This window comes from Madurella fahalii, assembly GCF_045866475.1.
Source record: "Madurella fahalii IFM 68171 DNA, scaffold_1, whole genome shotgun sequence".
NCBI lineage: Eukaryota > Fungi > Ascomycota > Sordariomycetes > Sordariales > Madurella > Madurella fahalii.
Window position 1 is genome coordinate 6,664,007 of NW_027263971.1, and position 211,800 is coordinate 6,875,806.

Sequence of the window (211,800 nt, forward strand, 5' to 3'; positions counted from 1 at the left end):
AGATTGGCCCATACACGATGGAGGGTAGAGGAATTTGTGGCCAATCTGCTGGCAGTTGTAGCATTGTTCCGGCCGCATTTGACGCTCGAACACCCGTATATCCTGATTCTCCTCCGGCGCGGCAGAAGCGCTCGATAGGAGCCTCCTGGCATTACCGGCTTTGGTGACATATACCACCATAGATCCATACGCTTTTGCGCTGTCATTTCGACTTAGCCAGGCCATCTGTCATCTGTTCTTCCCTGGCTCGATAGCGCCGAAATTACCCTGCAATCTCTGGGTCCTCCAACAAACCCGGTTCTGAACCCCCGTTTATTATCACGGCACAAAACGAGCGGATCGAACCGCGTCCACAGGCACTACCCCCGCCGCGGCCACCTTATATGCAGCAACAGCAAGAGCAAGCAGCTGGAAAAAAGAGACCCAAGAGGGGAAACGCCAAGTACTCTATTTTGAAGCTTCGAACCACTACCAATATTCACGTGACGAAACGAAGGCGGATCCCTAACACCCCGTCCCGGAGGTACTTGGTGAAGGTTGTATTTCCATACTCTCCGTATGCGAGCTAATGGATAGATAGGGATAATTGCTTGCAACATGGTAATCTCAGGACATACCTCGCTAGAGGGGGATTCGAGATTGGGCTGGAAGGGGAGAGCGGACGGGTGTTGTTCGGTGAGATGGGATACAAAACGACTGCAGAACACCACGTCGGCGAGGCTTCTGCGGATCTGGGTCTACTTCGGCAACGAGGATCTGTGGTTCGAGCTGCTGCACAGGGGCCGGCCGAGCGGCCCACAATGGTTTCGGGAACTGACAGGGGACACACTCGGCTTTACTGAGGCAATTCGAGTGCTGTGCGACTACGGATTAGCCAAGGCGGGCATATCGTCGACGTTATCGAAGAGGGTGTATAGAGAGATAGAAGGACTATAAAAGGAGAGGGGGTTAGAAGGAGAAGAGGAGGTTTAGAATTCAATATCACTACCACTATACCCTACCTTGGGATCTGCTGTACCGTAGCTTGTACACTGCTTGTACCTGGACACTCTGGTCTTTCTTCCCTTGAGAAACCTCTTGGTCCTCATAGTTATATAGAATGTTGTGTAGTTATATAGAGCGTTGTACAACATTATGTTGTGTCTGATATGATGTCACGTTGTATAGGCCAGCTAGTGGGTTGGTCAGAGAGAGTTATAGCTAGTACGTTGTAGAGCTTAGCTGTAGCTCGGAGGCTTAATTTTTCATTGTTTCGAAGAGCTTCAAGGGCTAAGAGTATTCTAGCTCCCTTTGAAGTATGCGGTATATTGGGTTGTGGAAAAAATTAATGTTAGATATAAGGAGGACGCATTGTGGTGGAGATTGTACGACTCGCTTATAATATACGTTATATTCAGTTAAAGTAGTATAATTCAGGTATTTTCTTCGTATGATTTCCTTATACAATAGCTCCAGGGTAGCCCCCGCGGGTCACCCTTCTATACGTCGTCCTCAAAGCTTTGATTCTACGGCGGAACCCAGTACTTGGGCTCTTGGCGGGGCGTTGACCAGCAATTCCGGGCACGTAATCCTCGGGTCGAGTTTCCCGCGTAACCTACCTAAGCGAGCGATTGGATCCGGGCCTGAACTTAGACGGTCTGCATGTTACGTTCCAGTAGATGGCTTAACGGATCTAATTACAGAAAGTCTGGTTGCAATGACACCCGTTTCATCCCCCACCCCCCGGCGTATTGGCAATCTTTGGTTAATCCTTATATATTTGCGGTATCGAGTCCCAGGGCTCGAAGCGTCCCTTCCTTCTAGCTCTCGTAACCTCTCTCCCACACACAGCAACGCTGTACCAGCCGTCGACAATGATCCCCTCCACCTCCTGGCTCTCGGATCCATCCTGATTTCCAGGCCGTCGCCAACCTAGTCGCCCTCGCCCCCCCGTCAGACGCAGAACAAGGATCCGCCCGCAACTGCGCCACCGTCCGCTGCGAGGCCGGCACCAGGTGCGCCGTTACCTCGGGCAGGGCTACCTGCGTCCCGATCCCCCAACTGGATGTAGAGATGTGCGGCCCGAAGGTGTGCGCCAGCGGCCAGGTGTGCTGCAACCCCAGCTGCGGCATCTGCGTCGGGCTGGGGGAGTGGTGCATCGAGCAGACTTGCCTAGGGCCGTAGTGCGGGCCCGATGCGGATTCCTTCTACCCTCTTGGCTAGGTCTACTGCAACGAGAGCTGCGGGAAGTGTGTAGCCCCTGGAACGCCGTGTACCATGGAGGGATGCTTACCGCCGCCGCCGCCGCCCGAGCTAGGCCCGTGGTGTGAGAACACGACGTATGCAGTGGACGAGTCTTGTTTTCTAATCTCAGCTGTGGCACCTGTACGAAGCCGGGTCAAGGATGCGCCGGGGTGATCTGCGAGGAGAAGCCAGTAGGGCCGGGGCTGAGGAGGTTGTGTGGGCAGGCGGAGTGTTTGGTGATGCAGGGGTGTTGTGAGAGTGAGATTATCGGGCGGTATTGTGCAGGGCCGTTGGAGGTTTGTTTTGGTTGATCCTGGGTGCCTGTTGGTCGAGCCTTGCTTGGTACGTACTGTATCTTGTGCTTCGTCTCGGGGGCAATCTTACGTTGTGCGACCTAACACGAGAAAGTAATGAGGGAGGGTTGCTGTAGGTTGGGGTGACTAGCAAACCTTATTTATGGATACACTTCTGGGCCTTCAACTGAAGTTATCACCGCTGCTACCTCTCCTTTCCGTCCTTGACCTTGTCAACCATCCAGTCCAACCACCTCGTTGCCTTCCACCGCATGAACCCCCATGTTTTCGGTGCAATTGCTTTCAGGCCAGCCCCCGCCACAGCCAGACACTGATCCGCTGCTCGTGGTATCACCTCCCGGCCTTGCAGAGCATCTCAAAGTAAACAAAGCCGGTTTGGCGCACCAGCCAAATCTGGTACCCACAGCTGATTTCAGGTGCTCTCCGACAGAGACTACTAGTCTTCTGAGCTCTAGGTGGATGATCTTTGGATAAAGCTTTGGTACAATGCAGACGACTGATCTTCATGGCCGATCAGGTTTAGGACATGCCGCTCCTGCTGGAATGGAGTGAGTTTTGGGTGCCACCATTTCGGTTCGACCTTTGAATTGTGCGCGGGTCTACGAGAATGCCCATGGTGCACAATCCATGGCATCAGCCTAGAAATCTAGACAATACGCACCAGCTGAAGTTCCGTCCCTTGACTATACCAGTGCTCCTCGAGCTCTTTGGGGTCGTGTTGGACGTAGCCTACGCGCTGGTAAGACGGCAAAACCTTTATCGGCCTGCCTGTCCACTTCTTCTCGCGGCTTCAACACCAGACAAAAGTCTCCGCCGAAACGGCTACACGCTATCCTAAGGCAGGCCAGTCTATCCCCAGACGCAAGTAATCCACAGCCAAAGTCGTCGTAGCAATCTACGTCGAATTCTACGCTGAGGCCATTCCCACGCAACTTGAACCTTTCGAATTCGGTCCGACATGTCGATTCCTCGTATAGCTCGGCAACGAAGACAGGGCCCGACAGGACGATTTCGCCACCCGTCACCTCACCTGTTGGATCCGGTCCGGCAAGGGTGACCGAGGCGTGGTGTGCTGTGGAGTAGGTCCAGCGAGGGCCCGATAAGCCAAAGTGGCCTCGAACGACGCCGTCAACCGAAGCCCACGACCACGACGGACAACGCCAAACCGGCGGTCTACGGAGATCATTCCCCATTTTCGTCCAGCAAATATCGATCAGCAGTGTCTTTCGCCAAAGCCCGGCAAGGTACTCGTCGCCAGGGGGTCGAAGGCGCAGCACCAGTTTGCTACTCCAGAGAGCGCCGGGAGCTTGTCTTTGGCCAGTGTGAGCTCAAGCTGCGAGAAGGTAAACACGATATAGCGCCAGTGCCTCGTAAGCGCATCCAGGTCGCCTGCTGCGGCCAGAGGCTCCCGAAACAACATTTTCTCCGGGAGAAATTTCGGAAAGATCGATGGCAGGCCTCGTCGGCACTTGCAGTCGGATACTTCAAAACACTACCACATGATCTCCCCGGCGGCAAATGCACAAGACGCGGGGAGAGGAGCCGCTCCTGGAAGGCCCAGGTGCGCGTCATCAGGGGAAAGTTTCGCGGATATGCTCTAGTCATTGCCTGACCCCAATTGGGAATGTGGCGCTCGTTAAGGTGATGGCGGACGTAAACAGGATACTCTTGCCCGTCGAATGCGCGAGGTTTGATCTTGAGTGGACGCCAGGCCTCGGGAGTGGGGAGGTAACATCCGCCGTCGTCGCCAGCCGACGCAGTCGCACATATGGTGAGGTAGGCGTTTCCATAGATGTCAGCCATCAAGGATGACTGCTCGTTCCAGTCCTCGGGGCTGTCCTGGACAATGCAGATGGAGTCGATCCAAATGTAACGTAGACCTAGGCGTTGTATAAAATCGATTGCATCTTGAAAGCTTGCCGGCAGCAGATCCCAGCTAATGCCTTGTTTGTTTGCTTCGAGTGTCTCGAGTCTGGTCGTACAGGCTGGCCTGCCAGTGCCCCAACAGTGACTGGGACATACGTATCGGCCCGTATCATTCTGTGTCTCGTACAACTTGACTGTATACGATGAGGGGGATCCAACATCAACGAGTCGCCTTGGCAACATAGATTGCTCTTCTGGAAGACATTTGTGGGAAGCCTGACACGTATCTAACGGTGAACCCTGGCGAGGCTCTTCCCCGAGTCTGTTAGGTCGATAACCCTACCGGTGGGTATGTCTTGGAAAGGGCTGCGTTGATCTATGGGACCGCACCGTAGAGCTTGTCAGTATTCTTCCCGACGAAGCCTGAAGGGCAGTAATTACGAGAGCGACTTGCTGCTTACATGGGAGAGTAAAGATGCCGACTCTATATTCTGAGTATACCCGGGACCCGTCAAAGATACACCAGGTGATGTCAAACCGTTTGCCCCATATGATCTCTTGTTTGGTGCCGGCCAGGGTAAAGATGCCCTCTTGAACGCAACATTCCACTATTTCCTTGAGAAAACTGCACTTGACGCACATTTGCGCCGGCCAAGTACCATACTCAATCTTTACCGGGCGGTTGTGATCAGAGCAGAGAGCGCAGTGAGCTGTCCTTCCGCTCTTCTCCGAGACTGAATCGACCGAGGATTGTGGTCGCCTCGCGACACTAGTCAGACCAAGTGCCCAGCTTCCATTCTTCACCTCTAATGCCCAAGAGAATGTACTTGACTGTGCCCACCTGTCTGGATTAGCGTTAGATTTTGCAAATATCCGTGTTTGAGTTCCCAGGTCCATCTAGTGGTCGAATAAGTGGATGGCCCGATGTCACAGTTTGGTACTCGTCAACAGCGGTCGTTCCGAGATACTTCGAAAGAACCGCCAACATGTCTAAAGCGAGGTCATCAAGACTTCTACTTCCATTGTAGCGGGCGCGAACTTGCGCATCCATGTTGGTCAAGTAAACCAAGCGAAGCGATTCTCTGAGCTATTGGTTCCTGCCAAGCCAGATTTTGTGTGGCTGAGTCTGACAACCGGCCGCAGGCATGCGACCTGCCCGCTAGAATTGCGTACCCTCACGCGGCAGTCAACAGGCAAGAAGCGTCAATAGACAGCGAGTGATGCTTCTACTAGCCAACACGAAACGCCTGACGAACGCAGGCATGCGGGGGTGATAAGCCCGGATATCTCAATCCAGGGAAAATGCGAGTTTGCCTGGTGACAAGACTAAGTGAGCGGTATTCAGCATTCCTGTGGCCGTGAGAATGGGCCAATTACATGCGTTGACTCGTTGGAGTTTCCGAACGCATCCTTCCACCTGCAGCCATGTCCGATTGAACTGCATGCATAATATTTGTAAACAAACTGACCGATTGGCCACTTCTCATAGAGACGCGTGCTACCTCGCCGCAGTGCCCCGCAACTGTCGTTTCAATAAACGTCGCCATGCGGCATGGCGTTAAAGGGGTCCCAGGCGGCGCAGAGGCCTCAGCCTTGTGCTTGTCTGAGACGGAACTTTTTATTTATATTAATTATATCAGCGTTCGTTCTCTACATATCGAATGCTACTTTCTTGGTGTTGTTTGAATAAATCAGTCTGCCACTAAACCAGTTTATACGATAACCAAACCCCATCCAATCATGCCGTTGACTGTATCGACCTTCGAGAATGGCAGCTACCGTGATGAGAAGTGGTTCTGTGCTTGCGACCGCCCGGCTATCTGGTATGCCGTCAAAAAGGAGGGCCCAACCAAAGGCCAGCTATGTAGAGACCCCCTTCCCTTTTCCGCGCGAAAGGTACAGAGTTTCTTATATGGCCGTGGCAGTCTTGAGATGCTGCCCAACCGATTCTCAGCCTCCATGTAGCTTCTTCCTCTGGGAAGTGCATGAGGCAAGCGCCCGCGAGAGGCTCCATGAGCGCTCTTCCAAACAGCCTACCACGCCCACCAACACTAGCACCCAAGCCAACGAGCTGTACCTACCAACACCGAATACAGTTAGCTTGGATAGCACGCTACCAACGCGCGTCCGTGGACTCTCGATACCGGATGATACGCCAACTCTGCTCTCGCAAATTATTACCGTCTTCAAGGCCGATGGCGTCCAGCTCAAGCCATCTACGAAGGAGTACTTGGGTCACCTTCTTGGCCAGCAAAGCGCCATTTATCAGGCCCAGCTACAGACTAGAGACTGCACGATTGCCCGCCTTCGCAAGCAGCTGGACCGGTTGACAGTAAATCATGAGGTATGCCTTCCTACCATTCTCCCTTGGTTCTTGAAAATGTTTGACTGATGGTTTGGATAATTAGGCTCGGATGGTGTTATGTGAAAGCCCCTACGCACCACTCAGTAGCCAAGAAAGCGAAAGCGGAACCGACGTGCCGGCCCCGTGGACCGCCGTGGCTCCAACGCTCGGTGTGGATGAAGAGTCGGTGCGGGGAGAAGCGCCGAGGAGAAACCGTAAAGGGCAGAACTGGCCCAAGCTATTATCTTCACCTCCCATTTCAACAAAGTCAGTGCAGGGCAACCAAACGGGCAACAATGACGTGCACCCCGGCACCGATCCTGTCTCGTCAGTCGTCAGCCCCCTGGGCCCATACATCACACCGAGTTACATATCTGCGCAACTGGCAGAGCTTCTACTCGGCACCAAAGAGTTAGAATCATTGTATCGAGCAGCGGTGGAGAAGTTCAGCGTTAGGTCGTTTCTTAGGAAACACGCCAATATCCTGGGACGATACGTGGGGGATCTCCGGCGTAGCACAAATGATGACCGTCACCTTGACATGGTTCGGACGCTAGGTTCTTCACAGGAAAGAAGGCACGTAAGCGAGCACATCTTTCGTCTTGCCGAAGCGGCCTTGCGAGTTGATCCGGCTTCCGCCGATGGGCGAAAGGACGGTGGTGGCGACAGCAAGGAGTCCACAGCGTGGCAAGATACATACACCACGTTCTTCGTTACAGGGAAGCCGTTCTTAACTCTCAAGGCTCGGGTGGAATGCCTCGTACAAGCTCCGAATACCATATCCGAGACGCTGACATATCCGGACGCCACGCTGTTGAGGGTCTTTCTGGAAACCCGTTTCAACGAAGCGGCAAGTGGCAAATATGCGTGGATCGCCGATCTCAAAGAGGTTGGCTACAACCACGAGGAGATCGCTGAACTACTCTACGAACGCGCCCACGATTCACCGTGGATCTTCTTCGAACCGACACATATCCCACCCCGCGACGTATTGCCGTCGCACCACTTGGAGGGCTGTGTTCACAACCTACTTATCCCAAACCACAGGGAAAATGTTGGCTCACGGCAGGTAGTGCAGCCAGACGAAGACCGTGAAGTTCGCAGGATTATCGAGGAGCTCTGCGGTATCGGCGGGATAGCACCGTCCACACGGGACCGGACACTCTGGAACGGAACCGTCCGGTTCACCAAAGATAATTCAGTGGCTTCTATCAGTTACAGGCATCCATCTGATGTTGGGCTGCTCACCAATGAGCGTATCTTCTGCCGGCTGCTCTGTGTAGCCGACAGACTCTGTGCAGCCCTGCGGGTCGTGCAAGATGTCGGCTACTGCTGCAATTCCTTTACGATCCTGAACCAGCACGGGAACCAGCACGGGAACCAGCGTGGAATCCCTACCCTACGAGCAGTTAGTTTCTCGTTAGCAGCCGAGTTGCGTGGCAATTTATCGAGTGCCAGGAATTGCTCTTCATCCGACAAGCCTGCCGCTTTACGTCGCTGCTACGATACTATCAAACCCCAGGCCCTTGAGCTGGGCCTTCTTGAGCTTCTTCTTGCGGCCGAAGACAACGACCTGGATCGCATTATTGACATCTTGGCACTGGTACTCCAGATCTTGTGCGTTGGCTTCCTCTCCTACGCCCAAGCGCATCTCGGAAGCCTGCAGCCGTTCTACCTGGACACGCCGCTCCAGAGGATCGAGCTGTTGGGCATGCAGGATCCCGAAGCGCCACGCAACCACCTCCAGCTCAGGGCGAGCCTGGCAAACCTCACCTGCCTTGAAGGCATGACGAAGGGGCCGGTCATACTTTTCGGGGTGGCAGAGCCGTCAGGAGTGCCGCATGATGTTGCAGCGACCCCCGAGGATCTCCTTGACACTTGGGGCCCCGGCGACCTGGTTTTCCCGTCCGGCCGCGGTGAGTCTCCGGTGGCAATCAAAATCGGTGGAGGGTACATCAGCCCTCCAGCCGGGTCCAATTCTCAAGACCGTTATCACTGGGACCGCGCTCTAAGACTGCCCGCTAAAGTTCCCACACTGAACCTGAAGGATATCATTGTCATAGGGGGACTAGTCAAGACAAATCCCAATTGCACGAACAATGAAGGCCACTGCTGGGAGGGCTCTTCTTGTGTTTTTGAGGAACTTGGGACGTACACATCCTACTCCGAGGTTGCCGAATACCAACTTGGCTTTCAAGGGGGCCCAGACAACTTCGCCATCACAACCAACAAGATATGGGTAAAGCGACGGGGCAAGACGATCAAAGATAGAATCCTAGAGAGAGACAACCACATGCTAGTACCGTTTTTGGATTCTTATTGGGGCGTCAAGGTTAGCTACTGCACCGGAGTCGCGCAGCGTGTGCAGTTGAGGGACTTGGTCGCCGACCTGCTCCCGGCCTTTGCGAGAACGCTGACGAACCACACTGAGGTAGAGCTGTGGGAGCAGCTTTCCTGCGTACACGGAGCAATAGAGGCATTCAGGACGACGACCACGAACCAAACAACCTTACATGAGTGGCTGAGGAGCCTGCCCGATGAACTCCACCATCTCATCCTCTTTCTCGTCCGACAGATTTTCCATACACTCAAACACACGGGCCTAAGCCCCGACGGCGCATACTTCTCGGTCGCATGGCCCCACAACGGCATCGTCAACAGGTGCTTCCGCATCCCGCTAGACCACCACAGCAAGTGGATGCCGATACTGGCAGACTCAGACGACTGCGCGACCTTCGCCTACATAGTGGCGGCTCAGTGCCTCGAGGTCGGGCGCTTTACCTGCCGCGGGCCCAACCCCATCTGGCAGAACAAAATCCACCTGCTTGAGACGGCTGTGCTCTGCCCAGCGCAGAGCAGCGACAACACGGGCTCTTGGACGCTGAGCGACGGTCAGAGTTACTTCTTCCGCAAGCTGGACGACAACCTCTTTTGGGTCAGGGCTCAGCGGGACGCGGGCAACGCCGCGGCGCCGGCTAAGCTTGTTCGGCTGATCTTCATCGAATCTCTTCCCCTCGATGTCAGGCATAGGCTGCTATCCAAGGAGGAGACGAAGTGGGAGAGAAGGCTTCGCGAGAAGGATCTCTCGATCACCAAGGCCGAAGTGGTTTCGGTATCATCACCAAGGATCTGATGTACTGGAGCTGGGAAGAGGCTTCCTTCTGCGGAGAGACCTCGCCTGAAACCACAGTCGCGAATAACAGACACCTAGCTAACAATATATGGACGAGAGCTTCGCAGCTCCCAATCACTAGCGACGCATATAAGACACATGTAGCATACCGCTGCCGCTGAAGCAGAATACAGGCATAACACCCTGTGGCTCCTTTACTGTGAGCCGTTTCCGTGAGCGTTGCATCTCCGATCGCTGTATCTCTTCTTCTTACTCGTATAACGTACATCAGAAGCGAGTCGTGGTCTTAGGTATTTTTTTGCAGGAGAACCGAGTCTGGCAGCAGCTGGCGACCGATTTTAGCGCGCTCCGCCGGTACCTCAACAGGGGGGAAAACTTTTGCTCGATACTATAGGTTTGACAATATACAGCAAAGGCGATTTGCCGTGATGACAGGTGCGATCCTTGTCTATAATGCTACCGTGTCTTGACCTACTAAATACCACCAAATCGATATGCCTGGCTTCAGTATTGTCTGGAGACCCACACCATCTCTACAACGCTCGAGCCACAACGACCTCAAACCACCCCGCAGCCGGAGGAACAGGGCTGTACAACAGTGACTACTATTACACCATATCTTTTAAGAGTATACTAATGTAGTCGGTTAGCTCTATAGCTTTCTTTTACTATTACAGTAAGTGTTGCAATTGTGCTGCTACCACAGGATGCATAACTTACCCCTGTCATATCAGCGGCACGAGCCGCGTCCCGCCCCAGGTTCTCGGGCCAAAAAAAAAGTTTGTCAAGCACTGACATCGGCCGTGACATGTATGTACCACGCCAGTGTCCAATCCTGCGCTGTACATCGTACATAATTGAACTCTGCCGCCAATTCCACCCCGCCCAATTCACTCTGAAATGGCGCCCGCCACACGGATATGCCTCCTCTCCCTACGGTCAAGCTCCACGACAATAGCGCCAAGTCTCCGGTCAACAACAAGGCGCGCGATACATAGCAACCCCGCCCAGCCCGCCAAAGTAGTGCCCGTGTACGGGACCGGGCCCCCGCCGGAGCCGCCGCAGCCGAGCGCAGAGTATGCCGCTGACGAGAGGATCGCGCGGCGGAAGAGGCAGGCCGAGATGTTAAGGCTGGCGGGGGATATCCGGAAACAGACCGGGGGCAGTGGGAAGAGCACAGGGCTAAAGAAGAGATTCTGGAAGGACGTAACTGTGCGGGAGGTGAACGGTATGTCTTCCTCTTTGCCACACCCAGCCTGATTGCACTCGTTCTCTATCTCTTTCTGTCTCTCTCTCTCCCTCGCCATAGCTGACGATTCCCTCCTCGCCACGCCCAAAGGCGCCCTAGAGATCCACCTCGACGCCCGTCCCCTCCGCCACCCCACCAACAAAACCATCATCCGCCTCCCGACCTCCAAACCGCTCCTGGCCCACGCCCTCGCCGTGGAATGGGACCAGCTGACGTCGGCGTCGCAAGCGACGAAGCAGCACCTGATCCCGCTGACATCGCTGGTCTGCCGGGCGCTGGACATCGCGGAGGACCCCGGGGCGACGAAGCCGGCCATCGCGGAGACGCTACTGCGGTATCTGGACACGGACTCGCTGCTCTGCTGGTCGCCGCCGGCGCCCGCGTCCGCGCCCGAGCACGATGCCGGAGACGAGGGGCCGAGCCTGCGCGAGCTCCAGGAACGGGCGGCGTCGGAAACCATCGCGCCGCTGACGCGTCACCTCTGGCCGGGCGTGACGATCCGCCCGGCGCTCGACGGCACCTCGATCCTCCCGCGCCGCCAGGACCCCAACACGCGCGAGATCATCCACGGCTGGATCCTCTCGCTGACCCCCTTCGAGCTCGCCGCCCTCGAGCGCGCCACCCTCGCCGGCAAGAGCCTGCTGGCCGCCGCGCGCCTGGTCGCCACCTGGAGCGAGGACCACGACGGGCTCGGTGCCAGCGAAGACGGGGAAGCCGGGCGGTTCGGGGTCGAGGAGGCGGCCAGGGCGGTCAGTCTGGAGGTGACGTGGCAGACGGGCAAATGGGGCGAGGTGGAGGACACGCACGACGTGGAGAAGGAGGATCTGAGGCGCCAGCTAGGGAGTGCGGTGCTGTTGGTGAGCGGGAATAGGAAGGGGAAGGGCTGGGGAGGTAGCGGACCTAAGCTATGATGGGTCTGGAAATGGAGTGGATTGTAAAAAAAAAAAAAAGAGATAGATATATATCAGCTTATATTGTATCATACCACAGCACTCATTGCCTTAGCTCATCGCTAGGGAACTGTTTATTCAACGTCTTAGACAAAGTCTGCATTTGTAGGTCAAACCTGGTGAACCGCATTTTACACTGTTACATGGCCATCTCCTGCACATCACATTAGTTGCAGCCGTGGGTATAACCTGAAATGCCGATTCCGAGCAAAGACCGAGGAGCTGGTAGGTTAAGTCATTGCTTCACCATCTTCCTAACATCACGATGGGACATTCACACTGTTTTGCAAGGTACTGTTGCCGCAGTTGGCACTCACCCAAATCATCAAAATCACGCCCGAAATGCCAGAACCCTGTGTTAAACCTGCCATTCGTGAATACTCCTAAGGGGAGAAACTGCTGGTGCAGCTAAAGATGTTAGAATGGTCTAAATTGGAGTGCTTCCGCCGAGTCAGGCACCCTGTGAGCGATCCCAGTCCGGCCTAAGACGGCGAGTTGTGAGTCGGAAATATCGAGCTCTTCCCATAATAAGCCCATCTCAGACACCGAGCCTTCCCACCCAGAGAAACAAAATGAACCCTCCTTTCCGAAGAAACGCCCTCAACACCCCGTTGGGTATTATGGGGTCTTGATGGTAACTAAGACGAGTCCTGTCGTACCAAGCGGTTCCTGGAAGATAGTCATGGTTCTCCATCTTCCGAGCATATCCCGCAATGAAAGAGTGCAGCAAAGCACTCTGGGAATGGTTGATATGCAGCCAGTCCGTCCTCCAGAAATGAACTGCATATGAAAGAGCAAAAAGAGAAAATCGAAGCAATGAGAGCGTTATCGCCCAAGATAGAGGGCTAATGCACACATGCAAATGTGCCGAATGTGTAGATGGCGCAATAAGTGAATGGCGGATAATATAGTGTTATATGCCGCCCGTGAACCTCAACGAGCATCAAGTATCGTGCATCGAACCATCGGGTATCGAGTGCTTCTCATCAGTATCCGTGATACTCGAAAGCTTTCGCATGCTCGGGGATGGCGCCCTTGACGGCAGCATCATCTTTGTCCGACTGCAGGCTCATCTTGGTTGGATCAATGTACCGAGCAGTAAGCGAGAAACGCCGCTTCCCGTAAGGCTCCACGGTGTGCTGGTCTCGTTAGGCATATTCACGTCAGGGCCGGCATCGCAACGCACCTCGTAGACCTTTTGGATCTCTGTTCCAATCATGACCATGATGTCGCCGTGTTTCATGGTCACTTCGAGAATCTCCTTGTAGCAAAGCTTTCCATTCTCTGAGTGAGTGGGGAGGAAGAATTGCGTCTTCCGCTTGGGTCGAAATCGCATGGTGGAGGGAGAACCGAGCGAAAGGGCGGCAACAACGGGTCCAAGCTCGCTCTCACCATCATCATGGTACTGCGGTTGCCATGTCAGCAAGAATCAAAAAGATGTAAGAGATGACGCACATTTATCTTGTCATCCTCCATGTATCCCAGAGCCAGCAGCTCGTTGAAATCGTCGCTCTCTCCCACAAGAGCATAGTCGCCGATGAACCTCCCAGGCAGCTTCTTGATGAATCCGTTGGACTGCGGAACAGCTACCTTCTTTGCCCAGATCAAGCGGTGGAGAGCACGAAGAATCACGTCGGGTGCCTCTGCAAAGCCCTTTGACTGGACCGAGACGCCGAATTTGTATCTGGCGCCCTACTGTGCGTTAGCCCATGTACCATCAATAGCTTGATGCTGCTTACAAAGTTCTGCTGAAAGTGTCTGGTATATCCCTCGAGTTTATCTAAATATTCCATCAGCGTCCACTTCATTGTGTGCTGTACCAGTACTACTTACGGCCAACAACAGCAGCGGGGTTTCGGCGCAGACCAATGTCGGTGACCTCCAATGTCCTAAAAAGCTCGTCGGGACCACCAGGCTTGGCGTTGACCTCCGGGCTGGCGGAAAAGATGCTGAAGGAGCCCAAGATTCGGCCCTGGGAATCCGGGAGGAAATACTGTCGAACCTGGTAACCACCGAGAGTCAAAGTCTGCGAGAGCCGGATATAGCCTCTCTGGAATACTGTGGCGAACGGGTCGTGATGGAAGAGGTGCTCATTGAGGGCGTTCTCGTTCACTCCCCAATGCTTCCGGCGTTTCTCCATGGCTGCATCGAACTTTGCATTCTCCTGGTTAAGCGTGTCCTGGGGGTACGGCATCATCGGGGCGTCACGGCGATACTGGCAATCCTTGTTCTCGCACTCCCAGCGATTCCAGTAGACCCGACGATTGCAGCAGCCGCAGTCGGGACACACAAAGCCACGGCGGAGGGAGAGCTCTGTGCCATGGAGCCCGGCGTGGTCAGGCACGGCAGGCCTGATAAAGGGTATCTCACCCATAAAAGGAGTGCGCTCATTGAGAAATGGGTCGGTATAAGCGAGGCCTTTGGGGTCAACTGCAGCGCCATCCGGAAAGACGTAATACTGCTCGCAGAGATGGTTGAGGCAAAACCAACCAGCAGTGAACATCTCCTTGCTTCGAGTGCCGCACTTCTCGCACTTGGCCTTTGGTGTAACTGGAACATCAGTGTTTTGATGAGGTGTATAACTCTCAGGCATCCACCAAGAGGGCTCGGTCAAGTCTGCCTTTTCGAAGCGCATACGCCAGACGAGAATGGTGTCCTTTGAACCCTTGGGAATGAATTTCTCTTTCCACATGTCGGTTATGTGGAAGTAACCCAGCACCGCGTAAGGATGGGGAGGGCTGCATGGGTAAAGGGGATGGTTTTCACCTTTGAAGATGGTTAGCAGACAACGGTAGGAGGAATAGTATGAGTCTTACCAGCAATAACCGCCACGAGGGACCCGTTCTGACACGCGTTTCGAACCGATCTAACATTGACCGCATTGTCGGCGGCATCCTTGGCTCGAACCATGGCGCCGGTCTTGTTCTTTGGGTCCTTGATGCGGCCGCCACCACTACAACAGTCAGCAACAGGCACATCAATATGAACAGACTACATGACTTGCGCCGGCAATACTATAGGACTGGCAGATGACCGGCTCTGTGTCAGGAAGCGTGATTGCACTTACACCGAGGAGATGATGACTTGGGCATCGAACACATCTCCGTGCTCGGCCTCCTGATCAATCAGGAACCCTTTTGCGATTACATCGGCCGAGTGGAGGCTTCCTTTAAAGGCGCGAAAGTATGGTAGGGCCTCGCACAGACTGCCACGACCGTTTGCCCACACTTGAGGCGTGCCGGCTGGCTGGGCGCGCTGCACAGGCCCTTGGATAGCTTGGTTTGTTTTGAGCCTTATCGCGACTCTGGTTTTCTTTGTGGTCCGACCCGGCTTGGCAATGACAGTGCCGTCCTCGCATGGACTCTCCGATATGGTTCTGAGGTAGTCCGTGTCATCTCTGGAAGCATCCATTTCCGAAGATGTACGGGAAGGGCGGGTCCGCTTGGCGGGTTTGTCCACCATCTCCGGCTCCATATCTGCCATGACTCGCTTCATTGCGGTCTGGGCACGCTGAGCAGCCAACCGAGTAGAGCTCCGAGTTGTGGACTGAGCACTCAGCACCATGGTATAGGTGTCTGAGCGCACAGAAATGTTCAAGCTAGTCGAGGTCGTTACTTCGAACTTAGATGGGCTCACTGAAGATTTTCGAGATGTGTCAGGGGGGGTAGTTAGGGGCGACGTTGGAGTTGACTCGCGGGATACGGCAAGGTATTCCATATTCGAAGTGATGTTGTCGTCCTGGGTCTTGGCATCCATCTTGTTGATGCGACTTGTTAGCTTGAGAAGCAAGGAACCCTCGTTTGGGAGTGTTTAGGAATAGATGCGAAATGAATCCTTTAATAGTGCATTAAGCCTCTGTTCTTTTGTATGACAGACGCGGAATGACAGGATGGCTAACGGTAACTTACTTGCTCGTCGATGATTCCTTGGGTATCTTTATATGATTGTATCGGAATTCTTTGTGAATGTTTTCGAGACTTTGCAAGTAGAAATGGATATTGAGGTCCTGTCAAACGGCTTTTCCGAGCGACACGTCAGGCAACTGCTCGATGTGAGAATTTGTGATTTTGATCGAGATAACCTAATTGGGTTTCTGTCTTTAGTATTTGCGCAAGAGTGTGTCTCCAAGAGAGGAAGTTGGGTGGTCTGGTGACAAACCAGAAAGGAACGAAGGGGGGATTTGATATGATAGAAGGAGAACGGAGGATAGAAAGCAGTGGAAGGGAAGAGTGATGAAAAGAGATCTCAATCTCGAGCTTTGGAAGCAAGAGCGACTCGACCGGTCGGCCACGAGAGAAGAAGAGATTGAGTTGGAGAGCGGAGGTTGGAGAGATTGGTAGGTCAAGAATTGCGAGGAGAGATTGGTAGGTAAAGAATTGGGAGGAGACTCAGAGTCACCTGGTCCTGTTGCAAGCAGGAACGACTGGGGCCAGCTGTTTGTGAGAGTGCCAGAGAGGCAGAGCCCAGTCGAAGGAAAATGTAGGACATACTTTGAACGCTCTTGCTCCCCGCCAGGAGTCAGTTCACTGAAGGTATCGCGGGTGGTTGTAAATCGAACTGTAATGTCTCGATGGTGTCTTGAAGAGTCTAGGGCTGCTTCCCTCTCTGTTAACTCCAGAACGATGCCTGTGACAACTGGACTGGCACAACGTGCGACCGGGGCCCTCAGACACACAGCTGCTGGTGTGAAAAGCACAGCTGGCTGCCAATCGTGCGTCTAGACTGCTTGGCGCCGCCCTACGATTGATGGATATATGCTGATGATGAGGAAGGGAGAGGAGAAGCTTACAATATTCCTGGTACTTTGACTGCGGCGTTGTGCTGGTCTGTGATACCTAGTAATGACCAATACTGAGGTCGAAATGTGGTGGTGGTGTTTGGATAAGGTTGTGGAAGGTTGGAGGAGGAAAAAGGTTGATTTGAGGGAGCCAGGAAAGAAGTATTTATGTGGAATGGGGAAGAGGCAGCGGGGAAGAATCTCTCTATATCCATCCATTCGCGCCTTCCGCCTCCGAATATCTATAGATGAGGATTGTTGGGAAGGCACACGGCTCAAGAGTCATGTGGAGGGGCACGGACCATGACAGCAGCGCTAAGTTGAGCAGGAGGATCTGTGAAACGTCCAAGGGGGCTACGTGAAGATCACGTGTAGGCTAGCAGCAAGATTTCCGGTCGGCCTGACCAGGAGCTTGAAAGACAATAACATGAGATATATGGCCCGTTGACCAGCTAGAAGGGCCCGTGATCTTCGTCCAGTTTTGCAACAAAGCAAACATTGAGGTGCACATGAGTACTTATGACTGAGGCCCTCAGTAACTTAGTCAACACGTGAGAACCCAGGGAATGGTCAGGAGGGAGGTTTGCGTTTTACCAAAGCATTATGATGTCTTTGCGTTGAGAATCTTTGTTCATTGTCTGAAAGATTGTTCTGAGTGGTATCTTGTATCCAAGGTAGAAAAGGGGCAATCAGGAGCATGTTCACGTTAGATTTGATTGGTTCTCGCATTGTTTGTGCAATCGAAGGCTTCCTGGTGGACCGGGCAACAACAAATGTTTCACTTCAGCCAAAGGCAGTGTCGACTAAAACGCCACTACTGATACCAACTCCACTGATTTGAGTCGCGAGTCGTGCAGTTCCTGAAGCCCGGCCGGACTCATCAGAAAAATCTAGCCGAGGTGTTTGAGAAGCACTTCCATCTCCTAGCGGACGAGGACCTGTCGACCTGTGTGCTGTTCTTGATTCCCCTCATTTGCGGGTTTCCCAGCAAGGGAAGTTTGCCGAGGAATGGGGTATTTTGCGGGGGTTTCTTGGCGGCGACTGGGGGGAATTGTGGGGTAATGGGCCTAATGCACGGCAATATGGAGCGGCTAGCACTCGGTAATTCTTGAGGATACAGGGGTTACTTGGCCGGGTCGAGCCCGTGGCTGGGTGCCTGGGGGTTGCTTCCCCCGACCTGGAACTTTTTTTGTTCGATCCCATCATTTCGAAAAGGCGCAACCTCATTGTGGCCAGTTACTGTACACTCAGTTACCATCATCCCCCTACAGCTCGACTCTCCGGAATCGACACGGTGTAGTTGAATCACTTGAAACTTCGTCCACAAACAACCCTCACCGCAACTTGAGAGAGTACCGGCTGTGCACGACCCACAACCGCCAACCGCAAGATGGTCTTTTATCCTCCTCCATGGGTCCCTAAACTCCCGTTTGGTAAGTAGTGTCTCTCCCGCGTTAGCCAGTTCATTGTTTGACGGCAACACAGACCCGCCCGACTCGGTCACCATTGGGGAGTTCATGAGGAATGAAATCTACGGCCGTTATCCGATCGCCAAGAGCCGGAATCCCTTCACCTGCGGACTCACGGGCAAGACGTACACCGTGAGCGAGTCACACCAGCGCACCGATCTTATCGCAAAGGCTTTGTCCAAGGTGATGGGCTGGGAGCCAAACGCCGACCTGCCCTGGGACAAGGTCATCTGTGTGTTCTCCCTCAACACCGTGAGTGCTTCTGCTTTGACCTGAACCCAGGGCGGACAATGGTATTCACTCCCTGGCAGATCGACTACCTCTCTGTCCTGCATGCCATCCACCGTCTGTCCGGCATCGCGACGCCCGCAAATGTCGCCTACTCAGCCGACGAGCTGGAGCACCAGCTCAGATCCTCTGGCGCCAAGGCCCTCTTCACATGTGTCCCCGTTCTGGAGACGGCGCTCAAGGCAGCCAAGGCCGTGGGGATACCCGACGACAAGATCTTCATCATGGACCTTCCCCATCACGCCAAGAAGCTCCCTTACAAGACTGTCGATGACCTGGTCCAGTTGGGCCGTTCGGTGCCGGATCTCGAGCCCCTGAACTGGGCCAAGGGACAGGGTGCTCGCCAAGTGGCTTTCCTCTGCTACTCCAGCGGCACATCCGGTCTCCCTGTGAGTTCGCCCGCCGCGCAAAGACCTGGACTTGTGCTCACCAAGCGATTAGAAAGCCGTCATGATCTCGCATCGGAATGTCATCGCAAACACGATGCAGTACTGTCTCCACGAAAGCGTCTCCAGGAAGCAGTTTGGAGTCGACACCGAGGTCGAGCTCGGACTGCTCCCCTTTAGCCATATCTACGGCCTGGTGGTGGTTGCGCATTCAGCGACATGGCGCGGCGATGAGGTCATTGTCTTGCCGCGGTTCGAGCTCACCGAGTACCTCCGGGCCATTGAGCGCTTCAAGATCAATCACTTGCTTGTGGTCCCTCCCATCATTGTCCGCATGCTGAGCAGCAGGGATATTCTGAAAAAATACGACCTGAGTAGCGTCAGACTAGTGTTTACAGGCGCTGCGCCCCTCGGAAAGGAGACGGCCGAGGAGCTCCTCAAGCTCTATCCTGCCTGGCATCTAGGCCAGGGTTATGGTACATGCTCCCTCGCCAACCAAACCCATGACGGGCTAAAATTGCTGACATGCTGGCAGGAATGACCGAGTCCGCAACCGTGGTCTGCTCGACAAGCGAGCACGACATTTGCCAAGGGACGTCTGGCTCGCTGGTGCCCGGCACAAGAGCCAAGGTTATCGACCCCGACGGGAAGGAGATCACCGAGTACGGCAAGCCCGGCGAGCTGCTCGTGCAATCTCCGGCGGTGACGCTGGGGTACCTGAACAACGAGAAGGCCACGGCCGAGGCGTACATCTGGGACGAGGACGGGAGGTGGCTGCGGACCGGCGACGAGGTCATCGTCACCAAGGCGCCCAGCGGATACGAACATCTCTCCATTGTCGACCGTCTGAAGGAGCTCATCAAGGTGAAGGTACCATATCCCTCCGCTCTGCCACCTTATATGTCCGCCCCAAGAAGCTAATCTCTTCCATGTCTGCAGGGCCACCAAGTCGCCCCCGCCGAGCTGGAAGCGCACCTGCTGACCCACCCCGCCGTCGATGACTGTGCCGTCATCGCTGTGCCCGACGAGCGCGACGGCGAGGTGCCCAAGGCCTTCGTCGTGACGCCGCCTTCGATGGCGTCGCGCAAGGACGACGAGATTGCCGCCGAGATTGTCAAGCATGTCCAGGACCACAAGGCGCACTACAAGTGGCTCAAGGGAGGCATCGAGTTCATCGACGCCATCCCCAAGAGCCCTAGCGGCAAGATCCTGCGGCGACTGTTGCGGGATAGGGAGAGGGAGGCGAGGAGGGCCAAGGGCCCTAAGCTGTGAGCTGTCGATGAGGTTGATTGTACGAGCAGTTGTGAGGTTTGTCTGCGTGGATTTACGGCATGTAGCTGCGCGTGGTGTTTTAGCTGTCGTTATCTAGCGAGCCATGTTAAGTACTTCAAGGGCTAATTGCAGGACAGAAAACTGCAGCGTTACATTCGAGCTTGGTTTGGGTGGATATGTGAAGGGATCTGGGTTGCAAACGCAGACCACCGTTTGACACACCAATCTAACCGTTGCATTTGACCAAACAAAACCGGAGCCATTTCGTTTTACAGGGCCACGAGTCTTCTCTTCTCTCCTTTCCATTCGATCTTTGTCCTCAGCTATCCTGCCACATGTACCCTTAGCCGTCGGACATCTCTCCCTGCACCTCACCACCTCCCACTCCATCCTTTTCCCTTCTCTCCTTTAGCAAACAGACCGGTGAATCCCTTCCCCCATCCTCTTCTTCTTCTCCTTCTTCTCCTCCTTCCTCTCCTCCTTCCTCCCTTCCTCCCTCCCCTGCTCCCTCTCCTTCTCCCTCTCCTTCACAACCCCCTTCCGCTGCCTCGTCAGGATCCCCAAGTCCACCTGCTCCTCGTTCTCCATCAGCGTCTCGGTCACCTGCACAATGTCGGTGACCAGCCGGTCCAGCAGGTCGAAGCTCATGCTCTCGCGGATCACCACGCGCAGGATCTCGGTCGCGTCCTCGTTGGGCGGCAGCGCGTAGTTGGGGATGATCCACTGCCGGGCGCGCAGCAGCAGGGAGATGGTCTCCTGCTTGACGTGCGGGAACTCCCGCTGGAAGGCGTCGGTGAGGCGGAAGGAGACGACGGGCAGGCCGGCGACGTAGTCCGCCGAGGTTTCGTGCTGGGTTTGGGGCTGGGCCTCGTTGTCGGGGTGCTGGTGGTTGCTGTTTGCCGGGGTGGGCTTGTCGGTCCGGCGGTGGATGTCGCTCAGGCACGTGTACCACCCCGTCGCCTCGAGGGATTTGGAGAGGATGCGCGCGTTGGCGAGGCAGTTCTCCATCACCTCGCGATAGCCCGAGAAGCCGAGGTGGATGAGGTTGTAGTACTGCACCACGACCTGGGCGCCGGGCCGCGAGAAATTCAGCGTGAAGGACTCCTCGGTGCCGCCGAGGTAGTGAAGCTCGAAAATGAGGTCCTTCGGGAGGTAGGATTGGTCGCGCCAGATGATCCAGCCTACCCCCGGGGTTACGAGGCCGTATTTGTGGCCCGAGGCGTTAATGGAATGGACACGCGGGAGTTCAAAGTTCCTGGTGATCGACTGGTCAGTGTTGGCTTTTCCTTGTGATAAGAGGATAGAAAGCCAAACGCAAGGGAAACCCACCACTTAGACCCTCCCGCCCCAGCATACGTAAATGGCGCCACAAAGCCACCGCTTGCCGCGTCCACATGAATCGGCACGCTCACTCCCGTCTTTTCCTCCACCTCATCCAGGATCTTGGAAATCTCCTCCACCGGCTCATAATGTCCCGTGTACGTGCTCCCAAGAATCACAAACACTCCAATAGTATTCTCATCCACGTTCTCCTTCACTAACGCGGGGTCCAAGCGGTACTTGCTCTCCTTACTGACCGGCAAGATCCTCGCCTCCACTTCAAAGTACCGCGCAAACTTCTCGAGCGCCACCTGTGCGTTAGCGCCCATGATAATGTTGGGGCGGAGGGTATCTTTTCCCTCAGCGCGGCGGCGCTCTTGCCAGCGGCGCTTCATGGCGAGGCCGCCGAGGTGGATGGCCTCGGACGACCCGACCGTAGGCGCGCCCACGGCCTTTTCTCCCTTTTGGACGCCCCACAGGTGGGCGAGAATGCTGACGCACCTGGTGCTGATGGAGAGCAGGGCCGGGTATTCGTCGTTGTCGGCCAGGTTCTTGCCCATGTTCTCGACCATGAGCTTCTGGGCATTGTCTTCGAGATAGGTGTCTACGAAGCTGGGGAAAGTTTTAGCGCAAACGTACGGAGGCATCACGGGATGGAGATAGGTGACGGAGAGGTTACCTGGCCAAGTTGAGGTTGGGCCGCCCGTCCAGGTCCAGCTCATCCTTGAGCATCTCGTAGACGGTGTCGCCCGGCGCGCCATCCTGCGGAATCTGGTACTTGGGGATGTCCCGCTGGCTGGCATAGGGCGTGGAGAATGGGGTCAGATGGGATGTCTGGCCTCCACTGCTACCGCTGGACGCCTGCTGCTCGGGTATGCGCAGGTCCTGAAGGTGGCGGATGATGTCCTCTGGGTTGACCTGTAAGCGAATTAGCACTTTCCGGGTTAAATGCCACCACTTCGGCGCCCACTCACGTGTCGTGCGAGAGACATGGCGGGCAATTGTTTTTTTTTTTTTTGGAGGGGGGGTTCTCCGTTTAGGTGTTAAGGGTGGGGCCGTTGAGGGTTGAGGGTTGAGGTTTATTGTGTAAGATGAGCTCAGTGAGCTTCAATGTAGATCCAGAAAATGAATCCGACTTGGCAGGAACTAGCCTGCAGTATCCGGGGATTCCGTATGCATTTCGCTCTACTGAGCACGAAAATTTGGTGTCCCTTTATTGTTGTCATCTGTGGCCAAATGCGTGTTTCCTGAGAACAGCTATGACGACATCGAAAGTTGGAATCAAGCGGGACTCCCGCAACCGTGTTGCACCAACCCGGAGATCAACAGTTAGCATGCAAAACAAGACACACCACGTAGCTTACTGTTTGTCATCGGGGAGCCGTATATTTGCGCAAGAATGTATATCAAACGAGTACACACGCTTCGAACCTCCCCGGTCCCTGCCTCTTCAGCCTGTCACCAACCATCTCCAACCCTGCTTGCCTTTACGCTAAAGAAACCGAGCACTAGCTTTGCCAAGACGATGATCATGACATTAACATGATGAAAATAATAAGGAAAAGAGGAAGATAATGGGAGGGAAAGCCGAAACCAGCGATGACCACGACGAATAACCGGCTACACTCCTGGGATGTGTTGGACATGCCCGTCTGCCAGCTGGTGAGGGTTCGGGTTGTGGGGAGCGGATAGTGGCCCCACTGACGCACGGACAATTTGCAGGCGCCCGAAAATTGCAGACGTGCACGGTCCATTAGTTACCGAGTGCATATAAAGTCCCTGCAACCCACCGCCATCTTCCTCCTCTTCTTCTCTTTTTCTCTCCATCCCGGTGCAGGGGTTTTACGTGTATCAGTGAGGATTCGTCCGAGATCACGTTTTTGCTAGTTGAAAACTACAACCTGACCGCTCCTGTTGGGTCTCGACCTGGCAGGGAATTTTTGGAGCCATCCTCTCAGCAGGAATTTGTCTTTCCTTTCATTTCCATCGGCCCATGCGGGTCGAGGCGATGAAGGGCGCTTTTGATGGTCGCGAATAACGACTTGGGGAATCGCAGAACCCGCAAAGCCGCACAAGCAGTCAATGAGAAACGCATTTGTGTTCACAATACTGGGTATTTGCTAGCTACAACAGGCATCAATCCACTCCCTTTCATGCGCTGTCCAGAAGGATGACTTCTGCTTCGGCCTCTCCGACGCTCTCTACCGACAGCTTATCTCCTGCGTTGATGCCTTCCACGAATGATCCATCGCCCTCGGCCAGAATCGCCTCCTCTCTGCCGTCCAGCCTGATCTTCGCCTTGCCGCCCTTCGTCATGGGCAGATGAATGTAGACCTTCCGTTTGCCCGACTGTGCCGCCTTGCCGCCCGCAATCCATTCGAACGTGTTGCCTGGTTCGATAATGCCAGCGGCCATGACGAAATCAGCATGGATGGCTATGGTCCCGGGAATCGTCGGCTCAGCCGCGCTCTCCTCGGCTTCGGTCGCGTCGACGCCGCCCTTCAACGGACTCAGCAGACTAACGAAGCCCTTCCGCTTGTCCTCGTCATTGTACCGTCCCCAGTGATAGCGCGGGGTCAAGCCGCGCTTCCAGGGAAGGGCCCATATCTGGAGGAAGTGGACCATCTCCTTCCCATAATTAAACTCGGAGTGTGTGACCCCTCTCCCAGCCGTCGTGAATTGTATGTCGCCGCGTTGCACTGTACAGGAGAGTTCGGACTGCGCGCCGTCGGCCGACTTCTTGCTCATGGAATCGCTGTGTGTGAGGGCGCCCGACAGGATGTAGCTGAAGATCTCAAAGTCCCGGTGCGGGTGGGTTGGGAAGCCGGTGTTGGGCTTCACCCGATCCTCGTTGAGGACTCGCAGGGACCCGAAGTGAGTGAAGTTGGGGTTGAACCAGTCTGCAAAGCTAAACGAATGATAGGTGTCCAGCCAGCCATGGTTGCTGTGGCCTCGTGCCGACGACCGGTGGGGGGTGATCTTGACGTGTTTCAGTGTCTTGGACATCACAGTTGAAGCAGTTCTCAACATATGGAACCAGATAAGATAGGCTGAAGAATTACTTGCAGCGTTGATTGCAATTTGGGTTGGAAACTACAGGAATTAACAAGACAGCCAGAGGTGCTCCGACTTCATTCTTATAGTCAGAACAGAGGACTCCGTCAAGGATATCGAGAAACCGGTGGCAGGTGCTGGGCAGTGGCAACAGAATGCTTGGTGAGCATTTCCAACGGATTATTTGGACTAGGGATGTCTTGTGGTCTTTGTGGGAATTCTCTTCTCCATGGCTTCTGATTGCAAAGTGGAGTGTTTGGCTGCCACAAATGCTGACCCATGATTACCTCATGCTTAACTGCCGGCAAGCTGGATTGATGAGTCAGCATGTTTTTCCACAACTCCTCAATTCTTTCTCACTCGTCAAAGTTCATATCCAGCTATTTGCGAAATCGGCGTCCTGTTCATCCGAACTCTCTAAGGGATTTAGGAGCACTTTGACACCATTTCTGATCATGAGCAGCACCAGTTCACTGGCTTGGCGCCAAAGCCACAATGCTGAACTGCAGTTCCCCATTCGCAACATCAATAAACCTCCTCACACCCTTCTGCAATGCCTTCTCGCTCAACATGTCCTCGCCGTCCTCCAGCGGCCCGAGATCCAATGGCCCATCCGTATCACCTTCCAACTCATACAGATGTCCGTCCTTGCCTTTGGTGAACGCGATGAAATGCAGGCCCACGGGTTCGTCTGCGCCTGGCGTCCTTGAGTCGCCCGTTCTAGCGGCCCGCATGTGCTTCTCCTCGAGCTCAGCGCTGTCGTAGAGGACTCTTGCGCGCGGAACGGGGGCCAACGGCGTTGCCTCTTCGATCAACCTATCCAGGAGCGAGCCCTTCTTGAGGAAGGGGCGTGCTCCTCCATTTGCGATGGAGTGAATAAGAGCGTATAGCCCGCAGGCGTGGCCGATCGTCTGGTTGAACCACACTACGGGCTCGTCGGGGCCAGACTTGTCGTATGTTAGCTTCTGACTGGCAAGCGGTGTGCGCTCCTTCTCGCGGACGGTGTTGTAAATATCTGGAGGCGTGATGAAGATCAGCGCGTATACGGGACGCGGGATAAATGCCAATAGATCTGGATCGTCTATGCTGAACACATCGTAGAAGCCGAGTTCATCGGAAGCTCCAAGGTCGTGAACGAGTGAGGTGAAGACTTCCGGATTGTTCTCGAGCGGGATGAACACTTTCCTCCCTGAGCTGTCGATGTGAACTCCTTCAATGGGCATCTTGCTATCTTGATGAATTACGGAGTCTCCCGGGATGGGATTGGTCGATCTGGACTGATTGATGTTCAAGGTGAAGTGTGATGCAGATGGAGGGGTCGAAGCTGGTTTCAGGATAACGTTGACGGAGGGGCAGGCATCAGCGCTACGCGTAACATCGAAACAACCAGTAAGACCTCATCACGTGATGTGGTTGAGCTGTATGTACCAGACAGCGACCAGCTCTCGGCGAGACCGGTGAAGCGATATGTCCCAATATTGGTGAGGAGTTTAGAATCGAGCGGAGTTCTCTTTTTCGAAAGAGAATCAAGCAATGCACCGTCCAATTCCTCCGATTTCTCTGCTGTCCCGCCTGCCAATATGCCTTAGTTAGCCCGCCAGGCGGTTTTGCCTTGGCTTTGTCGACCAGCAAGTCTGCGGAGGCATTCCCTGAAGTTTCCAAGTCTGTACCCTCGGTAAATCGCCGCACTGTCTGAGGAAGATAACGTAAAGTTCGGGTTGCCGTGTATTATACTCGCTAGCCGAATGATCCTTACGCTTGCACGGAGCGTAAAGCAACCGTGCAGCGTGCAACAGGGCGGCGAGGGCGCCCGTGATGGCTTCGGTTCATCAAACTAGTTGGTTGGCTTCAAGCAGCTTCCAGCAGGCCCTCGTGCCGGTAATAAACCTGAGCATCGCGATACCGGTCGGCCAAGTCCCAAATATTCGTTTTCATAAAAGAAATTCTGTCTCCCGCAGACAGGTAGAACGCCACTCTCTCAATCTCCAGCACCATGATCTTCCTATCCACAAGCTGAAAGTTCCCCAGCTGGGGATCCTCGTGATGCACCCCAAAGGCATGAATCGCCCGGTAGCATGGTTGCAGCAGATCTGAGAGCTCCTGCTATGTGAGGGTCGCCCTCTCGGGCGACACTAGGGAGACGCCTCCTAGATGTTCGAGCAGCAGAGCCCTGACGCCGTTGAAGCGCAACTGACTGTAGCATCTCGGGATAACTACTCCTTTGAAGGAGCTTTAGTTGACTATACGCTTTCACCTCCGACTCGAACAGCTCGGCCATGACCTCCTCCTCGCCGCCCTGTTTCTGTATCTTAAGGACGGCACGGTCGGGCAGAAACCACTCGACAAACACGCTTCTCACTGAGGCCTGGGAAAAGGCTGGGAGGAAGCTGACCCAACGGGAAATCAGCCCCGCTAGAGCAGGCGGGCGAATACGCAAGAGGCGGAGATGAGCGCAGACGCGGGCGAGATCCGACGAAAGCGCTGAGATGTAGCGAGTTCTGAACCAAAATCCCTAGAACGTAGGCGTTAATACTGTAATGGGTCTGTGTCAGGGAACCGTGGATTCTACCAGCGTATCACGTACAATCGGTGTCGAAGCTGGTGTGGGTTTCCCAGCGCTGTAGAGCTGAGCGGTCAGATCCGTGACACTACCCTCCCTCAAAACAAGCCCCCCCTGGCGTGCGCGCAGGAGGGCTAACAGTGGCCCAACTGGCTCAAATCCATCAAATCCCTCAAAACCGCTCAAAAACGCTGTTTCCACATAGTTCTTCAAATCGCAACAAGATTGAATGCCGGTCCCGACAAGGCGGCAATGACCTCGCTGAGGGGGATGCGTGGACAGGGACGTGTAGTAGCCAGCGCAACACTCCTCAGCAGTTGCTTTTGCTCGTCGGCGCAACAGGCATCCGCCATGGCCAGTATAATTTGTCCAAGGGCCCATATATCATTCTGTTGCTGCGCTGCGATGCCCCACGACAGTGGATCTTTCTTGCTCTCGAGCATCTCCGGATAGAGCCACTGACGTGTGACGCCTCCGATGCCGCTGATATCGATCAGCACTGCGTCGGACTCGCCACTGAGGACAACATTGGAGGGTTTCAAATCCATGTGAGCTAGTCCGCGGCGGTGCATTTCGGCAAAGGCCGAGGCGATCTGGAGTGCCCACTCGCACCAGCGCTCTCTGGTCTCGGGGGTTGGCGATTTCAATGCGCTTTCCAGTGTGCCGTTTGGATGGTGCTCAAGGAGAAATCCGCGTAAGACGACGGGATCGCACTCTTTGCCGGGTTGGGTGGTCTGGTATGGGTTCTGCGAGACAACGGCCGCGACAAGCTGGACAATGCCGACTGTAGTGCCACGAAACATGTCCAAGTTCCGCAGCTCCTGTTCTAGCACTTCGGTGTCCCGAGGGACATAATGGGCTCGCTCGACCTCCTTGTAGACGTACGGTGTCTCGTCGCCCTGAAGGAGCACCTTGTACACGGAGTCGCCGTTTAGCTCTTCTTTCACCCGGATTTCAGAGAGCCGTCTAGCGGAGATGCCGTTGCTGCTGTCGTAAACAGGGAAGCGGATTCGGAGCGGGTCTTCCAGGGTACAGACCCAGAGGTGGCTGATGATGGAGGCGTACTCACTGTCTGCGCTTGGCTGTGTCGTGTAGGGCAGCTTGACGCTCTCTGGACTGGGGTCAAGCGACAGGATAACCTCGGTAACCGTGTCATCCAGGAGTGGGATCTGGCGGAAATCAACACAGCGGCAGAGGTCACGGAGATCGTTCCGTCGCTTCATTCCCTTGGCAACGATTGGGCGTGTGCCATCCTGAACAGAGGTGCCGGAGAAAGTAAACTTGAGGTGCCACTGGGAGCGAGAGGAACGCAGAATGAGTTTTATCCAGCGCTTCTTGCCACGTGCGCTGTCCGCGCTGTACGTCCTCGGCAAGAACTCGATGACCAACGGTTCTGTGGCCGCTGGTTCTGTGGCCGCCGGCTCTGTGATCGCTGGTTCCGGCAAGCCCCAGGCCCAGCGCGCGGCAGAAACCAAGAAGTGGCGAATGCTACCGACAAATCCCAGGATCAAGGTCATGGCCATCGTGGAGGGATCGGATCTGGACAATTGGACTGTGCTGAGACGGGTCGAATTGGCGAAATCATCGGTGCTGTCGGGTGTGTTTCTCGGATTCGAGGTGGTCACTGCATTGACTCATGTGATGGCGTGCCTGCAGACCTGGGCATTTAAAACCGGACGGCTGTCTTTTACTAGAGCGGACACAAGAGAGAGAGGAGCATATATGAAAGTGTCCATGCCACATACCGGACAGCGACAAGAGCAGAGAGGGCGGGCTCAAATTCCCCCACGACTCGTGCTCTGGTCAAAGGCGGAGCATCGTTCCGCCCCAAATTAAGGTTGCATACCAAACAATCGCCTGGCAACGCCTCGAACCTGGGTGGCTGCCGGGATAAATCAGGTGGGGCGCCGCGTCCCGTGACCTAGGGGCTCGGCTGAGGGATGGTCTTGGGCGCAGGTAGCAGCATTGGCGGCCAATTGGCCTCCCGAGACGCGACAACAAGAGCAAACCTGCCGGCGGAACACATTCTCTTTTCGGCATTCTACGCAAGCACGCCAGGACGCATCTCTACGTCCTCCCGACCCGCTGGACCGATCACCCATTACAGGTCAAAGTGTCGGATAGTTAGGCTGTTGGGAGGGTGCCCAATCAGGAAAGCCCCTCTTTCCGGCTCGATGGCTCTCAAGGGAAAGTTACCCCCTGTTTTTGAGCCGACATCAACTGCAACGCCAAGAAATTGTAGTGCCATAGATCTGGGAATGGCTTCAAAAAGGTTTGATCTCGACCTCAAATTAGTCAAGGCTTGCGGCCGTCGATTTGTGTTGATCGTGCAAAACTTAGCCAGTTTGACTAGCTTTGAACTTCTGCTCTGTAAAGTGTTAGCTTGACAATTTGTCTCGTAGGCAGTATTGCTCTCAATAAAGCAAGCGGACTGCAAGTAAGAGTAACGAAAAATGCCGCCCCCTTCCAAAGACAGTTTCTACAAGCCGGTTTTAGCATGTGCTGAGCGCTGAACTCCTCTGTCGGGCCTACCCGCCTATACAGGAGGCCAACAAGTGTTTATTCCCCTCCCACCATCTACGGTGACGCTGGCGTCCTACCCTACCTTCCTTCGGCGGGGATTTCTCGGACGTCTCTTGGTAACTCCCTCAGGCTTCGCCGCAGCCGATCTTGCTGCACCAGCGATTGTCTGCCCAGTGCTACGACGAACCGCATTCCGTTGATCCGGAAGTCCGTCGGTTTTCGCAGGCTTTTTATTCTCGGAGGACGCCTGTAGTCGCCGGCTTCTTCGGGGAGGAGTATTGGCTAATACCTGGCGGGTTTATCATAGGAATACGGTTGAGTAGCCTGGATAGGTCCCCAAAGACTATACGCGACCAATGATAATCTCGGGTCCGAGAGACATTATCAACATTAAGTTCCTTATAGATTACTTTCGGCGCCGCTTGACTTCCAGCTGGAAGACATCGACGTCTTTGTCGCTGGCCATTCCATCAATGTCTTTGAATAGCGCTTTAGTAGTTACCGTGCCCAAGCAAACAGCGCGTGGAAGGCCCTTAGGGGAGACCTCGTCTTCCGAAGGGACTATCCGAAGGTCGACGTCCGCTTTGTGCGTGATCCTTGCGATGTCACGAACTAGTTATGAGGGCCGTGGACAAGGTGTCAGGTGTTGGAACCGCTGCGCGGATGGATTTAACGTCAAATATCACGTTATCCATGGAATTCGAAGATTGGCTTGAAGATCTGAAGATTGTTGTGTCTGTGGAAAAGTCTGACCAAGTGGGCGTTCCTGAGCACCGGTTGGGCGTCAAGGGAAATTATCCGAGTGGGCCTGTTTGTCCCACACGGCAGGTTCCGACATCAGGTCGGGGTTGGGAATGGAACAGACTGGCCGCTGCTGGGTGATGTACCTGACATTGATCAAAGACATCGAGATTCCTGCCCGAGTTCGTAGCTACCTCTTCCGTTTAGGCACCTAGCAATGCAATGCGCTGAATACTAGATGCATCTCTATCCAAGCGTACGCCAGGTTGTATCGTTTTAGGTATAGAACATCGAGGAAAACTACGTTGACTCTACCTAGGTTAGCGATGCAAATAAGTAGGAGTTGGAAGCCGCTAGCTATAAATTGTACGCAGCAAGATCAATTCGTAATGTCGATGTAAGCTACTAACCCTCAATTGGACGGGCTGTGGCCGGAAGACTCGGCGTTGGGCAGCTGGCAAGGCCACACTAATTATTATTCGACGATGGCGTTGATAAACCCCTCATTTCAATGCCCAAGCCTAGCAAGCCAACGCCAGACTTCTTCATCTTCCACCATTTTCTCCGTCTTCGACACATTCGAACACACGTGGCCTTTGACGGTTGACACCGTGCCCCACGAGCCAGAATGTCCCGACAGCTGATTATGAACGATATCTTGGGCGGCATCCGCAAGGAACTAGAAGTTGTGAAAATCACCGAGGTCGAAATCCTGGAAGGGGGGGATGAACTGGCCCGTGGCTCTCAGGAATCTAAATCTCGTCACGCCTGGGCTGACCAGATATCCAGGATTGCGAGGAAAACAAGGTCACTACTGACCCGTTTTTGTATTCGTACCTACCAAAGCCACTCGCTCAAGCCGGCTCCGGAGGAAAACCGTTCCGTCTGCTTCGTCTCCTTCCCGGCACTAGAAGAGATGACATCGAGTGCGAGCTCGTTGACGCCTACCTAGGCCAGAAAGTCAACAACTACGACGCTCTGTCATATGTTTGGGGAGAAAACCCCACCATGACACCTATTCGGGTGAACGGCAGGACGTTAGAAGTCACCAGCAACCTTCGGTGTGCTCTTCTCAATCTCAGGCTCGTCGACTCGCCCCGGGTTCTCTGGGTTGATTCTATATGTATTGATCAGGACGACGGGGCCGAAAAAGTCGACCAGCTAGCTATCATGGGGGACATCTACCGTACTGCCTCCCAGACCATCGTCTGGTTGGGCGATGGCCGAGAGAGATCTACGGCCGTCGCTTTCGCTCACATCAAGACATTAGCAGACGAAGCACACGACTTGAGGATGAACCCCCACAAGAGCATCAAGCCAAGGAAAGGCCGCACGTACAAGATCGTCTCCGATGACAACTCCCTCCAAGACACCATCGTCAATCACCCGTGGTGGTCCAGAGTTTGGACGGCCCAGGAAATCCTCCTGTCCAAACGCGCGACCGTCGTCAAAGGCCGCTATCAAGTCGACTGGAACCGTTTCTGCTCCGCCATGCACCATGGCATAGCGCTGGGAATCTGGGAGAGGGTTCTCCTGGGGCGGATGGATGAGTCCCCCATCCAGAATTTCTTCGATATGTAAGCTCTCCGCAACCCGCCCCGTCTCGAAAACACCGCCGATCGATTGCTATTCTATCTCTTCCGCACGAGGGCGCGGAGTGCCACGCTCCCACAGGACAAAATCTTTGCCGTTCTTGGGATGGTCTCGGCGAACTTGCAGCAAATTGGGATCCAACCAAACTACTCCAGCTCCGTTGCCGAGGTGTACCTAGAGGCAACGCAAAGGCTGATCGCGGTATCGCAGAACCTTGATGTCCTCGGGGCGTGTGATCCCACGCATCCGATGCCGGGAGCACCCTCGTGGGTCGCACACTGGGGCTTGGACGACGCGAAGACGGCAAGTCCCATGATGGAGAACTCCGTGGGTGGCCGTCGAACTACGCATGCCTCTCGCGGTTCCCCCGCTGAGGCCGCATGGGACGACGGCGGCAAGACTCTTGTTCTTCGCGGACAGCCGGTGGATACCGTCACCCGGGTCACCTTGGTCCAGGCCGAGTACGACTCCGATGACAGCAGCGACTCCGACAGCGACTTCGACACCGATAATGATGGCAGTAGCTTTGGTTTAGAAGACGCTGCGCGTTACATGTGGTCCGGTACACGCAAGTTTTACAACCAGGCCATGACCGAAATCTCCTTTAACCTCGGGGTGTATCTTGAGTGGGAATGCTTTGTTAAGGAGATGAACCCGACAAACCCGGCTCTGTGGGACGGAGACGAATCGGGCCCTATGTCGGTGTATTGCGCAACCCTATGTACGGGAACTCTTGCCCCTGGAGGTGTTTCGGAAACCGCAAAGTTGTTCGGGACCTGGCTGAACAAACTCGAGCCGCTCCGGGAGAAGCGGCGCTTTCGGGGCCTGGCACGGTATGTCTCGCGTACTTGGCATGGGTACGGCGAGTTCTTCCAATACATGACACATGTGGCAGAGCGCAGGCTTGGTGGTACCGGGAATGGTTGGCTCTGCCTGCTTCCAAAGGCTGCTGAGGCCGGGGACCGGATTTACCTCGTTAAAGGCGGAAGAGTCCCGGTCGTCCTCCGCCCACGCCATGATGGTGACCAGGAGTACATGGAGTTCATCGGAGAGGCTTATGTTCACGGTATTATGGATGGAGAGCTCTTTGACGAGAGCGAGTGTGTTGAGACTAGGATACGCTAGGACCCCCCTCCTACTCCTTGAAACTTGGGAGGAGGGCAAGCACGAGGTCGTCCATGCTAACGTGGCGGTTCAAATCGGCGGGCAGTAGGGGGAGGTTCCCTGAGCCCCGAAACTCGTTCAGTGGCTTAGGATGATAACGAAGAATGCAGAGTCGGCACTGGAGTGTGGCGATTGGGTTCTATAAGCGGTAGCGTTAGGAGAATCTTGTAAGCCATTTCATCAAGGGCACAGGCTATAACGAGCAGTCAGTGCGAGCATCTGCGCGCTCCGCTGCTGAGTACCGATACGAGGTGAACACAACTCGTGGGAAAGCTTGATTTGATCCAAGTTCCCTGGGTGGCCTGAGCGCGTCACAGTCCTCCTCTCCAGTGGGCGCATAGTTTCCCGCTAAACCACCATATTTAACTTGAGTTCAGTGCTCCTTTAAAGGATTGATAGGAAAAAATACTATACCCTAATCCATCTTATACGCGCATGCATATCTCTATCGAACAAGTGCAATAGCCATGGCGACTGCTTGCATCACGGCGGAATGGGTAACCACTCATGGTGGGCACATACACATAGAGGACGTCGAGATGTCATGATGCCTATTAATAATAACGTATTTTATAAGCGAGTCGGACATATAAGCGGGTCGGACACTTTTTACCACGACGCGTCATCCCCACACTTACCATCAACTTTGCCTACAACCGAACATATCTTCTACTTCAAAGGAAGCCCAGGGTAATCTTAGCCCTTGAAGCTCTTCAAAATGATGGAAAATTAAGCATCCAAGCTGTAGCTAAGCTCTATGACGTACCATCTTCAACCCTCTATGACCGGCACGCTGGCCGGCCTGCAAGACGCGCCACTATGCCTAATTCGAGAAAGCTCACTCAATCCAAAGAGGAGGCTATTGTTTAATATATCATTGAGCTATATCCGCGGGCTTTTTTAACAAGACTACGTGGTGTGGAAGATATGGCCAACCAACTGCTTTGCGTACACGACACGCCTCCTGTTAGCAAGCTCTAGGCCCACAACTTTGTCAAGCGCGCAAGCGCCGCATCACCCGCCGACGCACAAATGCGACACAAGCGTGCAACAGTCCTATTATACGTCGGCTACCCCCGATGGCGTCATTGAAGTAACTCCTTCGCTACATCAAATAGGAGACATGTTGGTCATCATCGAGTTGCTCCTTCACCGCTCCAAAGCACACCACTCCAAAGCACGTACGTCCCGTATCGGTCAGATTCGGCTCGATTCCCTAGGCGCTCTATGGAAATAGGGGCGTTCCAGACACCCTAGCTTCAGCTTTCGTCGACGGAAATGGGAGGATATTGCGTGACTGTAGCTGCGACTTCTCTCCCATCCGACATACATGCACCCAACTGGCTTGCTCTACCTTGTAGCGGACTGCTGGAGTGGTGGCTCTCGTTTAGACAATGCAGAGTATACCACAGACATCAAGCCAGTCCAGAAACCACTATGATTCCAGCAGGGCAATATCGGCGATTGCTCGAGCAGCAAGTACACCGGCCGTGAGGCTCAGGGAGTATGCTTCGCCATTGCCCCTTCAGAATTGGTCCATTCAACAAGCCAGAGCCACTGTGCGTCATAGACAGGGGCGGGCTCGACTAGGGGAACAGCGAGGTGTGGGGAGTGATGTATGCGAGTCCTAGGGAAGGATGGACTGTAGGATGAGGACTGCTAGACGTAGCCTGGCAAAGCGGGTGGACACCGGGGTAATTAGTATATCATCTCTTTTGACCTGCCAAAGTGGCTCCCATGAAGATGGCGGGTCGGGAACTTGATGCTGTCCGCGTTTTGGCCGTTGGGACGGTTCTTGAGCTTATTGTGATCGGGGAGCTGGTGCAACGCAGATGTCCCTGCCGTTTAGGTGTCCGTTCCGCCGGTTGTATTAGGGGCCGAAGTGCTACTCCTACGGCGCTTCCGCTATGGCGGCCGCCCACCATCATATTCTTGCTGTGCTGCGTGTCACTTCCAACAAGGCAGCAGTCCTCAGTTGTCGTGCTTGCATTGTCCGAATTCCAGGTCAATCGTCCAGAGCATCATGTACTCATTCTTTCGTACGTCGTTAACAACGGTGCTACCGACAGCCCTCTATGTCGATATCAAGACAGCGAAGATATGCCGCGCGATCTCTTCAGTGGTGTATTACACTCTCTTCCCAAGCCTACCCATTTTCTGCACCCTATCACTATCCCAAAACACGTAGGCGCAGTCGCGAAGCCAATCGGCGCTGAGCAAGAACGATTCTGCCACCCTCGACCCTGCGTTCTCAGTGCGCCACGCCTGATATGGGCCCGAGTCGATATCCTCGTCGTTAGGCTGGCCATACTGATGTAGGGTTACCGACTCGCACCTCTGGTAAAAATCCTCACCGTCGCCATAGACGCCGATCAGAGCGTCAGATAGCTCTAAGGTATAAGATTTATTGCAGAAAGAAGCGTGGATGCCAGCCGCCAAGATGCTCCGCTTAGCCTTGGGAGAGGGGGTGTTGGCCAAGTTGTATATGAACTCGACACCTTGAGATAGCTACAATTTAAGCGTTATTAGTCTTATACCAAAGTAGGGACTTTACAAGACTCGAGCAACAAACCCAAGAGCTTCTCAGTTCGTAATCTTCAATCTTGTCCTGCTCGTGGACCTCAACCTCGTCCCTATGACTTTCGGCTAATGCTGCAAGGCAGTGTCAGGTCGCTGCAGCAGAAGAGGTACTAGCCCTTTTAGCATAGACTAACGAACCTTGATCAAGCCTTGTCCCTATGTACCTGTCGACGCAACCAAGCTGCTCGTTCTCCCAAGGGGGATGCCTCCAGAAGAACCAGCGGTTCGTATAGTCAGCGAACTTGCGGCACTGAGAGAGAGTATAAAACAACTCGACTCGGTAGAAGGCGCGACAGAAGCGAAAGTGCTCGGCAGGCGAGAGTGGTACACTCGTCAGGGTAGCCCTGCCCCTTGGCGAGATGCGATTCAAGGCACAAGCTGCAAAGTCGGTAGCCATGGCGTCCATTGCGTCGTAGGTATTGTTTATCTGTTGTACAATGCCAGTTGGCAGCTGTAGGACACAGGCAGCGCGGCGATCTGGTCGCGAATAGAGCTTATTAAGCAAGGCCATGACCGAGCTCCCGACAAGGGGACGGGGTAGACGCGATGCTTCTATCAGGGCGATCGCGTATGGAAGGAGGGCAGGCGTGACCTGGGGGCGGATGATCGAGGCATCGACACCTTGGTTTTCCTTGAAGGACATGGAAGAATGACGACGTTCAAGGATAGTAGGGGCGCGAAACCAGTGATGGCCGAGTTTCCCTGGGATTGTCCGGCGGGGCAGTCTGGTGCCCAAAGGCATCGTGGCAATTCAGGGGGTGCGAGTGGTGGGCGTGTCTAATGCAACGGTGAGAATGTAGAAAGAAAGTGGACAGGTAAAAAAGAAAAAGAAAAGAAAAAGAAAAGAAAAAGAAAAGAAAAAGAAAAGAAAAAGAAAAGAAAAAGAAAAGAAAAAGAAAAGAAAAAGAAAAGAAAAAGAAAAGAAAAAGAAAAGAAAAAGAAAAGAAAAAGAAAAAAAAACAGGAGTTCGCGGAAATACTTAGGCCACGGATTCTCGGGCTCTGGCCGCAGAGGCCGCTCCCTATCATACTGGACACGCTCTCGTTCCTTGGTGTACGGTCATGTCAGATGATGCCAGATAACAATCGGCCGTCTGCAACTAAGGTTCCACTCATTTTCCAAGCTAGCTGGATAATAGAATCTGCCAAACCTTAACGATGGCTTCCATCCTGCTGTTCTTGGACGCTATTCGCGGGCGGTGGTACCTCCGGTTACGATTTCTTTGTCCTTTTTCCAGAAATATGCTACCTGTTTTACTTTTGTCTTTCAGTCACTCACAGTCCGCTTAACACGGCAATGCCTTTGTTGTTTCATCCTATTTATCCCTAGTTCGGCCGTCGGGCCCTCTTCTGGATGCACATGACTGGTCCTTCCTTGGTCCGCCGTCTTCGCTCGCTATCCGCCCTGGCGAGTTTCACGTGCTAAATTCTCGCATCCAACATGTGCCACGTCAGCCGGAAGGTCTACACGGTGTGTGCACACGGCAAGGCAGGAGAAACCCGCGAGTGCGAAGCGCAAAATGACAGGAAGGAGCGGTGGGGATTTCTCGAGACAACGGGTTTCTGCGTCGGATTTGATCTCTTGCGCTGTCGCCGCTATGGTGAGACGACCGAAGTCGTCTACGGTTTCTGCCGCGAATGCCGTGACTTCTATAGGGGCTTTAATACGAGAGACGTGAACGCTATCTTGAACTACTGGGCCTACAAGAATAGACACGGCTACTCAACCAGTGTCTCCGCAAAACTAATCTCTGCTGACGAAGTCTTTGGCAGGCCACCACCTGCCCTGGAAGCAGTCAACCGTGCCCGCTGCGAGCTGGTCGCGCTGGGCAGAGAGCTGCCGTGTAGTGACCTGGAAACACCAATAGACTGGCTGCAGAGGCTTGAGAAAATCAGACGGTCCACTCTGGATTGGGCACGGCAGAGCTCATCTGTACAGATGCCTCGCTGCATAGCGTTTGATGAAAGTGTCCTGAGTGTCCAGCCGCGGAGGGCTTCTCCCATGTCCGCATACCCACATCTTCGGGGTCTCAGCTCTCCGCAGGTGAACTTCGAAACACTCTATAAGCTGTGCGGTGATATCCCTCGGGAATTCGTCGATGGTCAGGATAATCCCGTATCCCACACGCCCCCCGTCACGATGCGTGTTCCCCCAACGCGGCTATTACTTCCCGCGCAGATGAATGGCAGCGAAGAGTCCAACAAGGTTGGTAATAACGAGACGCCAAGATCACAAGACGTGGGCCACAGTGATATTAGCACGCCATCGTACATATCAGGTCCCATAGGTCATCCTCTAACCGAATTGTCCGGCTACAGAGATATCGGAGATTCTAGCAACTCCCGGCCGCGCCAACCAGGGCCGCTGGCCTCCCCGTATACTGATGACGGAGAGGACGAAACGGAGAGCCTATTTGACCCACTTGACGGCATTATCGACATCTATCTCTCCGAGCGGCAAGAGATCCCAAGTAAAGGAACAGAACCATCACAGCCCCAGCTCCCCAGCCGTTTCTCTTTTGACTCCTCAGTGGCTGATTCCGACGAGGACGGCGGCGACCTCTCCACCGTTGACCTCATCGACCGACTGCCCCAAGAGCAAGAAGAGCAGTGGCAACGGGCTACACTAACCGGCAAGGTACGCAAAGCACCCTCCTCTCCACCCGTTTTCGCCAGCCACTTCTCACTCGGTTCCTCTCTAGCCGATTCCACCGGAGACCAAGACCCTGAGGAACCACAGAAATACTACCACCACCACCACGACCATCACCACCATCACCATCACCATCATGGCGAGGAATCCAACACGACGAAGACAACCACCTGCTGCCCCATCTCGGACGACGACTCGGATGCCGACGAACCTCATGACCATCCCGACCCAGCAGTGCCACCAACGAGCCATTTCTCCTTCTCCTTCTCCGACATCTCCGACATCGGCCCCGGTGATGACGCGAAAGAGGACCAGGGGGGGAGGGATGCAACCGTCGGGCGTCCCTCGGAGCTCCGTACGCCACCAGACGACGGTGGTTCCAGTAGGAGAGGCAGCCGAGGAGGAAGGGATGTTGGCGTGGTTGTCCGTCCCCCATTCCCTCTCCGGCCGCCGCCAAGGCCGGCAAGGCCGACCAGGCCACGGCATCCCAGTGGTTCTGAGGCTGTTAGCTCGCGCATCGCCGGGGGATGTGGATTTGCTGAGACGCCGGGGGATGGCGGCTGGATTTGAGAGGTGGCAGCCGGTGGGGGTATGAGTAGAAGTCAAGTGGTGGTAGTCGGCTACCGTCCGCCCCCGCACAAAAGGTGATCACTTATTCGGATGGGTGATCGGATAACACGCTTGACGCATGGAGGGTAGATGTTTCTTTTTTTCTCGTCTTCTTTTTCCTTGCTTTGTTACGAAGCATAAGGTAAGTTAGCAATCGATTTTTAAAATTAGGAGGAGGATTTGTTGTGACCGTGATGCTCATCGAGGACTGTTTTGCGTTTTGACCTCCTTGAGTACGCCTACTGGGAAACCACCCCAGATAACTTCTTTTCTTTAAGGGGCAGAATTACCATGATCAGTTAATACGAACATTTACGAAATTGACGGACCTCCAAGCTGAGGAGTGAGCCAAGTACCTATTACAGGAAGGTGGTTCGACTCGAACACCGACATGCCCAATAATCTCTAAAAAGTTTCGACCATAAGGGCACCTAGGTCACAAACAACGGACAAAAATATTGAAATCGGTCTAGCCATTGGGATCCGGTTAGGTGGGGTATTAACTATTATGTACAGTCCGCCAGCCTGCAAACTGTATCCAGATACACAGGAATACATCTCAGGAGCGGAGGCCTCGTATATGTTGCCTTTCCTTGCCTTCTTCCTTCCAAGCATGTCTATACCAGCCCTGCTTGTCCTTCCCTGCAAAACGAAACGAAAACAAAGATAAATGAATCAACCCATGATGCTACGCCATGGGGAGCGATGATGAGACAAGCTAACCGCCCCAATGACTGACCGATCGATCAAACCAAACTGAACCAAACCACCACCCGGGGTTCGTAGAGGTAATATTGTGCCGTGATACCGCTTTGCTATGCTGCCGTAAGGATCGTGAAGAATCAGACGCTGATCTTTGTGGACGATAGATGGAAACGGCCTGCCATGGGTCCGGGGAGACAAGGAAACTTCTTTTTTGGAGACAAAAGACTTTGGAAAATAAAAATACACTGCTCTCAAGCATGCTTTAAAGAGCGACCGCCGCAAACGCGACGGCAGCCGCCAGGCCAAAGCTAGTGCCGACACGGCCGACACCAGCAGTAACGATCGGGCGGCCAGTGGTGGTGGTGGGGAACAGGCCGCCGGTGCCAGTGGGCACAGTGAGGGTCGTGCCGCTGGTGGTAACGACCTCGCCGCCACCGTTGCCACCACCGTTGCCACCACCGGGGGTGCCGGTGACGATGGGAGCGGCAGTGATGGGGATAATATCGACGCCGCCCGTGGTGCCCGTGGTGAAGCCGACCTGGGGGACCGTCATGCTGGTGCTGACGGTGACAGTGGTGCTCGAGTTGGGGATGGTCTCGCCGGCTTCGTCAGTGCAAGGAACGACGGTGGTGGCATCCACGATGACGGTCGTGTAGACGGGGGCGACGGTGGGCGTGGCTGTGACGGTAATGTAGGTGGTGACGGTGGCGTCGGTGGCGATGCCGGGGTTCTGGCCGACAAATCCAGCGCAGATGCCCTGGAAGTAGGCAACGGCCTCTGCGATGATCGCATCCGACTCGCCGTGTGCGTAGAAGCATTCGTAGACGTTCTTGACAAAAGCGGCGTCGGGGCAATAGCACGAGGCGTCGGTGTTGTCCAAGCAGCCGACGATGAACATGAAGGTGTTCAGGCAGGACGGGACAACGCTGGGGCAGGGCAGGGTCTCGACAGGCTTGGCCGAGGTGACAACGCCGCTGCTACCACTGGACACGGACGTAGAAGGCGTGACACTCGGGGTGGTGGCGGGGCCGGTAGGCACAGGGACCGTGCTGCTCTCGACGGTGGTCCGAGTCTCGGTGACGGGGCAGATGGTAGTCGAAACGGGGATGGTAACCACCGTGGTGACAACCGAGTTGCCCGGGCAGTCAGGCTTGGTAGGCTCGCACTGGGTGATGGTCTGAGTGCTCGTCGTGAAGATGGTCGAGGTGCTCTGGTAGCTGGTGGTAATAGTCTTGGTGACTGGAGGCACAATGATGATGCTGCTGCTGCTGCTGCTGGTAGTCTCCTCGGCCGGCTTGGTGCTGGTCTCCTCGGCTGGCTTGGTGCTGGTCTCCTCGGCTGGCTTGGTGCTGGTCTCCTCAGCTGGCTTGGTGCTGCTCTCCTTGGGCGGGATGCTGCTGCTGCTGCTGCTTCCCGGCGCAACAGACGACGTGGTGGATTCCTGAGCAGTGGAGGTGCTGGTCTCCTTAGCGGTGCTAGTGTCGCTCGTGGCCTTTGGAGTGCTGGTAGTGGTGGGCTTGGTCTCAGCAGGGACGGTGCTCGTTTCCGAGGTCTTCACCTTATCGGTGGTAGTAGTAACCTTGTCAGAGGTAGTCGACTGGGCAGGCTTGGTGGTGGTCTTGGGAGGCTTGGTGCTGGAAGCGGTGCTGCAGTCGAACGAGACGGTGGGGACCTGGATGCTGCAGCTGGGCTTGGGCTTGCCGGACTGGGGAGGGTAGATGATGGTGACGTTCCTCGCACCACCGCACTGTCGGTTGCGGACGGTAGTACCAGACCTCTTGCAGAAGCTCCGGTGCTTGCAAGTCGAGCCATCGGGCATGTCGTAGTGGAACTCAAGATCGCAGTCAAACTCGGGCTTGACGTGGATCGATCCAAGGGAGAACTTGTCTATCGAAGGGCCGCAGCCAAACGAGGGCGAGTTCCTCTTGTCGGAGTGGCATACGCCACCAATGACCTTCCTGCCGGTGCGAGGGGCAAAGCGGCCGCCTCGACCTCTGCCTCCACCCTCATCCTCGCACTTCCAGCCGCTGAACTTGAAATCATTGTAGTCGAAGAAGTCGCCAAAATCAAGATCGTCAAAGCTGAAGCCAGGCTTCTGCTTGTCGGTACACTCGTTGTCGATGTTGGCAGGGCAGGTGAACGGCGGGGCGTTGCGGAACTAACGACTAGGTGTAAGTCGTCTGATAAGCGCTGGGATGAAAAGGAGGACTACTCACGGTTGCCGTCACCCCAGCCGCGAGGGCAAGAAATGGAACAAATGACTTCATGATGAAGTGTTGCTGCTTGTATCGAAGAACCGGACAAGGAAACGATAAGACTGGATGAATATGGTCTGTATAATGGGCGTACTTCGTGACCTTCCAATGCAGGGAGGTCGAGCACGAAGCGGCCTTGCCAACGAGTGTTACAACGAAGGGTGGAAAGGAAAAAGGCCGAGGCAAAGAAGCGAATGACTTTGCCCCTGTTGGTTCTACGGAAAAAGGAAGAAAGTGTTGAACACGGGCGGGTTGACAAGAGAGGAGAAGGAGGACGACGGAGAGGAGGGTTGGCAGATGTTGTTATACACAACAGCAAGGGGAGCTGAAGTGTACCCTTCAACCCATCCCATTCACCCACACTACCTGGCAAGGGTCGACATGTCGGACAAAGGAACTAGGCCCACGACTGGGACCTGGGTGTGTCCAGGATGTCCAGGAACCCACAGCATCTCTTTGCCCGATGCCATGTCGGAGTAACGTTGGGCCAATGAGAAAGCTCGGCAGTTGAGAGCACTGCCCGAAATGGCAACACTCGAAATTGCAGGTTGCCATGTCTCGTAGGGGAGTGGTCCTCGAGGGCCCGTTTTCTGTTGTAGACTGCGACTGCACGCAACGCCCTCCGCCCTCGCGGTTACCACCCATCAACGAGGGGAGTCCAGTTAGAAAGTTTGGTGGCGCGCGGCTCTCACAAGCGGCAGCGCTGGGCGTGCATGGTTGGTTGACAGGTTGACAGGGTGCGCAAGAAAGTCTGGCCAGGGGGTTGACTGGAGCCACCCAGCCCAATCGGTTACGCCTCTGGCAACAGAAGCGCAGAGAAGCTGTCTTACCCTCCTAACCCCCCTTCCCGCGAAAAAGCAATCGGATAATTCATAAGCTCGCATTGGCGCCCAACTGATTCAACGTCCAGAAGCCACTTGCTGCAAATTTCCTGTACCTGTCAAGTAAGACATCAATACATCAAACGCATGAAGCCGTCGTCTGCCAGATTGTGAGAGTGGGAGCATGACACCCACGAATGGCACCGCTTGAAACCGGCGGCGCCGTGCTCAGCCACATCGATCACGCTACTGCAGGTACGAAGCAGTTGTGCCTTGCATACCGAGCGTAGTAGTGTATTATTGTGCACGGCACCTGGTGATGTGGTGGTTCGGATTTCGGGCCCCGCTGCGTGTGTTGGCCACCGGGCCTGGGCTATGAGAATACGGCTATGCCTAGAAGAGCAATCGCGCATCCCAGCTAGAGATCCCCGCAAAGAAGCGATTCCCGAGAGCGTTCAGCATCCAGGGCCTAGACTGTCCGGCCGAGAACCAAACCCTGCTATCCTACCAACCGAGCGGCGCCCAAGCCCCCGCCACAAGCAGTGGAGGAACGTGTGTTTGCCTATCCATAGGTGCCGACTGCCTACTGCGGTGCCTCGGTCCGGGCGGAGGTAATGTGGTCCGTTGTTCGCCAATGGATGTCAGGTTGAGAGGTGGCCGTTGGGACTTCGGAGTCCGCTACACAGTAGATGCCAGCCATAACGACCGCCAAAGGAGTCTAGATTTTCGGTGTCTGAGCAGCCGCCTGTCGACAGCCAGCGGATGCTCACCGATTCGAGTGCCGCGTTTCAGCAGTTTCCGCTGTTCTTTTGTGGACTGGCGCCAGAGAGTTTCACGTTTCAGATCGGTGGGGCGCTTCCTGGAGGCAAGAGAGTCTTGGCTTTGCTGCAGAAACGAATCAGAGCGAATCACCCTTCTCGGGCCGAACACCACTATCCACCTTGCATTGTCAACCCTGGGCATGCGACTCTGGGACCTTGACCGACCAAAAGTCATGTCAAAGCCAATCTCGCACCACCGCCCACTGCAACGGTGACGACCGGCCGCCACGCGACCTGTGCGCTATCTGTGCCCAAAGGGGATCACGCTGCAGCTGCACTGACTCGCGGAGGCAGCGGGCAGTCGGTTCGCAGGGAGCCGGACAACCCGAGCACTTGCGGGTGCCATCTCCACAAGAGAACAAGAGAGCAAAAGAGCAAGAGAGCAAGAGAGCCTCCGTGTGGGCGAACTTGAGGCCGTCTCATGTGAGCTCCGGCCAGTATACAGGGCCCGCTTGGTCCAATTTTAGCCCGGGCGCCCAAGCCCAGCGCAGACGGCCGGAGAAATTCGGTCGCGCCTTTCAGGCGGGACTGGCCCGATGCCGGCGAATCGCTGCCGCTGTCAGATCGGAAAGATCAGCGGTACGACTTTTGGGCCATGTTGACAACCGCCGCAGCCACGGCTTGATTCGCTACCAACAACAGGCCGTGCCACGACGGGCGTGTCTGAACGTTTCGACAACAAAAAGGTTTCAGATTCTACCGCTCTTTTCTGTGCGCCCGACGGAGCATCACAAACATGTCGATAGAGATTGCATGAAATGCTTCGCAGTAAGGTAGTTAGCGCGGTGATGGCTGGAAAGCCGGGCGAGAACCGCGCTACCCCACAGGCTTCGGCGCCAAGAAGTACCGTCAGGGGGGGGCACGTTTCCCGGTCGAGACAAGTGGTGCAACTATGGGCGGACACGCCCTGTTTCGAGTTGATCGTATTACGAGCCTGCAACGCACGGGCTGCACCGCTCTCCATTAGCAGAACAACTGCCCCTTTCCCAATGCATCGTCAACACCGTTTGATCGTGGACAGACTTGTGGACAGGCTTGTGGATAGCATCGTTTCCATGCACGCGAGAGCTACCTTCGGCATGCGAACGGCTCCTCTTGCAGGATGCTGAGAGAAGATGCCCACAAACATGGTCGTTGCCTGTCGCGCATCACTCGCTTCCCTCGCCCTCTCCCCCCAGACTCCTCCACCCACCCTCTCTCGGCGTTTGAGGGAGCAAGAGAAAAAAATCCTTTACCCCCGTCTGTTCGACGTAAATGCTAACGTCGGAGCTCTCGGCCTGTAACGCACATTCAGTCAAGTAAACCTCAACCACTCGCTGTGGGAGTCTTCCCTCCAACTGTCGGGCCCGAGAGCCCCGGCGCCACAACATCTAAAATACCACAGCACCGAAGCCAGAGGCCATATGCACGACCCCATCCTGTCCCAAAAGTGCAGGGTTAGTATAGCCAAACCCAATCATGGGTCCCTCTAATGGTCGACTCCCGTCAAAGCCGGCGGTGGGACAGGTGGAAAATGTAGTATAAGATAGGGCACGGAGCCGTGTAAAATCCGCGAAGGATGAGGGCTACGTCCTAAGGGCACAACCCGTGGCACAAAAGAACTTTAGGTCCGCACGCAAACAAGTAGGCCGTCAGGAGCGAGGCCCGGAGTCCACCAACAACGAAAGTACACAATCGTCCACTTTTGCGGCGATCCGAAGTGGCGGCGAGCGGCACGTCCCCATCAAGGACATCGGATCAACACAAGATCTTCAACAAACCTTAATTATCCGCATACAAACAAACTAGATGTTGCACGTAAACCTCCGCGTGCTTGTATATTTAACCCCCGTTAACAATACCCTGGTTTGTACACCACCGCCGCCGTCAAAGTAATAATCCACCCCCCTTCCTATTAATACACTTCCCCTGCAATTATTCGTGCGGGAGAGAAGAGGCACAGATGGCGGAACAACTTCGTATTCTTACCACAACCCCCCCTTCCCTCTTTGCTCCCCCCCCCCCCCCCCCAAAAAAACAACTTCTATTCCCACACCGGATATCTCGCAATACCCTGCATTACGATGCAGGGCTGCGGGGTGTATCACCAACCGGATCGACATCCCAGTTGGGTGCCGGGCTCCTGGGCCCCCCGGCAGCGGGCCCGGTTCTCACGGATCCACTGCACCCCCGGCTGTCCCCTCGGACGATCTCGCAACAACCGTTGCCTCCGGTCGTCCCGACGCGCAGGGGAGGGGAGAATAGTAACGGCGCACAAATAACCCCGGCGTAGAGAAACTTCCCATTCTCTGCCTGACCGACCACACGCAGAAGCTCCTTATAGAGAGCGTGGGAATGTTTCTGGACTGAAACTGAATTGGACTAAAAAGAAGCGTGGCGGCAAACACAACCCCCCGAGACGAAATCGGCCCTCATCCCCCAGCACATGGAAATCACGGTTATGCATCCTTCCTCTTTCGGACATTTCTTTGGTAATGGATTCGAGGTTCCCGGTTGAGCCTCGGGCCGGCTCTCTCAAATCGCCTCATCCAAAGCAGCTTAGTCTGGGCTCACAACTCTCGAAATGCACGCCTTGCCTCCAAAACAATCCACCGAGTATATGTGTACCGTTGATGCACCATCCGCAGTCGTCTGCTCGCGTGAATGATATTAGCAAAGTATCCTTGAGATATAGCAGCATGGGCTGATGCTCACATCTGATGCATGTACCTGCGCCATGGATGGTGGGTAGTAAAATTACGTGAAGCCCGAGACCATGTTCTAAACGTACATCGCAAGACGGGGCAACTATCTCGACGGTGCTCCTTCCTCGAAGGACGCAGACCATTGGGACTCCAGGAGGGAGAGCTACAAGGTTTTGATGGACAGCAGAGAACCTACCGTCAACTTTATTCCCGTTATCTACCCCAGTCAAGCGCCATAAATCTCAAATTGCCAACACCAGACAACAAATCATAGATCCCATACTCTACACGCCCCCTACATTTTAACCCAGGTAGCGCTTCGGAATCCCTAACTCAAAGACGGCTCACCCACCGCCTTGGGCCTGCTGGAGTCTCCGAATCCGGTCCTCAGCCGCCCTGGCGCGCCTCTCCCTCTCCAACCTCATCCTCTGCTCGGCTGTCAAGCCCCTCATCTCCTCCTGCCTCTTCTCCTCGGCCGTCTTGGGCGGGCCCGCGCTCAATATCCCCCCCTTTCCCTTGCCCCCTTTCCCATTACCCGCCCCCACCTTCGGCCCCTCGACTTTCAGCCTCTCCTCCTCCGCCTTGCGCCTCTGTTCCTCCCTGCCCTCCTCCTCCTTCCTCTCCCTCTCCGCCCGCTTCTCCGCCTCCTCCCGCCTCAGCGCCGCCGGCACCCGCGCCGCGTCCCAGTCCCATGCCGCCTCGCCCAGCTCGGAGCGGGCGACGCGGAACGCGTCGCGCGTCGCGCGGTCGCCGGCCAGGTCGAAGGCGGTTTTGCCTTCACTGTTGAGCACGGTCGGGTCGGCGCCGGCACGCGTGAGCAGGCCCGTGACCAGCGGCGCCGAGTTTTGGGAGGCGGCGAGGTGGAGGGGGGTTGGCGCGTGGTGGTTCTGCTGGGTGCCGGCCGGTTGGAAGCCGAAGTTGGCGTCGAGGCCGTTGGTGGTGAGGTACGAGAGGAGAGCGGGGAGTTTGGAGCGGCGGATCATGGCTTGGATTTGGTTGGTGTGGAAGATGGCGGTTTCTTCCTCTTCTGTTAGTTTCGGCGGTGCGGGTTTGGATGACTCCGTCTTGGGTTTGAAGGATTTAGTTGCGTCATCGGTAACAGCCGGGGCAGCTTCGGGCTGAATCTCCTTCACTTTGAGACGCGTCAGCTCGATAAAGGCGCGCATGAGTTCATTTTGCGTCGCTCGTCGGGTGCTGAACGGGAAGCCCCTGACGCGGGGATCATTGGCGCGTAGGACCTGGTCGTCGTACGGCCCAAACAACGTCCGTCTATTCGTTGTCCCTGTCGCCCGGATAAAGAGGAGGTCGGACGTATCAATTAGGGCCTTCCAGTCCTTGAGCAGTCCCCGGACATCTTCGACAAGGGCTTGCTCGTTGTATCGACGGAGCGAGGAACCAGCGGAGTGAGCAGCGCCCTTGGCATTGTCATTGGCAGATTGTGAACCGCCCTGCTTCCGGCGAGTCGTGTACCGGTGAAAGGTCTTATGCGCCAGAACAACGGCCTCTCTATTGAGCGGCCCGGTCGACCCATGCTTGCTCTGCTTCGGCGCCAGAGAGACCACCATGGCGGCGAAGTGACCGCCTCCAATCATGCAGAGAAACACGTGCTTGCCATTGTATGGAGGCGGCACGGCATTTCCATCCTTTGCGGGTTTAGGCATCGATATCGGCGGCAACTGCCTCTGCTTGATGGCGTCGATAATAGTGTCTTCCTTGTCTAGCTCCTCTAGAGTAAACAAGGCCCTGTATATCCCGAAATACGTCTTATCCGGCAGTTTCGGAGAGCTGAACCACATCAACGGCGGCCTTCCAGTCCCCCTCCTTTTCTTAGGTTCCTCCTCATCTCCGGCATCGTTCGAGTTGCGTTTGTCGACCAGTGAAGCTTGCTTTTTCAGCAGAGCGGACAGTGTGGTTTCTTTGCGCGATGCGTCTTCCTCCTCGTCGTCGGTATCTGGTGTGTCGGAGCCCGAGATGCTTTCCTCTAGCTCGTCCACTAGCTTCTCGAAATCGGCTTCGGATACGGGTGTGAGGCCATGCAGCTTCTGCTTGAGGTTGTAGTGGTGGAAGTCGGTCTTGAGGTGGTCCCGGTGCTCCTGGACTGTAACAAAGGATAAGCCGCAGAGAGAGCAGGCTTGCGATCCGAGGATGTTATCGGGTGCAGTTGGGGCAGGGCTCTGTCCCCGAGTAGGTGTGGAATCGGCCGACGCATCTTCGAACTGCGCAGGCAGCCCCGCATCCGCCTTAAGCCGAAGCGAGTCGAGAATTTCTGGCGGGAGGCCGTAGAGATAGAGCGGCCGCCGTAGCAGCTCGTCCTGCGTCTTGTCCATGAAGGGTTTGCTGTCCGCTGCACGTGTTGAATGGCCTCGACACACGAGAGGCGAGGAAGCAAAAGCGAAGAATAGGGCTTCGCGGGGTGTTTGTTACTGGAAGCTAGTGGCGGGGCAGCTTTATCGCGTCCGCGTCAGACCGATAAGAGTCACACCGAGCACATCGCACAGGCTCAACACAGCCAGAAATGATAGCAAGTGATGGACTTGGCTTAGCTTCTTGTAGCAGCTTAGCCAGGGAATAGGGCTCAGGGACTTGTTGAAGCGACGCGCTATCAATTCACCTACTTCGCCAACGCTCACCTGGCGCACTGTACAAGCGGAAGTTCATGTAGCTGCGGGTGCTGACCTGCTGGGCGTGAGGTACCGCTTGTCCCTGTTTCTCCACTTTGTTGACCCACAGGCCCAATCAAATCGCATAGGCAAACATGACGGCAGGTGGTCTGAGACCGTTGCGAACAAAATCGGCTCTCAAGTCAGAGCAAAATAGAAGATATGAAGTAGGATATATAATAATAACATTACGGCTGGCCAGATATGCCTCCAGAATAAGTCTTCAGAAGCACCTCACCTGATCCAAGCCAACCCGCCTACACCTTCAGACGACCGTACTCTGTGGTCTATGTAAGGGGTGAGAGATGTAATATGCGTTTTCGTCGGTCAGGATATTTGCAGTCCCGATGTCTTGGAAGACGTATGTAGCCCATCCGTACCAAATGTTCCAATCCGCATCAGTACAAGGAGATAGATCGTGGGCAATCGACCAGCCGCTGCCGCCGCTGCCCAAGGTTGCCAGGTCGCGAACTTCTACTCGTCGTACTGGTATGTGTTGCGCGTGTGCTACCGAATGATTCAGCACCCAGATTCCGTTCTGTAAGATTCACCGCTCCTAATCGTTTGTCATTGAATCCCCAGCTGCCCAGTGCCATCCACCAAGCGGTGTGAGTCCAGGAGTGAGCAAGTCCAACACCCATCCTTTTTGCCATGCCCACAGCAATGGGTGAATGTCCAGAGGAGAAAGGTCCGTATGGGAAAAAAGATGAAAGACGCAATAAACTTCTGAGATGGGTGTTCTGGTGGTCTCGCCACTAGGCAATGTAGCACAGGATAAACACAATGCCGCAGGCCATTGCACTGGGCGTCATGCGGCTGAGGTTCTATATCACCGTGCAGAATGCATTCGGTAGGGACAGGCACCACGCTCGCTGAAGTGTTGTATGTATGATAGTGGCGTTTCATCGGAAGATTGCAGGTGATATATAACAACGCAGGGCCATGGCCTCCTGCATGACCTGAATCAAGGAGGTGAATCTCAAGGACAACAAACCTCCAAAAGCCTCACACCCAACCCTGCAGCCGAGCCCTAGGTTAAGCTGAATTGGTGCAAATCTTGTACAGCGCACAAACCCTGAACGAATCGGGCGGCGTTGCTCTCCACAGTTTGGCACAAGAAACTTTCGATGTATACCCGTGCATGCCGATGTTGCAGGCGAGCAAGGAAGCCTCCCGCAACGCGCCTTGTCTCATTCGTCCCTCACAATGCATGGATCAAAGGTTTGTACTGACAAAACTCTCAGCCGGGATGAATGTTAGTGGCTTCATTTTAAACCATGATCAACTCGTGCTGAACCGGTACGCCGACAAAGACCTACCACCCAACCGGCCAGATTTGTTGTCAAACTGCGGGGTTCGTTGGGATATCGGCCAGCAGGCGATTCCTATCTGCTGCCATCACCATCATTCAGTTCTGGTTCTGGTCCCGTTACTCACTACTAATAATTGGATCAGTTGGGCGAGCGGGTCTCCCCCCTCCCCCCTCCCCCCCTTTTACCAGGGTGCGGCCTAGAGTCCATCTGCATGCCAGGTTGTGTATATAAGGCACCCTATATCCATTTCCTGCTAACATTCTTCAGCATCAAAGCCCTTCAACAGAATCGAAGCCAGTACCGAATCTCTTGGCCTTGCCGTCGTACCCAAGTTGCAGATCGTTCACTCATTCCCCCTTCAACGGTCAGGAACAGCTACTGACAACACTATGGCAGTAATCACAACTTTGACTCTGTTGAACACTCTGATACATCATGGCAAAATGTTCGTCGTGCACCGGTAGCGGAAAGACTACATGCGGAAGCTGTGACAGATCAGGTTCCTCGTCCACCAACGAGACAGGCGCTTGCTATAGCTGCGGCTCAAGTGGCGAAGTGACTTGATCGTCGTGTGGTGGTAGCGGATCAGTGTCAGACAAATAGAGAGCAAGGGGGCCTCTGCAGGATGCCCGGGGACTTCAGAACCGGAATGGATGAGGATGGGCCGATGGAGGCGCGCTGTGGGCAGTTATCACTCGTTTTTCCACTTCATGCTGAGTTTTTCGTGAGGGGAAATTCTATTGCGCGCCTAGTGAGGGAGCACTCATTCACCAACACACCCTCGTTTGGGATGGCATGGCATGGCATCTGCGAAGTCTAAGTGTGACGGCGGTGCCGTTAACAAGATATAATCCACCTCTGGAACTCCAAGTGTTGACTTAAGACGGTAATTCCGGCATTCGTTTCCGGCACTGGTGAAGTTGAGGTGTGGGCCCAACTACCCCCTGAACCTGACGTCCCGGGTCCTGGTTTTTTCGCCATCTACCACCCCACTAGCCTCAAGACGAATTCGTACACTCCCAGGGTGATTGCTGTGGATGGGATAGACCGCACAATGTGCGGCGTGAGGCCACCATAGAGTCCACGCCAACCCTCCTAGGCCCATACGGAGGTAAAGCATTGTATAAGACCCCGTGTATCTTGGTTTTCCACCCATCGCCGGGACTTGCCGGAGCCGAGTTCTTACAACCTATATCCTATGTCAGTTCCTTTTGTGTTTGGCAGGCAATGAGCAGAGGTCTTACCTCATGTGGGTAGGTCATCAGCACTGCAGCAAGCTTAGCCGTCCCTGCTGCGCCGGCGGTGCTCACCCATGTCGCCAACTCGTTCAGCACGGGATCATCCCAGTTCTCGGGCCGCAACGACTCGTGAAAAAGAAGTTTGAACCGCTCGTAGAGCATCAGGTGAAATGCTGTCTCTACCGTGCCCAAATAGCTGGCAGTTAGACCACGATACAGTCCGGGGAGACCATCCTGGCGCAGGACTTGTCGGACGCATTCAAGACTGCCTCGATATTGCCGCGCGGCACCGCCAGCAGCCTGAGATTTGTCAAGCTGAAGTCGTGTTTTCACCAACCAAATCGGATTTGTGGCGGTTGAAGTTGCGATGCCAGCAAGAATGGCAGCTTGAGCATGGACGAATGAGTCGCCCTCTCCTTGGCCGAGTATGGATGCCCCCAAACGCTTGCAATTTCCGTAGACGTAAAACTTGACAGCGGTTGCAGGAACGACAGCAGCAAGACTGGGGCCGAGGCCCCGGAACAGCCCACGCCAGCCCTCCTTGGCTCTTATCGAACCCAAGATACCGAACGTTTCTGCTGTATGATGAAATGGAGTGATTATTAGATGTCGCAGTGTCGCGCCGGTATACTCCGCTGCCAATGTCGACCGCGATGGAAGGCGGTAGAAGTCGGACTGGAGTCGCGTCCGAAGGACATCCAGCGGCGCGGTCACGATCGATGTTGCGATTCCTGCTGACCTGCACCAGATCAGTAAGGTACTTTAGCTGGCAGAACACATTTGTGTGCTGGGCTCCCAACTCACGCCCCAGCCATCATATGGACCGATGGCGGTATGTAGGACGCTTTCATTCCTGCAGACTTAGGAGGCAAAGCTTCGACACCGTCCGCAGCTACTGCTGGTCGTGGCATGGCGATTAACTATGGAGGCGTACGCCGAAGTTACGCAGCTGCGCCACCGTCGACATCGGCGCGTGTGCCAGACACAGCTAGGTGCTCGCGTTGGCCGCGATCAAGTCGAAGTCCGCTTGCAGCGTCAGCGGGCTGCCGGCGCGGCGCTCGTACGCGATGAGCTGCTTGTTCAAGTTGGCGTCGAACGCTTAGATTGGGTTGTGCACTTGGGAGACATCGACACATCGTTGCCCCGTCACTTGATATATTCCACGCGGCAACACCGTGTCTTCAAGCGACCCTCGGTCTTTTCGTTCGGCCAGCAATCTCAGTACGCATCTGTATTTCATGTTGGTGAATTTTGATTGTTCCTGGGTTGTAGGATGCCGATTTTTGATTGCTCAACCTATTCCCCTAGCCCACCACTTCATCCAATTAGAGCTTGCTTCCTGAGCCACATCGTTCGTGGTGTTCATGGTTGTTCGTTGTTATTCTTGGGGGGTCGAAGGCAGGGCGGTGAGGAATGGCACTCGAGAATCGCCGCTACCAAACGTCATGTGATCCCATCTCACGACAGCCATATGACGCGTCCGACGAGATTTGGAGTCTGAATTCCTCGTCAAATACCTTAGTCAGAGGAGGGAAGATGTGTGGAGTCACATCCATCTCGCGGTGGGGATTTGCCTACATACGATCTAAGTTCCTCCGGTGAAACTACATGACATCTAAGGACATTTCCTGAGATACGCAGCAGGTCCCCAACTATCGTTCTCGGTACCCGTATCCTTCCCAATCGACCAGGTATTCCACCCGCCTTCCTTCTCGTCTTCTGTCCACAATGTCCTCAATCTGAAGATACTCATCTCCTTGGCTCCTCGGCGGTAGACATAGTTCTTGAAGAGAGGGTGCACTCCATCGAGGATGTTCCTCCCTGCTGGTAACTTGCGCTGCTGTGTTTCAGGTGTAGGGCCATTTTGTCTATAACTTGTATAAGGGTTCTACGTGAACTGCAGCTGGAAAAGCCGCTACTGTGTCCCACTACTAAGCGCTTAAAGACGGACTGTTTTAAGTAGTCACTCCTCAAATTTGAATGTTCATAATGTAGCCTCAATCATCTTGTGTTCCGAGGTGGATTCCCCCATGAAGACTACCTGAGCTTGGAAATGTAGCTCTGATTTTAGCGGCGCTTCTAGCTTAGGTTGGTGGTCTTTACTAAGTCTGCAGTGATTGGGCGCTAGTACACTACAGACAGATCTACCGCTTAGGTACTATTCTACAGGTTGTTAGGGCCGAAGTGCTTAACCTACTAATATTGGGTTTCCCTCCTAGCAGCCGGACAGCGCGCTCTTCCTTGCCCTACTTAGCGTTTCTTCTTACAATAGGAGAGCAGTTCTCCTTCTCATCAGTACCACAACACCGACGACGGTTGATATCGTGCCAACGGTCGACCTGGCCTTGGCCTGTAGACAGCTACATAAACGGGCCGGCATTAGCCAGCTCACATTCATCGTCGCCCTCATTATCCGACATCTCTTTGGTATGCTTGCCTGTCTCTGGTGTGCTTGCAGCTGCACGACAGGACCATCCAACATGACTTGGTTCCGATCTTTCTGAATCGAGAAGCGTTGAGACGAGTGATGGAGGGTATCCATATCTCGCTGCCTTGGTTGGTCATGATGGCTCAATAAAACACGATAAGCTCAAGTTCCGATTCACAGCACCAAAAGTAAGGACGGCGATTTAGCGACATCTTGCTATCAATATACTCAATCTCCTGACCGAAACAGCAGACACTGGCACTAGATTCTTGAGGCTGCTGAAGACAGTGCTGTTGGAGACGTTCGGCAGCGCCGAATTCCAAGTTATCGGGAATGTCAAAATCCGGATGTATTGTTCAGATACTTTTCTTGGGATGCGCGATTGGGTTGGGGTAACTTCTGAACAGACCCTTACCGTGGTCCAGAAGACACTGGCCGGGAAGGAGGGAGCGGCCAGGCGGCTAAAGAACTCACCTAGCCATGGCATAGCTGGGTAACGTTTTGCGATTGAGGGAGCCAGGTCGGCGGCTATGATGGAGATTCAGGTATATTGTTGTCGGAGACCTAGTGTCGTGCCATGTGTTCACGTTGAGGTGGCAAGCGGGCGTCTTGGTCCGCAAAAGTGTGGCTGGTATGAAGAAACGACGGGCATTTCAGAGCCATCTTGACGAGATTTGCCAAATTGAAGTGTGGTCTCCATCTGACGACGCGACTCTGAGGCACCAAGGATATGTCTTGTGATTCATGATTCATAGCGTTCTTTCATACCTCATCCTCTGGGAATTTATGGAGGACAGGGGCCCACGGTGGTGGGGACTCCGAACGGGATGACGTCAATGCCCCTGTCGCAAAGATCCCAATTACGTGGAAGGCGCACGCCCCGGCCGTTTCGGCCTTCTGTATTTGTTACAGTGTCAAACCGTTGTTTTTGGCCATCTTCTTCTGGATTTTGCTCGCTGCTCGCTGCCCAAGGCTACTCGCGGGACGAAGACCCAATCTCCACCCCTCGTTCCAAGGGTCTTGCCCTCCAGCGTTGAAGGATCCACAGATGTCCCAAAATTTCGGTGAGTCTCGCTATTCGGCATGATCATGCCACCAGCCAAAAAATACCTCGAGAAAACTTTTGTTTTCTCGCTCGATTCTCCCCATCGGAAACGGCACGAGCTGTAAATAGTGCCCTCAGCGTCCTTGTTGCGCGGCGTCCTTGGTAAGAGAACGCGATTTTCAAGTTAAGGATGCAAATTGAGGTAGATACATATCTAGCGTACTTGCGATTTGCGGCTGTATCCCCACTCGAGGTGCGACGGACATGCCCTAGTGCTTGGGGAACTCCCGAAAAGGCACGCCGCATCCCGATCATGATCTTTTTCTTTTTCTTTTTTTAATTAGCGTATTATTATTATCGCTCGCAATCTCGCTGATGTGAGGGCCTCGTCAAAATCGATCACGCGGAGCAATGACGGGAAATACCGGCGGAACTCCAACCTCACAAACCGTGGAATCCCCTTCCTCCTCACACTGCCAACGAATGATGTAACGTAGATGACAGTCCCACCTCAACTTGTTCCTGAACAAATTGATAAGCAGGGAAAATCTTCTAGAAGCAGCAGACGGCACGCCAAGCTCCGCCAGCTTGATTTTGATGGATGAACTAACGTTTTGCGACCGAAGAGCGAGAACGAGCGAGCAAGTCACGATGAATCAGCGTTGCGCGGGCACGTGCGGCATATCGGCCACGATTGGATCCAAACCGAGCAGCGTTGGAGCATCATGTTTCCCGGAATGAAAGATGCTACAGAAAATGGATCAGAAATACTGGGAGTTGCCTACCCCTCTCATGCGCTGTGGACGAAAACGCCTGATTCTAGGCCAGATTAGGCTATGGGGTTGGCGACCGTCGTTCTCCGTTAGCCGTCGGCCATCCGTCTCGTAATTGATGGAGAACTTTGGCGCTGGAGAGATGCTGCTCACATGGAAGGCCTGCAACTCTAAGCGCGTATGGATGTACTGTACAACAGTATACAACCAGCTAACTATCGGTGAGGCTAACGTATTGGCCTGGGCTGTTCGCGGTGCAGGGGGCTAAGGATTTGATGATTCACCGCTCGGCCGGGATACCTCGTCGCATATTCGGATTCCCGCAAAGTCCCTGCATTGCATGTTTGGAGCGTGCCTTCGAAGCGTGCGAATCGAGAATTGGGTGGCGCATCCGACGAGCTCTCGATCTCTGTCGTCACTTGTCGTGGGTTCTTCTGTCTTCCCGTCTTCCGTTGCTTGCGTCTCCCCCCCCACCCCCCCCCCCCACCAGGATTCGGCAACGGCTAGCCATAGGGCCCGACCCGTGCACGCAGCTGCCAAATGTCTCCGACAACCAGGACGTCAAGGCACTCCGTCAAACGGCAAAGCCAAATGGAAGCTTGTCCTTTTTGTTGGTGTCCTCGCCCAAGCTTCAAGTGCGGGTAGCATGCTGTGCGTGCCGTTCACGCCATTGTTCAGTCCGTTGCAAACCCGCGGTGGAGCGGGGCCGGCATCAACGCCGACCCGCTTCGAGGTATCGTGTACTCTCAAGTACCCACCAGTACCACAAACCGCATTCGGCCCCTTTCGCCTTCACTCCTCGATTTGCGTCCGTTTAGGATCACTTTGCTGCAACCTCTATCTGGCACAAGCCTCAGTGCTCTTGGACAAGCGTACTGTACTCTACCATTCTCGGTAGATACGCTTCCTGCCACTTCAGTGCGGATACTCGTCGTCCCAATAAGCATCACCTGCTTGATCAAGCGCACCGGGCCGACGGCTCTCCTGCACTTGTCAAGGCCGAGTCGTGGCCATCGGCTGAGGGTAGCAGCCTGTCCTGCCCATGACATGCCACCAGCGACGCCCTAGGACAGGTGGCCCTGTTCTACTGCGTATTGCCCCTCTCTTTTCTGCTCGCTCCCGGTTTCGGGGCGTGCAAGTAGATGGGGAATGTGGGAGTGGGTTAGAGCTCTAGAGCCTGCACAGATTGACGAAGCGTGCGTTGGGATGATAAGGTGCCAGGAAGTGGCAGCGCAAGTCATTTCCTAATCATCAGAACGTCAGCCTGTCCGGAATCAGAGGTACAAACCCCACCGGTCCCGAGTCCACCCATCTTTTCGATCCAGCAGTGCGCGCCTCGGACATAACGAGACGCCGACCACAGCCACGGGCCACGCAGAGATGGACTCGGGAGTACTCGAGGTCCCCAGAGAAATTAATTCCGCCGCCGAGCAAGGGTCGTTTTACCTCGCTAAACCCGTTCCTACAAGCGCTCGAGCTACAGTACCCATGTCCTCCTGACGTACTTGGTGCAGTCCACACTGGGCGGCCCATCCTCGCAGCCCTGCGCCCACATTATTAATCACGGCTCCCAATCCCTTTTATGCGCCCCCGTACAGTGGACGGGTACACTGAGTAATCTTAGACGTGTTGCTTTCAGGGCGCTTTATACATCTGCTGGGCCGCCCCTCCTCGGTCACCGAAGTTGCACTTACACCCTGAGCTAGACATTTGCCCCCGACTTAAATGAACCTCCTCATATACTGGCCTTGTATCCCAAGCCTGTGACATCTGTTGATCCACGATGGGCAGTCTCCCTACCCCTCCAAATGAGGAGCTCCTCAGGAGCCAGGCTCTTAAACGTCAGCACACCGTCCCCAAGCCCATCAAGACCGGATACCGGGTGGCCAAGCGGACGGCTACACATGGCCAACCCCAGACCCCGACCATCGACAGTCACTCGCAACACACAGATGGGAGGCACAAAAGAGTATGGAAGGCTTGTGAGAGGTGTAGAATGAAGAAGACAAAGGTATTTCGATTCCGCCAAGACACAGCTATCTCGCCCGTCGGAAATCCTCCCCTATCCCCGCTAACCCCCCCTCTCTTTCACCATCGGGCTTCTCCCGCTAACATGGTGCAGTGCGATGGGGAATTCCCCTGCAAGAGGTGTAAAGATGACGGGCTGGTGTGCACCGCTGGGGCTCGAAAGAAGACTGAGTATAAGCAATTACCACGAGGGTATGCCGAGGTGTTGGAAAACACCCAGTTTGCCTTGGTCGCCACAGTGCAGAAGCTCTTCTCGATGGTGCGGAGTCAGCAGCCGTGGGAGTACGGAGAGCCCGAATTAAACGACCGGGGCCAGCCCGTTATCCACGACATTGCGTTTAAGCTCGGCTGCCTACGACCCAACAGCGACATGGATCTCCCGGTACATTCAATATTCCCCGAGGACGAGGCAGGACTAGCCGAGTTGGCCAGGCAGTTGGAGGAGCAGCAAAAGGAGGAGGGCTCGCAGAACAACAACAGCGGCAATGGCAATGGCAACGGCAACGGCGGCAGCACCAGGCAAGAGACAGAACCGAACTACAACCGGACGGACCGCGCCGGCTCCTCGACCGCTTCGGATCCCGATTACTCAGAACTCGAGCAGGATTACCGGAAGGTGGCCTTTGGCACAGCGACGGCCGTCACCATGTCGCCGGCGAGCGTCTGCTACGGCGATTTCGACATTGCCCCTCCGACACACTCACCCAGCATACCGAGTGCTTTCATGTGGAGCTCACAGGACTACAGCACACAGCCTTACATCTCCGAAGGCGCGCCATACTTGGACATAAACATGGCCCTGCTGAACCGGAGGCGGCTCGAACCGAGTCTCGACACGATTAAGCCCCACGCACTGTCGTGTCCACACCCCGAGGCCATGCTGGGGACGCACGATCCCATGACCCCCATGATGTATCCGGGGTATTATGATTAGGGTTTGGTGGCGGTTGGACGGATTGCTGGGTGGCTTAGAAGAAGTTGCGACATTGAACAAGTTGGGAACAAGGGTTGGGGTAGGGTACAGACCGGGGGGAGGGGGGGGGGGGGGGATGGCGACACAGGTGGCAAGGCATGGTAAGGAGTTATGGCGCAGCAGCGGGAAGGCGCCCGCTTGTATTAGACAATGGTATGGGGGAAGGCTCCGGGATTCGGATGACGAGCTGTATGACTACGGATGAAAAGACCCTTAGGTGGGCTGGAAGGCTCCGGGATACCGTCCCTTCATAATTTTGGATAACCGTTACTGTTAGGCAAAGACCCTGAACCATCCGCTGCTTCCAACGCAAGGCACATGTGTAGCGCAGACACAAACCCACACAGAGACGCACAAACAAACATACCTTACTCAACAACCACGTTCTCTTGTTTACACGCCAAGCGGTGACCGGTGTTGATACCGGATTGGAGAGTGAAACGTGGAAGCCCAAAGAGCGTATACGTAATCGCAGGGTCGGGCAGAGATACGCATGGCATCCTTTTCAGCAATTGGAATTCGAAACATGCGTGCACTGCCTCAGTGCCAGCGGCGGGCGGGGGGGGGTAGGGGGGGAGGGGTCAGAACAAGCGGCAAGATGGGAGCCAGGGGGGGTTGCTCAGTTCCAGTAAAGTCACCGGGAAAGTACCCGACCCCGTGGAATTGGAGATTGATTAGACGGTGATCGCTCCTAGGTGCCTGTCAGCTTGGGCTTACTGGCTTCGCCCAAAGGACTGCTTGGACTCTGTCATGCTCAGCACAAAAGTACTCGCCAAGCTGCCCTTAGCGACAGCCAAGGCGACCAACGGATGATGAGCCCAGGTTCGATGGAATACGTAGAATACGAGAACCCTTGCCAGTTAGTCCTGCCATCGTCCTTCCCTTTCCGGCAAGAATACGCGCTTAATTGCACCCCAAGAGTTGTCGTCGTCATGCTCAGATTAGCAAAGCCACAGTTGGTAATGTCCTGCTCGCGGCTGCGTACGCAGTACACGCACAATTCCATAACACGATGGACGGCGGCACAGGTCAGGGCGGAATTGGGAACACGGCTTCGTTCCCGGCTCACACTGGTTTGGCTCGATCTTTCGAGATGAGCTTCGTCATGCGGCGGTGTTGGGGCCAACGACACGGGAGGAATCCATCCCATCAGGGGGGAGACGGCAAACAGAGTTTGGCCAAGAAAAGGGCGTTGGAAGTGGGCCCCGAAGACAAACTTTGTCGGCAAGCTTCCAATGCGTCGTGCCATGGGTCAGGATCCTGCACCTCGTGGCCGCCTCTTGGCGACGGGGTCGGGATCTCGAGCACTACCTGAAGTTACCGATATTCCGAATGCCTGAAGCTCGCGGAGCGGGGATCACTCCGAGCCCCGGTGGACCCCGCGCGGCCTGAAAACCTGCCCTGAAAGTTTGGCCGGGGCCCGCGGCCGCGAAGGAGTTGCAACAACGTTACTGTAGGCTCGTCATTCATGCTGCCCGCCCTTCCTCGCTCGCGAGCTCCAACACAAGCGCAGCTGCCAACTGATGGGCGGTGAGAAATACAAGCCTCACAGCCATCGCCCCCCTTGCGGCGGCCGCTGTGAGAATGGGAATCGGACAAAAGGCCGAACCGCTTCGGCGATAAAACCCCGTCCCCCAAACTACAGGGCCTCGTTCAACCGTTGTCTTGCCCAGTGCGACGTCGCACAGCGCTGAAGCGGCCCGCGTAGAGCTCACAAGACCTGAGATATTGTTACCCTACATAGTATTTCGCACCAGCAACGACTGGACCACACAGATGCTTGACAGATACAATATAACCCTTCTCGGCTCGCCGATACAAGGGACAAGCATGGGCGGTATGCAGTGAGGCGGCGAGGCCCCGAGGAGGAAAGCGAAACAAAACGCGAGCCGAGGCTGGGGTGGGGGAGGGCAGTTGGCCCCACCGCAGCGAATCCCGGATTTAAGTCCGGCCAAACAAGGTAAATTCCGTGCTGCGATGAATCATCCTGAGAGAGGGAATTTGCAGGGCAAGGGACATGGCATCGGGGATCCAGCCAGTCAAGTCGACGCATTTTGCTCGGGGGGGGCATCAGCCGGTTAACACCGAGGTCCCACGTGAGGCAATGCGAACACGGCGATCGCCAGCAGGGCGAGAGCATAGTCAGGAAACGAGAGAAATTTCAGAGAACTGACAAGACTCGATCCTTGTCTTAGCCGGCCAACAAGGTCCCCAAAGGGAGACGTACCCCTGTTACGGTTAGACATTTTTCAGTTGACTCCCACATATGAGAAATGTGGAATCGAAGAGGAGACGACTCGAGAGAGACAAACACAGAGAGAGAGAGAGAGAGAGAGAAAGCGGAGGACGGGTCCGGTGCTGAGGGGCTCGGACCGGGACAGCGGCGCCAAGGCTGGTCGTTGCACGGCGTCCAGGCCGTTTCCGCCAACAGAGGCCGGAAAATTCAGACCGTGAACTCGCGTGAACTTGACAACTGACAACCGAAACGGAAACGCCCACAGTCGGCCCACCCGTACCGAAAGCGGGAAAAAGCGCTACTGCAGTGCGTAGTCAGGCGTAAGCAGGTCTCCCCATGCCCAAGTCGGCTAGGCACCGTAAGCAACGACGGACGGGCCGACAAAGGTTACTCACTGCCTGGAGGGGACGGAAGATGGGATGGTACTACTGTGCATAGGTTGTCTCGATCGACAACTTCGAGTTGCCAAATCGAGAAAGCGAACCACCCAAGGCGCAGATAGACAGAGAGGAATGACATGTCGTGACCTCGAGCAACTTTTAACCTTGTGTAGCGTTGGCTGCTGCAGTATCCCTACCTCCTTTTTTCTATTCTAGGAGAGAAACTGACAACAACCCTTGGCAGTTCAACAGGGATTCTGAGCCTGCAAATCAAGTGAACACTTCAAAACCGCTCATCAGCAATCAGAGTTCAGAACAATACCTACTGTACAGTAGCGCCCCCGCTGCTAGGCACACCGCTTCACGACGACATAAACTCATCCAGCAAGGATTTCACCTGCAAATAACCCAACCACCCAGTCACACAAGCTCTACATACAGTACGACCCCTCCCGTTATCTCCCAATCACGACCAGAACCGACGGTCAGAGTAACAGCCAAATGCTGGCTTGAGAGGTCCGGGCACGGGGTATGCGTGAATTTGTCAGCCCTTGCGCCCTATTCAGAACTACCGACCGTCCGATCATGCACCCTCTCTCGTCCGAGCTGCGTTGGGATCAAATCATCGCGGGAGGAAGCAGCTAGGTGGTGAATAAGCCCCGTCACATCTGGTCATGTCGATCCCGCCCGTGTGTCCGTCAACTTACTCGGCAGAAGAGTTCAGAGGTTCATTTCGATTTCTTTTTCTTTTTTTTTTTTTTTTTTTAAAAAAAGCGTTTGTCCATCAGCCTAATAAAAAACTCCTCAGCTTTGCAAGTAAGCGGGTACCGTACCTGCGGGCGTTTGTTGAGATGGGATGGTGGCGCTCGAGGCGGACATGAGGCGTGCGGGGTCCGTGTCAGATCGCGGATGGGGGAAGGCGGGGGGCGCCAACAGCGCGGCCAAGGAATTCCTTCCCACCCACACACAGCACTTCGGGTGCCAGTCCCTTGGTGATACCTCCTATTACAATGTATCCTGTCGTCTGCTGTGTAGCATTCGGCAGATCGACTGGCGCTCAGGGGAAAGCCGCGGTTTGTTGAGCGGGTGAGATGCGCACCCGGCCTTTGCTTAGTACTGTACCTGCCTAGGTTTTCGACCTTTAGTTTACGTAGGTAAGTACTGTAGTACCGAGTACGTCCGGTAGACATGGCGAGTGACCCCGACAGTTCTTCAGGGTAAACCCATTAGGCTTCCTAAGATGTGTGGCGCACACACAAACAGCGAGCGTAACGCAGGGGAAATCTGTACGCCCCCCAAATTTCCATGGACGACGCACAAGTGGTATATTTCCTGGCCAACGAAGAGAAAAAAAGAGAATCCTCCTGCCAGCCAACCGACCAACCAACCAACCAACCAACCAATTTCTCCAATATCCCAACGCTTCGTTGCCTCGAAATTACCAACAGACAGAAAGCTAACGCCCCCCCTTAATATGTGCCAGAGTGCGCTCACCGATGGATATCCACCCGCGCCACCCTCCGCACATCGTCGGGCATGCGGACGATGCACAGGGCGGCGCAGAACTCGCCCCACTCGCCCTTGGTGGCCTCGCGGACGGCGTCCTGGAGGTCGCGGCCGTACTGCTCGCGGAACGCGCGCTTGACCAGCGCCATGTGCGCGGCGTCCCAGTGATAGCGCACGAGACGTGAGATGAGCAGCTCGCGGCGCAGCTCGTCGCGCCGCGACGCCGTCAGCGCGTGGTGCAGCAGCATGGCGTCGCGGACCGGCTTGTTGATGACGCCGTTGAGGATGTGCGCGAGGACTTCGCCCTGATTGGAGCGGAAGAAAAAGAAAACATCAGTAAGTTTGTCTTTATGCGGTGACAAAAAGGGGAAAAAAAAGGGGGGGGGATTTGGGGGGGGGGGGGACTCACCACCAGATTCCCGCTCTTCCGCAACGCGTCCTTGGCAAAGTTGGCCCCCTTATACCGCTCCCTATACTCCCGCAGCACCTCGCGCAGGTGAGCGTCGCTGCGCTGCGTGACAATCTCGATCATGAGGCTCTCGCCGCCGCGCTCGCTCCCCACCGCGCGCCAGAGCTGCTTGGCGTCCTCGACGACGAGGTCGTGGTCGATGCGGGCGGGCCGGCCGTACCCGTCCACCTCCTCCATGCGCGTCTCCTCGAGCACCATCAGCACCGCCTTCTTGAACTTGTCCTCCTTGAGCTCCGTCTTCATGCACTTGACCAGGCTGTTGCCGTACTTCTTGTCGCTGAACCCCTCCTTGATGGCCCGGATCTCGTCGTTGGTCCGCCCCATCAGCGCCTCGATCAGCAGCTCGCGCCGCGTCTTGTCGCCGTGGTACCAGAAGTTGGCCCAGTACGCCTCGCTCTCCCACCGCCCCAGCGCTGTCGCGTAGCACACCTTCATGAGCGTCGGGTCCTCGTCCTTGAGCCGCGCCCGGATGTGCTTGGCCACGTTGACGCCCTTGCGCTCCCCGCCCCCGCTCCCGGACGAACTTCCCGTCTTGACTAACCGCTTGTACTCGGTCCGCAGTTCCATGACCTGCTCGTGGGTGAGCCCGGGCAGGATCTCAATGAGGGGTTCCGTCTCAGGCGCCCGCCGCTCGCCCTTCAGCGCCTTGGCCAGGCGGGCCGCGTCGTCCACGGGGTCGTGGAACCGCGCGCGGCGCGCCGAGCGTTTGGTCTTGTCCCGCTCGTCGTCCGAGGCGATGGGCGAGAGCGCTTCCAGGACTTGGACGTTGGTCGTGGGTAAGAGGAGTGGGGATGGCATGGGCGACATGGATTGGTAGGTGCCGTGGTAGGCTTCGAGCAAGGGGGAAGGCGGCGCCGACGAGAGGGACAAGGAGGCCGAGTGGTGCGGGGTCTGCACGCTGAGCGTGGACATGCGGCCGGTCGGGGGCTGCGGGGAGCGGTCGCGCTTGATGGCCGGCTTCATCGTCCCGCCGCCGCCGCCGCCGCCCGGACCGGGGCTCGGGGCTCGGCCGCCCGGCCGGACGGTCGGGTCCAGGTAGGTGGCGCTGTACCGGGCTTCCTCGGGCATTTCGTATTCCCATGGCTTGGGTTTGGCGTAAACGTAAGTGGGAGTTGGGGGCGACTCCGCTGCGACGTACTTGGAGGGGCCCGGGAGCTTGCCGTAGGCGAGGTCTTCCTCGAGCTTCTCCTTTTTGCGGCGGCGCTCGCGTTCCTTGCGCTCCCTGGACGATTCGCGCTCCTTGTCGCTGCGGAGGGAGTCGCGTGACTCGCGCGGCGAACCGGGCGGCTCGGCCGTCTTGATCTGGGTGGCGTACTTTTGGGGGAGATAGAGGCTCTCGCGGCCCCGTGGCTTCTCACGATCTGAAGAGGGGGAATCCCGGTCCCGATCCCGATCCCGATCCCGGTCGCGCTCCCTGTCGTAGACGTACTGGACCTCGCGACGAGCGTCTGCGTACGGATCGTCGGCCGGCTTCCCGCGCGGCGGTCCGCGGTAGTGGTCATCGCCGTCCGCGGCGACGCCGGACGGCCACTTGGACAGGCGCTCGTACTCGTAGGCGGTGGACGAGGGGTCACGGTAGGCGTCTGTGGAGCTCGGGTACGGGACGGCATCGACGATATTAACCGAGGCCGGGCGGGCGCGGCTGCGGTCGCGGCCCTCGTCGTCACGACGGCCCGAGGGTGAGCGGGACCGGCCGCGCCGGCTGCTGTCGTCAACCTGCAACGACATTTCGGGGCCAATTCGATCCTTTGATTTGTGCCTTGCAGATGAGCCGCGCCGGGCCTTACTTATAGCAGTGAAGTGTTTTGCTTCAAGGTAGCACACGCCACGGGATTCCGGAGGAGACCCTGGAATGCGGGGTGACGCTTGACTCGTCGAGCTCGATGCCCAAAGACCCGCTCGGGGTTAAAAGAAGAGGGGTTTCGTTCTTGGCACACACTAGACGAGTTGAGGACAACGCCGTCGGCAAGATGGCTTCCTGCGGGATGTGGGAATCCTCCAGACAGTGGATATCTGGTCTTCTTTAAGCTCGCAGCACGATCAAGACGCCAGCGGCCGCAGAGAAGAGGGAATCGTGGAGCCTGGAAGGGGAGAGAGAAGGCTGAGGCACAGCAAGGCAGGGAGTGAGGGGGTTGGTGATTGGGCTGAGGCAGCTGGGTCTGCATGACAGCCATGAAACAGCATGGTGAGTGTGGATCCCGACCAGACGTTCTGCTGATGCCTGCGATAGGCCAAGATGAGATTACAGGTGAGGGCGCCGGCGGCGGCCACCTGCAGAGTGGTTAGTGGGCTATGATTGATAATCTCTATGCACTAGCCTTGCTACCCAAGGGCAGCAAAGCGTAGATTACTGTGCCACAGTTCTACAAGGGATTCTAACACCGCAGGGCTGGCGACGATCCACTCACCTCAGGTCGCACCAAGCCCATCGCCCAGGACAGGCCCTCCCTAGTCTCGTGCTCTCCTTCCCCACGCTCGCTCCCGTCGCTCAAAGCCGAAAGCGCCGGGCTGAGCCCCGTATCTTGGCCCCCTAATGTGGAGAGATGCGTCCTTGGCATTGCTTGACCGGCCCCACAATTCCCGGATCGCTTGTCGTGGTAGGGCAGAACCCGAGTCAACCTTGGAAAGGTCCGTACGGCGTCGGCCGAACTCCGTGAGCCGGTACGCCGCCTCGCCGTCATCCGTTACGCAAAGGGATGGACCACCTCACAGACGTGGCACGGGATTCGCAAACCAATGTCTATTGTTTGACAGCAAGGCGTCGGGGAGTACACAACGCTCGTCACGGACCATGTAACCTCGGGTTCACTTTGTGGCTGGTTGGCTACTGCAGTTAGGTATCGTTCCCAGGCCGGGACGGGTGTGGTTGAGAATGACAAGGAATGACAGGCGAGGTCCGTGTTCGTCCGATCTGTCGGGCCTGGTAATATTATCAACCCCGCTCTTATCCGGCAAGTTAGTCAACACCAGTTGCATGCAAACCGGGAATATAACGTTCCGAGTCTGCCGGGGCCTTGGGTAGTGACCTGATGGATCTGTTTGTAATGGGATCTCTGTCGGCAACGAGCTCCGCTTATCTTTCAGTTGCATGTGGACAAGTGTTGGGTGACCCAGCCAACTGGCCCGAGCGCGTATGGCCGATTACCCCTCCACCTTCCCCGTGCTGTCTCACGTGCCACGGCCCGGGTGCCAAAGAAGTCTTCTTCTCTTCCGTGCAATATCAGGAACAAGAAACACCCTCGCGGACAGCCAAACTTCGCCAGGCGGGTTCTCCATCCGTGCTACTGCGATAAATCGTCATGGCGTAGGAGGACTATAAATGCAGCACCTGCGGAAGGGTCTTCCCTGCCGGCTGGCGAGCTTGGGAAAACCACTGTCGCGCAGCCGGTTATCAGCCGCCCGATTTCGAATACGATAGATGCCCTCGATAGTTTCGGCGCCGGGGGCTTACATACAACACACAATCAACAAGCACTACTTCGCTTAGAAATGCTATATCTGTAACGATACCTAGGCGATAGACATGACCGCCCGTAGCTAAAAGTGTACAGACATAACCACACTTTTCATGCTTCATGGTAGAGTTCACCCTACATTAACCGGGATAAGGTCTACAGAAGTACTGGGTTATATAGTGTAAGGATCCTTATAGCACTGTCTCAAAGAGGTTGCTTATAATTTTTTTTTTTTTTTTTTTGGTTTGTTTTCCTTTTGCTTGGTGCGGTTAGACACCGTCACAATATCTGAACCTGGTGGGCAGCCGCTACGGCCCCGCCGCGCTCCGGCATTGCGGCCAGCAACTGCAACGGACCAAACACGCCACAACGACTGCGACCTCCTACTGACATCAAGATAGCAAATCTCTAGCCGCTCGCGGGAGTGTGTCCTGCTCAACCCAAACCATGCAGTTGAAACAGGCGTTTACTCCTCCGGAAACGTCCGACGACGATGACGACGACGCGAGCAGCTCGAAGATGACCCACTTCCGCCATCCCGCATATCCAGACACGGAACCGGATCTGCTCCGTCTTAGCGCCCTCGACGACGGCGATGGCATCCAGTACGACATCGCGCTCACATCCTGTTGCATTGTAACCGGAAATACATTCGCGACCGGGTGGCTAGCGACGAGAGTTTCGTCCAGCGATGGCAATGGACCGCATTTCCACCGCGTCGGTCGCCCAGATGACGGCATCCTCCGTGATCGCAAATATTATTTTTGCGTTGGAGAGCATGACCCCATGACCTGTCAGTGTTCCCTCTGTCCTTAGCAATCCGCCCTAGCCTGACGCTTCCCACGAACAAGATTGTCATTCTATTGTCCGATAATTCCCAAGAACGACGGTACGCTACCTCCGGAACTCAAGCACTTGTCGGCCACAAAGAAAACGCAACCGGGGCAAATACTTAGAGATATGAACTGGACGGCCTAGCCCTTTTCCCCGGAACTCTTAGACAAGTACCCGGTCGTCCCGTCCTTCGACCACTGGCGATTCCCGCATGGCAACCTCCCATCACCGTGGATCTCCGACTCGATTCCTATGCAACGCGCTCAGATACCTAATTCAAGAGCAAAACGGCTGCAATGGCTCGCGACGGCACGTGCCGCATCTCGGGATATTTCGATGCCGTAGAGGCCGCACACCTTGTGCCCCTGGCTTACGGGAATTGGTTCCGATCGAACGATATGGACAGATACTGCCGTTTCCCGACCGACCCACATCCCGTCAACGACGAGAGAAATCTGGTCATGCTCCGCCGCGACCTCCACCACCTCTTAGATACGCGGCGCTTCACGTTTGCGGCCAAGTCCGCCTCTACCCAGCCGTCGACGGCGGCATCATCGCCATCCACCGCCCACGCGCTTACTGCTCAACCTGCTCTGCACGTCATGTCCTCCAACCAACTCTCCGATCTCTACCACAACCGCGTCCTCCAGCAGCCAATCCGGGGCCTCGCGGTGGAATTCTTGTTCGCGCGCTTTGCATGGACGCTTGTCACGGACGAGTACATGCCGTTCCTCAATGGATTAGTCAAGCACAACGTGCTGCTGTTCGACCCAAGCGAGGGCCGGTTAGAGGAGGAGGCGGTGCGCAGTTCCGAGGTCCGCAAGCACGCAAAACTCTTCGTATCCTACTCGTGCAGTCGGAGCGTCAGCCCCAAGAAGCGGCAGTGGTCCTCCCAGCCATGGCCGCAAACGGATGCCGAGGCTTTCGAAACAGGGAGTTGTGGCGTGCCACCTTTTGACCTAGAGGCGTCGGACTACGGCGAGGATTGAGGCTGGAGAAAAAGGTGAAAACGCACGATTGTTACGAGGGGAAATATAAGGCGGCTAAGGCTAAGGCTGAGCAGTAGGAGTGCAGGGTTGATTGGGTGCTGTCTGAGATAACGAAGATCGAGGCGGAACAGAAGGCTGCTGCAGGCGAGAGCAGCAGCAAGAGTGGCAGCAAGAGTGGCAACAGCAGGAAAAGAAGGCTTGCAGGCAATAACAACGACCACCCAGAGAGCCTCGTGGAGCCGCGGTCGAAGAAGCGCAGGCGAACGGAGGAGGCGGACGAGACGGAGAGAATGGCGGCTGGCAGGACAACACGAAGCAAGAAACGCAAGCCCGGGGCAGACGAGGACGAGGAGGAGGATGTCCTGAAACCACGGTTTAAGAGAAGGTAGCCGATTCGAGCGACGACCCAGGTAGTGTCGTCCTGCAACCACAACCTCCGGATCCTGGGGCGTCGGCGGACCCGGCAGCCACGACTACTACCTGTACCCCGCCGCCCTGTCGTCGTCGGCGGTCAAAACGCATAACGACACCTCGCGAAACGACAGCAGCAGCAGCAACACCGGATCCACTTAGACAGCTGCGATCACTGCGACCGCGGGTCAATGGGAAGGCGGCGACCGTTTCAAGAGATTCAAGACAACACGGGGCGGCCAGAAGGCGTAGAGGTCGGCCACGCGCTACTGCACGGAGCATATCCTAGTTTTGGGGAACCGGCTCTGTGAAGTAACGGTCCGTCTACCTCTCCGTACGACGCTGCGCCTCGTCATCGCTTATTCCGATTCAAGAATTTTGCCATCATCTCCCTGCCCCGACGCGATGTACTACATACTAAGCCTCGCCGACCGCCGGGATTCCAAAATCTTCTTGCCGCCACTCCCGTTTTATTTATCTTTCAAGCCCTTGTGAATGGGGCAAGATAGGACAGGACAGAGGTGGCAGGTATGGCACAATTAGCTGTTTGTTTGGCTATTACGGATTATAATATGCTTAATGGCTCGGAGTGTCTCTCGTGCTCGCTTCGTCGAATGATGCTATGTGTTCAGCTTCCACATTATTGTTCGACGAAGCATCCACGAGAGACACTGCGAACCATGAGGCACGTGGGCCATCAATTTAAAGCCCCGGCGGCAATGCCCCGTGGCTTCTTCTCCAGCAATTGGGGTCGGTTGAGCGCCAGGTGGCAGATGTGGGTAGTCAAAGTGGTTCCAATGTTCCCCGTGCCAGTCTCGCAGCTATCTCAAGAGAGAGCAGAGAAACTCCATCTCAACATCACATCCGGCAGCGGTTGGTTGCCCAGTTTGGCAAAATCGAGAGTTTCAAAACGGCAAAGTGCTGTTCCCCCACAACCCTGTTACAGTCTTTCCGTTTTACAACGGGATGTGGTTTCTTGAGTCTAGGAAATCGACTTTCCGCGTCCTCAACTCTGGACAAGCAAGGCCACTCATAAGCGCGACGGAAGCGCCGACCAATCGACGTCGCGCTAAGGGTTGAGCCGGTCTTGGCGGTTGGACAGCCTGGTATGCTTTGCCCGGATCTCCTGCGCTATAGCGGGAAGACAAAACCATCTCATCCTGCTCTTCTCCGCGTCTAGGGCCAGAGGATGTGGTGGATCCTCGTCCTCTCCAAGATTGGAATTAGGAGAAACCGTGAAAGTGGGGGAACAAACAATCCGGCCTGTCATCTGGTGGCACTTCAGTTAAGCACTGGGCGCCCGGCAGCGAAAATCACAGACCAAATATAAACATCAAACCTACCATCGCCAGCTTGGGCGCTTCCAATTTTTCTTTCTGCTTCCATTAATCTCGTGGAGGCATGCGGTCCAGGTCAATTCAGGTGTCTACTACCTAAACCCGCAACGAGCAAGAAAAGCTGCCCAAATGACTTCGGACCGCGAGCTGTTGTCGTTCCAGGTATACGCGCACCATTATTGCGTGCAAGCCTTAACTTGACTGACGCTTGCAGTTCACACTGGGCGGCCAAATCGTGTTAGCTTCTGGCACATACGCCGGCGAGATTCACGACAACGTCCTGCGGCTCCACATCCACCGAACGCCATTTGAGGATTTCTTATACGCTATCATCTCATACACCCCCCTGCTCGTGCTGAAACTCCTTACCCCTATATTTCCGCGGTATACTCTTCCCAGGACCTTCATCCTCAAGAAGCAGAAGCCCAATTGGGACGATGAGTTTGAGAACGAAAAATGTATATACTCCAGGTTGAGTGCGCTACAGGGCCTGACGATCCCTAGATGCTTCGGGGAGGCGTCTCTCGAGGGCCGCCGCGCTTTGGTTTATCGGATGTCGGGCGTGTTACTCTATGCGACCAACCATCCCTCCAGCGAGATAGCGACGAGATAGGTAGGATGATTGACGCGGCATTCCGGGCCCTGACCAAGTTCGGGGCCGAGTACGGTGACATTAAACTCGATAACTTCCACCTAGTCAGCGGCCCCGAGGGCGGTCGGGTGATGATTGTCGACCTCGAATCTGTCGAAGAAATGGAACCCCTAAGGGCGCCCGAGCGAGCTATAGTCTACTCTGCTGATAGATTGTTCCGCTATTGGAAAGATGCGGTGGAGAGCGACCGTCGGGATAAGGAGGAAGAGCTTAGGCAACGTTCCGGCGCGTCTCCCAAAAAGCTGCCCTGGAAGGGTACGGGTCTAGCTCTAAACGCTAAAGAGATTCGCCAATTGATGGAGTTAACCCGCGCTTTCCATTTGGCCAATTCCCGTTAACTACCTCGCCTCGTTTTGCTGTTTTCTCGCACAGGTCCATGTCTTCCTTAGGGGAGCACGGCCAAGCTTGGCCAGAACACAACGGAAAGTCTGTGGTCGCCGTTTGGGGGAGCCTGCTGCTAGTTGTCCTTGCGGCTGTTGCAATCTCACAAACGGCTCGCTCCTGCTGGACAAGAAATGAGGCAGTAACCGCGTTCTGCGCACGCCTTGCCGGGCCTCTGTTCAAGCATGGAACTGCACAATAGTTACGCCCACAAGTACCGCACTGCCGTCAGATCTTCTGCTTCGACGGCAGCTACCTCCTCATGCTGCAGGTTCGCGCCATATACGCACGAGCACATCCAGGACCCCGCCTGCGAGGTAGGTTGCTAGCTCATTCCCCGACCTACCCCTGACGGCTGTAGGGTTAGAACAGCCCTGTATCGACTTATGGTTCAGGGGCTCGCCGCTGTCAGGGCAGATGGGCTCTTCAGCTCCGTTTACTCGGCAGGCCGCCCGCCATGCGCCGTTGGTTCTCGGGCGAGCCGTGCTGGGTCATCAATGGCGATGGCGGAACCCTGCAACCCGTTCCATGGGGCTTTACTCGCGATGTTGAGCACAACATTGGGGCGGTGTGCTGGGTAAAGGACGGCAACCCGGCCGTGGATGAGGATGGGAGCCCCATATGGGACAGCCTGGCATTGTGGGGTGATAATGGCGCCGACGCCAAAAATGCAGAATGATGTGGAGATCGGGGATGCGTGGGAGGGAGACTACATCGTGCAGGGTCAGGCTGATCCAGCCAACTGGTGGCAGGCACAATAGGCGCAGGCGGGGATTGTTTCATCATTATTTCTATCCTACAACGCGTGTCTCATCCTTCGAGGAGCGACTCTGACAGCGGGTAGTGATACAAAGCCGAGGATGCGTTGTAATTGGGCGTTGTTTGAACCAGAGAATGTCTGGCATCATGAGCTATCGCAAGGTAGACATGCCGAACAGGACGTGCATGTCGTGGCTTAGTGTGAGAGGGTTCTGAGGGCGGGGCGTTTATACTCGTCGTCACCATCGGCAGCCTCAAATTTGGTTGGCAAGATGGTAGAACTTGCCATCGGCTCGCGTGCGTCGCCGGCAGCACTAAACATCGGGCCGGACGGAAAACTCAATTATGCCTTCGAGTGGAGACTGAGATGCATAGGTAAGGTATACTTGCAATGATATGTTGTCCATGATGCATGGCGTAATGTATTGCAACGAAAGAAGCGTAGGAAAAAGGGTGGAGCAAGAAGCAGTCTCCTGATTGGAATCGGTTACTCACGGGGCCATTCACTTAACACAATGTGGAAAATGCTGGGGATCACAGAAAGAGCCAATTTCTGACAGTCCCTAGCTCAATACCTCAGGTTCCTAGGGACAGACCACTGCAGTGATCAGGTCGGTAAAGACCAGCAGATCCCGGTGTTGTATGTTTTGCCCTCCACGCCTTGCGTGCCACCCAATTTTTGTCTGATCCTTTCTTTTTGCCTTTGAGGTCCCTAGAGTTGGCCAAGGTTCTGATGGGCAGAAGAGACTTCAATGTCATCGCAACCGCCACGGAAGAATAACAAACACCACAGCGCCAATGCCTCGCAAATCATCAGTGATATTGAGTTTGAAGGTTATTTCAGCTTCTGGTGGACTGCCTCTTTAGATATATACTCAAATACCAGGTCTGCCCGTGGTCACTATGACGTTGACCTGCATGTCCGATGACCTAAGGCATCGCAAGATGTGTTGACGGAATGTTCATCAAGCCAATGGATGAACACGATCTTATGGCGGTGCGGCTCTCTGGGGAAAATGCCGCTCGATAAGACGTACCATGGCGTGACAATGTGTCGTGGGAGCTCCCGGGTTGCACCGGAATGTGCCTCAGTATACGGGGCCCAGGTTGCCGTGGCTGAAGAGGGTGGTGCCGGGGTATAACTAAAACCTTTCGTGACGCCCGTCAGATGCTCTCTGGTTTACTGTCCGCTTCGTCGCACCGCTTCAAGTAGCTATGCCGGTAGCCTCTGCTTCTCGTCCTCTATCACCACACTGGGCGGTGAGGATGCTTGAGCCGAAGTGGGCGGCTCGGCAGGGTTGTCCTCCAGCCGAATTACTCCTTGCCTATGATAGACATGTTAGATAATCCGCATCTAAATGAGAACGGGCAGCTGAACGAACCTCCTGAAAACCGTCTTGCCAGTCTCCATAACAACGACCACAAGTAAGAAAGCTAGAGCTAGGTAGACTATGAGCTTGTCGTTGCTCTCTGCGGTTGGCCGTTCGAGTCGGTGCGGCACCCCTGAGGGCTCGAATTCGTTGTTGAGTTCCAAGACATCAATGTCATCGATCTGAATAGCCACGGGATCATATATTATCCGTCCGGGGCCCGGTCTTGTCGATCCCGCCGTAGGAACCTGGTGTTTTGAAAGAGGGGGAAGGGAGCCTGGGCCAGGCCAAATGCCGTCCGCTGAGTTTTTGTGCTTGAATTCTCGGGATAACGCGTCTGAGACGTCCGACTGCTCCCTCAAGACGATGGACACTGGCCGACATGCCACTAGTTGCGCGGCTCCCAGAGCGATGTATAGACTGCTGGCCTTCATCTTGATGGGCAACGTCCTGATCGGCACCAATACTGGCAGTGACAAGGGGAATCTGGCGACAGCAAGAGAGTAGTGTGGGGTTGGGTCAATCGGCAGGCCGACTCCGGGGTATAAGAAGCGTTGAGACAAAGAACCTTGCAGCACGACCTCCACAGGGTCGGAGGAATTGGCCGTGGGTGCCAAGGGGTTTCAATGGCACGGATAATTAACAGTTCAGCAGAATGTCGTACAATCCATCCAGAGTGCTGCCGATTATCCGTGAGGCACGAGGGAGTTGAGGACGTAGGGCGCAGACGACGAATCAAGGCTCGGGGGCCAAGGGTTTAATAGTCTGGGGGAGCCCGAGCAAAGAGCAGGCTGTGAGGGCACGACAACACGCATACGAGGAAGAGAGGGCGGTCGGGCACACGAGGACAGGCTAGTACGGCGACTGCTAGCACGGCGAATGCTAACAGCCAGGCACCGACCGATTTAGGGTATAAATCGGCAGGCGCTGTGCCACAGCGGTTCTCTCAACTGCTTCTTGGCGTCGGTCAGAGGCTTGTTCCTGCGGCCGTATCATTAGCGCTGGAAGGCTGCGACGTGTTAGACCGAGACGGAAGTTCGGCACATTCGCAGCTGCGTCGAGACGCGTGGGGCATGCCCTGTAACAGGCTCTCCTGCTTGGCTGTGAGCGGGCTGCGAGCTGGCTGCCAGCTTGGCCGCAAACCCCGGATCCGGAGGCCGCCTGAGCTCTGCTATGTTACAGTACAACCCCGTGCATACCATCAGTGCTACTCCGGCGAGGACACCGAGAATGGCTCGGTCGGCCCAGGCTCAAAGGCTCTGGTTGGATGGATTCGGAAGAAGCATAAACTTGCATCTGCCAGAGTATTCCGGGGTAAATAATCCTGGCGCAGCTGGCGGTGACTGTTAGTGGCATCTAACAACAGGCCCCATGCCCACGCTAAAATTGTTTTACCCCGGAAATACGTCCCAAAAGAGCGAGTGGCTCCACAGAGCTGCACAGCTAAGCTCCGTGCCGGGCATCCAAGTCCGAGACTGGGATCCACCGGCAAGCGTGAAAACACCCAGCCAAAAAAGCTTGTTCTTAGCAACCTGGGATTTGGACTCGTGGACTCTAGGACCAAGTTGGCCGGATCCGTGCATGTGTTCACCCATCTCATCGTGCATGGAGCAGCCGCCGCTCTGATCCATGGCCCCTCCTTCGGGTCTCCATCAATCGGCCATCCCCTCCGATTTCGAGACGCCGTTTCCGCCGCTGGTCCGCTCGTCCACCTTTCCCGCCAGCCTCCAGTCGCACCGCATCGATCCTTCGCACCTGGCCCCTGAGGATGCCTATGCGCCGACCTCGCCGCCACGCCGTCCCTCGGTTTTCGATAGCGGCGGGAATGGCTCAGGAATGGAGTCGCGCCCCCGCCGCCTCAGGTCCAAGGACCCGAGTCGGAGTCGGAGCCGGCGGCGCAAGCGCTTCCAGAAGCTGCTATGGGTAAAGCAGTCATGTAGGCATCGCCATTGACCACCTCCGACCTCTGCCATGCTCTCCGGCACGCTCACATATGCGCTCGTGCAGACCCCGACAACTACACCGATCAAGCCACCTTTCTCGAGAACCTCCAGCGGAACCCGCGGGTCCAGCCGTACGACTTTTGGCCCTTGGTTGCCGACTCGACCGTGATCGTGCAGCACGTCTGCTCCGTCATCATCTTCGTCGTATGCTTCGTGGGCATCTTCCAAGAGCGCGTCAGCCCCGTGTCCGTGGTCGGATGGGGCAGCTTTGCGACCTTCCTCGGTTGGCTGTTGTGGGACTGGTGGGTGACGGAGGAGACCCAAGGTAGCACGGCCGATGACGCCGCCAGGGGCCGGATCATGCGAGGAGAACCGGGCTACAGGGAATACCGCCCACCACGCCGGCAGGACTCGGGACTGTGCCAGCCCATGCTCAACACGAGCACCGCCAGCTTCTCGAGCACGTCGAACCTACCGTCGGCCGCGAGCTCGACATCGAACCTCCTCCTGGAGCACTATCACTCGCAACGACAACCGTCGCAACCGCCACCCAGCAGCACGAACAGCTACCAGAACAGCGCGACCGGCCTCCTCATACCAGCACACGCCAATTCACGCTCTGCCAGCTCCATCAACTCTACAGCCTCGCCATTGAGCCCCAGCGCCAGCACCGCCCGCCTCGGATCCGACGCCTATCAGCACCACCCCGAACCCCAGCCCCCGTCCCACGACCGAAGCACATCCCCCCCGGCCCGCGACTCGGGCTCCGGAAGGGCGTACGTCCGCGTCAGCACCATCAAGTCGGCCATCCTGATCTACTTCACCCTCCTGGGGCTGTCCCCGATCCTCAAGTCGCTCACGCGCTCCACCTCGTCCGACAGCATCTGGGCCATGTCGTTCTGGCTGCTCGCCATCAACATCTTCTTCTTCGACTACTCGGGCAGCTGGCGGCCCGCGCGGCGCGGCCGGCCCGGCCAGAGGCAGAAGCGGATGCCCGTCGCCTCGCTCTCGACCAACGCCGCGCTCATGGCGTCGACGGTGCTCGCCAGCCGCCTGCCCAGCACCGGCCAGGTCTTCAGCCTGACCCTCTTCAGCATCGAGGTCTTTGGCCTCTTCCCCGTCTTCCGACAGTATGCGCGCCACCGGAGCTGGCGCTACCACGTCGCCCTGACCGTCCTGCTCGTGCTGGGCGCCGGTGGTGGGGTGGGCATGGTGATGGGCGAGTACAACGGCGACAAGGGGGGCGACTGTGCGTTTTGGACGTGCTGGCCGTGGAAGAGGGGCCTGCTGGGCATGCTCGTCGGGTGCTTGATCTCGGCCCTCGCCATGGGCGGGTGTAGTTGGTGGCTGATCGGGCTGCAGAAGTACAAGAATGAGATTTACGGGCCGTGGGACCCGGCCAGGCCGATCATCATCAGTCGGAGGCACTGGGATGACGAGTAAGTCTATTGCTATATAGCTAATTATCAGATGTTTTATTTTGGCCTGAACCAGGGATCACAGGGGCCGATGTGCTGGTGGATACTTGCAATCGTGAATGTTCTATGACCTGCCTTGAAATGATTTTGCTTCAGTCAGGGCAAGTATGTCTAGAGAAAGCTTGATCCATGACTCTCGTAGGATCATAAGCCTAGCTCCTTACTAACCTTGAGAAGGGACAGCTTCCTGGACAAGGAATGTGGATAATTCGATGTTGTCTCTGCCCTCCGACTAATTAGTACCTGTTACGAGAAGAAATATCATCAAATCAGGACCAGCGTCAGTGGTTTAGTGGTAAAATCCATCGTTGCCATCGATGGGCCCCGCGTTCGATTCGCGGCTGACGCATTTCCTTTTCCTGGCTGGATCTTTTTGACTGTTATATCATCTGTGCCTCCCGTTTGTTTTGCTTCTCGGCAGGCATGATTCGTGGCTTTATGCATCTCCCGTTCCCATGTTTCACAACAGTTATTAAACATATATGGCAGCTGCAAAGAGACGAACCAGGAGGCGTTTACACATGTCAGAGATGAGGATTTCTCCCTACGGGCGGACTGTGCTCAGGGGACGACAGGAGAAATTCACGTAGGCCCTGGTAGTGCCGTGGCTCCTATTACGTCGAACTCTCCGGCTAATACCATCTGTAGGCTCAATCGCACCAATGATCAAGACTCCGCCCTCACTTGCTCAACATCCAAGCCAGAAGCAAATGCAACGGAAGAAAAGGCACTGGGACCGGGGCGGGGAAGGTGGTACGGATAGATTCCACGAGTCGTATCATTTGTATCTCTGGCCCGACGCCGAAAGCAAAACCAAAACGCCATGCAAAACGCGAGATACACGCAGCCCACCCTACCATCAAACCAACCTACACGGGGGAATCGCTGGGGTTGAAAGGAAAAGGAGAATGGAATCGATCCGCCGATTCCTCATACCACCCCCGATTAAGCAACGCAGAAGAAGAGAACGCGCTGCAAAGCAAGACGCAAGAGAAATAACAACGACTATCCCGCCCCAAGAATGCTCATTGCATAACCCCTGCCAACTTTCCAAAGCGAAGCGTTCACCAACTCAAACCTCCCTCTTCATAACTGAACCTTTCAAGGGGTCATCATGATCATACCCTTCCACTTCCAGTGTCCTCATTCCCGTGATGATAGTCCAGGCAAGTAGACCCCCACATCCCTTACGACTTTTCCGCATGCCCATCATTCAACAACATCTCCAAAACAATCTGGCCGCTGGGAATCTCAGGATGGCTCATACAAATCTTGACCGTCCCCTTGGAATCGTGCTGCTGGGGCATCAACCCCGTCGCACCGCCACCACTGACGCCGAGCCCCGTCACGGCGCCGCCAGCCGAGGAAGCGGCCGCCACGCCGCCGGTGGGTCCCCTAAACCCGTAATCGAGACAGCGCACGTCGCGGCCGGCAATGATCTGCCTGAGCCTGCCGTTCTCGGCGTTGCGGACCTCGACGTAGTCCTCGTTGAACAGCAGGAGGTACTGGCCGAACATGGTGGCGGCCTTGGCCTTCTTCTGCTTGCCCGAGTACTCCATGATGAGGGTGCGGCTGATCTCGCCGTGCTTGTCGACGTAGACGGCGCAGTCCTCGTAGGTGAGCAGGAACTCCTGGTCGTTGAGCTTGAACATGCCCAGCGGGTTGGGCTCCTTGATGCGCGACGCGATGTTGCCGAGGGCCGGCTGCCCGAGGTCGCGCGGGATCGACTGCGTGACCTTCTTGTCCAGCGTCAGGAGCTCGAAACCCTTGGCCGTGGCGACGGCGATGTAGGTCTGGAAGAGGTTGAGCGAGAAGCACTCGGTCGGGATGTAGAACTCGTCAAAGTCGCGGAACGACTCCGTGGTGCCCGGCACGCCGCCTCTGCGGCCGCCAAAGAGGCGGGATTTCTTCTCCGTGGCTTTCTGGAAGACGGGCTCTAAGACCTTGAAGGTGTTGTGCATCCCTTCCTTGCGCTTGTAGAAGAGGAGCGTGCGGTCCTTCATGCGGGCTGTGGCGAAGAAGGCGACGTCCTTGGCGAGACGCTGAGGCGCCCGGCGGGGGTTGTCGTGGGACGGCGCCGGGAAGTTGGATACAGGCGCCACTACGTCGAGCGGGTACGAGATCAGGGATCTGTCCGCAATCAGGAGACAGACGGAGAATTCCTCCAGCACGGCGATCTGCGTGACCTTGCTGATCTGGACGGACCTTGTCCACCCGCGAGGGTTGGACGACTCGGAAATGTAGACGCCGTAGTCGGTTCCGATGGCGGTGACTGACTTGCCAAACGACGTGAAGGAGCATGCGCAGTTGACGGTTGCTCTGCACACCGGCGGCGGACCCCGGCCCGGGCCGTACACCTGCTCCATCTCCCGGATGGCTCTGTCTAGGGGGGTGCCCCGAATGGACACACTGGGCTGCCTGCCGAGCAGCGAAGTGGAATCGTAGGCGAAAGCGCCGTCCGAGATGACGCGGAGGCGGAAGGGTTCGGCATTCTGCGCATGCAGTGCTCGGGCGTGCCTGGTTTTGGCCTCGATGATGGCCGAACACCACGCGGCACGTTCCTGAGCAGAAGATGCATAAAGCGTGTATATCTCGTGACCCAGATGCTTGATCTTGAACGGGTAGATGATCTTACCGTCATCGCCGCCTGACGACGTGAGTCGAGAGACAGTGGATAGCGATCCAATGGAAGAATTAGTCCCCGTGTGCTCGATTCCAGGTCGCTCGCTGCCATTAGTAGCTACTTTGTTGAGCTGGGTTCCGGAGCCGGTTGCAGCAGTAGTCCGCGTCAGCGGTGCCGTTAGACTCTTCTGCTTCGCAACAGGGTCGTCATTCATGCTCTCCAAGAAGAGCAGTGGCATGGGGATCGGCTAGATACAGTTAGCTTGCTGATAATGTACCTGTACGCTCGGGTTCGCATACCTCTTTGGATACGTCGTATTTCTTATCGCTTCTCCCGTCCTTCGAGGGAATGGCTTTGGCCAGGATGAAATAGTGGTCGAAAAGTAGGGCATGCGTGTCCACCCAGCGAACGCCTTTCGAGCCCTGCCTCTGGAGCTCGCCGTGCTTTAGCAGTTCTCGCCCAAGGTGATCGAGGTTCAAGACGGATTGGAAGCCGGGTCGCAGGACCAGCATGGACTGCAGCTCGAGCAATTCGACCTTCTTAGTCATCTCAGCCACCTTCTCGTCGCACTCGTGGGTGACCTTTTTGATCTCCTCCAGAGCTCTTTCGAGGTTGGTCTTTTCTTCGCTTTCTCCCGGCATATTCTTCTTTACCGTCTCTAGAAGCAGGCCGTACCGTTGGAGTCGGGTAATGGGTGCTTTCACAAACGTTGTCCACTCGAGGCGCTTCGAGCGCTTGTGATCCCGGACGACATCCAAGAACTGACGGAACAGCAGATTCCTAGCCGCCTCTTTCCGGATCAGATACGAGGCGTACGGGTACGAAGAGCAGTACTCGACATATATCGGCCTGGCTTTCCGGATCCACTCCCGGAACAGGTCGCTGAAGCCAACGATCCAGGGGCCCTGCTCCTGTTGGCGGTATTTGAGCTGAGCAAGCAGGTGCTCCTTGTTGATCTGCTGCACGGCATCGACCTTGCCGAACACGGCATCGAGGAATTTATCCATCCGGTTCGCTGCAATGATCGGTGGTTGCCAGGCCCGGAGCCAATCTCTGTAAAGGAGCCGCAGAACGTCAAGTTGGTTCATGAAGTCCTCCTCGCCCGTAACGATCTCGTGCAGCACGTTCTGCCTTTCCACTTCCTTTTTGTGCTTGCTCTTGATCTCCTCCATCGTCACGCCGTGGAACGTAGCCCAGTCCGGAGGCGCGACATCTTCCTCAGACAGCATATTGTCCAAATTGACCTTCTTCAATGTCCTGCCGCAGTGGTACGAATAGCACCTCACAGGGATGCCATTGCCATGCAGCCTGGGCACGATCCCTTCGTCTTCGTGCAGCTTTGGGGCGTAGCACCCGGAACCGGTGAGCTGCCAAAGCACGCCTGATAGTTCTCCCGTCCCAAACTTGACCCATTCTTCTTCGGGGATTAGGATGCCTGCTGTGAACATCGTGTCGACCACCTTGGCACTCAGCAATTCCGCATCGGCGACGTTCATGGTTGGAACCTTTGCGCAGAAGAGCTTCAGGACGCCTTCCTCAATTGTCTTTCTCTTCAGGTCCGGTTCGCCCTCCGCCATTTCACGAATCCAGGAGGTGATACCGCTGAGAGCCCATGGCTCTACACAGCGCTTGATATCGGCTGCGGTCAGTTTAGATGGCACAAACTTTTTCCTTCTGCCCGTGGGCAGGGTAATCATGTCATAGGCGGCCAGGGACGATGTTGTCGGCGCCTCGTAGCCCTCGTACGGCGATCCCTGCTGGTATGTTTGCGGGGGAGGCTGGGACATGTGCTTCATGACCCGCTTGCGTTCCTCGGTCGCATCTGTCCTGGACCTCGCTGGCGCTTGCACGGGAGGTGTGTTGCTGTGGCTCGAGAGAGATATCGACCTCTCGACAGGCGGCTGGTTGGCGTTCTGGCCTGGATACATCTCCTGATTGTCGGCAGGGTAAGGCAGTCTCGAGTCTGAACTCAGAGAGTAGGTGTGCGAATACGCAGTCCTACTAGACGGGTGGGCAGAGAGGAGCGAGCCGCTCTGTGTTCCCGGAGGAAGAGCCGGCAGCGGCCGATTTGAGAGACCGGGGTGCCAAAACATCTGATCATAAGGATAGTCTTCTTTGGAAGGCGAGTCACTGCTTTGCCGGGAATGGACCGATACTCGCTCATCGCCTTCGTCGAAGCTCAAGCGGTGGTTTTGCGCGGGAAGAAGGCCGCCAGTGCCTCCGTAGTCAACTGACACTTCTGAGAAGGGCGGGTATTCAGCCGTTTGGCTCTGGGGAGTCGGCAGAGGCCGCGGGGGTTCGTTAGTCGACGCTGTCGCCGGCGGAGACCCGACTTCGTTCCCATATTGCAGGTTCCCAGCATACCCGCCTCCGTACATCCCGAGATCCATCCCGCCGTAGTCGCTGTCCGTGCTCGCTTGCTCTTCCGCGGGCGGGGGAAGCTGAGGTGTGACCTGGGCCGGGGCGGTGGGAGGTTCCATATACGCAGGGAACGTTATGCCGCCGAACCTGCGGTCATCCATATCGTCCTGCATCGCTAGCAGCCCGGCAGCACCTTCAGGATCGCTCTCCTCGGAATCCCAGTTGTAGGTGGTCGAAATCTCGGTGTTGTTCAATGTCGAAGATGCGCTGGACGGGTACCGATTCACCCCCTGATCGGACCTGGAGTGGGACGAAGTAGAATTATACCGTCGCGCCTTGTCCAAGCCATCCTCCGACGCAGTGCCGTTGGCAGCCAGCGGACGCTGGCCATGCGACGACACCCCCAAATCCGAAACAATATCCTGAATCAAGCTGTCTTGAGTGACTTGGAGGTCAGCGTCTGTCCGATCATTGGCCGTCCAATCGGGCTCCTCTGGCAAATCGTCCATCGGGCGACTGGGGAGCGGGGCGTTCGTTGGGTGCCTCTGGAGCTGGGGAGAACGGGTTGGGGGCGACGGCATTGGTGATGTCTGTGAACCGGACCGGGAGGCTCGGTTGGCAAATGAGTTCGGATCCGGCGGGTAATTTGGTCCGACGGGCATCTGGGAGTGCACTGGATAAGGCACCTGCGCACTTGATGCAGATTGCGAGGGGCTCGGGGCGGCACCAGCACCATTGGCAGCATAGGACCCCGAGTACTGTTGAGCGCCGTACGTTGTCGAGTATGCCGGCTCATATTGCTGCGAACCCGCCGACATTGCGGATGGCGCGTATTGTGGGCTATGAAGCGCCGGCTCATATCCCCGGGGGGCCGAAGGAGTTGTCGCCGAACTTGGTTGCGACCCGCCGTAAGGAGAGGGTGTGTAGGCCGTGGACACATGGGGAGCGGTTGGCGAGTTGTACCCGCCATAGCTGTAGCTGTTGTACCCGGCAATGGTGGAGTGCCTCTGGGGAGAAACAGCGCTGGTATTCGCATACGCGGCCGGATTGTAGGCTTGAGGAGTGTAGCCGGCCGGGGGAGAAGTGTAGGTTGGGCTTGCCGAGGGCGTGTACCGCGGACCGGGGTGGTAAGGGAGAGAGGTCGACTGTGACCGAGCAAAGTGCTGAGGGTTGTATGTCGTGTGCGATGGCGGCGGGGGTGGGACCTGGACCGTGTACTGGCGTTGATAGCTGGCGGCAGCGGCGTTCTGGGGGATGTAGCTTGCGCGGTTGTGGGCCGGCTGAGTATCCGTGGTCGGACTGTTGATGAAGAGCTCCTCCTCGGCCCTGCCAGTGCTCCCCGTGTAGAGAGGCTGTGGCCGCGCAGCGGATTGGTCGAAGAAGCTGGAATCGTCGCCGTCGTTGAAACTCGGACGGCGCGCAAGGTATGCGCCGGGCTCCTGCTGTCCCGATGCTGGGATGGCGTATTGCGCGGGCGGCACATGGCCGTACCGACGCGAGTCGTCCCCGCGAAATGACATGGCGCGCAATCCTGAGGGCAGAGAGCGATGGTACGCGAACACCCGGAGAAGGGGACGGGCGGGGTGGCGGCCGAGTTAGCTTTCGCACAAGAGTCCCCGGACAAAGTGACAGCTGTGAGTTTAGCCTTGGCTTGGGGTTCGCGGGGTCGCGCGGTGGAGCGGCTTTGCACCGAACGCGATGCTCTGGCTTAGGAGTCAATCGTCAAGTGCATCCGCGGCGGTTCGCAGGACGAAAATCCTGTGTCCTCAAAAAGGGGTCAAGGGCCAACGGGTCGTCAAGACATGGGGTCGGGCTGCCGTGTCGGTCGAGGGAAAAGTGAACGTGTGGGAGTCGCCGTTGCAGGGTCCAGGGTCTGTGGAGCAGGTCGGGTGTCGTTAGCGACCAGGCAGACGCTGTCAGGATCACGATGTTCGGTAAAAAGCCCTGAGTAATCTCCCGACGATGCTAGGGCCGGAGTCTCGCCGGCGTCGTCGTCGTCGTCAGTCGTTGTCGTTGTCGTTATCGGCAAGACTCGGTTGCGGGATGCCTGAGACAGCGATATGTGCTCGAGCGGGCGAGGTGTGCCCAACGTGAGTGGTAGTCAAGCCACACCCCGGTCAGAAATGTTTCGTTAGGCTGGGCGTCCGACGCTCCGCGGTTGAGGTTACCAATCAGGCGCAGCCGGCCGAGGCAGAATTAAAGAGGTGAGGTAGGCAAAGTCAAGGGAGGCAAACCCCGCGGGAAGTTGTATTTGCAACGTCGGTATCACAGATCGGAAGGGTTGAGGTACGACCAATTGAGCTGGGCTACTCTTGCTGTTCGTTCTTTGTGAGGCGAATGCAGCCCATCCTTAACCCGTCTCACAACTGCCACATGGACGTAACTGTGCAGAAGGCGGCCGAGTGGCAGGGTTGCTTGATCGTAGCCCTTTCGGGTTGGGACCCTCGAATCACGGCGGACAGCGCTGGCTTGGCTGCTGGTCTTTCTGTCGCAAGCCTCGCTAGGCCAACACTAAACTCCGTCTTGCCGCGAGCAACTGAACGGATGCGATGATGCTGGGAACCACCAGCACTGCTTCGAACTTGTCGCACACCTGCAGCGTGGAATGTGAAGCAGGGAATCATACTATCGGCTAGTTGGTACATGTCCATTGGCCACAATCCTTCATTGCTACTGATAAGTTGGGGACAACAAGAAATTATTGGCCGCAGTACGGCAAATCCAACGCGATGTTATTGAGCGTCTGGCAGAAGCTCTTATCAAGACCACCGGCCTCTGCGCCTTCAGCGGCAATGAACACACTGGACACGGCATGCCGGGCATGATTTTAACTGCCTAGTGGCAACACTAGTCGTAGCAGTAGGGAGCTTCTAGCACATTGTCAGCAACTGACATATGCGACGTGCGGACTCTTGCTTTCTTTGCTGCACAGCTCGGGAGCCTGGCAGTGGCAGCTTGTGATGCGACTTTGTGTATCAGAGAGCCAGCCAGGTCGGGATGCGAAGAGGCCAAAAAGGGTTCAGAAACAATCGCATGCAGCGTTTGAACCAACTTTCACCGTCTTTGCCAAGAAGCATCCAGTTGCAGTACTGCACCCTGCAGGTTTCGGGTTCTGCCACTGTTCGTGTGGGCGCCACTCTTCAACATGAAGGCCCGGTATGGATGACGGCAGCAGTGCGGGGTCGTGGAATCTCACGGACGCCGAACCCGCTGCAAGTTCTCGTCATGTCTCGAGCCCCACCTCTCACAGCGAGCGATCCTCCGGCTTCCGAGCTTTCCCCTCGCAGCTTATTCTTCGTCTTCCCTTTTCCTCCGAGTGTCGCTCGTCTCTCCGAGGATTCCTCACAGTTCAATCAATTCGTGAAGCCCTTCCAAACAAGTCGTCTCTCACACATCGCCGTCAAAATGGTCAAGGCCGGTAAGTGATATACTTCCAGATTTACCCCGCCATCCGGCTTATGCCCCACGGTTCGGGAGGTGCATCCGGGGTGACGACGGTTGAGAGGGCTCGATTAGGAGGGCTCGTCATCCAGCAGGCAACCTTGACGGGCACTTTATCGTTACTGGACGAGCCAGCAAGGTTCTAGAAACCGAGACCCTGCACCAGGCGTTCGCAGGCGCCATTGAACCCCCCCAAACGAGTCATTGCTAACATGCCCTGCTCCTAGTCGCTGTCGTCCGTGGGGACTCCAAGATCACCGGCTCCATCGTCTTCGAACAGGAGTCCGAGTCTGCCCCAACCACCATCACCTGGGATATCACCGGCCACGATGCCAACGCCAAGCGCGGCATGCACATCCACACCTTTGGCGATAATACCAACGGCTGCACCTCGGCTGGCCCGCACTGTAAGCACCCTTGGTAGCTGTCGGGCCTGGACGCTGCGGTATGGAGGTTAACTCGGCTCCCCACAGTCAACCCTCACGGCAAGAGCCACGGCGGACCGTCGGATGAGAACCGCCACGTCGGTGACCTCGGCAACATTGAGACGGATGCCCAGGGTAACTCTAAGGGTACCGTGACCGACAAGCTTATCAAGCTCATTGGCCCCGAGAGCGTCATTGGCGTACGTTCTCCGATACGCGAGGCTGTTTCCTTATTACTAACCCCAATCAGCGGACTGTTGTCGTCCACGCCGGCACTGATGATCTCGGCAAGGGAGGCAATGAGGAATCGCTGAAGACCGGCAATGCTGGCCCCCGCCCTGCCTGTGGTATGTACTCTCTCACCAATTCCCCCTCTGTTTTCATCTCGACAGTTTCTTGAACCCGAGTTAACCAAACTTCTCAGGTGTCATCGGAATCTGCCAGTAAACTCCCAACAGCACCGGCCGAGGCAGCACCTCCGGCCAAGGCCGCAATCACCGTGTCAAAGAGGGGCAGCGGACTGGCCAAAAACTGCTAGGAATACAAGAGTGGCAAACAGTGTTGTCCTCTTGGCGCCATCTAGTGTTATCTAGCAACGAGAGCAATACACCCCGGTTTGAAGTAGCTTGAAGAGCAGTTTGTTGATGTTTCGGCATGGGAAAAGTCATAAAGTTCGAGATCTTCAATCGCGATGACGGCATACCATAGTGCGGGGTATTGCAGGGGACAAATAAAGAATCGTGCCACGAATTTATCAGCCCCGACGTGAACTCATGCGGTGGCACTGAGCCCCTGAAGCCGTAAATCTTGCAACTCTTGCCTCTCAACTTATTACTCTCGTCCAGACACTACAGCTAGGAGCGAAACCAGCGTCCGCTCTGCACTCTCTTGAAGAGTTTGGGCACGGGCCAGCTGTACTTAAGTAACATTGAGATACAATCCTGTGCCGAAAAACGGCTGACATTTACCGCTGCTCACCAGCTGACATCGCGTCAGCAGGTACCACTGAGTAGCGCTAGGTAATCGTGCGGCTTAATGCTTAGGAATGATGTTTTCCACCGTGCAATGGCAAAGTGAAGGTACAGACCGGCCCCTGCTCAAATGAGTTCATTCAACCGCAGGCTTAGCATTTCTCCTTTCATCCCAGTTCAGCATTTCTACACTGCCATAACTGCGGTCCAGAGCGATTGGTTTCTGATGCACGCCATCTAACACCGCCAATGACGATGTCTCGGTAGACGCAGTTGGCGCAACCCTCTAGGCGCAAACGCCATCAAATGCCCAACATGCGGGGTTGGTAATTCGGGCTGCGAAACCCCTTGACCCTTCTAGACAACACGCGCCAATGGCTTCTGAACTTTAATATCCCAAGTTGAACCCACTGAGATTTGTGCTACGTATTTCGACGGTCACTTGCTGTAGGTAATTCTTGTCTAGTATCCTAGCGGCTCTCCTCAAGTCCAGCTACTGATTATTGTACCCCGCAGATTCGCGAACGCCAAAGCCCTCCGACCACGCACCCGCTCGCCTTTTCCCGGCACCGAGCATTCGGCAGCCTTTAGACGATGCGGCTCCTGGAACGCGACGATACCGGCGAGTTCCGCCTGATGAAGGACCTCCCCAACGACGCGATTCCCGAGGTTCCGCCTTACGCAATACTTTCACACACATGGGGCGACGAAGAGGTCCTCTTCAAAGACCTGGCGGACGGCACGGCCAAGAACAAGGCGGGTTACGCTAAGATTCGGTTTTGCGGAGATCAAGCCTGGCTTGATGGGCTGAAATATTTCTGGGTCGACACATGCTGCATCGACAGGTCTGACAGTGCCGAGCTTCAGCACGCTCTCAACTCAATGTTCCGTTGGTACCGCAGCGCGGCGAAATGTTACGTCTACCTAGCAGATGTCTCAACGCATCAGCAGGACGACGGCCCCGATTGGAAACCGGTCTTTCGACAGAGCAGATGGTTTACCCGAGGATGGACCCTCCAAGAGCTCATTGCTCCAACGATCGTCGAATTCTTTTCTATAGAGGGCAAGTGCCTGGGAGACAAGAAGTCTTTAGGACAAGAAATTCATGATATAACCGGGATCCCGCTGAAAGCCCTCTACGGCAGCCCTCTGTCTGATTACGGAGTCGCCGAACGGATGAGATGGATCGAGAAGCGTAACACAAAATATGAGGAAGATAAGGCGTACTCGCTGTTCGGCATCTTCGACGTGCATATACCGGTTCTATACGGCGAAGGAAAAGAAAAGGCATTTGATCGGCTGCAAGAGAAGATCGACAAGAATTCTCACCGTCTGGCAAAGCTGTGGTCTACTGACCCACGCTCTGCTAACCCGCGTGACCCGCGTGTCGAGAAGGAGCGCATCGAGCTGGTAAAGGGCGGTCTGCTAGCTGACGCTTACCGCTGGGTCTTCGACAACCCCGACTTCAACCGATGGCGCCAGCTACCAGAGAGCCGCCTGCTCTGGATCAAGGGAGATCCAGGCAAAGGCAAAACCATGTTGCTATGCGGTCTCATCGACGAACTAGAGCGGCCTGTTATCGCCGACGGTGGGAACTTGGCCTATTTCTTCTGCCAAGCCACCGACTCGCGTATCAATAACGCAACTGCCGTGCTGAGGGGGTTAATCTACCTGCTTGCTCACCGGCAACCACGTCTCGTTTCGCATCTGCCTGAGAACACATATCCCTCCGATGACGCAATGGCATGGATCGTCCTATCGAAGGTTTTATGGGCGATGCTAGGAGATCCGAACTTGAAGGCCACCTATTTGGTGGTTGATGCCCTCGACGAATGTGTGACAGATTTGCCGCGGCTTCTCAAACTGGTCGCCCAGACATCATCGACATCCTCCTACGTCAAATGGATTGTCTCTAGTCGCAATTGGCCGCAGATCGAGGAACAGTTAGGAACTGTCGCGCAACAGTCTAGACTCAGCCTCGAGCTAAACGCCGAATCCGTCGCCACTGCCGTCAGTGTATATATTCGCCATAAGGTCCTTTACCTGTCACAACTTAAACGGTACGACAGCGCGACAGAGAATGCTGTACATAATTATCTTTCTTCCAACGCGAACGGGACATTTCTCTGGGTTGCCTTGGTCTGCCAAGTACTCGCGGACCCGAATATTCGGAGATGGCAGACGCTGACAAAGTTACGCGTATTCCCCCCCGGGTTGGATTCCCTATATGCGCGGATGATGGAGCAAATTATTCAATCCGATTATGCAAATCTGTGCAAGCGGATTCTCGCCGTCGTTACGATCGTTCGCCGACCTATCAGCCTTAGGGAACTACCTACTTTTGTCGAGATGCCATACGACATCCCCTACGATCTGGAGTCCTTAGAAGATATTATCAACATCTGCGGTTCGTTCTTGACCCTTCGAGAACAGACTGTTTATTTTGTCCACCAATCAGCCAAGGACTTTCTACTCGGCAGGGCTACGCACCAAGCTTCTCGAGACGCTTTTAACTGGGTCTTCCCCTTAGGGTTAGAAGATTTGAACCGCATTATCCTCCTAAAGTCGCTTAATGTGATGTCAACGGTTTTGCGACGCGATATATACGGCTTAAAGGTACCGGGATTCTCTATCGACGAGGTCCAAACACCATCTTCAGACCCATTGGCCACAGCACGGTACTCGTGCGTCTTTTGGGTTAACCATCTCTGCGACTCGATTTCCAATAAAAACACGATACAACGCAATATACAGGATGTGGTCCAGACCTTCCTTGAGCAGAAGTACCTCTACTGGCTCGAAGCTCTCAGTTTACTCCGAGCTCTGCCGGAGGGTATCCTCGCTATAAGACAGCTTGATGGCCTAATAGTAAGTGTAAATACATCAAAAGCCAGAAAGTCAGCCTAACCGAGATATAGGGACGTACTGATCGCAGCCAACCCACTACCCTTATTCGGAATACACACCGGTTTAGTCTGCTATATAGATGGATAACTAGCAGGATGCTAAAGAAGAATTCCAAGGTGAGTATTAAACTACCAAGCACCAGAAAGTCAGACCAACAAAGACATAGGGGCATAACGATCAGGGGTTAACAGCACTTGTTCGGGATGCATACCGGTTTGCTCTATCTTACCGATGGATAGTAGAGCAAGCCCCTCTTCAAGCATATATATCAGCCCTCGTATTTGCACCAACTAGCAGTTTAGTAAAGAAAAATTTTAAGGCTGAAGAGCCTAACTGGATTAAAACAAAACCAGTTGTAGAAGCAGAATGGAATGCATGCTTGCAGACACTAGAAGGCCATGACAGCTCGGTTCGCTCAGTCGCCTTCTCGCCGGATGGCCAGCGGCTGGTATCAGGCTCGGACGATACGACCATCAAGATCTGGGATCCTGCCTCGGGCAACTGCCTGCAGACACTCCAAGGCCATGACTCCTGGGTTCGCTCAGTCGCCTTCTCGCCGGATGGCCAGCGGCTGGTGTCAGGCTCGGACGATACGACCATCAAGATCTGGGATCCTGCCTCGGGCAACTGCCTGCAGACACTCCGAGGCCATGACTCCTCGGTTCACTCAGTCGCCTTCTCGCCGGATGGCCAGCGGCTGGTATCAGGCTCGGACGATACGGCCATCAAGATCTGGGATCCTGCATCGGGTAACTGCCTGCAGATACTCCGAGGCCATGACTCCTCGGTTCGCTCAGTCGCCTTCTCGCCGGATGGCCAGCGGCTGGTATCAGGCTCGGACGATACGACCATCAAGATCTGGGATCCTGCCTCGGGCAGCTGCCTGCAGACACTCCGAGGCCATAACTCCTGGGTTCACTCAGTCGCCTTCTCGCCGGATGGCCAGCGGCTGGTATCAGGCTCGTACGACAAGACTATCAAGGTCTGGGATCCTGCCTCGGGCAGCTGCCTGCAGATACTCCGAGGCCATAACAACTGGGTTTACTCAGTCGCCTTCTCGCCGGATAGCCAGCGGCTGGTATCAGGCTCGTACGATACGACCATCAAGATCTGGGATCCTGCCTCGGGCAGCTGCCTACAGACACTCCGGGGCCATAACTCCTCGGTTCGCTCAGTCGCCTTCTCGCCAGATAGCCAGCGGCTGGTATCAGGCTCGGACGATACGGCTATCAAGATCTGGGATCCTACCTCGGGCAGCTACCTGCAGACACTCCGAGGCCATGACTCCTGGGTTCGCTCAGTCGCCTTCTCGCCGGATGGCCAGCGGCTGGTATCAGGCTCGGACGACAAGACTATCAAGATCTGGGATCCTGTCTCGGGTAGCTGCCTGCAGACACTCCGAGGCCATGACAACTGGGTTCGCTCAGTCGCCTTCTCGCCGGATAGCCAGCGGCTGGTATCAGGCTCGGACGACAAGACCATCAAGATCTGGGATCCCGCCTCGGGCAGTTGCCTACAGACACTCCGAGGCCATAACAACTGGGTTTACTCAGTCGCCTTCTCGCCGGATGGCCAGCGGCTGGTATCAGGCTCGTACGATACGACCATCAAGATCTGGGATCCCGCCTCGGGCAGCTGCCTGCAGACATTCCGAGGCCATGACTCCTGGGTTCGCTCAGTCGCCTTCTCGCCGGATAGCCAGCGGCTGGTATCAGGCTCGGACGACAAGACTATCAAGATCTGGGATCCCGCCTCGGGCAGCTGCCTGCAGACACTCCGAGGCCATAACTCCTGGGTTCGCTCAGTCGCCTTCTCGCCGGATGGCCAGCGGCTGGTATCAGGCTCGGACGATACGACCATCAAGATCTGGGATCCCGCCTCGGGCAGCTGCCTGCAGTCTATTGATATCGGTACCTCAGTAACCCATGTATCGTTCGACCATACCGGCTCCTACATTATCACTGATATCGGTTGTATCGAAATAGCTGGAGTTTCTACCGAACGTCCAATTCGGCCGGATGATCCAGGGATATATAGGTATGGCTTGGGACAGGAGAAGTCATGGATTACTTGCAATGGCCGGAACGTGTTATGGTTACCACCTGAATACCGCCCAGAATGTTCTGCCGCCAAAGGGCGGATGCTATCCATCGGCTGTGCATCGGGACGAGTTATTACAATTGGCTTCACACGAGATATTTAATAGATTTGAAGCTTCCTCCGATTCATTCTCTTTATTTCTTTTTTCTAGCTTGACATCAAAAGGGTCTGAAGTATGGTCAATTTATAGTTATTTCGGAATTCTAGCATTTTCCAGCGATGCTTATATATGTCTACTTTCGAGAGGCGAATCGCCTTCGGATTTTCCCTTCGGAGCGATGTTTAGTAACGTGCGAAAATGCTTCGTGGCAATCTTTGTTTTAACGCTTTTGGTCATGCTCAGTTCTGTGACCGCGCGGGAATCAGGTGTCAGTAGATGATGACTGCGCGAAGAGGACACGTATCCCTCGTAACTCATCTTTCCCTTCCGGAACACAGAGCTCGCCACTGGAACAGGTCTGGCGCCCTTTGCATCCTTACGGTAATTGATTCAGACGACTCTGCAAACGATCGCTTCAGTGGTGGCGAGCCGCAACACCAACTTCGTAATGCCGCGAGTTCCGCAAGTCAGCCAGCTCATGACGTATGGTTGCCCCACGGAGCGAGTTGCGGGCTGCTTGTAAGACCCTCACATTCGTGCCGTACGAAGACTGGGTCCCAGGCCAGCCATATGAAGAATACCCACCCTTCTGCATGCACTACATCATGGAACGAAAGTTGATGTAAAGCAAGAGAACAGCCGTGGAGCAAACCCGAAGATAACCTCGAGGTCGCTCCGAGTGACTTTGGGATGAGGAGCTGGCATCCAAGGTCGCTGATATCGTGCAATCGACGGGCGAATCATATAGAGCCGATGCAACGACGATTGTCATCTCCGTGAACGACCACTTAGAGAGAGATATAACAGAGCACTTAAATGGCTGTACACTGGCTGGCCGGTGGTGGAAAGGCAACTCCAATCGTGGAGCCACCTTCTCCGTATTGGCAAGACCTTAAAAGGTGCCGCGCGGGCGGTACAGCCGGTTATTTCTGCTATTTTGTTATCTTTTGGGCCATTGTCACCTTGTAGCTTAATGTCAATTATGCTCCGAACCAGCACACGTTTGTGGAGAGAAAGATTTAACAGTATTGGTAGTTATGATTGCAGCTAGTGATGCTGCTGTCAGCAGAGAATGGCCGCAATGACATAATGGCTGCCTGGGTCCTAAATTCGTGGTGGCTATTTCGGATTGGCAAAATCCTAAATCCGTCTTTCGGATAAAGTACCTGACTCTGACTCACAAGTACCGCGTGTGAATAAGTTTTAATCCATATTGTTGTCAGGGCGTCCGTGCGTTATCTTCATTTGTAAAGTGTAAGCGACAGGACGCCAATTTCGCTCCTAGCTGTATTCGTTGGGTGCTCTCTTGTAAACAACCAAATCAACCCTCGGAAGCGGGAGCCTGCCGGGCAATGGCATCGAGTCCTCGAGTTCGAATAGGCACTGCTTGATCGCCAATCAGACCCGGGCCCTCAGGAATATAAAGTTGGAATAGGAGTGTACAAGATGAAGAGTTGGAATCTTCGGTTCAATCGAAAATGTGACGTTCAATTCAAGTGAAGATTTATTAGCCACACAAAATAAGCCGGGACTCTTGCGAAGTGTTTGGCAGTTTCATGGGGTGTTATGGTGGGGACGACAGCGTCCAGTCTCGGTTAGTGGTTACCGCTGGGCCCCCCCTGAATCTCGTCTGGGGAAAGCTGTTCCCCACAATCCCCAATTAATCGTGAAAGCTGTCAAAAAAGACCACATTCCATCCACTCTTGAGCTTATGATATTCAGGCCCCTTCTTCTCACAGTACAAAATATCGTAAAATTTCCCTTTCTTCCCCATCTAGGCCACGTGTATCACGGTATGTAACGCCATATTCTCCTATTCGGTGACTCTGCGCTTCCCTCCAGGCCTCTTGTTCGGGGCTTGGTGGGGAGCTGCCGCGAGAACCGTGATGGCAAGCCGGTCCAACATGCTTGGTTACCACAGTGCTGTCTTTGCTTGACGCCAAACTGGGCATTCCCAACTACCCTTCCTTTCGTCATACTTAAAACCTCCGATTTCTCTTCATACAGCAAGCCGCCCAGTGCCCGGCCCATCGTGCGACTGGGGACAACTGTGCGGGGCTCAACTGACCGACGTGAACAGAAGCGGCATCCTAGACCTTTCATAGCGTTCGCCCCTTCGGTTCGGTTCCTTCCGCCCAAACCCCATTTTCATCATGGCCAAGAGTTTCCTTGCCAACGTCAAGTCGGTGCTTAGCGGAGACACCTTGATCCTTACCAGCCCGAACAACCCCGCGGCCGAGCGGACATTGTCCCTTGCCTATGTTTCTGCTCCCCGTCTGAGTAAGGATGGCGACGAGCCCTTTGCCTTCCAATCGCGCGAGTTCTTGAGGAACTTGACTGTGGGAAAGCCCGTCAAGTTCAGCGTCTCGTGTAAGTGCACATTCCTACAAGCTTGCCCTTCAAACTACGTATATCCAAAAGCTCATACTTTTGCTGCTCTTCAGATACGATTCCGAACTCGGGTCGGGAATACGGGACCGCAGTCCTCCAGGATGGAACCGAGCTTCCAGAGGCGTCGGTCAAGGCTGGCTGGGTCAAGGTTCGGGAAGATGCAGGCAGAAAGGAGGAGTCCGAGGAAATGCTCGACAAGCTCGACAAACTAAGGAGCCTAGAGACACAAGCCAAGGACGAGGGCAAGGGTCTGCATGCGGGAACGGGCGGTGTTATTGAAGTTCAGAACGATCTCGGCGGTCCCGAGTTCATGAACGAATGGAAGGGCATGACGGTAGACGGGATTATCGAGCGTGTCATCAGCGGCGACCGCCTGCTCGTGCGCCTACTTCTCAAGGAGAAGAAGCACTGGCAGGTCATGACTTTGATCGCCGGTATCCGCACCCCCGCAACCGAGCGCGTCAACCAGTCGAATGGCCAGACCCAGCCAGCCGAGGAATATGGCAACGAGGCACGTGCCTTTGTCGAGCAACGGCTTCTCCAGCGCCAGGTGAAGATCAAGATCGTCGGTGCCAGCCCCCAGGGCCAGCTCGTCGCCGCCGTCCTCCACCCCCGCGGAAACATTGCCGAGTTCCTCTTGCAGGAGGGCCTTGCGCGCTGCAATGACTTCCACTCCACGATGCTTGGCAACGACATGGCTACTCTGCGGGCGGCCGAGAAGCAGGCTCAGGCCGCTCGTCGCCGTCTGCACAAGGCCTATGTTGCGAAAGCTACCGACACCAAAGAGAGCGACGCGACAGTTGTCAAGATCATCGGTGCCGATACCATTCTCGTCCGGAACAAAGCCGGAGCCGAGAAGAGGATTAGCTTGAGCAGCGTCCGCGGCCCGAGGGCCGGAGAGGCTTCTGAGGCACCGTTCAGGGACGAAGCAAAGGAATTTTTGAGGAAGAAGCTGATTGGCAAGCACGTCCGTATCTCTGTCGACGGCACCAAGGCCGCCACCGAAGAATTCGAGGCCCGCGATGTCGCCACAGTCATCCAGGGTGGCAAGAACATCGGGCTGCAACTCGTGCAAGAGGGTTACTGCTCGGTCATCAGGCATCGGAAGGATGACACCGACAGGGCTCCCAATTACGATGAGCTGCTGGCAGCGCAGGAGACGGCCAAGGAGGAGAAGAAGGGCATGTGGTCCGGCAAACCGCCCAAAGCGAAGCAATATGTCGACATGTCGGAGAGCGTCCAAAAGGCCAAGATCCAGCTATCGACTCTTTCCCGACAGCGGAAGGTCCCCGGCATTGTCGACTTCTGCAAATCTGGCTCTCGCTTCACCATCCTGATCCCGCGCGAGGGCGCCAAGATTACGCTAGTGCTCGCCGGTGTTCGTGCGCCTCGCGCTGGGCGGACCCCTCAGGAGAAGGGAGAGCCTTTTGGACAAGAGGCTTTGGATTTGGCCAACAGGCGTTGCAACCAGAGGGACTGCGAGATTGACGTGCACGACATCGACAAGGTTGGCGGCTTCATCGGTGATCTCTATGTGAACCGGGAGAGCTTTGCCAAGATCCTTGTCGAGGAGGGCCTGGCATCTGTGCACCAGTACTCTGCTGAGAAGTCGGGCAATGCGACCGAACTTCTGGCTGCCCAAAAGCGCGCAAAAGAGGCCAGGAAGGGAATGTGGCACGATTGGGACCCGTCCCAGGATGCCGAGGAGGAGTCGGAGGCCGCTCCCGCCGAACCCTCAGTAGATGCTTCGACGACGATCGAAAAGAAGCCCGAGGACTACCGGGATATCATGGTTACAAATATTGACTCCAATGGCAAGATCAAGGTCCAGGAGATTGGCAAGGGTACGGATGCACTAGAGGCCCTGATGGAGCAGTTCAGGCAGTTCCATCTGAACCCCACGAACAGTGCCACCATCAAGGACGCACCCAAGGCGGGAGACTACGTGGCCGCCCGGTTCTCGGAAGACGGCGAGTGGTACCGAGCTCGCATTCGCTCGAACGACCGCGCCGCCAAGGTGGCCGAGGTTGTCTACATCGACTACGGCAACTCGGAGAAGCAGCCGTGGTCCAAGCTCCGGCCGCTTAACCAACCCCAGTTCACCGTTCAGAAACTGAAGCCGCAGGCCGTAGATACACAGCTCTCGTTTGTTCAGCTTCCGGCGTCGCCCGACTATCTCAGCGACGCCATCAACTACCTTTACGAACTCACCGAGGGCAAGCGGCTCGTCGGTAGCTTCGACTACGTCGACGCCAAGGAGGGTCTGAGCTATGTTACCATCTTCGACCCCAAGGCCGAGGGCTCCAACAAGGTCACCGAGTCAGTCAACCGCCAGATGGTCCTAAACGGGCACGCCCTGGTCGCACGTAAGCTGAAAGCGTGGGAGCGAAGCAAGGTTTTTGAGCCTGTGATCAAGAACTTGAAGGAGGCGGAAGCTGAGGCAAAGGAAGGGCGTCGCGGGATTTGGGAGTACGGCGACATCACCGAGGACTAAGCATTGGCAGGGCATTCGGATGGGCTAACCAAGGAACTGCAAAACTGGAAACGGTGAACTGGTTCGGCTGCTTGCATATCTCGGTCCCAAATTTCTTGATACTGGAGTGGGTAGAATCAAAAGCACACGATTTGCGATTTGGGTCACAAGATCTTGACTTATCATTAGGTGCCCTGATGCGGCACATTCCGGTTCTCCTTTGTCCGCGCCGAGGAGATGGAGCCCCTACCAAGTGGATAGCTTCTGGCATGCCGGCTATTTGAGGAGTGGATCCCGCCTGCACGTACCCAATCACGCAATGGGATGGAGCACGCCTCGTCGTGGGGACCACAAGTGTCGCGGCTGAGTAAGAACTTGTGTGAAAGTTTGAGACCCAAGATCGGCGACATGTCGGAGGTTCATCAAAGCTCAAGCGAGCATCACGGTGTTTGGTCGGAGAGTCCGTTACGGGCCGAACATTCACATTACCTAACGGGCGCCGGCGGATGCTGGTGCATTAATAATACAGCCCCCTGCTGCTGGTTTTCTTTACATTCCTTTCAGTCCCTTGCTTTACTGGTGTGATTAGCAAGCAATGAAGGGAATGTTAAGAGCTCGAGGCTAGCTTCTCCTTGACTGGCTGGGAGTGGGGGGTTCGACGCTGAGGACCATGGGGAGGGGCGAGGGACAAGGACAAGGGTTGAGGGGGGCGTTATGACGGAGATGCCCCGCTAAAAGGCTCGCGGCATATTACCCGCGAGACGTCTCGTCCCCAACTCGAACACAAAAGTCGCCCGACACAGGTCTTCTATTAAACTTGTTGCAAGCTCTGAGAGAAATTTGCCCTTCTTCTCTGTAACCTTTTTTTAAGCACACTCGACCCTTTTTAGCATCCAAGCATCTACTTCTCTGCCCACCATGGCCAACTCTCTTGAGCAGCTCAAGGCTACTGGCACGGTAGGTTGGATTACCCCGCCAAACCCCTCGTTGGGGTTGTGGCGATGGCTCGGTTGCACCCAATTTGCGCCTTTTGCTGACCATATCTGCTTCTAGGTCGTTGTCAGTGATTCTGGTAAGTTGGGCTAGACAATGATGCTTTTGCGAGAGGAAACCCCGCTAACATGATGGTCCAGGTGACTTTGCCTGTCAGTTAAATCCGACCCAATGACGCTCCGTCTGTTATGGATCGATATATTTGCTCACACCGTCACAGCCATCGGCAAGTACAAGCCTCAGGATGCCACCACCAATCCCTCCCTCATTCTCGCCGCGACCAAGAAGGCCGAATATGCCCCGCTGCTCGACGAGGCAATTGCCAAGGCCAAGAAGGAGGGCGGTTCTATCGACCAGCAGGTCGACTCGGCCCTCGACCATCTACTCGTGCAGTTCGGCAAAAGGATCCTCGACATCATCCCCGGCAAGGTCTCGACCGAGGTCGATGCCGCTTTCTCCTTCAGCACCAAGGCGTCGGTCGACAAGGCTCTGCATATTATCAAGGCATGTCCTGTCTCGGGCGCTAAGACGCATCAGCTAACACCCTTCCCACAGCTCTACGAGGCCGAGGGCATTTCCAAGGACCGCGTCCTGATCAAGATCGCGTCGACATGGGAAGGCATTAAGGCGGCCGAGATCCTGCAGCGGGACCACGGCGTCAACTGCAACCTGACGCTGATGTTCTCGATCGTCCAGGCTATCGCGGCTGCCGAGGCCGGTGCCTTCCTAATCTCGCCCTTCGTCGGCCGCATCCTCGACTGGTTCAAGGCGGCAACCAAGAAGGAGTACTCCAAGGAGGACGACCCTGGCGTTGCTAGCGTCAAGAGCATCTTCAACTACTACAAGAAGTACGGTTACAAGACCATCGTCATGGGTGCCTCGTTCCGGAACACGGGCGAGATCACCGAGCTAGCAGGCTGCGACTACCTGACCATTTCCGTAAGTGCCTCGGCCGGACACCGGTGCTATCAGCATCGCTAACACCTGCACCACAGCCCAACCTGCTCGAAGAGCTCATGAACTCGACTGCTCCTGTCCCCAAGAAGCTCGATGCGGCCGGCGCTGCCTCGCTCGACATTCCGAAGAAGACGTACATCAATGAGGAGGCCAACTTCCGGTTCGACTTCAACGAGGACCAAATGGCCGTCGAGAAGCTCCGGGAAGGCATCAGCAAGTTTGCGGCCGATGCTGTCACCCTCAAGAGCATCATCAAGGCCAAGCTGCAGTAGGCGGTAGAGGAAAAAAAAGGAATGGGATTCGATTTCAGCATGACTTAGAATGACTGGGAACGCGCTGGGCACGGGGTAGATGGGTTATCTTTAGCAAGAATGATCACTGCGCTGGGTCATGTCACGGGTTACGCGATAACAATGTGATACAGGGTGTGAATGCAAAATGCCTGTAGCTGATGACTGATCTGCCTGGGAAGCGCGATTCTTGCGATACCGGGGAAGAAAACGCGGGATCAACCCGAAAGCACCGGCTTGTGCCTTGCATTTGTGTAGGGATGTGGGCTATGAGCCGACCATCTATACCGTAGAGTATACCAGACAGATGTGACCCACCCGGAACGCCCGAATGCAGTCGTGATGCAATCCCATTTCCAAAACCCCCGGGGCCCCCTCCTCCATCGTCATCGGCATCTGTGCCTAGGTACGCAAACCACTTTCCCCGTCATCGTTATCAACCCCCTATCTCCGCCGTCGTACATACGTACGTACGTACGTATTTATCATCCCTCAGGTCCGGGTTTTACACCCCCCACCACATTGTCCTACCACCGGGAACGGGTAAAACCGCCCACCCGGCAAACTGCCCTGATAACCTAAACAAAAACGAACGGGACGGGACGACATGCATGGAAATTCACGAGCACTCCACCTGCTCAATCCGCCACTCTACGCCCCCCTTCTCAGGCCCGACCGCCTCAATCACCAGCGCGCTCAGCTGCCTGCCATGTCCGCACCCGGAGTCGAGGCCGAAGGCGTAGCGTAGGCCTTTTTCCTTGTGCTTCTTCTTTTTCCCCTTCTTTTTCTTGCCTTTCTTCTTCTTGTTGTTGTTACTTCCCTTGGAAGAATGCGGGTCGTACGCCGAGATGTCCACCTCGAGGTTGGCTTGGAGGCCGGATTTGGCGTCGTGGCCGTAGATTGCTAGCGTGGTTGCTTGGGTGTTGGGGAGGAGGTGGTTTTGGTAGCGGTTCCTTTTGCGGCGGGTTGCGTTGGTTAGGCATCGGCTGTGGGGTTTGGCTAATGGTTTTGAGGTTGGAACGGGAGGGAGGGGCGAGGGATGTGCGCTGAGAAGGAAGGGAAGTTTGGGGAGCCGCGTGGAGTGGAGGATGTAGATGGAATCGGGAGAAGGTGGTGATGACTCTGGTTTTAGGGGAGGAGTTTAAGAGGGTGGAAAGGGGGTATGAGAAGGACTTGAGAAGGGGGAAGAGCAGGGAAGAGAAGAGGAAAAGGCGAGGGAAACCGGATTGGTTTTGAAAACCAATGACGTTGAGGCAGTGGTGGGCGAAGAGAATGGGCTCAAGAAAGAACAGAAACTGACAAGACATACCAGGCGTGACTCCACGGTTCGCCATCCCGGCCGTCGATGGGTACGGCTACATTGTCAATATCGGCTTCTTCTTCTTCGTCGTCGTTGTCGTTGTCGCCGTCATCATCATCCTCGCCGTCGTCGCTCTCGGCCCGTCTGTCCTTGTCCTTGCCCGGGTACACTAAGGTCCGCATGTTCATCACGGCCCACGGGTCCTGCTTCTCCAGTGGCAGGCCAGGCACCAGCCCACCGTGAATAACCACGATGGTCCCTGCGTCGAAGGGCGGTGACGTCGCGTCGGGGAGCTGCGAGATGCGGAGGATAATGGGGAGGTCTCTAAGCCACGCTAGTTGGGTGCGGGAGAGCAACTTGGCTACTTGGCGGGCGTGGTCCTTTTTGCGGGAGGTTTCAGCCTCGCCGTCTTCGTTGCTCCCGCTGTCTTCGCTAACGTCGTCCTCATCCGCGTCTTCACCGTCAACCGATAGGCGGTGCATCTTCCTTGCAGCTGCCAATACCCTGTCTTCGTGGTTCCCACGCACCGCGCTCGCCCCGACTTTCATAGCCAGCTCGACCACCCCCCGACTGTCGGGGCCCTTGGTGATCATATCACCGGCAAGAATGAGATGGTCGCCATCCTTGTGGTCAAAGTTCAGTTTCCGAAGGAGCGCCTTGAGCGGGCCAACGTTGCCGTGCACGTCGCCGACTACGATTAGTCTCTTGCCGTGCCTCTTCTTCCTCCCTGGTCCATCTATCGGCGAAGGGGATGAACAGGTCGGGATATGCTCCCGAGGGAGGTCTCGAATAAGCGAAGGGGGGTCATCCTTCAAAGGCGGGTGCTTGTTGGCCGCGAATGCCATTTTCGGGCCTACTACTGTGCGCCCCATCTCCTCCTCATCGCCGTCGCCGAGCGGCATCTGTAAGAGAGGCGGCCCGTTTCCTGCAGTTTGGGAATCATGGTCGGGCGCCGGCGCCGTTTCAGATTTCCAAGCCATCCCAGGGTTCTTTTTGGGTTCAATCGAGGACCTCAACCAGCTTATGCTAGCGAGCTGATTCAGCCCCGAGAGGTGGCTCGTGAACAAGCATAATGTTAGGAAAGATAGCCCACCAAGGAGGAAAAAGAGGGTGGGACGAGGCAGCCCGTGGCGGCGAGGGATGGCGTGGATGACTTCATCGGCGGCCATTGCCGTATGATGTCGCGTTGAAAAGCCGTGTAAATACGCGGGAATACGTAGAGCCAAAGGTCGTTACGGTCTGGTAAAAGAAGAATGCACACTCCCCATGTTGGTGTTCATTCCGATTTCCGTGCAAAAGTTAAATCCGAAGAATTTGAATAAGAACATCAAGTAGTCATTGTCTTCTAACCCAACAGTATTTTGCAACTAACTACGCCGTCGTCATGACGCGGTGAACGGCCATGGGATCCGTGCCCCGGGCTTTGTCTCCGCCGCCGCTTGGCGGGGCCGGCCGCGAGGTCGGATCTTCTTTAGGCAGTTAGTCAGCCCTCAAACGTGATCGACATCGTGGTTGGAACTTAGCCCAATTCGCTACGCACTTACTGAACACCTTAAGACTTGTTGGAGCTCCCATCGGATTGCGGATCTCGTCAATCGTATGAGACCTAATCCCCCGGGCTGACGAGATTTAGGGATTCCATTATACATGGTAGTATACATCTGGCCGCCGTTCCCCCAGTTGGCCGGTCTCCATAGCCTCAACGGTACACCGCGCCCGTCGGAGGCCTCAGAAACGCAGTTTCATGGTCGATAAAACGTCCATGATTGCGATCGGTCTCGGGGCCCCATCGTTGCACCGGATTGCACCACATATCCACTCAATCAGAAAGCGCCTGCCCACGGGCCAGCATCTCATATCCCTTCGGCTCGATGGTATCGCTCTTGTCATGACTTGGTCGTGTTGTCGGAAGCCGCTGTCGCCACCCTATACTTTTCATTCTCCACTTCCCTCCAATCCTTGGGGTCTTTGTTGTTACCGTCCGTCTCGCCTCGTGTACCCGCGAATGCCGACTTGCCCGCGTACAGCTGGTATCCCTCGCCCGTGCTTTCTGTCTGCTCCAGCTGCCGGAAGGCAATGGGCTGGTTGCCCCTGAACCGTTTGCGCATATCGATCATACCGCGGCGGCACTCGCCAAAGCCCTTCTTGAGCTGCTGGCACTTGGTTGGCAAGGTGTTGACGAGGGGCTCGCGCAGGCACTCGGCGGCCGTGTGTCGCTGCACCATGACACACTCGGATTCCTGAAGGCATTGCGCCAGCGCGGCTCCTTCAGACGCTGTTAGTTATTCTCGCACTGGTCAAGGGATTGGCGGAAAGCGGCGCACGTATATCTTTACATGAGCTCGGCATTGTTGTTGATGTAGCTGCTGCAAACCCGTGGTCGGGGACTCGGCGCAATGCGATCCAGCGAGAATTGGCGGGCTCGAATGAGCACCGAGAGCTCGGGCCGCGAACGGGTATGAGCTGTGGGTCCCTACCGACTGAGCTCGGCCAATAAGCGCCCCCGGGCCGAACTCCGCAGTGCCAAGCTGCGGTGAAGATTACCACCGTAAAGCAGTGTAATTTCAATGCTGTGGTACCTTGGCCTGCCCTCAATCCAGTTGGGAAAGACGGCCACACCATGCCCAATGCTACGACAGACACGTGCGACACGATGCCCAATCTGAATTACTGTGCAGGTGCAGTGTTTCTAGAAATATAGCGAGGCACGCGCAGCAAACTTGAGGCGGGCGCAGCTGACCAACGGTTTTGCATGTGACCAGTGACATCACGACGCTTCGTTTCACCTTTTCCCCCACTGCCGGTCATTTTAACACGGGTTTCATCAACGGTTCGGGAGCTTCACCCTTACATCGTACCAGTGTTCCGGGATGCCTCTGCCCTACGCATACCTAGCTTCAGTCCACCCTTAACAAAGGGGGCCCCGCAGTGAACGAGTTCCTGCTTGACATATCCGTGAAATAGCACCAATGTGGAGGTAGAACCTCGCGGGAGCTGCCAGGATGCCTGTCCCGTTCCTTGGGCGACTCAACGTGTGAGAGACGACAGCAACTTGCATCTTGCGTGTCTACACCTTTGCTAACTTTGGTTACCCATTCGCAGCACCGAATATACCGCTCTTGTCTGGTCGTTTTTCCTCGTGGGACTCGAAGCCTTTATCCGCATCTTCACTCTTGCGCTACGTGAGCTTCCCCCGCTCGATAACACTCCAACAACCCATCCATCTAACGCCGTACAGCGCCGTGGCTGCTTGAACTCTTCTACGGCATATCCCGACGTCTGTTCAACAGGTTAACGACTCCGGCACAAAAAAGAGCGGAGCGGAGGAGGAAATGTACGTCTCTTCCCGTCTCGTCTCGCGTCTCCCCGGAGGACCAGGAAAACGGAATACTAATGCGAAGCTGGGCAGCCATTTCGACCTCGATCCGTAACGCCTCCGACTTTGTCGATCTCTGCGCCACATTTGGATACAATGCCGAAGAACATGTCGTACAGACGAAGGATGGATATCTGCTTGGCCTGCACCGGCTGGCATGGCGCAAGGGAGAGGAAGACACCAAGGTCAACCGCGGCCCCAAGAGCGTCAAGAAGCGTGTCGTGTACTTGCATCACGGCCTGCTGATGAACAGCGAGGTGTGGGTTTGCTTAACGGATGAGCAGCGCGCGCTACCGTTTGTTCTCGTGGAGAAGGGATTCGATGTTTGGGTGGGTGCTTTCGAGAATAGGGGGCATGTGACGAACAAGGCTAACTGAGGACAGCTCGGCAACAACCGCGGGAACAAGTACTCCAAGAAGTCAATCCGCTCCTCCCCCAATTCCATCGAGTTCTGGAACTTCTCCATCGATGAGTTCGCCTTCCACGACATCCCCGACAGCATCGGCTACATCCTCGAAGCCACAGGACAAGAGTCCCTCTCCTACATTGGCTTCTCGCAGGGCACCGCCCAAGCCTTTGCCAGTCTCGCCGTCCATCCCAAACTCAATGACCAAGTCAACGTCTTCATCGCCCTCGCGCCGGCCATGTCCCCCGCCGGCCTCTCCAACGGCGTCGTCGACGCCCTGGTCAAAGCCTCCCCCCAAGTCCTCTTCCTCCTCTTCGGCCGCCGATCCATCCTCAGCTCGGCCGCCATGTGGGAATCCCTCCTCTACCCGCCACTTTTCACCAAGCTCATCGACCTCGGCCTCTCGTTCCTCTTCAACTGGCGCACCGAAAACATCAGCACCTCGCAGAAACTCGCCGCCTACCCGCACCTGTACTCATTCACGTCGACCAAGTCGGTCGTGCACTGGTTTCAGATCATCCGGAATAAGTCGTTCCAGATGTACGACGACGACGTGCACCCGCCGTTGCTCTCGCCCCTTTCGTCACGGAGCAGGCGGTACACCAAAGTGGCGCGGTATCCCACGCGCAACATCAAGACGCCCATCGTGCTCGTGTACGGCGGGTCGGATTCGCTGGTGGATATCAAGGCTATGATGAGGGAGTTGCCAAGCCAGACGATTGCGAACGAGGTGCCACATTATGAGCACTTGGATTTCTTGTGGGCGAGGGATGTGGCTGACATGGTGTTTGGACATGTATTTGACGCGTTGGAGAGTTTTACGGGCGCCGAGCACACGCGGGAGGAGTATGAGAGGTATCGGGTGAAGAGGGAGAACTCAGGGCTGGGTTTGGGCCTGGGGTTATCACGGATGGCGAGTATGGACGGGGGAAGTGGTGGGAAGGGGAAGGGTGTGCAGCATATGAGGTGGGTGAGTGATGTGAATGATAGCGATGTGAGTACTGCGGTGGGCGGCGGGAGCAACCAGGACGAAGAGGATGATGAGGCGGGGTCAGTTTCTAGACCGGAGACTAGAAATGCACCGACTCCGAGCCCGGTCGGCTCCTCGTCGATGATGCAGCACCACGCGCCTCAACAGCAACAACCTCGTCTCCGCGAGCGATACGAAGCTCAGACTCACATCCCCTCGCCCACCGGCGGCCTGCTCGGCGTCGCTAACCCCCGCCGCAGCTCGAGGGCTAGCCTGGGCAGCCTGCCGGATGAGCTCGTCGCGGGGCAACAGATCAGCGGCAGTCCCCCAACCCCGCAGTCTCATGTTTCGCCATCGGCTCGTCACGGTGAAAGGATCATCAAGTTTGGCGCGGCCGCAGCCGTGCCTGTGTCGGTGCTGGCTCGTGGTGCTGGCGCGGGTAGAGACCCGGATACTCCGCCTGGCAGCGCAGGTGTTGCTGCTGCTGTCGCCGGGGCCAGCCCAGTCAGTCCCTCCATAACGTCGCCACTGTCGAGAGAGATGACTGCCGGTACCGGCGGTAGCAGCACGCCGACCGCGACGCCGCCGAAACGGAGGGGCACTGGGGGCAGCCAGATAAGTCTGTCTGAGTCGATGAGGGGCGGGTTGGTGAGGGGGATTAGTTTGGGGGCTAGTAAGTGACGATTTTCTTCTTTTTTCTTTTTTCTTTTTCTTCGCTTCTATGTCTTTTTTGTGTTGTACGGTCAGAGGCCGGAGTTGGCTGTGCTTCTGAGAGTTGTGTTTAATTTGGGGAAGGGTGCTTGCTGACTTGGTATTGATTTACAGGCAAAGCCGTTGGCGGTGTTACGACGAGCGGTGCTGAGGCTGGACTGACTGGTGTTGGTGGGACGACTCTGGCTGGGAGTCCTGATGAAGGGAAGGGATTACAGTCGAGCAGGACTTCGTAGGCGTCGCTGGAAAAGTGACGGTCGGTGTAGAGGCGGTATGGGAATACATTGCGCCGCATAGAGACTAGAGAGATGGGGAGCGGGGTGGTGTCCCGGGTTCAGAGATACATCTGGTACCTGACTTAGATTGGAGAGTGAAGCTGTGAAGGGACGAGGGGAGTTGTACAGATTGGGCATACATCGGGATTGCATTATTGTTTCTGCATGGTTACACTGGAAATAGAAATTATCAGTGGAAGTTTGTTGGGGTTGATGTATTATACACATACATTGCATATACCGTGTCGATGGTTTTATTAAGAGTTGGGAGATGAGAAGATGTGCTGAGTCGTCTATAAGAGCTCGGGAGGCTTTTGGTAGGTTGGAGTGATCTTTGAATGGTAGGTTGTAGGAATATTGTTAGTGTTATTGTTATTGGGGAGCCTTTTCGGACTGTAGGAATGGTTTTATCGGGGGCTAGTGGTTTGTGCACCTACATACCATACATTTCCCTAACTTTGGCCCACGCCCATTTAGTTGTAGTCGCAGCTGTAGTCGTCGTCGTTGTTATCGTTGTCATTGTTATTATCGTTATCGTTGTTGTTGTCATTGTTGTTATTGTTGTCGTTATCGTGATTGTTATTGTTGTCATTGTCGTCGTCGCCGTCGCAGTTGTGGTCGTTGTCGTTGTCATTGTCGTTGTCGTAGTCGTAGCTGTAGTCGTTGTCGTTATCTTCCTGGGCAGCTACACATTGTAGTCTCAGATGCTCAGACATGCTAGGCGTAAGCTACTATCATGATGGTGATGATAATTGCGGTGATCGAGGAGGAGAAGACTGGAAGGCGGTATGGGCTGATAGGATTTGGGAAAGTTGGCGTACAAGCCATATTTGGGTGGGCTACAATCTGGTAAGACATTTCCTATAGCGCGGAAAGATCACTTCATTATTATTTCCTCCACCAAGTTGTGTTATCAGGCACGCTGTACTGCCCTTCGAGTTCCATACAGTAACGACAGTGATTCGCTCATTCAGGGACAACACCGTACTCAACCAGACCCCCGCCACCCCCCCATCTCAGTATTTTCCAGGAGGCCACGACTGTGAGACAACCTGTTTCAAAACGTCCACCGGCGGCCACCGGGCAAGAAGCGCCTCCACGGCCTGGGCAAGTCCGGGGCGGTGACGAGACCGTTGCCGCGGCTGGGAATGTCTTCTAGGATGCCTCAACCACTTGAGACGTTTCTTTCTTGTCTTGGCGTTCCCACTGCTATCTTCCCGTTCGTCGTCAGCGTCGGAACCGTGTTGTGCCAAGAGGATATTCTCGGCGGGGTTTAGGCTCGGAGGAGGGGGTGCCCCCGGTAGCCGCTTCGTCGTCGACTTCCGGGTGCTCAGGCTTTTGACCGCCTGGCTTGTCGGACTTGGAGGCGGCGCAGGCTTCAAAAACGATAATGGCAGCGGGCCCCGCAAGTACTTCCTCCAGATGGGATTCCTCTCGGGGTGGTTGAAATCGGCTAGGAACCCGCAGATGTGTGCCTTTCGAGGCTCCGGCAGCTTGGAGGCTGCCGTGGGCCACGAGCAGGGGGTGACGCAATTGGTAAAGGCCATGATGCCGATGATCATGGCGACGTAGTCGAGCGAGTCCAGGTCCTGGCCGCCGCGCAAGATGGCTTGCGCGACAATTTTGACGTAAATGTGCTGCTCCATGTAGATCTCGTCGAGTACCAATACGACTTTCCCGATGACCTGGTGGCTCCAGTGGCGGCCGACCAGCCGCAACACACCTTCCACTTCGTCGTCCATATGTGGGGCCGTCCTGGCCATTTCAGGGGAGCACATGTTGCGAGGTAGGCCTGATGACGGGGTTACTTTTTACGTAGGTTTGTGATGCCAGGGGGTGAAGAACAGGTCGGTCGGAGAATGAGCTGGGAATGGTATATATATGAAGGCAAATTTGGTCTGCCGCAAGTCACGCAGGCTCTGGTTAGCGTAAAGTACCATTGGGATGCGCGCACATGTCGAGTCTAAGGATGGGGAAACATTCTCGCTAGTGGATATATCTTGCGAGTTTCGGGTTTGCTGTTCGACCATTCCTCTTTTTGAGATACTAAACATCCAATAGCGTCTCTAGATCCGAGTTTGGACCGTGGCCGGTCTCCGTCGGCGGAAGACGAACAGCGGCCTACATGCCGACCGTCCGCACTTGTGCTGCATGGTTCCCTCATACCGTGGATTTCTAATGAGATAGCGTTCTCCTGTTGATGACAAATGTAGCTATGGTCGTGGTGTTGAGGCAGGGAATTTTGTGTGAACTACGTCAGGTGGATAATATTAGGTGGACATCGTCTTTGTTAGCGGGAATGACTGGAAAGAAAGAAGAAAAGAAGGAAAAAGGAAAAGGGAAAAGAAGAAGAAGAAGATGAAGAAGACGAAGAAAAGAGAGCACAGATTCCTGTGAGGCAAGTGAGAATACATACGAAGAAACGAAAGGAAAAGGTGTGGGGAAATTTAAGAAATACAGGAAGCAAAAATAAAAAAAAGAGGAAGTATTTTACGAAAAGCTCGCCAGTCAACCCCTCCATCAGGAAGGAGGTGGCCAGCTGCGAAGAACCCCGCAGGTCTTTTACTTCGCGAGGATGGGTCAAACCTGTGACCTTCTAGAGTTCTGCTACCGCGTTAGCACTATTCGTTGATTTTCGTCTCCCTTGTTACTCGGGTGCTTCAACGTCCTGGTAACCGCGTCATATCAAAAGGGCTCTCTGTGTTATGCCTTCTCCGCCTTAGCACCCGCAGCCATGCCATTGACGATAATAATGCTATAGACGGCCACTCGGTGGCTCGCTAACACATCGCTTTCCTTGTCCCTGCCCCACACTTGGCTGCTGCCCAGCCCGAAGTTCACATGAGGCATCACGCAGGTGGAGAAAGTCTGCAGGCTAACTAACTGAGAAGGTGAGCACCCCCGGGACGAAGGTGCTACGAGCCTGAAAGGCTTGAGCTCGCCACTATAGGAAACTTTTAATGCAGAAGACGTAATCGTGTTGCCTTCAACACTTGATTAACACCCTCTGGAATTTAGACCATCCACTGTAAAGGGTGGCTATTGTCGAAAGTGTGCAAGTCAACGAGGAAATGTCAGGTCTCCAATACAGGTCCCGATATCCAAGCTCGGCATTTCTAGCATTGCAACCTAAGGTTAAGCTGTACCTTACTTACAGTTCGGTTATGTGCAACGGATGGGGAGGAGTTCCGAAGTCCGGAGAAAGTCTTGGCGGACGCGGGCCAGGCGCGGGTGGATGCAGGAACGGGCAAGGATTCGGCTGTGCATTACGTCAGTGGCACATTGTCGGGTCGGTACACGGACAGGGATCAGTCGCACCACCACCACTGGAATAGAAAAGCAGAACGGCGAAGTCGGGATTGTGCAATGGGGTTGACGGAATAATAGTTGGGCCGGGCTGGCGGATAGGACATGGATAGAGGAATCATCTAACTCTGTCTTCGAGCGGCCCGCTTCGTCTTGCACTTCAACGTCGGTCGGAATGTCTCTCCACCTGCAGTTCTTGGCCCATTTGTCCTCTAGGCCACCAGCCTCATTCATACCCACCCATGGAGGCTTATCATAGATGCCCAGTTAGCTTTGGGTCCGCCGACATGGCTGCTACTGGCTGGGTACCGGACTCTGAGGGATCCCAAACGAAGCGCATGACAGCGGAGACGGGGTGCGCATCTCCGTTCTGATGATTCGAAGGCCGCTGGACCGCCGAGCTTTGACTTTCTTGATATCTATCATAAGGTTATTGATTTTGTTATATCTGCGCTCTAAGTACTTGTCTATCACCAAAACGGACTAAAGAAGAACCAAGCGCGTGGTGGTGAAGCAGTATGCTTGTATCCGAACATAACCCCCGTTAATGAACAGCAGCTTCTCGATATCCGACATCAGAAATTGTCCCACCACAACTCATCAATTCGTTTCACTCCGAAGTGACTGGCAAACTCAACAACATACGTTTCTATATTTAATATTACGCTCAACCGGAGCACTTACCAAGATTATGAGATTTCACATCGTATTTTAAACTTTAAAAACTGATGCAGTAGCCGCCATCTCACCATCCGCGTCACTCACCGAGTCTCACCCGCCGCACTTATACGATGGCTTCAACCCCCATATCCACCGCCACCAAAGCGGCAGCGTCGGCAGCGTTGGCCGCGGCAGCCGCAAAAGCCGCCCCCGTCTTCACCGTCTCCCCCTCCACATCCCCCTTCCAGCCACGCCAAACCTTCGAAGTCTCCACCTCCATCAACCGCTCCTACTTCCTCGGCCACCACCACGCGGGGCTGGCGCGCATGCGCCAGTCCCTCTCCAACGTCGGCCTGATCATCGAATGCCGCGACTACCGCGTGCCCATCTCCTCCTGGAACCCTTTGCTCGAGCAGTCCCTCGCGACGTCGTCGTCCGGCGAGCCGCGCGCGCGCATCATAGTCTACACCAAGCACGACCTGGGGCCAGCGGACTCGTCGCCGCGCATCATCCGCACCCTGCGCAGCTTCCACACGCGGCCGGGATACGGGCACCCGGGCCCGGCCCGGACCCAGACACCACCCTCCAGCCAGACGCCATCATCACCATCACAATCACCATCACCACCGCCACCATCGCTAGCCCCGCCGGCGAGGCGCGTGCTCTTCCTGGGCACGGGCGCCGAGGACCGGCGCAACAACGCGCTGGGCCACCTGCTCGACGCCATCAAGGCGGTGGCGCGCGAGCGCGACGCCCTGACGGGCCTGCGCGCCATGGTGGTGGGCATGCCCAACGCGGGGAAATCGACGCTGCTCAACGCGCTCCGCTGGAAGGGCATGGGCCTGCCCAAGGCGGCCAAGACGGGGGCGCAGCCCGGGGTGACGCGCAAGATCGGCACGCCGGTGCGCATCGCGCGCGGCGAGGGGGACGCGCGGGACGGGGCGCGAGCCGGCGGAGGCGGGGAGATGGGTCTCGGGGAAGGGGTGTTCTTGTATGATACCCCCGGCGTGTTTGTGCCCTACGTCGCGGACCCCGAGGCGATGCTCAAGCTGGCTCTGGTGGGCTGCGTGCGCGACGGCCTGGTCGGGATGGAGATGCTCGCGGATTATCTGCTGTACCATCTGAACCTGAACCTGCACGGCGGCGGTGACGGTGGGGGGTATGTCAAGAGGTTTGGGATGAAGGGCCCGACCAACGATGTGTACGAGTTCCTGATGGCCGTGGCCAAGAGGACGGGCAAGATCGGCAAGGGCGGGAAGCCGGCGTTCGAGGCGGCCGCGGACTGGGTGGTTCAAGAGTGGCGGCGGGGAGGGCTCGGGAAGTTGCTGCTGGACGAGGTGACGCCCGAGACGTTGGCGAGCGCGATGTGGGCGGCGCAGGAGCCGGCGCTGAGTATGAACCAGGCCAAGAAGAGGGAGAAGGAGGCGAGGAAAGCGAGGAAGGAGGCCAAATTCTCCGGCGGCGAGGCTGCGCAGGGGGTGTGAGCGCGGTCGTCTGCACGAGTACACACACATGCGCCGAGTTCAAACCGGCATCAGAAAGCGGTAACGGCGCAATAGGGCAGCTCGACTTTTCATCAGATACCCGCCAATCATTGGACCCATATAAAACTCATGTATACATACATTATCGAACAAGAAACAGCTAAAAAAGGACAATTCTGGTCCCGATATGCAGACCTGAGCGCCTCCCCAAGTCCGAAGATTTTCAAGGGTATTAGAAGCCGACTGTGAAGCCCGTGAGAACCACCCACCCATGGAATCACCCCGTTCCGTCCTGTCCCCCATTTCACAAGACCCTAGCGGTGCTAGACGTCTGCCCCCGTGCGCATGGAGAAGCGAGTAAGCGAGCTGTGCCTACCCGAGCAGAGCGGCCTTGACATATATGGCCAAGACCCCTTTGAGTCCTCCGTCCAAACCAACCGCCCAGAATTGCCCTTTCGAAAATCCGCCAACGCCATTCAATGCAAAAGAAACGGATGCCGACGTCAGTATCCCCGTGTTATACATTATTCTGCATCTCCTGAACAAAGAACTCTTGTCACGCAGAGTAGTGCTGCTGCCACTTGACGAGTCGTCGGGTCAAGCTGTCCATCATCTCCATGCAGCCCAGTTCTTTGAAGTCTTTTACTGGACGACCGTCCCCTCTTTCACCAAATTCTGGGGCTGATGTACGACCGGCGTCGTCGAGTGTCTTCTCCGACGCTGTCGCGGAGCCGCCATCGATACTGCCGGCGGTACCCGTCGGGAGTCCTACAAGCGATTCTCCAGCGAGCTCCACTTGCGTCCGCGAAATAAAATCCAGCAGCGCTGCTGCTCTTCTCTTCATGTCGTTCATCGTGATCTTGCTGCTCATCCCGCCGCGAGATTTGGAAGTTGCCTTACCGCTGCCTTCGCTGGCCCCTTTGCCGCTGCCCGCGGGCCCATGCTCGTCCTTTTGTATGTCGCGCGACTGTGATCGTGCCGGAGAGTCCTCGTCGTGCGCATCCCGGTCTCGAGTGTACTGATTGCGTCCTTTCTTTTTGTGCGACCGCTTCTTGTCGTTTTTCGACTGCACGGTGATGGTGGGCGGCGTGTCCGGTGCCGGGTTCGATGTGGGTGGTGGTTCCGCTGTCGCCGGCGGTCGAACGGCTTCTGTCGTGGCACTAAACGCACCCCAACCCCCCGAGGTCGGTGCCACCTTGCTTGCCGCCGCCCGAGCTGCCAACGGCAATTCTTCTGAAGGATCTGAATCTGTATCCGCGTGAGCGCCGGATACCTTCACATGAATTGTAGATGCCGTACCATCAGCTCGCCGACGATCGGCCCTTCCTTTTCTCTTGCTCGCCGTCTCGGCCCGCTGCCGCTCTCGCTCCTCCTTTTCCGACGCCTTCTCCGCTCGCTGGGTACGCGCGCTCGCGCCGCCACGTGACTTCGATTTTGTCGCCCCATTGCGACCGCTTGCTACAGCGTCGTCCGAGTCCTCGGCATCCTTGTCGGGAGATGGCGACGTCGATCGGGAATCTGTCCGCTGTCTCTTGGCGCCATCCGGCTTTCTGCGACAGTGTCAGTCATCACCGGACAGGCAGATGCGGGGCAACATACTCCTGGCTGTCGCTTCGTCCACGCTTCGGGCGTCTGCTCCCGCCATCAGGCTGCTCGGTAGCTGCGTCCTCTTTGCTCGCTTCGATTGCCCTCCTCAGGGCCTCGGCTTCGTCATAGGCAGCGTCTCTGCTATTCATGGTAGACCGTCGCTTCGACGTCTGGTTTGCCGACGATGTCCGGCCATTCCGCGTCTCTTTCTCCTTGGTGGGTGAGCGGACCACATCCTTATTGAGCGACGCTGCTCTCGACGTCGTCCTCGGGGGTCGCTTAAGTGGGAGGTAGTGGGAGTACACACTCCTGCGAGCCATGGGAGTCAGCATACTGAGCCCAGTCGAACATGGGAGAAAAAAAAAGTCCAAAGGCGACATGCGCCCGCACGAAATGGGATCGGCCGTGCGCCGCCTCAGCTGCACAATGCAGCTGAACAGCCAACTTGATCGAGGGCTGCGACCAGAAATCTGGCCAATTAAAGAAGGGAAATTTACCCATTGCTTGCCGTCCACAGCTTATGCAGATCCTGGCGGCATTGCTCGCAGAAATACTCATCGGGACTCGACTCTTCGGTCATGATGCCGACACAGCCGCCGTGTTGCCAGACCTTGCAGATGTCGCATTGTACAAACAAACCGGCCGTGTCGTCTGTTACGTCGGCCGAAAAGAAGGGGTCGATGTCGATGGCATGCTTGAAGCCGTGCTTGGAGTCTTCGTCAAGCGGAGGGGGGCCCTGGTACTCGTCGTTGCCGCAGACGCAGCGAACGGCCTCGTCCTCCTCTTGAAGATCACCGTCGCCGTTGGCCATGTCAATTGCGTCGGCTTTTGCTGCTGTCCTTTCCCGTTCTTCGCCTTGTGCACGGGTTCGACGCCGGGTGCCGAGAGGTTCCTCGGCGGTGATGGTGTCTTCTGGTGGCTCGGACGACAGCGAGCCTGTTGAAGTCGACTTGTGCGGCGAGCCGCCTTTGTTGAAATATCTGGAGCTGCGCTCCGGGCGCCCCGACACACTCGAGGCGGTAGACGAAATTTGTGACTGGGATTGCGTTGCTCGCGCTCTTGAAGACCGCCTCGGATCCGTTCCTGCCATTGCTTGCAGCGTGAGCCGCAGTGACAAGGGCAGGAGGTGAGGACTAGGTGTAGTGGGTAGGGGTACCCAAACAGGCCAGAGGCAAAGCGCCCGAGTGCCTTCTGGACAAGATCCGATTATCCCGGTAGAGGATTTCTGTGTCGAGTATGGGAATCGCGCTTGGTCGTGGCGGGATGTGGTATGGTCTCGCTGCGGGTGACTGCGGGCTCGAGATTTTCGGTTCCGCTGGGCTGACGACCGGGGAGGGGACGCGGCGGGTTCGAGTCGCGGCAGTAAGAATTGGGCGGTCGCGGATGATGTTTCGATGTGTTCGCTCCGAAATTAGCGGTTGAAAGAGGGCCGGTTGGTTCGGCGCCCGGTGTCGCGCTAGGCGGCGTCAAGCAGAAGCTAGGAGGGATAGTCGGACGTGAACAACGACATGGGACGACTCGACTCGCCGCGGGAGCTTTGGACAAGAGACCAATGGGACGGTAGACTGCTCGAGCGTTATGCCGAGGTCAATCGCAGCGAAAATCGATGGATGATATAGAATAGGTGGAGGGAAGGGGGGGGAAAAGAATTGCGACGCCAGGCGAAGGGCGAGAGCAGAGGGTCGAAGAGAGGAGGGTGGGCACCTGTGGGCGTTTCGCTACGTCGATCTCTGGATGGCTGGACGAAATCCACAGTGTCTCTGTAGTAAAGAACTCCTTTTCATGACGAGAGTTGTTGCAGAGACAGCCTTCGGTCCGGAGAACAAACGGGCGCAACGAGGTGTGTGGTGGTGAGAGAGTTGAGGGAGAGGAGGAGGCGGACGGGGGCAGAGGAGCGACGAGCGGGAGCGCTTTGGAGCACCACACACACACGCTCTTTTTCCCCGAGCGTGCTCGCAGCACCAATTTTTGGCAGACTTGCGCTGCCATCGGCTCATGCGGGGCCACAGCTCTGAGCCCCCATCCAATCCCGATTGGGGGTTTTTGCGCTGCGGGCCGCTCCAAGCTCCATGGTGCAACTCGCACAGTGCTAGCCACGGCCCTGGACTTGGCCCTGCCGCCTGTCTGCATCCAGGAAGCGAGGGCATGACATCACGCCCAGTCGAGTAGAGGGCGCAATAAAGGGATCGTGTTGCAGTAAAATTCCCCGAACGAGGACGGCTGAGCAGATCTTGATTCGGGAAACAATGCCGGCAACAATAAGATGCGGGAGGCTCTGTTTTCTCCATACGAATTGACGGCGTTGGGTTCGGCCGGGGATTGGTGTTTGTCGGGAGACAAAACCTGGCCAAACGGCCGCTGATGGCCGGCCCTTGGTCGACGACTTTACACAGTGGGCAAACGCGCTTCGCAGCCCCGCGCAAGGGGGCACGACCTCGACGGGACATTCTCGGGTCAAGGCTCCGTCAACGAGGGGCCCGGGACCTGATGTGGAGAATGTGATGCTTATGTAATCGCTGGATTAGGTCCTTGCCAGCACCGTCCTTCCACCACAGAACTTCCGTTGCTTCCAAAAGCCCGTGAGCAATCCGCTAATCGATCGGCTCCCGCCATCAAACTCGCTTTTGCTTAAAGCCGCCGGCCCGCGTGCATGACATTTTGACCGAAAAACCACGTCAAATCCAGAGCAATCCAGAAGGTGGGTTCCCTGCCGGCCGGCCCCAAACTCGGGTGCTCGGCCCCTGGATCCTGGCTCCGAAGGCCACCTGGGCGTTTCGGCCGCCGCGCTGCTCTTGGAGCCCGGGGAGACTTTCCGGAGATCAAGTGGTCTTGTTTTCACTGCCGACACTGACGGGGGCCTGTTGTCATTGTCTTGGTCATATTTGAAATGGAGACTGATGAGCGTCTTGTGGGAGAAAAGGAACGCGCGGCAACGGCCTCGACGCAGACTTCCCCTGCCAGAACCGGATCAAGCCCCGTTTTGTTGCGATATCGAGTGTTGCAGGCAGCCGAGTAGTTGACGTCCGAGACTTGCACCCTGTTCCGGTGCGGTGCAGACGACCCCGGGGAAAAAAAAAAATAGTGAAAGGAGGGGCACTACAATCGGGTGGGTTGTTGGGCTGTCGGTTGTCTTTTGGGGGGGTTTCAGTATTTTGGGTACCTTGCCGACCTTACTATCCATGGATGTGATATCTTGAATCGGTATGCCTATCCACGCCTTCCTCACCTGCCCGCTCACACTACAAGCCGCCCGGCGTGCAAACGCGGTGCACCTCCCCTCATTCACACTCAGACCCCCTCCCCCCCTTCCCCTTTCCGAGTACTGGCAGCAGAGACTTCCTGTTATGCAGGAAGATGCCGCCAGACGCTGGGCAAGACGTTCGTGCCCTGCCCGCCGTGGGCAGGTGCTCGGTCATGTGCACGTTCTTGCTCGCCCTGGTCTTTGCAGCTCTGAGGATGGCTTGGAAGCTAACTCGACGCCAATCAGCTCTCCAAACAGGACACGAACCAGCTCCAAAGATGGCTGCCGACCCGGTGTCATCTCTATTCCCCAATAGACCCATCCGGCCTCTGCCAAAACGGCGTCTGCGGGAACGGCTGTCTCCCGAGGTTGCCGACTCGATCCAGTATCCGCCGCTCCCACAAACCATGGCTCCGCTCTTCCCGTATCCGTATCCGTTGGTGGACGACAATGCAGATTCCAGCTTCACCCTCGCTCGCACGGGGGGTTCGTACGTTGAGCAGCGGCAGTTGCAGGGTAATGGCTCGGGAATCGGCAGCGATGAGGACAACAAAGCGCTGAAGGGAGGCGCGGCTAACAGAGCACCTACGGAACCGTCTGCGCTCATTCCACGAGCGAAGCCAGAACACGGACGATATGGAGATATGGTTCCAAACCTGTCGGCGGCGTCGTCGCCTGACGGATACGACCCTTTCGAGAACACTAACAATAAGAAGAGGAAGATACCTACAGCCGGTGATTCAGCACCAAGCGGTGTTCATGCTGTCAATGACCCTGCTGGTGGGACAAACCATCTTGGTGCCACAGCACAATCCACAGAAGCCCATGGCGAGACACCGGCCCCGACGTCCACGCCGTACTACGGGTCCGGAAGCTTCGCATCGGGCGCGCACAACGTCCCTGGACCGGGAAGAGGAAGATTCGGCCGGCCAAAGAGTGGCAAGATCACTACCCGACCACTGTTCGACTCGACTAATAGTTGGGCTGGGAGGAATAACAAGCCGCGTCCTAGTCTATGGCCAAGTGGGTCAAGTAAGTCGATTTTCCCGGGATTTTTCGCGTTTGACTGGCCTGTGACGCCCGTTCTCTAACAAGGTTCCAAGCCGAATGCACAGGCATCATCTCGAACGCTATTGCCAATGCTGAGAAGCTTCCACCGCACCAGGGTCAGGAGAATATCAGCCTCCTGCACCAGCAGCCGTCCGTCAAACGCAGCCCCGCGTCGACCCAGTTCACGTTCACTTGTGACTCGCAAGTCCCCGGTGCGCTAGCCTGGCCTAATACGGAGCGCCGCATCGCTATGCAACTGCCACAAGAATCGGCCGCAGCGAGCCAGGGAAAAGAGAACTGGCCGCGTGCTCCCCACGCTACCCAGGCCGGCCAAGTTCCGCCAGCGACGGGCCAGGCCGTCAATATGGGGCCCGAAGAGTCATCACCATCCCGGGGAGCCGTCAACGCCCCAAATCAACCAGCGCCCGCCCAGAAGAGTTCGCGCAGAAGCATCGTAAACCCGTATACGGCAGCGGCCAAGGCGCGTCGTCGCGAAACGCAGCTTGCTAACAGACGCAAACCCCCGAAGCCCGAGGACATTTGGATTTGCGAGTTCTGCGAGTACGAGGCCATCTTTGGATCCCCCCCGGAGGCGCTGGTGCGGCAGTACGAGATCAAGGACCGCAAGCAGCGCCAACTGGAGCAGCAGAGGAAGGCGCAACTGGAGCGCATGAAGAAGGGGAAGCACAGGGGCAAGAAGAAGCTTCCTGCTAAGAGCAGCAACGCTGCGCAAGACGCACATCACGCCGTGGACAGCCGTGACGCCTCGGTGAATCCATACGGCCGTGGCACTCAGGGCGAGGAGTACTACGACGATGAATACTACGAAGACGAAGAGTACGACCCAGAAGATGAGATCCCGCTTGAGGCAAGCCCTGGAATACCAGGTCGGCGCGACGGTGTCTCAGCACATTTGGGCGGTGGTTATGCCGTTCATGATGAAGGAGGGACTTGACTTGGACCTTCCTCCCCGTCTACCTATTGAGCGGTCTTGGGATCTCGACACTGCATTGATCATTGCATCCCTTTGGTGCGTCTGAGGTGGAGCAGCGGGCAATGAGGCCTTAACGAACGGACGGGACCGGAGCGATCTGTACCTCTGCCTTTGGGAAACTTGGATGGCAACCTTCACTGGGGAGCCATGACAGGGCGGCTGGCCTTGTCCTATTCGGGACGTCTCATATTTGCTCACCCCGTTTTCGACACTTCACCACTGATCCCACCCCCAATACACTCCCCTCTTAGAAAAGATACAAAATCCCTTGGGAGACTCAGAGACACGGAGCTTTGCAGATCATATTACTTTACTGTCCTCATAGCCGAGAGCGGTGGTACGGTATACTGTCTCAGTGTTAGAGCTAGCGAGTGTCAGGGTGAGAGACTAGAGGATTGCTGGATCAAGGGCGGTTTTGACACTAGCCCCAACCTACCAAGGCGGTATCGACAGCTCGGCAGGTTTAGACAAGAACATTCACAGCATTTCCAGCGTCAAAGTGCCCTCTTCAACGAAACTAACCGTGGAGCTGTGAAAGGGATGGCGCTAGTGAGGAAATTGGATGTCTGAGACAATTTTTGAGCGTACCGTAGCACAGCTGGAGCACCAATGCCGAATTCCGTGTAACAGTCGCACAATGATCCGTATATGTAGAGACACCCGATGGCGCGTTTTCCGTGGACGCAAAATATTTCCTTTGCGCCCCCGTAGCACACAGCGAGCGAGTACACGGCGAGGACGCAGCAAGGTAACCTGAGCAATATGCGGCGAGCGGCATCGCATCCCTGCCGATGGAGTGGCACGATCAACTTCGAGAAAGATACCTATCTTAGTAGTTCTGGGGCATTTAGACAACAATTGCCACCTCCCAGACGTCAACCAGTGGAAGACGAGCAAGGACAAAGACTTCATATGAAGGCGCAGTAGGGCGAACAGCTCACAGACGCACCGAACTTTGCTGGCCCAATCCCGAGCGGCTTCTGGGTTGCATAAGCCAACGAGACGAAGCGAAATCGAGACATGGCTGCGGTGCGAGTGGATATGCTGTGGGGGAACTCGTCTGCCCTACGGCGAATAGGCGAGGACCCGGATCCCCTGCCGAAGGGGCCTGCATGACGTCCAGGGAGCCAAACAGCTAGGACCAGGGAGCTGTGCCGTCTGTCATCAAACATCCAATCCGCCGCCCAACTACATCTCTTTTCTAGAATTTTTGCCATTTTCGCAGAAACTCGCTCGTTCGTTGTTCGCGCGCCCCTCTTTGTAGCCTCGTCCTATGATTTTCGCAACGAGGTAGCCGTAGCAAGCCCGGGCAGGCCAGATTATCTGCAAGGATGTTTGGCTCCCGGAGGCATCGGCCGCCGAATCCGGTATGTCGTCATTGCGCCCGCCGCAATCTCTTTGATGCTTCTCCTCTGGGAATGCCTGGGGCCCTTCTCCGGCCCCTGTCGTGTAACCCTTGATGGCCGCGGCTGCTGAGATCGAGGTGACCCGGCAATGGGACATTGTGTTGCTGCCAAGGCACTCGTTGCGATACTCTGCTGACGGCTTGTGATGCCACGCAACGAACAGCCACTGACCGCCGCGACTGCCAACCCCAACGCCGCCACAGCCGCTGCTGCCGTCTTTAAACGCCATGAGTCGAATTCCTCATTATCCGCCGCCGCCGCCGCCGCCGCTCTCCGCGCGCGACCCATGACGCCGACCCGAGTGGCAGAGGTTCAGACGAAACGGACTATACGTCGCAGCGCATCGGTCGCCTCCACGGGAACCGCATCAGAGCTCCAGGGACGGCCCGGCTTGCAAAGGCGTGGAAGCAGCGGGTCGATGACCGAGCGATCCTTCCGAACCCCTAGCCCGCACCGTCCCAGCAGCAGTGGCTCAAGCCACCATCAAACCCAGTCCCTCGGCCATGATGCACCTCCGGTCCCAGCGCTGCCGAAAGATGTGGACACGGGGACAGAGTCCCCTCAAGCACGTGCACAAGCTCCACAGCATCGGAGGGCCAACTGCTCGGGCATGAGCGCCACGCCTCTGCGCCTCGCTTCTCAGAAACTAGGGACCGAGGACGCGCCGGCCTGGTTCTCGGCTGCAAAACTAGGCGATCCTAGCAACGTTCGTAAAACGGACCCTGCCATGGCCAGCCCGCCGTCCAGTCCGTTTGAGGTTTCGGTGCACGGGGAGGAGCCAGCCGACGGAGCTCGGCCAAGCAGCCAAGCGTCATCGATTAACTTCTCGTACCCAGCGCGGACTAGAGTGAATTCTCTGCCATCTATTCCTACAAGTGAGGTCTTTGTCCCAAGCCAGACGCCCACCCGCGTAAACCAGCCACAGTCGTCGGTCGAGGATGGGCAAACAGCCCCAATTCCGAGGATAAAGCAGCAGACGAGAGGACAACCGTCATCACCGCCATCCGTGACGAGATCCGCTTCCAAGTCTTCCGACGCATTGGTTTATGATCCCAATTCGCGGCGAATGGTAAGGCAAGCGGAACTCCTACCCATTCAACGGATGGTTCTCGACGCCTCACAACGACCGACGAAGAAGAAGAGGGCGCCTCAGAGGGCTGGGTCGCATCTCGCTGCGGGAACCATGAGCCGTACTAAGAGTGACGCCTCGCGAGTTCCCGGTGAAGGAAGAACACGGCCCGTGAGCGCGCATGCGCAAACGCAACCGCCAGCTCCCGTAGGGACAGCTCCAGCACGGGAGGTCCCGGCGATTGAAGAGCCTGCGGTCAAGGCGATCATCCATTCGCCGAGGATCGAAGCAAAGAGGCTGGAGCAACAGCGCGCTCAAGAAGCAGTGGAACTCGCACAGATCAGCGCTCAGACAGCGCTCGGAACTACCACGGACGCGACCCGGTATGCTGTAAGGAGACAGCCCTCTGTGGTGAAGGAAGAGCCGGAACCCGAGGACCCAGAGCCCGAGAAGAAGGTCCAAAGGGTGATCTCTGATGCGTTGGACGCGGTCCCGGCGCGGCAAAGGATGTATCCCGAGCCGGACACCGAGTCCTCTCCCCGGACACAGCCGTCACTCAAAGCGGGTGTCCCCGTAAGCCCCCCGCACTCTCTGACTGATCAGATGCCAAAGCAGCTGCCCGGGCTCCTACAGCCTGTCGAGATTTCAAGGGATGAGGAATCAAAACATGACGCCGTTAGGCGCGCGCAAATATCTCGGACGCATTCAAACAGCCCCGCTCGACAGGCGCATTTCGGACCCGTTCAGAATAATCTAACAGTTAGGCACTCCCCGCCGCCTCGATCAGTCTCTCCGCGGAAGTCGGCTCTGAAACATACTAGCCCTCCCCGTGCCGCGTCCCCTTCGGGCGACACGTCCGAGACGTCTGGGAGCGTCAACCAGGAGCCTCTGGCGCGCAAGAAGTCGGTACGCGTGAGTTTCGACGATGGCAACACGGCGGTTGCCGGCGACTCTACCTCCCAGAACCGAGGTGATTCGGCGTTGCTGGCCAGCCCCATGCACGCCAACCGTCACCGGTGGCTCAGCAACCTCGGGAACGCCAAGAAAGACCTGGCATCGCTCGAAGACGACGAAGTTATGAGGCCACGGCCAGCTCTGCCTAGTTTTGGTAGTGTGAGAGATAGGAAGCCGCGGGATACCTGTCCAGATCAGGATGAACGCCCGCTTGTTCGGCCTAGGGGGGAGATAAAGTACACTTCGCCATTGCTCCCTAGCCCACCATTAGGCCCGAGCAATGATCATGCAATCGGAACTGCTCTGGCAAAGGAGCATGAAGATGGATCCAAGCATGCGGCAAATACGTCGAGGCTTAGGGAGCCGCTGCCTCCAGTGGTTACGAGCGTGGAAGGCACCGGCTATGAGAGCGATAGTTCCAGCACCAGCTCGCTTATCAGTTCAGTGTTTGAGCCGTCAGAAGCACCCATCCCCCCAGCTGCAGCCCCACTGCCGGTAGAGGTTGCCGAGTCGCAAACTCCGCGGCCTGAAGCAGCTGCTAACGGCGCAGCTGCTAACTGCACAGCGACAAACGCTGATACCGAACGTCTGAGCCGGGTCATCAAGGAGGACGGAGTGCTACCTCCACAGATCTCTTCCACTCCAGTCTCACAGCACCCGCCTGCTGTGATGGAGAACAAATCGCTCAGGCAGTATTTAGTCGAGATTCCTGGAGGATTTCCAGAAGATGAGTCGGACCAATCTGCGGCATCGGCCGCTAAGAAGCTAACCCCAGTCGCAATGGTGGTTCCACCGACTGTTGACATAGCAAAAACGGGACAATCGACGTCCGCGGCGGCCCAGGTGTCTCATGGCCCAGCCGCCGAAAGCACAAGCGACGCTGAAAGCAGCATCTATAGCGACGCCTACGAAGATCTTTCAGATGTTGAGGGCGGTGGTTTTCAGTCTCTCGATGCCGTGGTGGAGAGCCCAATGCGAAGTAGTCCTCGAGCAGTGGCCGTCCCTCGTCAAGTATCTGAGCCTTCTATCCCTCAGCTTCGCGAGCGACCTCCCCACCTCCAAACCGACATCTCGTCTGCTACCACCGCGGTTGAAGTACCATCATCAGAGATCCCGCTGGATGAATGGGAGAGAGCAAAGGCTTACTGGAGAAGCCTCACGGCGGAGAAACGCGCACAGCTAGAGAAGGAGGCAAGAGAAGACGCAGGCATAGAGGCGGATCTGGAAGAGGTGAAAACTGAGGCGAAACCCAAGAAAAAGAAGTCCGTGGAGCGCAGGAATTCCGAGCGGAAGGCGCTGACCGTCCACATGGCGCAGCAAATGATGGCACAGCAGGAGAAGGCATCTAACCCCGAGCGCAACTACATGATCAAGCCCGGTGCGCGGTGGAACGAGGACGACTTGGTTATCCCACCGATGCGGAAGACGATGCGTGAGGTTCAACATCAAGCATCCGTCCCTGCCCCTGCCGTCAATGGGGCCCGACTGCGCAAGTCAATGCGAGCGAGTGGTTCCAGTGCCGATGGCTCCGAATCTCAGCGTCCCATGTCATCTCCGCCGGCTACCGCTGCTCCGTCGAAAGGAGGACATCGCCGATCAGCGACGGGTCAGGTAGAACTCGTGAGACAGGGTTCTACTGGTAGTGAGAGCAGCTTCAAGCGTTCTAGGCCGGGAAGCAAATTGGAGGGTTCCGGATTCCGGCAATCCCTGAGACCCACGTCTCCCAACGTCTCGCAGGCACCTTCCAAGCGGTTCTCGCTGCGCGCCTTGTCCCCAACCGGCTCGTCCAAGCGAGACGCAGGTGCCACGGCAGCCACCACGCCTGCAACCCAGATGCGGAGGACCCTACGCGACTCTCCAACCGAGAAGACCCGCTCCACTGGCATACGCCTGCCCAGCTTCGGCCTCCCGTACGGCGGGAAAAAGAGCAGCGGCAGTGGCACAAAGGCCAGGTCTTCGGCGGGATCCCGCTTTTCAAGCCGGTTCGCCGACTCGAGCGACGAGGAGGGCGGTGGAATAGCGTCGTCCGGCTTCCGCAGCCGCTTTGAAGACTCGAGCGACGACGATGCGCCCGTGCTACCGATGCCCATGTCAGCCCCGCTTCCGAAATTATTTTCGACTGGACACAGCCTAAGGAAGCAGACTTCCCTTGCGAGCACGGCCCTGCCAGAGGAGATGGAAGAGTCGGAGGAGACGAACCCAGACCCCAAACCCGCCACCGCAAACACCACCACCGCTCAACCGCAGGCCCAGCCACAACCTACCCCTGCCATGGACACCAACGCCAACACGACTAGCAACATCCGTCGCTCCCGCTCCGGCCATTCGGGGAGAGGTCAGCTCCTCCCGGCCTCGCGGACTGCGCCCGCGCTTGGGACCGCGGCCATGTCTTCCGCCTCGGGCCCCGGCAGCTTCCCTAGCCTTGTCACCGCCCACGACAACCCCAAGAGCAGGCACTCGAGACGGAACAGTCTCATGTCTGTTTTGCGCCGCAGGACGAGCAAAAGTGATGGTGGCGGGGGCGGCAAGATTGGTCGGGGCGAAGTGAGCGAGAGCGCGGCAAGGCGGGATACTAGGCTTGAGAGGAGCGTGGGAGAGCTGAAGGGGATCAGGAGGGTGGGGGCTAACGCTGAGGGGGAAAGGGAGGGAGACACTGAGGCGGAAGGGGAGAGTTTATCGTCGCCTGTGCCCAGGAGTCCGAAGTTGCAGAAGAGGGCTTCGGTTTCTGGGCCGTCGCGAACAACGCCCGATGCGAACCCTGCTGAGTCAGTTGGGAGGTATGATGATGCGGAACGGAGGGATGATGGTTTTGCCGTCGGTAATGGCGGCGGTGGCGGTAAGCTCAAACGCTCTGCTGGCTCCGGGAGTCTGGGGACTAGGACGCTTAGCGGCGGAAATGGACTGCCCCTGCAGCAGCAGGAGAGTGCCCTGTCCATGGGGGCGTCCAATGTGGAAGGGGCCAGCGTGGCGGGGGGCTCGTCGATGAGGAGGAAGCGGTTTGGGGCGCTGAGGAGGATGTTCCGGCTGGATGAGTAAGGAGTTTGTTCCGGTAGTAATGGGAGGAGTTTGTGTTGGGAGTGTGTGATATTGCTGCGGTTTGGAGGGATATCGGAAGCAAAGCAATCAACAAGCAAGCAAGCAAGCAAGGTGTTACTGGTGTCTAATATGGAGGATTACATGCCGCACAACCGGCATATGGAATCAATTCAAACAACAGGCCTGGAGACTCGGGCAAAGGACTCGTTCAGTTCAGCGGGCGTATATATACCCATGTAGCGAAGGAAGCACAAAAGGTCTGGATTTCATTTGTTATCTTTTGGGGAGAGACTGGCTGTACACCTCACTCAGGGAGATTGTGAGTGTTGACTTGTAGGGTGCGGGACACACGCAATAGATGGGTGGGGACGTTCGTTCCAAAATGGCAAATTCGACGGAGGCCGGTTTGTCAAACTCTACGCCTCGCTTTACTTCATGCAGGTGTTTGGATTTTTCGAGATGGTTGACAAACACTAGTGTAATTGGCAAATGTCGCGGTCATTCATTCTTAGATGGATGCCCATAAGTACTAAGTCGAACACGAGGTGATCTACTTCACTCCACACTCTCTCATCTCATCGTATAGATATCGCCAACTCTCGCGCAGAGCTGGTGGTGACGAGCCCCTATTTCACCGCCAGCTCCTGTATAAACCTGTCATCAGTCGCCAAAGTCAAAAACTTACCAGCGGCGGTTTTCTGATATATATATATCTATCTCACACTTGTTCCTCTAACTCGCCGACCGCATCGGTCCCGCGCTTTATAGCACCTCAGGGGTGTAAGTCTGCAACCCGCCCCCGAGCATCTAACGGCGGCTTATACTGATGTGCATAGTGGTCTACCACCTGAGCTACCCGTTGCTCACATACACCTCGACCTCAGGGAATCCGCCTTCTCAACCCCCCAGGAACCCCTTCTACCCGCTCGTCCCCCCGCAACGACGACGATCGTATATATATCATCCTCGCAAACCATCTTCACATTTCTTTGACAAAGCTCACTCTGCTGCATCTCACGCTATTTCGTCGCGGCTCCAAGGACGGCGTAACAGAGCCCGGGGGCAAGCTTCACCACAACACGTCCCCTCTGGCAGACCTTCCACCACGACTCAGGGGTCGTGAACCCTCTCGGGATGCCGCCGCGTGCTGGCCTGTCTTTGCTCCTCAGAGTATGTTTTCCAACACAGCCCAGGCCCAGCAATCCGCCATACACCCCATATATGTGGAGACCGCCACGTTCCCCCTACAAGTGTCCGCCGCCTTCTCCCGACAAGAGACCACCACCTTCTCCGTACAAGAATCCGCCACATTCCCCTTACAGGAGTCCGCGTGCCTGGCCTGACCCGGTCTGGCCTGACCATTAAACGGCAGAGGGGCCGCCGATACCAGAGAGAACACCACCGCGGCAGTCGATCCAGCCCGTGCGCCAAGCACATCTTCACCACTTTGTTAATAGTTTGTTGTCCCTCCACAGTACGCCTTCATCCCGAGATCACTACACACTTGTCACATGTTGTTTGCCTCGGTGAAGGGTTCCGCAGGAAAGCCGTCTACGGCATCGTAGGGATCCAGGATGTTGATTTCGATCGAGCAGAATGAGAAGGAGGTTGTCTGAGGTGGAAGTCCGCATCAGACTGTCCCGGGGTCTAAAGAGCAGGCAAGTACAGCCTCAGGAATCCCCGTGATGACGACTCCAGGTGATCTTCAACAAAGCCGACATAGCTCACACAGGGTTCCTATTCACGGAGAGCGATTGGGCAAAGGGGGCGGATTTCCGTAGAACAAACGGATTCACCAAGTATTTTGGGGGGTTTGTGGGAAGAAGGGGGGGGGGGGGGGATGCGGAGGTTTCCTGAAGCGGCGGAAAAGAGAGACTCCCCGGAAATAAAACAAAGACGCCAGCCATTGAGATCATCAACAGTTCAACACCGAGTCTTTTGCCGTGATCAACGTCTGTGTGATAGTTTCTGTCAATAATCAAGGCACATTACGTACCACGGGAGAGCCGTGGTGGCAAAAGCACAGCCAAAACCACGCACGCTGGCTCGACTAATAAGTAACTCTTGTGATTCCCCATTTCAGTAAAGTGCCGTTCCCCTATCCATCCAGCCCACCTTTCTCACATTCACACCAACCCACGACCTCGGCTCAAGTCGTCCTCCCGTTCCTCCTCGGGCCGCGGGGTGCCTCAAACGCAGAGTAACGCCAGGGTGTGCTTGATAATTTACCTGCTGACCTCCCTCCATGCCAATTCGGAGATTCCGCCGTGTGTGAAAGGCAGGGGTTGGGACGTGGGGGTGCACCCCTCCAGCCTTTTCAAACCCGGGAGGAAAGACGAGAAGCGCCTCGTAGCGCGCCACGTGCAATATCAACCCACAGCGAGCCCGTTGTCGGTTTACTAATTGGGATGACAACCCCTCGGCCTGGTGAAAAGGTGGTTCATGTCCGGCTCCCTTTTTGATCTCTGTAGAAGGTGGACGTGTGACTGGGCTAACGACGGTGAGACATTCAATCTAGCTCTCAGACAACTTCGCCAAGTGATCTCTAGGCTAATGAGCCGATAACTTCCTAAACCATTATGGGCGCCGGCAGATTTCCGGAACCTGTTCGTAGCTATATGACTAAGGTATATCATGGAGATGAAAGATGTAAGACCCCGGTATCGTGTATTTGTTCGCTCAACGCCGACCGCTATGCACGTAATGAGGAAGATGGAGTTTTTTTTTTTTTTTTTTTTTTTTTTTTTTTCCCTCCGCGACCACGGTTAAAACCCCAGAACGGCGAACTGCAGAGTAGGTGCCGCAAGTCGTCCTACCTTCTGGTCCCGCACCATCCAGCATGAGGTCATGGGTGGCTTCCCCGCCATCCGCCATCCGTAGCCATGCTGTCTCTCGCCCGTACCTAATTACCACTCGATTGACCGGTAGCACGTCGTCAGCCATGTGCCGTTCAAAACCAATTCAAGGCTCGACCTGGGTGGCCAATCATAAAAGTTGATTTATCTAAGACCCATCACCCTTGCGAGCCTTTTCGCGTTCGAGCAGTAGAGTGAGCTCACTCCTCGACCGCCCGAAAGGGATCGGTGGCGACGGATTGGGGGGCGTCGGCTTGAACTGTAAGTCGAGCAATACTGAGGACGACGGTTGCGAGGCGAACTTGACCCTATCCGGGATATCTCTGGCTTCCGGGACTGCTGGCTCCGGCTTGACCGTCTCCGAGTCGAACTGACCACGTGCTGTGGTAGTGAACATGGCGACGCTGCTGGTGGCTTGCGACGGGAGGAGGGCTACGCCAGGCTCACGCAGCCGATAAGGATTCTCATTGTTGGAGCGAGAGCGCACCATTGGAGCGTCGGCCACGAATCCTGCAACCGGCGGAGGAATCGCGGCAGGCTGTCGGACGGCTTCGTTACGGCTTTGGGTTGCCTCCTGCGAGGCAAAGCCGTCTCTCGCATCCGCCGTAGATGTTCGTTGCGGGCTGGTGGTCTGTGGTTTTCGCACCCCCGCCACCTCGTCCGACTGGTTTACTCTCTCCACGGGAACGGTGCGAGGGCTTGATCGTTTGCTCGCCGCTGCCTTCGCAGGCCGTTTCCCCGCAGCTTTGGCATTCGCTCCAGGGTCATTAGTTTGCGGTGACAGGGACCCATGCCCGAGAAGCTGTGCGGTGGTTGGTGTCTGCCGCTTGTTGCCGCCGCCCGGTTGCTTCGTTGAAGCATTGACGAAACCAGCCACTCGCGGACCGGTGTCAGATCCCGTAGAAGACTGTGAACTTTGCCTGCGCATCACGACTGGTCTCCTCCTCGATGCTGCTGTGGCAGCTACAACTTTCCTGCTGCTGGAATTCGCTTTCTCCCTCAATGGTGAAGTTAGTGGAGGCGGCCGCATTTCCGCACCGGTTACGACTGATACCGGGGGGGGAGCCTTTTTGGTTTTCGCCGAGGGAAGTGGCGGGGGTGGCATCTCGGCAGTAGACACTGCAGCAGCGGGAGCGACGGTTTGCTTTTGCTTCGCCGGTGATGGTAGCGGCGGAGGCGGCATGTCAGATGGAGTCACGACTGCCGAGGTCGACCGGGCCTCGCTACTATCACTACCTTCATCATCACGACACGGCGGCGATGCAAACCGTGCGGTGGGCCGCGGTCCCGATGCGGAAGGGCCTCTCGACTTCTTCAAAATCGGGTGGGGCGGCGGCGGCCGGGAAGACGAAGGGGTGGGCGCTTTTTTACTCTCCGAAGAGGCGGATTCCTGGCCGGGGCTAGAGTCTGGCGGCCGAACTTGCTGGGGACTGGTTCCATTGATATCGCGTCGAACCGTGTTCGGCATCTGGGACTTGTCAGAAACCGGGGAATCCTGCCGCACAGAGCAATTCATACCGGCGGACGCTCATGACGATGCGAAGGCAGCGTGAAGGGCACAATGGTTGGGCCATTGGAAAATTCCTCAAAAAGTTTCGCGAGAGCGGGCCCGCTCAAGTTTCGTTTATCGCTCCCCCATACATGCCACCAGAAATTCTCCAGGCGGAACGCGCTAGGATCGACGAGCCTTCGGAAAGTGGTTGTATAAACTAGAAGGGTGATGTTAGCCTAGGTGTTTGGCCATGCCGGTTCTGCTGGGGAAGAGTTCCAAATACCGTTCCAATATTGTCGTATCTTCTCGGGTGGGACCACGGAATAGCTCGCCACCTCGGCGTAGATTTCCTGCGTGTTCCCAAAGAAGCCTTTGGGCATCACCGTGGCTACCGCCATCATACCGGTGACGCGCTAGTGTCGATCGTGCGTAGTAGAGGGATGCGGGCACCTCGAAGACATACACTCACATGCTTGCGCAGGGCTCGCAAACTGTTCGGTGTAATCGTCTTCAAACCCTACTACTACAGGAACGCATGAGAACAAGCCAGATGCGCGTCGAGAATCCTCGGAAGCAGCTTGAACGTGTGAGTGAAGAGCTGGCAGGGGTAGAATGAGGTTTCGCCGAAGGTGAGAGAACTGGTCGGGCCGGGAACACAGGGGGTCGGTTGCGCGCCGGGGTAGCCTTTCTCGAGGGGATATGGGAAATGGGTATCGTAGTGCGGTAAGGGAGTAGCTAGGGCGAGCTCGCAGGAGTAGCGCCCACAGAGAATCTCGGTGTGTGGGCCGGTTACCAACCCCAGCCTGGTGAGCAAGGGAGAGTTGGGCGGTGAGAGTGAGCAGGGAGCTAGGGAACGGCGGGCAGAACTTGACCACGTCACTGGAGCAGCCCCGTCTCGGCCGCGATAGCTTGAGGCTTGCGGTTCGGGGGGGGGGGGAGAGGGGGGGGGAAGGGGGTATGTGTACGGCGTCAAACCCTCTCCGTTGGGGCTGGCACTTGACTCAAGATTGGGCCGTGGACAGCGGAGGCCAGATGGCTAGGCGAAAAGGGCAAAGCTCCCGCCACCGTGATAGCTTCTTGCCGATTGCAAAGGTGACACATGAACATCACGTACCGCACGTCTAGAGAGGGTCCAGATAACTGCGTTCCCCCGTTGGCTCTCCTACGCCCACTGGGAGACTCGGATCAAGCCTGGGGCCCCGGGGCCTGGAATTACAAGGAAGAGACGGATCGCAGAACGGGGGTATCGACAGTGCGCAACGCGAGTCAGACCGGCGACTAAATCGAACCCATGAAAGACACCCTTGACGTCGAGCTCTGTGCTAATAGATGCAGTCGTGGAGCATAGCATAGCATACAACAAGGGTGAGGCGACGGCCAAGCCCTTCCGGAGACATTCAGAGCCTCGTCTGGCCGGGGGAAAAGAGCGATGCTGAGACGGAAGAAAGGAGCGGACGAGTGGACGAGCGGCGACCGGTGGCCTGGGTTCGTAGGATGCCGCGATTGTGAGAATTGAAGGGGAGAAGCGCAGGGTCATTCCAACGTGCTACGTACAGTACCTTCCTTTCCGTTTCCAGCACACCGAGGCATCTCACAGTTTGTGCACACCCAGGGCAGGTACCGGGGGGGCCTGTTCTCCACTCTCAATTCACGCAGCCAGCCGCCTGACGAGACCTAACCAGGTAGGGGCCCTGACATGGCTGGGGGAGCTAGGGGCATCTGCCAACCCCTCAGGGCTGCGTGTGGGGATGTCTCAGATGCCAAGGGAGTCGGTCCCGTCTTAGTGGCGTCTCGGTCCATGACCATGTTGATATTGCCATCGTCCGGACAATGCCATTCTACCTTGCGCGGGCGGGATCATGTATCACGTATGGAAAGGAATGGAAATATGACGCCGCTGCCTGCGGAATTAGGCAGGTCTATGCCGGCGCACTCGGCCCTGCTGTTGCCCGCCGGGCTCGAAACAAAGAAGGGCGCAGTTCGCGGTCGGAACCAGCCGCCGCGTGGCTATCCTCCTTCCCATTGCAGTTCCATTCCCACGGACCGCAGGGCTAGGGATTCTGGTTCTCGCAAACCACACCCGAGACGCCCTGATAGGATCGGCGCGCCTCGCGGCCGACCTTTCCACGGGACCTGCTGAGTTCCGCACAGCTGACAAGGATCGAGACACGTGGGTCCCAGGCATCGCCAAAGCCAAGCCTTCCCCAGAGCCCATCGACTGCCCGTACTCCGTGCTACCCACGTTATGCGCTTCCTCATTCGCCTCCGGCTGTGCAACTCAGCTCTCGGGATTCCGCAGGCAAATCGCCTCGTTACGATCCCAGCTGAGGGACGCCGACGTTACGCATGGGGCCGGGCCTGGGTCCTAATCCTCCTCTTATTGCCAATCGAACCGCAGTCCGGGCGGGAGACGCGGCCCCCACGTCCGGCACTCGCAATGATATTTGGGGAGTGCAACGGGGCCCGTCGGCGCTGTTCCCAGCCAGCCAGCCCTCGCCGAGCACTCCTTCACCATAACAAGAGAAATAGTGCGCCGCTACTGGCCGGAGATGCCGTGAAGATGCTCAGCCAGCCGGGGGCGGAAAGGCCTCATCAGCGGTCCGGTCTGTCAATGCCCAGCACGCCCCGTCACGGGGAACTAACTACCCGTGATGACCTGGCGGCTACACCGTAACCACACGTCGGTTCTGTACCTCTGCTCGACGCTTTGACAGCAACAGTTCCACAGGGTTTCTTGGACGCAAATTTATCGGTTCAACGGATTTATTGAGTGGCTCGGTTAAATTACAGGTGCTTTGGATCTCAACGCGGCGTGACCAGCTGGTCCCAGGTCAGACAAGGCAAGTCGCCCCACTCGATCTCCTGGAGAGGCTACCACGAGATCGCGGCCCCCTCCCCCCCCCGTACAGGGTTGCCCCAGACGGCAACAGAGCCCCGGAAAAGACAAACCAATCACTTTGCGTCGGTGAGGGATGTTCTCGAACGTCAAATGGAAACGCGAAGGCGAATTCGAACTACCAAGCATGCACGTTTGATTCACCGCTGTCTGCAGTCCCGCACGACACATCTGGTCAAGAGACGATCCGAGCTGCCTCGTCCAACCTTCGCTTTTCCGCCAACCAGGGGAACGGCCCAGCCCAGCTGATGCTTACTTAACCATCCATTCGGTGACGGGGTCTGACCGTCTTAGCCGCTGGTCTTCTGGTCCGACTCTTTGTCGTGTGACCTCTTGCAACATCACTATCACTCGTTCATCAGTGCAAGGCTTGGCCTACAACCGGAACCGGACAACTCCGCCGGGATCTCTTGCGTCAGTGTCGCCGATGAATGTGTTTTGGACTGGCTAGTAACACGCTGTCTCGATGCACCGAGGTGTTGTTGCATGAATATCCTATAAGCAGCAAATATTTGATGTTATTTGGCCGGAAGGAGAGGTTGCAAGAAAGCGCAAAGTGGCACCTCACAGCTGAGCGGTTGCCAAGGTCGAAAGCCACTCGACCCTATTGCTACAACCCATGTCATCCGGCGACGTTGCACCAGCTACGCCATGGCGCACTCGAACTGTTAAAATAGAATTCACGGAGCATCATCGCCGGGGCAGGCAACTTGGCCGTGACGCCATCGAATCTGTGGGTCAGAGGGCGCTGTTGCCTGCCCCCAGCTCTGCCTCGGAAATCACTATCTCCGCTAACGTTATCAGCTGCGCGGCCAAGGAAACAGCGGTGAAACCCGTCGAATGTCGGAATTTGCCTTTTCGTCTTTGTCTCCCGGCAATCCGGTCATATTATTTCCCCATTACCTAAGACTTTGGTTGTTGTTTCTGCGTCACGCTGTTCAGGTCTGCATGCTTGGCGCGTCGTCGTCCATGAGGTTGCGGCCCGGGGCCAGCCAAAAGCGCTGTGTAACCAACGACCTCACTGCCGTATCGAGATCCGTACATTACAAACTAGATTCCCCTCGCATGCTCTGCCACACCTATCACATTTCACATTCCAAGCTAACCCGTCTCGTTTGTCGCTTCCCGCACCAAAAAAAAAAAAAAAAAAAGTCTGGGGGTCAGCATTCACGGGTGCGGGAGAGGATCCTTCTCTTCTAGTCGCGACAGCAGATACACTCACGATTAACTACACTCCACACCGCCATCGCAGCCCCCTGGGTGCCGGCGTCCCGGGACGAGAGACTGTAATTTAGTCCTGTGGGCCGCTTCCGTCTCCTCGGATCAGGCCCTGCCCTACTAAGCGGGTTCACTAACCGTACCGCTTAGCCTCTTTCTCTCTCTTTCTCTCTTTTTTTTTTTTTTCTTTTTCTTTTTCTTTTATCTCCCTCTCTTTCTCTTTTCTTTTTCTTTTAATCTTTTTTTTCCCTCTCTTGAGGCTGCATGCATGTGACACACACCAAACCCTTAATGGGGCGGTGAGGCCCTCGGAAAAGGGACGGATCTACCTTGGAGAGTAAGGCACCAAATGTCCCTCGTGTTAATTTGGTTCAGCTTTGGAAACCATAGGGTAAGAATTACTTGATTTTCCGAGTTTTGAAACAAATGGAATTGTATTCACAAATACACTGTGTCTGCACCGAAAACTGCGTGATCAGGAAATTTAGGTGCCTCGGTCAAGGTACTCTCTTAGTTACCTCAGATATCTCAAACTTCCCTTGCCCCTTCCACCCGTGCATTTCTATGTACACAACAACCGAAACGCCGCCTTCTGCCCCATCTCCCGTGACTCTTTACACATAACACACACAACACAGAAAATTAAGTTTGCTTTTCATCCCCATCCCCAACCCCATATAAAAGTCCTCAACCCGAAACTCATGTGACAGTATACCCGCCGTCAACCCGCAGATCCGCACCCGTCACATACGAGCTCGCGTCCGACAACAGGAATGTCACGGGTCCCATGAGATCCTCGGGCGAGCCCATCTCGCCCTGGGGGATGAGCGAGGTCCATTGCCGCTTCAGGTCGGGGTTGTCGTCCAGGATCTTTTGTGTTCTGGTTTTGTGTTCCCGAAGTCAGCCACCTTGATATTGCCTTTTTGGTTTCTCACCATCTTTCGACAGTCGATTTTCTTGATGGGAGGGAAGGAGGGGAAACCCACAGAGCGGTAAGCATGTAGCCCGGCGAGATGCAGTTCACGCGGATGCCGGCCTTGGCCCATTCCACGCTGAGCGAGGCGGCGAGGTGGCGGACGGCGGCTTTGGCTGCGTTGTAGGGGCTGAAGTGTTCTCATGTTAGTGTAGTTCTGAATCGGGGAATGCTTGCGGGGAAGCGCTGGCTTACGCTTGCGGCTGCGGAACGTTCACGATAGAACCGCTCATGCTGCCGATGAAGACCATGCTTCCTTTGGCCTTGCGCTCCATCTGTCGCTTTGGTTAGCAAAGCTATTTACAGCCCGGCAGGGCTCTCTTTTTTTTTTTTTTTTTTTTTTTTTTTTTTTTTTTCTTTTTCCCCTCATCATAGCGGAGAATACGGAGAAACTCACCAAGTGCCGCGCCACAGCCGTAGCGAAGAGATAGGTCCCGTCGACGTTGACCCCCCACAGCTTGCGCATCCTATCGATGGGGTAGGCCACAGCCTCAAAGTTCTCGGTGAAACCAGCCGAAGTCACGAGGTTGTCGATCTTGCCGTGCTCGGCGAGGACCTCGGCCACGCAGGCTTCGACCGAGGCGGCGTCTGAGACATCAGCGTAGTGGGCTGTCACCTTGGGCAGTCTGTTCAAGACCGTTAGTGGAAGTGAAAAAATTATCGATGGGCGGTGTGGCCCGGCGGATACGCAACTAACTTTTTGGCATCAGGGTGGTCTTTCCGGAAAGTCTCGACGATGGATTTCGCTTGGCGGGCTGCTTCTTCCCCTATGGAATGTGTTAATAAGAACACGTACGTTCCCAGACCAGTGGGTGAATTGTACAACGTACTGTTCAAGTCGACGATGGCCAGATCAGCCCCGCTGATGACCATGCCCTCTGAGACTGTGTTAGCCCTATGTCCTCTTCCCGCGAAGCGAAGGGACGGCACTCACGTCCCATAACCAAGCCCAGCCCTCTCGCACCACCCGTCACGATGCCAACTTTGCCCTGCAACGAGAAGGTCGCCAATGTGGGGAAGACATGAGGACCTGCTCGGCCTGTGCCGACGACCGGTTTGGAAGAGGGGAGCTGCTCGTCGGAAGGGTACTCGACGGTGATGGAGTCGTCTGTGCGGGCGTACGAGCCGGCCGCGGCGGCGATGTCTTCTTCTGATTCCTTCTTTTCGGTGCTGGTGGTTTTGGCCTTATTGCCGTGCTGCCGCTGCGAGGCCGGCACCGAGTGAAACCCGGCGGCTCCGCTGGGTGGGTCCTGAACCCGCATCCGGGCCGGGGTAACGGGGGGAGATGTGGAGAGGGCGCCAAGGACCGGGGCGGCGGAGGCCCGCAGCGAGGCGCTCCGCAGAGCTCGCCCAACGGGAAGAGACATGGCTTTCTGGATGAGCTGACGGGCCAATTGGCAGATCTCTGGTTTCACTGAGCTTGAGCTCAACAGTGAGTCGAGAGCTCTCTGCGAAGGAGGGGCAGTTATACCACAGGACGGCTTTCCACGACCGGGATCTAGAACCAGAGAAATGTGGGGCAGGTAAGGGTGAAATTGGGGTCGATCTGCAGCTTCTGGGGCCAGACTCTGGGAGGTTAGGTCGGCTGAGGTGAAAAATATTCAGCGGAGGATTAGCAGAGGTAGGATACGAAGGTTCTCGGCGTCCGACAGCGCATGCAACTCCTGTCACTTAGGTCACGAGGACACCTGAGACTGAAAGCGCGGCAGTCTAAGGCGTAATGTGGAAAGGATGATGTTCAAAAAGCTACTGGAAACGGATCGGAGCTTCTCCGGAAATGATTGTTCAAGTTCCATCCGAGACTTTGTCGAGCCATTCCCACGGAGCAAACACAAAATTACCATTGAGAAGTATGCTCCTATACAATGGGAAAGTAAAAACCTTTCTACACTAGGCCTGCCAGACTCGGTTGTCTCGTCGGTGACATGACGACTCGCCTGCGCAAACGTGCAGGGCCTAGACTTAGAAGTCTAATGCAACCCTCGATGCAGCCATAGCTAGCGAACTGCGGGACAGGTTGTCTCAGCACCTCATCCCCTCCTACGCTCTTAGTCTCTTCCCATCGCGCCGTTGGCCGAAAAGAGAAATTCATCCACGACTCTGCCGCACCGATGACCCTAACCAAATGGATTGGGACCCACGCTGACACTTCCGCGGACACCTCTGTTATCAGTCCATGTGAGAAACCAATGACAGCGTTGCACGACGATCTGGCTGCCGTCACCTGTGGACTACAGTAGACAGTTCATTATTCGCGCATTGGCTATTACATCCTGAAAACGCCAAACTTTGTCTCCCCGGGGGTAGTCGCATTCCGGCCGCCCAACGCCGCCCGTAATCCCAGGCCGAGATATCTCCGCGTATGCGCTGGCGGGATAACACCGTCGTCCTGATAGCAACACCATGTCAGCACATCGTCCACGCACGCCCGTAGCGACACAACAGATAAGAGGGGGAAGATACTCACCCACAGCCTCGCCGAGGAGAAAACCGCATCGCTCTCCCTGTCAATCCTCTCCTTCAGCCCGACATCCACCTTCTGCCCCACCGTCTCCATGACACTCGCCAGCTGCTCCCCTCCCATCACGCCGATCCTCGCATTGGGCCACATCCAGAGGAACCTGGGCGAGTACGCCCGCCCGCACATGCCATAATTGCCCGCCCCGTAACTGCCCCCCACAACCACCGTGAACTTGGGCACGTCGGCGCACGCCACGGCAGTCACCAGCTTCGCGCCGTTCTTTGCGATCCCTTCCCTCTCGGCGTCCTTGCCGACCATGAAGCCGCTGATGTTCTGTAGGAAAACAAGCGGGATGCCGCGCTGCGCGCAGAGCTCGATGAAGTGCGCTCCTTTCAGGGCAGAGCTGCTGAAGAGGATGCCGTTGTTTGCGACGATGCCCACGCGGTGGCCGTAGATGTTCGCGAAGCCCGTGACTAGAGTGGTGCCGTAGTCACGCTTGAACTCGGCGAAGGCGGAGCCGTCGACGACGCGGGCGATGACCTCGTGGATTGGGAGGGGCTTGCGCAGGTTGGTGGACGCGATACCGAGGAGTTCGGAGGGGGAATAGAGGGGTTCGGGGAAGGTGTCGGCGGAAGAGGACGACGAGGAGGAGGTATTGGAGGGCCAGTTCAGATTGCTAATGCACCGCCGCGCGAGCACAATAGCGTGCGCGTCGTCCACAGCGAGGTAGTCGGTCACTCCCGAAACGGACGAGTGCATCTTGCCGCCGCCGAGGTCTTCCGGGCTGACCACCTCGCCCGTAGCCGCCTTGACGAGCGGCGGGCCGGCGAGGAAGATGTGGCCTTGCTCCTGTACAATGATACTTTCGTCGCTCATGGCGGGGACGTAAGCGCCGCCAGCCGTGCAGGGACCCATGACTACCGAGATTTGGGGTATACCGGCGGCCGACATGCGCGCCTGGTTAAAGAAGATGCGGCCAAAGTGATCGCGGTCGGGGAACACGTCTGACTGGTGCGGCAGGTTTGCGCCGCCCGAATCCACGAGGTAGATGCATCTGTTCGGACACGCCCGGTCAGTCGGGAGAGGAGAGTGCCCGCGTTCTCGGGGAGGACTTACGGGAGCTTGTTTTCTTGCGCAACAGCTTGCGCGCGAAGATGCTTCTTCACCGTGATAGGATAGTAGGTCCCGCCCTTGACAGTGCTGTCGTTGGCCACAATCATGCAGGTGACGTCCTCCACGACACCGACGCCCGTGATGATGCCGCCAGCGGGCACTTCGGCCTCCGGATACAACTCGTGGCCAGCCAGCGGCGACAGCTCGAGAAATGTGGTTCCGGGGTCGATGAGCGCTGTGACACGGTCTCGGGGCAGCATCTTCTTGCGCGCGAGGTGCTTCTCCCTGGCCTTTGCGGGGCCACCCTGCTGTACCTTCCGGGTCAGCTCGTCCAGCCGGGCAATAGCCTCGCCCATGAGCCGCTTGTTCTCCTTGAACTCATCCGAACTCGAGTCGACATTGCTCTTGATTACGGATATGGCGGCAGCGTGGTGCGGCGCATTAAAGGTAGCGAGAGATCGCTTTGTCGTCGCGGAGTAAGGGAGGACGCTGCGGTTGCGGGGCCGCAGTGACCGCGGGCGGGAGCATTGACGGCCCAATTGCCGGGATAGAAAGAGCATCTCGCGAGACGAGGCTGAAAGCGACATTGTAGGGGTTCAATTGAGCTTGCCGCTACCGTCACAATAACAGCAAGCAAGACAGAAGACGAAAATTGGTGAATGTTGACATCCGCAATCGACGACTCGTCGATGGATCTGGGGAAGCGGATCAGGCACGCTGACGTCTGAACATCATTGCCGTGGTTTGTGACGGCCCGAGGCAAACCGGTGGAAACCGAGAGAGCTCTCGGCTGCCACATGCTACAGTACAAGCAACCACCGACGTAATCCGCCCAGCCGCATGGCCGCCAGGGGGGGAACAAGGGACGACTTGGCGGGCCACTGATGGGATAACAATATCCATTGCCGGCCAACACCTCAAGGAATAAGACCGATTCCTCCTTTTTCCATTTCTATCTTGAAACCCTCAGTACATAATGGCAAGCGCAGCGGTATCACGGGCGCTGGCGCGCTCAACAGCGAGATCAAACACCACCGCCATCCCCCGTCGGCAATTCGGCATTGGCCCCGCACCGACACCATCATTAGTACCAGCGTCATTCCGAGCAGCAACAGCAGCCCTCTCGCGTCAACACCAAAAACGCCATGCCTCGTCCAAACACCCCAAGGGCTTCGAGCCGCCGTCGCCCAGCGACCTCGCCGAGCTGCGCGAGCGCGTGCAAGAGTTCACGCGCCGCGAGGTGACCGAGGAGGTCGCCGCCGCCACGGACAAGAGCAACAACTTCCCCGCCGACATGTGGGCCAAGCTCGGTGACGCCGGTCTCCTCGGCATCACGGCCGACGAGGACGTGGGCGGTCTCGCCATGGGCTACCAGGCGCACTGCGTCGTCATGGAAGAGCTCTCGCGGGCCTCGGGGTCCATCGCGCTCAGCTACGCCGCGCACTCGCAACTCTGCGTCAACCAACTCCAGCTCAACGGCACCCCCGAGCAAAAGCACCAGTACCTCCCGGACCTCATCGCGGGCCGGAAGGTGGGCGCGCTCGCCATGTCCGAGTCGGGCTCCGGAAGCGACGTCGTCAGCATGCGCACCACGGCCAAGCAGGTCCCCGGCGGCTACGTGCTCAACGGCTCCAAGATGTGGATCACCAACGGGCCGGACGCCGACGTCATCGTGGTCTACGCCAAGACGATCCCGGACGCCGGGTCCAAGGGCATCACCGCCTTCATCGTGGAGGCGTCGACGCCGGGCTTCTCGTGCGCGCGCAAGCTCGACAAGATGGGCATGCGGGGCAGCAACACGGGCGAGCTGGTGTTCGAGAACGTCTTCGTGCCCGCGGCCAACGTGCTCGGGGCGCTGCACGGCGGCGTGCGCGTGCTCATGGAGGGGCTCGACCTGGAGCGGCTGGTGCTGTCGGCGGGGCCGCTGGGGCTGATGCAAGCGTCGCTGGACGTGGCGCTGCCCTACGCGCACACGCGCCGGCAGTTCGGCACCCCCATCGCCCACTTCCAGCTGCTGCAGGGCAAGCTGGCCGACATGTACACCAAGCTGCAGGCGTCGCGCGCCTACACGTACGCGACGGCCCGCGCCGTCGACGAGCAGGGGCTCGTCCGCACCCACGACTGCGCCGGCGCCATCCTCTACGCCGCCGAGCGCGCCACCGAGTGCGCCCTCGACTGCGTCCAGGTTCTCGGCGGCATGGGCTACATGGAGGAGATGCCCGCGTCCCGCATTCTCCGCGACGCCAAGCTCTACGAGATCGGCGCCGGCACGTCAGAGGTCCGGAGGATGGTCATTGGGAGGGCCTTTAACAAGGAGTACGAGTACTTGTCTAAATAGGCTGTCGTGTCTAGTAGTACCGGAAGAGTGAGAGATTATTATTTTTTTTCCTTTTCAGTTCTCTGCATGTACAGATACCGATACCGCGCTGAATAGAATGCAAGGGGGGGGCGGGGAAGGGGACTTGTCCTCCGAGTCGATTGCAGGAAGTTCCCTGGGCCTTCTGCTCCGTCAATGTTGCAATTCCCTTGACGTGCATCGTCTGCTGCCTTACCTACCTAAACTGGTAGGAGTGCCCCACGCTAGCAACACTGATGATGGTGGAGAGCGTTATAAGCGAAAGAGAAACAATAGCGTCTCTTTTTGGTTGGGGGCTGGGTGAGAGAGCGCATCGTATACCCCCCACCAACATGCATGGCATCTGTTCTTTTTTTTTTTTTTTCTTTCTCTTTCCCTCTTTCTCTTCTTTTCCACCTTTTCTGCTCGCTGTTTTCCACTCTCTCTAAGGTCGGGCCGGGTATTGTGCATAACAGCAGAGCGAGTGGGAATGGGTCATAGCGAGATGCTTGCTCCCGGTCTCTAGATACGCTCGTCCCCTTCCGACGAGTCCGTATTCGACCCGAGAGGCATCGGATAAGTCACCAACAATCCCGCTGTTCCCGTGCCCGCATTCCATTCCGTGTCGTTTGCAGATGTGGCTCTTGTACCGATCTAGTGGGGTAGGCGATACCGTCGTCTGTTGTATCGTGAGCGTACATAGTCCTGTCTATCCGGTTGCCGAAGGAACGGGTTGCTTATTAGGGTTCTCCTGCCGTCCCTCACCCCCCACCGTGGCCGCCTGGCTATGTTTCCGGTGCAACGTCGGTGAGGGGGGGGGGGCATAGTAAGTGAACCCGCGGGGCGACTTGCCCCCTTCTCAACGACGCTACTCGCGGCAAGCGAGATCGTCTTGGGGGAAATAACCATCTGTTCCCATCCTTATCCTGCGCAACTGCTAAGTCGACCAGGCACTCGGCCGGCGAGATGCAACCCCCGGGCCCGCCCCCGAGCTCCGGTTCAGCACTGTTGCAGCCGCGGGAGGCGGAATGGGACGAAAAGGGACGCAAGGCGGATGACACTGTCCACGGCTCGTCGATTTAGGGAAATGGGGAAAATCCTGTTGACCACTTCTCGGGGCTCTCAACCATGCGGGCGGAATCTGTCATCCCGCCCCCACTATGCTACCCCCAGAATTGCGAGACTTGCATTGGACGGGAGGCCCATGATTTGACAACTGTTGGGTGGAGGTGCAAGCGTGCAGGAGGGCAAATGAAAGCGGGGTCTCCAGAAGCTGTGGGGGGATGAATCACCAACCAGCAGGACGCCGGCCTCAGGGCTGTACCATGGGAAAGGAGTGATAAGGTGCGCAATGGTGTAGCACCAAGCTGGCGGCCCCTATGCGCCCCGGATTCAAACGCGCTCCCAGGGACCTGAGTCATTGCAGGTTGACCCTTTTTGGGAATCTCGGACGGGATATGGAGCCATCTTGGCGACCGAGAGCCTGGCCGCCATTCTGATAACGCCCTATCTAAGTTCAATAGTGATCCGCTGTCTCACACTTGAGATGGGGTTCTTTTCCTTAGTTGACGTGGGAAGGGCGATTCAAAGCATTGGCTTCGAAGAGACGATCTTTGGTTTCTGAGCTGGCGTCGGGGCGCCTCGAGCTGCAGTGTGCCGCGTGAGCAGAGCAGATCAAGGCTCTGATGTAGGAGGGCACGGATGAAAGAGGTAACTCTAGGAATCCAAAAGCAGATGGGATGGCCAAGGCAGGTTCTTGGCTCTTCTTTTCCAGGGAACATATCCAATTGGGAGCTGGATCACTGAACAGTGCAACCGTGACAGGATGGTACCCCATGATCCGGCAGGTGCTACATCGTTGCATATAGTAGGTATCCCATCGCTTGGCCAGCTCTCGGGAACCTTCTTGGGCAGGCCACGGAAAAGAAATGCCGTGAAATAGCGCCACTTTTTCCAACCGACCTCTTCGCTATATATTGCGTTGTTGAAACATCGCACTCTGGAATTTGATCTCTGCAGCGGTGGTGGGCCAGTGACCGAGGGCCAGAATAACAAGAACCAACTGGTCCTCGCCGAGCGATTGGTGAGTTTGCCGGGGCAACATGGGGCTTCCTTCACCGAGAACCCGGAAGATATCATAAGACAACATCTGGTGATTGAGTCCTGAACAGCGGCACCGGGATGCGGAGCCCCTTTCATTGGCTCCTGCTCACCGCTCGATGATCTGCGGTGTTTCGAATGGAACGGCAGTCGAGTCTTATGGCAGCAAAGATTGATGCATCGTATGATTCGGCTCCTTCCTCGGGAACAATAAGCTCACCGGTTTGCCAGGGTATGCTGCGAGAATCCATAACCGTGGCTGGGCAGGCTGTTAGCGAAATGTAGGGCTGATGTGACAGAGCCGCACGGTGAGGTCTGATATATCCCGGGGAAATGGTTAGTCTAAACCACGGGGCTGCCGGAAGTAATATCCAGCCCAGTTAAGCTTCGGACGTCTCGTGGTACACTGACGAACCCCGTAAAGCGGCTCAGAATATGACATGCTGCGTTGTGCCGCGCATCATCCCGATAGGCGATTCCACTACCCCGCGGCGGCGCCTCAGAGGCGGTCCATGTTGCATCCAGAAGAACTCAGTCTCATTTGCGACATCCGGGCCTGCACAGCGTTTGGATCCCCGGTGCTTGTGGTTTGAAGGTAATGGAAACCAACATCGTGTTTGATACTCGGACCGTCTTGTGTGACGTGATTCGCTGCGGGCCTTTGTTCCTTTGCATGCCGTAGGCGCTTGACATGGCTTCCCGGTCCCACGTCCTCACCGGCTGCTGCTTACCTATTACTTGCTCTCGCTCAGTAGTATTCTGGTGAGATAAAGGAACGATGTCGGTGCGCTCGGTGCATTGATTGGCCGCCAGAGGGATAGGTGTGTGCGCAAGCTATGGAAGGGATCGGTGGTGATAAAGGAGAGCTGAGGCCCCCCTCCCTCTCGTTCACGCCAGCCTGGTTGATCAGTGTCCGGTGCCTAGGGGAGTTGACTGTGAGACCTACAACTCGCCTACCCTTACCGAGCTTACTGCATCACATCCAGGAATCGACTAACAGGCCGCTTAAAGCTGCGATGGCCGCTTCCATGGACGAGGCCGAGCTTGTCCTCTGGCTGGATAATATCGACAAGAGCATGGGATTCCGGCCAGCAAGCGCCATCGCAATGTCCTGCGGCACCGTAACGCTTGATCTCCCCAACGCCAAGGTCCTGGTTGTCTGGAACAACCGGCTCAAACTCTACCAGCTTCCTAAGGGCAGGAGAAATATTGACGAGACTATGCTTGCTGCCGCACTCCGAGAGACGTACGAGGAAACCGGCCTTCACGTCACACCACTCCAGCTAGACATCGCGACGCGGGCGACGCCGGTCAGGACAGAGAGGCCGAGCAATGTTAGGAGGAATCCAGATATTACCGAGGGTCGGCCGAGCACCGAGTTTGTCGGCGCATGCCTGTACCCAGATCCGCAGTCGCAGACCGAGGCGCTAAAGATCGTGTACTACTTTGCGGCGACGGCAGATTGCACAGCTGCTCGGGACTCCGGAACTCAGGAAGAGTGGGAGAAGCTAGATGCGAAATGGATACCGCTATCACAAGTGTCCAGCACGCTGCGCTTCCAAGCCGAGATCCAGACGGTCATGAAGGCCGTGGCCGATGTGGAAAGGTCAGGGTATACGATTGGTGTGTGACGGTTAGATTTTGGGGGGTCACCACGTTTATTCTGCCTCGCTTTTCCCGTTTTAAGACGGTGATGGGTGTTGTAGGATGAAGTGGATTCCAGAAAGGACCAAAAACATCAAAAGGAAAAAAAGAACAAAAAAAAAAAAAAAGAAAACAAGTCCTGCGATGACACATTTGCTACTTCATCCTGTTGTCGCGAGTACCACATTGGAGTGTCCCTTGCAGCCCCTCCCCCTTTCCCCCCGGCGCCTGGTTTTGCTCGTTGAACGATCACAATCGAAGATTCCAAGGTGGGGTAGAAGCTCCTGGGAGCTGCAGTAAGAAGTACCGTGATTGGCCAGCCGGCCTAGGTAAATGCAAGCGGGCAGCGCAGTGACATCAGAGCTCATGCGTGGGATTTGAGCTACCCCGCACCCATGCTGGGCCGTGAACCCCACCACAGATATCATTGAACCGCAAACCTGTTCGTGGATCTTGCTCAGAAGGTCGTTTTCACGGTATCGCGCTCCTCCCTCGTAAACCAATCTCTATCCGAGAGAAAAAACAGGTCCTCAGTTCAGAGGTATGCCCGCACCAAACCAGCTCCGTCTCGCGGCTAGCAGGGTCACCTACCCCGCACCTGCAGCAAGCATCTCCCTATCGCAGCCAGGCACTTACATCCGTTCTTTGTCCAGCAGCCGCCTTCAGTTATCGTCACGCCAATCTCGACTCAGCTCTCGTCTGCTCTTTACCAATCAATCATCATCCAGAGTCGTACCACCATCAATCGCCAAGATGTCGACCATGCCAGCTAGCCACGGCCACAATGAGGCCTGCTGCAACATTCCACCCGTCGTTACCACGGGCTACACGGCAAAGGGCTCCTATGACGAGGTCGACGGCATGAAGACATGTAGGGACTGCTGCCCGACCCGAGCAACCCTAAAGCGGTATCCCTAACAGACTGCAGATGTCACGGGCCCTGCCGATGCCACCAAGGGGATTATCGTCATCTACGACATCTTCGGCTACTTTGACCAGACGGTCCAGGGCGCCGACATTCTGGCCACGAGCCACCACCAGCAGTACAAGGTCTTCATCCCGGACTGGTTCAAGGGCGAGCCCTGCCCGATCGAGTGGTACCCGCCCACAACGCCCGAGAAGCAAAAGAGCCTGGGCGCCTTCTTCGGCAAGAACCCGCCCGCCGGCGTGGCTGGCAAGCTCCCGGAGGTGGTCAAGGCCCTGAGCGCAAAGCACCCCTCGATCAAGTCGTGGGGTATCCTCGGGGTAAGCAGCCTCGCCACCCGCATATGCCCCCCCACCCCCCCCTCTGCATCCCCTCCCCCCCCGCCCCCCCCCCATATCTTAGCTAACCGCGTGACACCTCTAGTTCTGCTGGGGCGGCAAGGTGGTCAGCCTGGTGACGTCGTCCGAGGCCAACCCCTTCGCCATCGCCGCCGAGTGCCACCCCGCCATGGTCGACCCGGAGGAGGCCAAGGGCATCAAGATCCCGTTCATCATGCTGGCGTCCAAGGAGGAGCCCGAGGACAAGGTCAAGCAGTTCGAGGACAACCTCAAGGTGGCCAAGCACGTCGAGTCCTTCAAGGACCAGATCCACGGCTGGATGGCTGCCCGATCCGACCTGTCCGACGACCGCGTCAAAGAGGAGTACACGCGCGGCTACAAGACGGTCCTGGAGTTCTTCGCCAAGAATTGGTCGTGAGTGGTAAGTGGGTTGCGTTGGGTTCAACGAGAAGACTAAGTTGTGCGAAGGGGCGATGCTCGGCCGGATTCGGGTTCGTTGGGTGTGCTAAGGCCTTCTAAATTGACCTGAATACTATCGGATGTGCGGTGTAATGTGAAGTGATCAAAAAAAAAAAAAAATTCCGACTTGTTGCGGAAGCATGGCCATAAGTGAACGGCAAGGCCAGGTTGAGGTGGTTAGGTAATAAATGTACTGAAAGAGTAACTCAACATTATCCGTGTGTCTAGTTTGGTTTCCAACCCCGCCTAACGACCACCGTGAATTATATTACATTATCCCCCACCCGACGACTTCCACATAGCTAGCCCCCCTGAGTGCCTCCTCGGCACCCCAGGCCGCGATGATTCCTTCAACCTCTTTCCCAGGCTCAGCTGCGCTGCCGAAATGGGCTCCTCGCCTCTCACAGGGGGCTTCACGCCCGACAGCAGCCCGCCCGGCACGCCCGTAACAGTCAAAGACGGGACTCCTTGGCCATGGCCATGGCCCTGATCCTGTTGGATAGAAGAAGAGGCGGTGCTCTCCCGGCTGACGCTGTTGTCCCTGCTGCTGCTGTCATCACCGCCCTGGACCACTCCGCCACCATTACCATTACCCCCTCCTCTCCGACGGCCATTTTCTCGGAATCGGACTACGTTACTGTGGCGAGTATTCGACCCGCTGCTCTCATATCTGGCGGTGGCAGCAGCAGCAGCAGCAGCAGCAGCAGGAGCGGTAGGAGTAGTAGTGCCCTCCGTGCCGCTGCAATCGTTCGCACGGCGGGCGGCGGCATTCCGCACAACAAACGAGAACGCGCCCGAATCGGCAGGCGCCGACTTCCTCCTCGACCTCTGCGCCGCCTTGACCGTCGCAAGACTGGACCGGCTGGTAGTGGTCTCGCCGCCGGCCGAGCCAACCCGCTCCCGCTCCCGCTCCCGCTCCCGCTCCCGCTCCCGCTCCCTCTCGACACCCTCATAGCCGTACGCCCCGCCCATCAGCGCCGCCCACAGCCCCGGCCAGCTATCCGCATGCTCGCTACTCGCCTCCTCGACGCAGTTGCAGTCGTGGCCCACGGGGCACTCGCCGCCGCCGAGGGCGTGCCACTCGGCCAGACAGCCTTCGTGGCTGACGCAGCCACACGCCAGGCACGGCGTGTACAGGCCGACGACGGGGTCCCAGCAGTAGACGCAGACCATCTCCGTCTGGGGGACGAGGTCCGGAACGGCGGCGGCGGCGCTACCGCTAGTGGTGGTGCCGGCGCTGCACTTGTGGCAGACCCCCACGGCGCCATGGACGCGGTGCCCCTTCTGCGTCGGGCGGAGGTACTCTGCGGGCTCGAGCGGCACGCCCTCGTGCACGCGGCAGAAGCCGGTGACGTCTACGCCCCGGGTGGAGGCGAGGAGGTCTTGGAAGAGGGCGCGGCGGTCGGCGAAAGGGGACGTTGGCGAGTTGGCGCCGCCACCACCGCCGCCTGCGGAGTAGAAGGTGGGGGTGTTGTTCGGTCCCGCAGGGTCGTCGTCGTTGTAATGATTGCTGTTTTTGCCGTTGACCATGCTGCTGCTGCTGGGAGACGACGCGAGAGTGTCTTCCTTGAGGACGTCGAATTTCATGATTTCGAGGCGGGATAGCGGCTGGCCCCACATCTGCAGCATCTCGGCGTAGGCGTAGCGGTAGTTGGAGTAGATATGCCCACGGTTACGGTCGATTAGAGAAGTGGACATCCACCCGTCGTCGTCAAAGAGGCCTTGGTTTTCTGGCACGCAGGACACGGAGACGGGGACCATGGAGAACAAGTCTTCTTTCCAGTATTCGTCGTCAGATAGCGATGTGCGCGAGGTTCCGGGGGTCTCGGGAGCGTTGCCACCAAAGACGGTTGAGCTGGCCCACGTCACAGCGTTCGGGGCAAGGTTGCCCAGAATGGTCTCGGAAGGGCTCGGTCGCTTCCGGATGGGCTCTGGAGGAGACCCGGAAACGATGCCGGCAAGCGCCCGCGGAAGGCTTGCGGCGAGTGCGGCAACCGTCGAGTTAGAACGGTGGAACGAGCGGCTGTTTGGAGAAGTCGACAAGCTCTGGGTCTGCTGGGCAAGCTCCCTAATATGTTCTCGAGCCATGTTGGGCGGCGTTTCTCCGCACGAGTATGAATGCGACCTGGGCTCGACCACGCCTGGAATCTCATCCGAGTCCTGCGAATCCGAGTACATCGCCGGGGTGTTGGCTGTCCTTGGAGTCGTGATGGCCGAGCTAGCTTGGCTCTTGTAGTTCATGTTCCAGAGCGCAGGATCCGTGGGAAAATATTCCAGTGAGAACGAGGGCGCTTTCATGGGGAGCGGCGTCTTTGGCTGAGGAAGATGCGATGCTGCGATAGCCGCTTCTTCTTCCATGGAATAATCGCCAAAGATGCATGCTAGCATAGCTAACATTTGGATGTCAGCTATTTTCTCGAAATAGTCAAAAAGATCGTTGATCATGTCCCGGGCCAAAGGGTGATGGCCCCATCTGACTCTGCCAGCCAGGCTGGACTCGTGGTTTGTAACTTTACTCTCTGCATCCCTGGGGTGCGCAACAGCGTCCCTGGCAATGACAAGCACCGGTTGCCTTCCAAGTTGGAGGTCATGGATCTCCAACGGGATGTCTCTCCGAAGGAGGAGCGCTGCGTATTTCCAAACGTGGGCCAGGTCTGGTTGTCCGAAATCCTCGGCAACCGCCGCGTTATGGTTACACACATCGGCGCCGTCACCAAAAATTGCATACTTTTGAGCGAGTTGCTTCTTTGATGGCAAATCGTCTTGCAGGTTGTATATCGAAATGATATTCTTGGGCTTGCCGGGTCTCCTGCGGCTCGTCCCTGTGCCAGTCCCCGTTCCGGCGCCTGTCCCACCTCCGCTAGAACGCAGAGACTCGTTAGCACTCCAGGTTCTCCGGAAATGACGTCCTGGCTGGTACCACAGGCTGATCTTGTGCACCGTTGCTGGCTCAGAGTCGGTGGAAGTCGCCGAGTCTGTGTCGTCCGATTCCCCAGACTGATCTTCTGTTGCGGATGTTTCATCATGGAGCCGATGTTTAGGCGGTTGTGAGCCGTGGGCAAGACGCCCAAACCCAGCGAAAGTGGGCTCTCCTTTTGGCCGCTCCCGGTAGGTGTCTAAGTGAGGGAGTGCGAACGGCGCCTTCGCCTTTTCATCCTTTGTCGGGAAGAAACACACGAGCCTGCCATCGTTGGAGAACCTGGCTCCGCAAAACCTAGGCGGCGGGGGAGCAGCCGGACGCTGAGCCGGTGCCAGGGTCGCGGTGGGGTCTAGTTCCGTGCTTCCGCTGAGCTCCTGCGACATGGACGCTGAGCCGCCCGCAGGGATATCATTCTCGTCCTCTTCGCTGGAACTCTCGTCCGCTAGTGCGTCCGTATCGTCGTTGAAATCTCGGACGTTCTCGAAAAAGGCTGTGCTCGTCTTAAGGTCCGTCTCGCCCAGCAGATATGTAAAGGCCTCATAAAGGCAATTCCGCTTCCTCTGCAAAAACCGGTTTCCGAGCTCATGGAGCTCATGCTCGAGCTTTTGATGAGTTTCGTCTGGCATGAATGACGACTTCTCTACCGAAAATCTCGGCGCTTTGCCCTTAGGGTAACTGGTGGGAATATCAACCTTGATTTTGATAAAGATGGTTTCTCGATTGATGCCCCATGGGCCCTTCAGAGAGGCGTTCAATGTGAGCGAATCCATGTCGATGTTTTCCCACTTCACGTTAGGAAGCTGATTGCTGATGCGGAGGAATTCGTCTTGGATCGCCTCGGGCTGCTCATCCCAACCATTATCGTATGCTGGGCTGAACAAACCGGAGTCCTCGGCGCCCGTCCGAGCCGGGGTGTCCGACCTCGACTTCCTCTTGGACATGCTGATGCCCTTCATCCATCCAATCTGCAGTTGCGTTTTATCCATGTTCTTGCTGTGGTTTTGCTTGGCTTTCATAGAGGTCGCCCTCCAAGACGGACCGACACGACGGAGACCCGAATTGAGGCCGGCGCTGAGGGCACTCGTGCGGAATGGCCCGCCGCCCGGACGGGGGTCGCTCATGGTGGGACTCCGGTGATCGCGGTGGACAGTGTCGTCGACAGTGCGGAAGGTCTTATAAATAGCGCCTTTCCGGGTAATGATGAGGTTTTTCATCAACGGCATCCCCTGGACGTGGCCCACAGACTCTAGAAGCCCACGGTCGACTTTGTGGAGACGCAGCTCGTTGTCTTCGCCCCAAGAGACCAACTGGAACTCGCGGTTATCTATGCCGTCGTTACTCACGCCGCCCCGGCTTCTCCAGAGAAACTCTTTGGCTTTGTGGTTGCCATGGCCCGGAAAGACAGCCACGGGATCGACCGGGCCGTCCCGGGGGCAGTCGGGGCCGAGCCGCTGGTCATAGAGGTACAAGTTGCCCGGCTCTGTCTGGGGCATAGCGAGCAACCCTGACCCAAAGGGGGTATGGCGGGCTCGCCACACTGGGAAATCGGTGCGAATGACTCGTTGTGGTCTCTCTTCGTCCCGGCTGTAGTCCCAAAACTTGATGCTCTTGTCCAAGGAGCAAGTGACCAGACAAGTGGATTTTGTACGGTTCCAGTCGATGCCATAGATTTTTGACGTATGAGCACTGATGGTTTTGAGGGGCTCTACGGCTCGCCTGGTGTCCCATATGTGAAGCCAGCGGTCATGAGCAGAGGCCAGGACGTGCGGATCCTGGCGATTGTACTTGACCTGAGTGGCGCCAGCGAACCAATCGCAGAACGCGAGCACTGGCTGCCTCGGCCTCCGAAGATCCCAGCAATGGACGTATCCGTCGACAGCGCAGGTGGCAAGGGAGTCCGGATGGTGAGCAGAGAAGTTAATGTCGGTGATGGCCCTGTTGTGAGCTTGAAGGGAATGTTCGATGGCGCCAGACGATGAGTCGTCTCGCTTGTTAAGATTCCAGACGAGACAGCGATGGTTCGCCGTGGATGCAACCCAGTAGTCACGAGCCGCGAAGGGCGACCATTGCACATCGACCACAAGCCAAGGCAGCCCGTGGCTGCTGAGCCTGCGAGGCGGGCTCCATGGCGAGTCCAGGTCTATGATAGCAAGGCCTTCGGGTCTGGAACGTTGCATCAGTATGCGGCAAGAGGTGGAGGAAGAAGGGAAAATCCCCACGATGCAAGAGCAACATCCCGGCCGGAAGGCGAGATGGTTGCGGATCCCACCAGACCATCTACGTGGATGGTCCCATCGGCATCGAAACTCTCGCTGTCAAAGGCCGACTTGATTGATTTTCCTTTCTTTGGAACATCAGAGAGGCGGATGAAGGACGGAGGCATGGTTGTCAAGTGCACGAGGCGCGGGGCATTGTGAGGCCGCGACGTTTTGCCCTCCTGCCCCGTGGTCATTCGATAGGGGCAAAAGTATTTCAAGTAACAACCCAGATGCTCTGAAAGTTGTTCTCAACCCGCCGCCATCTGCAGGGACCTGACCCGCAAGAGTCTGGAGCTGCAGCGCAGCGCTCGTCGTTAAAAAAATTCGACAGCACTATCAATGATGAGAAGTAGTCACAGTCCCTATATAGAATCTAGGCGCCGTCAACCAGGAAGGCATTCGTCAGTCCGCCGATGTAAACACCGCCGGCCTCAAGCGCCGATTGAGTCGATGGGGAAGCTGTTGGGAAGGCTGACGGGATGGGCTCTTCTGAAGGGCAGGGTTCATGTCAGAGGACAAGGACCTATTGGGGCCCGGGCGCCAAGCCTTGTCTTGCGGCGCTTTCCGGATGATGGAATTGGTCTGTGCGCTTATCGGCGTCACCGCCCCACGCCTTGTCGGGCGACATCCCACTTTGGTCCCCGGGTTCGGCTTGCGCCTGTCGTTCATCTGGTTCGTTCCTCAACGTCGGTTTTGCAACCGCACAACGAAAACGCAACGGCTTTTCTCCAGATCTCGCGTCTGCGCTGGGCATTCTTTCTGCCATCAACACTGACTGGACTGAACATCTCGTCAGCACGTACCGCACATCGCCTCCTGATTGCGACGTTGCAAGCCTGCTCCAGCCCCACCTTTGTCTCCTAATCGGGCGTCGTCTGCTGCCTGGGAGAGGACCACCGCCATAGTTTCGGGACGCTGGTTTTGATATTACTGGATTGAGCCCGTGCTATACGTTGCTAGACAGGTTTTCTGACATGGCGTTACCGAAGAGGATCATTAAGGAGACCGAGCGGCTTATGGCCGAGCCGTACGGAACCCCTCCAAGCCCGCGTTGAATTTGTGTCTGACTTTGTTGTGCGAAGAGTTCCCGGCATCAGCGCGGTTCCGCATGAGGATAACCTACGATATTTCGACGTCGAGATTCACGGGCCGTCGTCGTCGCCATACGAGGGTGCGCGCTGCCGGCTCCCCTGAATAACGTGAAGTGGATAGGGTCGGTCAGCTCACACAGCAATCACAGGCGGAGTCTTCAAACTCGAGCTTTTCCTCCCCGACGACTACCCGATGGCGCCGCCCAAGATCCGCTTCCTGACCAAGATCTTCCACCCCAACGTTGACAAGCTGGGCCGCATCTGCCTCGATGTCCTGAAGAGTGAGTGCAGACATGAGAGGAAGCAGAATACGTGTCGAAAGCTTACCAGATATGTAGACAACTGGTCCCCCGCTCTGCAGATCCGGACCATCCTGCTGTCAATCCAAGCACTGCTCGGCGCCCCGAATCCCGATGACCCGCTGGCTGCCGACGTTGCCAAGAGCTGGAAGGAAGACGAGCAGGCGGCGATCGCAACGGCAAAAGCATGGACACAGCAGTATGCCGTTCCGAAGTAGCCGGGACTGCAGCCTGGAATCAAGAATCAGCGGCGGGACACCGGGGGTGCCATGCCCAGCAGCTTATTTGTCGTTTGAGGAGTTGGGGGCGGAGGTAGGGCGACGCAACATCGGCCGGCGTTGTTGGATGTGGTCTAGATGGGGAGCTATGGGAGGCTTCGTTACGTCACTAGCAATGCTTGAAGTTGGGCAGTGCTTAGCGAGGAGAGAAGCACCTAGCATGGTAAGGTAGCCAACACGGTTTTACACATTACTCATCAGCGCCTTTGAGTTAGCAATAGATGCAAGACGGCGTGTATACGCGAATCACGTACGCGCCAACGGCGCAATCCCAGCCCGGAAAATTCGAGGTCCCATCCTTCTTGAATACGAGCGAGTTCCATCACAGATAGTTGGTGGTTTCAAGCTCACCGAATGCTTTCGTGGCTGAAGTCCCTGGTGTGAGCGGCTGAGTTCCAACCCGGAAATATCTTTTACCGGCATATGGGATAAGGTACCAGGGCAACATGGAAGGAGACGAGCATTCGCTTGACGGTGTGGGGACACTCGAAGCTAACCTGGGAGTCTCGGTTTGCTTGATCAATGCCCTAGACGACGATCACGGTGAGTTGTAGGTTGTCTAAAATAGGCGGGTGTGGAACTGTGCCGCCTCGGTAACCCACCAGCACGGCATCGTAATATATCACTGACGCTGAGTCCCTGACTTTGAGTCGGTTGTGTCAATGCAACCATAGCAGCTCGGGAGTTGAATGCTGCGCTGCGCCCTGCTGGTTATGCAACAAAGTCTTGTAGGTCCAGTTGTGGGCCAATGGCCTTGCTGCTTCCCATCCACTTGCAGAGCGGCGCATTCGCTTTGTGGCCCAACGATGAAACGAGCCCGGCTGCAAGCCATCTACTAGCCAAAGTGGTGAGAATGGTGAGATGTGGTCCATCGTCTCGAGAGATCCGCTGCCGAGACGGGCATACGGTTTCTACGGAGAGGATCAGATCGCCTGCAGGCGGGAGCGGACCGTGCGACGGAACTTTGTAATTGGTGCCGAAAGCTGGCTTCAACAGCACGGTAAAGAACTGACCGTCCTTGGTCCAATCCAGCTTTTAGAAACGATTACTTGCAGAACCGTCCCCTTCATCGCTGGAGTCATGGCTTAGGCAGCATCTGCTGTGTGAATGGCGCAAAGAATGCCACTGCAAAACCGGTAGGCCAAGACAGTGGGGACAACCCGCTTTGCAGCAAAAGTTACCGAACCAGGGGCATTTCTCATTTGGGATGGCAGCAGGCCCTCCTTCCTTTTCCTGCCAGTCTCCACCTTTTCTTGCTGGGTCTACGAAGGTGCAGCAGGGGTCTCCTGTCCTACCTGGGGCCCTTTCGCTCTCCCTGTCCACTTGCGAGCTTGCCTCAACCCAGACAGCCCGCCGGAGCCAAAATCACAGACACGGATATTTCATCGAGACATTGTCCCAATTGCGGGCTCCAGAACCAAGACAGTCTAGCTGAATGTGCTAGCGGCGTTTGCCTGCCCGGGTCACGGACGCTGTTTTATTCCTGTCTTGGCTGAGCATCGCCGATCGCCGTTTCGTTTTCCGCGAACGCACTCGGCACCAGCCCCCCGGCTCCCCAGAACGCTACCACTGAGGGCACTTGCACGCCGGCCGTTTGCTCTGGCCTTCTGTTTCCTTTCCATTTGGCTTCCATCGCGAATCGACGTCCCCTCCCTGGCAAAGCCAACTTCCCTACGAACTTCCCGACGGCGAGACAATCCACTCTTTCCGACCACAACAGCGGTTGCCACCCTTTTACACATCTGCTTTGTTACGGTCACTCGTTCCCGGTCAATTCAAAGGAGTCAACCACACAGGCCAGGCATTGCCTTGTATTGCATTGCTGAATTAGCATACCAAGTCTCCCTCCTGCGTCTGCGCCTACGCCTCTACTACAGCCCTAGCCATGCCGTCGCGGTCGAATAGCACGACCGCCAAGCCTGCGGGAGCCACTACGAGCAAACGCTTCGAGCTTCCGGCCCTAGAGTTCAAGTTCGGCTCGTTGACGGACGGCACCGATATCCCCCCACCCGCCCCGTCGCCGGTAGAAGAGAAAGCCGCGCCGACACCACCCGAGACGCCCAAGGTGGACGAGAAGCAAGAGAAAGCGGCCAATGGCAAGCCGGACAGCGCCTTGTCACCTAAATCGCATGTATCAAGTATCACAACGAGCGGCACGAAACGGCGCGCCGAAGACAACCCCGCCTCGCCTACCCTGTCGAACCGTCCGGGGAGCATACGCCGGCTATTCAGTCGCGGCCTACTGAACAACGCTTACGCCAATGGGGATGCGGCGGTCACTCAGGACGGGCGGCCGGAGAGCCGGGGCAACAGCAGTGTTGCCGACTCGCGTAAGGTGAAACGGTCTAGTGGATGGTTCGGGAGGCTTCGGGGCAACGACGGTGCCGTAAACAAAACTACGACTCCCCTCTCTCCACCGGCGACCACGGACGAGAAAAAACCGATGGGCCCGCCACCGCCTATGATTCCTGAAATCAGCGAGCTCAAATCCAAAATTGGGGTACAGGATGAGAGTGGGTTTGGGGGGGATTTATTCAAGGATATAAAGTAAAGACATGGCGCGGCGAGAGGGGATTGTCTGCTTGGGACGAGGTACGAGATACGACTGCGGGTTCACGCGGCCTCGGAACATGGGAGGCGGGCGAGGAGAATGCTGTTGAGGTGCAGACGAAAGATACCCGGCTCGTTTCTTTTTCGTTTTTTTTTTTTTTTTTTTTTTTTATTCTCCTTCTCTTCTTCACGGGCACGTTCGCTTTTTATGAGGATTTCCTTTTCTTTTGCTGCTTATTATCACCCTCTACTCAGCAGCTGTCTGTAATGGATGTTTTATGTCCTTGGTCCCGCTCTTGCAAGAGTGTGACTGGATGCCTAGCCCCCCTTGGTTTCTTTTTTTCTCTATCTTACCAACATCCGGTGGTGCCTTATGCCCACCGGCTAGTCCCCCTCCCCTTTTGCGCATTGTACATGTCCCTTCTCGAAAGTTGGCGGAAAAAATTGGTGGCTGGCGGCTTTTTGTCTGTTCTCTCTTCGGTACATGCACAGGTACACCGTAATCTTTGGTGGTTGTGTGGGAGGGAAGAAAGGCCTCACGAGATGGAATGAGAGAGGTGCCAGTTGTTGTGGACGTCCTGTTACGCAGCACTTACGACTTGACCTGGCTTATGGCTGGAGTTTTCTTTTTTGAGCATTGATTTACATCTATTACTTTGGTCACAGATGATCAAAAAGTAAGAGAGGAGGACTATCGAGGCTGGTTTTTTTTTTTTTTCTTTTTCGCAGGCCTGTTGGATTACAAAATAATCAATTGATTGTTTGTCGTCGCCGTAGTAAGTCTTGGAAAATGGCTAACATACATACATGATCGTGCTCCGGAATGGCCGGCGTTTCCCCGTCGTGAGGGGAGACGGAGTAACGCGTTGGCGAGGGGGATGTAACCTTGGGATGCATAGGACATCTATTAAGACCTGGTCATGCCACCCACGTCGGAGGCGGTGAAGGCGGCTTATTTTGTTTAACCGTGGAAATGGTAGGTAGGATCATTTGACATTATGAACAAGCAGTCTGATACGATTGAGGCTTGAGGGAGGTTTGCTTCTCGGAAGAGCTCCCGGTGAGCTTCGGGTGCGACGACCTGATTGGTCGAAGCTCTCGTGACCCGAGGTCCAATTTCGACGTCATCGCTGCCGGGCGACCGGCGCAGCGAGTCAAACAGCGCAAACAACTGTTAAAGATGGAGCAAATTTGATACCAAGCTTCGCTCAAAGCTGAATTTACTAACAATCGGGTATTGCTGGCCTCTTTTATCTCTTTTATTATACTCAGCTGTGAATTGAGGCAAGGAAGGGTCCGCAGTGCCGGCTCTGGTTAGATGGAGTGAGCTGAGAGCGTTCTTGCAGCTCAGCACATCAACTCTCAAGAGAATTCATCAGTTTCTGGTGTCCGATTCGCTCCGCCTCTTCTGCATCTACAACCTAAAGGGTGCCGAAACCCGCCAACCATTCCGAAATGGCGTCCGTCCTCCACCCTCAATCCCTACGCCTCGGTGGCGGCGCCACCACCACCACAACCCGCCATCTCCTCCGCCACTATCACCGGCCCCAGCCCCAGCTCCAACCCCGACCTTTCCTCCCGACCACCTCGCGCCGCCACAAATCCGGCCCCTACGGCTACACGCAAGCCAAATCCCTCGTCTTCTCCCGCTTCGGCGAGCCCGCCGACGTCCTCTCGCTGCACACGCACTCCATCTCGCCGTCGCTGCCGGACGGGGCCGTGCTGGTGCGCACGCTGGCGGCGCCCGTCAACCCGGCCGACGTGAACACGATCCAGGGGACGTACGGGGCCAAGCCGGCCTTCTCGCCGCTGCTGGGCACGCCGGAGCCGGCGGCGGTGCCGGGGAACGAGGGGTGCTTCGAGGTGGTGGCGGTGGGGCCGCGCGTGGGCGGCGGCCTGCGCCGCGGCGACTGGGTGATGCCCGCGGCGACGGGGTTCGGGACGTTCCGCACGCACGCCGTCGTCGAGGACGCCGAGCGCCGCCTGTTCCGCGTCGGCGGGGAGAAGGGCCGCGACGGCTTGACCCCCGCCCAGGTCGCCACTGCTACTATTAACCCCTGCAGCGCGTACCGCATGCTCAAGGACTACGTCGACCTCGTCGGGTTGAGTGTTAAGAGCTTTGCCGCCGCCGACGGCGCCACCGGCGGCGCCTGGTTCCTCCAGAACGGCGCCAACAGCGGCGTCGGCCGCGCTGTCATCCAGCTGGGCCGCCTGTGGGGCCTGCGGAGCATCAACGTCATCCGCGAGCGGGCGACGCCCGAGGAGACGGAGGCGCTGAAGGAGGAGCTGAAAGGATTGGGCGCGACCGTGGTCATCACCGAGAACGAGTTCCTCGATCGGTCATTCAGTGCCAGGATGAAGGAGGAGTGGACGCGCGGGGGCAAGGATCCGCTCATGCTGGGGCTGAACTGCGTGGGAGGGAAATCGGCGTCGGCGATCGTCAAGGCGCTCAGCCCCAAGGGCTGCATGGTCACGTACGGCGGCATGTCGCGGCAGAGCTTCCCGTTCCCGACGGGACCGCAGATCTTCAAGCGGCTGCGCTTCGAGGGGTTCTGGCTGAGCGAGTGGGGTAAGGAGAACCCGCTTGAGAAGCGCAAGACGGTCGATGAGATTCTGGAGCTAATGAAGGAGGGCAAGTTCAAGGAGGCGCCGTTCCAGGAGGTCAAGTGGGACTGGGACACTGACGAGAAGGTGCTGAAGGATGCGGTCCAGGGCACCCTGGAGGGCTTCCGTAGCGGCAAAGGCTTGTTTGTGTTTGGCGATACATAAGACGAGGCTGTGTTGCCGCACTTCATACTTATATTGTAATATGCAGGACTTATGGATGCTGGATGTGCACGAATCCCCATAGCGATCGCTGTAATCTAACCACATCCATCATAAATCCCGGTAAATACCCCAAAACATCGGCACCCCCAAAACCAGAAAATGACACCTCACGCCCGGAAAGCCTGCACGAGCTCATGGAGCTTATCGATGACGACGGGCACCAGAGCGTTGAGGTTGTCGTCCATGATCCTCTCCAGATGCCGGATCGCCTCCTCCTCGCTCAGCTCCAGGTGAAATCGCTCCTTAACCTTCAAGGCCGCCTTGTCCGGCTCGAGCTTGATGTCGGGAATATTTGCATCCACCATCAGACTGAACAGGTTCAGAATCAGGTTGCTATTCTTCCGTAGCGCGCTGTAGGCCAAGAAGCAGTACTGTTTGAACTGGCGGTAATACTCCGAGTTGGATCCGCCCATGCAGTCCACCATCTCCTTGGAGAGCTTCATGGCCGGCGCGAACGGTTTGGGATCTCGCCCGAGAATGTACCCAAAGTCGGCGTGGAAAAAGTGTCCGTCGGGTGCTAGCAACAGGTTGTCAAGGTGCCTATCGCCGACACCGAGGATGTATGTGATGACACAGTACCCGGCGCACGACTTGACAAACGTGTCCAGCGTTTCTTTCCGCAGGCCCATGGGCCCTTGGCTGTCTGGGTTGTTCTGTTTGAGGTAGGCGAGCGCCGGGTTGTTGCGGTATTTCGATGAGATGCCCTGGAACGTCATTGAGTGGACAAACTGCGACAAGCCCGCACTGGTGCTTGTGGCAAGGATCTTGTAGGGCGAGAGCTTGAGGTCAAGATTTTCCTTCTGGAGCAGGTCGTCCATGAGCGTGATGATCTGAATAACGAGCTGGTCCTGGCGGAGGTCGTCACCCGTCTTGAAGAGAATGGGGTACTTCCGGCCAGTCGTCGTCTTGAACGCAACCTTGATCGGGTGAAGAGACGATTTGAAGACGACGGTTTCTTCCGGGATTACGCCGGTGATTTCAACCGACGGATCTAGCGGCAGCGGGAGCGGCGGGTCGATGGTAACAAGCTCGTTCTTGGGGTCAGCTAAGAAGTGCTTCACCCGCTCCGTCCTCTTAGCAATGGACTCGTTCGACTCTTTGATCTCCCCCGATATTTTGGAGAGGATGCAGATCCACTCTCCCTGCCTCAGCAGAGTCTTCCGTGTTGCCACGCCGTCTGGCTGCTTGACGAGCTCAGTCATGAAGTCGTAGGCAATCTTGCCGTAGATGGCCTGGTTGTCCGGCCCTTGATCCTGCGATTTGTCATCGCACTCAACCATCACGTACCACCAAAAGTAATTTCCGAGCGTGAAGCTGTTGGCGGCCCTTGAGATGAGAAAACGGGCCAGTGAAGAGTCTTGCGTCACCTCATGGTCAGATTGAGGCGAGATGTGCTCGTACTTTAACGCCTGCACGAGCTGCAGCAGGTATAGAAGCAGCTCCTTGTCGTCGGCTTTGCGCAGGCGTTCAACGGCAAATGCTCGCAACGCGGGATTATCAAAGGTTGGGCCGAGCAGCTCCAGAGCGTCGTCGACATCGATATCCGTCCATTTCCCAAGGATCTGCACCGCCTGTCTAGACTCGGACTGATCTTGCCAGTTGACTGACTTGGCAAACTTGGTAACAGCTTTCTTGTTCCGGGTCAAGTGATGACGGAACTTCCAGATGAGGTCCTTTTCCTCTGGTGACAAGGTGTGGGTCGGCGAATATGACATTATCAGATTCAGCTCGTCCCGAACCTTGGCGTTGGGCTTCAGATCCTTATCCAAGATGCCGTTGCGGTGTTGGCTCCGCACAAGCCTCCGGTGCTTACTCTCGGCCGGGTTATCCTTCGCCGCAACTTCCGGGTCATATACCCGGACCAGGCGTCCGCCGTATCCCTCGTCGTCATCCATCGCGTTGATGCCTGGACCAAACTGGACTTCGGGCGGCGGTTTTGGGATGATGTTGGATTGCGAGGACGAAAGGTGCAACATGGACGAGACGGGAGACGGCTGGTATTGGTGGTCGGCGAAGACAACGGGGAAATCGAATCTCGGCAGCTCAACGTTGAGCAGGAAGCTGGATGGTTCTGGGGGAGCGCTAGGATCTCGGGCGCCCTTCAAGGCATCAGCCTGAGTCCCCTTCCGCAGTTGCGCCTCGTGGAGAGCCGGCGATTTGGCCGATTGCAGCCCCCGCTTTTCAAAACCCCGGAACACAAGCTGGTCAAGCCAGTCGACGCGAGGGATCTCGCCCATCTCGTGCTTCTTGAACAGCTTCTCCATGCGGTCTAGCTCGTCGGCCTCTCGATCTTCGGGGCCGCCCTTCTTGGCCCTCTTCTTGGGAAGAATAGCGGGTGTGACGGAGTCATCGTTGCCGTCGGCGGGTCGGTGCCTGTAAACACGGCATTTTTGACGGCCCTTGTGAAGCTGGTTGTCCTTATCGAACAGCGGGAGTGTTGTCCCGCCAAACGGTATCGCGTGCCCTTGTGCGCCTGGCCCTCCAGTCGGAGACAGATCCCATATGGTAATCGCGAGACGTGAGTTCTGCGGCAGCGTGGCGTATGTGACGGGGAGCGTGAGCCACTCGTTCCACCTCCTCTCGGCCCGGAAAGACTTGTAGGCGGTTTGGACGGGGACGGTCAGGGGCTTGGAGGCTGCCCACACCTGGACGGTTACGTAGAGGTCGGAATGGGGACTGCGCGGTGGGGCGGGGTGAGCTAGGCCTGGCAGGGTGGGACAGTGAGGGACAGTGAGGGACAGAATGATGGGTACCTCTGGTTGGATCCAATGAACCGGAGTTCCGGATGTTCCTCGAGATAGGTAAACGGGAGCGGGGCCTCCGCACCCTCGAGGTTGATGCTGGAGATGGGCGCGTCAGTAGTTCATTGCGCTCAAGGCCGGATCATTAAAATACTCACATGCGGATGCTGACCGGGTACTCCAGCTTGTCGGAGGTGGCGAACGAGAAGGGCTCCATGGCGGTAAACTATCTGTAGCAGCGACGCTGCCAGGCTACCGAGGGGCTGACGATACTACTAGCGAAGGGGGGAAAAAAAGAAAAAAAAAAAAAAGGGAAAAGGAAAACAAATGGATCGGCGTGATGCTGAGGTTGGCGTGGGTTCTAAAATTGACAAGAGCTTAGAGCTCAGGTACAGCACACGCTATGCCTTACCTACCTTAGGCACATGCGTTCCAATATGGCACGTACGGCACCCCACGGGCAGTAAAGTACTGCTACAGCTGCAGTGGGGGGGGGGGGGGGGGGGACACTGGGACAGTCAGATCCTTGCATACTGTATGTACTGTACAGTACACTACTGTACAGTAGTACACTAAAGGACACAGACAGGGGTGAGCTGCCCCGCTGTGTTTGCCCCACAGGGCTGCCTGTCTGGCGCGAACTCGTTAATGGGATGGGGAGCCGATCCTGGAATGGCGCGTCTCCAAATTCGACGACGCGACACAGCCAGGTTGCTCATGCAAGTGAGGACCAACCGCCGAAACAAAAATTAAACGAGGCAAGGACAAAGAAAGCCGGAGCCAACCAATGCCCGCCTGTTTCCGTCCACTCATTTGAACTACGTCTTGTCGCACCGCAGCTCATGAGCAAAACCGTTTCTTCCCGGTCCTCCAGCAACCGGGCCTCGAATCCGCTGTCGCCCCTCACCGCTAACATGGAGAACCGCCGGCATTTGGCAGTGCGCGGTGGCGCCGAGACGCCGGCCGCCGCCCAGGGCTCTTCGAAGAAGCGGACTTCGGACGTTGGCAGCGAGCCATCTACCAGCCGGCGCCGGACGCGTGATCCCTCTCCGCAGAGAGACGAGCGCGGGGATGCCGACGAGTACGACCCGGATCAGTCGATGCAGGAGCGCAGAGCGATCCAGCAGAGCCTGCGCGAGATGCAGAGGCAGATGCGCGAGAACCCAGACGAGTTTATGCAGGCGGATCCCAAGGCGCTGCTCGACTACCTCAACCAGTCAGACCGCATCATCAAGAACGTCAAGCAAACTGCCGAGGCTGCCATCGATTCACGCGGCCTGGTCATTGCCGCTGATCTCTCAGCCCGCCGAGCGCAGCGCTTGACGTCGGGAAACGTCGGGAATGGGATTGACGTCGACGAGTTCGTCTCCAAGTGCATCACCTACATGCTGCACGGTCGTGGAATCGAAGACGACGAGGCGGAGGAGCTCTCGTGTACCCAGAGGAGGCGCAGGCAGCCCAATCGCGGCGCTATAGGCAGCGACGACGAGGACGAGGTGGGTGACGCCGGCGACATGATGAACTGGGCCCACCTCGGCCGCTTCGCCTGCGTTCCCGCCGTCCGCAGACCTGCCCTGCCGGGATTCCTCCTCGGCCCGCTGTCCATTGAGAAAAAGGCCCGCAAGGTTACCAAGAGGGCGGCGCCATTCAGGGTTAGCAACCTTCGCGAGGTCCGTCCCGAGGAGCTGAGGGCCGAGGACCTGCAGAAATCGGATAAGAACGATCTCCCCTCCATCTGCAAGAAGATTCACGTGCATTTAGAAACGGCCCAGCAGTTTGCACAGGACACGGTGGAGGAGGAGTGGAAGGACGATGACACCCCGGAGGCCCAGAGGGAGTTGATGGACCGCTACGCCTTGCGGCTTACCGGAGGTATTGACCTCCTCCGATTCGTCGTCAACCCCCATTCCTTCGGCCAGACGGTGGAAAACATGTTCTATGTCAGCTTCTTAATCAGAGAGGGGAGCGTCAAACTTGAATTTGACGAGAACGGCCTTCCGGCGATCGGTATGTCGTCCTTCCAGACGGATGGCTGACCAAGGCTGACACAACCAACAGAACCTATCAGGAGAGACGCATCGGCACAGACGTCTCGCTCCAAGGCGCCCATGAGACACCAAGCAATCATGTCGATTGACATGGCGACTTGGAGGGACATCATTGAGGCCTTCGACATCAAAGAACCCATGATTCCTCACAGGCAGGAGGAAGAACAGCGAGGCCCCGGTGCACGCGGCTGGTACAGTTAATGACCAGCCTACCGCACCACGCTATATTTCCTGTTTAATCTGCCGTCGCAGATGTTGTCACGGATGTGCAATACACCGCATAACCGGCAACAGCGGGCTTCAGCTTCCAAGGAACTAGCCCTGATGTCTTACGTTGCTATGTCCTCTACTGTTGCGGCAACGCTGAGACGCACCAGCGTTGTCGCGACCCAGCCAACCTAATCCGCCATTATCATGAAGGAATCCTTTGTCTGGCAACTTCGGTAGATATCGGCAGCCTGGCCGGAAACGGCGGCTGAGTTTCAAGCTTCTTTGTCTAGAAAATGTGGTCAACGAATGTACTGGGGAAGGAAAACCCGCAACTTTGCTCTTTATGATCTGGTTCTGGGTTCCTCTCGGATGGCTTTCATGTCAATTTTACGAGTATGTGTCCATTCGCCTCGCTCCGCTTCAGAGTTTCCTGTGAATGTTCCCGCCAGTTTTGGTTCCGGACAGATCAATAACCCCATTTCCACGCCCAGCCGCTGCCCCCTAAGAACGAGCTATGGCGCAAGATTCCCCTAACCCTACCATCGGGTCGGGCACTACCGGCTTCCTCCATGGCCCTAGGGGTGGTGAAGAAAGTACAGGCACCGAGCGGCGAATCAGGGGCGCCGAAGGTGATGGTTTGGACGACGCAGTCGCCAGCGTGGGAGGTGAAGCCAGGAGTGGCGATGAGCAGGCGGCCACCAACGCAGGAGCTGCTCGTGGGCCTTCTGAAATACCTGTGTTGGAGGGCGCTGGAAGCGCCGCCGCCTTGCACCCTCGCGCTCCCCTTGACTCAGGGCCCAGTCACAGCCACGATAGAGCCAGCTTTCTAAGCAGTATCAGCCATCGCCGCCGGCCACACCACCGCCCCGTTCGTGTGGAACACGACTATCTCTACAACCCCGATCTCCCGCAATGGAATGACGACGACTGGTCGTATGTTCCGTGGCCGCCCGAGACGGACGTCGAAGTTGCATATACCTTGGACTGTATCGCCGAACCACCCCACGAGGGCATGCTCGAACGGGCGGACCCAACCATGTGGAGGCGCAACATCACCAAGTCGTCCTCAGATGAAGGCCGGCGGGTGTGGGAGAATCTCATGTACTTCTATGACAATGCCATGATGGGTAAGATCCGGGCTCTCAACGCCCTCATCGCCGCGCATCGGAAAATCCGCCACCAAGATGATCACTTGAAATATCTCGAAGGCAATTTGACCGACTTTCACGAAGAGGCGGAGCAACTCCGCAAAGAACTGAAAAGTTCTGAAAAGGAGCAAGCACAACAACAAGAGCGCATTGCGGCGCTTGAGAGCGAAAACACACGCATCAAGAGCCGCTCACTCTCAACCGAGGCAGAGCATCAGCAACTCCTGACCGCAATGGAGGACCAAATCGCCTCTCAAGACCGGATCATCGCCAGATGGGAATCGCTCGGTGACGTGAGACACACCTGGTCCGACGCCAACATCGACCCTTCGGAACGTGAGTCCAGGTTTCGGGCCGTTGAAGCGATACTGAAGAAAGCAAGGGCCGATGCAGCCTATGCTCAAGCTCAGTGCGATATCCTCCAAGAGAACTACAATGAGCTCAAGGAAAAATTGAAGGAGGCCATCGGGAGTGCCAAGGAGCTGCGCGAAGAGAATGCGTCCTTGGCCACGGAGAAACAGGTTTCCGAAGCCATGGCAGCCCACTGGGAGTCGCAAGTGCAGGGTCTTAAGTCGCTGATCGAGAGCAAGAAGGCACATGCCCAGGCGGAAGAACAGAAGCATCTACATGAGATCGAGCGGTTGACGGTTGAACTTGCCGAACTCGAAGGACGAGTCGGAGGAATCACGGATGCTCAACGAAGCTCAGAGTCACCGACCTCAGAGTCCGCGGACAGTCTCGCATCTCCCGCCGGCCGGACTTTGGCAGAAGAGCTTGTGGGCGTCCTAGGCAGCCAAGGCGGGCTTGCCGAAGACACATCGGCGACAATATCTTCTCGCGAGAGGCATGGCGAGGGCTTGTCGGATGTCGGCGTTGACGCTGACAACGTTGTCACCAGAGCTGTGGAGGAAGCGATAGACTTAACCTCACAACTCGTGGCCAACTCACTCATTATCGGGCGCACAGAGGCGGCCCGGGAATGCATCGAGAAACTCAACGCCATAATCGAGGGACTCGAGTCAACCCCGCCTGGAACAGCGGCTAGGGATGTCATTGTTTTCATCAAAGAATCCCTCAAGGAGATGGAGAAGGGAATGGGGAGTGCGCTGACTGCACTCGAACTTTTGGTTATTGATGAACACACGAACGAGCTCAGGAGGTTGCTGGAGGGGCAGGATCCCTGTGCCGAGGAACCTGGCGCCGACGAAGAGATTCTGGACAGCATATGGGACAAACTCGACGCACTTGAAGAGCACCAAGGCACTCAAGAAGCTCTTCTCCACGAGTACGAGGTATACTGCACCGAACACCCACCGATCCCTCTCGGCGCCACACAATCCGAGACGCTCTGGCAGCTGACGAACAGTTTCTTGGAAAGCCATAGCCAGAGCAGGCCCAGTACCCAGGGGCAGTTGAGTCAGAGAGCCGTGGACACCTTGCTCGACCGTATCCAGGAACTCACCGCCGACGAAGAACTGACCAGGCGACGACAGCAACTACAACGGGGCATCGCGCAGCAAGATGCACAGCTTGCTGAGGTTGAAGCGGAAATTGCCCTGTTCTCCAACTTAATAAACGGCATCTACACGCAAATCGAGGTCCTCGACAGACCCCAGGAGAAGCAACAGTCTAAACCTAAGGCAGACACCGAATTCAACAAAAAATACAGAACTAAACTTACTCAGCGCGAGGAGCGCCTGCGCCGCGAGCACCGCTACTTCCAAGGCCGGCTTACTTGTCTAGTAGAGCACCGCAGCCGCATCATCAACTTCATCAAGAGCGACGCCGACATCGACCGCCGCCGCGCCCAGAAGCTCCTCAACGAAATTCTCCTCAAAATCCAAGTAATCAGCCGGCCCGGGCGCCACGGCGAAGCCATCTGCTTCTGTACCCTCGTCCGCTTCCTCTTCCCGCGGATCTACTACTCGACCCTCTACGGCGGCTGCTGCGCAGGCGGGAGGCTCACCCCACCGTCCGCCTCCCTGCTCTCTGCGGGCCCCGCCACCGGCACCACCACCACCACCAGCAGCAGCAACACCAGCAGCAGCAACACCAGCAGCAGCAACACAACCCCTCCCGCGGGCCCGTCTTGCCACGGCCACCACGGGCACGGCCTCCTGGCGTCGTCCAGCCGCCTGTACACGCTCGTCTGCCAATTTCTGACCTCACTCGCGTGGCTCGTCCTCCTGCTCCTCATCCAGCCCTACAACCTATACACCACCGCGGCCTTCCTGCTTTCAGCCCTGCTCGGGCTGCACCGGTACGTGTACCGAGTAGCGCGGCACGCCTACCGTCAGCGGCGCGCGCGGCGCGGGGTATTCCCGCTGCCGGACAAGCTGCACCCGGTGCGAGCGGCGCGGCGGGCGGCGGCCACCGCCGCGCCGCCGCCCGCCTCCGCCTTCGTCGGCTCCCTCCTCACCCTGTTCCTGCTCTTCGCCTGGCTCAGCTATGTTGCTGTTGAGGTGGAGCGGCGCATTTGGACGGCTGATAATCAGTGGCGCCTTGCCTACCTGCGGGATCTGCAGGTGGCAGGGGGAGGGGCGGCGGCATCGACGACGACGGCGGCGACGGCGGAGGAGGTTGCGGGCTATCCGTACCCGGCGTGGTCGCCTTTCCGGGTGGATTATCGGCTGCTGGCGGAGCCCTTGTGGGCTTCATTTGAGAGCCGGGTCCATCGATGGTTCATTGGCGGGCTGAGGCTTGGACGGGTGTTCGGGGCTGTTGGGGCCGTCGGGGCCTGGGTGGGTGGTCTTGGAGCGGGCGTGTTGAAGGGGATCGGGGCTGTCAAGGGTTGGTTTGGTGGTGTGGTAAGGGGCATAGGGAATTCGGTGGCTGGTATTTTCTCGGCGGTGCGGCAGGCGGTGGGTGCTGTGGGAGCTTGGATGGCTGGCTTGGGAGAGGCGATACGACAGGCGCCACGGCAGGTGATTGGCGCTGTTGGGCGTTGGGTGGGTGGCCTTCTGGGATTGACATTAAAGGGGGCTGGGGCTGTCTTGAGCTGGATACGTGGTCTTGGAGAGGCGATAGGGCAGGGAATACGCACCGGCTTGGGATGGGTTGTAGTTGGTGTATTCAAGATATTAGGGGCTGTTGGGGGTTTGATCGGTGGTTTTTGGGGTCGGATACCAAAAGGGATGGATGCTATTCGGGATTGGCTTGCTGTGAGTTGGATTACTGCTCCTGTAAGGCTAGTTTCGAAGGCGATATGGATTCTGTGGGGTTTAGTTTGTATTTTCGGGGTTGGCGTGTTCGACGAGATACAGGCTATCTGGAGTTGGATACGCTGGCTTAGACAAGAGCTGGTGGTTGATCTTTGGTCTGGGCATTTGACGGACAGGCTTGGAGGGGCGATAGTGTGGGTGACAGGGCGGGTGATAGGGTTTGTGGGATTTTGGGCGGGACGAGTCGGGGAAAGTTGGGCTACTGCTTTGGGGGACGCCGGGGAAGGGGCGAGATTGGTAGGGGGTTGGTGGTAAAGATGATTTTGTAGTTTCTGCGCTTGTTCTTTTGTGGTCATTTCGGATCGGTTTCGTCTATTCTGGGTAGCTCAGATACTGTACATATCCTTATGGTTGTCATGGTGGCATTTAGGGATAACTTTTGGTGGCTTTTAACAACAGTGCTAGGTACTGATTTCCGAATTTTTAAACCTGCTTGCTGTTCAAGATGGCAATGGAGATGGTCATTATGTCTTCTGGCTAGTAAGCGCCTGTGGTTTATCGAGAGTTAGCATTTGGCGGATACGGTGCCCAGTTGTCGAATTGGGCGCGGTGCCCTTTACACATCGAAGGAAACTAACCTCCAAGATCTCGGTGCTTGTAGAAGAGTTTTCTTGAATGTCATGCCAAGAATCTCTCACTGTGGCTTCATGTTTCTTTATCTGTCTTTATCATGAATCATGTTGACTATGAACGTATAAGTCTAGTAAGAGTGATAAACAACTCTGATACTACTGAGTTTAAACGAGATAGAATAGAGAAGAAATGTATCATATACGCCCCAAGGCCCCAGGAAATAACCAGGCTGTTCACCACATATTCTGCTTTAACCTGCCACCCCGCCGCGAATCCGCTGTTTCAGCATGTCCTTCAGGAATCCGTTCAGCTCGACCGTGGAGATCCTAAACATCGCTGCGCCATCGGCCCCTTCCGCATCTATATCCTCTAACGCCGCATTCGTATACACGCTCCCCGTAATGACCCCCGCGAGCGTCTTGATATCCCTCCCGTTGGACCAGCCCGCCGTCATGCCCAACTTGTGCAGCAGCCTCAGCACCTTCTCCTTCTCCTCGGCGCCGGGGTCGACCGCGTCGCGCACCTCGATCTCCTCCTTCCGCAGCAGATTCAGCAGATGCTCCTTGCTGCGGGACGCGCTCATGGGCGGGAACACGATCTCGGTGGCGAAGCGGCCGCGGAGCCCCGCGTTCACCTGCAGCAGCGCGTCCATGTCCTTGTCGTAGCCGGCCAGCACGATGACCATCTTCTTCAGGTACCGCGCCTTGGTCATGCAGTCAACCAGCTCGCCGATGGCCTCGTCCTCGTAGCTGTTGGCGCCCCCCGCGCCCCGCGCGCCGCCCGCCAGGCGGTACGCCTCGTCGATGAAGAGCACCTTGCCCAGCGCGCGCTCGAACAGGTTGACCACCTTGGGCGCCGTGTGGCCGAGGTACTGCCCGATGAGGTGGCTGGCGGAGCACTCGATGACCTCGTTGGTGCTGAGGAAGCCCATGTCGTAGAAGATCTGGCCGATGATGCGCGCCGTGTGGGTCTTGCCCGTCCCCGGCGGCCCCTTGAAGACGAAGGTGAAGGGGACGATCTCGCGCGGGTCCCGGCCGCGGCGGCGGAGGTTGGCCGCCATCCGCTGGTAGCCCTGGAATTTGTTGATGATACTGTCAAAGCCGATGAGGCCGTCGAAGAGGGCTTGGCATTTCTTGCTCGCGTGCATCCCCCGGTCCCATTCGGGGTCGAAGTCGGCGCGGTCAAGGACGATGTGTTCGTCTTCCGGTACGGCCTCTTGGTCGGGGTCCGGGAGGTCGTTCTCGGCTGCGCCGGAATCTGCCTGAGTGGCCTTGAGGGCTTCGGTTTCGGCCTTCTTCTTGGCCGCCATCCGTTCCCTAAAGCGGGTCTTGGCCTGGTTCAGGAGGTTGTCGACGTCGCCGCCGTTACCAAAGTTGGGCCGGTCTCTTGCTCGACGGAGGACTTCAGCGGCAACCTCCATCGCCTCTTCGCTGGCGGTGATGTCCTCTTTGGCCATCTTGAGTCGCAAGATCTTGTTGAGGTGCTCGTCGTCGTAGCTTTCGAACCGGAATGCATCCTCGAGAGGGAATCGCCTCCGCAAACCCGGGTTGACCTTTTGAAACATCTCCTCCATCATGTCTGTGTATCCAAGGAGGATGACGCAGCGGTCCTCACCAGGCTTGTTATGGATTTTGGAGATGATTGTGTCGATGACGCCTAGGCGGAAGATGTCGGACTCGTTTCCGGTACCCGCTCGGTTCCCGTGGTAGAACATGTGAGCGTCGTCGATGATGAGCACCTTACCGATGGTGGAGTCGAGAATCCGGCTCGTCTTCACCTCGGACTCTCCAATGTATTGGCCGATGAAGTCGTCGGGCGTCTTAAACTCGACCTCCTTGGTCGAAAGAAGGCCGATCTCGGCCAGGATCTGACCATAGAGCTTAGCCACGGTCGTCTTGCCCGTTCCGGGAGGGCCGAGGAAGACGCGATTGAGAGTCGTTTGCAGCGGCTCTTTGCCGAGGATCTCACGGCGATAGTTGGCCCTTGCGCGTGTGAGCAGCTCGCCGATGGCTTTCTTGACGTTCTCCAGTCCGGCCATCTTTTCCAGTTCTTTCCACGCCGCACTGGTAGCGCGGATATCCTCGGGCTCTGGCCCGATTACATCCTCTTTGGTCAGCAAGGAAAGGTCTGGCTTTGGCGTTTCGTCTTCGACGGGCCCTTGTTCAGGCTTGTCTACGCCATCGTCCGTCTGGCTGTCAGTTTTCTGCGTATTGCCCGACTTCTCATTCTCGTCTTGACTGACGGCCGGCTTTTCACCCTCGTCCGGGTTGTCCTGCTTGCTCTCCTCCACGTTCATTTGCTCAGAAGGATCAGCTGGAGGTTTGGTCTCATCCTTGCTGGCATCAACACTCTTGCCGTCGGTAGGTAGTGCGGGTCCTTGCTCCGCGGTGTTGATGGTCGACTCCTCCCTCTCCTCCGGATTGTCAGACTTGGGTTGTTCCCCGCTCTTCTCTTCAGCGCCAACGTTTTCAATGTCCCCAGAGGGCACAATGGCTTGTTCGGGACTCTCAGTGTGTGTCGCTTCTTTCTCGTGCTGTCCAATATTAGCTGGTTTCTCGCTCTCGTCGCTCTTACCGTCTAACTTCTCAGCTTCGTCGGATTTAGACTCGTCCTTGCTGGCCGGCTTCTCCTCTTTCTCTTGTTTATCATCCACCGTTTCTTCAACCACGGCTTCCTTATCCTCTACCTTCATCTCCTCGGTCTGATCCGTCTTTATTTCTTCCGCATTTTCTTCCTTGCCATTTTGGGCACCCTCCTCCGTGTTCTCTTCCACATTTTTCTCTACCTTGTCCCCTCCACTGTCCTCTAACTCCTCTTTCTTTTCCTCTATTTTCTCTTCAGCGTTTCCTTCATTGTTTTTATCAATCTCGCCGTGGGCCTTGTCGTCAGTTACTTCTGCTTTGTTCTCCGTCTTATCATCTTCCTGTATTTTTTCCTCTTTCTTCTCCGCGTCTTGTTTCTCCCCAGCTTCCTGGTTATTTTCAGGGGTAGCTGGAGTCTCATCCTCAGTTGCCTTTGCGGCCTCCGCGGGTTCTTCCACCTTCTTCTTTGCGGGCACCCGCCTATCAGGCGACAGCTTGACACCTTCCTTTTCAAGTCGGGCAGCCTGACGATCAAGCATCTTCCCAAAGGCCAAGACCAGATCATAGACATTCGCAAAGCCGGTCGAGCCCCTGCCCCTGCCCACACGCTTGGCCGCGATTCGCGGGTAAGGTCCCTCCTCGCCGCCCTCGACCGTGAACGCGTTGTGACGGATGAGTTGGAGGAGGATGAGCCGTAGCTGCTCATCATCGTAGTCCTTGAGTTCGAGCCGCCGTGGGAACACCCATCTACCATTCGGCCGGCTCCCTAGGAACGCGGTCATCCCCTTGACACTCCCGGTAAGGACGACCACCATCTTGAGGCGATCGGCATGGCGCTCTAGGCAGTGCAAAAGCTCGGTTTGGACGTATGACCAGACTCCTTCTACGGCGTCCAAGAAGAGCATCTGTGCAGCTTGTTAGCGAACAGACCTGGCGCGAACAAGTCGGAGACTTTGGAAGGGCTTACAATCTCCAATCCATCGCCGCAGTCTCTGAGATAGTTATGCAGGTTCTCGATATCCTTGTCAGCCTGAAAGTCAAAGCCCGATCGTTTCTCGACGTGCGGGCTCCGCCTCCACAGGCCGCACTCGGTAAGCAGGTCCTTGTAGATGTTGACCAGAGTCCGCTTGCCGGTACCGGCGTTGCCTGTCAGGACCAAGTTGAAGTCCTGCCTTCTCAGCTTGCCCTTTCGCTGGTTCGCCGCAGCGATGGTCGCCTTGATGGCAAGGAACTCCTTCTTGACCTCCTCGAGCCCGACCATGGCCATGAGCTGATCCAGGGCCTTGCTCTTCTCTCCGAATTCCTTCTTTCGCCTCTCCCACTCGCGCTCGACTGGTAATAGGTTGGCGGCGTTGGCAGACTTTGACAAGAGCTTGCGGCCCAGCGCGGGAAGGAGAGGCATGCCTGGCCGGCTTGGAAGGGGCTTGGGGTCAGCGGTGTCGTCTGAAGGTGTGTCTTCCGAGTCGCTGTCGGAATCAAAATCGTCGGCGCTGAAGGGGTTGTGTTTCTTCGGAGTTTCAGTCTTCTCCTCCTCGACCTCTTCCTTGGCCTCTTCTTTGGCCTCTTCCTTCGCTGTATTGGGCTCATCAGTCGTTTCATTCTGGGCACCTTCCTTGGCTTCTTCTGTCTCTGCGGTTAAACCCTGTCCTTCGGTGGCAGGCTTGTCACTGTCAGGCTCCTCGTGCTGACTCTCTTGGTCAAAGAGGGCCGCTATTCCGTCGTACTCGGAGTCAGGCTCTGAATCCGTAGCAGCAGACTCGACGGCTGCCGACACCGGTTCGGACTTGGCTTCCGTGTCACCATTCTCGGGAGTCGCTGCCGACGCAGGCTGAGCATCCGTGCTAGCCGGCGCGGCGGGTGTCGAGGTTGACTCAGACTGGACCTCTGGATCAGCCGGCTTGACTGGTGCTGGCGTCGTCTCAAGCTTGGGATCTAGGTCGGTTGTCTCAGTAGACGCCAAGGCCGACCCAGATTGGGCATCCGTGTTGGACGATTCGGCGAGCGTCGGCTCATGGTTGGCAGCGGTGTCTGCAGGCTCAACAGACGCAGTCAATACCGTCTCAGGCTCTGCTGTCGCTTGATTGCGATCCCCAGTGCAGGGCTCTGCAGATTCAGGAGCTGGTGCTCCAGATGTGGTCACTGGCGTCTCAGAAACCGGGGCGGCTTCTGCAGGAAGATTGAGAGGATCCGTGGGTGTTGGGCCATCTGCCGGCGAGGGTAGTATTTCTACCAGTGAGATTTTTGCTCCGGTTTTCTTCTTGTTGGCCTCCTCGGCCTCTAAAATGATGCCCTCATTCTCCTCGGTGACCACTGTGACCTGGGCCACTTCAGGTTCTGGCGGTGTGGCAATGGGAGAATCCGAGTCGCTATTCTCAGCATCGACTGTCTCGGCACCGCCAACACCGTCGATGTCAGATTCGGAGGGACCGCGGTTGTCCTCTTCCAGTCCCGTCATGGCTTCGATATGTTGCGTAGGAGACGAGTCAATCTGGGTATGGAAAATGATGGATCTAGGAAAGTTTGCGGGAAAGAAAACCAAAGTCGGGGTGAGATGGGAAAAGCTGTGCGTAAGGTCATCTACAAACGAACGAGGTAATTAGCAAATCACTACTTAAGTAACCATCAGCCCCGAGAAGCGATTGGTGGTGCGTAGGTACTGTACGCTCTAGGCACAGTAGGCAGCTCCAGGCTGCACTGCAGCACTGCTGCAAGCGCCGAGAATCGATGGAGGCCTACCAGTTGAATCTGAGGAATCTGAGGCAGCCCAAGCAGACTAGGCAGCCCAGCCCCAACCCCCCGATGCATAAGGTACAGTACCTTAACCAGGGTGCAGTTACATACAGTACCGTATGTGCTTGTGTTTGTTCAGATAAGATGGAGCGATGCATTGGGGGCCGAAAGCACAGAGAGCCTAGAGCACCCCACAGCTCCGCAACTTGGCTCTCCTCGTACAGTACATACAGCGCTAACGCACCTCGATCCTTCAGGGTAAATTTACCTTGAGATGTCTCCCCCAAGTCTAAGCCTCCGAAGCAGCCACACAATGGGGCACGCAGGTTGTTGTCAAATTCAACACGCATTCCTAAATGTGTCATAGGCCTCCCTCATTGACTGTCAAAATTATAATTTCCGTTTTCTTCTTCTTTTTTTCTTATATTTTCGAGAGCTAGATATAACTCTAAAAGCAGGCGCTTAATTCCAAACTAACATGCGCGTGCACAAAATAACATTAGAAAAGTTGATGGATGATGATTGTCACTTGCCAGGTCATTAGCGAGGTTTCGGCCAGGAGATATTATTGGGTTACTTGGGCTCAGATACCTAATTTGGGTCCAAGTGGGCAATACTGAGATGGTACTGTACAGAAACACACATCTGCACCCACATACCCACCAAAACAATGGGAAGGGCAAAGGTGGCCAAATGCCAGACAGACAAGATTGACAAGACAGGCCAGGGGGCGCCCACAGCAAATCGGGCTTTTGCAGCCTGGACAAGGTCAAAACAACATGTGCAGATAGAGGTCTCTCTGGTCGGAGGGAGACTACCTGATCCTGCACGTGAAGAACGCTCGTCAAGTGAGCCCACAACATGTGTGGAAAAGAGTACTGAAATGATTGCACTGTATAAGGAGCAATGGCCAGGACGGTCCTACTTATGGTTCGAAAGAACAATGAGCCTTCGGCAAGTTCCAGCCCCCGGAGCGCCAGCCCAGTAAGCGTGGCCCTCTGACTAGAGGGACACTGTCCTCTGGGGACGGTTTTTCCCCAACTCAAATACCAGAAACGTAGATTGGGTAACGTGAAATGCAGCTGAAAATGTAGTCAAGATCGGATATCGAAGTCTCCTGTTTTGCCAAAAACCGCGGCAACAGCTTCAACTCGCATCCCGAAGGTAGAGAGACTTGCTTCCCGGATGAAGGGGTTAGGATCGGTCTGTTCGAAATTTCGCAGTCGGTCATAGCTTCACCGTGACGAACTAAAGCAGCAGATAGCCCACTGGTTCCTTTCTCGACCCTCTCGGGAAGGTTTGAGTCCCAAGAAGGACATCCAGAGCCATAAGGGTAAAGCCCGACTCCGGCCAGCTCCAGGAATTTTAACCGGTAGTCACCCTTGACTCTCTGGGACGGGTTATGCTGCCAGTTGTCTAGCCAACCAAACCACAAAGTCTGCAAGGACATCTGCGATGGACGTTGCCTTGCGTTTCCTGTCAGAATTCTGATGAGTTGTTGTGGATCCACTGCGGGACATGCCCGCCTGCCATATCCCGGAAATACAAACCGCGAGCATGGAGACAGCCCCGTGCGAATCGCCTTGCTCTGTAGAGCAGAACCCTCTTCCGACGGACTTTGTATTTATTGCGTTGCTTCCAAGTACGTCTCTATCTTTCTCTTCGAAGAGCTGCAGCGAATGTTTTTTTGAGGGAATGTTTGAAGCGATTTTTTATTCGGTCGCTCGCGCCCCAATGACGATGTCCTTGAGAGGGATGCCTGCGAATGGCGGTGCCAGGGCGTCTCGGAAACTTCCGTTGGCGCCAGAGCCAGTCATGTTAACATCCTTGGGCATCAACCTCACGGCAGCCGCTCAGGAAGGTCGCTATTTGTTGGACATTGCGGGCCATATTCAAAGAGTCTAAACCCAACACCACTGCATCGTTGGGTTAACGCATTCTCCAGTTCTCCCAGATACTTATCTAGACTGGTGCCTGCTTGGTGTCTTCGCCAATGAGCCGAGCTTGCTCCCATTACCGAAGTCCGACTCTGAAGTTGTATTGGAAACGATTTCAATTGATTCACTACACCACAGCATCTTAATTACTTCTTTCATCCTATCTCCAGCCGTTCCATTTCCCGCTCCTTCAAGCAAATCTCCCCCGGCCGGCGGATTGGGCATCTCGGACCAAGATGAGGCTTATCAGCGTCCGCACTCGCCAGCTGGAGTACTTCGCAACGCCGCCCGAACTATATGCCGTGTTGTCTCACACGTGGGGGAAGGCCGAAGATGAAGTTTCGTACCAGGATTTCCAAGACGCAGACCTGCGTGGAAGCAAGAGAGGATTCGCCAAGATCGAGTCGACGTGCGAGCGCGCGAAGGCCGATGGCTTGAGCTACGTTTGGATCGACACGTGCTGTATCGACAAGTCGAGCAGCGCCGAGTTGGGTGAGGCCATCAACTCGATGTTCACCTGGTACCGGCTCGCGACCGTCTGTTACGTGTATCTCGAGGATGTCGACAGTACGGCGGCCGACCAGTCCATCCGCGACAGCCGTTGGCTCACGCGGGGTTGGACGCTGCAGGAGCTCATCGCCCCGCGAGTGGCCCAGTTCTACGACTGCCACTGGAGGCTTATCGGGGACAAGAATCAGCTCGGAGACCAGCTGCACGACGCAGCCGGCATCGATACTTCGATTCTCCAGGGCGCTGCTCTCGATACGGTCTGCGTCGGGCGGAGAATGCGGTGGGCCGCTTCCCGGAGCACGACGCGCGAGGAAGACATAGCCTACTGCCTAATGGGAATATTCGACGTCAACATGGCTATGCTTTACGGTGAGGGCGCCGTCAAGGCGTTCCAGCGCCTGCAGGAAGAGATCGTCAAGGAGTACGACGACCACACCATCTTTGCATGGCGGGCCAACGGAGATATGCCGCCGTCTGCGACCCGCGGGATGCTGGCCGAGTCCCCAGCCGAGTTTGCGAGTTTCCAGTACATCCGGCCGTTCCGCGACCTCAGCGAGGAAGATGGGAACGACTCGAACGTGACGCTAACGAACCGGGGCGTGCGTTTCACGGCTAAGGTGTCGGACGTAGACTTTGATATGGACGCGCCGGTCGTCTACCTGAGCCTCAACTGCCTGTTTGACAGCAGCGACGAGGAGAAGCGGGTACCTGTCGCCGTTCGCCTGGTTAGTCAGGGCGGTCGGCAGTACACGCGGCTAGATCCCAGCCACTTCTTTCCAGGTTCTGTCTTTGGAAAGACCAAGACCGTCTACGTTACGAAGCGGCTCGCCTCCAACGCCTTTTACTCACTGCCGATGGGCGGCGGCCTGAAGTACGCCTTCTTCGCTCGGAAGCTGCCCGAGATAGTCGGGGACGGCGCAGTAGTCATCACGGGGGGGAGCATGGCACCTTTTGCGGAACCGTACATCATTAACCTGAAGGAGGGCACGGCCGAGAGGTACAGCGCGTTCCTTGCCCTCCCGCTCCGCGGCACCAACGAGGTAGCCCAGGTCTTCCTCGCCATCTCGCGCGCCCACGGGGGGAGGAACAACAGATACTGCGGCGAGATCGGCTTGCTCCTCAAGCCGGGGATGTTTTCTGTCAGCGACGCACAGAACCCCAACGTACCGATGCTGCCCATCAACAATGCGCAGACGCTCGAGCTGCAACTCCCACACAAGCCCGACATGATATTCCAAGTACGTGCCTCGCTCGACACAATCCTCGGCTACGACGCGTTTCTGCTCGAGCTAGTGGCGCGAAAGCGAGACACCTGCAGAGCGCGCCAAGCGAGAGGGGGGGCATGATCTGGCGCACCTCTTTGATAAGGATTGGGAGGAGCGCGAGACCCGGGCTCGCCAACAACTGCATTCCAAATGGGAGAAGGTAAGCAAACTGGTGCGTGAGCGGGCAGATTTAGAGCGGCTAAATATAGAGCGCGAGCAGCGTAGGAACTTAAAGCGTGCCATGTTAGTAGGCGAGTCTAGGGAAGAATCGAAGTACGAGTACAGTTACGCCGTAGGCTTAAGATTCTGAGGGACATAGAGGGAGAACTACCCAGACAAATTGAGGCAAAGCATCGGGCCGAGTGGGACGAGCTGAGGCAGCGAGAGCGCCGTGACCTGGAGAGTGAATGGGCTGAGCGTAGAGTTCTCACCCCGATATTCGGACAGCCGATAACTTCGCCGAAATGATTGGGACGTATCGGCCTTGATCTAGCAAAAGACTTATATCAAAAACACTGCACTCTGGTTTCAACTATGGGATTGTAATTACTGATTGTGCTTGTCAGTCGCCGCAAAGGCCACGTCACATGACCGTAGCTGCGCGGCGTCGGTATGGCGATGCTTCGCCGCTTCCCCACTTCACCGCTTCGCCGCTTCGGTCCTTCGGGCTCCGCAAAAGCACCCTTGAAATTGGCCTACGAGGCTCCTGTCTTATCCGCGACCGTCGTTGCTGCGTTATTACACACACCTTCGACATCACCGAGGCGATGGAATGGGCAGAACGGCTGAAGCGACCTTCGGCTGCGGACGGTGATGGAAATTTACTCGATATGAGTAACCATCGAGACCTGCCTTCGAAAAGGTATTATGGTGTGGGGGCTTTTCAGCAAAATATAGAGACTGACTGCTTGACTGCTTCTTAAGGCAAGGTCCTCGAAGCGCAGATTTCCGTCAAAGAGGAGGCTCAGTGGGAAGCTCCATCTATTCACTAGACGGGTTGCCAGAGAGCTGGCTAAGTGTTGTGCTGGAAACCGGGCAGAATGGTAGGATGCTGGGGTTTCTGGAGTCCTTTCCTCGTGTTTTCTATGCATACCCTAACGCCAGTGAAAGCAATATCGACATTACTACAGCCGCCGATCGTACGAACGGGACTGCTACCACATGCCACTGCTCCAGCGTCAAGCGCCGACAAGCCTCCAACCGCACGTGATATCCCGCCTGTGACACTAAAGGACATCGCCCATGTTGATGCATCCGAATTCAAGCCCTATTTAGTCCAATTCGGTGCATTTTACGAACGATTGCGAAGAGTGGAGGGAGGCGAGGATGAAGAGTCAGATATATCCCACAAAGGAAGCGGTGAGGCCGACCAGTTTGCCGCCGTCCTCCATGACGGCAGCCTGTGGCTGGGAAAGCGGCCATCAGCTACAATGAAAAGCTCTGTACGCTCCGTCTCTTCATCTTCGTCGATGGAAGGTGGAGTCCCTAGTCCAATTCGAAGATGGAGTCCAGAATTTGCAAGACGAGCGACGCAAGGCCCACCGCCATTGACGACCATTCCTGCTGTCTATTTCGACGCAGACTTTCATCTGGAAAACCCTCGCATATTTGACGTGGTCACGGAGCGGTCCGAGGTTGTCCCACCGCGACCAGGGACATTGGATGAAAAGAAGGCTCCAGCAAACGCAAGTGCAGGGGCATCGCGGAAAGCCCTGGCAACCAATGCGATACTACAAGAGAAGCTATCTTGGTATATCGACACCGTCGAGATGCATCTCATAGCTTCCATTTCCGCGGCTACCACGCCCTTCCTCGCTACACTGGGCTTTCTGAGGGAGCTCCACGCTGAAGCCGCCGATTCCGTGGAGAGAATCAAGGCTTTGAGAAACGAGCTCGAGGTTCTGAATCAAGAGACTGCCATCAATGGGTTGCACATTATCCAGAAGCGACAACGATGGGGAAATCTCCAGCAGTTTCAGGATGTAGTCCTGCAGCTGGAACATATTGTAGATAGCGTTGCCGCCTGCGAGTCTCTCGTCGACAAAGGCGACATCGACAAGGCTTCAGAAAGCATCGCGTCTCTCGAGAAGCTCATTTCCGGCGAGCCAGGTTTCTCAAAGACACCATGCCGGATAGACGGACAGAATGTTCAGCTTCGCGATCTCAGAGGTGCAGCAGCGTTGCAAGGCGTTCATGACGATTTGGCGGCTTTGCGATTCCGCATCGGCAAAGCTTACGAAACACAGTGTCTGAGTCTCCTTGTGGGGGACCTCCGGTGCCACACTGAGACTGTTTCTAAACAGGAGGTGCTTATGCGCTGGACCGGTGCTTTTGTGCGGCCTCGAGGCCGTTCTACACAGGAGCATCCGGCCCTTTCATCCTACCTGAGCTCAACCGACGGTCTTCGGTCCGAGCTGCTCAAGACCTTAACTAGCCTACACCGAGCGAAGCACCTCATAATCGTTGCGACCGCCTATAGAGGGGCTGTACTGAAAGAGATCCGCAATCTCGTCCGGCGCCCGCTACCCAGCGCAAAGGATGAGGACAACGAGTCAACGGTGTCTTCGTCAACCATGACAGGAGGAGCACGGTTGTCTCAACAACAAAAATCGTCCATTCTCGCTCGTAACCTAGGAGCGCTCAAGCCCGGCGATGCTGAAGCAATGCTGATTGAAATTTATGTCAGCGTCACAGAAACATTGAGGAGGTTGACGACACAAGTCAGGCTACTGCTTGGTATTACCAGCTCACTGGATTACGGCTCCTCCATCACCGCATGCCAGACACAAGAACTCTACAAAGCGATAGACTTACCAAGTCTTTTAGGTGAAGCGGTGGATACTGCGCAGGACCGGATTGTCAAGCTCCTCCGAGTTCGCTCAGAGCAGAGCACGCGGCTATCGCGAGTCTGGTTCCTCCGATATTTCTCTCTGAATCTCGGCTTTGCCAGCGAGTGCGAATCGATCTCTGGGCGGAGTGGTACAGCCCTCAAGACAGTCATCAATGAGCAAGTCAAAGACTTCATCCAGCAGCACGGCGAGGCGGAAATCCAAACGCTCACACAGGGCATGGAATCCGACCAATGGGAGGCAAGGGACTTCTCAGACAATGACACGGCCAAGCTCAACTGGATTCTGTCCAGCAGTACAACAGACGCGGCAGAATTGCCAGACAGTCTGAAGATTTGGATTCCATGTTCCAATGGCCATCCTGAGTCTGGCCAGGCTGGTGATCCCCAACCCAGCGGCGGCGGCAAAGCCGGGATCAGGAGGAGTGCGTGCATTGGTGAGCAAGTGTTTGTGCTTCCCAGCTCTGCAATCCTCTGCATGAATGGCTTGTCCCACTTCTTGCAACTGATCTCTGGCATGCCATCCATGGCTGCTGATATCTCGACCTCGCTGATTTCTTATCTCCGTCATTTCAACGCATGCTGCACACGACTTGTCTTGGAGGCAGGGGCCAGACAGTCCGCAGGATTGAAGAACATCACCTCGAAGCACCTTGCTCTCGCATCGCAAGCGTTGGAATTTATTGCAACCCTGACCAGTCATGTCCGCGAGTTTGTTCGATGCTATGCTGGACGTGGTGCGACTGATGCGACTGCCTTGCGTGTCGTGGAATTTGACGAGGTCCAGCATCTCTACCAGGAGCACCAGAACCGCATACATGGCAAGTTGGTCCAAATCATGAGTCGCCTGGCCGGCTCGCACGTCAAGGTTTTGAGAAACATTGACTGGGGTGATGGTCAGAAGGATGTGCATCCCTACATGGCGACGTTGGCCAAAGACACGAAGTCATTGCACCGCATCCTGACCAAGATAATTCCAAAAGAAACTGTGCGTATGGTCATGGCCCAGACTTTTCTTAGCTACAAGGTTCAGTTCGGCCAAGCATTCCAGGAGATTGGTCCTATGACGGAATTGGGCCGGGACAGGTAAGATGCATTGTTTATGGTCAAATTGCATAGCACCAAGCAGCTTGATGAAGACGTCCTAACCTGGTATCCTACAGTATGCTACGCGATGTCGAGTTCTTCAAATCCAATCTTGGCATGATAGAGGGGTTTGGTGATGTTGGTGAACACCTGGCCGTAATTGTTAAGGCCAAGCACATCAAGATTGCAGTGTTGGACGCTCCAGCTGCCGCCGCCGAAACAGAAAGGAAAGAAATTGAAAATGAGGGGAAAGAATAAGGGGAAGCAACAAGTAGCCGATGAAAGGGTTAAAGAAGCCAGGGCCGGAAACCCCTTCCCCCCCCCCCCCAAAAAAAAAAACAAAAAAAAAAATAAGCGGAGAGGGGTGACACAGGCACCATTCTTTTTTTTATATATAGCAAACTACTTAGCCTGCCTCATTAGCTTTGGAGTCCTGCTGGAAAATATAAACTGTCCCTTTGAGCATGCGTGTGTTTCTACTATGCAGTGGACTATTTACATCCTCTTGAATGACCATCTGCTGACACTCCTAGGAGTGTTTCCCAGCCAATGGTCATTGTATCACGCCAGACTAACAAGGACCACGGAGGCTAAAGTGGGCTCGTCATTTGAAAAGATAAAATAAGCTGTGCTATACTCCTATATTTAGTATAAAGTCGAAGAGTGCGATTCGGGCGGGTGTTCAAAATCTATCAAGGACCGTGATAACAGACAATACCAACGTAACTAGTGAAATGATATGTAAGACGGTACCTTCATAACGCAGCGCGCATCCAAGATCCATCAAATAGTAACCATTATATGCAACCTCCTACCAATGCGATTTCTTCAACTGTGATCATATACCACCACGACAAACGGAACGTCCTGTATTCTGCGATAGTATTGCTCTTGTCAGAAGGGGAGAGCTGGAGATGAGGTCGAGGTTTATAAAGAGATGTAAGCTAAGCTCAGGGAAGAGCGTTTGATATCTTGTCTCCTTTCCCAATTTCTTGTTTCTAGCAAGGTCGGCACCTTTTGTGTTTATCCTGTGTCAAGTTCCATTCACTAATATCGTAGTTTATATAATATCTTAATATAACCAAAGCTATCCAAGTATATTACCCACTAATGAATCCCCCAAATCTCTCAGTTCTAGTTCTAGATAGTAGCAGCTGTATCAATACTTGTGACATAGATTGAACGCTGCTCACTCATCACACTGACTAAGCTGGTTAATGCGGTAGTCATTCCGTAGATCTAGTAAAGTCTGCGTCATGTTATCAAAGTCAATATTCGGGTTTTGATACGGAAAGAAATGCTTCCCCCCTCAAGAGGTACCAGACATGTTAGGTTTTCTAATCTAATAATTAACATATCCTGGTGTATCACTACGGGTAGTAACTGTCGATATATCCTTCGTCTGACTCCTTTGTTTCTATCATACAACATACTATTGCCCGTCAGTGGAGATAGCGAATGTACAGTATTAGATGTTCTTCGATAATCGCGCACCATACACAATGCTAAGCAACATAACTTCTACACGCCTGCATTGATGCTAATAAGTATTCGGTTGTTACCTAAACCATCTACTGGGCTTTGACAGTATTTCCTCATTCCATCTCATTCATCCTCTCCTGTTTCTTCTGAGGGCCAAGCGATAAAATCCTCAACTGGACCGAGCAGTCCTGGGGGACCTCCGATGGTTTCCCTGGGTTTCGTTGCCGTCTCCGCGGGCCACGCCGTCGATCCCTCGTCCTTCAAGATCCTCGGCGCCGGCTCGACTTTGATCACATTGAAAGAGTTGAGGTGCGGAGTGTATCCATGGCTGGTCAAATGCTTTTTCTCCTTGTCCATGTCTGGGTTCTTCACCGAGATGGTGATGTGAGGGTCGTCCTTCACAAACCCTTTTCCGGCTTCCCAAGTCGTGGGGTGGATGTAGGACCTAATTATATCATCATGTGTTAGCCGGACACCATTATCTCCCCCAGATGGGGTGGTATGAGTGATATACCGAATCAAAACTCGGGTTGCGTTCGGGTCTGTGGCGATGGCGGTTTGATAGGCCGCATACATCACGGCACGGGCAACCGCCTCGTTCTTCGGTCGTGCAATCTTCCAGATGTACTCAATGGATCGGGAGGCCATGGTTCAAGTTGGGCTGGCGGTGACAATGATATGATAAATGAAGTGAGAATGGGGGAAAAGCTCTGGCTGTGGTTGCAGTTTCAGAAAAAACAACGGCTCAACTTCCAGCTTTTATTCCCGATAGAGCCCAGGAGTGTTGTCGGTCTTCGGATGTTGAGTCTCTCCACCCGTTCACTATTGTCCATATCTTTGGCTTATCAAGAGCTTAGGCACGCTGCACCGTTGGTTGATAGGCGCCACAGCCGGCGAACCCCCTGAGACCAAACCGGGCCGATAGCTCCATGGGGCGCCTGGCCGCGCGCTGTTGGGGCACTGTTGTTTCGCCGAAGGATATGGATGCGCCAGCCGCTGCCTTGCCTCGCCATCTCCATGACTTGGGACTAAGAGTGTTGCTTTGCAAGTCCGCGTTACGCTTGACTCCTCGAGTCCACCATCATCAGATGAGTGGTAGTTGAACGTTACCAAGCAACCGCACCATAGCGCGCGGCTAACGTCAGCTTGTGACAAGGCATGACTAGGTGCTTGAGATACTCGGGCACAGCCGCTTTGCCTCACGGCCACACGGAGGCACCTAATTTCAATATCTTGCATGGGAGCTGCCAACGGCCTAATAACTGTGGGTGCCCTGTGTCGTCATTGGGTGGTGGATGGGCCAGGCGCAGGTGGTGGTGGCACAGTGTGCGATATCACAGTAGAGTATCACAGATGTGAAAATAATCGGGGTCTTCTCTTAAGCGCAAGTCCGGAACCTTGAAGCTCCATGCGCTTCGAGCACTCAATGCTGGGTGATGGTTTCGTGAATGGACCAATGAAAGCGGAGCCATCCGCGGGCCCAGCCAACTGGTCAAATAAGCAACCATTACATCGTTGACTAGGCATATGAAAATGATTTGTTCAGAAAGCGCTTAAGTATGAAATAATGGGGATAGGACGACTTTGTTTCAATTCCCGCGCACGTACTTGGTGTGATGCAAGTTCCCTTCCCAGTGTGTTGATGCCGACCGGGGTTTTTATTGGTGCATTCAAAGTGGCAGCAGCCGCGGTCTGTTCAGCTGAAAAAGTGGTTTCGAAACCAACAAGCACCAACAGGCCTGCACGTTAACAATCGCGCGTCCACCATGAGGCTCTCTTGCAAGTTGCCTCATTTTCTCACGGTTCCTGGGACCCGCAGCCGTTTTGGGCTCATTTCCCACTCTCTGTCTTCGAGGATCAAACCGCATGTCCCTCTGCATTTGCACGTCGCGTCGCTCTCATCACTTTCGTGTCGCACCCTCTCGGATCAGCGGCAGGCTCCATCATCCCGCCTTTCGTCCAACATGGCCGACAACACTGAACATCGGCCTGAAAAAGTGTACTTTCCAAACATCGAAGTGGAAAACCTTGAAGAATACAGGATCGGCGGGTACCATCCCACTGTGATCGGAGACACTTTCCATGAGGGCCGGTACGAGATTGTCCACAAGCTCGGTTTTGGCGGCTACTCGACGATCTGGCTGGCTCGGGACCAACGCTTGCAACGGTACGTCTCGTTGAAGATCCTGATCGCGCGCCAAACTTCGGAAAGCAATGAGGTCAAGATACTTCGTCTATTGTCCGGCTGTGACTCCGAGTCAACTCATCCAGGGCAGCGTTTTATCCCGCGCCTTCTGGACGACTTCACCTTCGATGGGCCGAATGGTCGTCACCTCTGCCTGGTTCAAGAGTTCGCCGCCTGCAGCATTACGGTCGCCAAAGAATGGTCCTCCAATAACATGTTCCCCGTTGAAACGGCGCGGTCCATCGCCGCCCAGCTCATTTTGGGGCTCTCATACCTGCACTCCCGCGGGATCTGCCATGGGGGTAAGAGATCCTTTGCGCCCTTTCCCTCGCCCTCTCTGCAACCCCCACCTCAGGTTCACCAGACATTCTTCCGAAGCTGATGCCGTCTCCAGATCTGCATATGCACAACTTCTTTATCTATGGCTTAAACATTGATCAACTTAGCCCCGACGAGCTATATAGCCGCTACGCCTTCGACACGGCGCCAGTGAGACGCGTCGATGGGGCCGCGCCCGAGCCGCACGCCCCGCCATATGCGGTTTGGTCCATGCCCATCAAGACACCAGCCGACAAGCTGGTAGACCCTATCATCAAGATCTCCGACTACGGCACCTCATTTGTCGCCGCCGGCAATCCCTCTCCCCAGCTCCATACTCCCACCCTTTATCGACCCCCCGAGGCCCTATTCGGCGACCGTATCACGCCGCTCGCCGCCGACATCTGGACATTCGGTGTTAACCTTTACGAGGTCCTCGGGGAGCGGCCGCTTTTCGAGACCTTCACCTGGGACCGCGATGACATTCTCGCTGATATAATCAGTACGTTAGGTCTGCCACCGCAGCGCTGGTGGGAAACCTGGGCCAACCGCGGCGAGTTCTTCGAGGCAGACGGCCAGTGGAGGAAAGAGGGGATCAGTCGTATCTATGACCCGGTCTGGCGGCCTTTGAGCCAGCGTATGTGGGATATGGGACGGGGTGAGAAGGCCGAGAGTTGTGAATGGGACGTTGAGGCCGGGGAGATGAGGGCGCTAGAGGTCCTGTTTAGGGGTGTGTTAGCGTGGGAGCCGAGAGAGCGGTGGACGGCGGAGGACTTGGTTAAATCGGAGTACATGGTGAAGTGGGCGTTGCCGGCTTGGGAGAGACAGAGGAGAAGGCAGGGAGAGGCCGCGGCGGCGGCGGTGTGATGCTGCTTTCTGTTTTGAAGGACGACTCGGTGTGTAGCATCCCCTCTCAGTACTTACTCGTCGAATACTCAGTCCATACTCACTGGGCCCGACGTCTCCCGCCCCAAATGACCTGGTGCGCGACTCAGCCCACACTAAGACAAGCCAGGCTCCTGCTAGCGACGCGCTAAACCAGCAAGCCATTGTTTGTCGCTATCTGCTCTAGATTTTCCGATACAGCGATGCTATCCGGCCGAATTGCTACGAGAGCTCGTTACCGTCGTTGACGTTGAAGTATTAGGGTAGTCTTCCAATGAGGAAAGATCCTGTATATACTTATATCTGCCGATATACCTCTTCAGGGCATTGTTTTTGGACCGGGCAATGGCAAGGGATTTTGGGAAGACAAATCGCGGTCTGCTGCCGACTGGCTCACCGATGACCAGACTGGAGTCGAACACTCTGGCCAACACAAAGCCCTGATAAAAAGAGAGGTAAGCTTGCCCTGATGCAAGCTAATCTGGTAAAGCCTTAAGCCGAGTCACACTCTAGCCATCCCATGTGACAAGTGAGGGTTGGGAGGTTTGTGGGGCCGGGCAGACTGCGGGTTGCTTGGATCGGAGGCCTGGGTGGGATGTTCTGGGTTAATATCTTCCTAAGGAAAAGAGTGACAGCTGCACACATTCACCGAGCATGCCGCAGCCCTGGTTAACGGTCGCCCGCCCAACACGAATTAATCAACAAGGTCGCCGGCTCTCATCGCTTTGCAGACTCACCGACTAGTCACCCCGCACGCAGTCCATCAGCCCATCAGCCCATCAGCCAATCGAAAAATTCTGCTCCACGTCGTGCTGCCTGAGTCGTGATTGCACGAAGCCACAGGGGGTGATCACAAGATTCGTGATCACGCAAAGTCAGACAGGGATGCTCACAGATTTGTGATAGGTCGCACATTACTCACCAGTGGGAACCTCCTCACTTGCATGGCACATCTCTGATTCTTGAAATCGATAGTTGGCACTGAAGTAGAGCTGTACACCGCATATGCAAGGTGAATCAGGTCTGCATCGTGAATGTACATACAAGGATGTTGGGCATGTGAATGCTGCCAGGGGCAGACGAGATCGGCTTCTCCTTCGTACCCCCGTGTGGCAGAACTCTCATCTCCGAACGTACTCGTCCAATAACATCACGATGAGGCTTCCGGTCCGTTTGGTTGCCTGGTCTTTCAGTCTCTGGTCTGCATGTTGGCCACAGCAGGCGTGACATGATCGCTAACACATGACTGCTCCAACACTTTCCACTTCATTCGGCATGGTCCTTCCTCCAGTATGTACAGAAATATGCACAAATGGCCGAAGGAGATGGGACACTGTGAGAGCCTGCAGTCACTGCCCGTTCCAACCTGAACTGAATGATCCTCTACTGAATGGAGGTTCCCTGCTTGATGCCGCATACGTCTGCCAACTTGGGCAGGTCCATACCCTGCAGATGTGGGAGGTAAGGCTAGTGCCGCAGTAGGTGCTTGGGGTTTCCCTAAGTATATAACGAGTCGTTCTTGTTGGCGATGGAAAGTCTGGTGAGCAAACTCTTCTCAACACCGCCCTCGAATCCGCAATACGAATTTTACTTCCTCGCTTTAGAATTCGCCTCCCTAGGAAAGATAACACCATGGCATGTGGGTGTCAGCGCCGCATTGTCCGCAAGATATACCAGAACTGTACCGCGACGCCAAAGCATGTTGTCGAAGACGTCTCTTTTGCTGCCTGCCTCAATCCTAGCGGCCTAGACTGTACTGGATACTAGGACGTCTACCTCGGTAACACCACCTTCAAGGTGCAAGGCTATATCTGCCCGACGTGCTAGGCATGTCATCAACGATTTTAGGTAAGTAATCGTTGATATATTCGGGTCTAGTCAAGACTCAAGTTTGCATGATGAAGTACTTATACAGGTTAGACTAAGCTATAATTGGTTTTCGGCAAGGCGAGTTGAGGGGAGGATTCTACATGCCTTGGGTAGCTTGTGGTTGATTCTCCCTGGGGACACGGTGGGGTTGGAGGCGAAGGACACTGTGTTGCCAAACTCCAAGTTTCCATAGTCAATGAGCCGAGACACTTTTTCTTTTGGCGGCACGAGCACTCGTGAATTGTGCACGAGAAAGCGAGTATTGCGCTAGCTAACTTTAACGCTGCTGATTGGCCCAGCCATACCGTATGAGCACATCTTGACACACACACCTACCAATGGAGCCCACTTCAACACCTTCGCAGTCCATCATGACCGACGATAAAGGTCGAACCGTTACCATTTACCATGCCTACTTGCCCCCAGGAGTGAAGCGGGTTCTCGCCGTAGGAAGTAGTGCCTTCATTGGAGAAGTGGACGAGTCGACTGTACTCAAATATCCACTGGCCCCACGCGGAGACATGACCCGCGTTGAGTGGAAAAACAGCTATTTGAGATCATTGGACGGCAGAGCGCATTATCGCACTCAAAGGCTTTACGGATACGGGAATCTACCTGGAACGTGCTACGAATGGCACTGTAGCCGAATATATACTTGAATCCAGCAATCCGCCCCCTTCGGTCAAGCAGCGTTTATGCTGGTGCCGGGAGGCTGCCGAGGCCGTTGCGTGGATCCATTCTCGGCGAGTCCTTCATTGCGATATCCAGCCCACAAACCTATTTCTCGATAAGGATCTCCATATCAAGCTCGCCGACTTTCAGGGCAGATACTTGTCCGAGGACGGCAAAGTGCTCCTTGACGGCTGGAGCGGGGAGCCCTGTAGGTTCTATTGCCCTCGGGACGATGACTTCGATGCGGACGTCAAAACGGACCTCTTTGCGCTAGGGTGCACTATCTACTTCATTATGATGGGGCATGCTGTTTTTCCGGAGATCATTGATGGGGAAGACCGATGGTATGAGAAGGTGGAAGATAGATTTGCGAAGGGCGAGTTTCCTCGGGACAAGTATGCTTGTAGTGCTATTACCCTGAAGTGCTGGCAGAAGGAATATGAATGTGCCGAGGAAGTGGTTCGAGACCTCCAAGTTCTCGGGGAGCTGTGATTTGCCAGACGAGCAGCTAGTAATCAGGATTAACTGTTTTCATGCACTATCGAGGCAGCATGCTCCAGATCAATCATCTACGCAATAGCATCTCCTTTGGGCTCGCAAAACGCCTCTTCCCTGGTCAATGTCGCGTGAAGCACGCATGAATGTCTGCTCTATTCTAACAAACTAACCTACTGAAGTGCGTGCCATCCCACTCGCAACTATAATTCATCTCGAAATCTCAGCCAGAAGTTCATATAGAAGGGGCCGTAGAAAATCCCGTCCTGTCGTGGAACTGCTATAGCATTTGAGGACATTTCTTGAAATACGCAACAGGCACCTAACTCTCGTACCTATGTCCTTCCCACTTGACCAGGTACTCCACCCGCCTTCCTCTTCGTCGTGAACCCAGGATCTCCTCTACCTGAAAATAATTGCCTTTCTGAACCTCCCGGGCCGAGAAAACCACTCTTGAAGGGCGGGCACGCCCCGTCGAGGAAGTTCTCTCTACTGGTGACTTACGCCACAAGGTTTGAGGTGCGTGGTGTTCTGTGAGAGGACGATGTAACTCCCATCCTCGTTCAATGGTACCACTTCTGATATTCGTCACTTCAAGTCCAGTATTCTTCAGCAGAGGTGGGCTGTAGTACAGCAGATCCTGAAGACGTCGAGCCCTACGCAGAGGAACCGGCCGCTCGTCGGGGCGCACTACAGCGTACTCGCCTCTTGGCCCCGTCGAGTTTCTTGCGTAGCTGGGAATTCATGGCGGGACCGTGGATGTCCTAGTCTGCTACGTGCAGTACAAGGAGTCGGTCATAGTCGACAAAGTAGTTTACATAGATGATGTTGAACCAGGCACCATAGCCCCTTCGTGGGAGAGTCGGGTGGTGGCAAGTCAACTGTCTTTCGTCTCATGTTCCGGTATCACAACTGCCGCGAAAGGGGCATTGAGGTCAATGGCAAGGACGCCAAGGACCTAACCATCTACTCGGTGCGCCGCTTTATCAGGCTAGTGCCGCAGGACAAGTCAACCAACTTCGCCTCCGAATGGGAGGCGGTGATTGCCCCAACCCTGATTGCCCTTCTCGTTAGTTGGTCGGTGTTACCGTGTATTGGCTTTCAAGACATCTCACATGTCGGTTGATGTTGCTGCAGTGGTGTCGTCTGCCTCGGCATCTGGAAACCTTTGTCCGAGGTCCACAGTGACGCACGAGAGGGCATCTGTGTGGGCCAGACTTTTGTGCCGACTCGATGTTGCGGCGTTGCCACCTTTACTCAACAGAAGCCGCACGGCCTCATGTCCGTTCGCAGCAGCCCACGACAGCGGCGTTCGTCCCTCGTCATCAGCTGACTCGACATTGGCACCTCTCTCAAGAAATAGCTTTGCGACAGCTTCATGGCCGTTCGTAGCCGCCAACGACAACAGTGTTTGTCTCTGTTATCTGCCGACTTAGGAGAGGAACAGAGTTCAACGAGACTACTATCCTGCCCCTAACGAGCACTCTGCTCCTACGTTGCGCGTGCACTGCTCGTACCCAGGCACTCTGGTCCTACTACCTTTATGTCCTTGACCCTCACAGTATACTGATATATCCTGTGTCGTATTCAGTAAATAGTCGGTGAGCTATACCTTCTATAACCGAGAAGTAGAAAGGAAATCCTTTAGAATCTAAGTTATTAATATACTAAACTATAATAGATTCGTCTAAGCTAGTTAATTCCGTGACTTAGTAGAAATACCATATCGAGATTACTAGCCATATCAGCGACAACCGAGTTTTTCGTAATTGACAGAGTAGATCTTAGCTACAACTTTTAAGCTTAGCTTCAGATCTTTTTATATTGTCAAAAGAGCTAATTGCACTTGAGCTTCGCCGTTTTTTTGCTTTATATTACATTGCAATAGAAAGTAGGACAGAAGGTAGAAGATATATTTTAATAGGATTAATAGAACTTTTGGTAATATAGTACTTTCACTGATAATATACGTTATACGTCTTAAATTACTATAATAAACTCTTGATTACCTAGCTACTTTATATAGGGCTGTTTATATTATTCGGAGCTTGTAACTACTTTTATACTCAAAAGTATACCTATCTAAAATCTAGTTTTGTCGAAGTTATAAATATTTATCTCCTAGATACTATACTTAGTAATTGTATTCTATATAAGTGTAAACTAAGCCTATATAACGTCTAGATCTTTGTATTATATCCTATAGTAGTTAATTTGACGTTGGAAACGTATAGTGAGCTCCAGATAGTATTTAACTAAGTTATCTATCTATTGGGGTCTGATATATAATGTATCACAGTCTTGACGAAGACAATTAGCTATTTCTCGAATGTTGCTAAGCCGGGACTTAAATTCTCATGAATCTAGGTCGAGTATCCGTTAAAGAAGTACCTCTTCTTTAGATTAATAAGCTTTTTCGAGTTCACAGAGATATTGAATTAGGGAAAACTGTTCCCCAGCACTTGTGCCCTCTGATCAGAGGCTAGATAGAGGCTATCTTAGCTCAGGGACCCGCTTTCCTTTGTATTTAAAACTGTCCGGACCGTCGTCCTTAGACATAGGAGAACGAATTCAGCAACTCTCTTTTCCAAATTTTACCCCGATTTGCAGGAAATCCTTTACAGGCAAGATATTCTCCCTCTAATCAGAGGGAGCTTTATCTACCTACTTTGTTGTGGTCGTTATGGCCTTTCACACTTCTCTCTTGTTGTGTGTGTAGGTGTGTGTTTCTGCACCATTTCAATATCGCGTCGCGAGGTTCTACCAGCATATCGGTATTATAGTGTAGTATGTGGAACCTAATAGATTCTAGCTGCACCTTGAACTGTAAGCTTAGGGTTATTTTCAAGACCTATAAGAGCGAGAATTATACAACTTTCAATTGAAGATGATTCCATTTCTTTCATAGAGAAAAGTGGTGTTCAGTGTTACAGGTGGTGGGGCTGGGGAAAAGTGACCCGCTCGCTATATTAGCCTACTAGCTGTATAAATACGTTATAGGCTCTAAGGATTCCCAAGTCTTTAGCTTCGGCTTCAAGCATCTTCTCTACTTCCTCGAGTCCCTCAGCAATAGTATGTATTTATAACTTATAGACCATGTGAAGTTGTCTCTTTATACACTATTGAGGGGGTATTGCTCCGAGGCTGTGCTGTGCTTCGTTAAACCCTCTCTGTGCCACTTGAAGAATTGGATGGCGGTGGTGACGACGTTGACGAATTCCAATATGCTAAGTACAAAATTTAACCAATGGGCAGAATAAGACTAGTTAAGCGGGTGAGACTCACGCAGAAGAGGTCTGTAAGCCGATAATGGCTCTCCTCATCGTCCCATACGTGTTGCTATCCAGCTTGTCCGTCGATGCGGTAACGCCCGCGCAGGCGGCGCAGACGCCGACAATGGCGATGCCGATGACAATAAGGGAGGCGGCTCGGCGGGGACAGAAGCAGACGTCGTAGAACCAGAGCCAGATTGACATTGCGCTTGTAACTCCAAACCAGACGGCTGCGACGATGGCCTATCGGGAATGATGGCGTGTTAGCAATTGAGGAAATTGATGAGGATGGATGGGCAATGGAACGTACCAAACTTAAGGGTGGTCCGAAGGATTCGGGATCGTGCTGATTGCGAAGAATGGCAGCCAAGGTGAGGGAAGCGATACCGAGCACGAAGCAGATGAAGCGCGAGGGGAAGTCGCCGTTGAACAGGGATCTGATTGAGCCGGCCATGTTGGGCGAGCAAGATGCTATGTTGTGCGTGATGAATATATGACGACGTGTTCTGTGTGAGACTGAGACTGGTCGAAGCTGTTGATGGCGGGTAAACTAGTGAGGAAGGTGCAATTTTATTGTGACGGAGCTTTGTTTCTGGTGAGGGTTAGTGCATGGTGACGAGAAAGAGCGTTACTTAAATAAATCCATATGGTTCTAGGTTGCGGCCCCATTCATTCCAACTCATGGAGGGTGATCATGCCCGTTTCATTGTGGCTTGGGTGATTCAGCCCCATTGGCTGCATGCACTGACCTGCAAGGATAGAGCGCCCGAATTTGCGGATCTAGTACGGAAACGGGAAATAGAGGTACTGTACTCCCCAGCACTACCAATGAGGTGCTACGCTCCGTGGGGCCAATGTCAGTCCTTCTCCCTCCTTTTGATTGGCACAAAGCTTCGCTCTTCACTCACCAGAATCGGTATAAATTCGGCACCTAAATACAGCCAGATATCACGACCGAGGTGCTCTTGGATAAAGGGCAGATTATGTATGAAGGGCTGCAGCCACACAGTGTAACACAGTGAGCGTGTCGCGCCTCGTTAGGCGCGTACCCAGTGCACAAGGTGTCGTGGAATCCATCACCACCACAGAAATGGAGACGATGGGAGCAATGCAACCGGCCGGTCCGGCCAAACAGAATCGATAGACCCAACAATCCATAACCGACTATAATGGGTCAGTCAATCACTTCTGGGTTCGTGGGCGACTGTAAGTCCTGGGGCAGAATGCCCGATGAAATTGACTCGGTCATTGTGGCCGATCCTGACCGTGGATCTCGTGCGACGCGTCCTCACCGCGCAAATCACTCACCACTAAAACCCAAGCAAACTTCCAGGCGTCCGATTCCAGTGCAAGCACGACAAAAAAGACCCGAACCAAGGCATCATGACCCGTCTCAAGGAACATTAATGGTCAAGGCGGCGATGAAACCAGCAGGCCTAGTGCCAATGCAGATGCGGGCACGGCGGTGCCCCAGATAGTCGTCGGCATTTTGCGAATCCAGCGCAACGAGTTCAGCGAACCGTAACTAGCAACCAGCAAACTAGTGGTTATCAGCCTTCTATAACCACTAACTTACTGACTGCCAAGCCCGCCAAAGCCACCGCGTGCCCCCGTTTTACGGCCCTGCGGGCACTGTCAATCAATTCTATAAGTCGAGTTATGTATGCAGTACTTATTTCCGGGCGCTGCTAATAGTTGCATAGCTCCTGTTCCCTCGAGATTTTATACCGTACCTCTCAGACGAAGAGATCCTTAACTGGGAGGGACTGCTGCCTTCGGTTGAAGTCGACGAACCTACTTTATTATAGAGAGTAGTAAAACCTACGAGAACCTAGAGCAGACCTGTAATACTGAAGAGGAGTTTTCCCTTCCAGAGGTCAATACCTAGATATCGGTTACTTGTACAACTGTTACGAATATCCTCTGTAATACTAACAGTCCCTATGAAGATCTTACGTCTAAAGAGGAACAATTTAACAGGGATATTAAGGAGGAACTCTTAAGGCTTTATAGTATCTATTAAAGCTGAGAGCCTATTTAGCCCCTGTCAAGGATGTCAAAAGGATCAGACGCCAAAGGATCAGGATTATAAGATCTAGTACAAGAGCTAAACCTATATACTCTATTGAGCTAAGGAAGACTGGCAGCTAACTGCACTACTATACAGACGTTATCCTGTACGTATATCTCGTCTATAAAGGAGTAAGCTCTCTAAGGGAGATGAGAAAGAACACAACAATGAAGATAAGACATACAAGATTCTCAGCTGTTATCTCCCTATGATTCAGAGGTGCCGTGCTTTCTGACAATTAAAAGTCTTATTCGCTTAACCTCCGATTAGCCAGCTAATAAAGGAAGTTGTTACAAGTTGATGGGTTTGAACCTCGGCTCATTGTGGGTCCACTTTGTCACATAAATAGTGCAGTTCTTCTGCCCTCACTTGCTTGAGGGAGGAGCAAAACCAGAACCTTACATCGTCTTTTTGGTTCGCAACAGAAGTATAATTAAAAGCATCCCTGAATCCAATTCAAGATAATAGCCATTAATAACGATAAGACTATTTCTCTAACTAACTCTGACGACTGGGAATCTTGGAACCTACAGTTCTAAGCCTAGGCTGTTACTGGAAATACGTAGACCTAGATTCAAGGCTTGATCCCATTTCTCAACGAGTTTACAGCTCTGGAGCCAGTATGTTACAAGTATAAGAGCTCTATCCAGTTAACTATCATGGCTAGAGGTAATGTTGAATCTGTGATTAAGGATGAGCAGAGGGTAACACCAGCTACAAGTTCAACTACGTTAGTAATTAGAATCAGTGATCTTACGGTAGACAGTTTTTATACCTACTAGTTTGAATAGACTATTTACTAAGCTAAGCTTAAGAAATATGAGTAACAAACCAATAAGATCGAGTAGCTAAAGTAGTAAATTCTGAAGACAGTTAGCCTATATTATTAATTTACTTCCTGTAACCTAACCGAGATAATCTCTGAGTGGTATTTAGCCCTTAAAATCTAAGCTGGTATTAGTGATCATAAAGTACTTTCAGATGCTTATGAAGTCTATTGATAAGCTATTAAACCCCTTATACGAGTCTCTAAGGACCTAATTAGGTGGTCTGAGAACTAGGAGTAAGTGCTCTCTAATGTCTAAAGGAAGAAAGTCTCTGAGGCTCTATTGATAAATGCCTGGTTCTAGGATTTCACTGATATGGTAAAGTCGATTATGAGTTACTAAGTTATAGCTTATAAGCTAGTGAAAGGAGTAAAGACGTTGTAGTTAACCTTGATCTACCGAGAGGTGGTTAATAACTTTTAGGAAGAGGTAAAGTAGTTAATAAAAGTCTGTAGACTAAGTAGCTACTGGATAGTAAAAGGTGTATTTAGCTCTTCCTTTGCTGCTATAAAAGGTAGTAAATAGGTCTATTACAAGGATGCTTCTGATAGTAAAGTTGGCCCTAATAGTGATAAGGGAGAATAAAATAGTGGCTAAAGAATATAATAAAGTGGCTCTAGTAGTATATAAAGACTTTATTAAAAGATATAACATTTGAATTAGGGCTAACAAAGCTTTAAAGAATCTAATATTGTAAAAGGAAGTTGAAAAGCTAAAGTATTAGATGGAGTTATAAAGTTGACTAAGCTGAAAAATTGGTTAATGCCCTAGTAGTCTTCTAATTAAAGAAACTACTTTTTTAATAGCTAAGTATCTTTTAAAAAATTTAGCTATCTTAAACTCTAGAACTACTATTTATATCTTTAACTAAAGATATAACGTATATAATAAGTGAATAACATAGATAAGCGAGTGATATACTCTACTATCCTATTAATATATAAGCTTAGAAAATATAAAAAGAGCTATATATAACTCTAAGCTATAACCCTAACCCTAAGCTAATATCTTCTTAGTAATACAATTGAGTCTATATATATTGCAATTAATTTAATTAACTTTGAAACAGGATTAAGAGATTGAAATCTAGGTCTATAGAACTAAACTATATAAAACCCAGCTCTATGGAACCAGATCTAAGGCATCTATGCTATACTGGGTCAGATACTAATCTGGATTGCTGTGATCTATACCTATACGATAGTTTTGTATCTCTATACCTAGAATCTAAGCCTGAAACTATAGATTTAGATTACTGTAATCCGATACGATCAAACGTAATCCATATACCCAGACCTATATCTATGGATCTGGATCCCAGTAGTTCAATATAAGGAAATAAGGATAAGAGGGAATTTCGCCCTCATCTCCAAATCCTATATAGTTAAGAAGTAAGTAGTGATGTCTAGCACGTATATACATATAATTAAAACATACGATTAATTGCACTTACTTTGAAAAAACGCTTTGTACTTGAGACTTGAATTCTGAACCTCATCTCTGTCAATCTTCCTACCTACTACTGTACTTGCTAACAGTGTTCTCTTGTAAGGACCGGCTGAGCGGGGCCAGCGTGAGGCGCGGTCCGGAAGCCTCGGAGCCGCAGTGTAAGCGAGCCCTAGAAGCAACAACGGCACTAAGCTGGAATGGTATAAATAGTGTATCAGATGAGCGTCAAAGGAGCGTACTAGCAAGGAGGACGACAAAGTAGCAGAGCGGGGAAGTAAGCCCTAGCAATACTGTCATGGGTATAAGAAGGAGGGCGGGAGACAGAGCTTAGGAGGGAAGTAGAGTTCAATGAGACTACCACTTAACCCCTAACGAGTACTCTACTCCTACATTACGTATATACTGCTCGTATCCAGATACTCTAGTCTTACTACCCTTGGATTCTTGATCCTTATATATTGAACTCTTTGCCTTCCGGGCGACTAGACCGTCCGGGACGAGTATAGCACTAAGGTGTTAATACGCTACTCTCAATTAGCTTATAAACGAAACAGAAGGCTCGCTTATGTCAAACAGCTAGCCTTCTAGCAGCACTTAACTCCCTGATATCCCTGAGATTCCCGATGCTCAAGTCCTTAATCCCCTCAATATAACCCAAGGACGCCTGCCTACGGACGATCCGCTTGCTAGCCGCTCTATTGGGGATAATACAGCACCTCAGTCAAGGGTACAGTACCCGGGACACGGCCGCAACGTCTGGAACAGAGCTTCGGCATCTGGAATAGAACTCCGGCACCCGGAATAAGGCCACAACGCCCAGAACAGGGCTCTGGCACCTGGAACAGGGCGTTGGCACCCAGAACAAGGTCCAGCATCTCCAAACGCACTATAATCTCACCTGTGGAGCGAAGGAATCTCGTATTCAAATTCCGCCACCATAATCTTACATGAGGAGCGAAGGAATCTCGTATTCAAGGAGATCTTTAAAACCAGCCCCATAGTAAGCAGGTGATCTATAATAAGCCCCCTTTCCAATTATCCCGAAGGCCGAAACGGCCGACAAGATCAAATCTATAATAACTACGGCTTTCCCTCACTTAGATAGAATTAACAATCAAGCACTTTGAAGTCTTTTCTTCACCTTCCTTCTTTTCTATCATCCACTGTGTGCCTTATATAATCAACACTTATAGTCGAAGAGGAAATTGCGAAGGGCAGTCGTACTGGATCTATTGTATATAGGATAGGTAAGCGCCGGGGTCTTCCAAGTCACTCCTCCTAGTACGACTGCTCCGAGCTGCTAGGGCGTTACGCCTATAAGGCTCGCAAGGGTAGGGTTGGGGGGGTCAAGAGAGCCTTCCGGGAAGGATATACCGTTGGGTAAGACAGAGGTTCGGGCTCCGGGACAGGTTGGTCTCGGAGGAGTAGCTCTAGCTCAGCTGTCTTACAGCGTAGCGTTGCCTGTCTTCGAGCGATAGCGATCTCCTTATTAAGTCGTTGCTCCTCCTCAAGCAATCGCTGCTGGCGCTCGGGCGGCGGTATACCCGGCTACACTGTAGGGGAGCGTGTTGATTATATAAGGCACACAGTGGATGATAGAAAAGAAGGAAGGTGAAGAAAAGACTTCAAAGTGCTTGATTGTTAATTCTATCTAAGTGAGGGAAAGCCGTAGTTATTATAGATTTGATCTTGTCGGCCGTTTCGGCCTTCGGGATAATTGGAAAGGGGGCTTATTATAGATCACCTGCTTACTATGGGGCTGGTTTTAAAGATCTCCTTGAATACGAGATTCCTTCGCTCCTCATGTAAGATTATGGTGGCGGAATTTGAATACGAGATTCCTTCGCTCCACAGGTGAGATTATAGTGCGTTTGGAGATGCTGGACCTTGTTCTGGGTGCCAACGCCCTGTTCCAGGTGCCAGAGCCCTGTTCTGGACGTTGTGGCCTTATTCCGGGTGCCGGAGTTCTGTTCCAGATGCCGAAGCTCTGTTCCAGACGTTGCGGCCGTGTCCCGGGTACCGTACCCTTGACTGAGGTGCTGTATTATCCCCAATAATAAGGCAAACTTCGCTCTTATTAGCAACATTCTAAGCAGCGACTGCGTTATATATACAGTGAACTGCCTCTATAGGACTCTAAAGAATATTTAGGTTAACTATATTAGTGAGAAGGAAAATGACCCTACCTTCGACCTTACCCTAGTTATATAGAAAGAACTTATCGAATTCCTTTGTAGCTAGCTCTCGGACCCGGAAACGTATACCCTTTCTACGGCTACGCAGCTTAATAACCTGCGTTAGTGCGACGACGAAACGGTTATAAAATTCGTAGATCGATATACGACTATTACTGCTAACCTCCCCTACTAGATAGAAGAAAGTTAACGGATAATCGGCCTCCTCCCGAAGTTCTATAGGGAAATTCGCCTAGTAATTACCTACTATAGCACCTTACTAGCTATATACTAGCAGCTGGTAAATACTGCCCGGTGGATCAAAGACAGTTAGCGAGCCGAAGGAATATTGGGCTACCGCTCCCGGCTACAACCCCCTACCGCCCTCGAGCTAAATAACAGGAGTGCTTATACCCCGCTAACGCGACTAGGGCATAATATTGTCTGCTATAACTACGGAAAAGAGGGCTATATTGCCAGGAATTATCTGTTGGGGCCGTCTAACCCCCTAGTACCGGAGAGGGCGGATAAGTAGTAACAACGCTACTATACCTATAACCAGTCCAGGTACTATTCGACCAATTACCTCTAAGCGGTCTGCAGACGATGCGACCAAGCAGGCTATATAGTACTCCGATGCCCCAATAATAGCCTTATTAGTAACAGTAACCAGACCCCTCTATAAGAATGCGCTAGGGCTACAGTAGCAGAGTAATAGGATAATATGGGGGGCACCTCCTGTTATATAGAATCCGATATTATAGTCAGATTATAAGGGAGTTGGAAGAAGATACCTATAATGCTCGACTCGGGAGCGGATTATAATCTGATTAGCTATAGCTACCTTACTAAATACTCTCTCCTCGAATACTTTGAGTTGTCTATAGGGTTTGCTGGTATCGGAAATAAACCTATACGAACTTACGGAGTGTATCCCCTCTACATATATGCTACTGACTGTAAAGGCAGAGCTTAGACGTACCTTCTATGCCTTATAGTCGCAGATATCGAACCTTTTATTGTTATTCTCAGCTAGCTTTAGCTCGAGATAGCTAACCCCGATATCGACTTCCGAAGCAAGATATAGATATACCCATCTGAGGCACTACAAGTAGGCTTATACGTTGAGCCCAAGTAACTGTGGGCAGGATCTATATTCGCCCTCGCAGCTGTTGTCCCCTCTAGCGAAGACCCCGCTAACGTAATATACGAGCTAGAGCAGCTGCAGCTCCCTGAGGCTTACCGGGTGTACGAGAAGCTGTTCCATAAGTCTGGGATTTTGCCTTTCCCCTAGACAACGACGAAGCATCGTATCGAACTTGTGGACGGCACGTAGCTGCCCTAGGGGCCGATTTACCTACTGGGGGCAACAGAGCTCGAGACCCTATATAAATAGCTTAGGGCCGCTACAGAGAAGGGCTGGATACGACCTTCAATAAGCCCTATAGGCACCCCTATCCTATTTGTCCTAAAGAAGGGAGACAAATTATACCTTATCGTCGACTACCGAGGACTAAATACAGTAATACATAAGAACCGTATACCTATCCTGCTAATTAGAGAGATCTTTGACCGCCTGTTATTAGCTAAGATCTATACTAAGATCGACTTGAAGGATATATACTATCGTATCAGGCTCAGCGAAGGCGATAAGTAGAAGACTGCCTTTTATATACGATACGGCTACTACAAGTTCCATATAATGCCAATAGGGTTAGCCAATGCCCTAGCGACCTTCTAGACGTATATTAACCAAGCGTTATCTAGACTGGTGGACGTTATATATATCGTCTACTTAGACAATATCCTGATCTACAGCAACAACGAAGTAGTATATAAGCAGTATGTAAAAGAAGTCCTCGATCGATTGGAAAAGGCCGATCTCTATACTAATCTCAAGAAATGCCAATTCTATACTACTGAAGTCGAGTTCCTAGGGTATATAATATCATCCGAGGGGATCGCTATAGAGCCGTCCTATATCGAGTCCATTATACAGTAGCTGCTCCTCTGCAGCGTATACGATATCCAGGTCTTCTTAGGATTTATAGGGTTCTACCGTCGTTTCATTAGAAACTATTCGAAGATCTATACCCCTCTAACAGACCTCCTATATAGCGACCAGAAACGCCTATTTGTGCTTACAGAGGAGGCAGCTAAAGCGTTCGAGCTACTAAGAAGCAAATTCAGCGAGGCCTCTATCCTCAAACATTTCGATCCCTCCCTACCTATCTGTATAGAGACAGATGCCTCGAAATACGCGATTAGAGCTATATTCTCGTAGCTCTATAAGGATCGGTAGTATCTAGTCGCCTTTAGGTCAAGGAAGCTTATACCTGAAGAGATATACTATAATACCGGAGATAGGGAGCTGCTTGTATTCGTCGACGCCTTCTATACCTGGTCTCAGTACCTCCTCTATATCTAAGTCCCGGTTATGGTCTTAATAGACTATCTTAACCTAGAGTACTAGAAGACTAAGAAGAGGCTGAGCTAGCAATAGCTATGTTAGAGTAACGACTTAGCTGTATTTAACTTCGTTATTAAGTACCGCCCTAGTATTCAGAACCCCGTTAACAGTCTCTTATATAGGCCAGACTATATAGAAGAGGAAGAAGCGAACGAAAATGCTGAGAACCCGCTACTTCAACTCCTGTAGGATAGGGTTGAACGAGGGTAATAAGAGAACCCTGGCCCTTACCCTATTATCGCGGTAGTCCGAGGACTATTCCGACCGTATCCCGAAGCTGTATTGCCGCTGCATATAAAGACAGCTGAAGACGAAGAAGCTATTGAAGAAGAAAAAGAAGAGTTTAAGAGGTTACTACTGAGCTAAGAAGGCTAGAGCGATATAGTCGTCTAAAAGGTCTAGGACTACGGCGAGAAGTGCGGCTATAGCTCTATAGATAAGAACGAGGGCATTGTATCTAATATTTATAAGCAGATATATATCGTTAGCGCTAGCCACCCCGAGGGACCGTATTGTAGTTATTATACTGTATTCGGCGTCGGGGGCCTCTGCCGTCGTATAGGGAATGACTCTTACGATAAGGCTGCACCTGATTACTGTACGCCTATTGTAGGCGCCTCTGGTGCTAAAAACGGAGATCACGGGACCTAGGCGAAAGGAGGGTGGCTCTCTTTAAAAGAGTTATTACTTGAAGAGTAATAGAAAGATCAGTAGCTTTAGTCGGATATTTGTAGGAAGCGGTGTAGCAGTAGCGAAGGTTTGTAGAGTAAAGGAGAGGACGGGCTTGTCTGTTATCAAGGCAGAGTATATATTCCCCCCTCCTTTAGGTACGAGCTGATTGAGAGCTATTATAACGTACCAACTGCGGGCTATAGAGGCTTTAAGAAGATGTAGGAGCGCTTAGGGCGTAACTACTTTTGGCCGTCTATAAGAGAGGACGTGGTGGTGTATGTCAACGGCAACTGTATGACCTGCCAATATACGAAGCCGCGTACGTACTGCCCTTATGGCTTGCTTGTAGCGCTGCCGGTACCCGACAGACTGTGGCAGACGATTATAGTGGACTTCATTATAGGCCTACCAACCTCGATTGACCTTCGGATAGGCAAGGTGTATAACGCTACCCTAGTCGTAGTAGACAAGTTTACGAAGTATACTCTCTATATCGTAATAACTACGATGTTTATAATAAGCACTTTCGTAGAACTGTTCTTCGACTATATCTACTAGCCCTTCGGACTTCCCTAGTCCATTGTATCCGATAGGGGTAGCCTATTTACAAGCTCCTTCTGGAAGACCTTATATAAACTCTTAGGTATTAAGTGGCGCCTGAGCACTATGTATTACCTATAGACTAACGGGCAGACGGAGTACTAGAACCAAATACTCGAGTACTACTTATATGCGTTCTATAGCTACGATCAAGCGGATTAGGCATATTATCTATACCTCGCGGAGTACGCCTATAACAGTTCCTACTATACAGCAATATAGTCAATTCCGGCCTTCCTTCTCTATAGGTTCCACCCTCGAGATTCCCCGGACCCTATAGCAATTCCTAAAAGCGTAGTCCCTACTGCGGATAAGCGAGTGAGATACCTGTCGGCGAGCTGTAGGAAGATCTACGATATCCTCGTCGCTACTAACAAGAACTACGAGAAGTGGTATAATCGTAAGCAAAAAGATAAGGCATTCGAGGTTGGTCAATGGGTCTAGCTCTTAACGAAGTACCTTAAATAGCAGTACCTGAGTAGCAAACTCGCAGATAAGTATCTAGGGCCCTTTAAGATCCTTAAGATTGTTAGCGACAGGAAGATAGTATATAAACTGGACCTGCTATAGCATTACTATATCTATCAAATCTTCCCAATTACCCTACTCGAACTATTCAAGGGTAGTAAGGAATAAGCTCAAGAGTAGTATAAAAGAATCGACGTCGAGTTAGAGGAGTAGTATTACGAGGTAGAAGCTATTATCGACTATAGAGACCTAGCGAGGAACAGGTAGTTCCTGATCAAATAGAAGGGGTATCCGCCTAAGGATAATACCTGGGAACCTAGGGAGTACCTAGATGATGGACCACTATTGAGGGCATACAAGGCAGAACTAGCGAAGGCGTAGAGGCAATACAGGGCATAAGCATATAAGAGCATACCAGGGCGAGGGAAAAAGCTTCGATTTGTCTAAGGGGCATTAAAAAACCTACGAAAAGCTATATATTAGCAGCGCTCTAACTACTCCTCCTTACTCTCAACCTCAGTATCCTCCTCCTCTATAGGGGCAAGATGATCAGCAATACGCGAAAGCAGCTCCTCTATATCGCCTAAGCGTTTCTAGATGTTGGTCAGAACCGCGGTCTGCACTTCCAGTAGCAGAGAGAGCTCAGGAGCAGCGCCCGAGGACGCAGGCGAGCGACCAGCACTACCAAGAGAGGCGAGTAACGGGCTCTCAGCAACCCCACTAAAGCAGTAGAGGCATAGCGTACGACCAACGCACTTAGCGCTAGCGCGGTAGGTAGCGAGATCGGAAGAACGGAGCACGGGAGCAGCGAAATCCTTGAGCACGTGCAGGGCGGCATTACCAGCCTCCTAGACCTCGACTACAAGAGTATCAATCTAGATAGGAAAGTACTATTAGCGCAGGGAATATATAGCAAGGAAGTAGAAGGGAAAACTTACGGACTCACTAGGCTTAAGGAACTCTATACGATCGAAGGTCTCTATAAAACGAACTACGGCAGTCAGAGTATCAGGAGGAACCTGGAAGGATCAGATACTACTATTAAGTACTATAGGAATAGCATAAGCTAAGGAGGGAGGACCTACCGGCAGGCATATATAATTATAGGACATATAGCGGGAGTAGCAGGTACCGGAATTCCTCTAATTCTTGCAACTAGTAGAGGGACCCTTCTTTAGTATATAGCAGAGGTATATACAGTAGCTATATACAATTAGTAGGGAGCTAGTAGTAAGAGGAAGGATATTTACGGGATAATGCGGTAGGCGCCCTCAATAAACTTATTACAAGCCTTAGGGGTACCAGTAGCGACTAGGGAGGACAGGAGAGTATTATCTTCGACCTAAGGGAGTAGGTCAGAAGCAGCGAGAGTATAGAAAAGGAGGATCTAACCTACCGGGGAACTAGGGGACACTAGGGCAACCTTAGACTTCTTAGAAGAGCTAGGAAGCTCTTTATCATCTTCGGCCTAAAATGAGGTCAGTATACGCAAACCCCCTGCGGCAGCAGCGAGGGCACTATATATAGAGCGTTTGTCCGATATAGCAGACCAAGCGGAAGGGGCGTAGAAAGTAGAGTAAGAGTAGCAGAGCGAGAGCAGTACAGCGAAAGCGGTAACGGCTACTATAACCTACTAACAAGTTAGTATACTAGCCTATAAGTATATAGTATAAGCGATAAAGGAGTATAGTAGGTACGAGTAAGAAGGAAGGAGACGGAGGAGTAGGAAGGGCGTAACCTATAAGTATAGGACTATGAAGAAGAAAAGAGGAAAGGAATTGGTAGGAGGGAAGGCTTATTTATACCTAGGGCTAGGGCTGGGCCCACTTTTCCTAGGACGAAGCAAAATTCAGTATAAAAAGGATAGTGAGATAGTAGATCGAGGATAACTACCAGGAGCCTAGATAGAGCTGCCTCTACGCTACGACCGCGTAACCTAGGTACAACCCTTCCGCATCACTAACTCCGACTTCCTTCCCTCAGTAAAAATTCCTTTTCCCTACCTCTGAGTCATTGACGTTGCGTGTATACTATTGTTAAAACCCAGTAGGAGGGTAATAATAGGCAATTCTATTAACTACCGTGCGACTCGATGCGACGATCCCGATGTGCCTGCGCCTGCAACTCGTAGTGTTAGCGCACCCGTAAGTTCCAAGGACTGTAAGCGCCTATACGACTAGCAGGTATAAGAGCTGGGGAAAATGCAGTGGCGAATTCGAGGGCCGCGAAGTAGTGCAGGCGACCCTTTCAGTTATCGGCACCTTGGGCGCTATGCGGGAGGGGCAACTACGCAGCTTGCGCGTACGGCTAAGGTGGCCGGATTTCGGGCGGCGACCGCTTATAGGAGCATATGGCCCGGGCGGCTCCTGAGGGCAGGAGCCCGGAAGGAGGGAGGCTCTGTGAGGACCGGCTGAGCGGGGCCAGCGTGAGGTGCGGTCCGGAAGCCTCGGAGCTGCAGCGTAAGCGAGCCCTAGAAGCAACAACGGCACTAAGCTGGAATGGCATAAATAGTACGTCAGATGAGCGTCGAAGGAGCGTACTAGCAAGGAGGACGATAAAGCAGTAGAGCGGGGAAGTAAGCCCTAGCGATACTGTCACGGGTATAAGAAGGAGGGCGGGAGACAGAGCTTAGGAGGGAGGTAGAGTTCAATGAGACCACTACTCAACCCCTAACGAGCACTCTGCTCCTACGTTACGCGTACACTACTCGTACCCAGACACTCTGGTCTTACTACCCTTGGATCCTTGATCCTCACATCTCTATTACAAGAGTCTCCTGCTCTCACAAATTAAGTAGTTCTATCTCAACTTTCTGCTTCTCACTTTGCTCTGTACTAGGTAAAAAGGAGGTCTTTACCTCTTAACAATTAGCAAAAGTATTATATCACTAAAAGTTTTATAAAATCGCACCTATATAATAGAAACTATGATGATACTACTAAAACAGCTTAAAACAATTGAAACTACTCGGAATTGTCTTCTTTAGACATCTCTACTACTACTTGATAAGTATACGAATTATAGCTGAGTTTGTTATAGTTATTATAGCGCTATATATACGTTTTAGTCCTCGCCCTGCAACTACTTCTAGCTTGTATTTCCTCCCTGATTATAAGGAGTTATTTATAGATATGTTGAGGGAGTTAGGATACGATATACTAGTACTTATAAACTAAAGATTATAGGTAGAAGTCTTCACGAATAGCCTCCTTCTATTAATAGAGACTAATCCTTACGGATCAGAAGTTTTTCTATGTATATAACTACTACATGGAGTTCTTATCTACTAGATAACGTGACATTATTGTGAGGTATTCACTTGGTCGTGTTAACTCTATCAAGAGGCTCTTATTATACTAATCTACATATCTATATCTCTTTAGCCCTCTAAATTCTATATATCCTAAATGGTAAGCGATCCTCTATCCTTGTAGCCATTATTTTTTAGTCTTCTAACATTTGCTTAGTACCTTATTTACTACTCGAAAGTCCTAGATCTTTGCTTGCATTAATGCCACCTTATATATTATCTTAGATGTCCCTTTTATAAAGGTGTTAACTGCTTTTAAAATCTCAGTCAGAGAGTTATTTTGATGCTAGGAAATTTGAGTCTTAATAAGATTAGACTGTGAAAAGACTTTGCTTATATTATTTAACGTCTTAGAAATCTAGGTATAAGTAGTACCAGGCTGCGAGTTCGGGGGTATTGGTATGTTGAGATAGATATCAAGCTATAAGATTACCTTTTTAGAATCAAAAGGAATAAGTCTAATACCTCGAAAACCTCCTTGAATATTGTTGTATATTATTACTATTTAGAAGCCTATGTAAAATGTGGGAAAGAAGTTCTCTTTAATAATATAAGTTATATTTGCCTATATTATCTGCTTGATCTACTTGCTATATACTATCTTAAATAGGCTAAAATATCTGATATCAAGTGGTTAGAGAATGTGAGAGGAGTGTAAAGGTATATAGAGAGTAATGATATTGTTTTCCTTATAGTGTAACATACATGATAAGCGAGTGACCAGAACAAGCGAGTAACCACTTTTCCACCAAACATACCACCCTACCACCAACATCTCAATTTCTCAACAACGTAAAATGGAGATTACTTCAAACGAAGCCCAATTAATTCTGGCTATTGCCGCTCTTGAAAAAGATCTAAATCTTAAGGTTGTAACTGCAGTAAATATCTATAACGTTGATCGTAGCACCCTTAGACATCGGCATGCCGGTTGGTCTATACGACGTGATATTCTAGCCAACTCGTATAAACTTATAGATTTAGAAGAGCAAACAATCGTACAATATATAGTTGAGCTATGTACATACACATTCTATCCCCGGCATATATACGTGGAAGATATAGCCAACCGATTGCTACGCGAATGCGATGCATCCTCTGTTAGCGTACGATAGGCTCATAACTTCGTCAAACGCCAGCCAGATCTTCGTATACGTTTTATACGTAAATACGACTACCAGAGAGCTAAATACGAAGATCCAAAGATTATTCGCAAGTGGTTTGCACTTGTACAAAATACTAAAACTAAATACGGCATCCTCGACGAAGACTCGTATAATTTTGATAGGACCCGCTTTATGATAAGTATTATTGTCGGAAAGCATAGTACCTCTGAATCTTGGGAAATAACAGTTTTGGATTTTTTGTGTCTTTTTTCTTCCTTGTCTTCTTACTCTACTAGAGAGTTTACTGTCAAAAGGGTCAGGAAGCTGGATCCTGGATCTACAAAACACGAACCCAGATCAGTGTGATCCGGATTAGTACGACTCGGATAAGTGTGATCCGATTTCTCGGAGACCCGTTAACCCGGGTCTCCGTAGTCCAGGAAATTGGGAATAAGAAGGAAGTTCACCTCCGTTAGACAAGGAAGAAAAGAAGACATACTCAATTTCCAATTGTAAAGGGGGTTGTTCTGGGAATACGTTGAGGGAGATGGACTACGATGTCTCAGTACCGAAAAGGGTTCGATCAGTGGGCGATAGCTTTACGAACAGCCTTCTATTGTCATTGACTACATAGAGACTGATCCTTACGGATCAGAAGTTCCCTGCGTGAGAGGGTTTCTGTTGGAACTACAGTCTGTGGCACCCACTGATCAATTAGGCTCGTTGGGCACAGATCCACATCTCCTAGAAGGTCTTCATCAATGGGTTGGGCAGTTGCCCTGTTGTTGTGTATTGTTGTGTGGTTACGTTGTAGATATCGCTCAGGAAGCAGGGAGCTCAGGAAGATGGCCCCTGGGAGCACCCGTCATGTGATCCGACACCTGTCGGCAGGTGCTCCCAGCTGTACAAGTGGGTCGCTCATTTGCGACGACATTCCTCATTTCCAACACACCTCCCCAGTTGAGCCCGTAGGGCGAAACTGGCCCAAATCGCCTAGAAACGCCCAAATCGCTCGAATCCATCGTAGGCCGTCAGATCAATCGTAATCCATCAGGGTATCTCCATCGTGATCCTTTTCTACTGCTTCCACTACGCCCAGGCGCTCCTGTTGCTGATCCTCGGCTTCCCTGCGCTCTGCCAGTCTATCTTCCACATCCACGAGGCTCATCTGGGCCACGAAGTGATTGTGTTTCTCCCTGCTTAGTGCCTTTGTGAGGCCGTCCGTGATTATCTCGGCGCTCTTCGTGTATTTGACGTTGATCGCGCCTCGCTGAACCTCTTGTCGTAGCCAGTGGTTGTGGATATCAACGTGCCTCAGGCTCGTCTTGAACGCCACGTACTCTGCGCTTACCAGTCGTATCGTCTGCGTATTGTTACATTCTATCGTGATGTGCTCGTCGTCGAGGGAAACGCTCAGATCCTTCAATAGGCGGCTTACGTAGAGCGACTCCTTCGCTGCCTGGGAGAGAGCGAGGAGCTCAGCCTCTGTGGTGGAGGTCGTTACTGTATCTTGCTTATTTGCGCGCCATCCTATCATCCTACCAAATAGCTTCATCGTGTATGCCTGGGAGCTCTTACGATCAAGCGTGTTATCCGCGAATGACGCGTCGCTGGCGACTTGGAGACCGTTGCTACCTCCTATTTGGAGCGCTAGGGAGCTTGTTCTCTTTAGATAAAGCAAAACTCTGTCGGCTGCCTTGTGGTGGAGCGGTCCGGGATTCGTAACGAAGTGCGCGAGGCGCGAGATCGCGAAGGCAATATCTGGGCGCGTGATCACGGCTGCGTACAGGATTGATCCGACCTTGCGTATATATCGGTGCCTCTCGTCGTGGGTGGCGCTTCCATCGTATGGGAGGAGTTCGTCGCGGCTCAAAGGCGTCGCTGTAGGCTGTTCTGATCGTGCCAGGTTAGCGATCTTGTCAATGTATGCGGATTGGGACAGCCAGATCAAGCGCTTCTCGTGATCCCTTAAGACTTCGATCCCTAAGAACCACTGCAGTGGGTTTCCTCCTGTCAATTTGTATCGCGCGTTGATCCCAGCGATCGCGCTGAGGGCGGCTTTTCTCAGACGCTCGGGAAATGCCAGGACGATGTCGTCCATATATACGAAGATGATGATCCCGTTCTTGATGAAAGCGCATGGCTCGTGGGGAACTGGATCAAATCCCATCGCGACTACAGTCGTTGTAAACGTTCGTTGCCACAGAAGCGGTGATCTTCGCAATCTGTAGAGGGCTTTTCTGAGCTGCAAGATGGTCCCCCTTTTGCGGTATCTAGGCGCTATGCGCATAAATACTACCTTGTCGAGATCTGTGTTGACGAAGGCGTTGGATACGTCGTACTGCAGTAGCTCTAAATCGAAGCGCGCGGTGATCGCCATGATCGTGCGGAAAGATCTCCCAGCGAGCGTTGCGGCATACGTCTCCTGATCCGGGTCTTTGATCTGTTGATCGCCTCTCACTATAAGGCGCGCTTTCGCTTTGGTAAAGATGCCGTGCTTGTTGAACTTGTATACGTATACCTATCGGCAGTCGAGGATCTTGTGCCCTGTTGCCTCGGCTTTTCTAACTTCGAGCCAGGATTCTGCGTGGTTGTGGCTCTCGAGGTGATCGCGCTCAGCTTCTTCGAATTGCGGCCCCAAGGGATGATCCTTGAGATTGTGGTGCTTGTTGGGTGGCTCTGGGAGTTCCCTGCGGTGGATACGCTCGTTTGATCTGAGCCTTCTTTCCGCTTCCTTACAGGTAATCGCTACCCGGTTCTTCAATGGAGGGTCTTTAATCGACTTCCTCGCTGCCTGTGCTCTTGAGAGCTTACGGCCATCTTGGTTGATCTCGCTCATCTGGGTTCCTCCCAGGAACGCAGCTTTCCAGCTTTCAGTACGGTGGAGCTTGATCCTACGAGTATGGTTGATCCTGCTTGATTGGCGTTGATCGCCTACAAGTCCATCTCTGAGTGCTTCCATTGATCCGTAGAACGCAGCGGCGATCATCGCGGCTGGTAGCGACGGCGGCGGCGTTGGGAGCGGCTCAAACCGTGCCTCTGTATAGATCTTTTCTGTGACATTCTGCGCGCCTGGGATCGATCCCTCTATCCGGGCACCCTGTTGATCTGGGCTCAAATCCGGTCGGGTCCCTCCAGCGGCTGTCTCTTGTGCAACGAGCTCATAGCTCTGTACCCCGTGATCTGGGTTCTCCTAGGAAGGCTCGTAAGTAAGCATCTTACTAGGTTCTAGGGCGCTTGTAGAGTACTGCTGTAGTAATCGAGCGAGTTCCTCCAAGTCTATTTCTCTGATATCGTCCTTCAGGCTCTCAAGATTGCCATTGAAGAACTCTTCTTCGTTGAAGATCACGTCGCGGGTGATTACGACTTCATTGCGTAGAGGATTCCATATCCTGTACGTGTTCGTAGAGGTGTATCCAACCAGGTATCCGATCCAGGCGCGTAGATCGAGTCGCTTGAGGCGCTTTTCTTTCTTTATCGCCTGAGCGGTCATCGCATATGCCTTATAGCCGAATGCTCGTAAATGCCCTAATTGTAGCTTCTTTCGCTCTCCATTGCGTGCGTGCAGGATCTCCCACGGCGTCTTCCATCCTATCCGGTACCGTGGCATCCGGTTTGCTAGGTATACCGTAGTTGCGCTGATCTCCCTCTAGAGGGAGCTTGGGAGCTTCGCGCCTACTCTCATCGAGCGTATCTTGTTCTTGATTACACCTCCCGAGCGCTCGGCCGTACCGTTGAGATCCTGTGTGTGTGGGGGCGAGGGCTCAGACTTGATTGACTTCGAGGCAAGATACGCTTTGATCGCGTGGCTCTTGACGATCTCGTTGTCGGATTCGATGATCTTGATCTTTGTCTTGAGGTGGAGTTCCAGTATCGATGCCAGGGACTCGATGGCGTCTATGATCGTAGGCGCCTCCTTGTTGGTGAGGTAGTAATCCCATATGTACCCAGAGTACCTGTCGATAATGAGTATCAGGGTCTTGAATCCCCATTGATCGGGCTCAAAGTCGTGGAAATCGAGGGCAAGGCGCTCTGCAGGAAGGATCCCATCCAGATCTCTGGGCTTACGGCGGATCTGTCGTTTTATCTTACTGAGCGCGCAGGTATCGCATTCGTGGGTTGCAAGCGCCTTGATCTTAGTTCCTTCTGTTGCGTTGACGAGGCGCTCAAGCGCTCCTGGGCCTGGATGGCCCATTCGAAGGTGCTACGTAGCGCCTGCAACGCATCTGGGCCGCCGCTTAGTCCAGGTGTTGAACTTGTTGCGGCGTGCCACGAAGGCGGCGTTGGTGATCTCGCCTTCGATATACTCAAGTACGAATTGATCGTGGCGATCCTCGAGCATACAAAACGGTATGCCCTCCGCTCTCTTCAGCAGTGTGGGCGTTGAGCGTGTATCCCAGTAGTATCCAGATTCCTTGAGGCGGCGTAGCGACACAAGGTTGCACGCTATTTCTTTGCAGAGCGCTACGCCTTGTAGGCGCAGGAGGCGTTGGTATCCCAGTGGAGAGCGAACTTCGATATCCACCTCCCTATATCCAAGGATAGGCAGGCGGTGATCCCCTGCCTAGATCTCTTCTCCTGGGGGCGCACTTCTGAGGTTGAGAAATCTGCTCGGCTCGTTGACGATATGGATTGTGGCGCCTGAGTCGAGGATCGCTGAATGCCGTAGTGGGT

The 211,800-nt window shown here is 55.0% G+C and overlaps 54 protein-coding genes and 1 non-coding gene across 55 annotated transcripts; 32 read left to right on the forward strand and 23 right to left on the reverse strand.

Annotated features, from left to right (window-relative positions):
- Nucleotides 1-6,143: 6,143 nt before the first annotated feature.
- MFIFM68171_01994 (uncharacterized protein) lies at nt 6,144-9,880 on the forward strand (the record flags this gene model as incomplete). The annotated part of the gene is made up of 3 exons (XM_071057416.1): nt 6,144-6,226; nt 6,369-6,747; nt 6,812-9,880. The coding sequence occupies 3 exons, from the start codon at nt 6,144-6,146 to the stop codon at nt 9,878-9,880; spliced, it is 3,531 nt and encodes a 1,176-aa protein (XP_070913517.1).
- Nucleotides 9,881-10,780: 900 nt separating this feature from the next.
- On the forward strand, nt 10,781-12,040 carry atp12 (ATP synthase mitochondrial F1 complex assembly factor 2; the record flags this gene model as incomplete). The annotated part of the gene is made up of 2 exons (XM_071057417.1): nt 10,781-11,108; nt 11,220-12,040. The coding sequence occupies 2 exons, from the start codon at nt 10,781-10,783 to the stop codon at nt 12,038-12,040; spliced, it is 1,149 nt and encodes a 382-aa protein (XP_070913518.1).
- Nucleotides 12,041-13,065: 1,025 nt separating this feature from the next.
- On the reverse strand, nt 13,066-15,835 carry MFIFM68171_01996 (Putative oxoglutarate iron-dependent oxygenase protein; the record flags this gene model as incomplete). Its single annotated transcript, XM_071057418.1, has 7 exons — nt 13,066-13,218; nt 13,266-13,484; nt 13,535-13,771; nt 13,819-13,859; nt 13,913-14,845; nt 14,896-15,032; nt 15,147-15,835. 7 exons carry the CDS (start codon nt 15,833-15,835, stop codon nt 13,066-13,068), a joined length of 2,409 nt encoding a protein of 802 aa, XP_070913519.1.
- A 2,411-nt stretch (nt 15,836-18,246) lies between these two features.
- On the forward strand, nt 18,247-20,271 carry MFIFM68171_01997 (Phenylacetyl-CoA ligase; the record flags this gene model as incomplete). Its single annotated transcript, XM_071057419.1, has 6 exons — nt 18,247-18,289; nt 18,342-18,577; nt 18,637-19,002; nt 19,055-19,475; nt 19,535-19,869; nt 19,939-20,271. 6 exons carry the CDS (start codon nt 18,247-18,249, stop codon nt 20,269-20,271), a joined length of 1,734 nt encoding a protein of 577 aa, XP_070913520.1.
- Nucleotides 20,272-20,679: 408 nt separating this feature from the next.
- GAD1 (glutamate decarboxylase gad1) lies at nt 20,680-22,583 on the reverse strand (the record flags this gene model as incomplete). The annotated part of the gene is made up of 4 exons (XM_071057420.1): nt 20,680-21,526; nt 21,601-22,203; nt 22,271-22,509; nt 22,566-22,583. 4 exons carry the CDS (start codon nt 22,581-22,583, stop codon nt 20,680-20,682), a joined length of 1,707 nt encoding a protein of 568 aa, XP_070913521.1.
- A 1,159-nt stretch (nt 22,584-23,742) lies between these two features.
- On the reverse strand, nt 23,743-24,597 carry MFIFM68171_01999 (RmlC-like cupin domain-containing protein; the record flags this gene model as incomplete). Its single annotated transcript, XM_071057421.1, has 1 exon — nt 23,743-24,597. One exon carries the CDS (start codon nt 24,595-24,597, stop codon nt 23,743-23,745), a length of 855 nt encoding a protein of 284 aa, XP_070913522.1.
- Nucleotides 24,598-25,115: 518 nt separating this feature from the next.
- On the reverse strand, nt 25,116-25,868 carry MFIFM68171_02000 (uncharacterized protein; the record flags this gene model as incomplete). The annotated part of the gene is made up of 1 exon (XM_071057422.1): nt 25,116-25,868. The coding sequence occupies one exon, from the start codon at nt 25,866-25,868 to the stop codon at nt 25,116-25,118; it is 753 nt and encodes a 250-aa protein (XP_070913523.1).
- Nucleotides 25,869-27,414: 1,546 nt separating this feature from the next.
- On the reverse strand, nt 27,415-28,728 carry MFIFM68171_02001 (uncharacterized protein; the record flags this gene model as incomplete). The annotated part of the gene is made up of 1 exon (XM_071057423.1): nt 27,415-28,728. One exon carries the CDS (start codon nt 28,726-28,728, stop codon nt 27,415-27,417), a length of 1,314 nt encoding a protein of 437 aa, XP_070913524.1.
- MFIFM68171_02002 (uncharacterized protein) lies at nt 28,520-28,875 on the forward strand (the record flags this gene model as incomplete). Its single annotated transcript, XM_071057424.1, has 2 exons — nt 28,520-28,802; nt 28,862-28,875. The coding sequence occupies 2 exons, from the start codon at nt 28,520-28,522 to the stop codon at nt 28,873-28,875; spliced, it is 297 nt and encodes a 98-aa protein (XP_070913525.1).
- Nucleotides 28,876-31,097: 2,222 nt separating this feature from the next.
- Nucleotides 31,098-33,187, forward strand: MFIFM68171_02003 (uncharacterized protein; the record flags this gene model as incomplete). The annotated part of the gene is made up of 3 exons (XM_071057425.1): nt 31,098-31,202; nt 31,259-32,046; nt 32,119-33,187. The coding sequence occupies 3 exons, from the start codon at nt 31,098-31,100 to the stop codon at nt 33,185-33,187; spliced, it is 1,962 nt and encodes a 653-aa protein (XP_070913526.1).
- Nucleotides 33,188-35,353: 2,166 nt separating this feature from the next.
- Nucleotides 35,354-36,449, reverse strand: MFIFM68171_02004 (uncharacterized protein; the record flags this gene model as incomplete). The annotated part of the gene is made up of 3 exons (XM_071057426.1): nt 35,354-35,734; nt 35,799-35,878; nt 35,945-36,449. 3 exons carry the CDS (start codon nt 36,447-36,449, stop codon nt 35,354-35,356), a joined length of 966 nt encoding a protein of 321 aa, XP_070913527.1.
- Nucleotides 36,450-37,246: 797 nt separating this feature from the next.
- MFIFM68171_02005 (uncharacterized protein) lies at nt 37,247-39,028 on the forward strand (the record flags this gene model as incomplete). Its single annotated transcript, XM_071057427.1, has 1 exon — nt 37,247-39,028. The coding sequence occupies one exon, from the start codon at nt 37,247-37,249 to the stop codon at nt 39,026-39,028; it is 1,782 nt and encodes a 593-aa protein (XP_070913528.1).
- Nucleotides 39,029-40,034: 1,006 nt separating this feature from the next.
- Nucleotides 40,035-42,039, reverse strand: MFIFM68171_02006 (uncharacterized protein; the record flags this gene model as incomplete). The annotated part of the gene is made up of 2 exons (XM_071057428.1): nt 40,035-41,930; nt 41,989-42,039. The coding sequence occupies 2 exons, from the start codon at nt 42,037-42,039 to the stop codon at nt 40,035-40,037; spliced, it is 1,947 nt and encodes a 648-aa protein (XP_070913529.1).
- Nucleotides 42,040-46,697: 4,658 nt separating this feature from the next.
- Nucleotides 46,698-48,680, reverse strand: MFIFM68171_02007 (uncharacterized protein; the record flags this gene model as incomplete). Its single annotated transcript, XM_071057429.1, has 1 exon — nt 46,698-48,680. One exon carries the CDS (start codon nt 48,678-48,680, stop codon nt 46,698-46,700), a length of 1,983 nt encoding a protein of 660 aa, XP_070913530.1.
- An 8,913-nt stretch (nt 48,681-57,593) lies between these two features.
- Nucleotides 57,594-58,772, forward strand: FCR1 (Fluconazole resistance protein 1; the record flags this gene model as incomplete). Its single annotated transcript, XM_071057430.1, has 2 exons — nt 57,594-57,821; nt 57,933-58,772. The coding sequence occupies 2 exons, from the start codon at nt 57,594-57,596 to the stop codon at nt 58,770-58,772; spliced, it is 1,068 nt and encodes a 355-aa protein (XP_070913531.1).
- A 4,145-nt stretch (nt 58,773-62,917) lies between these two features.
- On the reverse strand, nt 62,918-65,130 carry MFIFM68171_02009 (uncharacterized protein; the record flags this gene model as incomplete). Its single annotated transcript, XM_071057431.1, has 2 exons — nt 62,918-63,238; nt 63,343-65,130. The coding sequence occupies 2 exons, from the start codon at nt 65,128-65,130 to the stop codon at nt 62,918-62,920; spliced, it is 2,109 nt and encodes a 702-aa protein (XP_070913532.1).
- Nucleotides 65,131-67,304: 2,174 nt separating this feature from the next.
- MFIFM68171_02010 (uncharacterized protein) lies at nt 67,305-68,036 on the forward strand (the record flags this gene model as incomplete). The annotated part of the gene is made up of 2 exons (XM_071057432.1): nt 67,305-67,650; nt 67,858-68,036. The coding sequence occupies 2 exons, from the start codon at nt 67,305-67,307 to the stop codon at nt 68,034-68,036; spliced, it is 525 nt and encodes a 174-aa protein (XP_070913533.1).
- A 53-nt stretch (nt 68,037-68,089) lies between these two features.
- On the forward strand, nt 68,090-68,680 carry MFIFM68171_02011 (uncharacterized protein; the record flags this gene model as incomplete). Its single annotated transcript, XM_071057433.1, has 1 exon — nt 68,090-68,680. The coding sequence occupies one exon, from the start codon at nt 68,090-68,092 to the stop codon at nt 68,678-68,680; it is 591 nt and encodes a 196-aa protein (XP_070913534.1).
- Nucleotides 68,681-70,557: 1,877 nt separating this feature from the next.
- MFIFM68171_02012 (uncharacterized protein) lies at nt 70,558-71,418 on the forward strand (the record flags this gene model as incomplete). The annotated part of the gene is made up of 3 exons (XM_071057434.1): nt 70,558-70,590; nt 70,643-70,886; nt 70,958-71,418. The coding sequence occupies 3 exons, from the start codon at nt 70,558-70,560 to the stop codon at nt 71,416-71,418; spliced, it is 738 nt and encodes a 245-aa protein (XP_070913535.1).
- A 500-nt stretch (nt 71,419-71,918) lies between these two features.
- On the forward strand, nt 71,919-72,140 carry MFIFM68171_02013 (uncharacterized protein; the record flags this gene model as incomplete). The annotated part of the gene is made up of 1 exon (XM_071057435.1): nt 71,919-72,140. The coding sequence occupies one exon, from the start codon at nt 71,919-71,921 to the stop codon at nt 72,138-72,140; it is 222 nt and encodes a 73-aa protein (XP_070913536.1).
- A 1,293-nt stretch (nt 72,141-73,433) lies between these two features.
- Nucleotides 73,434-74,024, reverse strand: MFIFM68171_02014 (uncharacterized protein; the record flags this gene model as incomplete). The annotated part of the gene is made up of 2 exons (XM_071057436.1): nt 73,434-73,545; nt 73,603-74,024. The coding sequence occupies 2 exons, from the start codon at nt 74,022-74,024 to the stop codon at nt 73,434-73,436; spliced, it is 534 nt and encodes a 177-aa protein (XP_070913537.1).
- Nucleotides 74,025-75,219: 1,195 nt separating this feature from the next.
- GPI2 (glycosylphosphatidylinositol anchor biosynthesis) lies at nt 75,220-76,976 on the forward strand (the record flags this gene model as incomplete). Its single annotated transcript, XM_071057437.1, has 2 exons — nt 75,220-75,526; nt 75,598-76,976. 2 exons carry the CDS (start codon nt 75,220-75,222, stop codon nt 76,974-76,976), a joined length of 1,686 nt encoding a protein of 561 aa, XP_070913538.1.
- A 313-nt stretch (nt 76,977-77,289) lies between these two features.
- Nucleotides 77,290-77,360, forward strand: MFIFM68171_t15. The gene has a single exon. It is a non-coding gene; the product is annotated as a tRNA-Gly (tRNA).
- Nucleotides 77,361-78,198: 838 nt separating this feature from the next.
- On the reverse strand, nt 78,199-83,515 carry TUS1 (Rho guanine nucleotide exchange factor; the record flags this gene model as incomplete). Its single annotated transcript, XM_071057438.1, has 2 exons — nt 78,199-79,881; nt 79,934-83,515. The coding sequence occupies 2 exons, from the start codon at nt 83,513-83,515 to the stop codon at nt 78,199-78,201; spliced, it is 5,265 nt and encodes a 1,754-aa protein (XP_070913539.1).
- Nucleotides 83,516-85,400: 1,885 nt separating this feature from the next.
- Nucleotides 85,401-86,308, forward strand: SOD1 (Superoxide dismutase [Cu-Zn]; the record flags this gene model as incomplete). The annotated part of the gene is made up of 5 exons (XM_071057439.1): nt 85,401-85,413; nt 85,664-85,843; nt 85,910-86,061; nt 86,112-86,208; nt 86,286-86,308. 5 exons carry the CDS (start codon nt 85,401-85,403, stop codon nt 86,306-86,308), a joined length of 465 nt encoding a protein of 154 aa, XP_070913540.1.
- Nucleotides 86,309-87,426: 1,118 nt separating this feature from the next.
- On the forward strand, nt 87,427-91,942 carry MFIFM68171_02018 (uncharacterized protein; the record flags this gene model as incomplete). The annotated part of the gene is made up of 2 exons (XM_071057440.1): nt 87,427-89,700; nt 90,125-91,942. 2 exons carry the CDS (start codon nt 87,427-87,429, stop codon nt 91,940-91,942), a joined length of 4,092 nt encoding a protein of 1,363 aa, XP_070913541.1.
- Nucleotides 91,943-94,092: 2,150 nt separating this feature from the next.
- Nucleotides 94,093-96,824, forward strand: MFIFM68171_02019 (uncharacterized protein; the record flags this gene model as incomplete). The annotated part of the gene is made up of 2 exons (XM_071057441.1): nt 94,093-94,309; nt 94,384-96,824. The coding sequence occupies 2 exons, from the start codon at nt 94,093-94,095 to the stop codon at nt 96,822-96,824; spliced, it is 2,658 nt and encodes an 885-aa protein (XP_070913542.1).
- Nucleotides 96,825-97,721: 897 nt separating this feature from the next.
- TAL1 (Transaldolase) lies at nt 97,722-99,025 on the forward strand (the record flags this gene model as incomplete). The annotated part of the gene is made up of 5 exons (XM_071057442.1): nt 97,722-97,760; nt 97,857-97,875; nt 98,017-98,300; nt 98,352-98,735; nt 98,792-99,025. The coding sequence occupies 5 exons, from the start codon at nt 97,722-97,724 to the stop codon at nt 99,023-99,025; spliced, it is 960 nt and encodes a 319-aa protein (XP_070913543.1).
- A 637-nt stretch (nt 99,026-99,662) lies between these two features.
- MFIFM68171_02021 (uncharacterized protein) lies at nt 99,663-101,323 on the reverse strand (the record flags this gene model as incomplete). Its single annotated transcript, XM_071057443.1, has 2 exons — nt 99,663-99,996; nt 100,353-101,323. The coding sequence occupies 2 exons, from the start codon at nt 101,321-101,323 to the stop codon at nt 99,663-99,665; spliced, it is 1,305 nt and encodes a 434-aa protein (XP_070913544.1).
- A 906-nt stretch (nt 101,324-102,229) lies between these two features.
- On the reverse strand, nt 102,230-102,692 carry MFIFM68171_02022 (uncharacterized protein; the record flags this gene model as incomplete). Its single annotated transcript, XM_071057444.1, has 2 exons — nt 102,230-102,609; nt 102,668-102,692. The coding sequence occupies 2 exons, from the start codon at nt 102,690-102,692 to the stop codon at nt 102,230-102,232; spliced, it is 405 nt and encodes a 134-aa protein (XP_070913545.1).
- Nucleotides 102,693-103,345: 653 nt separating this feature from the next.
- Nucleotides 103,346-106,042, forward strand: TGL1 (cholesterol esterase; the record flags this gene model as incomplete). Its single annotated transcript, XM_071057445.1, has 6 exons — nt 103,346-103,377; nt 103,446-103,525; nt 103,582-103,677; nt 103,753-104,048; nt 104,103-105,768; nt 105,921-106,042. 6 exons carry the CDS (start codon nt 103,346-103,348, stop codon nt 106,040-106,042), a joined length of 2,292 nt encoding a protein of 763 aa, XP_070913546.1.
- Nucleotides 106,043-107,097: 1,055 nt separating this feature from the next.
- Nucleotides 107,098-107,823, reverse strand: MFIFM68171_02024 (uncharacterized protein; the record flags this gene model as incomplete). Its single annotated transcript, XM_071057446.1, has 1 exon — nt 107,098-107,823. The coding sequence occupies one exon, from the start codon at nt 107,821-107,823 to the stop codon at nt 107,098-107,100; it is 726 nt and encodes a 241-aa protein (XP_070913547.1).
- A 2,355-nt stretch (nt 107,824-110,178) lies between these two features.
- Nucleotides 110,179-111,531, forward strand: mtg1 (Mitochondrial GTPase 1; the record flags this gene model as incomplete). Its single annotated transcript, XM_071057447.1, has 1 exon — nt 110,179-111,531. One exon carries the CDS (start codon nt 110,179-110,181, stop codon nt 111,529-111,531), a length of 1,353 nt encoding a protein of 450 aa, XP_070913548.1.
- A 556-nt stretch (nt 111,532-112,087) lies between these two features.
- CTI6 (Histone deacetylase complex subunit) lies at nt 112,088-114,208 on the reverse strand (the record flags this gene model as incomplete). The annotated part of the gene is made up of 4 exons (XM_071057448.1): nt 112,088-112,779; nt 112,831-113,081; nt 113,131-113,427; nt 113,616-114,208. The coding sequence occupies 4 exons, from the start codon at nt 114,206-114,208 to the stop codon at nt 112,088-112,090; spliced, it is 1,833 nt and encodes a 610-aa protein (XP_070913549.1).
- A 2,429-nt stretch (nt 114,209-116,637) lies between these two features.
- Nucleotides 116,638-118,364, forward strand: MFIFM68171_02027 (uncharacterized protein; the record flags this gene model as incomplete). Its single annotated transcript, XM_071057449.1, has 2 exons — nt 116,638-117,391; nt 117,463-118,364. The coding sequence occupies 2 exons, from the start codon at nt 116,638-116,640 to the stop codon at nt 118,362-118,364; spliced, it is 1,656 nt and encodes a 551-aa protein (XP_070913550.1).
- Nucleotides 118,365-119,734: 1,370 nt separating this feature from the next.
- On the forward strand, nt 119,735-124,868 carry MFIFM68171_02028 (uncharacterized protein; the record flags this gene model as incomplete). The annotated part of the gene is made up of 2 exons (XM_071057450.1): nt 119,735-119,770; nt 119,973-124,868. 2 exons carry the CDS (start codon nt 119,735-119,737, stop codon nt 124,866-124,868), a joined length of 4,932 nt encoding a protein of 1,643 aa, XP_070913551.1.
- Nucleotides 124,869-127,871: 3,003 nt separating this feature from the next.
- On the reverse strand, nt 127,872-129,613 carry MFIFM68171_02029 (uncharacterized protein; the record flags this gene model as incomplete). Its single annotated transcript, XM_071057451.1, has 3 exons — nt 127,872-129,191; nt 129,242-129,432; nt 129,499-129,613. The coding sequence occupies 3 exons, from the start codon at nt 129,611-129,613 to the stop codon at nt 127,872-127,874; spliced, it is 1,626 nt and encodes a 541-aa protein (XP_070913552.1).
- A 4,415-nt stretch (nt 129,614-134,028) lies between these two features.
- Nucleotides 134,029-135,669, reverse strand: MFIFM68171_02030 (uncharacterized protein; the record flags this gene model as incomplete). Its single annotated transcript, XM_071057452.1, has 7 exons — nt 134,029-134,209; nt 134,316-134,432; nt 134,498-134,577; nt 134,700-134,928; nt 135,000-135,069; nt 135,133-135,180; nt 135,237-135,669. 7 exons carry the CDS (start codon nt 135,667-135,669, stop codon nt 134,029-134,031), a joined length of 1,158 nt encoding a protein of 385 aa, XP_070913553.1.
- An 899-nt stretch (nt 135,670-136,568) lies between these two features.
- On the reverse strand, nt 136,569-138,463 carry MCCC2 (Methylcrotonoyl-CoA carboxylase beta chain, mitochondrial; the record flags this gene model as incomplete). Its single annotated transcript, XM_071057453.1, has 3 exons — nt 136,569-136,691; nt 136,770-137,817; nt 137,880-138,463. The coding sequence occupies 3 exons, from the start codon at nt 138,461-138,463 to the stop codon at nt 136,569-136,571; spliced, it is 1,755 nt and encodes a 584-aa protein (XP_070913554.1).
- A 389-nt stretch (nt 138,464-138,852) lies between these two features.
- MFIFM68171_02032 (uncharacterized protein) lies at nt 138,853-140,214 on the forward strand (the record flags this gene model as incomplete). The annotated part of the gene is made up of 1 exon (XM_071057454.1): nt 138,853-140,214. One exon carries the CDS (start codon nt 138,853-138,855, stop codon nt 140,212-140,214), a length of 1,362 nt encoding a protein of 453 aa, XP_070913555.1.
- Nucleotides 140,215-143,327: 3,113 nt separating this feature from the next.
- On the forward strand, nt 143,328-143,942 carry MFIFM68171_02033 (uncharacterized protein; the record flags this gene model as incomplete). The annotated part of the gene is made up of 1 exon (XM_071057455.1): nt 143,328-143,942. The coding sequence occupies one exon, from the start codon at nt 143,328-143,330 to the stop codon at nt 143,940-143,942; it is 615 nt and encodes a 204-aa protein (XP_070913556.1).
- A 766-nt stretch (nt 143,943-144,708) lies between these two features.
- MFIFM68171_02034 (uncharacterized protein) lies at nt 144,709-145,636 on the forward strand (the record flags this gene model as incomplete). Its single annotated transcript, XM_071057456.1, has 3 exons — nt 144,709-144,826; nt 144,884-145,200; nt 145,304-145,636. The coding sequence occupies 3 exons, from the start codon at nt 144,709-144,711 to the stop codon at nt 145,634-145,636; spliced, it is 768 nt and encodes a 255-aa protein (XP_070913557.1).
- A 314-nt stretch (nt 145,637-145,950) lies between these two features.
- Nucleotides 145,951-150,980, reverse strand: MFIFM68171_02035 (uncharacterized protein; the record flags this gene model as incomplete). Its single annotated transcript, XM_071057457.1, has 2 exons — nt 145,951-150,760; nt 150,817-150,980. 2 exons carry the CDS (start codon nt 150,978-150,980, stop codon nt 145,951-145,953), a joined length of 4,974 nt encoding a protein of 1,657 aa, XP_070913558.1.
- Nucleotides 150,981-151,829: 849 nt separating this feature from the next.
- On the forward strand, nt 151,830-152,463 carry UBC35 (Ubiquitin-conjugating enzyme E2 35; the record flags this gene model as incomplete). The annotated part of the gene is made up of 4 exons (XM_071057458.1): nt 151,830-151,882; nt 151,938-152,026; nt 152,096-152,227; nt 152,285-152,463. The coding sequence occupies 4 exons, from the start codon at nt 151,830-151,832 to the stop codon at nt 152,461-152,463; spliced, it is 453 nt and encodes a 150-aa protein (XP_070913559.1).
- Nucleotides 152,464-154,408: 1,945 nt separating this feature from the next.
- On the forward strand, nt 154,409-155,074 carry MFIFM68171_02037 (uncharacterized protein; the record flags this gene model as incomplete). The annotated part of the gene is made up of 1 exon (XM_071057459.1): nt 154,409-155,074. One exon carries the CDS (start codon nt 154,409-154,411, stop codon nt 155,072-155,074), a length of 666 nt encoding a protein of 221 aa, XP_070913560.1.
- A 1,454-nt stretch (nt 155,075-156,528) lies between these two features.
- Nucleotides 156,529-157,842, forward strand: ETR1 (mitochondrial 2-enoyl thioester reductase; the record flags this gene model as incomplete). The annotated part of the gene is made up of 1 exon (XM_071057460.1): nt 156,529-157,842. One exon carries the CDS (start codon nt 156,529-156,531, stop codon nt 157,840-157,842), a length of 1,314 nt encoding a protein of 437 aa, XP_070913561.1.
- Nucleotides 157,843-158,009: 167 nt separating this feature from the next.
- On the reverse strand, nt 158,010-160,860 carry VPS34 (Phosphatidylinositol (PI) 3-kinase; the record flags this gene model as incomplete). Its single annotated transcript, XM_071057461.1, has 3 exons — nt 158,010-160,578; nt 160,656-160,742; nt 160,802-160,860. 3 exons carry the CDS (start codon nt 160,858-160,860, stop codon nt 158,010-158,012), a joined length of 2,715 nt encoding a protein of 904 aa, XP_070913562.1.
- Nucleotides 160,861-161,557: 697 nt separating this feature from the next.
- MFIFM68171_02040 (uncharacterized protein) lies at nt 161,558-162,892 on the forward strand (the record flags this gene model as incomplete). The annotated part of the gene is made up of 2 exons (XM_071057462.1): nt 161,558-162,650; nt 162,702-162,892. 2 exons carry the CDS (start codon nt 161,558-161,560, stop codon nt 162,890-162,892), a joined length of 1,284 nt encoding a protein of 427 aa, XP_070913563.1.
- Nucleotides 162,893-163,415: 523 nt separating this feature from the next.
- Nucleotides 163,416-166,977, forward strand: HSP82_1 (Hsp90 chaperone hsp82; the record flags this gene model as incomplete). The annotated part of the gene is made up of 2 exons (XM_071057463.1): nt 163,416-166,843; nt 166,908-166,977. The coding sequence occupies 2 exons, from the start codon at nt 163,416-163,418 to the stop codon at nt 166,975-166,977; spliced, it is 3,498 nt and encodes a 1,165-aa protein (XP_070913564.1).
- A 1,116-nt stretch (nt 166,978-168,093) lies between these two features.
- On the reverse strand, nt 168,094-172,880 carry MFIFM68171_02042 (uncharacterized protein; the record flags this gene model as incomplete). Its single annotated transcript, XM_071057464.1, has 2 exons — nt 168,094-171,330; nt 171,393-172,880. 2 exons carry the CDS (start codon nt 172,878-172,880, stop codon nt 168,094-168,096), a joined length of 4,725 nt encoding a protein of 1,574 aa, XP_070913565.1.
- A 2,448-nt stretch (nt 172,881-175,328) lies between these two features.
- MFIFM68171_02043 (uncharacterized protein) lies at nt 175,329-176,948 on the forward strand (the record flags this gene model as incomplete). Its single annotated transcript, XM_071057465.1, has 1 exon — nt 175,329-176,948. The coding sequence occupies one exon, from the start codon at nt 175,329-175,331 to the stop codon at nt 176,946-176,948; it is 1,620 nt and encodes a 539-aa protein (XP_070913566.1).
- A 1,688-nt stretch (nt 176,949-178,636) lies between these two features.
- Nucleotides 178,637-181,059, forward strand: MFIFM68171_02044 (uncharacterized protein; the record flags this gene model as incomplete). The annotated part of the gene is made up of 2 exons (XM_071057466.1): nt 178,637-180,801; nt 180,879-181,059. 2 exons carry the CDS (start codon nt 178,637-178,639, stop codon nt 181,057-181,059), a joined length of 2,346 nt encoding a protein of 781 aa, XP_070913567.1.
- A 1,347-nt stretch (nt 181,060-182,406) lies between these two features.
- Nucleotides 182,407-182,931, reverse strand: MFIFM68171_02045 (uncharacterized protein; the record flags this gene model as incomplete). The annotated part of the gene is made up of 2 exons (XM_071057467.1): nt 182,407-182,728; nt 182,798-182,931. 2 exons carry the CDS (start codon nt 182,929-182,931, stop codon nt 182,407-182,409), a joined length of 456 nt encoding a protein of 151 aa, XP_070913568.1.
- Nucleotides 182,932-184,247: 1,316 nt separating this feature from the next.
- MFIFM68171_02046 (uncharacterized protein) lies at nt 184,248-185,653 on the forward strand (the record flags this gene model as incomplete). Its single annotated transcript, XM_071057468.1, has 2 exons — nt 184,248-184,770; nt 184,863-185,653. The coding sequence occupies 2 exons, from the start codon at nt 184,248-184,250 to the stop codon at nt 185,651-185,653; spliced, it is 1,314 nt and encodes a 437-aa protein (XP_070913569.1).
- A 6,335-nt stretch (nt 185,654-191,988) lies between these two features.
- On the reverse strand, nt 191,989-192,433 carry MFIFM68171_02047 (uncharacterized protein; the record flags this gene model as incomplete). Its single annotated transcript, XM_071057469.1, has 2 exons — nt 191,989-192,222; nt 192,290-192,433. 2 exons carry the CDS (start codon nt 192,431-192,433, stop codon nt 191,989-191,991), a joined length of 378 nt encoding a protein of 125 aa, XP_070913570.1.
- Between the last annotated feature and the right edge of the window lie 19,367 nt (nt 192,434-211,800).